This window comes from Zingiber officinale, chromosome 11B (assembly GCF_018446385.1).
Source record: "Zingiber officinale cultivar Zhangliang chromosome 11B, Zo_v1.1, whole genome shotgun sequence".
Taxonomy (NCBI): domain Eukaryota; kingdom Viridiplantae; phylum Streptophyta; class Magnoliopsida; order Zingiberales; family Zingiberaceae; genus Zingiber; species Zingiber officinale.
Window position 1 is genome coordinate 26969227 of NC_056007.1, and position 288358 is coordinate 27257584.

Here is a 288358-nt window from a genome sequence, read left to right on the forward strand (position 1 = left end):
ACTAAGTCCACCTACAGGGTTTACATGACAATCCTTATGAGCTCCTCTTGGGGACATCATCAACCTAGATTACAAGGACACAGTTTTCTTCTATAATCAACAACACACATTATAAATAATATTATTTCCTAACTTATCGGGCCTATTGATTTATCGAACTAAATCTCACCCATTGATAAGTCAAAGAAATAAATACTAGATATATATGTTTGTTATTATATTATGATTAAGAGCATACACTTCCATAATAACAAAGGTCTTATTCTTTTATTCAGTCAGTATAAAAAGAACTTACCTTAAATGGTCCTGCTCAATACACTCAAAGTGTATTAGTGTAATTTTATAGTTAAGATAAACTAATATCAAATTACACTACGACTACTCCAATGGTTTGCTCCTTTCCATCTTAGTCGTGAGCTACTGTTTATAATTTATAAGGAATTGATAACATGATCTTCTGTGTATGACACCACACATCATGTTATCTATAATATAAATTAATTGAACAACTACACTTAACATATAAATGTAGATATTTGACCAGTGAGATTCTTATATGTTTATACAAAAAGCTAGACTTTTAGTATACACTCTAACAAGGACAACTTCGCCCCTTGTTTAGTTTTCACATTTCCTGTTATAGATCAGGAGACTGTACTGCATGATTATTACTGATAGCTATAACTTATTATGTATGTTAGTTTGATACCCACTGAGTTCATTGAACTCACCCCATTGCTTTATTTTCCTATTTCAGGTTGAAGTTGTCTAGAGATTTCAGTCGCTAGTTCCCATTCTGTATTGTGACGATTTTCTATTTTCAGTCTTTGTTTTCTTGTTATGTATATACATATTGGTGATGCGTGTGCCTTTCACTCGTGAATTTTATATCATGATTTGTGTATGTTGCCCATGTTTTTCGCTATGAAGATTTTCCGTTGTATTATGTTTTTTCCTCATGGTAGTGAAGTAGATATTATTATAAACTGCGTGGTTGTGTAGTCAGCCAGAGGCTTATTTATTATAAACTGCGTGGAATGTTCATTTATCGTTTGGTATATGTTCCGGCTGTGTTGGCCGAGGATTGAGAGGCCCTAAGGGTTGTGTAAACAAGTTTTAGATTGTCACCCATACAGGGGAGATGTTGCCAAAATTTCACCGGAAGGGACTCCCCCGGGGCGTCACATATATACTCAGCCCACTCGGCTGGAACAAAATAATTACAACCACGCAGTTATATATATTAAACAACCCACACGACTGCACTAAAAACACAACAAAAAATGAAAGAAAATCCCACATAAACCAAATAGATACAATGCATGCCGACACGGCTTAAACACAAATACAACACCAAAAATGATAAAATAGTCACATGGCTAAATACCAATACAATGCCAATATAATAATGAATATATATATATATATATAAGATAAACAAGAGTGAGGCAAAATCGTCTTCTGATGTGATGTTGGATCGGCAGATAGGATACTCCAAGCGACTCCACAATCATCTATCTACTACCTGAAAACATAAAGATACAAACGGGGTGGTGAGTACGGGTCACTCAGTGAGTAATAGATAAGATAGTGCATGGTCTATATAAAATAAACATGGAGATCAAAGTATACAGTCTCAATAGGGAATAAAGAATATGATTATATTGACATAATCACTCCATCTAACATAATCGACATAATAACCATACATAATCATAAATGACATACCAACTGCACAAACCACAACTGACATAATGATAAATACATACCCAATCTGGAATCAACACATGGTACAATGATCAGTAAACTCACTGGTTCAGTAATAGACTTGCTCGTAACACCTGTGCAATATATACGATAGCATATACATGTATAATAAATGACATGTATGAAGCATGACAATCATATGCAACAATCATATCTTAAATAAGTGCAACATATCACAATCACATGCAACTAGTATCTAATAGGCATATTTGCAGATATAACTCCACAGATGCACCGCGCATCATATGCAAATATGCATGCATGCCACATGGTCACCCTGCTACCTCTCTAGACACCACGATCCCTATATGGCCGAGAGGCTTGGGTCCGTGATAAAATCGTACTAGCCTCTAGTACATGCACCGCTATAGAGCGGTCGAGGCGAACGGTTCGCTAAGTAGTTATCCAACTACATAACATCAAGGTCCCTGACTACTCACATCACTAGCCCCCTAACTACCGAACCCTCCAGACCAACTACTCCAGAGTGGTCGAGATGGACAGAACACTGAGCGGCCTAGTGAGTAGAATAGGACTAGCTCCACTCCTAGCTACCACTTTCCCACAGTGGCCAAATGGGCAGCTATAAATGATTGACGACTATCTCACACCACAAAAGAGACAATGGTCGTTAGCATGCAATGAATGATGAACATGATAAATAATCATGATACCAACACGATCATCATCGATGCAACATCCCCAATTCACATAAACACCTCTAGTATAAAAATCCATCTAACACCTATAAGTATAGGTAAATCCAATTGGTGTCTACTAAACAATAAAGTACATCAAGTAGCACACCAAGCCCGTACTAACCATACACGTATGCACTCTACAACGTAGGTATAATCAACATAATACCTCCAATATCACTGTAACAACCCTCCTTCTACTGACTAGGCTGTAAGGCCGGACCGTCACATTATGTTGTGCTAACTATTCCATGACCATCATTAAATCTAAGTGCGGAAGCTGTACTAATTAAAATTTTGCTAAACTATTATCATTTCTTGGTTCTACATATGCTAAGGGGTGTAATCTAAGCTATTCATGTCATTATTACCTCCCCTTATGGTCAAGGAACTCAACTAAGGGTTTCTAGCTAATATCAGGCCTCCCCAATCGATCCACAGATCGATTGGAATGGTCGAATCGATCCAGTGATCGACTCAGCCGGGTACTATATCTGGGACATAGGTTGGATCGATCCAGTGATCGATCCAGCACGCTACTGTGCTCGGGAAATATTCTGGATCGATCGGCTGATCGATCCAGAATAGTCAATCGATCCGGTGATCGATCCCAGAGCTCTCTGTTCACGACAGAAACTGCTGGATCGATCGGCTGATCGATCCAGAAGCCTACTGTTCACGGAACAAATTGCCCAATCGATCAGCTGATCGATTGGGAACCCCCAATCGATCCACCGATCGATTGGAGTTTCTGATTTTTTGCAGCTAAGCTCTGATTTCAGCACTTGTTCGTGTCACGCCCCAGAGGAGTCTCTGTCCGAAGAAATTTCGGCAGCATCTCCCCTATACGACGGACAATCTGAAACTTTTCTACAAGCACTATATACCTCAGCCACATGCGGCTGGAATAATAACAATAAAAGAAAACAATCACCACGCAGTAAATATCAAATTCAGCCTCTGGCTGACACAACCACGCAGTAAAAAAAATAAAGCAGCCCACTCGGCTGTACCAAAACCAAAACACAAAACTGCTAGCCGGCTAGGCTTACACAACCAACAACAAATACAAAATACCACATAACGACATCAACACTCCAAAAACAAAACCGGAGTACAGAGCTAAACAAACTGATACATAAACAAACAAAACATACGTGAAATCGATAAGTCTTCTGATGTGACGTGGGGACCAGCAGACAGGATGCTCCAAGCGACACCATAAATAACCTGGTACCTGAAAAATATAGAGTCCACGGGGGTGAGTTCAACAACTCAGCGAATACCAATAGACATGCCTAGTAAGATATATCTAACAGCAATAAACATGGAATACAGCTTCCTAATCATATATCTAGGAAATATGCAAAACTGAAAGGTAACTAAGGAAGCTGTACTCACCAGGAACTCCTATCCAAACAAAAGGGTCGTCAAACCGGAAGTGCCCTAAATCCTGTATGCATGTCAAACATATGCATCCAACCAAATGCAGCAAACACAATCACAAGAAATAAATGCATCAATGCATATGATGTCAATGATGCGTCCTGGTCACCCCTGACGCCAGTCAGTCATCTCACACACAAATGGCGAGACCGAGTGGGTAGGGCTGTGACAACCGTGCACTCTCACTACCCCCGATGAGTGACCGAGTGGACGGATCTGTCGGAGTACTCCTGTCCTGTGACCCCAAATCATAAATGGGGAGCTCAATGCTCTCAACTCTCGGTACACGATGACGGAATCCCTGCCGGCCAACACGTTGTGTCACACTACCCATGAGCGGACCAACGTAGCCAAACAAAGTCCCTGCTACAACACACACTGCCTGAATCGACCACTAACCCATGAGTGGTGGTGTGTGCAGATCCATGTAACAGCGATGTGCTCAACAACAATGGAGTCGACTATCGCACAGCATGCAATCATGATGCATGACACTAAGCATGGCAAAAACTGATCAACATAACCATATCCATACATACAAAATGGGTACTATAAAAGCGATGGTCACATACCAAGATCTAGAGTACACAGGTCAGATAGAATATCAAAAATCCTATGTCCTGAACATAATAAGTATGGAATATCCTGATCAGCATAGAAAAATCCATATATACATAATATGGGTACCACAGTATCAGTAAGTCAAATCCACGGATCTAGGGTATACAAGTCCTCTAAGGTATAACAACCTAGACCCAAATCATATCCCTCTTCCATAGCATATGTACCAACAATATACACAGATCAAAGAATCAGGGTCTAAACACCCGAATCATATATGATACACAAATAGAGGTACACAAATCTGATATGGCCCAAAAACCTAAGTATCAGATAATCTAGATACACAGGCCAGAAACAACAATCCAAATCCTAGTCCTAACCTCAGTAAGCATGGTATGTCACTCTAGAAACTAAGATACTCATAGTAACAAGATAATCATGGCAACAAATCACGAGATATAATTACGGATACATCACAGGTGACAAACCTAACATGCTATGGATATCAAACAGTGACATACCAAAGGCAAACATGTTCATTGCATGTAGTTATAAAATACTATACATATCCAATGACAATATCATAAAAGATAAGTCAAGAGGTACCCGCCTCAAATATAGATCGTGTGTCCTCTAACCAGAGCTCTAGTCTCAAATCAGAACCTGAAATAAATATACAATCAATCACTTAGGTTTATCGTAGATCAGATAATGCAAGCCAAAACCTCAATAAATCCAATCTAACAATCTCATCATTTTCTTCCAAAAATCCACCCAACACTTGATAATCATTTTCTGTTAATATAATCCACCTTAACAATTCCTCAAGTAAATGATTACCAATGAATCTAAATCTGTAACTAAACTACAATCATACAGCAACAGATTTGTTGAAACCCTAATCCTCAGTACAAAACTCACCTCAACAGATGAATTGTGGTTGATCCACAATTGAAGAGCTGCCACTGTATGCTGGACAAGAACACCTCAGCGCGAAAACCACCTTGCTGGATTCTCCCCTTCTGGTCAAAAATCAACCATAAGATCACGAATGGAGATCACAGATCATATCAAGGAATGAAAATCACTAGTCCAACCACAACCTAATTCCAACCAAATCTATTCATCTTACCTTTTCAATCGTCAGTGTTGATCACAGACCCAGCGAAGGAGAACCAATCTCACTTACTGCCTCCCAACCAAAACGCCCAGATCAACACTACACCGAAAAGATTGAGGAGGAGATCGAAGAATCAGTAACAGATCTACGACCGGTGAGGAAATGAAACATGAATCCAGTGGAGAGGGGAAATTGATGTACCTCCCTGATGGCAACCACCTCTACCCTCTTCAAATCCGTGAGTGAGAGGGAGAGTTTGCCCTAATTCCGTCCAGCGACTCCTCCCTACCAGCGATGACAACACCCAACAGCAGTTGCTTTCGCAACAATAGAGTGGAGGAAGGAGTGGTGTCTCACTCGCTAGCCGGCAATGTCAGCGACAGGGCTCGGACAGCCGGCGTCGGCTGCGATGACTGTGGCGTCGGGAGTGGGCCGTCGACGCTAGGGTAGAGGGAAGTCTCGGCTGCCTCTTGCTCAGGTGTCTGCGGCGTCGAGAAGGAGAGAAGGAGACGGGGCCGAGTAGAGAGGCTAGGGCACGGAAGCAGGGGAAGTGGATCGGCTCGGCGCCGGCACCTAGGGCAGAATCGGTGAGAAGAGGGAAGACTTCCCTTGGCCACGGCATGTACTCGAGGGAGAAGGAAACCGCCGGCGCTAGTAGATTAGGGCACGGGGTGAGTTCGGCGGAGTAGAAGAGAAGGACGCGCGGGGGAGAGGTTTCGGCGAAAACAGGGAAAGAAAAAGAAAAAGAAATAAATAAATAATTCCAACTTTTCCTCACTTAAATTGGGTAGCCTAAACAGGCTTTCCCTGACCCCATTTTTATCCCCGTAAACTTGTCCATACGGTCTCCGAAAAATTCCCAGAAAATTTCTAAAAATTTCGGAAAATTCCCTTATCATTATTCGCCATTTTTTCTGGTATTTTACATTCTCCCCCACTAATAAAAATTTGGTCCCCAAATTTCGTTATCTACCATCAGCAAATACTAACAACAGGTAAAGAGTATAAATACTGAACGGTAAATTAAATCACATACCTCATGTGAAAAGATGGGGTTTCGAGCTCGAATCGTATCCTCGAGCTCCCAAGTAGCCTCCTCATCCGAATGATGCTGTCATCTGACTTTAACCAGCCGGATAGTCTTGTTCCGCAACTGACGCTCTTTCCGGTCAAATATCCGTACCGGAACCTCCTCATAAGTGACGTCAGGCTGAACGGAAACTAATATATCTGTCAGCACAGTACATCGGTCGGGTACGTATCTTCTCAGCATAGATACGTGGAATACATAGTACACGCCTACCAAAGACGGTGGCAGTGCTAGCCAGTAAGCTACCGCTCCAATCCTCTCCAAGATCTGGAAAGATCCAATGTATCGCGGAGCTGGCTTACCTCTGAGGTCAATCTCTTCACCCCTTTCGTGGGTGAAACTCGCAGAAATACATGGTCGCAAATGGAGAACTCTAAAGGTCTCCGACTCCGATCAGCATAACTCTTCTGGCAGTCCTGTGCCTCTGACACTCTCCGTCTGATAGTACGGACCAACTCCGCCTCATGCTGAGCTCTATGAGGTCCCAACAACTGGGCCTCTCCAACCTCATCCAGAGAGTAGGTGTCCGACAAGGTCTACCATACAACGCTTCAACGGTGGCATTTGGATAGCCGAATGCAAACCGTTGTTGTAGACAAACTCTACCAATGGTAAATGGTCCTCCCAACTGCCCCAAAAATCTAGTACACAAGACTTCAGCAAGTCCTCTAGAGTCTGAATGATCCGCTATGACTATCCATCTGTCTGAGGATGGAAAACTGTACTGAAACAGAGCTGCGTGCCCAAGGTCTGCTGCAGACTCTGTCAAAAACGAGACGTGAATCGGGGTCTCCATCCGAAATAATAATCAACGGGACACCACGTGATCTGATGATCTCCCGGCAAAACAGATCTACCAATCGATCCAGAAAATCTGTCCTCCGATTAGCCAAAACGTGCGCGGATTTAGGTAATTGATAAAAGATTACCCAAATCGCGTCATGGTCTCGTCATGTCCTCGGCAACTCACCACAAAGTCCATAGTAATATGTTCTCATTTCCACTCGGGAATAGGAATCCGCTGAAATAAACCGACAGGTCTCTGGTGCTCGGCCTTCACTTGCTGACAGACAAGACATCTAGCTACAAAATCCGCGATGTCTCCCTTCATGTCGTTCCACCAATAGAAATACCTCAAATTCTGGGTACATACGGGTACCGCCAGGGTGGACAGCAAATCATGAATGATGAACCTCCGGAAGTAACTCCTATAAGACCGGATGAGACTGGAGTACGCATAATCTGCCTCGAAAGTGTATAACACCCTCCTCGTCTCGTGTGAACTCGGTCTGCTGCTCGGAAACTATCCGGCTGCAAATAAACTATAAATACTGATCAGCAGCCTAGGGCTCTCTGATCCTGTTCTGATCGACGACTGAGCAACCCTGGTAACAATAATACCCTGCTCTGTCTGTCCCTTCTCCTCAAGGTCTAACTCGGAGAAGCCCTGAATCAAGTCTGTGACCACAACTCCGTGGCAAGCTAAAGTCCCTTTAGACTTCCGTCTAAGTACAACGACAACCACATTAGCTTTTCCCCAAATGATGGCTAATGGTACAATCAAAATCCTTCAGGAACTTCATCCACCTCCTCTGTCTGAGATTAGGTTCCTTCTAAGTAAAACAGATATTTGAGACTCTTATGGTCAGTGAGAATCTCAAATGTAATGTCATATAAATAATGTCGCCAAATCTTCATGGCAAAAATAATAGCGACAAGCTGCAGATCATGTACAGGGTAGTTCTTCTCATGCTTCTTCAACCGACGAGAAGCATAGGAGACTACTCTATCGTGCTGCATCAAAACAGCGTCCAAACCCAGTAGAGATGCATCGGTATAGAGCACGAATTCGTCCTCTCTAGAAGGTACAACCAAAAATAGGAGCCAACACTAAACTCCGCTTCAGCTCCTATAAGCTGGTCTTGCAAACCTCAGTCCAAGTGAACTTCACGCCTTTCCTGATCAGGCGTGTAAGTAGCATAGCAATCCGTGAGAAACCCTCAACGTATCTCCGGAAATATCGAGTCAAACAAAGGAAGTTGCGAGCCTCTTATATCGACTCCGTCTACTCCCAACGGTAATAACCTCGATCTCCTGTGGAACCACGGTATACTCCTACTGGTGACCGTGTGTCTCAAACATCTCACAGAAGACAACCAAATCAGCACTACTGATAATCACATATACATGTTCTCGTCGAAACATCTTTAGAGCTATGCAAAGGTAATGTACGTGACTCACCTCAAATCCGTAATAAATCACAACATCGTCAACAAAGACAATGGAAACAGATCCAAACATTCTAGGGATACCCCAATCATCGAGTCCATGATAACATCTAGGGCACCTCAAGAACTAATGGTAAAACCAAGACACATAATGTCTGTATCACAGATATTCCTAACCATAAGATCCTCAACAACAAATCAGGAATCTGATCACCAACTATATATAATCACCAAAGAATAGAACCTCCAGTGTGAAAGCAATGCTCTATCACACGAAATACCACATATGTGGGAGCAACGCTCTACCACAAACAATCCGTAATATGTGGGAGCAACAAACCACTACAAAACAATCCCTAAATATGTGGGAATCCAGAATATGTGGAAGCTACGCTCTACCACAAACGATCCATAACATGTGGGCAATACATAAGTACCCAAGCACCTAACTATCTAGCTAGAGACTGCACAAGATCTCTCTACCACAGATCACTGTGGTTAGCCTAGGGTATAACAACCCAGTAAGCAAATCAAATCTATAGTCAACCCTATCAATATCATAGTGGGTCACCCGCTGATAAGAAAATGGGTTGACAAGGTAGTCCAACAAATGACATAATGCAGACATTCCACATCCTGCATCTAACATAACACCGATTTAATCAACATATTTTAAATCCAATCTACCACACAAACCCTACGCCACCTTCTAAGTTATCCTACAAGGTACTTACAGTCTAACTTTAAAGTAACCACGGAATAGGATAAATCAATCCTCTAAAGACTGACCAAACCAACAACGATATACGGCTAATTCAGTCTTTTCCCACGTCAGTAACAGTCATGTACTCCAATGTGCTCATAATATCCAACTAAGCACGAAAAATCAAAAGATTCAAACCTCTAAAAATATAGTATAATTATCCTCTACTGATCAAACCAACAAAACTAAATCAATCATCTTCTAACTAATCAAGAATACCTTAATCCTCCACAAGCAACTAAGGTATATCAATATACGACTACCCAGATCAATAAGTGTAAATCAGACTCCTACTGACTGATCTAACAAGAGTAAATCAATATTTACTGATGAAATTAACTAAAATAACATGATATACTACTGGCTAGGTCAACATAAATAGGTAAATACTATCCACTACATAGCTAATAAAGAGGCTGGTATGTGCCTCAATCTGCTAACCAAATAGTAGTAACAGAAGCTAAACCTACTAGGGGTATGATATGTAAAATCACCAAAGCCTATAATCCTTAATCTCTATTAAGGTCAATCAAGATCAGTGGATAACCCATCACATATAATATATGCTACAACAACCAGACAAGCACTAGTAAAGAGTGCTAATACATGCCATAGACTGTAATAATGAACAGGGCATAAACTAACCAAAAAGATAGGATAACATATACCAACATACCTCCTACAGCTTGGAGATTTCTTGTCGCTGCCAGGTCCCAAAATCCGAAAAGTCACATCGAGAAGACCAAAACACGAAATCCGAAACACCGGAAATAAGACTCGTAAGTCGATCTCTGATACCAAATAAATTGATATCAGATACATCTCGAAAATCCAGAACATATAGCAAGTATCGTATACCTGCTCTGATACCACTAAATTGTCACGCCCCAGAGGAGTCTCTGTCCGAAGAAATTTCGGCAGCATCTCCCCTGTACGACGGACAATCTGAAACTTTTCTACAAGCACTATATACCTCAGCCACATGCGGCTGGAATAATAACAATAAAAGAAAACAAACACCACGCAGTTAATATCAAATTCAGCCTCTGGCTGACACAACCACGCAGTAAAAAAAATAAAGCAGCCCACTCGGCTGTACCAAAACCAAAACACAAAACTGCTAGCCGGCTAGGCTTACACAACCAACAACAAATACAAAATACCACATAACAACATCAACACTCCAAAAACAAAACCGGAGTACAGAGCTAAACAAACTGATACATAAACAAACAAAACATACGTGAAATCGATAAGTCTTCTGATGTGACGTGGGGACCAGCAGACAGGATGCTCCAAGCGACACCATAAATAACCTGGTACCTGAAAAATATAGAGTCCACGGGGGTGAGTTCAACAACTCAATGAATACCAATAGACATGCCTAGTAAGATATATCTAATAGAATAAACATGGAATACAACTTCCTAATCATATATCTAGGAAATATGCAAAACCGAAAGGTAACTAAGGAAGCAGACTCACCAGAACTCCTATCCAAACAAAAGGGTCGTCAAACCGAAAGTGCCCTAAATCCTGTATGCATGTCAAACATATGCATCCAACCAAATGCAGCAAATAAATGCAGCAAACACAATCACAAGAAATAAATGCATCAATGCATATGATGTCAATGATGCGTCCTGGTCACCCCTGACGCCAGTCAGTCATCTCACACACAAATGGCGAGACCGAGTGGGTAGGGCTGTGACAACCGTGCACTCTGTCGTCACTGCTCCTGATGAGTGACCGAGTGGACGGGATGCTGTCGGAGTACTCCTGTCCTGTGACCCCAAATCATAAATGGGGGAGCTCAATGCTCTCAACTCCCGGTACACGATGACGGGGAGGAATCCCTGCCAGCTAACACGTTGTGTCACACTACCCATGAGCGGACCAACGTAGCCAAACAAAGTCCCTGCTGCAACACACACTGCCTGAATCGACCACTAACCCATGAGTGGTGGTGTGTGCAGATCCATGTAACTGGCGATGTGCTCAACAACAATGGAGTCGACTATCGCACAGCATGCAATCATGATGCATGACACTAAGCATGGCAAAAACTGATCAACATAACCATATCCATACATACAAAATGGGTACTGTAAAAGCGATGGTCACATACCAAGATCTAGAGTACACAGGTCAGATAGAATATCAAAAATCCTATGTCCTGAACATAATAAGTATGGAATATCCTGATCAGCATAGAAAAATCCATATATACATAATATGGGTACCACAAGATCAGTAAGTCAAATCCACGGATCTAGGGTATACAAGTCCTCTAAGGTATAACAACCTAGACCCAAATCATATCCCTCTTCCATAGCATATGTACCAACAATATACACAGATCAAAGAATCAGGGTCTAAACACCCGAATCATATATGATACACAAATAGAGGTACACAAATCTGATATGGCCCAAAAACCTAAGTATCAGATAATCTAGATACACAGGCCAGAAACAACAATCCAAATCCTAGTCCTAACCTCAGTAAGCATGGTATGTCACTCTAGAAACTAAGATACTCATAGTAACAAGATAATCATGGCAACAAATCACGAGATATAATTACGGATACATCACAGGTGACAAACCTAACATGCTATGGATATCAAACAGTGACATACCAAAGGCAAACATGTTCATTGCATGTAGTTATAAAATACTATACATATCCAATGACAATATCATAAAAGATAAGTCAAGAGGTACCCGCCTCAAATATAGATCGTGTGTCCTCTAACCAGAGCTCTAGTCTCAAATCAGAACCTGAAATAAATATACAATCAATCACTTAGGTTTATCGTAGATCAGATAATGCAAGCCAAAACCTCAATAAATCCAATCTAACAATCTCATCATTTTCTTCCAAAAATCCACCCAACACTTGATAATCATTTTCTGTTAATATAATCCACCTTAACAATTCCTCAAGTAAATGATTACCAATGAATCTAAATCTGTAACTAAACTACAATCATACAGCAACAGATTTGTTGAAACCCTAATCCTCAGTACAAAACTCACCTCAACAGATGAATTGTGGTTGATCCACAATTGAAGAGCTGCCACTGTATGCTGGACAAGAACACCTCAGCGCGAAAACCACCTTGCTGGATTCTCCCCTTCTGGTCAAAAATCAACCATAAGATCACGAATGGAGATCACGGATCATATCAAGGAATGAAAATCACTAGTCCAACCACAACCTAATTCCAACCAAATCTATTCATCTTACCTTTTCAATCGTCAGTGTTGATCACAGACCCAGCGAAGGAGAACCAATCTCACTTACTGCCTCCCAACCAAAACGCCCAGATCAACACTACACCGAAAAGATTGAGGAGGAGATCGAAGAATCAGTAACAGATCTACGACCGGTGAGGAAATGAAACATGAATCCAGTGGAGAGGGGAAATTGATGTACCTCCCTGATGGCAACCACCTCTACCCTCTTCAAATCCGTGAGTGAGAGGGAGAGTTTGCCCTAATTCCATCCAGCGACTCCTCCCTACCAGCGACGACAACACCCAACAGCAGTTGCTTTCGCAACAATAGAGTGGAGGAAGGAGTGGTGTCTCACTCGCTAGCCGGCAATGTCAGCGACAGGGCTCGGACAGCCGGCGTCGGCTGCGATGACTGTGGCGTCAGGAGTGGGCCGTCGACGCTAGGGTAGAGGGAAGTCTCGGCTGCCTCTTGCTCAGGTGTCTGCGGCGTCGAGAAGGAGAGAAGGAGACGGGGCCGAGTAGAGAGGCTAGGGCACGGAAGCAGGGGAAGTGGATCGGCTCGGCGCCGGCACCTAGGGCAGAATCGGTGAGAAGAGGGAAGACTTCCCTTGGCCACGGCATGTACTCGAGGGAGAAGGAAACCGCCGGCGCTAGTAGATTAGGGCACGGGGTGAGTTCGGCGGAGGAGAAGAGAAGGACGCGCGGGGGAGAGGTTTCGGCGAAAACAGGGAAAGAAAAAGAAAAAGAAATAAATAAATAATTCCAACTTTTCCTCACTTAAATTGGGTAGCCTAAACAGGCTTTCCCTGACCCCGTTTTTATCCCCGTAAACTTGTCCATACGGTCTCCGAAAAATTCCCAGAAAATTTCTAAAAATTTCGGAAAATTCCCTTATCATTATTCGCCATTTTTTCCGGTATTTTACAGTTCGTGCCAAAATTACTCATATCAATTCTAAACTAAATGCAAAACATTCTAACATCACACAAATAGTATTTTAAGCTTGATGAGGTGCATGACTAACTAATTCTTAGCAATTAACATACTAAGGTGCAAAATAATAAAATGCTAAAATGGTTCTAATGCTTAAAACAAGCTTGCTGAAATTCCCTAAGATCTTTATTCCAAGTTCCATCCACACACATATTCATCGCATTGCCCTCCAGCCTCTGCTAGTCCATCTTTCCTTTACCTTTATCTGCAGTATAAGGAAAAAGTATCTGTAAGCTTGAGAGCTTAGTAAGAAACCATCTACCTCACTAAAACATGCATTCGATGCAATATGCTTTTGAAAGAATGCTATTAAAATCATATGCTGAACTTGAGAAACATGGCATACTGAAATCATTACACATGAATACTAAAACATGGCATACAGGTTCATAAGATATGGAAATCAAAACTGATCATAAGACTATCACATGCCTCCATAAGAAAACTAAACAGAGCATGGACTGAACTAAGCTGATGCTAAACTATTGCTAGAATTATACTACTTTCACATAGCTATTTTGTGAGGTTCTGAAAACTATTTACATAGTAAGTGAAAATACATAATCATGTTGCTGTTTGGGCCCGGCAACTGTACTTTGCTGTGCGCGCATCCCTAACTAGACCCGGGTTTGCAAGTCTCGAATTTAGTAGGGTTACTAGGTTAGCTGAACCTAGGGACGACTATGGGAGTCCAACCCAATGGATATCTAATCCAGTACAGTGCCACTGAGAAAGTAAAATATTGAACATAGCTAATTATTACTTGTCTTGCTCTTTCTAGGTTATCTGAACCTAGAGCTAGGTTGTCTGAACCTAGAGGCGACTGTGGGAGGCCACCCATTGGACGTCTAGTCCCATAATAGCTGTAGCAAGACTAATAAGCTGTAAAATGCTTCTATCGTATTTATCTAAACCAGTAAAATTCTTAAGTTGCATTTTTAACTGTGCTAATAATTTAATCGAACACGTGGTGTGCGCTAATACGCATCCTTTGTGCCAAAAGTCTACGTACTACTAAACTGAAGCATGAAATTCATACAAAAGCTACTTATACTGCAGGTGAGGGGTTTCTTACCTCCTGCTTGAAGTTTCTTACGATTCTAATCGCTAGATTTTCGGTGGAGAAGATCCCTTCGACGATCTCCTTGCGTCTATGCGTTCCTCTCGCGGAGAGGAGCGTCCTCGTGCCTTTGACGTTTCCGGAAGGTGTCCTTGAAGCCCTAGGAAAGGAACCCTAGGTTTGTTCTTGTGGTTGGCGCCGAGAGAAGGAGAGGGAAAGGGAGCGGCGTGGCTAGGGTGAGGAGAAGGAAAAGTCACGTTCAAAATAACTCTTCATTCATTAATTCCCTATTTATATTAAGTGGGTAATTTCACCCAACTCTAATATAAATTTAATTGATTCCCTTTTCTTTCAGCACGGCCCTGCTGGGTTCACTTGGTTACTAAAGCTATCTATAAGTCGTAGGACCCATAGGTCTCGGGTTCAATTCCCGCGTAGGCTATTTTCGTTCTCTATTTATTTTTGCTACTTCCGCTAATCTAAAAATTCCATAAAAATATCCTAAAATTCCAGAAAAATACTAGGATATTTCTAATAATTATTTTGAGAATTTTCGGGCGTTACAATCCCCCATACCTTATAAAAAGTTCATCCTCAAACTTAGAATAACTCTGGGTACTTCTGTCTCATTCTGGCTTCTGTCTCCCAGGTTGCCTCTTCTGTTGTGTAACTTTGCCAAATTACTTTCACTAATGGTACTTCCTTGTTTCGTAATTTCTTAACTGCTCGGTCTATTATCTGAATAGGCCGACTGTCATAGCTGAGGTCTTCGCGGACTTGTACCGACTGGGGCTCAATCACCTGGGTGGCATCTGGGATATGCTTCTTCAGCATAGAGACATGAAATACATTATGGATGGCTGACATCTCCTGTGGTAGCTCTAGCTCATATGCTACCTTGCCAACTCTCCTGCTGATAAGGTATGGTCCCACATATCTGGGACTTAGTTTGCCCTTCTTCCCAAAACGCATTACTCCCTTCATGGGAGCTATTCTGAGGAACACTGAATCCCCAACTGAAAACTCTAAGGGTATGCGCCGTGTATCAGCATAGCTTTTCTGGCGGCTCTGAGCTGTCTCTATCCTCTGGCGGATCTGCTGTATAGCTGCTGTGGTATCTGCCACTAGATCTGTCTGAAGTTCTAGTTCCTTCTGTTCACCACTCTCATACTAGCAGATTGGAGATCTACACCTCCGCCCGTAGAGAGCCTCGTAAGGTGCCATACCGATAGTGGCCTGATAGCTGTTGTTGTATGCAAATTCTGCTAAACTCATATATTTGCACCAACTTCCTTTGAAATCTAGGGCACATGCTCGGAGCATATCTTCAAGTACCTGATTTACCCGCTCCGTCTGTCCATCTATCTGAGGATGGAAAGCTGTGCTGAACTTTAACTTCGTGCCCAAAGCTGACTGTACACACTCCCAGAAGTGTGATGTGAACCTATTGTCTCTGTCTGATATAATGGTTCATGGGACTCCATGTAGTCTAACGATCTCCTTGAGATACAACTGTGCTAGCTATTCCATGGAGTAGGATATCCTGATAGCTAAGAAGTGGGCTGATTTAGTCAACTTGTCGACTATTACCTAGATGGTATCAAAACCATTCGTGGTTCTGGGTAATCCCACTATGAAATCTATAGAAATGTCTTTCCACTTCCACTCTGGAATCTGGATAGGCTACAGAACTCCTCCTGGTCTCTGATGTTCTTCCTTGACTCTCTGGCAAGTCAAACAGGTGCTACCGTATGTAGCGATGTCTCTTTTCATCCCGGGCCACCAAAAACGTTTCTTCAAGTCCTGGTACATCTTGGTGGAGCCAGGATGCATCACATAAGGAGTCTTGTGAGCCTCATCTAGAATCTTCCTGCGTAGTTCCTCCTGATCTGGAACACATAATCTGTCACCAAAGTACAATACCCCACTATTGGATACTCTGAATTCTCCACTGTCTGATTCTGCTAATCCTTGCTTGATCTTCTGAATTTCAGGATCCTGTTCCTGAGCTGTCTGGATGTCACCAAGCAAGGTAGACTCTAATGTCATGGTAGAGAGCTGTTCGACTATGAGTTCGAGACCAAAATTTGTGATATCTTTCTGTAGGGGCGGCGACATGGCTGCTAAAGATAACAAGGTAGCACTGAATTTTCTGCTAAGTGCATCTGCTACCTTATTTGCTTTTCCTGGGTGGTAGAGGATGTCTATGTCGTAGTCTTTAACCAGTTCTAGCCATCTGCGCTGTCGCATGTTCAGATCCTTCTAAGTGAAGAAGTACTTCAAACTCTGATGATCTGTATACACTCTGCACTGAGCTCCATACAAGTAATGTCTCCAAATTTTGAGAGTGAACACTACTGCTGCAAGCTCAAGGTCATGAGTAGGGTAATTCTTCTCATATTCCTTGAGTTTTCTGGAGGCATAGGCGATCACCTTGCCGTCTTGCATCAGCACCGCTCCTAGTCCCAACTTAGAGGCATCACTATAAATATCAAAGCTGTCTGTGTTCTCGGGTAGAGCTAGAATAGGTGCACTGGTCAATCTTCTTTTTAACTCGCTGAAGCTGTTCTCACAGTCCTCTGTCCACTGAAATTTCCTATTCTTCCTGGTAAGAGCTGTCAGTGGGGAGGCTATTCTGGAGAAGTCCTCTAGAAACTTTCTGTAATAACCTGCTAGTCCCAAAAAGCTTCTGATCTCGCTAGCGTTCTTGGGTCTTTTCCAGTTACTCACCGCTTCTATCTTACTGGGGTCTACCATAATACCATCCTTTGAGATGATGTGACCCAGGAAGGACACCTGATCTAACCAAAATTCACATTTTGTGAACTTGGCGTACAACTGGTTCTGCTGAAAGGTCTGCAGTACTATTTTCAGGTGCTCTGCGTGTTCTTCGTGAGTTCCTGAATAGATAAGAATGTCATCGATGAATACGATAACGAACTTATCTAAGTATTCTCTGAGTACCCTGTTCATGAGGTCCATGAAAGTAGCTGGGGCATTTGTCACACCAAAGGGCATGACTACGAACTCATAATGTCCGTATCTGGCCCTGAATGCTGTCTTGGGTATATCCCCTTCTTTAACTTTCACCTGATGATAACCTGATCTGAGGTCTATCTTAGAGAACACTGCTGCTCCCTTTAGCTGGTCGAATAGGTCATCTATTCTAGGAAGAGGATATCTGTTCTTGATCGTGACTTGGTTTAGTGCCCGATAATCTATACACAGGCGTATGCTCCCGTCCTTCTTCTTCATGAACAATACAGGTGCTCCCCATGGTGAGTGACTAGGGCGTATGAAGCCCTTGTCAAGCAGCTCCTGCAGTTGCTCATGAAGTTCCTTCAGTTCTGCTGGAGCCATGCGGTAAGGCGCTTTGGAGATATGATTTGTACCGGGAATGAGTTCTATCTCGAATTCAATCTCCCTGTCTGGTGCTAAGCCTGGTAACTCTTCAGGGAAGACTGCTGGGTAGTCACATACGACTCGGACCTCTGCTAGCTGTTGGTCCCTATCCTGACTGGTACTGACTACATGTGCTAAAAATCCCGTACATCCTGAATCCATTAATATCTGTGCCTTCATAGCTGAGAGAAATTTCTTGGGCTTTCTCTTTGGTTCTCTGACGAACTTGAACTGTGCTTCTGCTTCAGGTTGGAATACAACTTTCTGCTTACGGCATTCTATTGAGGCACCTTATTTGATCAAGAAGTCCATCGCAAATATGACGTCGTAGTCAGTCATATTTAGCACTATTAGATCACAAAAGAGCTCTCTGTTTGCTATAATTACTGGCACTGATCTGAGCCAGTGCGTGGATGCCATAATTTCTCCTGAAGGTAAGGTCGTCAGAAACTTACTACTGAGTACCTCTGGAGGTCTTGCTAACTTCTCAGCAAATGCCCTGGATATATAAGAATGGGTTGCCCCAGTATCGAATAAGACAGTTGTACTTTGCTGTAAAATACTAATCTGACCTGTAACAACTGTCGAGACATTTTCTACGTCCTCTCTGGTGAGTGAATAGATCCTCGCATTGGTCATAGCTGGAGGGGCTTCTAATCTGCCCTGACTGATGTGTGGACCATCTAAAGTAGCTTGCATCTGATGCAACTGTGCTGGCTTGGCTTCGTATTGGATCGACTGTGGTGGAGGGAAGCTGGTCTTATTCGGGCACTGCTTGTCCATATACCCTTCCTGTCTGCATTCGAAGCATCCTCGTGTGCCCTTACGACAAACTCCAGGATGGAATTTCCCACAAGTAGCACACTTTGGGTAACTAGGCTGCTTGCTAGCTGGTCCTCCTTTTGGGTAGCTCCCTGGTTTGCGCTTGTTGCTGGAGTTCCCTTTCCAGTTAGAGTCGTGGGAGCTGTGGCTCTGGTGTTTCTGAGTGCCTGAGCCTCCTTGACCTTTAGATTTTGAGAGAACTTGCTTCTGCTGCTTGATGCTATTCTGGTAATGCTCAGTGGTCAGGGCGCTGCTAACTAGTTCTTCAGTGGTTTACGGCCTAAGAATGCCGCCAGCCACGTTCATTGATATTTCCAGCCTCAGCATCTTGAGCATCAACCGAACTCGTTCTTTTTCTGTACTGACTAGTTCAGGGCATAAACGAGCCAACCTGTTGAATTTCTTCACGGCTTCCTCAACTGATAGGTTCCCCTGACGAAACTCGGTGAACTCGTCGTAGTGGCGGTTTGTGACCCGCATGTGAAAGAATTCCTCAAAGAACTCCTTCTCGAAGTCTGCCCATGTCATCTGGTTTACTAGGCGCTTCGCTCTAATTCTCTCCCACCACATGCGTGCATCTCCTGTCAAGCAGAAGGAGGCACACTTCACTTTCTCATGCTCTGGCCAGTCCAGAAGCTCCATCGTACTCTCCAGTGTTTTGAACTAGGCTTGAGCATCCCATGGTTCACTGGTGCCTGAGAAGTTCTCGGGCTTGACTCTCTGCCACTGGATCAGATAGCCTTCTCTCTTTGCCTCTGCTGCTGGGGCTACTGGTGCTGTAGGCTGGACTGGTGGAACCTCTAAAACTACTGGTGTCGCTAAGTTTGGTTCCGGGGTAACTGTGGGAGTATTCTGTTGATTAGCCTTTAAGGTGGCTATTTCCTGTTGCTGTTCAGCTAGTTGCTGCTGTAACTGAGCAACTAATGCTGTAAGGTCTGGGGTAGACACTGAACTGCCTGCCTCATGCTGGGGCTCAGTAGCTGGTGCCCTTCTAGCTGGGCGTCCTCGTGTCATTCTTGAGACATAGAGGCATATATGACTAATACAATCTTAATAGAGTAACTACTGTTATCATATTAACTACTATCATAAACAAGCATGCTTTAGTTATATCTGAACATGGAAACAAGAAACATAAAGAAAGTGAGAGACGTTCTTACTTGGAAGCTGCAGGTTCAATGCTGATGTGTGTGTAGGAAGTATGGAAACTGCTCTAATACCACTCTGTAACGACCCGCCTTCTACTAACTAGGCTGTAAGGCCGGACCGTCACATTATGCTGTGCTAACTATTCCATGACCATCATTAAATCTAAGTGCGAAAGATGTACTAATTAAAATTTTGCTAAACTATTATCATTTCTTGGTTCTACATATGCTAAGGGGTGTAATCTAAGCTATTCATGTCATTATTACCTCCCCTTATGGTCAAGGAACTCAACTAAGGGTTTCTAGCTAATATCAGGCCTCCCCAATCGATCCACAGATCGATTGGAATGGTCGAATCGATACAGTGATCGACTCAGCCGGCTACTATATCCGGGACTTGGGTTGGATCGATCCAGTGATCGATCCAGCACGCTACTGTGCTCGGGCAATATTCTGGATCGATCGGCTGATCGATCCAGACTGGTCAATCGATCCGGTGATCGATCCCAGAGCTCTCTGTTCATGACAGAAACTGCTGGATCGATCGACTGATCGATCCAAAAGCCTACTGTTCGCGGAACAAATTGCCCAATCGATCAGCTGATCGATTGGGAACCCCCAATCGATCCACCGATCGATTGGAGTTTCTTATTTTTTGCAGCTAAGCTCTGATTTTTTGCAGCTAAGCTCTGATTTCAGCACTTGTTCGTGCCAAAATTACTCATATCAATTCTAAACTAACTGTAATACCCACTAAGCTTGTAAGATAAATATATGAATGTGGGATTTTGCCTTAGAAAAATAATAGGAAGTGAGTTGAGGCAAAAAGGAATAAAATGAAATAAAAAGAAGTGAAGGTCAAGGATTGAACCTTGAACCTCTTATATTATAATTCATAGAATTAATTAGTAGAAACCAATTGGGATAGAGAGAAGATATTGATAGCAAAGGAGGGAAACTCATGATAAAGGTAAGAGTAAAAGCTAGCCAAAAGAAAACAAGAAAAGAGCAAGAGAAAGGCAACTTGCCTTCCTCCCTTTCTCTCCCTCTTTCTCTCTTCTCTTGCCGAAAATAAAAGAGACTAATTAAGGGGATTAATTCCCCCTTATTCCACCATGAATGATGAGGATAACTAAATAAATAAAAATAAAAATAAAATAGAAAAAAAGGCTAAGGGAGAAGGAAAGCAAAAACCAAGTTTTCTACCTCTTCCCCCTTAACATAAAAGAGAATATATAAAGGGAAAATTCTATTTTCTCTCATTCATCCTCTTCCTCACCGAGAACACCACAGTCCCCTCTCCTCCATCTTCGGCCCCAAAGCCAAGTTTTCCCCTAAGAAAACCTAAGATACAAGGAGGACTTAGCAAAGGAATCAAGGGAAAGGAACTACAAGAAGAGACTACTTCTTCTTCACCATACCTTAGATCCACAAGAGAAAAGGATGTAAGCTTTCCCTCACCTGTGGTACAAGGCGTTTTAAGTGTTTTTCGGATTTTATGAAGATTTTAAAACCTAGAAACAAGTTTGAGAAAATTCGGCCAAGAAGGACTTTCAAAAATCTAATGATGTTTAAACTAGTCTTCACTACATGATAGAATTTTTCTATGCTATGTAGAGGGGTTCTTCTTCATGCTTTTATACCTATATGATGCTTGATCAGAGGAGTAATGAACCCTAGAAGTTTGGCCAAAAATATTCTTAAGAGGCTAGGGAAATTTATTGTTTTACCCAACTAGTACAAGGGTCTCCCTATGAAATATTAAGGATCATGTATTAGTTTTTCTTCCTTAGAAGATATTTGAAACTAAAAGAAAACCCACTCATATGATTTGGTCAAGAAAGGGTTTAGGGTTAGGAAGACCTTTAAACTTAAATAACCATGCTCATGTGATAGAATACAAAAATCTTAAAGGATTTGTATGCTTGAATATTGCTAGAATTTCATGAACTCCTTCTTAGGGTTTTTTCGGCCATGATGAGATGGATAGCTTAGAAAAGCTTAAACAAAATTTTAATATGCTCAAGACTTCTGTGCTGTTTAGATATGAAAGTTGTTTAATACCCTCATGCTTAATTAATGTGTAGAAAAAATTAGTTGCACGACATATAACATGTATGACCACAAGGGGTCCTAGCTTATTCATGAACCAATTTGTATATATGTTTCTTAGTAACTTTTGCCATGAAACTTACTTAGGTTTTTCATGCTTTAGGCCACTTAAGAACCTAGCTAAAGAATGGTAGGTTTCGGCCATGAGAAAAAAATAAAAGAAAAAGAGAAAAAGAAACCTAGAAAGCCTAAGACACAATTCATATGTATACTCATTATGCTTGTCTTTACATATACTATGAAACTCGTATGACTTCCTATGTTTTTATGTTATTTGAAGCAAGTTTAAACACTGATGAGTTTCGGCCAAGTAGGGTTTAAATGACCTAGAGGCCTTAGAATTTAAACCAAAGGTGTTAAAATGCTTCTTATGAAAATATGATAACCTATTGCTTGTGTCACATGCTTGTATAATTTTTCCATGACCTAAATGGACCATTGTAAGTCTCATCCATGAAGGTTTAGATTCCCTAGGGACCCTAGGACTTAAATTAAATATGCTCATGTCACTCTACATGAAACATGATAAGTAGAAAGCCAAGGTTCAATTGCTATATGTTGTTTTATGACCTAAAATGATGCTAGGGTATGTTTCGGCCATAACTATTGTATGATGCCTTGTATGAATTTATACATAAGGTTAGTCCAAGTTCACATGCTTGTATTCTTGTTTTTAGCCCTAATGAGAACTTGTTAAATTTTGTCCATGACATATGTTAAGGGCTTAAAGAACTTAGGAACTAATTCAAATGTGTCAAATGTGTTTACCTTGTTCCTTGGTAAAATGTTATAAATATGATTTAAAGTTGTCCATGCTTTTATGTCATATGGAATCTTGTTTCACACCTTAAGGTTTCGGCCACATGAAATTAGGGACTTGAAGAACTTAGAAACTAAGTTAATCATGTTTATAATGCTTCCTATGAAAATGTTATGATGATAATTTAGGTGCCATATGCTTGGATGTTGTGTTTAACCTAAATTAAGCTCTAAAGGGGTTTCGGCCACAAGGGTTTAGGAAGCTTAGAACCAAGATGAATATGATACCATGTTTCCTATGATAGGATAATCACAAGATACACCCTTATGCTTAATATGTATGCTTGTGATTTATGACTTATGATATGATATGCATGCTTTTATGATATGATATGCTTTGTGCTAAAATATGCATGCTTATGTTATGATATGTGGTTAAATTATGCATGCTTTAATGCTATGTTTAGTGCTTAAAATATGCATGCTTTCATGATATGCTATGTGGTTAAATCATGCATGCTTGATGATATGCTTTATGCTTAAGATATGCATGTTTTTATGATCTATGCCTAAGTGATGCATATTGTTATGACATGATGTATGCCTAAGTGATGCATGCCTTTATGATGTGATGTATGCCTAAGTGATGCATACCTTTATGACATGATGTATGCCTAAGTGATGCATAACTTATGATATGATGTATGCCTAAGTGATGCATACCTTTATGATATGATGTGTGCCTAAGTGATGCATGCTTTTATGATACATGATATGTATGACATGTACTTTACTTTATGTGTGAGTGGCTTGTACCAAGGGTGGGCTCCATAAGCGCCCCGGGGACTAAGGACCTCGTTAGGGATGGGCTCCTAAGTGCCCCTAGGACTAAGGACCTAGTATGTTTGCCTCGTAGGGTTCAAGACTTGCTACCTTGGACCTACAAGGTTGCGCGCAATATGTAAGTGGTACATAGCCGGGATCCCCCTTATGTTGAGATTACTTTCAAGTATATATATGTAAAATAAAATGGTTTTAAAGATCATGAGACATACACATGTTTTTCGGATACATGCTTTCCAAAATCATATTGCATACACCTTATGATTATGCTATGTTTCATGCTATGCTCTTGTTTATGATATGCCATGATAAGGTATGATTATGTTATGTTCATGCTATACCTTATAGACATGTTTCGGCCATGGATATGTTGATGCTTGATATATAGATTTCGGCCATGGATATGATGATGCCTTGATGTACATGTTCGGCCATAGTTATGATGCTTTGATATACATGTTCGGCCATAGTCATGATGCTTTGATATACCATGATACTTGGTTGTTATGCCATGTCTAGCTATGTTTTATGCAGTGCACTAGGTATATGTTTCGGCCATGATGATGTTTGATATGCCATGACTAGTGATGATTATATTATGATGCGTGATATGCTTGAATAGAATGCTAGGTTATGCCATGATTAGTTGAGATTATGACTTGTTGATACATTCTTGATTATGTGCTGATTTTTGGTTTTAGTGAGTAGGAAAGGAACTTACTGAGCCATGAGTGCTCATAGCTTACTTTCCTTGTACCACAGATAAAGGAAAAAGCTGGATGAGTTAAAGGAGCAGCAGGAGGGGCAATGAAGATGTGTGTGGCGGTGGCTAGGCAACTAATTAAGAACCTGCTTTAAAACCTTTAAGAACTATGCTTTGATTTTGTGAAATGTAATACACTATTGGTGACTTGATGTTAAGTTTTTATTGATTTTGCTATCATGTTATGAAACCATGTTAGTGTAGTTCGGTTTGAAATAAGTGAAGAAAAATAATTTTTAAGTCTTCCGCTGTAATACGTACGTAGAGTATCGTAGCCCCGTCCCTTAGGGTTAGCAGGGAGGGCGGGCGTTACAGGTTGGTATCAAAGCAAAAGTTTATTGCCAGCTCACTACACACACATCAAGCCTCCTACCTGCCGCTCCAAGTAAGAATGTTTATGCTAAATTTTCTTGTTATATGCTTATGCTTAATTTTCATGATTATATAACTTATGCTTTATTTTCTTTCTTGTTATATTGCCCATGCTTCATTTTCTTTACTACATTGCTTATGCTTTATTTCCTCATGTTACATTGTTTGTCATTATATTCCTTATCTTTCCTTATGTTGTTTATGCTTTAGTTTCATGTTCTACTTGCTTATGCTTTATTCTATACTTTTAATTATAAATTAGATTAGAATTACATATTGGTAGGTTAGGAATAATACCAGAACAAATAGATAGAAACAAAATAATAGGTTAGATTGGCTAAAATTGATAACCACTTACATTAGTCTATTTCTTTTAGATAAACATGGTTAGGACACGCAATGCCCGAACCGGAGGGACAGTGACTCCACCAGATCTGACGCAGGTAGTCGCAGACCTCCAGCATCAGATCGCAGAACAACAACAGCTGATCACTCCCTTAATGGGTCAGCAAGGCAACCTACAGCCGCACCAGTGCCCCCGGCAGCCCCTACTCCGATGGTCCGACAAGAGGCCTATCTAATTCAATGGCAAAGGCTTAAGCCGGAAGCATTCTCGGGAAACTGTGAACCATGGGATGCGCAAGCCTAGCTCAAAACCGTGGAGAACATAATGGAATTATTGGATTGGCTTTAACACGAGAAGGTCAAATGCGCGTCATTCTGTCTTACCGGAGATGCCCGGATGTGGTGGGACAGAGTAAAGTCGAAAAGACAAATCAACCAAATGCAGTGGACAGATTTTGTGACAGAGTTCTTAGAGGAATTTTTCCATATGCAAGTGACCAACAAGCACTATGACGAGTTCACTGAGTTCCGACAAGGTGATCTGTCAGTTAATGAAGCCGTCAAGAGGTTCAACCGCCTAGCCCGACTGTGCCCAGAACTGGTCCGAACTGAATAAGAAAGGGTCCGGTTAATGTTAAAAATGCTCCGACCCGAGATAGCTCTGAACGTAGCCGGCGGAGTTAATAGACCGCAGACTGCAGAGGAGCTAGTCAGCAGTGCCCTGATTACCGAGCACTATCAGGAAGCAATGAACAAGGGTAAGAACCAAGCACTGACCGGAGCACAAAAATCGCACAATACCAGAACTGACTGGAAAGGAAACTCAAGTGGAAAGAGGAAACAGTGGAATAAAACAAAAGGTGGTCCAGCCAATAAGCAGACCAAGTACCCTCAGTGTGCCACATGTGGGAAGATGCATTCTGGATTATGTCTTCTGAGCACCAAAAAGTGCTACAACTGCGGAAGGGAAGGTCATTTGGCAAGAAATTGCCCTACTCAGCCTCAGGCACCACCTTCGCAGAACTTCCAGAGCAGGAATACTCCCGCATAGCTTCACCAGATGCAAGCTGCCATAGAAGGGACTTCAATCAGCCAAGGAAGATTGGAGGCCCCTCCCACTATGACCAATGCCAGAGTCTACTCTCTTGCTCAAGATGACGTGGCAAACGCCTCTACTATCGTCACAGGTCAGCTATCTAATTTCAGTCAGTATGCTAGAATTTTTTTTTATTCAATACTGAAAGCGAACTGATGAGGGAATCCATCGAGAAACTGAAACTTGTTTCGTATCCATTAGTTGAAACCATGTCCGGATGACTCTCTACCCTCACCATAACAACAACGTTATTTGAGAACATGTTAGAGAAGCAAACCAGGGACCCGAGCCTTCAAAGAATTAAACAAGAGACCGCAGAAGGAAAGAATGACGGGTTCCGTATCGCAGACGATGGAATATTATTCCTCAGGGATCGATTATGTATTCCAGAGGATCCAGAGTTGCGAAAGAAGATACTGGAAGAAGCCCATACAACGCCTTATGCAATGCACCCGGGTTCCACTAAGATGTACCAGGACCTGAAAAAGAAGTTTTGGTGGTCCGGTATGAAAAGAGAAGTGGCTCAGTACGTCAGTACTTGTCTGACGTGCCAAAGGGTAAAAGATGAACACCAGAGACCCGGTGAATTATTACAACTTGTCCAAATTCCAGAATGGAAATGGGAAGAAATCTCCATGGATTTCATTTCAGGTCTACCCAAGACGACAAACGGGTATGATGCTATATGGGTGATCGTGGACAGACTGACGAAGTCTGCACACTTTTTGGCGATCAAGATGACTTATTCAACTGAACAACTAGCTCAGTTATATGTTAAGGAAATCGTCAGATTACATGGTATCCCTAAGACCATTATTTCTGATAGAGACGGACGTTTTGTCTCGCACTTTTGGGAGTGCGTTCAGAAGGCCCTCGGCACGAAGTTGTTGTTTAGCACAGCCTTCCACCCACAGACTGATGGGCAGACTGAAAGAGTAAATCAAATATTGGAGGATATGTTAAGAGCTTGTGCCCTGGACTTCAAGGGGAGCTGGTGCCGATATTTATACCCGGCAGAATTCGTCTACAATAATAGCTACCAAGATTCTATTGGAATGGCACCTTACGAAGCTCTATATGGGAGGAAGTGTAGATCTCCTATATGCTGGTATGAAAGTGGTGAAAATAAGGAAATGGGGTTCCGAACGGAACTTATTGATGACACCACCCGAGCTATACAAAAGATCCGTCAACGAATAGAAACTGCTCAGAGTCGGCAGAAGAATTATGCCGATAAACGGCGCAGACTGCTAGAATTCAACATCGGAGACTTGGTATTCCTTAAAGTATCCCCCATGAAAGGGATAATGAGGTTCGGAAAGAGGAGCAAGCTAAGCCCACGATACGTAGGACCATATCGGATTTTGGAAAGAGTGGGCCAAGTTGCATACAGACTAGAACTACCTTCAGACATGACCGCCATTCACAACGTGTTCCATGTATCTATGCTTAAGAAATGTACTCCCAGCACAGATCAAGTGATTGAGCCTCAGTCGGTACAGGTGCAGGAAGACCTGAGTTACGAAAGTAAACCCATCCAGATTCTGGACCGAGAAATAAAGAGGTTAAGGAACAAAGAAATACCCTTCGTAAAGGTCTTGTGGCAGAATTAATGATTCGAAGAAGCCACCTGGGAACGCGAGGACGATATGAAACAAAAGTACCCGGAGCTATTTTAAAGTTCGAGGATGAACTTTTTATGAGGTACGGGGTACTGTAATACCCACTAAGCTTGTAAGATAAATATATGAAGGTGGGATTTTGCCTTAGAAAAATAATAGGAAGTGAGTTGAGGCAAAAAGGAATAAAATGAAATTAAAAGAAGTGAAGGTCAAGGATTGAACCTTGAACCTCTTATATTATAATTCATAGAATTAATTAGTAGAAACCAATTGGGATAGAGAGAAGATATTGATAGCAAAGGAGGGAAACTCATGATAAAGGTAAGAGTAAAAGCTAGCCAAAAGAAAACAAGAAAAGAGCAAGAGAAAGGCAACTTGCCTTCCTCCCTTTCTCTCCCTCTTTCTCTCTTCTCTTGCCGAAAATAAAAGAGACTAATTAAGGGGATTCATTCCCCCTTATTCCACCATGAATGATGAGGATAAATAAATAAATAAAAATAAAAATAAAATAGAAAAAAAGGCTAAGGGAGAAGGAAAGCAAAAACCAAGTTTTCTACCTCTTCCCCCTTAACATAAAAGAGAATATATAAAGGGAAAATTCTATTTTCTCTCATTTTCTCTCATTCATCCTCTTCCTCACCGAGAACACCACAGTCCCCTCTCCTCCATCTTCGGCCCCAAAGCCAAGTTTTCCCCTAAGAAAACCTAAGATACAAGGAGGACTTAGCAAAGGAATCAAGGGAAAGGAACTAGAAGAAGAGACTACTTCTTCTTCACCATACCTTAGATCCACAAGAGAAAAGGATGTAAGCTTCCCCTCACCTGTGGTACAAGGCGTTTTAAGTGTTTTTTGAATTTTATGAAGATTTTAAAACCTAGAAACAAGTTTGAGAAAATTCGGCCAAGAAGGACTTTCAAAAATCTAATGATGTTTAAACTAGTCTTCACTACATGATAGAATTTTTCTATGCTATGTAGAGGGGTTCTTCTTCATGATTTTATACCTATATGATGCTTGATCAGAGGAGTAATGAACCCTAGAATTTTGGCCAAAAATATTCTTAAGAGGCTAGGGAAATTTATTGTTTTACCCAACTAGTACAAGGGTCTCCCTATGAAATATTAAGGATCATGTATTTGTTTTTCTTCCTTAGAAGATATTTGAAACTAAAAGAAAACCCACTCATATGATTCGGTCAAGAAAGGGTTTAGGGTTAGGAAGACCTTTAAACTTAAATAACCATGCTCATGTGATAGAATACAAAAATCTTAAAGGATTTGTATGCTTGAATATTGCTAGAATTTCATGAACTCCTTCTTAGGGTTTTTTCGGCCATGATGAGATGGATAGCTTAGAAAAGCTTAAACAAAATTTTAATATTCTCAAGACCTCTGTTCTGTTTAGATATGAAAGTTGTTTAATACCCTCATGCTTAATTAATGTGTAGAAAAAATTAGTTGCACGACATATACCATGTATGACCACAAGGGGTCCTAGCTTATTCATGAACCAATTTGTATATATGTTTCTTAGTAACTTTTGCCATGAAACTTAATTAGGTTTTTCATGCTTTAGGCCACTTAATAACCTAGCTAAAGAATGGTAGGTTTCGGCCATGAGAAAAAAATAAAAGAAAAAGAGAAAAAGAAACCTAGAAAGCCTAAGACACAATTCATATGTATACTCATTATGCTTGTCTTTACATATGCTATGAAACTCGTATGACTTCCTATGTTTTTATGTTATTTGAAGCAAGTTTAAACACTGATGAGTTTCGGCCAAGTAGGGTTTAAATGACCTAGAGGCCTTAGAATTTAAACCAAAGGTGTTAAAATGCTTCTTATGAAAATATGATAACCTATTGCTTGTGTCACATGCTTGTATAATTTTTCCATGACCTAAATGGACCATTGTAAGTCTCGTCCATGAAGGTTTAGATGCCCTAGGGACCCTAGGACTTAAATTAAATATGCTCATGTCACTCTACATGAAACATGATAAGTAGAAAGCCAAGGTTCAATTGCTATATGTTGTTTTATGACCTAAAATGATGCTAGGGTATGTTTCGGCCATAACTATTGTATGATGCCTTGTATGAATTTATACATAAGGTTAGTCCAAGTTCACATGCTTGTATGCTTGTTTGTAGCCCTAATGAGAACTTGTTAAATTTCGGCCATGACATATGTTAAGGGCTTAAAGAACTTAGGAACTAATTAAAATGTGTCAAATGTGTTTACCTTGTTCCTTGGTAAAATGTTATAAATATGATTTAAAGTTGTCCATGCTTTTATGTCATATGGAACCTTGTTTCACACCTTAAGGTTTCGGCCACATGAAATTAGGGACTTGAAGAACTTAGAAACTAAGTTAATCATGTTTATAATGCTTCATATGAAAATGTTATGATGATAATTTAGGTGACATATGCTTGGATGTTGTGTTTAACCTAAATTAAGCTCTAAAGGGGTTTCGGCCACAAGGGTTTAGGAAGCTTAGAACCAAGATGAATATGATACCATGTTTCCTATGATAGGATAATCACAAGATACACCCTTATGCTTAATATGTATGCTTGTGATTTATGACTTATGATATGATATGCATGCTTTTATGATATGATATGCTTTGTGCTAAAAATATGCATGCTTATGTTATGATATGTGGTTAAATTATGCATGCTTTAATGCTATGTTTAGTGCTTAAAATATGCATGCTTTCATGATATGCTATGTGGTTAAATCATGCATGCTTGATGATATGCTTTATGCTTAAGATATGCATGTTTTTATGATCTATGCCTAAGTGATGCATATTGTTATGACATGATGTATGCCTAAGTGATGCATGCCTTTATGATGTGATGTATGCCTAAGTGATGCATACCTTTATGACATGATGTATGCCTAAGTGATGCATACCTTATGATATGATGTATGCCTAAGTGATGCATACTTTTATGACATGATGTATGCCTAAGTGATGCATACCTTTATGATATGATGTGTGCCTAAGTGATGCATGCTTTTATGATACATGATATGTATGACATGTACTTTACTTTATGTGTGAGTGTCTTGTACCAAGGGTGGGCTCCATAAGTGCCCCGGGGACTAAGGACCTCGTTAGGGATGGGCTCCTAAGTGCCCCTAGGACTAAGGGCCTAGTATGTTTGCCTCGTAGGGTTCAAGACTTGCTACCTTGGACCTACAAGGTTGCGCGCAATATGTAAGTGGTACATAGCCGGGATCCCCCTTATGTTGAGATTACTTTCAAGTATATATATGTAAAAGAAAATGGTTTTAAAGATCATGAGACATACACATGTTTTTCGGATACATGCTTTCCAAAATCATATTGCATACACCTTATGATTATGCTATGTTTCATGCTATGCTCTTGTTTATGATATGCCATGATAAGGTATGATTATGTTATGTTCATGCTATACCTTATAGACATGTTTCGGCCATGGATATGTTGATGCTTGATATATAGATTTCGGCCATGGATATGATGATGCCTTGATGTACATGTTCGGCCATAGTTATGATGCTTTGATATACATGTTCGGCCATAGTCATGATGCTTTGATATACCATGATACTTGGTTGTTATGCCATGTCTAGCTATGTTTTATGCAGTGCACTAGGTATATGTTTCGGCCATGATGATGTTTGATATGCCATGACTAGTGATGATTATATTATGATGCGTGATATGCTTGAATAGAATGCTAGGTTATGCCATGATTAGTTGAGATTATGACTTGTTGATACATTCTTGATTATGTGCTGATTTTTGGTTTTAGTGAGTAGGAAAGGAACTTACTGAGCCATGAGTGCTCATAGCTTACTTTCCTTGTACCACAGATAAAGGAAAAAGCTGGATGAGTTAAAGGAGCAGCAGGAGGGGCAACGAAGATGTGTGTGGCGGTGGCTAGGCAACTAATTAAGAACCTGCTTTAAAACCTTTAAGAACTATGCTTTGGTTTTGTGAAATGTAATACATTATTGGTGACTTGATGTTATGTTTTTATTGATTTTGCTATCATGTTATGAAACCATGTTAGTGTAGTTCGGTTTGAAATAAGTTAAGAAAAATAATTTTTAAGTCTTCCGCTGTAATACGTACGTAGAGTATCGTAGCCCCGTCCCTTAGGGTTAGCAGGGAGGGCGGGCGTTACACTAAATGAAAAACATTCTAACATCACAAAAATAGTATTTTAAGCTTGATAGGGTGCATGACTAACTAATTCTTAGCAATTAACATACTAAGGTGCAAAATAATAAAATGCTAAAATGGTTCTAATGCTTAAAACAAGCTTGCTGAAATTCCCTAAGATCTTTATTCCAAGTTCCATCCACACACATCTTCATCGCATTGCCCTCCAGCCTCCGCTAGTCCATCTTTCCTTTACCTTTATCTGCAGTATAAGGAAAAAGTATCTGTAAGTTTGAGAGCTTAGTAAGAAACAATCTACCTCACTAAAACATGCATTCGATGCAATATGCTTTTGAAAGAATGCTATTAAAATCATATGCTGAACTTGAGAAACATGGCATACTGAAATCATTACACATGAATACTAAAACATGGCATACATGTTGGTTGCTACTCGGAAAACCTAATGGTTCCACTGTACAAAAATTTTGTACAAAGGTCTGAACCTTTTCCTAGCTACCATGTGTTCTTTTAAATTAAACTCGGATCGCCTGCGGAACTTAACACGTTTGATCCTAAGTTTAATTTATTTGTTCTTTTAGGTTTAGACTCGGATCTCCTGCGGAACTTAACACGTTCGATCCAAATCACCAAGGTTATTAATTTCATTAAATATTAGTTTCCAAAATTAGCTCCCAGTACTGACGTGGTGAGGCACATGGCCTTCTTGGATATGGGAACAACCACCACCGACTAGACAAAGCCTTTTAAGGAAAGTTAATATTTAATTTCCTTAAATAACTTTAGGTCAACCGAAAAGAACAATCAAATCATAAGGAAAAGAAAAAACAAAAGAACACAACATATAAAACAAATTCGAAATACTAGAATCGCATGCCTCTTGTATTTGGTATTTTTACAAAGAAATAAAACTAGCATGATGCGGAAAAACATTACTAGTTATACCTTTCTTTTGAAGACAAAGACTTCTTGATCTTCTACCGTATTCCTCTTCTAACCTAAGACATTGTGTAGGCAATGATCTTCCGAGACGAGAACCACCTAGCACCTTCTTCTTCTTCCTTCAAGTTTCGGCCAAGCAAAAACTTCCAAAGGATGAAGAACTTTTTCCACCAACCAAGCTCCAAGGGATGCAAGCTTTCTCTCTTTCTTCTTCAAGCTAGAATCCGGCCACCAATTAAAACTCCAAGAGCATGAAGAGGTTCGACCACAAGATGGAGAAGAAAGAAAGAGGAGGGGCCGGCCACACCCAAGGAGAAAAAGAGAGGAGAAAATAATAGAGTCGTTTTTATGAAGGCACCTCTACCCCTTCTTTTATAATCCTTGGTCTTGACAAATAAGGAAATTTAAATAAAAACTTCCTTAATTCTTTTTCCATGAAAAGGAAAAATTTTAATTAATTAAAATCAAAATTCTTTTCTCAATTTCAATGGCCGACCACATTAATATCTCCAAGCAAATAAAATTTTAAACACAAATTAAAACTTCCTTATTTGCTTCCGGAGATTTATAAAAATTTATCCAATAATTTTTATCCCTTCATGATTGGTTAATAAAAAGGAAATTTTATAAATTAAAAACTTTCTTTTAAACATGTGGATAATTTCTAAAAAGGAAAGTTATCTCTAAAAATTAAAATCTCCTTTCAATCTACAAATAAGGAAAGATATTAAATCTTTTCTTAATCTTTTATAGAAACTAATAAAAGAGAATTTTTAATTTTTAAACTTTCTTTTAAATCATGAACACGATTAAAAGGAAAGTTTTTACCAAAATTAAAATCAACCTTTTAATCTACAAATAAGGAAAGAGATTTAGCTCTTCTCTTAATCTTTTGTAGAATCTTATAAAAGGAAAGATTTAAATTTTTAAACTCTCTTTTAAATCATGTTATCCAAATAAGAAAAATTTTTAAAATTAAATTCCTTTTTATTTTAATAGGGCCGGCCACCTAAGCTTGAGTTCAAGCTAGGGCCGGCCACATGAATTCACCCATGAACCAAACCATGGCCGACCCTAGCTTGGTCGGCCCCTATAGGATGGGTAAGAAGGTGAGTATGTGGTGGGTATAAATCTTTATATACAAGAGGCTACGATAGGAACCGAGAGGAGGAATTGGTTTTGGTCTCCCGATGAAATTAAGCATCCCGTGTTCGCCCCGAACACACAATTTAACTTCATCAATAATAATTCATTCCACTAAAGAATTATTATTGAACTACCGCACCAATCCCAAATTACATTTTTGGGCTCCTTCTTATTATGAGTGTGTTAGTCTCCCTGTGTTTAAGATGTCGAATGTCCACTAATTAAGTGAGTTACTGACAACTCATTTAATTAATATCTTAGTCCAAGAGTAGTACCACTCAACCTCATCGTCATGTCGGACTAAGTCCACCTGCAGGGTTTAACATGACAAACCTTATGAGCTCCTCTTGGGGACATTCTCAACCTAGATTACTAGGACACCGTTTCCTTCTATAATCAACAACACACACTATAAGTGATATCATTTCCCAACTTATCGGGCTTATTGATTTATCGAACTAAATCTCACCCATTGATAAATTAAAAAATAAATATCAAATATATGTGCTTGTTATTATATTGGGATTAAGAGCACACACTTCCATAATAACTGAGGTCTTTGTTCCTTTATAAAGTCAGTATAAAAGAAACGACCTCTAATGGTTCTACTCAATACACTCTAAGTGTACTAGTGTAATTATATAGTTAAGATAAACTAATATCTAATTACACTACGACCTTCCAATGGTTTGTTCCTTTCCATCTTTGTCGTGAGCTACTGTTTATAATTTATAATGTACTGATAACATGATCCTCTGTGTGTGACACCACACACCATGTTATCTACAATATAAATTAATTGAACAACTACATTTATCATAAATGTAGACATTTGACCAATATGATTCTTATTTCTAGATAAATGTTTATACCAAAAGCTAGGCTTTTAGTATACATCCTAACAATACAGGTTCATAAGATATGGAAATCAAAATTGATCATAAGACTATCACATGCCTCCATAAGAAAACTAAATAGAGCATGGACTGAACTAAGCTGATGCTAAACTATTGCTAGAATTATACTACTTTCACATAGCTATTTTGTGAGGTTCTGAAAACTATTTACATAGTAAGTGAAAATACATAATCATGCTGTTGTTTGGGCCCAACAACTGTACTTTGCTGTGCGCGCATCCCTAACTAGACCCGGGTTTGCAAGTCCCGAATTTAGTAGGGTTACTAGGTTAGCTGAACCTAGGGACGACTATGGGAGCCCAACCCAATGGATATCTAATCCAGTACAGTGCCACTGAGAAAGTAAAATACTGAACATAGCTAATTATTACTTGTCTTGCTCTTTCTAGGTTATCTGAACCTAGAGCTAGGTTGTCTGAACCTAGAGGCGACTGTGGGAGGCCACCCATTGGACGTCTAGTCCCATAATAGCTGTAGCAAGACTAATAAGCTGTAAAATGCTTCTATCGCATTTATCTAAACCAGTAAAATGCTTAAGTTGCATTTTTAACTGTGCTAATAATTTAATCGAAAACGTGGTGTGCGCTAATTCGCATCCTTTGTGCCGAAAGTCTACGTACTACTAAACTGAAGCATGAAATTCATACGAAAGCTACTTATACTGCAGGTGAGGGGTTTCTTACCTCCTGCTCGAAGTTTCTTATGATTCTAATCACTAGATTTCCGGTGGAGAAGATCCCTTCGACGATCTCCTTGCGTCTATGCGTTCCTCTCGCGGAGAGGAGCGTCCTCGTGCCTTTGACGTTGCCGGAAGGTATCCTTGAAGCCCTAGGAAAAGAACCCTAGGTTTGTTCTTGTGGTTGGCGCCGAGACAAGGAGAGGGAAAGGGAGCGGCGTGGCAAGGGTGAGGAGAAGGAAAAGTCACGTTCAAAATAACTCTTCACTCATTAATTCCCTATTTATATTAAGTGGGTAATTTCACCCAACTCTAATATAAATTTAATTGATTCCCTTTTCTTTCAGCACGGCCCTGCTGGGTTCACTTGGTTACTAAAGCTATCTATAAGTCGTAGGACCCATAGGTCTCGAGTTCAATTCCCGCGTAGGCTATTTTCGTTCTCTATTTATTTTTGCTACTTCCGCTAATCTAAAAATTCCATAAAAATATCCTAAAATTCCAGAAAAATACTAGGATATTTCTAATAATTATTTTGAGAATTTTCGGGCGTTACAATCACAACCAGACACATACACATAACTACATAGATATAATCAACCAGAATCCTCCGATAGCCATACAAAACACATATGCTCATAACCACAAAGGTATAATCCACAAGAAAGCCACCATAACCACACTGGACAGGTGTACACACACTACATGCAAATGGACAATCAATCATGTGTACAATCAACAAAGATATGCATAATCAACATGTTAACCAAATCAACCAGACATCCCTATGATACATACTCTACATGTGTATATACAATAGAGTTCAGGTGTCAAGAAACGAGACTGTATAGAATATAACTAGATTACCTCAAAGATCAAGTATAAGTATCAAGCAGGAAAGCAGCAATCGTAAACAATCTAAGGTAAATAGCCTAATCATCCAGTAATAACCATGCTCTAAGTTCAAAAGAACTAATAGAAGCCAAGAAAGAAATACCTGCCTTTATAAATAGATCAAGTTAACCATCTTCAACAAGTCCAAGAGATCACATCCAACTTGAATCCTACAAATATAGGATATACGACCAAACTAAGGATTTATGATCAATATATCAACTATTAATCAATCTAAATAATCCATCACCACTTTATTAACCAATCACATCAATACTAATTAACCAAAACACAACAACTTATCAACTCAAGTACATCACAAATCCTTCTATCAAGCATCCATGTATAACCCACATAATCTTAATATCAACCATGCTACCAATTAAAGCAATCAATCACTAAATAACCATCATGAGTCAACCACAAACCCTATAGCCAAGCTTCTCCAACCAGCCCCCACCCTTCCGGTAGCCACCCAAAACCTAACAATCAATCAACCCAACCAACAAGTTAATCCAACTGTTATCCACTTATTGAAGTAATTAGGTTTTTCATAGATCCTAGAACTTGGAGACAAAGCTTACCCCAATTTCATGTTGACAACAGCTGCCTCCCTAAAAAAAAATCCAAATACAACTGTGAGGGACAGAAGCTGCTGACCTCTACCGGAATTTGGTGGCTCTATCCTGTTGTGAACTCGTTGAGTAATCCTCCAGACCACAGGGATCCCCACAGCCAAAGATCTATAACTCAACACACCCTAATTCAAATTTAACGCTTCATCAACAGAGCACAAGATCAAGAACTAAACCCTCACCTTTCGGTCACATTGCCGGATCAATACTGCTTGGTTGGAAACTTGCTTGACCGGACCAACGCAGGCCATGGTGGCTTTGGCTCGAGAAGAGGAGATGAGAGCGATGGCAACTAGGGCACTGATCAAGAACAGAGGAGGGACGACGATGGCTTGCCAGAGGCGAAAGAGCAATGTCATTGGTGCTCGTGGTGATCCGGTGGTGTCGTGTGGTTGGAGGGAAGGTCGACGGCTAGGGTTCGGATCTCCCCTCCCTCCACCGAGGGATTTCCCATGCAGATGTGATGACTCGGGAGGAAGAACAACCGCTAAGTGAGCTCGATCGATGAAGGAGATGGGGTGCTCAGCAGATGGAGGGTCGATCAGCGTCGACGACTACTCCGTTGGGTCGGCGATCTTCTGAGGGAGAATCGTAAGAAGAGGCTTGGGAGGAAGGAAGCTCGTGCGAAGGGGAAAAAATTAGGAAAGAAAGGAAAACAAATAGGGATTTAGGGCTAATTATATACTTAGGGTTAAATTTAATTAAACCTTAAGTTAATTCTTCAATCAACTCCCGCTTAATGGTTATTTCAAACAGGCATTCCCTAGGCCTAATTATTTCATCCCCTTAAACGTGCAATATGACATTCGTTTAAATCAAGAAAAATTTCTAAAAATTTTGGAAAAATCCAATAAGGCTATTTCTCAAATAACCTTATTATTTAATTTGCGATATCTTACATGTTTAGTACAAAATAATTTCAATATGAACCTAAAAGGTTATTTAATTAAGTAGAAAATATAAGTGAATGTTATTTTGATAATTTATTAGAAAGGTATTGTTTGTTTAGAGTTGAACAAATTCATATTGCTTTGTTTTAAACTTTTACATTCATATTACCGTGCATATATTAGGAAATCATGGGTTGACACAAATAATAAATGCATGGTAATTTATTTGAAAAAATAATACCACCAATAAATTCTTAGAACTCACTCCCCTATTCAAAAAATATAAAAATTTTAAATTCAAACAATTTCATTTGAAGATGATGGATAAGAGAACTTGTAAGATATCGTAAAATTAAATAATAAATATTATTGGATGAAAAATCTTATTTGATTTTTCTGAAATTTTTAGAAATTTTTCGGGATTTAAACGGAGTCCGTATAACCCATTTTGAGAGGATGGATTCGGGGTATAGTAGAAGCCTGTTTTGGAATACCCATTTAAGTGGGAGTTGATTTGGGGGTTGACTTAGATTTTAATTAATCTAACCTAGGTTTAAATCCTAATTTCCCTAAATTTTTCCCCTATTCCTATTCTTTCTCCCCGATCCATTCTTCCCGAAACCCCCCTTCTCCGGCGATTTTCCGCCTCACCGACGCTGAGCTCGCGATCGCCGGCTACTGGTCGACGCCGCCAGCTGAGTCTCTCTTCTCCTTGTCTGCTCGTGTGTCTCTTCTTCCTTCCCTCACGTCTCTGCTCGATGTCGCCCACACTGATCTCTCCCTCTATCTCGATTTCTCTCATGCGCACGGGCGACCCCAACGCCGACGGTTTCCTCAACAGCTCCTGCCTCACTGCGTCGCCTGAGAACTGTCGCCCGAATCTTGAAGGTGCTGACGCTGTCCAAGCCTTCCCTGGTGGAGTGATCGTCTCCTCTACCGATTCTTGCACGCAGTCGATAGCGATCGACGGGGTTCGGATCTAGGGCACAGTGAGGGGCCTTGACTCGCATCCCCAGTTGATCGATTGTTCCTCCTCATCAACTTGTTTACTGGAGAGTCACCTATTGCTCTACATCAGCCGGATTGAAGTGGGTGACATCACCTGGAAGCAACCGATTCAAGGTAAGCTTCATCTGGAATTGTGTGATTTCAAAAATCAGTTTCCCTTTGTGATGCTTGCTATATGATCTAGACTAGGAGGAGTTGGATCAGGATTGTGGATCTTCCCCTGTGCCGATCACTGTCCTCCATTTCTTATAGCAGATTGAGTCTCGGCTGAGAGATTGGGAATCAATTCAGGTGAGTAGGGCTATGCATGATAGGGAATTCAGTAAACTAATGGTTCTACAACTAGGTCCTGTGTTGATTGTGGATAGAAATGGTATAGGGAATCCATGGTAGCTGTCGGCAGGTGTTCCTGTGGGGTTGTGAGTTTGGATCTGCTGCTACCTCCCAAGGTAAGTGATGTTCCAATGAGATATTTCTATTGGATTTATTAGTATGTTGCTAAAATTAGTTTCTAGAGTATGCTAGGGTTTGTGCTTGCTTAGATTTATGAGTGGTTGATGTGGTGGTTAGGGATTGATTATATGGAAGAATTATGCATGTTGAATTCATGAGGAGATTTGATTAGTGTGATGATTGTGTTTGGATTTAGAAAGAGTTGGATGAAGGATGATCTTATCATCTACTTTGGTTTGGATATTTAGGTGGAGTTAAACAGGGTTACCTAATTGACGTAGGATTATGTTATGGGTTTAGCTAGTTGTTGATTATGTGATTAGCTAAATAATATATGTATATATCATGTGATCACAGGACTTTGATCTGGATGAGCAGCGTGACGTGGGGTGGTTCTGTTGGATACGAGACTTTTAAATGCCGGTATTTCTTCCTTGGCTCTATGTAGATTTTATTGAGCTTAGTGCATGGTATTATGTGATGGTTTAGGCTGCTTTTCCTCATATCGTATTTGTCGGTTGCCTTCCTTCTTGGTACTTATGCTTGATCCTTGAGATGTTCTAGTTATATCATATACAGTCTCTACTCTTGATTTCTTCTCTGTTGTGATTACGTGTGTAGAGTATGTATTGTAGGGATTGTCGAGTGGTTGGATTTATCATGCTGATTTATGCATATAATATGGATTGTATGTAGCTTGGTATGTGTTTTAGGAGTCATCATGTTGACCCTACATTTGCATGTTGTATGTACACACGTGTTTGGTTATGTACTTTTGGAGGAGTTGTGTTGATTGTATGTTTATGGTTTATACACGTGTCTGATGTGTTTATTATTGGAGGATATATGTTGATTGTACTTATGTTCTGTGTATATGTGTCTAGTGGAATTATTAGAGATTTTTGGTTGATCATACGTGGGTAGTTGTGTACATGTGTTTGGGGGGATGGGTGGATTTATCATGATGATTATATTCATGTTGTGGAGTGCTTATGTGGAGTTAGAGTTTGCATGGATGATGACGGTGTCTGTATCATGATTATATATATATATATATATATCATGTTCATCATTCATTGCATACTGACGACTATCGTCTCCTTTGTAGTTGAGAGGGTTGTCAGTTTTTATAGCTGTCCACTCTACCACTGATGGAGAGTGGTAGCTGGGAGTGGAGCTATGTCCTGTCGCGCTTACTCAGCTGCTCATTGTTTTTACTCAGTCAGCCTCGACCACTCTGGAGTAGTGGATCTTGAGGGTACAGTAGTCAGGGGGCTTGAGTTGTGAGTGGTCAGGGACCCTTAGCTATGTAGTTAAATAACTACATAGTATACTGTCGCCTCAGTCGCTTTATAGCGGTTACGTGCGTGAGGCTTGTACGGTTTGTCACGGACCCAAGCCTCTCGGCCATACAGGGGTCGTGGTTTCTGGAGAGGTGGCGGGGGTGACCATGGAGCATGCATACACATTAGCATATGATGTGCGGTGCATCTATGGATATATATATTTGCATACATGCCTAGTAGATACTAGTTGCATGTGATTGTGGTTGTTGCACTTGTTTGAGATATGATTGTTGCATATGGTTGTCATGCTGCATACATGTCATTTATTTTACATGTATATGCAGTCGTATTTATATTGCACAGGTGTCACAGGTATATCTGTTGCAGATCAAGTGAGTTTACTGATCATTGTACCATGTGTCGATTCCAGATTGGGTATGTATCTTTCATTATGTTAGTTGTGGTTTGTACAGTTTATATATCAGGTTATTATGTCAGATATGTTTAGGTGCATTGATTATGATAGTATGATCATGTTCTTTATTCCCTACTGAGACTGTATACTTGTGATATCCATGTTTGTTTATGGACCATGCACTATCTTGTCTATTACCCGCTGAGTTACCTATACTCACCACCGCATGTATACATTTATGTTTTCAGGTAGCTTGTAGATGGTTGGTGTCGCTCGGAGTATCCTGTCTGTCGGGTCCTACATCACATCCGAAGACCGTGCTTGTTTTCTTTTGTATATTCTTTTCTTATTTTGGCATTGTATTTGTGTATAGTCATGTGGCTATCCTATGGTTTTGGTGTTGTATTTGTGTTTAAGCCGTGCCGGCATGCATTATATTTATTTGTGTTGTGTGGGCTTTCCTTCGTTTTTCCGCTGTGTTTTAGTACAGCCGTGTGGTATGTTTTATATATAACTGCGTGGTTGTGATTGTTTCATTCCAGCCGAGTGGGCTGTTATTATAACTGCGTGGTTGTGTATATAAATATTCCAGCCGCATGTGGCTGATGTATATTTTGTTTGTAGTGATGCTTCATATTGTCACCGGTACAGGGGAGATGTTGCCGGATTTTTGTCTAGCAGGGACTCCTTTGGGGGCGTGACAGAACTTATAATCATTTCAAACTAAAATCAAAGTATTCATGTAAGCCTTAATGTAAACATACCCTGGGAATATGATATGTGTTTTCATAATCATCTTTCAGCTCTGCTAGAGACATGCGATACGGAGCTTTTGAAATTGGACCAGTACTAGGAACCAATTCAATCTCAAACTCCACTTCTCTGTTGGGAGGCAGTCCGGGTAGCTCTTTTGGAAATACTTCTGGATACTCGCATACTACCCGAACATCCACCTGCTTGAGTCCTTTCTGTTCTTCTACATTTACTATGTATGCAAGAAAACCAGCACACCCTTTAGCTAACATCTGGTGAGCTGCAAGAGAAGAGAGAAGTTTCTGGGTCTTCTTCCTTGGCACTCCCGTGAATTCAAAAGGTGGTTCACCCTCTGGACTGAAGATGACTTTCCTTCTGCGGCAGTCTACTGAAGCACTATAGTTGATGAGGAAATCCATACCCAAAATGATATCGAAATCTTGCATAGCGAGGACTACCAGGCTAACATATAGTTCTCGGTCTGCAATTTTGACCGGTACAGCTCGAAATCATTGATTGGACTCCATGACTTCCCCAGAAGGTAGGGTCATCAAGAACTTGGAGTTCATACACTCTGTAGGCACCTGTGATTTACTGGCAATGGGTATTGATATAAAAGAATGGGTCGCCCCAGTATCAAATAGTACAGTAGCTAAATGCTGAAAAAAAACTACTGACCAGTTACAACCGTGGAGACACTAGCAGCTTCCTCTTTGGTGAGGGGGAATACTCTGGCACTATCAAAGGCTGGAACTGGTGGAGCTTCCAACCTTCCCTGACTGATATAGGGTTCCTCTAGTACTGCTTCCATGTGATATAACTGTGCAGGCTTGCCTCCATATTGCACTGGCTGTGGCTGAGGTGGTTTGAGCTTGTTAGGACATTCTTTAGCCATGTGTCCTTCCTGACCACAGGAATAACATCCAGTCTTTCCCAAAAGACAGACTCCTGGATGTGTCCTCCCACATTTGGGACAGGGAGGGAACTTGGTCTGCTTGTTTGCTGGTCCTCCCTTCTGGTTACTTTTTGAGTTCCACTACTTCCTTTTACTACCCTTGCCTTTCCAGTTCTGTTTACTTGACTGGGATTTCTGGCTCCCCACTGTCTTGTCCTCTATGTTCACAGGCTTGTGCTGCGCTCGTTGTGCTTTGATGCCGTTCAGGTAGTGTTCAGCAATTAATGCCCTACTGATCAACTCTTCACCAGTTTGGGGCCGGTGAGCTCCACTGCTCACATTCAGTGCTATCTGTGGTCTGAGCATTCTGAGCATCAGTCTGACTCGCTCCTTCTCTGTACTTACTAGCTCTGGGCAAAGACGAGCTAGTCTGTTGATCTTCTTGACTGCTTCTTCCACTGTTAGGTCACCTTGTTTGAACTCTATAAATTCCTCATAGTGCTTGTTGGTGATCTGTAGGTGGAAGTACTCTTCATAAAACTCTGACTGGAAATCAGCCCAGCTCATCTGATTGGCTACCCTCTTGGTCTTTATCCTCTCCCACCACATACGAGCATCTCCTGATAGGCAGAAAGAGGCGCACTTGACCTTCTCGACTTCTGGCCAGTCAAGAAGCTCCATTGTGCTCTCCAATGTTTTGAACCAAGCCTGGGCATCCCAGGGCTCAATAGTGCCTCAGAAGCTCTCGGGTTTCAGTTTCAGTCACTGTATGAGGTAAGCTTCTTATCTCTAAGGTGCTTTGACGACTCCCAGAGTAGCTGCTGGAACCTCGGTTACCACTGGAGTCTCCACAGTTACTGTTGGAGGAGTGGGAGGAACTAGCTGCTGATTTGCAATCAGATTGGCAATCACTTGTTGCTGCTCTGCTACCTGTTTCTGAAGTTGAGCAACAACTTCAAAGAGATTGGGCTCAGTTGCTCTGGGCACTTCGTTCTCCTGAGCTGGTTCCTCAGTACGTGGGCGTCCTCTTCTTGCCATCTAATTATGCAAGGAAAAAGGATTGATGTCTTCTCTATCCTTTTTAAGCAAACATATGTATATGAATAAAAGAGAAACAAAACTTCTATCTTACTAAAGCGCATATATATAAGCTATTACTCTCTACTGCAAATAATAAAGAAAGCATAAAAGGAAGAACTTAAATACTTTCTTACTTGAAAACGGCAAGGCTGATGTTGATGTGTGTGTGATGCTGGAGAATGGGAACTGCTCTGATACCAACGACCACCCTTCTTACTACTACTCTCTAAGGATGACCGTTACTTAACTATTACTGTACTTACTAGTGTTACTTATGCTATTATTAGCAACACTTAAATTTATCACGGCCCCAGAGAAGTTTCTACCGAAAAATTTTGGCAGAGTCTCCCCTGTACCGGTGACCATAAACTGAGATACAAAAATATATACTTCAGCCACAGGCGGCTGGAACATGTATCAAACACTCATGCAGTTTAATAAGTGTCAAACACTAAAATAACTACTTATTACACAGAGACTCATCACAGCATGCAATCTAAGACACGAATAAACTCAATAAAACAAGGAATAAAAATATAATCTCAAATGACATAAATCATAAAGTACAACTCAACTATTTCTTATCCACTAAACATGAAAACTCAAAGCTTCCCATATCTCTCCATAGTCCTGACATCACACACATCCATCACGCATCCTCCTTGTCGCCTTCCTCGTTACACTTTAACTTTTCCTTTATATGTAGTAGGAGGAAAATAAATCTATAAGCGAAATGCTTAGTAAGTACTAAACTATCTCACAAAAACTCGAAAGTGCATAAGATGCAAAGGATGCTAAAACTGAAGTGCTAAAAAGAAAAGCTAAACATGCTCATCTAATAGCAAAGCACTAAAATAATCTGCATACTCATGATATACAAGAATAAATCTACATGCTGGAAATAAAGCTAATCATGCTCAATAAACTCATAAGGAAAGAAAATGAAAACTAATACTGTATGCTTAGAATTATAAGAGTCAAACTTTGCTAGTTCTAAACATAGGTGACACTTGTCTCATTTACTTATAGCCTTATACTTAAAATTAATATTTAACTTTCTTCTTCTCTTTCTTGGGCCTAGGCTTAGTACCAAATGCACGCTCTCTAATAAAGACTTTGGTAGCGAGCCTCCAGTCCTATGAGAGTAAAGACCTTGGTCTTACCAGGGCCAAGACCTTGGAATTGGTCACCTGGATTTGTTTAACGACAACCTTGGAAGTCGGGTACTAGCCTCTTACTTTAAATTACTTGTTATCTTTTCTAATTAGACCTTGATCTTTTCTCTACTCATAACTTCTCATAATCCTCTAAAAAGGTTTAATAGGGCACATAATCATTCCACTAAAATACATGGCTGTTCATCTCAAGAAATAGCACCAAAAACTAAACTGATATGCTAACATAAAGTTAGCAAGGGAAAACTAAACTGCTGTTCACGCTATGTATGTTATTCATCATAGTGACCACACATATAACATGGCTTAATTCTAGTATGGTGATTTGTATAGATGGCTGTGTGTAAGCATAATTATCCATTCCTTTCTACAGCCAAGTATGTGCAAGATACCTTAACTATACAGGTGTCAATTTATGGAAATTTTGCTTCTAGATTATGTAGGCATTGGAACTTTACAAGAACAAAGTATTCAAACTAGAATCATGACTCGTCCAAACATATTTCTTTAAGCTCTAAACCTGTTACAACAGAAATACATAGCAACTAGCTAAACTCTTTAATCATGCTATAACAGAATTACATAGAAGCTAACTAATCTCTTTAATCATGCTTCATCAGGAAATACTAAACGGTAATGAAAGGAACTCAAACTAAGTTATGCATTTGCTAAAAACATGCTTATTCATATCTAGCAAATAGCACAAACAAAACTAATACTTGCTGAAATTAAAACCTTTATAATGCTTGTTTCAATGATATAAATGAAATATCAATCAGCACATGTACAGGACTAAATTCAGGACATGCATGCTATAACAGAACACAAACAGCAAGCGAATAAATCCCTTTAAGCATGCTATAACAGAACATAAGCAGGCAAATTCTCTTTTCTACACAGCTTAATCCGAAACAAAAACAAGAAGGCTAAATCCCTAGCTACCCTATTCTGTAAAGCATGATCCGGAAACCATAGGAAGAAATCCGAACACAAAGAAACAACCTACAGTATGTACCAAAATCAAAAGAAGACAGATTCCCCTGTTCAGTGGCACGGCAAGAAGAACCAAAAGGGACAATATGCTCACATACTTAACCTTCTCATGTTCCTTCTTAAATCTTACTGCAGAAAACCTTACACAACAATCCCTACAGCAAAAATCCGAGAACAACAGGAGCAACCAAATCCCGAAACCAATCTAGGGTTCTCAACAAGCTCCTAAAGAAACAAGAAGCTAACAAGAAATCCGAACTACTCCTACCGCAGGTGAGTAGTACTTACAATGCTTTCTTGGACTTACAACCGACGGAAAAAGATCTAGGGTTCGGAGAAGGTGAAGATCTCGGCAGCTTCTTGGTGTTTCCGAGCTCCCCTCGTCGAGGTGGTCACGCACGGGTGAAGACCGGATGGAAAAAGCCTTTTTCCGGCGCCGGAGAAACCTTTGCTTGCTGCTGCGATTTCGTCCGAGATGAGAAGGCGCCGTCGGGGAGAGGAGAGGAGAGAAATTTTTCGAAAAAAGAAAAAAACCTAATTCTCTTCTTATAACTAGGGTTTTTATTAATTACTATACCTTAAATATTTGTTGCTCTTTCCTTATTCAGCAATAGCCGCATGAACACTTGGTTGGTTGCGTTCTGCTTTAAGCTCGACTCGTGGGTTCAAATCTCGGCAGCAACCCTTTTCTTCCTATTATTTCCTGTTATTAACTTCTACTACTTATATAGATTTTGTTCTCTATATGTTCATGAAAAGGTCGCGGAATTGTTGGCTGGCTGGATTCGGTTATGGCTTGGTTCAGGTCCGAGGTCGATGGTTCGAATCTCGGCTTGGACATATTTTGTCGAAACTTCTTTCATTTTGTAAAAATATCAAACGACCTCCTAAAATTGCATAAAAATACTCTAAAAATTTCTAAAAATCTCTAGAATATTTCTAAGACATTTTTAAATATTTTTAAGGACTTTTAGAACTCTAAATAGGGAAAATTGGGTCGTTACAATCCCCAATACCTTATAAAAAGTTTGTCCTCAAACTTAGAATAGTTCTAGATATTTCTGTCTCATACTGTCCTCACGTTCCCATGTGACTTTCTCGTGCTTCTGATTCTGTCATATGACCTTCACTAGTGGTATTTCTTTATTCCTTAGTCTTTTAACTTCTCTGTCCACTATCTGTTAGGTCTGCTCTCATAGCTAAGATCCTCCTGAATCTGCACTGACTGAGGCTCAATCACTTGGCTAGGGTCGTGGAGACACTTCTTTAGCATGGAGACATGAAATACATTATGTATTGCTGACATGTCTTGTGGTAAGTGTTGGATCGAGACGCGCTAGAGGGGGGGGGGGGGTGAATAGCGCTCGTGGCTAAAATCGTTCAATTATCGGAATCATAAAAACTATCGGAGAAGTAACGCAGCGGAAAGTAAACAACCACACAGAAAGACAAGAGAATTTACTTCGTTCGGAGCCTGTGACGACTCCTACTCGAAGGCCCGCGATCCTTGATCGCTTTCCGTGGGCAACAACTATAAGTTCGACAAGAGTACAAGTATTACAGTTAAGTATAATGAAAAAGTACAGTTATACCGACGACAATATCGTAATCTGAAGATTTCGGAGCTCCGGGTCGTCGGTGTCTCGTAGCAGCACTTCGGGATCATCTCGTGAGCAGCTTGTAGAAGAAAGATCGCTTGGAAGTTATTGTCCAGAGCTGCTGGTCGAAACCCCTTATAAAGGGTGTTCAAGGCGCCTTCTACTGTTCACCAAGGCACCTTGAACAGCCGAGTCAGCCGGGGAGATGAGGAGCGAACTGGTCGAATCTTATCACAGACTCAAGGCGCCTTCCACTGTTCACAGGGCGCCTTCATCTATTCAAGGCGCCTTCCACTGTTCATCAAGGCACCTTGAACAGCTTCTCGCAGCCAGCTCCAGCCTTGCATCCGAGGCGCCTCCAAGCTCCATGGAGGCGCCTTGGACACTGTTCATCCGAGGCTTTAAGTTGCTCCTTTGCACCTGCAAGATACGTTAGTCCCAAACACTACCCTGCAGCACAAAGTTAGCACATAATACAATAAATATCATAAATGAAGTATTAACAGTCTCCAGACTGTCCGAGTCTGAATTCAGGTTTCCAGCCGGAAACCCTAGGTCGACCCGACGCCTACTGTTCCCTCTACGGGGAACGCGTCCTCACCTACTCCACTCAGGAGATTTACCTGTTGCCAGTACGATCCTCCAGATCGACTGGACTCTGCTGGACATCCGCTTCCCGGCTAGTCCAGACTTTCACCTGGTTCGCGACACCAGGACTTTTCACCTAGGGTTACCACCCCCTAGGACTTTTGCCTGAAGCCATCGACCTGCCAAGACTTTCCGCATAGGGTTACCACCCCCTATGACCTAGGGTTACCACCCCCTAGGGTTTTTCCTCTGCCTAACCGCAGTTAGGACTTTTCCTGAGACACTCATTTAATATGTTAGATCACAACTCACCTTAACTTTGAATTCTTTGCCATTATCAAAACTTAGGTTCGATCGTTAGATGCTTCCCGCACCAACAATCTCCCCCTTTTTGATTATGGCAACCCAAATTCAAAGTTAAGTAAAAACAGATGCACAGGTAGCAAAAAAAATTGTAATTGAGCAAGCTTAAGTATATAATTTCAAATGAACGCCTAACTTAAGCTAACACTTAAACTTTTGTGATGCTCCCCCTTGATACAGGGTTCCCTTTTTAAATTTTTACTTTTGAATTACTTTTGAATTTCTTACTCTCCCCCTTTGCCATTTATCAAAAAAATAAGCCAGTTTTCAATTTTTCTCAAAAAACAAGATTAGTGCTAAGTTAAAAAAATAAATCTTCACCTAAAATTTTGAAGACACTGAGTTAAAGTTTTGCAAAACTATCTGAAAGGTAACTTAGCTTAAAAAAAATTGAAAAAGTTGGCTAAGTTTGAAAAAAAGCTGAAAGTTGCTATAAGAATCATTTAGCTAAGCCTTTTGTAAACATTGAACTTTGAAGAATGTAGCTTAAGTGAAAGAGACTTAGCTTAATTTTGAATACAAACCTTGTTAATTTTTAAGTTGAAGAGAGAGAGTAGCTAGAATCTTAATTTAGGTAATTTATTCAGTTGGTCCTTAAGTCCAAACATGAGTCAAGTAAATTGGTGTTGATTAGGTATCAGAGGCATAAGGAACAGAATATTCTTAAATAAAAGATTGAGTATCCTTTACCAACTGTCTAACTTTAAGTTACTTGCTAATTGTCTATAGGACAATAGCTTTCACTTGGTTAGTCAAGTTGAGTTATTTTGATCCAGGTAGACTTGACTAGAGCTGGAGAACTTAACTTGATTAATGTTTATTGCATATTTAACGCCCAGACTCATATTGATGCACAGATATAAGCATTCTTGAGTCCAGGCAATACCCTATGCATCTCACGCCGTTCTATGTGTGTCAATCACAATCAAGGTAAACCTAGGTGTTTGTGAGATGCTCTGGCTTAATTCTAGGGGAACATGATTTCTAGGGGAAAACTTAGGCTAAATCCAAATGTTGAAAATTCTAAGAGATTGGAATTTTGAAAACTGTTTTTCCTAAAATTTGAAAAACAAAAAAAAGTTATGGTAAGATGTCTACTCTACCCAGCACATTCCTATTTGCCTTCTAAGTCCACTGAACTCAAGTTCAGGTAAGGGTTTTGTGAAGATGTCAGCTAAGTTTGATTTGGACTCAACATGGTTGAGTGCAATTTCACCTTTAGCTACATGATCCTTTACAAAGTGGTGTTTTACCTCTATGTGTTTGGTCCTAGAGTGGTGTATAGGATTTTTTGTCAGATTAATTGAGCTGATGTTATCAATAAAGATTTTAGTATTTTTATAGTCTAGTTGATAGTCTTTTAGTGTATGCATCATCCATAACAATTGGGATACACATTCTCCTAGAGCTATATATTCAGCTTCTGTAGTGGATAGAGCAACACAATGTTGCTTTCTGCTTGACTAACTTACTAGGCACTGACCTAGAATCTGGTAGCTTCCACTTATACTTTTCCTATCTAACTTGCACCTAGCATAGTCTGAATCAGAATAGCCATAAAGGTCAAAGGTGCAAGTTCTTGGGTACCAAAGTCCTACATTTAGAGTTCCTTTAATATATCTAAGTATTCTTTTAACATATGTTAGGTGTGACTCTTTTGCACATGATTTGTATCTAGCACACATACCTACTGCAAACAGTATGTCAGGTCGACTTGCAGTTAGATACAATAGACTACCTATGGCACTCCTATAGTATTTTAGGTCTACAGGTTTCCCTTCGGGGTCAGAATCAATGTTTATGTTGGTTGCCATTGGTGTATTTATAATTTTAGAATTTTCCATGCTGAATTTTTTAATTAACTCCTCAGCATATTTAGTTTGATATATGTAGATTCCATCTTTGGTTTGTTTTATTTGTAAACCTAAGAAAAAATTGAGTTCTCCAACCATGCTCATTTCAAATTCACTTTCCATTAACTTAATAAATTCTTTTAGAAATTTTGAGTTAGTTGAGCCAAAAATTATGTCATCAACATAGATTTGGGCTATAAAAATGTCTTTACCTATAGTTTTTACGAACAAAGTAGGATCGATTTGTCCTTGGTTAAATTCTTTGGATATTAAGTGATTAGATAATCTTTCATACCATGCTCTAGGGGCTTGTTTTAGTCCATATAGTGCCTTTTTTAATTTAAAAACGTGATTAGGGTAGTCTATGTCTTCAAACCCTGGAGGTTGACTTACGTAGACTTCTTCCTTGATAAAGCCATTTAGAAAGGCTGACTTGACGTCCATTTGGTACAATTTGAATCCTTTATTGGCTGCATAGGCTAATAACATCCTAATGGACTCAAGCCTAGCTACTGGAGCATAGGTTTCATCATAGTCTAGGCCTTCGACTTGACTAAACCCTTTGGCTACTAACCTTGCCTTGTTTCTTACGATATCACCGTGATCATCTAACTTGTTCCTAAAGACCCATTTAGTATCTATTATAGATTTATCTATGGGTTTAGGTACAAGGTCCCAGACTTGGTTTCTCTCAAATTGGGCTAATTCTTCCTACATCGCAATGATCCAGTCTGGATCAGGAAGGGCTTCTTCTATAGTTTTAGGTTCAATTTTAGAAATTAGAGCGATCTGACTAAGGTTTCTATAGGATGATCTAGTTCTGACTCCTAGGTTTGGGTCACCCAAAATTTGGTCAGGTGGGTGAGAGGTGCTTATTCTAGTTGGTCTTATTTGTGAGTCAGAACCTGATTCTTCAGACTCATTAACATTAGGTTGGATTTCATCATCATCTACATCTCTTGGACTAATATTTTCATTTATATTAGGTAGGTTATTTTCTTCATCAAATATTACATTAGTTGTTTCTTCAACTTTTAATGTATTTTGATTATATACTCTAAAGGCTCTACTGGTAGAGGAGTATCCTAAGAATATTCCTTGGTTAGATTTTGGTGTAAATGTTCCTAAGTAATCTTTAGTATTTAAAATGTGAACTTTACAACCAAATACTTTTAAATAGTTTAGATTGGGAATTTTATGATAGTAGAGTTCATACGGTGTTTTGTTGTGATATTTGTTTATTAAGATTCTATTTTGAATATGATTTGCCGTATTTATCGCTTCAGCCCAAAATTGGTGACTTAACTTATATTCGTTTAACATTGTCCTAGCGGCTTCTTGTAGTGTTCTATTTTTACGTTCTACTTGTCCATTTTGTTGGGGAGTTCTAGGGCATGAATATTCATGTTGGTATCCGTTTATTTTACAAAATTGGGTGAACTTCTGATTATCAAATTCCCCACCGTGATCACTTCTTATTCTTTTAATTTTAGTATCTTTTTCATTTTCAATTAAGTTGCAAAAATTCCTAAATATTTCATAGGTTTCATCTTTCGTTTTTAGAAATTTTACCCAAGTAAACTTAGAGTAGTCATCAATTATTACTAAGCAATACTGGTTCTTGCTTAGTGACTTGGCTCCATGTGAATCAAATAGGTCAAGGTGAAGGAGCTCAAGTACCGAGTTGGTTCTTTCTACATTTGTTGATTTGTGTGTAGACTTAGTTTGTTTATCTTGTTGACAATCATTACAGATTGAGTTTTCAATGAATTTTAGTTTGGGCAAACCTCTAACTAGACCATTATGACTCATTCTTGAAATGAGTCTTGTGTGAGTGTGACCCAATCTTCTGTGCCACAAGTCAGTTTCCTCTTCCTGTGTTATTAAACACTTTATTGAGGATGTGGGTAGATTAATTGAGTACATATTATTTTTCCTAAGTCCCTTAAGTGTAATTTTAGGATTTTCAATATTTTTGACTAAACACCTAGCTTTGTCAAAAGTAACTAAGTATCCGCTATCACACAATTGACTTATACTTAGTAAGTTGAAATTGAAATTTTCAACTAACAGAGCCTTTTTGATAACAAAATTGGAGCTGAGTTCGATATTACCTCTTCCGATTACTTTAAGTAAACCATTGTTGCCGAATGCAACTGATTCTAAATTTTTTAGTTTGAGCTTTGAAAACTTCAATTTATCTCCAGTCATATGTCTGGAGCATCCACTATCCAACACCCATGGATCCAACTCCTACACATAAAGTGAATGAGTTGGTTCTTTGTTAATGGAAAAGAGATAGTTTGACTGAAGTAATTTTGAAATTTTGAAAAGGTTTTTAAAGTAATTTTGAAATTAATTTTGAAGAGGTTTTTAAATAATTAAAAGATTAAAGAATTTTGAGTTTTTTAAATAATTTTGAAAAGATTTTTGAAAAGATTTTTAAATAATTTTGAAAAGATTTTTAAATAATTTTGAAAAGATTTTTAAATAATTTTGAAAATAATTTTAAATAATTTTGAAATTGAGTTTTAAAATAATTTTGAAAAAAAATAATTTTGAAATTGAGTTTTAAAATAATTTTGAAATTGAGTTTTAAAATTAATTTTGAAATAGAGTTTTAAAATTAATTTTGAAATAGAGTTTTAAAATAATTTTGAAATTGAGTTTTAAAAATAATTTTGAAATTGAGTTTTAAAAATAATTTTGAAATTGAGTTTTAAAAATAATTTTGAAATTGAGTTTTTAAAAACACTTTTGAAATTGAGTTTTAAAAATAATTTTGAAAAGTTTTTTAAATAAACTTAGTCATCTCACCAGATCTAAATTTTCAATCAGGGAATCCTATAATTGATGTGAGATGATTTATTGTTGAATTCAGGAATCTGATTTAACTTTGTGTTAGATTCAGGTTTAGCTTTGGGTACAACAAGTAAGCATTCTTTGGATAAACTTCTGGGCTGTGGTGAGTCACAAGGAGCTCATTAAAGTAACCATGCCTTCGAAGTTTCCAAATAGTCCTACCCATTGAGCTTAATACTAAACCTTGGTCTAACTAGTTAGGATTCATTTAAGGGTAGCTTCGGTCAGTTCCACTTGGCCAAATGCACCAGGTCGAAGCCATATCTTCCTAGACATGCGATGCCCAAGCTTCCCTAACGTACTATCATCCAAAAACTTCACCAGTACTGTGGTTCAAGTTAAACTTATCCCGTTTTTTTTTTTAATCTAATCTTAATTACCCTGTCGGGTAATTTATTCTTGCTTTACCCATTCCGGGTAAATTAGGTTCAGTTAGCCTGTCGGGTAGTTCAGTTGGAGGTGCCAGCTAGTTTGGATCCTCCATCTACTTTTCATAATTTCGAATTTAATTTAATTTTGAATTTTTAAGAATTTGATTTTTAATTTTAGGTTTCGACTTTTAAATTAAGGATTTGATTTTTAATTTTAGGTTTCGAATTTTAAATTAAGAATTTGATTTTTAATTTTAGGTTTTTAATTTAATTTTGAATTTTAAATCAAGATCGTTTTTCTTTTAGCTCCCCCTGGATCACGGCCTCGATATGGTCTATCAAGGTAGTATATGTGATCCTTAGGGACCTAGTATTGACCAAGTCCAACTTGATTGATCAATTCGGACTTGGGGACCCATGCTTGGACTGATTTACTACTTTGTTTGTTTATTAAGGATAAGTAAGATTTAAATTTACTTTTATATCCTAGTCCAGTTCTATTGTAGATGGCCCTTTGTGTCCCAAGAATTAGATCCAAATTCTTGGAGCCCAGAGAGAACTTTTCTAAAGTGACTTTTAAATCATTTAGCTGATTTTTTATATTTGAATTTTCTTTCTCAAGTTGTTGTACTTGAGTTGAATCTTCAGTTAAAGATTTTGAGTTAGTTACTTCTTTAAGAATGGTTATTTCTTTTAAAAGTGACTTAATTTTCAAATTTGACTTGGCTAATTTGCGAAGTAAATAATTGACTAAATTATTAAGCCTAGGAATACTTACAGTGGAGTCTGGCCCTTCGGAAACGGATGCGGATCCGTGGCTTTGCTCGGAGTCGGCTTCTGACTCGCTCTCGGATTCGCTGATCTGGTCCCGGGCCATCAATGCGAGTAGACTCGTTTGGTCGAGTTCGTCGTCTTCGTCCTCCGAAGAGGATTCGTCCCAGGTTGCCTTTAGGACTTTCCTTCTTCTTTGCTTCTTTTTGATTTGGGCAGTTAGCTTTTATATGTCCCTTTTGGTTGCACCCGTAGCAAGTGACTTCGAACTTCGTCTTTGAGTTTTGTTGAGCCTCCTTGGATTGAACTGCCTTCTTCAGATCTTTCTTGTTGAAGCCCTTCTTCTTCCTGTATAGTTTCTTTACAAGATTCACAAATTCGCTGGCCAGTTCATCTTCCGAATCTTCTGAATCGGGTTCGTCTTCTGATTCCGATTCAACTTTTCGCCGTCCTCTTGATTCCCTTATTCGACTTGTACCTGCAACCAAAGCAATGCCCTTCTCGGATGGCTGTGCATTAGTCTGTTCATGGAGTTCAAATTCACTAAATAATTCGTCTAATTTTAAGGAAGACAAATCCTTAGAGACTTTGTAGGCATCTACCATTGATGCCCACAATGAACTCCTAGGAAATGAGTTAAGAGCATACCTTATTATGTCTCTGTTTTCTACTTTCTGCCCGATTCCATGAAGGGAATTCAAGATATCTTGAATTCGAGCGTGTAAAGAACTTGCTGTCTCGCCTTCCTGCATTTTCAAATTATATAATTTATTAAGTAACAAATCACGCTTACTTACCTTGGTTTCCGAGGTGCCCTCGTGTAGTTCGATTAGTTTCTCCCATAGTTCTTTTGCGGAGGAGAATGGACCGACTCTGTTGAGCTCTTCTTTGGTAAGACCACATTGGATGGTGCAGGTGGCTTTTGCGTCATCTTCCACCTTTTTGATAAATGCTGGCTCCCAATTTTCACAGGGTGTAGGCTTACCGTCGGTACCAGTTGGCAGTTCCAGTCCTGTTTTGATGATCATCCAGGTATCGAACTGGATCTTCAGATATATCTCCATTCGCTCTTCCAATACCCGAAGTCTTCTACGGAAAATAGTGGGGGACGAACGGTGCTATATCCTTCTTGTTGGGCCATTTTAGATCTAAAAGAAAAAAAATAACAAAATCTATTCCAAGACTGAGTCTTGGATTAGTAGTGCGAGAGAAGGGAAAAAACGAGCCCAAGTGGAATTGACCAACTTTGAGCAACACCGATTCGTGAAAAGCAATTAGAATATAGCTATGAAGCTAAATTCTGATCAACTCCGAACAAAATACCACGAAAAAAATGTTTTAAATGGTGGTTGCACCAAATTAAAACAACCCCGCTCTGATACCAATTGTTGGATCGAGACGCGCTAGAGGGGGAGGGGTGAATAGCGCTCGTGGCTAAAATCGTTCAATTATCAGAATCGTAAAAACTATCGGAGAAGTAACGCAGCAGAAAGTAAACAACCACACAGAAAGACAAGAGAATTTACTTCGTTCGGAGCCTGTGACGACTCCTACTCGAAGGCCCGCGATCCTTGATCGCTTTCCGTGGGTAACAACTATAAGTTCGACAAGAGTACAAGTATTACAGTTAAGTATAATGAAAAAGTACAGTTATACCGACGACAATATCGTAATCTGAAGATTTCGGAGCTCTGGGTCGTCGGTGTCTCGTAGCAGCACTTCGGGATCGTCTCGTGAGCAGCTTGTAGCAGAAAGATCGCTTGGATGTTGTTGTCCAGAGATGCTGGTCGAAACCCCTTATAAAGGGTGTTCAAGGCGCCTTCTACTGTTCACCAAGGCGTCTTGAACAGCCCAGTCAGCCGGGGAGATGAGGAGCGAACTGGTCGAATCTTATCACAGACTCAAGGCGCCTTCCACTGTTCACAGGGCGCCTTCATCTGTTCAAGGCGCCTTCCACTGTTCATCAAGGCGCCTTCATCTTATAACAGCTTCTCGCAGCCAGCTCCAGCCTTGCATCCGAGGCGCCTCCAAGCTCCATGGAGGCGCCTTGGACACTGTTCATCCGAGGCTTTAAGTTGCTCCTTTGCACCTGCAAGATACGTTAGTCCCAAACACTACCCTGCAGCACAAAGTTAGCACATAATACAACAAATATCATAAATGAAGTATTAACAGTCTCCAGACTGTCCGAGTCTGACTTCAGGTTTCCATCCAGAAACCCTAGGTCGACCCGACGCCTACTGTTCCCTCTACGGGGAACGCGTCCTCACCTACTCCACTCAGGAGATTTACCTGTTGCCAGTACGATCCTCCAGATCGACTGGACTTTTTCTCGGCACTCGACGCTTCCAGACTTTCTGCTGGACATCCGCTTCCCGGCTAGTCCAGACTTTCACCTGGTTCGCGACACCAGGACTTTTCACCTAGGGTTACCACCCCCTAGGACTTTTGCCTGAAGCCATCGACCTGCCAAGACTTTCCGCATAGGGTTACCACCCCCTATGACCTAGGGTTACCACCCCCTAGGGTTTTTCCTCTGCCTAACCGTAGTTAGGACTTTTCCTGAGACACTCATTTAATATGTTAGATCACAACTCACCTTAACTTTGAATCCTTTGCCATTATCAAAACTTAGGTTCGATCGTTAGATGCTTCCCGCACCAACAGTAAGTCCATCTTGTAAGCTACTTTCCCAATCCTCTCTATGATCAGGTAAGGTCCTACGTAGCGAGGACTTAATTTTTCCTTCTTGCCAAATCTCATCACTCCCTTCATAGGAGCGACCTTGAGAAAGACTGGATCTCCTACTTGGAATTCCAGTGGCCTACGGCGTGTGTCAGCATAACTCTTCTGTCTACTCTGGGCAGTCTCAATTCTCTGTCTGATTTTCTGGATAGCCTGAGTGGTCTCATCTATCATCTCTGTTTGGATGCCCAGCTCTACTTCCATTTCTTTTCTCTCACCTGCTTCTTGCCAGCAAATAGGTGATCTGCACTTCCTGCCATACAACGCCTCGTATGGTGCCATCTTGATGGTGCCCTGATAGCTGTTGTTGTAGGCACATTCAGCTAAGCACAGATACTTGCACCAACTTCCCTTGAAATCTAGTGCACAAGCTTTGAGCATATCTTCTAAAATCTGATTTACTCGCTTTGTCTGTCCATCAGTCTGAGGATGGAAAGCTGTGCTGAACTTGAGTTTGGTGCCTAGTGCATTCTTAACACACTCCCAAAAGTGAGAGGTGAAGCGCCCATCTCTATCAGAAACGATAGATTTAGGAACTCCGTGAAGTCTGATCACCTCTTTAACATATAACTGTGCTAACTGCTCTATAGAGTGGGACACCTTGATGGCTAGAAAATGGGCAGACTTGGTCAATCTGTCCACTATTACCCATATTGCATCATATCCATTTGTAGTTCTTGGGAGACCTGTTATGAAGTCCATGGATATGTCTTCCCACTTCCACTCTGGTATAGGAAGAGGCTGTAAAACTCCTCCTGCTCTCTGGTGTTCTGCTTTGACCCTCTGACATGTCAGGCAGGTACTGACATATTTAGCTACATCTCTTTTGAGTCCAGACCACCAGAACCTCTGTTTCACGTCTTGGTACATCTTGGTAGAACCAGGATGCATGGAGTAGGGTGTACTATGAGCTTCTTCTAAAATCTTCCTTCTTAATTCCTCATCATTGGGGACACAAAGGCGGTTCCCCTGATAAAGAACTCCACTGTTTGATACTTGAAACTCTGTATCTTCTTCTTGTATCCCTTGCTTGATCTTCTGGATATCTGGATCTTCCCTTTGCTTTCTCTGTATATCCTCAAGCAGGGTTGACTCTAAGGTCAATGCAGAGAGTTGCCCGTAAATAACTTCAAGTCCGAAATCTGACAACTCCTTCTGTAGTGGTAGGGCTAATGATGACAAAGACATCAGGGATGCACTGGATTTTCTGCTTAGTGCATCTGCCACTTTGTTAGCTTTGCCTGGGTGGTAGAGAATTTCACAGTCATAGTCCTTGACCAACTCTAGCCACCTACGCTGTCTCATGTTTAAGTCCTTCTGGGTAAAGAAATACTTTAAACTCTGATGGTCTGTGAAGATTCTGCACTGAACGCCATACAAATAATGTCACCAGAGTTTTAGTGCAAAGACCACAGCTGCCAGCTCAAGATCATGAGTGGGGTAGTTCTTTTCATAATCTTTGACTTGTCTGGAAGCATAAGCTATAACTTTTCCTTCTTGCATGAGAACAGCTCCTAGACCCATCTTGGAGGCATCACTGTAGATGTCAAAACTCTTGTCACTAGCTGGAACAGTCAGAATAGGAGCACTGATCAATCTCTTCTTCAATGCTTGAAAACTTTGCTCACATTTGTCTGACCATTCAAATTTCTTATTCTTCCTGGTTAAGGCCGTTAGTGGAGAAGCTATCCTGGAAAAGTCCTCCACGAATTTTCTGTAGTACCCAGCTAAACCAAGGAAGCTTCTGATCTCCCTGGCGTTCTTGGGTCTCTTCCAGTTGTTGACCGCTTCTATTTTTGCTGGATATACTTGAATACCTTCTTTAGAAATTATGTGACCAAGAAATGCCACCTGATCTAACCAGAACTCACACTTTGAGAATTTAGCATACAGCTGCTTTTGCTGAAGGGTCTGCAGGACTATTCTCAAGTACGTGTCATGCTCCTCAGGGGTTCTTGAATAGACTAGAATGTCGTCGATGAATACGATGACAAATTTGTCAAGGTATTCTATGAACACTCTGTTCATCAAGTCCATGAAGACCGCTGGTGCATTGGTCACACCAAAAGGCATGACTACAAACTCGTAGTGTCCGTATCTGGTCCTGAAAGCCATTCTGGGTATATCCCTTTATTTCACTTTCAGCTGATGGTACCCAGAGTGCAGGTCTATCTTTGAGAATACTGTTGCCCCTCTCAACTGATCAAATAAGTCGTCGATCCTGGGAAGGGGGTACTTGTTCTTGATTGTCACTTGATTCAGAGCTCTGTAATCTATTGACATCCGCATAGATCCGTCCTTCTTCTTGACAAACAACACAGGAGCTCCCCAAGGTGAGTGACTAGGGCGGATGAAGCATTTGTCAAGTAGCTCCTAAAGTTGCTCTTGCAACTATTTCAGCTCTGCTGGAGACACGCGATACGGAGCTTTTGAAATTGGACCGGTACCAGGAACCAATTCAATCTCAAACTCCACTTCTCTGTTGGGAGGCAGTCCGGGTAGCGCTTCTGGAAATACTTCTGGATACTCGCATACTACCCGAACATCCTCCTGCTTGAGTCCATTCTGTTCTTCTGCATTTACTATGTATGCAAGAAAACCAGCACACCCTTTAGCTAACATCTGGTGAGCTACTAGAGAAGAGAGAAGTTTCTGGGTCTTCTTCCTTGGCACTCCCGTGAATTCAAAAGGTGGTTCACCCTCTGGATTGAAGATTACTTTCCTTCTGCGACAGTCTACTGAAGCACTATACTTGCTGAGGAAATCCATACCCAAAATGATATCGAAATCTTGCAAAGTGAGGACTACCAGGCTAACATATAGTTCTCGGTCTGCAATTCTGACCGGTACAACTCGAAACCACTGATTGGACTCCATGACTTCCCTAGAAGGTAGGGTCGTCAAGAACTTGGAGTTCATACACTCTGTAGGCACCTGTGATTTACTGGCAAAGGGTACTGATACAAAAGAATGGGTCGCCCCAGTATCAAATAGTACAGTAGCTAAATGCTGAAAAATAACTACTTGACCTATTACAACCGTGGAGACACTAGCAGCTTCCTCTTTGGTGAGGGGGAATACTCTGGCACTATCAAAGGCTAGAACTGGTGGAGCTTCCAACCTTCCCTGACTGATATAGGGTTCCTCTAGTGCTGCTTCCAGGTGATATAACTGTGCAGGCTTGCCTCCATATTGCACAGGCTGTGGCTGAGGTGCTTTGAGCTTGTTAGGACATTCTTTAGCCATGTGTCCTTCATAACCACAGGAATAACATCCAGTCTTTCCCAAAAGATAGACTCCTGGATGTGTCCTCCCACATTTGGGACAGGGAGGGAACTTGCTCTGCTTGTTTGTTGGTCCTCCCCTCTGGTTAATTCCTGAGTTCCACTGCTTCCTTTTACTACCCTTGTCTTTCCAGTTCTGTTTACTTGACTGTGATTTCTGGCTCCCCACTGTCTTGTCCTCTATGTTCACTGGCTTGTGCTGCGCTCGTTGTGCTTTGATTCCATTCAGGTAGTGTTTAGCAATTAATGCCCTACAGATCAACTCTTCACCAGTCTGGGGCCAGTGAGCTCCACTACTCATATTCAGTGTTATCTGTGGTCTGAGCATTCTGAGCATCAGTCTGACTCGCTTCTTCTCTGTACTTACCAGCTCTGGGCAGAAACGAGCTACTCTATTGAACTTCTTGACTGCTTCTTCCACTGTTAGGTCACCTTGTTTGAACTCTATAAATTCCTCATAGTGCTTGTTGGTGATCTATCGGTGGAAGTACTCTTCATAAAACTCTGACTGGAAATCAGCCCAGCTCATCTGATTGGCTGCCCTCTTGGTCTTTATCCTCTCCCACCACATACGAGCATCTCCTGATAGGCAAAAAGAGGCGTACTTGACCTTCTCGACTTCTGGCCAGTCAAGAAGCTCCATTGTGCTCTCCAGTGTTTTGAACCAAGCCTGGGCATCCCAGGGCTCAATAGTGCCTAAGAAGCTCACGGGTTTCAGTTTCAGTCACTGTATGAGGTAAGCTTCTTGTCTCTAAGGTGCTGTGACGACTCCCAGAGTAGCTGCTGGAACCTCGGTTACCACTGGAGTCTCCACAGTTACTGTTGGAGGAGTGGGAGGAACTAGCTGCTGATTTGCCATCAGATTGGCAATCACTTGTTGCTGCTCTGCTACCTGTTTCTGGAGTTGAGCAACAACTTCAAAGAGATTGGGCTCAGTTGCTCTGGGCACTTCGTTCTCCTGAGCTGGTTCCTCATTACGTGGGCGTCCTCTTCTTGCCATCTAATTATGCAAGGAAAAAGGCTTGATATCTTCTCTATCCTTTTTAAGCAAACATATGTATATGAATAAAAGAGAAACAAAACTTCTATCTTACTAAAGCGCATATATATAAGCTATTACTCTCTACTGCAAATAATAAAGAAAGCATAAAAGGAAGAACTTAAATACTTTCTTACTTGAAAACGGCAAGGCTGATGTTGATGTGTGTGTGATGCTGGAGAATGGGAACTGCTCTGATACCAACTGTAACGACCACCCTTCTTACTATACTATACTACTCTCTAAGGATGACCGTTACTTAACTATTACTGTACTTACTAGTGTTACTTATGCTATTATTAGCAACACTTAAATTTATCACGGCCCCAGAGAAGTTTCTACCGAAAAATTTTGGTAGAGTCTCACCTGTACCGGTAACCATAAACTGAGATACAAAAATATATACTTCAGCCACAGGTGGCTGGAACATGTATCAAACACTCATGCAGTTTAATAAGTGTCAAACACTAAAATAACTACTTATTGCACAGAGACTCATCACAGCATGCAATCTAAGACACGAATAAACTCAATAAAACAAGGAATAAAAATACAATCTCAAATGACATAAATCATAAAGTACAACTCAACTATTTCTTATCCACTAAACATGAAAACTCAAAGCTTCCCAGATCTCTCCATAGTCCTGTCATCACACACATCCATCACGCATCCTCCTTGTCGCCTTCCTCTTTACACTTTAACTTTTCCTTTATCTGCAGTAGGAGGAAAATAAATCTATATGTAAAATGCTTAGTAAGTACTAAACTATCTCACAAAAACTCGAAAGTGCATAAGATGCAAAGGATGCTAAAACTGAAGTGCTAAAAAGAAAAGCTAAACATGCTCATCTAATAGCAAAGCACTAAAATAATCTGCATACTCATGATATACAAGAATAAATCTACATGCTGGAAATAAAGCTAATCATGCTCAATAAACTCATAAGGAAAGCAAATGAAAACTAATACTGTCTGCTTAGAATTATAAGAGTCAAACTTTGCTAGTTCTAAACATAGGTGATACTTGTCTCATTTACTTATAGCCTTATACTTAAAATTAATATTTAACTTTCTTCTTCTCTTTCTTGGGCCCATGCTCAGTACCAAATGTGCGCTCTCTAATAGAGATTGAGGTAGCGAGCCTCCAGTCCTATGAGGGTAAAGACCTGTAACGCCCGCCCTCCCTGCTACTAAAAGGGACGGGGCTACTTACTTACTTAACTATTCCAGGATACATGCATATTTAAAATTTCTTTCTAGTAACAAAATCAGCGGAAATGTCATGAAGTTATACTGGAATGTAACATAAATACAATTGGTTCATGTCAAACATAACAAAAATAACATAGTAGGTCTTTATTTGTCTTAGCCGAGCCACTGCAACACACACCTCCTTGCCTCTCCTGCAGCTCCCTTAGGTCATCCATCCCTTGCCTTTATCTGTGGTACAAGGAAGTAAGCTATGAGCACACAGGCTCAGTAAGATCCTTTCCTACTCACAAAAACCGTATCTCAAAGCATAATCATATAAGCATATAATCAATGAAGACATAATCATCTAACCTTATGTAATGTGAACGTAGTTCCTTATCATATCATATCACTATGAACCATGATTCTAACATATCATAAATAAAAGGATCATGTGATGTGAATCATAAGAAGCATAACATATCATCATGTCATATGAATCATAAACAAAACATCTCATAACCTCATGTCCTATAAGTCATAAGAGTATGGCATAACATCATGTCATATAATTCATAAAAAAAAACATATCATATTATGAATGGGTACATTATGCAAAATTTCCTTTTTAAAACATATGTCATGTCAAGTGCAAGATGTCTTTAAACATATCTTTTAATACTTAAACATAATATCATCATCATGAGGGCCCGGCTTTGTGCCACATACATACATAAATGCGTGCAATCCCTAGGACAGGGTAGCTAGCCCCGAACCTACTAGGGATCTAGACCCGTTAATAGTCCGTTGGCCTAGGAGCGTACTAAGGAGCCCATCCCTTTTTACTAGACCCGTTCATAGTCCGTCGGCCTAGGGGCGTACTAAGGAGCCCACCCTTGGTACAAGTCATACAAAGTAAAATACATGTCATGCATATCATATCATCATAACTGTCATATCATATCATCATAGATGTCATGCTCTTGTCTTAACATGAAGAGTGCTCTTAATCCCAACTTAAGGGAAGCAACTCTTTGCCATTTTCTTATCATATCATAAGGCATACATTCTTGGGCACATAGCCATCATATAAAATCATTATCATGCTTGGTTCATAAGCTTACGTAAATGAGCATGCTACATATATGAAATCATACATGCTTGGGTACATAGTCATCATAAGAATCATTTCATGCATAATTCATAAACATACATAAATAGACATATTACTTGTCTTGTCATAAAGCATGTATACTGAAGCATAAAATATATCATAAGAGTCATCATCATGCATAATTCATGAGCATCCTTAATTAAGTATATAAATCATCATAGGCAACCATAATCATACATGGAAAACACTTACTAGCATCTCCTAATCCATATCCTAGTATGTGAGACACCTAGCAAAGTCATAATTGGGTCTATAACCCTAGTTTCATATGGTGGCAGAAAGTCACCATGCTTAGTTTTAGGTTACAACAACATATAAGCATGTAAACCTTAAATCAAATTCATATCATAAACTATAAAGAATATCATGAGCATAGGTAGTAGGTTCTAAGCTTCCTAGGCCTTTTAACTTAGTTGTGGCCGAACCTTTAAGAGCATGAAACTAAGTTCTACATAAGCATAAAAATACCAAGCTACCTTCATATCATATCATAAGGGAAGTCCATGAGCTTGCTAAGTTTAAGTTTAAACTTTCTTGAACCCTAGATTATAGTCATGGCCGAAAGTTCATAAAAAAGAAATAACCTCTAAGCAACATACAACATGAATACCTAGTCAATTTCATAACATATCATAAAGAAGTCTATGAGCATACTAAATTAGGTTTTGAGCTTCATGAACCCTAAAAACCTCATCATGGCCGAAACTTCATCAAAAAAGAAATAAACTTCTAAGCAACATATAAACATGAATACCTAGCTAATTTCATAACATATCATAAAGAAGACTATGAGCATACTAAATTAGGTTTTGAGCTTCATGAACCCTAAAACCTCATCATGGCCGAAACTTCATCAAACAAGAAATAAACTTCTAAGCAACATATAAACATGAATACATAGCTAATTTCATAACATATCATAAAGAAGTCTATGAGCATACTAAATTAGGTTTTGAGCTTCATGAACCCTAAACCTCATCATGGACGAAACTTCATCAAACAAGAAATAAACTTCTAAGCAACATATAAACACGAATACCTAGCTAATTTCATAACATATCATAAAGAAGTCTTTGAGCATGCTAAATTAGGTTTTGAGCTTTATGAAACCCTAAAACTCCATCATGGCCGAAACTTCATAAGACAAAAAATAAATTTCTAAGCAACATATGAACATGAATACCTAGCTAATTTCATAACATATCATAAAGAAGTCTAGGAGCATGTTAAATTAGGTTTTAAGCTTTATGAAACCCTAAAACTCCATCATGGCCGAAACTTCATAAGACAAGAAATAAATTTCTAAGCAACATATGAACATGAATACCTAGCTAATTTCATAACATATCATAAAGAAGTCTAGGAGCATGTTAAATTAGGTTTTAAGCTTATTAAAGCCCTAGAATATTCATGGCCGAAACATATCAAGAAGGAGATCAAGCTTAAACAATATCCAACATAAATTTTTAACTAATTTCATATCATAACATAATAAGATCTATGAACATGGGTTCTTCTCCTTGTTATCTTTTTTTTAAGTGTTCTAATTTTTTTTCGATAATATCGTAAGCAACTTGTACCACAAGTGAGAGAATACTTACTTCCTTGTTTGATTTACTTAAGGAGAGAATCTTGCTTGTGGAGCCTTCCTAGAGAGGAGTCCTCCTTTGTTTTTGGATTTCGACAAAGAGAGGTGAGAAGGAGGCTTGGTCACGGTGAAGGGAAGGAGGGAGGAGGAAGAGGGGCAAATGAATTTTCTTCTTTAATTTCCCCTTTTATTCATCATGAGAGGAGGAAGGGAAAATGCACTTTTCCTTCTCCTTTCTTTTACTTCTCCTTAATGAAAAGAGGAAGCAAGAATCCTCTTTTCTTTTGAGAGGAAGAAGGCTACTCTAACTTCTCCTTCTAAATGAGAGAAGTTCTTTTCTTACTCTTAACTATATTGTAACTTCTCTCTCTAACAATAACTTCTCTTGGTCTATTGGTTAACCAATACATGCATCTAGTAAGAGATCCAAGGTTCAAACCTTGGTCATCTCTTTTTGGTTCTATTTATCTTTGCAAATTTACCCATACGGCCTATTTTTATCCATGATAAAAAAAAATATCTAAAATCTTGCTAAGTACTCTATGGGTGTTACAAGACCTTGGTCTTACCAGGGCCAAGACCTTGGAATTGGTCACCTGGATTTGTTAAACGACAACCTTGGAAGTCGGGTACTAGCCTCTTACTTTAAATTACTTGTTATCTTTTCTAATTAGACCTTGATCTTTTCTCTACTCGTAACTTCTCATAATCCTCTAAAAAGGTTTAATAGGGCACATAATCATTCCACTAAAATACATGGCTATTCATCTCAAGAAATAGCACCAAAAACTAGACTGATATGCTAACATAAAGTTAGCAAGGGAAAACTAAACTGCTGTTCATGTTATGTATGTTATTCATCGTAGTGACCACACATATAACATGGCTTAATTCTAGTATGGTGATATGTATAGATGGCTATGTGTAAGCATAGTTATCCATTCCTTTCTACAGCCAAGTATGTGCAAGATACCTTAACTATACAGGTGTCAATTTATGGAAATTTTGCTTCTAGATTATGTAGGCATTGGAACTTTACAAGAACAAAGTATCCAAACTAGAATCATGACTCGTCCAAACATATTTCTTTAAGCTCTAAACCTGTTACAACAGAAATACATAGCAACTAGCTAAACTCTTTAATCATGCTATAATAGAATTACATAGAAGCTAACTAATCTCTTTAATCATGCTTCATTAGGAAATACTAAACGGTAATGAAAGGAACTCAAACTAAGTTCTGCATTTGCTAAAAACATGCTTATTCATATCCAGCAAATAGCACAAACAAAACTAATACTTGCTGAAATTAAAACCTTTATAATGCTTGTTTCAATGATATAAATGAAATATCAATCTGCACATGTACAGGACTAAATTCAGGACATGCATGCTATAACAGAACACAAGCAGCAAGCGAATAAATCCCTTTAAGCATGCTATAACAGAACATAAGCAGGCAAATTCTCTTTTCTACACAGCTTAATCCGAAACAAAAACAAGAAGGCTAAATCCCTAGCTACCCTATTCTATAAAGCATGATCCGGAAACCATAGGAAGAAATCCGAACATAAAGAAACAACCTACAGTATGTACCGAAATCAAAAGAAGACAGATTCCTCTGTTCAGTGGCACGGCAAGAAGAACCAAAAGGGACAATATGCTCACATACTTAACCTTCTCATGTTCCTTCTTAAATCTTACGGCAGAAAACCTTACACAACAATCCCTACAGCAAAAATCCGAGAACAACAAGACCAACCAAATCCCAAAACCAATCTAGGGTTCTCAACAAGCTCCTAAAGAAACAAGAAGCTAACAAGAAATCCGAACTACTCCTACCGCAGGTGAGTAGTACTTACAATGCTTTCTTGGACTTACAACCAACGGAAAAAGATCTAGGGTTCGGAGAAGGTGAAGATCTCGGCGGCTTCTTGGTGTTTCCGAGCTCCCCTCGTCGAGGTGGTCACGCACGGGTGAAGACCGGCCATAAAAAGCCTTTCGCTGGCGCTGGAGAAACCTTTGCTTGCTGCTGTGATTTCGTCCAAGACGAGAAGGCACCGTCGAGGAGAGGAGAGGAGAGAAATTTTTTGAAAAAAGAAAAAAAACCTAATTCTCTTCTTATAACTAGGGTTTTTATTAATTATTATACCTTAAATATTTTTCGCTCTTTCCTTATTCAGCAACAACCGCGTGAACACTTGGTTGGCTTCGTTCTGCTTTAAGCTCGGCTCATGGGTTCAAATCTTGGCTGCAACCCTTTTCTTCCTATTATTTCCTGTTATTAACTTCTACTACTTATATGGATTTTGTTCTTTATATGTTCACGAAAAGGTCGCGGAACAGTTGGCTGGCTGGATTCGGTTAAGACTCGGTTCAGGTCCAAGGTTCATGGTTTGAATCTCGGCTTGGACATTTTATATTGAAACTTCTTTCGTTTTGTAAAAATATCAAACGACCTCCAAAAATTACATAAAAATACTCTAAAATTTCTAAAAATCTCTAGAATATTTCTAAGACATTTTTAAATATTTTTAAGGACTTTTAGAACTCGAAATAGGAAAAATTGGGTCATTACAAAAAAGTAGCTCCAAGTAGTAGTATTTTACAAAAACAACTTCAAATGGTGTTGTTTAGTACAAAATAATTTCAAAATGAACCTAAAAGGTTATTTAATTAAGTAGAAAATATAAGTGAATGTTATTTTGATAATTTATTAAAAAGGTTATTTTTAGAGTTGCACAAATTCATATTCTTTTGTTTTAAACTCTTACATTCATATTAGCATGTGTATATTGTAGAAATTAAGAGAAAGAAAAAATTAACCACATTATTTGATCTTAAAATTGATACAGAATATAAGGTCTTATATAGTTAAGTTAAAAAAATCCTAAACTCTATAAAAAAGGGAAAAAACTAAATTGCCCTAAAAGCTATAAACAAATAAATATATAATCTAACATCCCCCCTCAAACTCATGATGCTATAGCTAGAAGCATTGAGAGTTTATTAGCAATCTGTACCTTTGAAGGAACAAAAAGCAATGTGATGGTGCCAATCTGAAGATGGTGACGAGTAATGTGACAATCAATTTCAATATATTTCGTCCACTCATAAAAAACTAAATTACATGTAATTTGAATAGCACTCTGATTATCACAATATAAAGGAGTAGGTTGATGAAGAGAGACGCCCATATCTGCAAGCAACCAACGTAACCAAACTATCTCACAAGTAGTTGAGGCCATGACACGATACTCAGCTTTTGTGGAAGATTTAGAGATAACATCTTGCTTTTTACTCTTCCAAGAAATGAGGGAATCACCAAGAAAAATACAGAAGCCAGTGGTAGATTTACGATCCGTAGGATCACAAACCCAATCCGCATCAGAATATGCATGCAGCTCAAGAGATGAAGTAGAAGGAAATAAAAGGCTTTGAACTTGAGTGCCCCGAAGATACCTGAGAATATGAAGAATAGCAGCCCAATGAACTGTAGTTGGTGCAGCGACAAATTGACTAATCACATGAACAACATACGTAATATCTGGATGAGTAACTGAGATAAACCTAGCTTTCAATAATAGTTCTGTACAAACTAGGATCCAGAAAAGGTGATCCATCAGATGGAGAATATCGAGCATTAGTCTTAATAGGAGTATCAACAGCTCTATTATCAGTAAGATGAGCACGCTCAAACAGATTAGATATATACTTTGACTGAGATAAAAGATAACCTTTCGGGGAATAAGCAATCTCAATGCCCAGAAAGTAGCGTAGTATAACCAAGTCTTTCATAGAAAAACAATGAGCCAACTCAGACTTCAAGAAAGTAATTCCATCAGAATCATCACCAGTAATAATTATGTCATCAACATATAATGATAAAAGAATACGACCTGCACTCGTACATCTGACAAACAATGCTGAATCATGATTACTAGGATGAAAATCAAACGAAGTAATCACTCTATAGAACTTCTCAAACCAAGCACGAGGTACTTGTTTGAGACCATAAAATGCTTTACGAAGCCTACAAACTTCACCAGGTTTGTGTGAAATACCAGGAGGAGGTGTCATATAAACTTCTGTATGAAGATCACCATTTAGAAACGCATTCTTGACATCCATCTGAGATATTCTCCATTGACAAATAGAAGCAACAATAATCAGAGTATGAACAATTATCATTGTTACAATAGGAGCAAATATTTCTTCATAATCCATGCCATACTCCTGAGCATAACCTTTAGCAATAAGATGATCTTTGTATCGTTCGATAGAGCCATCAGATTTAGTTTTGATCTTATATACCTAACGAGAACCAATAGTATATTTTCCTAGTGGCAATGGAACCAAATCCAATGTATGACTTTGATGTAAAATAGTTAGTTCCTTATCCATAGCACTCTGGCAAAGTGGGTTACAAACAACTTCTCTATAGGATTCAAGCTCAGAAAGACAATGAATAGATGTAACAAATGAAGCAAAAGAACGAGAATAATAAGAGTAAGCAAAATCTGGTAGTTTAGTAGACTTACAAACATGAGTGGATTGACGATGGTGGAGAGAAGGATCATCTGCAACCTCAGGAGATGATTGGGTAGTGGTAGAAGGAGGAAAATGTGGAGCAAATATCTTGGAAACCAAAGTACCAGATTCAGTTGAACTACTAGTAGTATTTGTGGGTGAATCTTCCTCAGTATCGGTATTTAAAGGGTCAATGCAAAGAAGATCTAACTTTGTCATATTATGCGAACTAGCCGGAATAGAAAAGAATGGAATATGCTCAAGAAACACAACATGACAAGAGACATATAATTTTTGACTAATGGGATCAAAGCAATGATATCCTTTTTGACTAACAGCATAACCTAGAAAGACACAAAGAGCAGACCGAGAGGCTAACTTATTACACTCTGCATGTGGACGAAGGACACAGCAAGTACAACCAAAAACACGTAAAGAGGAATAGACAAGAGTATTGTAACGCCCGCCCTTCACACCCTTACCTATCAGGACAGACGTTACCCTTTCCATATCTAAATTTCGGCATTCTTACACATTATATATTGCTCAGTCCATAGATCTACTCTAAATTGTTTCGACTGATAGGACATGACCTGGAGCCAAGCAGAGCTGCAGGGTCGTGTGAATTCACACCACTGTGTCCCCTTGGCTGATAGAAAGAGGTGCACGGTCGTGTGAATTCACACGGCCATCTCCCCTTGGCCGAGAGGAAGAGGTGCACGGCCATGTGAATCCACACGGTCGTGTCCCCTTGGCTGAGAGGAAGAGGTGCACGGCCGTGTGAATCCACACGGTCGTGCCCCCTTGGCAGAGAGGAAGAGGTGCACGACCGTGTGAATCCACACGGCCATGTCACCTTGGCCGAGAACAGGAAGTAGGGGCAGTGTGAATCCACACGGCCGTGACACGGGCCGTGTGGAGGTCACACACTACTCTACAAAAGGGTTTGTTCTCCCCTTTGGGGAGACCCTAGAGCTCCCCTCTTCGCCACTCTTATACTGTCAAACTAACAACTTCATCCTAGGCAATTAGTGATAGTATTTCATGTAGAGAGAAAAGAAGAAATTACTTTAACACCAAGTTCCGACATGTTCCATACAATAACAAGTTCCCGATCTCCTTCCACTGTTCCGTCACACACACACACAAAACGTTGCTCCTGCAGCCTCCTCCTACTCGAGCTTTCCTTTTCCTTTATCTGGAGTATAAGGAAACACAAATCTATAAGCGAATGCTTAGTAAGTACCATCTACTCACAAAATAAGCATTAAAACAAGAATAGACTTTTCAAATCTGCTTGGGAAAAACACAAAACTCGCGTTGACAATAATTCACGCTAAAATCCATAATTCAGAAATATGTACATGCATGCATTTTTAAATGGATTTATCATGCAAAACATCAACTTAAGACTATGCTAAGAATGAGAACATGTAATGGAAACATAAGTCTTGTCATACTATAGAGTTCATCCATGCTAAACTTCATAACTCAAATTCTCAAACTTAAGAAGGCTTCTATTAAGACAAACAACGTAGTTTGAAAACTTTATATTACATAACTAGTGAAAATAATAATAAACTTGCTTGGGCCCGACATTGTACTACTTTGCGCGCATCCTTAATGAGATTCGAGGTAGCTAATCCCGAACCTATTAAGGTACTACTAGGCAATATAGGGGCCTAGTGGCGATCAAGGAGCCCACCCATGAACTTTGTGTCCAATACATGCCACTTTAAAGTAAAATACTTTTTTTACATATCACTTTCTTATACTTGCACCTACTTATCATTTAAACAAGCACCTTATGTGCGCTTAATCCCCCACACTTATACGGAAGCACTTTAGGCACTTTGAATATGCTTCTTAGCCCCAAAACTATATGGGAAGCTATTCAAGATACTCTAAACATGCTCTTAATCCCAAACTTTAGAGGGCATCCTACATATCATAACATGTATCTTCCTTACCATGCATTAAACATAACCCAACACGTATCTTCCTTACATGCATAAAAACATAACACCACATGCATTATCGAAACAACTTATACTGCAAGTGAGTAGTATTTACCTCCTTTCGCTATATCTTACTATTATTGGGCGAAGTAAAGACGATCCTCTCTTGTATTCCTTAATCTCCAAGTTACCCTTCCCACGCGTACTAATCCTTATGAAAACTCTCCGCTAGATTCTCCCCTTGAAGAAACTTAGCACCTTGGAACCCTAGGGTTCTTGGCCAAAAACCAAAAATAAAGGAGAAGAGGAATTTCGACTAGGGAGGAGAAGAGAGAATGAAAAGTTAGGTTTTCTTCTCTTCCCTTCCCTGTTATACTAAGTGGAAGTTGAAGCATCTCTTTACATAAAATCAACATATAATGAATAGTTTCCTATTTCCAATGTGATGTTTTACCACCACCTAATGGCTACTTAAACCAATCTTAAATCAAAGGTTTAGGGTTCAAATCCTAGCCCGGGTCATTTGTGTATATATAATTTTATTTCTTTTCTATTCTTCTATTTCTTTTTGCTCTTTTGGAGGAAAGAAAATTTACGGGTGTTACAATCCCCATACCTTATAAAAAGTTCATCCTCGAACTTAGAACAATTGTGGATATTTCTGTCTCATATCATCCTCACGTCCCCATATCGCCTCTTCATACTATTGACTTTGCCACAACACTTTCACTAACGGTATCTCTTTGTTCCTCAGCTTCTTAACTTCTCGATCTATTATCTATATAGGTCGACTTTCATAACTGAGATCCTCTTGAACTTGTACCGACTGTGACTCAATCACTTGGTTTACATCGGGAACATACTTCTTCAGTATTGAGACATGGAATACATTATGGATGGCCGACATCTCCTGAGGTAGTTCCAGCTCATAAGCTACCTTGCCAACACGTTTAGCAATCAGGTATGGCCCCACATAACGTGGACTCAACTTTCCTTTTTTCCAAACCTCATCACTTCTTTCATAGGAGCTACTTTGAGAAACACTGAGTCCCCAACATCAAATTCCAGAGGTCTATAACGCACATCCGCATAGCTCTTTTGCCGGCTCTGGGCCATTTTTATTCTCTGGCAAATATTCTGAATGGCTTTGGTAGTGTCCTCGATAAGATCTGTCTGGAGTCCCATTTCTTTCTTTTCACCACCTTCATACCAACAAATAGGAGATCTACATCTCCTCCCATATAGACCCTCATAGGGCGCCATTCCGATAGTAGCTTGATAGCTATTATTATATGGAAATTCTGCTAAGCATAGATATCGACACCAGCTCCCTTTGAAATCCAAGGCATAAGCTCGTAGCATATCCTCCCGAACTTGATTTACTCGTTTAGTTTGCCCGTCAGTTTGAGGATGAAATGCGGTGCTAAACCGCAGCTTAGTGCCAAGAGCTCTCTGAACACACTCCCAGAAGTGTGAAGTAAAGCGACCATCTCTATCAGAAATTATAGTTTTGGAAACTCCATGCAATCTGATAACGTCTTTAACATACATTTGTGCTAGCTGTTCGATAGAGTAGGATATTCTGATAGCTAGAAAATGAGCAGACTTGGTCAATCTATCCACTATTACCCAGATAGCATCGTATCCATTCATGATTCTGGGTAGTCCTACTATGAAGTCTATAGATATATCCTCCCACTTCCACTCTGGGATCTGGATAGGTTGCAGAACTCTGCCCGATCTCTGATATTCTACTTTAACCCGTTGACATGTCAAGCAGGTACTGACATATCTTGCAATGTCTCCTTTCATTCCAGACCACTAGAAGTGTTCCTTTACATCTTGGTGGAACCAGGATGCATAGCGTAGGGTGTTCTATGGGCTTTATCTAGGATTTTCTGTCGTAGTTCCTCTTGATTAGGGACACAAAGGCGATCACCATAATATAGTATCCCACTGTCTGATACTTGGAACTCTCCATTTTCTCCTTCATGTATTCCCTACTTGATTTTCTGGATATTAGGATCTTCCTCCTGCCTTTTCTATATATCTTCATGCAGGGTTGACTCTAATGTCAAAGTGGAGAGTTGCCCAGTAATGATTTCAAGCCTAAAATTTACTATTTCTTTCTGTAGGGGATGGGTCATAGCAGATAAGGACAATAAAGCTGCGCAAGATTTCCTACTTAGTGCATCTGCCACTTTGTTCGCCTTCCCTAGATGGTAGAGAATTTCACAGTCATAGTCTTTGACCAGTTCAAGCCATCTCCTATTGGTTGCTACTTGGAATACCATTCTACTTCCCCTGTACAAAAATTTGTACAAGTAAAGAACTATCCTAGCTACCCATGTGCTCTACTGAAGTTAAATTTGGATTGCAAACAATGCTTAACATTATTAATCCAAATTATCCTTCAGAAGTTAAACTTGGATTGGAAACGATACTTAACATTTTTACTCCAAGTTTGACCGATGTGTTCTTCATAAGTTAAACCATATTACAGAAGTTAATTAAATATATATTTCAAAGATCGGCTTCCAGGTTAAACATGGCGAGGTACTAAGCCTTCTTGGGTATGAGATCATCCACCACTTCCTAGACAAAGCCTTTCAATGAAATCAGATATTTAACTTCTTACAGTAAAATAGGTTTAACTACAGAGACCTCAATAGAAGCACAATATCGAAACATGAAATCAAAAAATAAAATCGATAACAAAATGATAACTTAAAACCGATAGCCTCTTGTGTTTGGTTTTTCAAGATCTATACAAAAGGATGAACTAGTTATGATGCAGAAATAAATAACTAGTTATACCTTTTTGTATCTTATAGACCTCTTGATCTTCAGTTATATTTCTCTCCTTCTCTTGGACGTCGTGTGGGCGACGATCTACCAAGATAAAATCCACCCAAGACTTCCTTTGCTTCCTTAACTTTTGACCACCAACAACCTCCAAGGGATGCTTCCTTTCTCTTCTTCTTCTTCTTCTCCAAGCAATCGACCACCAAGATGAAAACCCTACTTCAAGTGTCGCCAACCTCAAGGTAAGAAAACAAGAGGAGAAGAGAAAAGGATGAGGACTGGCCACCAATGGATTGGAAGAGAGAAATAGAAGATGTTATCTAATGAGGCACCCCCTCCCTCTCTTTTTAATCCTTGGTCTTGGCAAAAAAGGAAAGTTCTAAACACAATTAAAACTTCCTTATTTTTCCTTGCCAATGACTAAAAAGGAATGTTTTAAAACAAAAAATTAAAACTTCCTTTTAATGGTTGTCATTTTCAGCCCTACCCAAGTGCTCCAAATAAGGAAAGTTTTAAACATAAAATTAAAACTTACTTATTTGTTTCCAATAAGAAATAAAAAATTTCTCTTTTAAATCACATGTTGGTTATAAAAGAAAAAATTTATAAATTAAAATCTCTCTTTTAAAAAACATATGGATGGTTACAAAAAAGGAAAGTTTTATCAAAAATTAAAATCTTTCTTTTAAACATTATAGATAACTACAAATAAGGAAAGATTTCAAACCTCTCTCTTAATCCTTTATAGAAAGCTATAAAAGGAAAGATTTTAAAATTTAAAAACTCTCTTTTAAAACCATGGCTTCCACAAAAGAAAAGATTTAAAAATTTAAAATACCCTTTTAATTTTATGTGGCCGGCCACCTAGCTTGGGCTCCAAGCTTGCTCGGCCATAACTTAGCTCCACTCTTTGGCTTGGCCGACCTAGCTTGGGCTCCAAGCTTGGCTTGGCTGACCACATCAAGATGGGTAAGAAGCTAGGCTTTAGGTGGATATAAGGCTTTATAAATAAGAGACTACAACAGGGACTGAGAGGAGAAATTGATTTTGGTCTCTCGGTGAGCTTGAGTTTCTCGTGTTCGCCACGAACACCCAACTCAAGTTCATCAATAATAACTCATACCACAAAAAAATTATTATTGCACTACCGCACCAATCCCATATTACAATATGGGCTCCTTCTTATCAGAAGTACGTTAGTCTCCCTGTGTTTAAGATATCGAATGCCCACTAATTAAATGAGTTACTGACAACTCACTTAATTAATATTTAGCTCCAAGAGTAGTACCACTCAACCTTATTGTCATGTCAGACTAAGTCTACCGGCAGTGTTTACATGACAATCCTTATGAGCTCCTCATGGGGACATCACCAACCTAGATCATTAGGACACAATTTCATTCTATAATCAACAACACACCATATAAATAATATCATTTCCCAACTTATCGGGCCTATTGATTTAACGAACTAAATCTCAACCTTTGATAAATTAAAAAAATAAATATTAAGTATATGTGCTTGTTATTATATCATGATTAAGAGTATGCACTTCCATAATAACAGATTTCCTGTTCTTTTTTACAGCCAGTATAAAAAAAAATAACCTCAAATGGTCCTGCTTAATACACTCAAAGTGTACTTGTGTAATTTTATAGTCAAGATAAACTAATACCAAATTACACTACAATCATTCCAATGGTTTGTCCCATTCCATCTTGGTTGTGAGCAACTATTTATAATTTAAAAGGAACTGATAACATGATCTTCTGTGTGATACCACACACCATGCTATCTTCAATATAAATTAAATGAACAACTACATTTAGCATATAAATGTAGACTTTTGACCAATGTGATTCTTATTTCAAAATAAATGGTTATACAAAACCTAGACTTTTAGTATACATTCTAACATATCCGTTGTCTCATGTTCAGGTCTTTTTAAGTGAAGAAATACTTCAAACTTTGGTAATTTGTGTAAATCTTGCACTGAGCTCCGTACAAGTAATGCCTCCAGATTTTGAGAGCGAAGACTACTGCTGCTAGCTCAAGGTCATGAGTCGGGTAGTTCTTCTCATAGTCCTTGAGTTATCTCGAGGCATAGGCAATGACTTTGCCATTCTGCATCAGTATAGCTCCGAGCCCCACTTTAGAAGCATCACTGTAAATATCGAAGCTTTCGCTATTTTCTGGAAGAGTCAAGATTGGAGCACTGGTCAGTCTCCCTTTCAGCTCAGTGAAACTCCTCTCACAATCCTCTGTCCACTCCAATTTTCTGCTCTTTTTGGTAAGTACTGTTAATGGGGAGGCGACCCTTGAGAAGTTCTCTACAAATTTCCTGTAGTAGCCTACTAACCCAAGGAAACTCCTGATTTCACTGACATTATTGGGTCTTTTCCAGTTACTCACAACTTCTATTTTTGTCGAGTCCACCATAACCCCATCTTTGGAAATAATGTGACCTAAGAAGGACACTTGATCGAGCCAGAACTCGCACTTGGAGAACTTTGCGTATAACTAGCTCTGCTGAAGAATCTGTAGTACTGTCCTCAGATGTTCAGCATGTTCTTCCTGAGTTCTGGAGTATATAAGGATATCATCTATGAAGACGATTATGAACTTGTCCAAATATGCTTTGAATACTCTGTTCATCATATCCATAAATGTAGCAGGAGCGTTCGTCACTCCAAAAGGCATAACTACAAACTCGTAGTGCCCATACCTCGTTCAAAATGTCGTCTTCGGTACATCATCCGCTTTCACTTTCACTTGATGATATCCAAACCGCAAGTCTATCTTGGAAAAGACTGTGGCTCCCTTTAACTGATCAAATAGATGATCAATTCTCAGTAGGGGATACCTATTTTTGATTGCTACTTTGTTCAGCGCTCGGTAGTCCACACACATTCGCATGGACCCATCATTATTCTTTACAAACAACATCAGAGCTCCCCATAGTGAGTGACTAGGGCAAATAAAACCCTTGTCAAGAAGCTCCTGTAGTTGTCCCTGAAGTTCTTTCAATTCTATAGGAGCCATGCGGTAGGGTGCCTTTGAGATTGGATGGGTACCAGGGATGAGTTCAATCTCAAATTCAATTTCCCTATCTGGAGCTAAGCTTGACAACTCATCCAGAAACACTTCTGGGTAGTCACATACAACTCTAACTTCCTCGAGCTTTTGGTCTCTTTTTTGCTGGGTATTAACCACATGAGCTAGAAACCCAGCACATCCATCGGCTAACATTTTCTGAGCTTTTATGGCTGATAAGAATTTCTGGGTTCTCTTCTTTGATTCTCAGATGAACTCAAACTTAGATTCTACCTCGGGTTAGAATAGGACTCTTTGCTTACAACACTCGATGTAAACACCATACCTGCTCAGAAAGTTCTTCCCAATAATAACATCATAATCAGACATGTTCAGCATTATCAAATCAATGTACAGTTCTCTGTCTGAAATTTTGACTGGCACAGCACGTAGCCAATGCGTAGATGTCATTATCCCTCCCGAGGGTAGCGTTGTCAAGAATTATCCGCGTAGGACTTCCGGGGGTATACCTATTCTTTCAACAAATGCTATGGAAACAAATGAATGTGTTGTCCCTGTTAGTTAGAGCCCTAGAGCGAATCATTTGATGATTATTGTATGGACTCGTTGTATCATATTCTTGTATATGTATAAAGGCAATTGTTTTTTGGTTATTATAGTTACTTGTATCGGAGCCAAATAACTAAGTATAATAGCGTCCTTGAGTAGAAGGTTCTTACCTATATCAATTGATTGGTTGAATCGATAGTGAGATGATATAGTGAACACTACTCTTAATCATTCCTAGTCAAGTATTAACATTCAGGGACAATGTTAATGCGACGAGACTAGCATGTAGGTCAACTCGATGACTTGATCTCACAAGTCATGGATATAATGATATCAAGTTGACACATGGGTATGCATTGGAGAATGTATACTGAATGACTCGCCATAAGAAAGTATCATGGATCGTTATATGAGTGTCATATACTTTCTTATGTGGCTATTAGTATGACTATTAGTCCTTGGACCTAAAGTCACCATGGTTCCCTACATAAGGAGTTACATACTTTGGCTTTGTCAAACGTCACCCGTAACTGGGTGGACTATAAAGGCGATTACTGGGTATGAAACAAATTATGCGGAGGGATGTGAGTGATGTAGATGAGATCTATCCCTCCCATATGACGGGAGTGCCATCATTATTCTTGATAGAGTGAGACCACTAAGTACATGTCCATGCCCAAATGAGTCAATATGAGATGTTGAGCTCATTTGATTGAGTGAGTCTACTTGGGATTCAAGATTTAGATTGATTAGAGGATGACACGGTCTATGCCTCACATTGATCAATCTAGATGTCTAGGGTAGAAGGACACTTGTCATATATTGTGAAGAGTCACAATTAGTAGTCACAAGGTGATGTTGGATCTCAACATTCTTATAACTTGGGTAGTAATGATGTGTTGCTAGATACCGCTCATTACTTATGCTTCTAAATGGGTTTAGGAGCATTGCCAACGTTATAAGAACCTATAGGGTCACACACAAAGGGCAATTAGATGGAGATTAGGTTCATTTGATGAATCTAAAGGATTAGGTTCATGTGATGAAACAAATTGGATTAAGAGTAATCCAAATTAGGCTAATTGAGTTGGTCTCAATTTGGTTCATGTGTTAAGTGAGTCTAATTTGGACTTAGACTCATTTAATTAATTTAATTCAATGAATAGAGATTCATTAAATTAAAATTTACTTGAACCAATGGTTAGATTAGATCAACCAAGGGAGAGAAGTGGTCAAGTTTGACTTGACTTGAGAGGAAGATGAAGGGTCAAGTTTGACTTGACCATTTGCCACCTCTTTGGTGAGTTGGCAAAGAGTGGGCCAATGATGATGCTCCACATCATCATGGTTGCTTAAGTGGGATGCCACCTCATGGGAGTTACCAAGAGTTGTGAATCTTGGCATTCCATGGAGGTTATAATCACTCTTAATGTGGCCGACCAAATGAATTCAAGTGTAAGTTTCATTTTGTGTTGAAACCTCTTTCTTCTTCCTCAAGCTCTCAACCTATCTCCCTCTCCTCCTCTTTGGTCAAACCATTCAAAGGTGCTAGCACACCTTTTTGTTAGGTTTTTCCATCTCTTGCTTGTGTAGATACACATAGAGGAGCATCTACTTTGATACTCTCGAGATCCGGCGAACCTTGGACGAGCGGGATTAAGCGAAGGGCTTCGCATCAAGGGTAAATTCTTATCTTATAGATCTAAAGTAGATCTAGGCTTAGAAAACTCGTACGTGAAAGTTTTTACGAAATTTTAATCTTCGCACGGATCCGGTGGCATGGGAATTTCGGGGTTTCCGCAACGCAAAAGAAGTTTTTGCGGCCCGAAAAACCCAACAGTCCCAGTATCAAATAACACAGTTGCATATAGACTAAAAATATGTATCCAACTTGTGACAATAGTGGAGGCGTTTACTACCTTCTCTCTGGTAAGGGAGAAAACTCTAGCATTTATAGAACTTGGTGGAGACTCCAATCTGACTTGGCTAATATAAGGATCCTACAACGCGGCCTGCATCTGGTGTAACTGTGTCTGCTTGTCTCTATACTAAATAGGTTGTGCTGGAGGTAGGTTGATCTTGGTTAGCCAATACTTGGCTATATGCCCCTCTTGACCACACGTATAACAACCACTAGTGCCCTTGTGACAGATTCTAGGATGCATCTTTCCACACGTGGGACACGTAGCATACTTAGGCTGCTTGCTTACGGATCCTCCCTTTTTATTGCTCCATTGCTTTCTCTTAGAGCTCCCCTTCCAAGTTGAACCATGGCTCTGGGGTTTCTGAGTGCCAGAACTCCCTTCACTTTTATTCTCAATCAGTACTGGCTTTTGCTGCTTGATACTGTTCAGGTAATGTTTCGTGATCAGGACACTACTAATCAGCTCTTCTACAGTCCGTGGTCTATTAATTACGCCAGCTACATTCAAAGCTATCTCTGGCCTCATCATCTTGAGCATTAGTCTTACCCTTTCTCGTTCTGTGCTGATCAGCTCAGGGCATAGGTGAGCCAGCCTATTGAATTTCTTCACAGCTTCGTCAACTGATAAACTTCCTTGTCAGAATTTCATGAATTCATCGTAATGTTTGTTCGTGACCCGCATATAAAAGAACTCTTCGAAGAACTCAGTCTCAAAGTCAGACCAGGTCAATTGATTCACTATTCTTTTCACCTTGACCCATTCCCACCACATTCTTGTATCACTAGTGAGGCAGAAGGAAGCGCACTTTATCTTTTCTACTTTTGGCCAGTCCAACAACTCCATTATACTCTCTAGGGTTTTGAACCATGCTTGAGCATCCCACGGTTCGTTGGTGCAAGAGAAGTTCTCTGGTTTCAGTTTCTGCCACTAGATAAGGTATGCTTCCTGCCTCACTACCCTTGCAGGGGCTGCAGGTGTAACTAATGGAACCTCGGCCACAATTGGTGCCACCACATTAGCTTCTAGTGGGACTACGGGAGGAGCTCACTGGTTAGCAGTCAGGGTGGCTATAACCTGCTGTTGTTCTGCCAATTATCTCTGCAGCTGAGTTACTACTTCTAAAAGATTGGCCGGTGGTACAGACTCATTTGTCTCTGGTTGAGGTTCATTAACTCTTGGCTGTCTAGCCGGCCGTCCTCTGACCATCTACATATTCATAATCAACTAGTGAGACATACGTCAGTCCACCATCATTCTTACTTGCTACCCTCAATACTTTTAAATATAAGCATGATTAACCTTAACAAACAGTTCTTAGTAATCATAACAAGAATAAAATGCATATAAGTTGTGAGAAAGTACTTTCTTACTTGGAAGCTGCAGGATCAATGCTTGATGTGTGTGTGGCGAAAGGGTGGAACTGCTCTGATACCAAACTGTAACGCCCGCCCTTCACACCCTTACCTATCAAGACAGACGTTACCCTTTCCATATCTAAATTTTGACATTCTTACACATTATATACTGCTCAGCCCATAGATCTCGTCTAACTTGTTTCGACAGATAGGACATGACCTAGAGCCAAGCAGAGCTGCATGGCCATGTGAATTCACACGGCTGTGTCCCCTTGGCCGAGAGAAAGAGGTGCACGACCATGTGAGTTCACATGGTTGTGTCCCCTTGGCGGAAGAGGAAGAGGTGCACAGTCATGTGAATCCATACGACTGTGTTCGCTTGGCCGAGAGGAAGAGGTGCACGACCGTGTGAATCCACACGGCCGTGTCCCCATGGCCGAGAGCAAGAGGTGCACGACCGTGTGAATCCACATGACCGTGCCATCTTGGCTGAGAGCAGGAAGTAGGGGGTCGTGTGAATCCACACGGCCGTGACACGGGCCGTGAGGAGGTCACACCCTAGTCTACAAAAGGGTTTGTTCTCCCCTTTGGGGAGACCCTAGAGCTCCCCTCTTCGCCACTCTTATACTGTCAAACTAACAACTTCATCCTAGGCAATTAGTGATAGTATTTCATGTAGAGCGAAAAGAAGAAATTACTTTAACACCAAGTTCCGACATGTTCCATACAATAACAAGTTCCCAATCTCCTTCCACTGTTCCGTCACACACACACACAAAACACTGCTCCTACTGCCTCCTCCTACTCGAGCTTTCCTTTTCCTTTATCTGCAGTATAAGGAAATGTAAATCTATAAGCAAATGCTTAGCAAGTACCTTCTACTCACAAAACAAGCATTAAAACAAGAATAGACTTTTCAAATCTGCTTGGGGAAAACACAAAACTCGCATTGATAATAATTCATGCTAAAACGCATAATTCAGAAATATTTACATGACATGCATTTTTAAATAGATTTATCATGCAAAACATCAACTTAAGACTATGCTAAGAATGAGAACATGTAATGGAAACATAAGTCTTGTCATACTATAGAGTTCATCCATGCTAAACTTCATAACTCAAATTCTCAAACTTAAGAAGGCTTCTACTAAGACAAACAACGCAGTTTGAAAACTTTATATTACATAACTAGTGAAAATAATAATAAACTTGCTTGGGCCCGACATTGTACTACTTTGCACGCATCCTTAATGAGATTCGAGGTAGCTAATCCCTAACCTATTAAGGTACTACTAGGCGATCTAGGGGTCAAGGGGTGATCTAGGAGCCCACCCATGGACCTTGTGTCTAGTACATGCCACTTTAAAGTAAAATACTTTCTTTTACATATCGCTTTCTTATACTTGCACCTACTTGTCATTTAAACAAGCACTTTATGTGCGCTTAATCCCCCACACTTATAGGGAAGCACTTTAGGTACTTTGAATATACTTCTTAGCCCCAAAACTATATGGGAAGCAATTCAAGATACTCTAAACATGCTCTTAATTTCAAAACTTCAGAGGGCATCATACATATCATAACATGTATTTTCCTTACCATGCGTTAAACATAACCCAACATGTATCTTCCTTACATGCATAAAAACACAACACCACATGCATTATCAAAACAACTTATACTGCAGGTGAGTAGTACTTACCTCCTTTCGCTATATCTTACTATTATTGGGTGAAGAAAAGACAATCCTCTCTTGTATGCCTTAATCTCCAAGTTACCCTTCCCACGCGTACTAATCATTGTGAAAACTCTCCTCTAGATTCTCCCCTTGAAGGAACTTATGTCACGCCCCCAAAGGAGTCCCTACCGAAAATTTTTGGCAGCATCACTCCTGTACGGGTGACAATCTGAAACATACATACATACAAAATACATCAGCCACATGCGGCTGGAATATATACACAACCACGCAGTTTATATTCAGCCCACTCAGCTGGAACATAATAAAACACAACCACGCAGTTATATATATACAATGAACAACCCACTCGGCTGCATTAAAAACCAACACAGCGAAAAAACGATAACGGAAAGCCCAATACAACACAAATCAACACACTGCTAGCCGGCTAGGCTTTATACAACAACCACATCAACAAATACAACAACACACCAAATACAGCAAATATCAAATACAAATAAAACATATACAAAACCCAAAACCGTCTTCAGATGTGACGTAGGACCCGGTAGATAGGATACTCTGAGCGACACTCCAACCATCTACCTGAAAATATAAAGATATATATGCGGTGGTGAGTATAGGTAACTCAACGAGTAATAGACAGGATAGTGCATGGTCTATAAATAGACATGGAGATCAAAGTATACAGTCTCAGTAGAGAATAAAGAACATGATCATACTAACATATCCAATAAACACAACTACCAGTACCAGTCTATCTCACATGGTATAACAATCATAACTGACATATAAAAACTGCACATACTACAACTAACAAAATGATAAACGCATACCCAATCTGAAAATGACACATGGTACAATGATCAGTAAACTCACCGGATCTGCAACAGACCTACTCGTGACACCTGTGTAATATAAATACGACTGCATATGCATGTAAAATAAATGGCATGTATGCAACATGGAAACCATATGCAACAAGCAAATCTCAAACAAGTGTAACAACCACAATCACATGCAACTAGTATCTACTAGGCATGTATGCAAATATAACTCTACAGATGCACCGCGCATCGTATGCAAATGCGTATGCATGCTCCATGGTCACCCTGCCACCTCTCTAGACACCACAACCCCTGTATGGCCGAGAGGCTTGGGTCTGTGACGACTGTACTACCCTCCATCCCACTATAGAGTGGTCGAGGCGGACAGTCCGCTAGTAGCTATCTAACTATATAGCATCAGGGTCCCTGACTGCTCACAACATTGGATCTCACAAACAACTTCTCCAGCTACCACTACCCATGAGTGGCCGAGTGTGCGGCGCTAAACCAGAACGACTGACGACTCTCTCACACAAGAGAGATAATGGTCGACAGCATGCAATGAATGATGAACATGATATATATATATATATATATATATATATAATCATGATACAGACCCCGTCATCATCAATGCAACCTCCAAATCCACATAAGTACCCCACAACATGAATATAATCGTCATGATACCTCCATATATCTCACCAAATATATGTACACAACTACACATGTATAATCAACCAAAAAACTTCAATAATCCCACCGAACACATGTACACAGAACCTAAGTACAATCAACATGTATCCTCCAGTATAAACATACCAGACACGTGTATATACAATAAATACACAATCAACACAACTCATCCAAAAGTACATAACAAATACGTGTATACATACAACATGCAAATGTACGGTCAACATGACGACTCCTATAACACATACCAACCTACGTACAATCCATATCCTATGCACAATCAGCATGGTAATTCAAACAATCGGGCAATCCCTACAATACATACTCTACACGTGTATACACAGCATAGTAGATAACAAGCGTTGAGACTGTATATGATATAACTAGAACACCTCAAAGAATCAAGCATAAGTATCAAGCAGGAAAGCAACAAACAAACATGATATAAGGTAAAGCAGCCTAATCTATCAAATAATCACCATGCACTAAACTCAAAGGAAGACTACATAGAGGCCAAGGAAGAAATACCCGCCTTAAATGTAGATTGTGCCAAATACAACCCCCACGTTGAGACGCTCTCCTCGAATCAAAGTCCTACGATCATATAATATATTTAGCTAATGATATAAGAAGTAAGTAACTAAATAAAATCCCCAACCTAATTAGGGAAGACCCTAATCGAACAATCACCACACTAATCAAATCCATTCATGAAATAATCCAATCCAATTAGTTAACTCTTTTTGGTAGCATACTTCAATTTAATCCAAGAAAGCATGAACCAACAATCCTATTAATCCATTAACTCTTGTCACCATAATTGATTATCCTATCAATTCGAATTAATCCACTTACTTCTACTAGTTAGCAACTAGCTAAGCATCCAACTAACCAGATAAAGAAGCCAAACAAATCTATTAATTTCTCAATTCTAATCAACCAATTGCATACCTCCACATTCCCCTTACTTCTTCTTCTTCCGTAGCTAATAATGACATAAATCAGATAGAGCTAGCCACTAGCTATCGGTGATGTGGTAGCTAAAAGCAAACGAAGCCTCTTCCATTCAAACAAATCCCTAAATCAGAACCAAGATAGATCAACATATAGACTCCATGGGTTAACCACTACCCTACATCCCCTGATCGCCCAAGAAAAAAGAATAAGAAATCAACAATACCATCTGTTAACCACTAAGTTCCAATACAAATTGCTCTCCTTACCTCTTCCACCTCAATCACCTGTGATGACCAAAAATCTGACGAAGAAAGGTTGTCCCCTGTCGACGATGGTGATGACCTTAACCAAACACATCCACTGCCTCCACAGAGCCAGCGTAGACCCAGACCTAGCTCCGATGATCGCGACTTCAACTCGACGAAGGAGATCGGTGAGATGTCGGAAAGGAGATGATCAGCTCGGCGATGAAACTTGCGGGAATCCGAAAAGAGGAGGATCACTCACTCTTGAAGTTCCTAGATTAGATCCACACCAGTGATGCCGAAGGGAGAAGACAAGAACCGGTGATGAACGGGGCGATCACGGTGAAGGGGAAGAAAAGAAAACACGGAGAAGGAAGGGAATCACGCACCATCGACTTAGAGGATCGGCTGCAGTCCGCTGGAGAAGAAGACTGCTGCCGGCGGTGAGCTCGCCAATGATCGACGAGATCGCAGAATCTCCCATGCGCGAGGAAATGATCGGAACTAGGATCGGGGAAGAGATGAAGCAAATAACGGAAATTAGGGATATGTTTAGAAGTTAGGTAAAACTATATAACCATAGGTTAAATCAATTAAACCTAAAATTAATTCCTTAATCAACTCCCAACTTAAATGGTGTTCCAAATTGGCCTCCACTGTACCCCGAATGCATCCCCTCAAAATAGGTCCTATGGACCCCGTTTAAATCCCGAAAAATTTCTAAAAATTCTTAAAAAATCTAATAAAATTTTTCATCCAATAATATTTATTATTATTATTTTACGATATCTTACAACTTAGCACCTTGGAACCCTAGGGTTCTTGGCCGAAAACCAAAAAGAAAGGAGAAGAGAAATTTCGGCTAGGGAGGAGAAGAGAGAATGAAAAGTTAGGTTTTCTTCTCTTCCCTTCCCTTTTATACTAAGTGGAAGTTGAAGCATCTCTTCACACAAAATCAACATATAATGAATAGTTTCCTATTTCCAATGTGATGCTTTACCACCACCTAATGACTACTTAAACCAATCTTAAATCAAAGGTCTAGTGTTTAAATCCGAGCCTAGGTCATTTATGTATATATATTTTTATTTCTTTTCTATTCTTCTATTTCTTTTTACTCTTTTGGAGGAAAGGAAATTTACGGGTGTTACAAGTATACCCATATAATTTTTCAAAATGTGACAAACCTGAATTGTGTAAGGTTGGAATTTTATTAATGACATGAGCAGCAGTAAGGATTGCTTCCCCCCGAAAGACACTAAGAACACTGATAGACAATAAAAATGAATGGGCTATTTCAATAAGATGTCTATGTTTCCGTTCGGCCATGCCATTTTGTTCAAGAGTATCTATACATGAGGTTTGATGAATAGTACCATTAGAAGCAAGTAAATGTGAAAATTAATTTGAAGTGTATTCACCCCCCAAATCACAATGAAAATACTTTATAACACTAGAATGTTGAGTTTTCACAAGAGCACTAAAGTTATGGAAAATTGTAAGATAATCAAACCTGTGTTTCATAAGATAGACCCAAGAGTAACGAGTGCAATCATCAATAAATGAAACATAATACATTGACCCCCCCCCCTTTGTAGGAATAGGAGAGGGTTCCCACACAACAGAATGGATAAGATCAAATAGAGTACAAGAAAAAGAAAGACTTTTAGAAAATAATAAGGGAGAAAATTTAGCCAGTTTACAACCACTACAATCAGAAATATCAGAATTTTTTAAAGGTCCTAACACTCCTATAGAGGCTAAAAACTATAAATGAGGTGCTGAAACATAACCTAAGTGAGAGTGCCACAAATAAAAAAAATCAAAAGATGAACGACTCAGATGAAAAGACGATAAATCCATACTCGAAGCTACAACTTCTAGTAATTTGAGTTGATCTAAAACACAGAGTCCTCCTTGCTTATGGCCTATCCCAATCAACCTCTGAGGTTGCGGACCCTGAACATAAGAATTCGATGAAGAAAAAGAGACTAGGTATCCAGACTCACATAATTGACTAACATAAACAAGATTTAAAGTAAGACTGAAATATAATAAACATTAGTAAGAGATAAAGAACATGTAACAATTGAACCAACACCTACTAATGACATAGGCGTACCATCATTAGTCACAATAGATATAGATGAACTGGGAGAAAAAGAAACAAAAGATGATAAATTGGATGACATATGATGGGAGCCACCAGAGTCCAAAATCTACAAGGATGAAGATATACCTGAAATACCAGATGACGATAAACCTATATGAGAGGAAACTGACATGACAAAGGGCTGTGAAACAAGGAATTGTTGAAACTACTCAAACATATATGAATCATATTTCCATGAAGAATCTGCACAACTAGGCATGATGACAAAACAAATAATTCTCAGAATAACAAAATTGTAAGGATACACATTTGTATGATCCGTAAAAACTAATGTCAAGATGACCCATGGTCATACAAAGAATCTGAGACAGAAAAGGATGTCAAATGTAGAAATCAGCAGCACAGGGCGTCAGTGTCGAAATCGGCAGAAAATAGCGTCGGTGATGAAATTGACAGAAAATAATATCGGCACCAAAATCGGTAAGATAGGACGTCAACGCCGAAATCGATAAAAAGTAGATGTCGGTGCCAAAATCAACAACAGCAGGACAGAAAATAGATGTCGACGTCGAAATCAATAGCAGCAGTAGGAGACGACAACAACAATAGGAAGCAATAACAGGGGGTGGTAGAAAAAATTAGGTCAGAAAAGGAAAACCTCTCTAATACCATATAGAAATTAAGAGAAGGAAAAAACTATCATATTATTAGATCTTAAAATTGATACAGAGTATAAGGTCTTATATAGTTAAGTTAATAAATCCTAAACTCTATAAAAAAGGAAAAAGTCCAAATTATCCTAAAATCTATAAACAAATAAATATATAATCTAACATATATTAGGAAATCTCAGGCTTGACACAAATAATAAATGCATGGTAATTTATATGTAGTGGATACAATTTGAGTCCCAGAGAATGCATCACCTATGTTCATCCCATCATGCATTTTGTTAGATTATATATATTTATTTGTTTATAGTTTTTAGGATAATTTATTTTTTTCCCTTTTTTATTTAGGGTTTAATGTTTCTGAACTTAACTATATAAAGATTTATATTCTGTATTTCTAATGATAATTTTGGATTCAATAATATGGCTAGCTTTTTCCTATTTTAAATTTCTACATGGTAACAGAACAGTTTTCCTTCTCTGACCTAATTTTTATACCGCCCCTATTACTATTTCATGTTGCCGCTGCCGTCTCCTACTACTGTTGTTGATTTCGATGTTGACGTCCTTTTCTACCGATTTCAGCGCTGATGTCCTTTTCTTCCAATTTTGACATTGATGCTCTTTTCTACCAATTCTGACACAGATGCCCTATGTTTCCAATTTCTATGTCGATATCCTTTTCTGCCTTGGATTCTTCATGCTACCATGAAAGGGAACAAGAAATGATCTTCTATTGATGAAAGAAAAGGAAAAAAATAGGCAATAATAAAAAAAGGTCTCCTGGTCGTGAAGGCAATCATTCTAATTTCATCTCACACCCAACATTCTACTAAGCGCATTTGACATAACCAAGGAGTATTAATGCGCCCCTTTGCTAGAACCGTCTTTACATCCTCCACCTTCACTATGAGCATATGGCCATTGGTGTAACACCCACTAAGTTTTTAAGATAAATATGAGAATGATGAATTTGCCTTAGAAAAATATTAGTAGAATGTTGAACCAAAAAGAAATAAAAAGAAATGAAAATAGGGAGTGGTCAAGGATTGAACCTTGAACCTCTCATGATATAAATGATAGGATTAATGGGTAATAACCAGTTGGGATAGGAATGATATATTGATAGCAAAGGAGGGAAACTCATGATAAGGATGAGAGTAAAAGCTAGCCAAAAGAAACCAAGAAAAGAGCAAGAGAAAGGCAACTTGCCTTCCTTCTTTTCTCTCCCTCTTCCTCTCCCTTTGCCGTGACTTAAAGAAGAAAATTAAGGGGATTCATTCCCCCTTGTTTCATCATGAATAATGAGAAAAAATAAATAAATAAAATAAAATAAAAAAAGGGGCTAAGGGAGAAGGAAAGCAAAAACCAATTTTGCTACATCTTCCCCCTTAACATAAAAGGGAGCATGTAAAGAGAAGATTTTATTTTTCTCTCATTTCTCTCATTCTCTCCTCTCCACCACCGAGAGCCTCCGCCCCCTCTCCTCCATTTTCGGCCCCCAAAACAAGGTTCCTCCTAGGATACAAGGAAGGCTACCAAGAGGAAATCAAAGGAGGAGAACAAGAAGAAGAGACCCTTTCTTCCATCACCACACTTTAGAACCACAAGCGAAAAGGATGTAAGTATCCCCTCACCAATGATACAAGTGGTTTTAATGTGTTTTTGGATTTTATGAGGATTTTAAAACCTAGAAACAAAGTTGTGAAAATTCGGCCAAAGAAAGGACTTGTTGATCCTAGGAATGTTTAATATAAGCCATGATTCATGATAATTTTTCTATGCTTTGTAAGAAGGTTTTCTCTCATATTTTTATATATATGTGATACTGGATTAGAGATGTACCTAACCCTAGAGTTTCGGCCAAAAAGGTTTTATAAGGGTTAGGGAATTTATTTGTTTACCTAACTTGCACAAAACCCTCTAAATAAATGGTTAAGGATCCATTATTGTTTTCATACTTGAAGGTTACTTGGAACCAAAAGTACCCCACTCACAAGTTTCGGCCAAGGAAGGGTTTAGGGTTAGGAAGACTTTGAATTTAAACTCACCATGTTTATATGATAGAATATAGAGTTTCTTAAAGAATTGCATGCTTGTATGTTGATAGAAACTCATGAACATCACCTTTAATGTTTCAGCCATGGTAAGGTGGATGGTTTAGAATAGCTTAAACAGATTTTTACATGCTCAAAACCTCCATGACAATAAGATATGAAAGTTGTTTGATGCTCCCATGCTTAATTAGAGTATAGGAAAATTGGTTGCATGATATATGGTAATTATGACCACAAGGGTCCTAGATTGTTTGTGAACCAAACTTATATGTATAGTTTCTTTGATATTTTTGTCATAAAACTTGTTTAGGTTTTCCATACTTTAGGCCACCTAAAACCTAGTTTAAAGACTTGGAAGGTTTTGGCCAAACATATGCTTTGAGATAAAGAAAGGAAAAACCTAGGAAACCTAAGACACAATTTAAATGTATGCTTATAGTGCTTGACTTTTATACATGTTATGAAATGTGTTATGACTTTCTATGCTTTTATGCCATTTGAACAAATTCCATGCTTGATGAGGTTCGGCCATGTAGGGTTTAAAGACCTAGAAACCTTAAAATTTAGACCTCATGTGTTAAAGATGCTTCTTATGAAATTGAGATAACATGTTGATTGTGTTCACATGCTTATATATTTAACTATGATTCAAATGGACACCTTAAAGTCTCGGCCATGAAGGGATACATGCCTTAGAAACCCTAGAACTTACATTGAACATGCTCATGTCACTCTCCATGGAATATGAAATGTAGAAAGCTAAAAATTCACATGCTATGTGTTGTTAGTGACCTAAATTGATGCTAAGGGAAGTTTCGGCCATGACCACTTGTATGATGCCATTTATAAATTTATACATGATGTTAGAGTAAGTTCACATGTTTGTATTCTTGTTTGAAAACCTAAATGAGTACTTGCAAGTTTCGGCCATGACATAATTTTAAGGGCTTAAAGGATTTAGGAACTAACTCAATTGTGCTTACCATATTCCTTGAAGCTAATGCTATAAATATGGTTAAGGTTTCCATGCTTTATGTCATTTAGAACCTTGTTTCATACTTTTTAAGGTTCGGCCAAATGAGGTTTAAGGACTTGGAGAACTTAGAGTCCAAGTAAATCTTGTTTATAATACTTCCTATGAAAATGATATGTGGATGAATTAGGTTCTATATGCTTGGATGTTGTTTAAAACCTAAATTGGCACCTAAGAGGGTTTCGGCCAAGATAAGAACCCAAAGGATTAGGAAGCTTAGTACCCAAATTAATCATGTTACATTGTTCCTTATGATTGGATGAGCACATGATACACTTTTATGATTAGACATGTATGCTTGTGAGCTATACAAGATGAGAATTTCTACGATATGTTATGAGTTCAGAATATGCAAGCTTTATGTTATGATATGTGGGTAAATTTTACATGCTTTGATGATATGATATGAGCTGAAAATATGCATGCTTATGTTATGATATGTGGTTAAATTATGCATGCTTTGATGCTATGTTTACTGCTTAAAAATATGCATGCTTATGTTATGATATGTGGTTAAATTATGCATGCTTTGATGCTATGTTTAGTGCTTAAAATATGCATGCTTTCATGATATGCTATGTGGTTAAATAATGCATGCTTGATGATATGCTTTATGCTTAAGATATGCATGCTTTTATGATCTATACCTAAGTGATGCATATTGTTATGATATGATGTATGCCTAAGTGATGCATACTTTTATGGTATGATGTATGCTTAAGTGATGCATACCTTTATGACATGATGTATCCCTAAGTGATGCATACTTTTATGGTATGATGTATGCCTAAGTGATGCATACTTTTATGACATGATGTATGCCTAAGTGATACATACTTTTATGATATGATGTGTGCCTATGTGATGCATGCTTTTATGATGTATGATATGTATAACTATGACATGTACTTTACTTTATATGGCTTGTACCAAGGGTGGGCTCCATAAGTGCCCCGGGGTCGATGGAATAAGACTCGGGCCTCGTTAGGGATGGGCTCCTAAGTGCCCCTAGGTCGATGGAGTAAGACTCGGGCCTAGTATGTTGCCTTGTAGGGTTCAAGACTTGCTACCTTGGACCTACATAGGTTGCGCGCAATATGTAAGTGGTACATAGCCGGGATCCCCTTTAAGTTGATATTATGTTCAAGTATATATATGTAAGAAGAAATGGTTTTAAAGATCATGAGACATACACATGTTTTTCGGATACATGTTTTTCAAAACCATATTGCTTATACCTTATGATGATTTATGATATGCCATGGTTAGATATGATTATGTTATGTTCCATGATATGTCCATGTGTAAGATATGCCATGACTCCTTATGACGATATGCCATGATTAGATACGATTATGTTATGCTTCATGCTATGCTTTACGCTATGATATGCCATGACTGGTTATGATTTCTTCATGTTGCATGATATGCTTAAAAGAGTATGTTACATTATGTCATGACTAGTTGAAATGATGCCATGTTGAGACATTCTTTGATTATACTATGATTTTCGGTTTTAGTGAGTAGGAAAGGAACTTACTGAGCCATGAGTGCTCACAGCTTACTGTCCTTGTACCACAGATAAAGGAAAAAGCTGGATGAGCTAGAGGAGCAGCAGGAGAGGCAAGGAGATGTGTGTGGCAGTGGCTAGGCAACCAAATAAGAACCTGCTCTAAAAACTTTTAAAGAACTATGCTTTGGTATCATGAATTGTAGTACCGTATGTGTGACTTGATGTTATGTTTCTACTAATTTTGATATCATGTTATTGAGGCCATGATAGTGTAGTTCGGATTTGAAGAAAGGGAAAACAAAAGAAAAGTTTTTATTAAACTAAGAGAATTATTTTAAGTCTTCCGCTGTTTTAAAAAGAAAAATTGTACATAGAGTATCGTAGCCCCGTCCCTTAGGGTTAGCAGGGAGGGCGGGCGTTACAAGTTGGTATCAGAGCCAGGTTATTGCCAGCTCACTACACACACATCAAGCCTCCGACCTGCGGCTCCAAGTAAGAATGTTTATGCTTAATTTTCATGTTATATGACTTATGCTTTATTTTTCTTTCTTTGTTATATTGCCTATGCTTTATTTTCTTTGCTATATTGCTTATGCTTTATTTCCTTATGTTATATTGTTTGTCACTCTATTCTTTGTTTTTCCTTATGTTGCTTATGCTTTAGTTTCATGTTCTGCTTGCTTATGTTTGATGCTTTATTCTATGCTTTTAGTTATAATTTAGATTAGGATTACATATTAGTAGGTTAGGAATAATACCAGAACAAATAGATAGAAACAAAACAGTACGTTAGATTGGCTGAAAACGATAACCACTTACACTAGTCTATTTGTCATTATTTAGATAAACATGGTTAGGACACGCAATGGCCGAACCGAGGGGACAGTGACTCCACCAAACATGACACAGGTAGTCACAGACCTCCAACGTCAGATCACAAAATAACAGCAGCTGATCACTACCTTAATGGGTCAGCAAGGCAACCCAGTTACCCCACCGGCAAATCAGAATACACTACCGGTTATACCTACAGCCGCGCCAGTGCCCCCGGCAGCCATTACTCCGATGGTCCGACAAGAGGCCTATCTGATTCAGAGGCAAAGGCTTAAGCTGGAAGCCTTCTCGGGAAACTGTGAACCATGGGATGTGCAAGCCTGGCTCAAGACCGTGGAGAGCATAATGGAACTACTGGACTGGCCTGAACACGAGAAAGTCAAATGCGTATCATTCTGCCTTACCGGAGATGCCCGGATGTGGTGGGACCGAGTAAAGGCGAAAAGACAAATAAACTAGATGCAGTGGACGGATTTTGAGACAGAGTTCTTAGAAGAATTCTTCCATATGCAAGTAACCAACAAGCACTATGACGAGTTCACTGAGTTCCGGCAAGGTGATCTGTCAGTTAACGAAGCCGTCAAGAAGTTCAACCGCCTAGCACGTCTGTGCCCAGAACTGATCAGTACTGAAAAAGAAAGGGTCCGGTTAATGTTAAAGATGCTCCGACCCGAGATAGCTCTGAACGTAGCCGGCGGAGTTAATAGACCGCAGACTGTAGAGGAGCTAGTCAGCAGTGCCCTGATTACCGAGCACTACCAGAAAGCAATGAATGAGGGCAAGAACCAAGCACTGACCGGAGGACAAAAATCGCACAATACCAGAATCGGATGGAAAGGAAACTCAGGTGGAAAGAGGAAACAGTGGAACAACATAAAAGGTGGTCCAGCCAATAAGCAAACCAAGTACCCTCAGTGTGCCACATGTGGAAAGATGCATTCTGGAGTATGTCTCCTAAGCACCAGGAAGTGCTACAACTGCGGAAAGGAAGGACATTTGGCGAGAAATTGCCCTACTCAGTCTCAGGCACTACCTCCGCAGAACAACCAGAATAGGAGTACCCCTGCACAGCTTCACCAGATTTATACTGCCATAGAAGGGACTTCAATCAGCCAAGGAAGATTGGAGGCTCCTCCCATTATGACGAACGCCAGAGTCTAATCTCTTACCAAGGAAGACGTGGCGAATGCCTCTACTGTTGTCACAGGTCAGCTACCTATTTACAATCAGTATGCTGTAGTATTATTTGATACTGGGGCAACACACTCGTTCGTCTCAATATCTTTTATGAAGAAGCTAGATATACCACCCTGAACTCTAGAGGACACATTCTTAACAACCTTACCATCCGGGGAGATTATGCCATCGGACCATATGCTGCAAGCAGTACTCATTCGGATCGCAAACAGAGAACTCTACTGCGATCTGATAGTACTTGATATGCAGGATTATGACATAATACTGGGTATGGATTTCCTGAGCAAGTACGGCGCTTCAATCGAGTGTCGCAAAAGGAAAGTGATTTTTCGACCCGAAACTGAACCAGAGTTTGAGTTTTACGGGGAACCGAAGGGAACGGAGAAGTTATTGTCATCTATTAAAGCACAAAGGATGTTAGATAAAGGATGTATGGGGTTTCTAGCACACGTGATTGATACCAATCAAGTCAAAGACCCGAAGCTAGAAGATGTCAGGGTAGTATGCAACTATCCAAAAGTATTTCCTGATGAACTACCAGGGTTGGCCCCTGACAGAGAGATAGAATTTGAGATCGAATTGATTCCTGGTACTCAGCCGATCTCAAAAGCACCTTATCGTATGGCTCCGGTTGAATTAAAGGAGCTTCAGGAACAGTTATCCGAATTACTTGACAAGGGACTTATTCGTCCTAGTCACTCTCCATGGGGAGCTCCAGTGCTGTTCGTAAAGAAGAAGGATGGGTCTATGCGAATGTGTATAGACTACCAAGCGCTGAATAATGTGACAATCAAGAACCGGTACCCACTCCCATGGATCGTTGACCTGTTCGACCAACTGAAAGGTGCGACCGTTTTCTCAAAGATAGACCTACGATCCGGTTATCATCAAGTGAAGGTGAAACCAGATGATATACCAAAAACAGCATTTCGAACCCGATATGTACACTATGAGTTCATAGTTATGCCTTTCGGAGTAACCAACGCTCCTGCAGTATTTATGGACCTGATGAATCGGATATTTACGGCATATCTTGATAAATTTGTAATCGTCTTTATTGACGATATACTTATCTACTCGAGAACCCTAGAAGAACATACTGAACACCTGAATACTGTACTACAGATCCTTCAAGAGAAACAACTATATGCAAAATTCTCCAAATGCAAGTTTTGGCTTGACCGGGTAATATTCCTAGGTCATGTCATCTCCAAAGATGGAGTTATGGTGGATCCAAGCAAAATCGAAGCTGTAAATAACTGGAACAGACCAAGGAATGCCAGCAAAGTCAGGAGTTTTCTCGGGCTAGCAGGCTATTACAGGAAATTCGTAGAGAATTTCTCCAAAATTGCAGCTCCTATGACAACCCTCACCAAGAAAAATACAAAGTATGAATGGACAGAAGCTTGCGAGAAGAGTTTCGCGGACTTAAAAAGGAGACTGACCAGTGCTCCGATTCTTACTCTCCTGGAAACCAACAGAGGTTTCGATATGTACAGCGATGCTTCCATCTCAGGACTTGGAGCTGTACTCATGCAAGACGGCAAAGTCATTGCCTACGCTTCTAGACAACTTAAAGAGCATGAGAAGAATTATCCCATTCACGACTTAGAACTAGCAGCCGTGGTCTTCGCTCTCAAAATATGGAGACATTATTTATATGGAGCTCAGTGTAAGATTTATACCGACCATCAGAGTCTGAAATATTTCTTCACACAAAAAGACCTGAATATGAGGCAACGCCGATGGCTCGAGCTAATTAAAGATTACGACTGCGAGATTCTTTATCACCCAGGAAAGGCGAACAAGGTGGCCGATGCACTCAGCCGAAAGTCCAGTGCCACCTAATGTAGCTATTTTAAAGTTCGAGGATGAACTTTTTATGAGGTACGGGGTACTGTAACACCCATTAAGTTTTTAAGATAAATATGAAAATGATGAATTTGCCTTAGAAAAATATTAGTAGAATGTTAAACCAAAAAGAAATAAAAAGAAATAAAAATAGGGAGTGGTCAAGGATTGAACCTTGAACCTCTCATGATATAAATGATAGGATTAATGGGTAATAACCAGTTGGGATAGGAATGATATATTGATAGCAAAAGAGGGAAACTCATGATAAGGATGAGAGTAAAAGCTAGCCAAAAGAAAGCAAGAAAAGAGCAAGAGAAAGGCAACTTGCCTTCCTTCTTTTCTCTCCCTCTTCCTCTCCCTTTGCCGTGACTTAAAGAAGAAAATTAAGGGGATTCATTCCCCTTTGTTTCATCATGAATAATGAGAACAAATAAATAAATAAAATAAAATATAAAAAGGGGCTAAGGGAGAAGGAAAGCAAAAACCAATTTTGCTACCTCTTCCCCCTTAACATAAAAGGGAGCATGTAAAGAGAAGATTTTATTTTTCTCTCATTTCTCTCATTCTCTCCTCTCCACCACCGAGAGCCTCAGCCCCATCTCCTCCATTTTTGGCCCCCCAAAACAAGGTTCCTCCTAGGATACAAGGAAGTCTACCAAGAGGAAATCAAAAGAGGAGAACAAGAAGAAGAGACCCTTTCTTCCATCACCACACTTTAGAACCACAAGCGAAAAGGATGTAAGTATCCCCTCACATGTGGTACAAGTGGTTTTAATGTGTTTTTGGATTTTATGAGGATTTTAAAACCTAGAAACAAAGTTGTGAAAATTTGGCCAAAGAAAGGACTTGTTGATCCTAGGAATGTTTAATATAAGCCTTGATTCATGATAATTTTTCTATGCTTTGTAAGAAGGTTTTCTCTCATATTTTTATATATATGTGATGCTGGATTAGAGATGTACATAACCCTAGAGTTTCGGCCCAAAAGGTTTTATAAGGGCTAGGGAATTTATTTGTTTACCTAACTTGCACAAAACCCTCTAAATAAATGGTTAAGGATCCATTATTGTTTTCATACTTGAAGGTTACTTGGAACCAAAAGTACCCCACTCACAAGTTTCGGCCAAGGAAGGGTTTAGGGTTAGGAAGACTTTGAATTTAAACTCACCATGTTTATATGATAGAATATAGAGTTTCTTAAAGAATTGCATGCTTGTATGTTGATAGAAACTCATGAACATCACCTTTAATGTTTCGGCCATGGTAAGGTGGATGGTTTAGAATAGCTTAAACAGATTTTTACATGCTCAAAACCTCCATGACAATAAGATATGAAAGTTGTTTGATGCTCCCATGCTTAATTAGAGTATAGGAAAATTGGTTGCATGATATATGATAATTATGACCAAAAGGGTCCTAGATTGTTTGTTAACCAAACTTATATGTATAGTTTCTTTGATATTTTTGTCATAAAACTTGTTTAGGTTTTCCATACTTTAGGCCACCTAAAACCTAGTTTAAAGACTTGGAAGGTTTCGGCCAAACATATGCTTTGAGATAAAGAAAGGAAAAACCTAGGAAACCTAAGACACAATTTAAATGTATGCTTATAGTGCTTGACTTTTATACATGTTATGAAATGTGTTATGACTTTCTATGCTTTTATGCCATTTGAACAAATTCCATGCTTGATGAGGTTCGGCCATGTAGGGTTTAAAGACCTAGAAACCTTAAAATTTAGACCTCATGTGTTATAGATTCTTCTTATCAAATTGAGATAACATGTTGATTGTGTTCACATGCTTATATATTTAACTATGATTCAAATGGACACCTTAAAGTCTCGGCCATGAAGGGATACATGCCTTAGAAACCCTAGAACTTACATTGAACATCCTCATGTCACTTTCCATGGAATATGAAATGTAGAAAGCTAAAAATTCACATGCTATGTGTTGTTAGTGACCTAAATTGATGCTAAGGGAAGTTTCGGCCATGACCACTTGTATGATGCCATTTATAAATTTATACATGATGTTAGAGTAAGTTCAAATGTTTGTATGCTTGCTTGAAAACCTAAATGAGTACTTGCAAGTTTCGGCCATGACATAATTTTAAGGGCTTAAAGGATTTAGGAACTAACTCAATTGTGCTTACCATATTCCTTGAAACAAATGCTATAAATATGGTTAAGTTTTCCATGCTTTATGTCATTTAGAACCTTGTTTCATACTTGTTAAGGTTCGGCCAAATGAGGTTTAAGGACTTGGAGAACTTAGAGTCCAAGTAAATCTTGTTTATAATACTTCCTATGAAAATGATATGTGGATGAATTAGGTTCTACATGCTTGGATGTTGTTTAAAACCTAAATTGGCACCTAAGAGGGTTTCGGCCAAGATAAGAATCCAAAGGATTAGGAAGCTTAGTACCCAAATTAATCATGTTACATTGTTCCTTATGATTGGATGAGCACATGATACACTTTTATGATTAGACATGTATGCTTGTGAGCTATACAAGATGAGAATTTCTACGATATGGTATGAGTTCAGAATATGCATGCTTTATGTTATGATATGTGGGTAAATTTTACATGCTTTGATGATATGATATGAGCTGAAAATATGCATGCTTATGTTATGATATGTGGTTAAATTATGCATGCTTTGATGCTATGTTTAGTGCTTAAAATATGCATGCTTTCATGATATGCTATGTGGTTAAATTATGCATGCTTGATGATATGCTTTATGCTTAAGATATGCATGTTTTTATGATCTATGCCTAAGTGATGCATATTGTTATGATATGATGTATGCCTAAGTGATGCATACTTTTATGGTATGATGTATGCCTAAGTGATGCATACCTTTATGACATGATGTATGCCTAAGTGATGCATACTTTTATGGTATGATGTATGCCTAAGTGATGCATACTTTTATGACATGATGTATGCCTAAGTGATGCATACTTTTATAATATGATGTGTGCCTAAGTGATGCATGCTTTTATGATGTATAATATGTATAACTATGACATGTACTTTACTTTATATGGCTTGTACCAAGGGTGGGCTCCATAAGCGCCCCGGAGTCGATGGAATAAGACTCGGGCCTCGTTAGGGATGGGCTCCTAAGTGCCCCTAGGTCGATGGAGTAAGACTCGGGCCTAGTATGTTGCCTTGTAGGGTTCAAGACTTGCTACCTTGGACCTACATAGGTTGCGCACAATATGCAAGTGGTACATAGCCGGGATCCCCTTTAAGTTGAGATTATGTTCAAGTATATATATGTAAGAAGAAATGGTTTTAAAGATCATGAGACATACACATGTTTTTCGGATACATGTTTTTCAAAACCATATTGCATATACCTTATGATGATTTATGATATGCCATGGTTAGATATGATTATGTTATGTTCCATGATATGTCCATGTGTAAGATATGCCATGACTCCTTATGACGATATGCCATGATTAGATACGATTATGTTATGCTTCATGCTATGCTTTACACTATGATATGCCATGACTGGTTATGATTTCTTCATGTTGCATGATATGCTTAAAAGAGTATGTTACATTATGTCATGACTAGTTGAAATGATGCCATGTTGAGACATTCTTTGATTATACTATGATTTTCGATTTTAGTGAGTAGGAAAAGAACTTACTGAGCCATGAGTGCTCACAGCTTACTGTCCTTGTACCACAGATAAAGGAAAAAGCTGGATGAGCTAGAGGAGCAGCAGGAGAGGCAAGGAGATGTGTGTGGCAGTGGCTAGGCAACCAAATAAGAACCTGCTCTAAAAACTTTTAAAGAACTATGCTTTGGTATCATGAATTGTAGTACCGTATGTGTGACTTGATGTTATGTTTCTACTAATTTTTATATCATGTTATTGAGGCCATGATAGTGTAGTTTGGATTTGATGAAAGGGAAAACAAAAGAAAAGTTTTTATTAAACTAAGAGAATTATTTTAAGTATTCCGCTGTTTTAAAAAAAAAAATTTGTACATAGAGTATCGTAGCCCCGTCCCTTAGGGTTAGCAGGGAGGGCGGGCGTTACAATTGGTACCTGGAATGAGTTGATTAACCTTAATGAACTCTGGTTTCCTCATAGTAGGTTTCATCCCAGCCATTTCCAAGTTAGAGGAGGGAGGGAAACGAATCACGAACTACAAAGACATAATTGGAGTGTATAATACCAGTATTTTGTGGATCGTATAGATGTATATTCGTACAATTTGGTTATTCTGAACATTATTCATTCTGTCACCTTGTCTGGTAGTATAAATATTTTATGGAAATTTGATCCGTATATGTTGGAGCAGTTTCAACAGTTCCTTGTTTCACAACCCTCTGCCATGTCAACTTTCTCTCATATCGGTTTGTCATCATCTGGTATTTTCGGTATATCTTCATCCTTGTGGATTTTCAACTCTGGTGCCTCCCATCATATATCATCTAATTTATCATCTTTTATTTCTTTTTCTCCTAATTTATCTATATATATTGTGACTACTGATGGTACTCCTATGTCATTAGTAGATATTGGTCCAATTGTTATATTTTGTTTATCTTTTATTGATGTTTATTATATTTTGAGTTTTATTTTAAATCTTGTTTTTGTTAATCAATTATGTGAGTCTAGATACCGAATCTCTTTTTCTTCATCTAATTGTTATGTTTAGGACCCATAATTTTTGAGGTTAATTGGGGCAGGCCATAAGCAAGGAGGACTCTATGTTTTAGATCAACTTAAAGTACCAGAAATTGTAGCTTCGAGTGTGGATTTATCATCTTTTCGTTTGAGTCATTCATCTTCTGATTTTTATTTATGACACTCTTGTTTAGGTTATGTTTTAGTATCTCGTTTGCAGTTTTTAACTTCTACAGGAGCATTAGGACCTTTAAAATTTTTTGATATTTTTAATTGTAGTGGCTATAAGCTAGCCAAATTTTTTGCTTTATTATTTTCTAAAAGTCTTTCATTTTCTTCTACTCCATTTGATCTTATCCATTCTAATGTGTGGGACCCTCTCCTATTCCTACAAAGAGGGGGGATCAAAGTATTATTTTTCATTTATTGATGATTGCACTCGTTACTCTTGGATTTATCTTATGAAACATGGATATGATTATCTTACCATTTTCAACAACTTTAGAGCTCTTGAGAAAACTCAACATTCTAGTATCATAAAGTGTTTTTGTTGTAATTTGGGGGGGGGGGGGGGGGGGGGGGTGAATACACTTTAAATCATTTTTCACATTTACTTACTTATGATGGTACTATTTATCAAATCTCGTGTACAAATACTCCTAAACATAATTATGTAGCTGAACAAAAACATAGGTATCTTGTTGAAATAACCCATTAATTTTTATTGTCTGCTAGTGTTCCTAGTACCTTTTGGGGGGAAGCAATCCTTACTGCGACTCACATTGTAACGACCACCCTTCTTACTACTACTACTCTCTAAGGATGACCGTTACTTAACTACTAACTCTACTTAACCGGTATGATTAAAAATCACATGGAAACCCTACCGAAAAATTTCGACAGAGTCTCCCCTGTACCGGTGACCTTATTCAACAATACATGCAATATATACTCAGCCACAAGCGGCTGGAACACATATCAATCAACCACGCAGTATAATAAATCCAAAATAAAGAAAACAACACAAGAAATCATCACACAAGATTACAATTCTTCTACTACGTCCTAATCATATCAAAATAACAAATACTATCTCAAATACTCCTAACATAGCAAAAGACAATAAAAACTAAACTAAAACTTCTTTCCTAGTCCCAAGGCTTCCATAGTCCTGGCATCACACATCCTTCGAACACCTCCTTGTCGCCTTCCTTTCTATATCTTTTCCTTTCCTGTATCTGCAGTAAGAGGAAGTGTAGTCTATAAGCAAAATTTACTTAGTAAGCGCTATCTAACTCACAAAATCTCGATATGCATGATGATATACTTAAATCTAAAACTGAATGCTCAAAAGGAAATCTACTCATGCTCATCTACTAGTGAAAGAAACATACTGAAAGGCTAAACATGTAAAGTAAATCTATACAATCATGCTAGCATAAAGAACTAAGCTTACTGAATTCTAAACACCTTCCGAATCTTATTTCACTTGTTTAAAGACTTATTCTTTAAATACTTTATACTTATGTAAAACTTTCAAAAACTTATACTTATAATACTTCAAAATAGTAATCAACTTCTCTTGGACCCGACAACTGTTCTTTTACTTTTGTAACGACTCGACCCATTCGGCGGCCCATTTGGCGGCCCATTTGGTGACCCTCGGGTCGTCGACCGTCGACCGTCGGCCGTGCCGTTACTGCTAGGTTATCTAAACCTAGGGACGACTATGGGAGCCCAACCCAAGGACAACTGAGAGTCCAGCACAGTGCCACTGATAAAAGTAAAATACTTGTTATCTTTTAATACTTCTATATAATGCCTCGGCATTTTCTTTAGCACATTGTGTGCCAAAATCCCTAAAGTCTTGACTTTGGGATCTACTTAAGGCCTTGACCTTCTTCTTTCTTTTCTTAATCTTTGTTATACTTTTTTTATAAAAGAATGCTTCTTACAAAACTGAAATGTTTAAACAAATTCTAACACGGCAATGCTTAAACAAAATCTGCATACAAGTTTAAACAGAAATATGCATATTAAGCTTAACTAAAATCTGCATATTAAGCTTATATAAAATCTGCATACTAAGCTTATCTAAAATCTTCTTACTATGCTAATAAAATTCTGCATATTAATCTTATTAAAAATCTGTTCTAAGATTGAAGTTCTGCATGCAATACTTATCAAAATTTGCATATCATACAAGCTTAAACTACATCTAAAACTTGTTGGAATTAAAACCTTAAATCTTGCTACGTCAGAGATAAAAGAAAGAGAGCAAAGAATGCATGCTACTAATAAATTTCTACATACTATTAATAAAATTCTGCATACTACTAATAAATTTCTGCACACATGTTTGATAAAAATTGTCCTCTACTAAAATCATTCTGCTGCTATCTAACGTTGATACGTGAATATGATGATTTACTAGAACCTACAAGGAACCAAAGCATGATTGTTCTTCTTGTTATGTGCCACGACAACAAACTAAATAGAAACTACTGCTGTACAGGAAATCCAAAGCAAGGAAAACAAGGAACAATTACTACTCTTAAATTCAAGCCATCCTAAAGATGTACAGAGGGAAATCCGAACCAAGGAAACAATGAAGCACTTGCTTCCCTTTAAACTTCAAGCTATCCTAATGCTGTAAGAAAACAATGATACACTTGCTGCTCTTAAATCTGAAGCATGGAAACAAAGCCATTAAAATCCGGAAGCCGAATACAAACTGATCAGAAGCAAAGGAAACGTCTAAATCTGAAATGCAATCATAAGACAGAAGGATCTAAATTGCATGCCTAACCTATACAAATTCTCCTTCTTTCTTTAGGTTTCATGGCAGCTAGCACCAAAAACAAAAACTCCTTTAAACATGCTTCGAAATCCAAACAAGAAGCTAGCTTGAATCCGAAAATAGAAAAGGCAAGGAAACTCATGCAAAGCTTCGGGAACAAGGAGAGGATCAAGGATTAAACCTCGGAGCTATCCTACTGCAGGTGAGTAGCAACTTACCTCTTGTTCTTTGACTCACAACCGGAATAACTTCTAGGGTTTCGGCGAGCTCGAGATCCCAGCTCTTCCTTGCACCCACGAGCTCTCCTTGACGAGAGGGACTCGGGTCCGAGAAGAGCTCGCGGAAATCCTCTTTGGCCGGCCGTCGGAGAAGCCCCAACTCCCTGCTGCATCTTCGCCCGAGAAGAGGAGTGTCGACGCGCCGCGCGTGAGAGAAAGGGGAGGAAGTTAGGTCACGGGTAATCAATCAAGCCCTAAGTTCTCCTCTTTTATAACTTCAATATTCGGTTAACTTCTTTAAATAAATTTGCTATCAATTATATACAGAACCGACGGCCTGAAAACTTGGTCAGCAGCGGTTTAGCGCGAGTTAAAGGTCGCGTGTTCGAACTCTGCTCGGCTCCCTTTTATTTTGGGTATTTCTGTTCCCAAAAACTGCTTATATACATTTTATTCCATACTTCATTAACAAAACTCTCGCAGACCAGCTGGTTGGCTGAGTCCGGTTAACATCTGGTTCGGGTCCGAGGTGTTGGGTTCAAACCCCAGCTTTAACACTTTTATTATTTTTTTTAAACTTCTTCCTCTTGGTAAAAATACCAAACGAACTCCAAAATTTACGTAAAAATACTCTAAAAATTCCTAAAAATCTCTAGAATTTTTCTATAGCATTTTTAAATATTTTTAAGAATGTTTAAAACTCCTAATGGGGAAAATTGGGTCGTTACACACATAATTAATAGAATTCCAACCTCATACAATTCAGGCTTGTCATCTTTTGAAAAATTGTATGGGCATGCTCCTGTCTATTCCTCTTTTCGTGTTTTTAGTTGTACTTGCTTCATCCTTTGTCCATATGTCGAGCATAATAAGTTAGTCCCTTGGTCTGCTCTTTGCGTCTTTTTGGGTTATGGTGTTAGTAAAAAAGGATATCATTACTTTGATCTCATTAGTCAAAAATTGTATGTCTCTCATCATATTGTGTTTCTTGAGCATATTCTATTCTTTTCTATTCTGACTAGTTAACATAATATGACAAAGTCAGATCTACTTTGTATTGATCTTTTCAATATCGACACTAAGGAAGTTTCACCCACAACTCTTACTGGTAGCTCAATTAAATTTGGTACTTTGGTTCTCGAGATATCCGCTCCACATATTCCTCCTTTTGCCACTACCCAATCATCTCCTGAGGTTGCAGATGATCCTTCTCTCCACCGTCATCAATATAATCCACTCATATTCGTAAGTCTACTAAACTATCAAATTTTGCTTACTCTTGTTATTCTCTTTCTTTTACTTTATTTGTTGCATTTGTTTATTGTCTTCTGAGCCTGTATCCTATAGTGAATATGTTTGTAACCCACTTTGGCAGAGTGTTATAGCTGAGAAATTAACTACTTTGCATTAGACTCACACATGAGATTTGGTATCGTTGCCACCAGAAAAATACACTATTGGTTCTCATTAAGTATATAAGATCAAAACTAAATCTGATGGATTTATCGAACGATACAAAGTTTGTCTTATTGCTAAAGGTTATTCTTAGGAGTATGACATGGATTTTGAGGAAACATTTGCTCCCGTTGCAAAAATGATGACTATTCGTACTCTGATTGATGTTGCTTCTGTTTGTCGATGGAGAATATCTCAAATGGATGCTAAGAATGTATTTTTAAATGGTGATCTTCATGAAGAAGTTTATATGACACCTCCTCCTAATATTTCACACCAACCTGGTGAAATTTGTAGGCTTTGTAAAGTGCTTTATGGTCTTAAACAAGCACCTCGTGCTTGGTTTAAGAATTTTTCTATAGTGATTACTTTGCTTGATTTTCATCCTACTAATCATGATTTAGCATTATTTGTCGGATGTATGAGTGCAGGTCATATTCTTTTATCATTATATATTAATGACATAATTATTACTGGTGATGATTATGATGGAATTGCTTTCTTGAAGTCTGAGTTGGCTCGTTGTTTTTGCTGTGAAAAACATGAGTATACTACGCTACTTTCTGAGCATTGAGATCGCTTATTCCTTAAAAGATTATCTTTTATCCCAATCAAAGTATATATCTGATCTATTTGAGTGTGCTTATCTTACTAATAATAGAGTTGTTGATACTCCTATTGAGATTAATGCTCAATATTCTCCATTTGATGACTCACCTTTGTCAGATCCTAGTTTGTATAGAACTATTATTCGAAGCTTGGTTTATTTCAAATATTGCATATGTGTGGTTAGTCAATTTGTCGTTGCACCAATTGTAGTTCATTGGGCTGATATTTTTCTTATTCTCAGGTATCTTCGGGACATTCAATTTCAAAGCCTTTTATTTCTTTCTATTTCATATCTGGAGTTGCGTGCATACTCTAATGCTGATTGGTTGATGATCTTATTGATCGCAAATCTATCACTGACTTCTGTATTTTCTTAGTGATTCCTCAGTTTTTTGGAAGAGTAAGAAATAATATGTCATTTCTAGATCTTCTACAGAAACTGAGTATCTAGTCATGACCTAAATTACTTATAAGATAGTTTAATTATGTTGGTTGCTTATAAATATAGATATCTCTCTTCATCAACCTACTCCGTTATATTGTGATAATCAGAGTGCTATTCAAATTGCGCGCAATTTAGTTATTTATGAGCGGACGAAACATATTGAAATTGATTGTCACATTACTCATCATCATCTTTAGATTGACACCATCACATTGCTTTTGTTTCTTCAAATCTACATATTGCTAATATATTTACCAAGGCACATTCCGCTTTACACTTTCGTTTCTTATCTGACAAACTCTCAATGCTTATAGCTATAACATCGTGAGTTTAAGGGGATGTTAAATTATATATATATTTGTTTGTTTATAGCTTTTACATCAATTTGATCTTTTCCCTTTTCTATTTATTGTTTAGGGTTTCTTAACTTAACTATATAAGGATTTATGTTCAGTATTTCTAATGACAATTTTGAATTCAATAATATGGTTAGTTTTTTCCTCTTCTTAACTTCTACACATTTAACACATGTGTTTCTGATAAACCTCCTTCTATCGATGTGGGGATGTTGCGTGGGGGCCGTTCATATGGCAGTTTCACATTTGTGTATATTAGGAAAAAAAGATATGGTATTAATCTAGTAGATTTATTTGAGATATAGATTTTTTTTACATAGTTACATCTACATCATAAGAAGTTGCATTCTAAGTTACAATAATGTAACATAAATTTTAAAATTGAACAAAGCATTAGATAAGCATAAACTCTTAAACCCCTCGAGACAACGTAAAACTCTAAATTCTTAAATGATAAAATGTGCGCATCAAGCTTGCAACAAATATTTGAAGGACCATTCATGATTTTCCTTCAACTTAGTCTCATGCGAAAGCATAAAAGAATCTTGTTGTTTAACACAACAATGAAATCGGCTTTACGCATCAACAAAATATAACGAGCGATAAAAACGCAATAGTGTAAGGGGAAGTTTTCAAGAAAAAGCAATGGCTGGGTCAAGTGACCTAGTCAAGCATAAATAGGGTTTAATGGTTGGATGGGAAATGATACCCTTCGACCTCGCACAAAGTTGACCTCAAGAAAGATATTGAGCACTCGGTCGTGAATATATAAAATCCTACCATATTAGCCTCTGTATCGGGATCGTTTTTTATAATTTAAAGGAAAAGAAAGAGGATAATATTAACATTGAGCAACAACCTAGACCTAACCCACGCGCGGTTATTTGTTACTCCTAATGGATTTAATTTTTGTCCTCTATATATATATATATGTTTTCCTCCATGCTCCACTGTTTCCCACCTACATCATAATAATTCGTATCATAATGCCAGGTATTAATTTAGAGATGACACAGTTATAATTTTCTGAAAAGAAATAATAAATTAAGGTCGCAAAGTTCCCTACCGTAATTAATTATAGTTGTATACTAAAGCAGACAAAGTAGCTAGAGTAACATGCATGGCATAGAACTAAGCTAAGCATGCAATTAATTACTGTAGATAGATCTAGCCAAAGTCGATCAAAGCTTCATTGTCGCACCTCCATGAGTTTCTGAATAATTAATGTAGCAAAAAACGCTGCAGGTTGCTTTCAGTCTCATGACGTCATATGATTAACTTTAAATATGGTTGGAGAAAGTGAATCCATTTTAACTGTATCCAACACACATCTCCCCACTCGACAGCTCAACCAACTCCCTGTACGGCTTCAATCAGCCCAATCAGCTTGACCCACTTGACAGACTGCCCCTAGGCACTCAGCCTACTCGGCGCTCCATCTACACTCGTCCTACTCGCCAAAAACAGTGCAAGTTGCTTTCGGTCCCATGATGTTGCCCCTGAGCAAGCTGCGCCAACGCTGGAGCACTCGGTTTGTTTGACAATTCTGTTCAGTCTTGTAGTGCAGCCATAGTGTCCAAAATCATCATCGACGAGCAAATCTGGAGAAGTTTGACCAGTCAACAATGATGAAAAATGGATTTTGAACTAATAAGTATCACATGATATGAACAGATGACGTGGCATAAGAGTGTCTTTTGGACTTGAGTCTACGAATTTACGGACGATCAATGGAAAATGAAAAACAGAGACTCCTTTCCTATGAATTTTGTTTCACATTATAAAATTTAAAGGTATTATATTTGGTTTATATTATTATATATATATTGGTAATGTGAATAAATATATGGGAAGAGACTTTCTCTAAGAGGGTATAAATTAAAGACCCGGATGGTATTGAACTAAATTTATCTGCGCGTGTCAAATATTGGACTGATCGAGGCTAAATTTATCCATGATTTTACCATTTGAATATTTTTACTTATTGCTCAAATGTAACAAATGCATTAATCGATGATTAATGAACAGTAAATGTCTTTAATTCGGCCACTAAATACTATAAGGGTCTAAACTTCTATATAAAGAGGTTGTGTGATGATGAGCAAGTGGTACAGAGCTAATAATAAAGATTTTCCTCCACTTTTATTCTCCCAAATCTTCTCTCCTTTATGCATTTCCGCTCATTGTTTTACCCCTAATAGCAATCGAATACTTTCTTAGTTCGTCGCAATCAAATACTTTCTTAGTTCGTCACAATTGATCAGTGTTTAATTGTGTACGTAGTTTTGTCATTTTATCATGGGAAACGAACGTCCATCATAACCTCAAAGCATAGCCGGAGGAGAAAGAATCTATTTTAAGAAGACTGCTTGAAAGCAGGCCTCGTCATCTTCTCTTCTGCATCTTGGACTCTCTAGTCGAGAGTCTGTACTCAGGAGTTTGCAATTTGGACTTTGTAGTTTCTATAACTCGGACTCTCCAGTCGGGAGTCTACACTTGAGAGTCAGGAATCTACGACTAGGACTTTGCAGTCTTCTACAACTTAGACTCTCCAGTCAAGAGTCTGCACTCGGGAGTTGGGAGTTTGCAACTTACACTCTGCAGTCTTCTGCAACTAGGACTCTCCAGTTGGGAGTCTGCACTGAGGAGTCGAGAGTTTGCACTCGGGAGTCGAGAGTCTGCAACTCAAACTCTACAGTCTTCTGCAACTCAGACTCTTTAGTTGGGAGTCTGCACTCAGGAATCGAGAGTCTGCACTCAAGAATGGGGAGTCTGCACTTGGACTCTATATTCGGGAGTCTGCACTTTGACATACAAGGTAGCCTAGTTTTCCAGCCAACTCAGTCATCCCAAGCAACTATTCATTCTCTACTTGGCAGCATGAGATTATTAGCTCAAGTCAACTCAACAGATAAGTCTAATTTGATTCATAATTTCAATTTAAACTACTCCTCTATCTTAGCCAAGATTGTTCAACAATCTTAAAATATATATTGTTTTGTTGAGATAACTAAAGAAAGTATTAAGATGCAACATACTCATCACATGAAGGCTCCTTCTGCCTCGATTAGAAATATTCGATCAATCATAGGGAAAGAACAGAGAAGTTCAACTCAGTAAACTTCAAGAGATGACAATAGAAGATTCTGTTCAACTTGACCACGCTAAATATGATTCGATTCTTGATAGAAGACCCTTCCAAGCATGCTGAGGATGCTGATATTCAGACCATCGGTGCAGTATTGACATGGACTCATTCTGAGTTCCTTTACTGAAACTACATCCTCAACTCTCTTACGGACTCGATGTACGCTGTGCATAGTACGAAAAAATGAGTAAGGAGCTATGGGAGTCTTTAGACAAGAAGTACAAGATAGAGAATGCGGGGGCCAAGATATTCATTGTGGGCCAATTCCTAGACTACAAGATGGTTGACTTCAAAACTATGATAAGTCAAGTTTAGAAGTTTCAGGTGATCTTGTATGAAATCCACTTGGAAGGTATGGTTCTGAGTGAAATCTTCCAGGTGACTGCTATCATTGAGAAGTTACCTCCCTACTGGAAGGACTTCAAGAATTATCTGAAGCACAAGCAGAAGGAGATGAACATGGAGGAACTCATTGTTAGACTTCGAATTGAGGAAGACAACAAGAGTTCCAAGAGAAAGTTGTTCTCTTAGGCTACTGTGAAAGTCAACATAGTTAAGCACGGTCAAAGTTTAAAATAGAAAAACCCTAAAGCTTTCAAGATGGGACCCAGAGGAGGCATAAGCAAGAAATTTTCTGGGTAGTGCTTCAACTATGGACGAGTTGGTTATAAATCTTTGAAGTACAAAAATCAGAAGAAGAAGCAGGAAGCCAACCTGAACGAGGGACTAGAAATGGATGACCTTTGCACTCTGGTCTTTGAACTGAATCTGGTGGGTTCAAACTCATGATAATGGTGGATCGATACTGGAATAACCAGACATATCTTCTGTAATAAGAAGCTACTCCACAACTTTGAAGAAATCAAAGATAGAGAGAAACTATTTATGTGGTTCTCAGCAGCTTTGAAAATCATGTCCTAAGAAAAAGTGGTGGTGAATCTAACCTCGGGCAAGGAGTTGACTCTCAACAATGTGCTATATGTTTTGGATTTTCGAAAGAATCTAGTGTCTGGATCACTTCTGAGAAAGCATGACTTTCGCATTATTTTTGAGTCGGACAGAGTTGTTCTGTCCAAAAATGGAATGTTTTAAAAAAAGAATTATGTAACCGACGAGTTGTTAAGCTTAGTATAATGGTGATTACACCTAAAGTTAATAAAATTCTAAACTCTTCCACTTATATGTTTGAGTCTTTATGTTTGTGGCGTGGTAGATTAGGACATGTTAACTACGATATGTTGCATAGATTAATTAACATGCAAAATATATCCATATTCCTCCTTGACCCGAAACACAAGTATGAAATTTGTGTTGAAGTGAAAATGACAAGATCTTCCTTTCAACTTGTTGAAAAAACAACGAACCACTCGATCTAATTCACACCGACGTGTGCGACTTAAAAGGTACACCGACACATGGTAGAAATAAATACTTCATCACTTTTGTAGATGATAACACAAAATTTTGTTATGTATATCTTCTCAAAAGTAAGGATGAATATATAGATAAATTCGATCTCTATAAGAATGAGATTGAAAACTAACATAATAAGAATATTAAGATGACTCAAAGTGATCGGGGTAGTGAATATGTTTCACTGATCACTGAGTTGTGTTCTAAATATAAAATCAGATACGAAACAATAGCTCCTTATACTCCTCAACAAAATGGAGTGGCTAAGTCAAAGAATAGAACTCTAAAGGAGATGATGAATGCTCTTCTATTAGGCTCTAGACTGCCATAGTTTATGTAGGGAGAAGCTGTGTTAGTAGACAATTACCTTTTAAATAACGTGCCCATAAAGAAAATAGAGAAGAGCCTTTTTGAGTTGTGGAATGGAAGATAACCATTCTATAAATATTTATGAATATGGGGATGTCTTGCCAAAGTTTTGGTGCTTGATCTAAAAAGAATTAAGATAGGACCAAAAACTATTGATTGCATATTTATTGGATATGCACCAAAATAACAGTGCTTATCAATTTTTTGTGTATGGATTACAAATATTGGATATACACAAGAACTCAATAATAGAATTAAGAAATACTTCATTATTTTAGCATGTATTTCCGTATAAGACCCGAGAGGGAGCTATCACCTCAAAATGGGCATATGAAACACAAGAAAAAGAAGATGATGATAAACTAGTTGAAGTTGAGTTCAGATGAAGTAAAAGAGCTCGGGTGGAAAAATTCTATAGAATAGATTTTATCACTTTCATGTTAGAAAATGAGCCCCACAATTACATAGAAGCAGTAAACGCTTTTGATGGACCTCACTGGAAAGAGGCAACTGCATTATTTGAGATGAACTCTATCTTGTAAAATCACATCTAGAAACTTATGGATCTTCCTCGAGGAAGCAAACCATTAGGTTGCAAGTGGATCTTCAAAAAAAAATGAAATCAGATGGTACGATTGATAAGTATAATTCCAAATTGGTAGTCAAAGGATATCGACAATAAGAAGACATTGATTATTTTGATACATATTCTTCGGTATCGAGAATAACTTCCATTAGAGCATTGTTGGCTACCGCCGCTATATGGAATCTAGAAATACATTAGATGGATGTAAAAACAACTTTTCTAAATGAGAATTTAGAAGATAAAATCTACATGGAGCAACCTAAAGGGTTTTCTATGTCAAGGTCGAAAAATAAAGTTTATAGATTGGTGAAGTTGTTGTATGACTTGAAATAAGTACCAAAGTAGTGGCATAAAAAATTTGACAATGTCATGAAAGAATATGGAATCCAAATCAATGAATGTGATAAATGTCTGTACATAAAAGACACAGAGAATGACTATGTCAGTTTGTGCTTATATATATATGATATACTTATCATTGGGAGTAATAATAAGATAATCAAATCCACTAAAGACATATTGAACTCAAGATTTGACATAAAAGACATGAGCCTAGCTGATGTAATTCTAGGAACAGAAATTCTTAGAATAGTAGATGGACTTTTTCTTAGTTAGTCTTATTACATAGACAAGATTTTTGAGAAATTCACCAAGGTTGATACTACATTAGCATGAACACCGATAGATACTTATAAATATCTATCAAAGAATCGAAGAGAAAGCATTTCTCAGAAAAAAGTACTCTCGAGTGATTGGAAGTCTGATATACGTAATGAGTTATACACGACTAGATATAGCTTACGCAGTAAGTAAATTGAGTAGATACATGAGTAATCCCAATGTTGAGCACTGAAAAGGGATAATAAGAGTATTGAGGTACTTGAGGTATAGTTGTGAATATGGACTGCATTATACAAGATATCTTACTGTAATAAAAGGATACATTGATGTGAATTGGATATTTGACATGAAAGACTCGAAGTCTACTAGTGGATATGATTTCACTTTGGGAAGTGTAGCCCTTTCATGGAAACCTTCTAAGCAAATAGTAATAATCAAATCCACGATGGAATTTGAGTTTGCAGATCTTGATAAATGTGGTGAAGAGGTTGAATGATTATGATAATTTTGATAAGATACTCTGAGATGGCCTAGACCGATGCTGGTAATTTACATACATTATGATAGTCAATTAGCAATTGGCTGAACACAGAGCCATCTATATAATAGTAAGTCTAGACATATACGTCATAGACATAATTCCATTAGACAACTACTTTTAACGGGAGTTATCATTATTGACTATGTGAAGTTAAATAATAACTTATAGATTCATTAACCAAATAGTTAAATAGAGAGTTAGTTGCAAGCTCATCATGAGGGATGAGCTTGATGCTAATGAGAAATGTTAGTGCAAAGGAAATCCAACTTATGCAGATTGGAAATCCCAAGAATTAGGTTCAAAGGAACAACCTAATTGTACCAATAAAGTTGTTCATTATTGGGGAATAACCCAATAGATCAGTGAAGGATAAATGTTAAACACATGACTTTTAATAATCCAATAGAGTAATGTAGAATACTCTTAAGAGATCATCAATGTGAGAAAGAAGTGGAGTTATTTCGAATAGAATTGAATGCACAATTCTCAGAGCTTCTTATAGAACCAAGTGAGTTCATGGCAAAGAACGAACACACTCATAAGAACTGAGTTGTATCAGAGCGAGTCCTGGATGAGATATGTAAATACTTACATAGATGGTAGAATAGTTCAAGAACATCATGTTTATTGTCAGTGAGTAAACAAACAGATCTTCACAAGGGAAAGTTCCAAGTCATGTGCGAGCATGACCTGCACATGTCAATTACCAGACCGGTCTGTGCAAAATTTGCCCAAGTGAATAGACCAATGTTTTATCACCTAAATAATTTTGCTTGTTACTCAAATGTAACAAATGCATTAATTGATGATTAATGAAGAATCTATAACCTCCAACTATCTAAGTTGGATGAATTAATGGGCAGTAAATGGATTTAATTCATCCATTAAATACTGCAAGGGTCTAAGTTCTTATATAAGGAGATTGTGACGAAGAGCAAGTGGTATAGAGCTAATAGTAAAGATTTTCCTCCACTTTCGTTCCCTAAAATCTTTTCCATCATACATTTTCGCTCAGTGATTTGCCTATGATAACAATCATGAACTTGATTAGTTCAGCATGAACAACTAGTGCTTGGTTGTGTATATGGTTTTACCGTTGTATCCCAAGAAACAGACATCCATTATAACCTCAAAGCACAGCTAGAGGAGGACAAGCATCTTTTAAGGAAACCACTTGAAAATAGGCACTCGGGAGTCTACAACTTGGACTCTGTAGTCTTCTATAAATCAGATTCTCTAATTAGGAGTATGCATTTAGGAGTCGGGAGTCTGCACTAGGTAGTCAGAAGCTTGCAACTCAGTCTTTATAGTTTTCTACAACTCAGATTCTCTAGTCGGGAGTCTGTACTTGGGAGTCAGAAGTTTGGACTCGAGAAGTCAGGAGTCTGCACTTGGACTCTGCACCGGGAGTCTATACTCTGGCATATAAGGTAGCCCAATTTTTCAGCCAACTCAGCCATCCAAAGAAGCTCTTTTTTCCCTTCTTGGCAGCTTGAGAGTATCAGCTAAGGTCAACTAAAAAAATAAATATGATTTAATTTGTAATTTTATTTTAGACTACTCCTCTATCTTCGACAAGATTCTCCAACATTTCTTCAGTCTGACATCTTCTATTTTGTTCTTCCTTTCAAGAGATTTTCATAATTCCTTTGTAGTTATCAATAGACTATATATGTTGTATAACATGTTGTCCAAGCCATTGAGGAAATAGTTTCGATGTAAAAAGTCACTATCTCCCCAAGTATCATATGCCACCCTCTTCTCTTTATTAGTCTCACCTCGAGATATGGAGGGGGTATCTTCATGTAGGAACCTCACAAAGTTCAATGTGTTTAGGTAAAACAACATCTTTTGTTGTTGAGTGAATTTAAAAAACATGATGATTGATTCTAAAATCGTGATGACTCAAATCCAAGAGTTGCAGTTGATCCTACATAATCTGTATGCCGAGGGTAAGATGATGAATAAGTCCTTTTAAGTTATTGTGATAATTGAGAAAGGAGATAAAACTTGAGGATCTAATTGTAAGACTAACAATTTAAAAAGATAATTACAAGTAATCAAAATCAATAAAAATGTATATTTATGTTAAGATAAATCTTATAAAACCAAATACTAGCAAGAAGAGAAAGTATCCCGACAAAGGATAGAGCCAAATAAGGCAAAGAAGTTCCAAGGAACAAGCTACTGTTGGTGCCACCTTAGGTCAAGGTTGACCTGGTTGACCCGACTCGAGTTGACCTGACTCGAGTTGTATTTTGATGTTTGACGAGAATAAAAAAGTTATATTTTGATGTTTGACGAGAATAGAAAAGTTGTATCTTGATGTTTGACAAGAATACAAACTTGGGAGGTCAAGGTTGACCTGACTTGAGTTGACTTGATTCGGTAAAGTCCAAGTATGGAGACTTGGCACGGGAAAAGTCCAAGTATGGAGACTTGGCACGGAAAAGTCCAAGTATGGAGACTTGGCACGGAAAAGTCCAAGCAGGGAGCTTGGCACGGGAAAAGTCCAAGTATGGAGACTTGGCATGGAAAAGTCCAAGCAGGGAGCTTGGCACGGGAAAAGACCAAGCAAGGAGCTTGGAACGGGGAAAAGTCCAAGTATGGAAGCTTGGCATGGAAAGTCAGAGAGGGCTCGGTAGCTCGTTCTCTGAACTGGATGGAGTTGGAGAGGGCTCGGTAGCTCGTTCTCCGGACTAGGTCAGAGAGGGCTCGGGAGCTCGTTCTCTAGACCGGAGGTGGAAGTTGGAGAAGGCTCGGTAGCTCATTCTCCGGACTAGGTCAGAGAGGGCTCGGGAGCTCGTTCTCTGGACCGGACGTGGAAGTCGGAGAGGGCTCGGTAGCTCGTTCTCTGGACTAGGTCAGAGTGGGCTCGGGAGCTCGTTCTCTAGACCGGACGAAGTCGGAGAGGGCTCGGTAGCTCGTTCTTCGGACTAGGTCAGAGAGGGCTCGGGAGCTCGTTCTTTGGACCGGATGAGGAAGTCGGAAAGGGCTCGGTAGCTCGTTCTCCGGACTAGATCAGAGAGGGCTCGGTAGCTCGTTCTCTAGACCGGGAAGGCTTTAGGTTTGAGGTCGGGAAATTGGATCGATCTGTAGACCGATCCATTGATACTATGGGTTATCTGATCGGTCTGGTGACCGATCAGTAACCAAACAGTGGCTCACTGTAAGGTATCTGATCGCCCAACAGACCGATCAGGAAATGATCAGGAGGCAGAAAAAGGTAGGGGGATCGGTCTGTGGACTGATCCACCTATAGCCTGATCGGTCCACAGACCGATCAGGCTTCGAAGCCAACTCTCACAGAGACTTGGTTGATCGGTCTGGGGACCGATCAGTCTAGGGCCTGATCGGTCCACAGACCGATCAGGGTCCTCCTGGACCGATCAGGATGGAGCCTGATCGGTCCAGGCTTAGCCGTTGTGATTCAACGACTAGATTTCTGGACTCTTCTTTGTCTTCTTCGCAGGTGCAGGATATAAGGCCGCTACAGTAGAAGAAGGGAATAAGAACGCTTGCTGACTACGGTTCTTGCTCCTGCGATCTGAGCTTTGTTGAGCTCTCCACTGCTGAAGCTTCGTGTGAGCTTCCATCGGCTGGTTTTCTAGCTGCTGTTGTTGGATCCGTGAAGTTGCTGCTTCATCGAACTCCAGTCGACGAGAAGGCAAGCAAAGTGTTTTTACATTTATATTGTTCTTGTTTTCTTTCTCTATTGGTTGTACTCCATTCTTGCTGTTGCAAGAGATATTGTGGCGAGGTTTCTCCACCCAGAAGGAGTTCATATTATCGGGTTATCCAGGGTCTCATCCACAGACGGATTGATAGGCTTCGTCCACCTTACGGACACGCCGAGGAGTAGGAGTATCATCTCCGAACCTGGTTACATCATCGTGTTTGAGGTTTGATCTTCTCCACTTTCGTTTCTACATTGTATTTCCGCTGCGCTAACCTAAATTGTAGGAAGAAACGATAATTTGAGGTCGGCTATTCACACCCCCCCCTCTCTAGCCGCTATCCGAAGGTCCTAACAAGTGGTATCAGAGCGAGGTCGCTCTTCGTCGGATTAACACCCGGGGGAGCACGAGCTAGAGAATGGATCAACTTGGAGAAGACATCACGATTCCACCCTTCTACGATCGCGACGACTTCGCGTATTGGAAGGTAAGAATGAAGTATTTTCTTATGACTAACCTAGTAAATTGGAATTGTGTACAAGTAGGTTTTATTCCTCCAATGGATAAAGGAGGAGAACCTCTCGAGAAGAAGAAGTGGACGAAGGAACAAATTCACCAATCCACAATCAACGACGAGGTAACGAAAATCCTTGAATTTTCATTACCTAATGATATCTTGTGTAAGATAGGTGGATACAACGATGCCAAGGAGTTGTGGAACAACTTGGCTAAGTTCCATGAGGAGAGCTCCAATTCAAGTCATGAAGAGGAGTCAAGTGAGCCAAGTAGCTCACATCATGGAGGTATGGAATTAGAAGTTGAGGGCTACTCAACATCTAAGGAAGAAGAGGAGAAGAGTTCTTCTTCAAGATTGGAGCAGGAAGAAGAAGCCTCTACCTCCGGAAGGGATGAAGAAGAGAGCTTATGTTCATCCTCAACCCTAGGTAACTCAAGTAACTTAATTTCAAGTAAATTACATATAATGTGCTTTGAGTGTAGGGAATATGGGCATTACAAGAGTAAATGTCCAAAGAGGATTAGGAAGACTCCACCGGCACCAAAAGTCAAGGAAGCCGGAGTCCCGATACGCAAGGGCAAGGAGCACATGGTGTGCTTCCAATGCAAGCAAAGGGGACATTATAGGAGCCAATGTCCGAGGGGGAGGCAACCTCACATGGACAAGAGACCAAGCACATCTATGGGGGGAGCTAAGGCAAACCCTAAGGTATCTTTTAAGGTACATTATTGCAATTCTAATAAGAAACATGCTAGTAGCTTTATTGCAATTGCCAATGATGATAAGCATGATAACCATAGAAACCGATACATGTGCTTAGGTGCCAAACATGTTAGTCTAGGTAAGGATGATACTAGAAATGCCAACCCTAGAATTAACTCATCTAAGGTTAAGGAAAACCTAGGTAGGAATCCCCAAACAACTAGACATATGCCTAGGAATACCTCTAAGAAAAATGGAAAATTAAAGCTTGAGGTATTAGAGAAGGAAAATCAAGTCTTAAGGTCAAGACTTGACACTTTAGAAAAGGCTCTTAAGAATTTGGAAAAGCCAACTCTAGGGTCTAAGGGTCAAAAATCAAAGCCCAAGGACATGAGAGGTTTGAGTCACAAACCTAAGTCTCAAGTGGTCAAGCCCACTTATCATAATGTTCCATTCGATTATGGAACAAGATCTAGGGCTAGGAAGACCATCACCAAGGTCACAAGGTGAGTCACCCCTAGAGGTGATCTTGATGAGTCTCAAATGACCAAGGCTTTAAAGCCTAGGAGGGTCATTAGGAGGGTTGCTAGGGAAGTCATCCCTAGTGAATATTTAGTGAACCCAATGAGCTCAAATAGGTTTTGGGTTCCTAGGAGCGTGATTCCTTCACGCTAGATGGTTTAGGGTGTGCCAACCTTAATTGGATAGGTAGTTAACCTAATCATGACAAAAGGTGGCATTGTAGGAATATTCAAGGTGTAATCAAGCCTTGAAAATAAAATTTTACTCATTCCTAAGGTGATTAGGATGTGCCAACCACACTTGAGGATTTTCTAGGGTCAATCTAATTGGCACATAGTGATCTAAAAATCTTTAGTATATGATTTTAGATCTATTACACTTAGGAATATAGAATTTATGATAAAATGATCAAAATTATCAAAAATGGCAACTAAGGCTAAGAATTAGGTATTTTCTATACCTTTATATGTTATTTGTCATACATTGTTTGTCATATGTTATGTCATGACATCATACTTAACTTATTATCATTTGAAATGTCATGATAATGCTTAGGTTAGTTATATGGCATGCCTTATTTAAGTTTCATACTTTATGCCATGACATCATGACATTGGCACATGTTTCCACTTATGATATTATTTTATGCCATGTCATCATCTCTTGCATGAATGATCAATTAAATTGATTTAAGGATAAAAACACAATTTGATATGGAGATCAAATTGTTGTTTAGAAAATGTATGAGAACTTAGCTTAAGATGACCTAAACCCATATCTCACATCAAAATTGACTTGGATGTGTTTGATACACCTTAGATGTGTGTGAGATATTAGGATTATGAGTTAGGATCAAGGTGCATAGTTCTTGTACCTAGATGAGCCTAATTCGAAATTGAGGATCATAGGGAAAGCTTGCGTACAAGTCATGTACACTTAGCCCTAAGATTGTGGACCTAAATTAAATGGTTTAAAATCATTTCAAAATTGATTTGAAAAACCTTGATGAAGCTTTTCTAGTGATAGCATTCATCATTGAGCAAGTTGATACAAAGATGGATTAACCTTGAGCTATTTCAAAGTTTTTCGAACTTTGTATCAAGATTTGAAAATGGAAGTTATTTTCATAGAAAACTATTTTTCCATGATAATATATGTTATGAGGAATGTATCCTCAAAATTTTACAATTTTTAAAATTTTCTGTAATTTTTTTAGGGGTTTCTGAATTTCGGGAGGAAAAAATTCAGAACTCTTATCAGAGAGTTGTGGACCGATCAGAGAAGAGCATGATCGGTCCAGAGTAGTGTGGATCGGTCACTGGACCGATCCAGGGAAGACTGATCGGTCTGGTGACCGATCCAGAGGAGTTCTGATCGGTCTGGTCACCGATCAGAGCGTGCCAAAATGCTGATTTTCGACTGATGGTCTGAAATTTCAGCTGTGGAAGTTGTGTTTAGATTTCTAAAGGGTTGAAACTCTCCAAGACATTGTTGGTACAATGGTCAAGGAGGAGTTGACCTTTAGGGGGAGTTTTACCTAATGGTCAATGGGGAGTTGACTTTTAGGGGGAGTTTTTACTCGATTTTTGAGGATGAGTGATATGGGATTATCACTAAGTTGATTATTGTCTTTAGTATCAAGGGGGAAATTAAGGGTTTCAATGAAAGGTATGGGACTTTCATTAGGAAGAAACTCTTAACCTTGATTCACTCTTTTTGATGTGTGTCAAAAAGGGGGAGAAATGTCTAGAGAATGTTCAAGGAAGAATATTGGAGTTTGGGGAGAATGTTCAAGGAAGAACATTGATTGGAGAACTATTTTAAAATACCGAAAAATAGGCGAATATTGATAAGGGAATTTTCCGAAATTTTTGGAAATTTTTCGGGAATTTTTTGGAGCTCGTACGGATGAGTTGACGGGGATAAAAACGGGGTCCGGAAAAGCCTGTTTAGGCTACCCCAATTAAGTGAGGAAATGTTTATATTTATATAATCTTTTTCTTTTTCCTTATTTTTATTTCCCGTTTCTTTTTCCTCTCTTGCGAGCCCGAGCCTTTCCCCGACGCTGATTTCCTCTCAGCCTTTCTCCTTGCCCTAACCGCCGGCGACAGTTTCTTCCTCGCCGCCACCCATTTCCTTTTTATTCTCTTCTCTCCCGATTTTTTCTTCCGCACGGAACTAGGTCTGCAGCGCGCCGCCGACCCGAGTAGCATCGCCACTGCCCGTCGCCCTAGCCGTGAGATCCCGATCACTGGCCGCCGGCTCTCGGTCCCCGATCGCACCCCGCCGGTCTCCCTTGTGTCCTAGCCACCTTGCGTCGCCGTCATAGCCAACGCTGCCGGAGAAGTGCCGTCGGTCGCCTCCTTTGTGCCGGTAACCGAGTCTAGTGCCGATTTTTCCTCTCTTCCCTTCGCTGTGGAGTTCTGGTGCCACCACCGCCGACGACCGAGCCTATTGCCGACGCTCTTCCTTCTGTTCTTTGTGCTGTTAGGGCCGAGCCTCACTGAAGGACCTCACTGTGCCGTCTCTCTTCTGTTCCTGATCAATCTTCTTGGTGGAATTAGGTCACGGTTGAGGTAAAATTTGATCTTGGTTTTGGATTTATGTTTTTGATCAGGATAGTGTGGCTGGTTTTCGGTAGTAATTAAGTAATTGTTGGCAGCAACAACTCTAAGTGGGGCAGCAACTCTTTGGTCTCCAGCAGTAGTTGTTCATTTCGGCAGGACTGCCCCTAGTTGTGGATCAACATCCGTTGCGAGTAGAGGTAAGGTGTATTAATTTGTTTTGGTTTTAGGTTTGTATTTGGAAGAGTTCAAGTTGATTTAGGTTTAGATCTAAATCAAATTGTATAGTGGATCGAATTAGGGTTTATGAAGCTAATCCTATTTGGTCGAGGTTTATGGATTACGGGTTTGATACAGGATTTTGACACGAGACGAGTATCTCGGAGTCGGATTGGACCTTTCTATTTTCGGAGGCGGGTACTTTTGACTTTTTGTCTTTGATATGCTTAGTAATGAAATTAACATATTGCATCAATTGTGTTTCTTATCTGTTTCGGTTAATCACTACCCAAATCTTGGTACGTGCTTGATTGATTGATTGATTTGCATCTCATGTATATTTTACCTGTTTATACATGCTTATAGGGGGTAGTGATATACCATGCTTCACCATGTTCAGGACCTAGGTTTTTATACCTTCTGTGTACCTTTGATTCGATATGATTCGTTGACCTAGGGTGCACTTTTCTATATATATATGGATTAGGTCAGGATGTTTATATGGTTATTGTCATGCATCATTTGCATGATTGCATGCTGTGCGATAGTCCGCTCCATTATTGTTGAGCACATCGCCAGTTACATGGATCTGCACACACCACCACTCATGGGTTAGTGGTCGATTCAGGCAGAGTGTGTTACAGCAGGGACTCTATTAGGCACCGTTGGTCCACTCATGGGTAGTGTGACACAACGTGTTATCCGGCAGGGATTCCTCCCCGTCATCGTGTACCGGGAGTTGAGAGCATTGCGCTCCCCCATCTATGATTTGGGGTAGGAGGATAGGTGTACTCCGACAGCATCCCGTCCACTCGGTCACTCATCAGGAGTAGTGACGACAGAGTGCACGGTTGTCACAGCCCTACCCACTCGACCTCACTATTGTGTGTGAGATGATCGACTGGCGTCAGGGGTGACCAGGACGCATCATTGGCATCATATGCATGATGCAATTATTGCTTGTGTTTGTGTTTGCTGCATTTATATGCTGCATATTGTTTGGATACCTATGTTTGACATGCATACAGGATTTCCTTATCCCTCGGACTGTTTGACCTTATACTCAGGACCTGGTTAGTACAGTATTCTCCTGTTTACTTCAGATGTATTTTTGTATTTCTTATCAGGAGACTGTACGCATGATTAGTGCTAGGTGTTGTTTCTTTACTTTGCATATCAATTGTACCTGCTGAGTGTTGGACTCACCCCGCCTCCATTGTTGTTATTTTCAGGTTGATGCTGTCAGGAGGGAGTTCCAGTCGCTAGTTCTCACTGCACGTAGTGCTAGATCCCTGCCGACCTCGATGTTTTATCTATCATTTAGTTTTGTTTTTATTTTGATTATGTGTGGTCTTGGTTATTTGGATACTTGGACATTGTATGTTTTCTTTTGCGATATTGATGGATGTTCTATTCGATATGTTTTTACTACATGCCTGCCTGGACGGCAGAAGAGGTGAGTTTGTCGGATTTGGGTTTTACGAGTGTAGTGGAGTAGGGTGGATTTCGAGTCAGAGTATTATCTTTCTGTTTAAATATCTTAACTGCGTGGTTGTGATGTTACTATTATAACTGCGTGGATGTTTGTGTGGTTGTGTTATATTTATTGTTATTTATTCCAGCCGCATGTGGCTGAGGTATGGAGATATGTAGAAAGTTTCAGATTGTCCGCCGTACAGGGGAGATGCTGCCGAAATTTCTTCGGACGGGGACTCCTCTGGGGGCGTGACAACTATTGGAAAACCTAAGTTAGGTTATCGGGTTAACCTAAATTGATTATGGTTTTTGTCAAATATCAAAAAGGGGGAGATTGTTGGTGCAACCTTAGGTCAAGGTTGACCTAGTTGACCCGACTCGAGTTGTATTTTGATGTTTGACGAGAATAGAAAAGTTGTATTTTGATGTTTGACGAAAATAGAAAAGTTGTATCTTGATGTTTGACAAGAATACAAACTTGGGAGATTGTGGGTGCAACCTTCGGTCAAGGTTGACTTGGTTGACTCGACTTGAGTTGACTTGATTCGGTAAAGTCCAAGTATGGAGACTTGGCACGGGAAAAGTCCAAGTATGGAGACTTGGCACGGAAAAGTCCAAGTATGGAGACTTGGCACGGAAAAGTCCAAGCAAGGAGCTTGGCACGGGAAAAGTCCAAGTATGGAGACTTGGCACGGAAAAGTCCAAGCAGGGAGCTTGGCACGGGAAAAGACCAAGCAAGGAGCTTGGCACGGGGAAAAGTCCAAGTATGGAAGCTTGGCATGGAAAGTCAGAGAGGGCTCGATAGCTCGTTCTCTGGACTTGGTCAGAGAGGGCTCGGGAGCTCGTTCTCTGGACCGGACGAAGTCGGAGAGGGCTCGGTAGTTCGTTCTCCGGACTAGGTCAGAGAGGGCTCGGGAGCTCGTTCTTTGGACCGGATGAGGAAGTCGGAAAGGGCTCGGTAGCTCGTTCTCCGGACTAGATCAGAGAGGGCTCGGTAGCTCGTTCTCTAGACCGGGAAGGCTTTAGGTTTGAGGTCGGGAAATTGGATCGATCTGCAGACCGATCCAATGATACTATGGGTTATCTGATCGGTCTGGTGACCGATCAGTAACCAAACAGTGGCTCACTGTAAGGTATCTGATCGGCCAACAGACCGATCAGGAAATGATCAGGAGGCAGAAAAAGGTAGGGGGATCGGTCTGTGGACCGATCCACCTATAGCCTGATCCGTCCACAGACCGATCAGGCTTCGAAGCCAACTCTCACAGAGACTTGGTTGATCGGTCTGGGGACCGATCAGTCTAGGGCCTGATCGGTCCACAGACCGATCAGGGTCCTCCTGGACCGATCAGGATGGAGCCTGATCGGTCCAGGCTTAGCCGTTGTGATTCAACGGCTAGATTTCTGGACTCTTCTTTGTCTTCTTCGCAGGTGCAGGATATAAGGCCGCTACAGTAGAAGAAGGGAATAAGAACGCTTGCTGACTACGGTTCTTGCTCCTGCGATCTGAGCTTTGTTGAGCTCTCCACTGCTGAAGCTTCGTGTGAGCTTCCATCGGCTGGTTTTCTAGCTGCTGTTGTTGGATCCGTGAAGTTGCTGCTTCATCGAACTCTAGTCGACGAGAAGGCAAGCAAAGTGTTTTTACATTTATATTGTTCTTGTTTTCTTTCTCTATTGGTTGTACTCCATTCTTGCTGTTGCAAGAGATATTGTGGCGAGGTTTCTCCACCCAGAAGGAGTTCATATTATCCGGTTATCCAGGGTCTCATCCACAGACGGATTGATAGGCTTCGTCCACCTTACGGACACGCCGAGCAGTAGGAGTATCATCTCCGAACCTGGTTACATCATCGTGTTTGAGGTTTGATCTTCTCCACTTTCGTTTCTACATTGTATTTCCGCTGCGCTAACCTAAATTGTAGGAAGAAACGATAATTTGAGGTCGGCTATTCCCCCCCCCCCCCCCTCTCTAGCCGCTATCCGAAGGTCCTAACAGCTACAACTATGAAAAATTGAATCACAAGGTCAAAGACTATCAATGCCCAAAGTAACTCAAGTGCACATGACTAAAGATAAGTCAGTGCCAATAGACATGTTAAAATTAGACCAAACTGTCATTGTATTTAAAGCCAACTTGGTGGACAATCTAAGGTAGTGGTGGATTAATATTGGTGTTACACAACACATTTACTCTAGTCCATTTTTCAACTTATACCCCTATTAGTGGGAGAAAGCTAATCATAAGCAATTCAATAACTTCCAACATTGTTAGTCATGGCAAAGTAGTACTGAAGATGATGTTAACCAAAAAGTTGACACTAATTGATGTACTTCATGTTCTTGATATCCGAAAGAATTTAGTGTTAGGGTCAGTGTTGTCAATTGTTGTTAGCATTTCGAGCCGCAAAAACCGCTTTTTGCGTTACGGAAACCCTGAAGCTAGCCACGGATCCGTGCGAATATAATATATAAAATAATCTTGTACATGTTTGTCTACACTAGATCTACCTTAGATCTACATGAAAAGAGCGATACCCTTGTAGAGATGCCCTTCGCTTATCCTGCTCGTCCAAAGGTTGCCGGATCTCGTAAAGTGTCAAGTGAGCACACCTCTACACGTATCCACACGGACAAAAAGGTGGAGAGAACAACTTAGAGTGTGCTAGCACCCTTGAGAAGCCTCGGCAATGGAGGATGAGAGGGAGAGAAAAACTAGATAGGAAGAAGAAGAAGTGAATGAGCACACAATTGCACTTACTCCATCATCAAAGTAGCCGACCACTTTATTGTGTGCTTTATACCTCCATGTAATACCAAGAGTCATGGCTCTTGGTCTTCCTCATGAGGTGGCACACAATGATGTGGCCTTGATGATGTGGAACACCATCATTGGCCGGCCCCATGCCAAGTCATAATGAGGTGGCATTTGGTCAAGTCAAATTTGACCCTTCATCTTCCCTCTCAAGTCAAGTCAAACTTGACCTTTTTATCTCCCATGGTTGATCAACCCTAACCTTTGATTCAAGTCAATTTAATTTAATGAATCTCTATTCATTGAATTAAATTGACTCAATGAATCATAGTCAAAATTAGACTTATTCAACACATGAATCAAATTGAGTCCAACTCAATTAGTCTAATTTGGATTACTCTTAATCCAATTTGGTTCATCATATGAACCTAATCCTCTTGGTCCATCATATGTGTTAGGGCCGATGATCGCGGCTAGAGAGGGGGGGGTGTGAATAGACGCCCCAAATTCTTCGCGTTTCTTCCTACGATTAGGGTTAGCGCAGCGGAAATAACTAAATAGAAACGCAAAAAGGAAAGATCAAACCTCAAACTCAAACTCGACGATGTAACGAGGTTCGGAGATGAAACTCCTACTCCTCGGCGTGTCCGTAAGGTGGACGAGCCCTATCAATCCGTCGGTGGATGAGTCCCCGGAGAACCGGCTAATATAAACTCCTTGTGGGTGGAGAAACCTCTCCACAATAGCTTGCAACAGCAATATGGAAATATAAAGAAAAGCAAGAACAAAATACACAATGAATGTACAAATACTCGCTTGCCTTCTCGTCGACTGAAGTCCCGGATGAAGCACCAACTTCACGGACAAATGCCAACAAGCAACTCAGTTAAAGAAGCTCCCCCGAAGCTTCGGAGCTCAGCAAAGCTCAAGCACAGCTTTCAGAAGAACAGCAGCTTGAGGAGGAAGAAGAAGAGTGAGAGAGTTACCGCACTGTAGAAGCCCTCAGCCCTCTTATACCTGCATCCACCTGCGAAGAAGAAGCCAGAAGACAGAAGACCGTTGGCCCACAACGGATAGTTCTGGACCGATCAGGGTGAAGCCTGATCGGTCCAGGGTACCTCTGATCGGTCCTAGGGACCGATCAGCATGCATTCCCTTCCTTTTCTCCCGAACTTTTTGCCTTCTGATCGTTGTTTCCTGATCGGTCTGCAGACCGATCAGATAACACTCAGTAGGCTACTGTTTGGTTACTGATCGGTCACCAGACCGATCCAGATACCCAGTTTATTACTGAATCGATCCACTGATCGATCCAGAGCTTGGTTTTTGCCCAAACCAAGTCCCAAACCTTCCAAACCAACATCCGGTCAACCTTGACCTGTTGGTATATCATGCTTAGCATCTGGTCACTCCCTTGACCTGCTAAGACTCCCCACCAAGTGTCTGGTCAATCCCTTTGACCCACTTGGACTTTTCTCTTCGTGTCAAGTATCCGGTCAATCCCTTGACCTACTTGACCTTCTCAACACCAGATGTCCGATCACCCTTGATCCATCTGGATTTTCCCTTGCCCGGCTTCACTCACCAGGACTTTCACCTAGCTTCACTCACTAGGGTTTTCACCTGGCTTCACTCACCAGGATTTCTAATCTGCCCGGCTTCACTCACCAGGACTTTCCAACTGCCTGACTTCACTCACCAAGACTTTCCAACTGTCTGGCTTCACTCACCAGGACTTTCCCACTGTCTGGCTTCACTCACCAGGACTTTCACCTAGCTTCACTCACTAGGGTTTATCCGTCTGCCTGGCTTCACTCACCAGGACTTTCCACATCTGGTTCAGAGAACGAGCTACCGAGCCCTCTCTGACCATAGTTCGGAGAACGAGCTACCGAGCCCTCTCCGACTTCCATCCGGTCCAGAGAACGAGCTCCCGAGCCCTCTCTGACCACAGTCCGGAGAACGAGCTACCGAGCCTTCTCCGACTTCCCATGTGCCAAGCTTCCATACTTGGACTTCTCTGTGCCAAGTCTCCATACTTGGACTTTTCCCGTGCCAAGCTCCCTGCTTGGACTTTTCACCATGCCAAACTCCCTGCTTGGACTTTTCCCATGCCAAGCTCCCTGCTTGGTCTTTTCCCGTGCCAAGCTCCCTGCTTGGACTTTTCTGAGTCAGGTCAACTCACCTCGGGTCAACCAGGTCAACCTTGACCACGGGTTGCACCCACAATCTCCCAAGCTTGTATCCTTGTAAAACATCATGGTATAACTTTTCTGTTCACGTCAAACATAACTCGTCAAACATCAAAACACAACTCGAGTCAAGTCAACTCGAGTCTGGTCAACCAGGTCAACCTCGACCTAAGGTTGCACCAACAATATGAACCTAATCTCCATCTAATTGCCCTTTGTGTGTGACCCTATAGGTTCTTGTAATATTGGCAATGCTTATAGGTTCTTGTAATATTGGCAATGCTTCTAAACCCATTTAGAAACATAAGTAATGAGCAATATCTATCAACACATCATTACTATCTAAGTTACAAGAATGTTGAGATCCAACATCACCTTTGTGACTACTAATCGTGACTCTCACAATATGTGACAATGTCCTTCTATACATGACATCTAGATTGATCAATTGAGGCATAGACTGTGTCATCCCTTGATCAATCTATATCTTGAACTCCAAGTAGACTCATTCTAATCAAATGAGCTCAATATCTCATATTGACTTATTTGAGCATAGCCATGCGCTTAGTGGTCTCACTATATCAAGAATCATGATGTCACTCCCGTAATATAGGAGGGATGCATCTCATCTATATCACTCACATCCCTGCGTATAATTTGTTACATACCTAGTAATCGCCTTTATAGTCCACCCATTTACGGGTGACGTTTGACGAAGCCAAAGTATGCAACTCCTTATGTAGGGAACCATGGTGACTTCAGGTCCAAGGACTAATAGTCACATGAGAAAGTATATGACACTCATATAATGATCCATAATACTTTCTCATGGCGGGTCTTTCAGTATACATTCTCCAATGCATACGCATGTGTCAACTTGATATATAATATCCATGACTTATGAGATCAAGTCATCGAGTTGACTTATAAGCTAGTCTCATCGCATTAACATTGTCCCTGAATGTTAATACTTGACTAGGAATGATTAAGAGTAGTGTTCTCTATATCATTTCATTATCAATTCAACCAATCGATTGATATAGATATAAACCTTCTACTCAAGGACGCTATTATAGTTAGTTATTTGGCACCAATACAAGTAATTATAATAACCATAAAGAAATATCTTTATATATATATATATATATATATATATATATATATATATATATATATATATATATATATATATATAGGAATATGATACATCGAGTCCATATAACAATCATCATATGATTGGCTCTAGGGCTCTCACTAACAATCTCTCACTAGCACTAGTGCCAATCAGTGTAGGCTCTAACACCCATGACCTAGTGTGACCATCATGCTTTTTCTGTACCAAAGCCTTGGTCAAGGGATCAGCGACGTTAGCCTCTGTAAACTCTTCCAGCTCACAGCACCACCATTCATGCAAAACACGAACCCAGACTGCGATCTATAATCATCCTGGTTATTTTGGAAGCAGGCATCACTGTAACCCTTTACAGCTAGCTCACTATCGCCTCCAAATATCAAGAAATATTCTTTAGTCCTTCTCAAGTACTTAAGAATATTCTTGACCGCTATCCAGTGACGTTCACCTGGATCTGACTGGTATCTGTTCGTCATGCTCAAAGCATACGGAACATTAGGACGAGTACATAGCATGACGTACATGATAGATCCTATGGCTAAAGCATAAGAGATCTTATCCATGCGGTCTCTCTTCTCTCTAGAAGAGGGACTTTGAGTCTTCAAAAGACTCACACCATGCGATATTGGCAGAAATCCTTTCTTGAATTCTGCATGGCAAATCGTAGTAATACCGTGTCAATATATGTACTTTGACTTAGGCCAAGCAATCTCTTAGATCTATCTCTATAGATCTTTATGCCTAGAATACATGCTGCTTCACCTAATTCCTTCATTAAGAAATAATTCCCCAACCAAGTCTTTACAGACTACAACAAAGGGATGTCATTTCCAATGAGTAGTATGTCATCCACATACAATACAAGGAAGACAACTATGTTCCCAACAACCTTCTTGTAGACACAGGGTTCATCTTCATTCTTGATGAAAGCAAACTGTTTGATCGCATCATCGAATCAAAGATTCCAGCTCCGAGAAGCTTGCTTTAGTCCATAAATGGACTTAAGCCGCTTGCATACTCTACCAGTATGCAGTGGATCTACAAAACCCTCAGGATGTGTCATGTACACATCCTCGAGTAAGTTTCCATTCAGAAATGTGATTTTGACATCCATCTGCTAGATCTCATAATCATGGTATGCTAGAATAGCAAGCATGATCCGAATGGACTTAAACATCGCTACTGGAGAAAAGGTTTCATCATAGTCAATACCATGAATTTGCTTGAAACATTTAGCTACCAAACGACCCTTATAGGTATGCAAATGTCCATCCATGTCAGTCTTTCTCTTAAAGACCCACTTACACCCAATGGGTTTGACGCCTTCAGGTGGATCAACCAAAGTCCATACTTGGTTGGTGTACATGGATTCCATCTCGGATCTCATGGTCTCTAGCCATTTCTTATAATCTGGTCTCATCACAGCTTCCTGATAAGAGATAGGCTCATTCTCAATGAGCATAACGTCATCATGGTCAGGCAAGAGAAATGAGTATCTCTCAGGCTGACGACGTACCCTGTCAGACCTACGAAGAGGTAGGTCTACTTGAACTGGTTGTTGTTCCTCAACTCCTTGAGCAACAATCTCATCATCCACAACATTTTGTGGTTCCAGTTCAACTTCCATCAAGGCTTCAGTGCTATGGTCCATATCTTGAACTACTTCAAGATCGAATGTACTCCCACTAGTTTTTCTAGAAATAAAGTCCTTTTCTAGAAATACACTAGTCTTAGCCACAAACACTTTATAGTGATTGGGAATGTAGAAGTAATATCCCTTCGTTTCCTTGGGATATCCTATAAAATAACACTTATCGGATTTGGGTCCTAGTTTGTCCGAGACTTGACGTCGAACGTAAACCTCACAACCCCAAATCCTTATAAAAGATATCTGGGCATCTCTCCCAGTCCATATGCTATATGGTGTCTTTATCACAGCTTTGGATGGAACACGATTAACTGTGAAGGCTGCTGTGTCTAGAGCATATCCCCAAAAGGATATAGGAAGATCTGTGTGACTCATCATAGATCACACCATATCTAATAGGGTATGATTCCTCCTTTCAGATACACCATTCCACTGTGGTGTTCCAGGAGGAGTGAGTTGGGATAGAATCCCACACTCAGCTAGATAGTCACGAAACTCATGGCTAAGGTATTCACCACCTCGATCTGATCGAAGTATTTTAATACTCTTGCCTAGCTGGTTTTGTACTTCATTCTTGAATTCTTTGAACTTTTCAAAGGATTGTGACTTATGTGTCATCAGATACACATAACCATATCTACTGAAGTCATCAGTAAATGTAATGAAGTACATATAACCACCTCTAGCAGTGACATTGAAAGGGCCACATGCATCACTATGTATAAGTCCTAACAAGTCAGTTGCTCTTTCGCTGTGTCCACTAAAGGGAGTCTTGGTCATCTTGCCCAGTAGGCATGACTAGAATGTCTCATATGATTCAAAATCAAATGAGTCCAGCAAACCATCTTTATGGAGCTGGGATAAGCGATTCTCATTTATATGACCTAAGCGATAATGTCAGAGATAGGTTCGGTTCATTTCATTTGACTTGAACCTTTTGGTACTTATGTTATAGATAGGGTTCTCTAAGTCTAGAATGTAGAGTCTATTCATCAGAGGTGCACTACAATAGAACATATCTTTCAAATAAATGGAACAACATTTGTTCTTTATTATAAAAGAAAAGCCTTTCTTGTCTAAACAAGAAACTGAAATGATGTTCTTTGTGAGAGCAGACATATAACAACATTCATTTAATTTTAGTACAAGTCCAGAGGGCAGAGATAGAAAGTAAGTTCCTATAGCAACAACAGTAACCCGTGCTCCATTGCCTACTCGTAGGTCCACCTCGCCCTTCATCAATGTCTTGCTATTTCTCAGCGCCTACACATTAGTACAAATGTGAGAAATACATCCGGTATCTAATACCCATTATGAAGAAATAGATAGATTGACTTCTATAACATATATACCTGAAGTTGAAATCTCATTTCTCTTCTTCTTAAAATCTTCCAGGTATACTTTGTAGTTTCTCTTCCAGTGCCCGATCTGACCACAGTGGAAGTAGGTAGCATCCTTGGCAACCCCTCCTTTAGGTTTCATTACCTTACCTTTGCCCTTGGCTTGGGACTTTCCCTTTCTTTTAGGCTTGCCCTTGCCTTTATGCTTTTACACCATCAGAATGGAGTTGGGCGTTACCTTCTTAAGGTTGAACTCAGCAGTTCGCAACATGCTTAGCAGCTCATGCAGTGACTTATCAATTTAGTTCATGTTGTAATTCATGACAAATTGATCGAATCTTTATGGCAAGGATTGCAAGATCAAGTCAGTGGTCAGTTCTTGGCCAAGTGGGAATCCCAACCTCTGTAGGTTCTTTATGTACCCAATCATCTTGAGTAGATATGGACCTATGGGAGTCCCATCTTGCATCTTGCACTGAAACTGTGCCTTATGGATCTCGAATCTCTCGTGCCTTGCTTGTCCTTGATATAGTTGACGAAGATGTTCAACCATATCATAAGCATTCATCAACTCATGTTGCTTTTGAAGCTCAGAGTTCATGGTCATGAGCATGAGGCATGACACATCTAATGCATCATCTTGATGCTTCTTATAAGCATCTCGGTCGGCTCGCGTGCCAGTGGTAGGAGGTGCCTCCGGAATGGGCTGCTCCAGGACGTACAATTTTCTTTCTTGTGTGAGAACGATTCTTAGATTCCTGTACCAGTCTAGGAAATTAGCTTCATTGAGCTTGTCCTTGTCAAGGACAGAACGCAGGGAGAAAGTGTTCGTGTTTGTCAACATGGCAATTTACAACATAAATAAAGTAGAGAGTAAATATCATATTCCACTGATCATTTAATTAGGCCTTTAACTAAATGATGCTCTCACTGAATTATAGGACTTTTGTAGAATCAAGTCATGGATGTGGTCAAACCACACTATTAGATTCATACCAATTAGCTATAATTCTCGTGGGACAAGATCCACATCATACTACGCCTTGAGTTAGCTTTGGCTAAATCGCCCAAGACTTAGTATGATCAGTAGATAACTAATTATCAATTACATCTCTATGCAACTCTTGTTTATCCAACCATTGGAAAATTCCTATAGTTTACTCGATCCAATAGAGTTAACTAGTTATACTCAATCTAATTGAGTTTGCATTCACCCAAGCTTTGATAGGCGGGACCAAGATTGTCCCTCCGCACCCTACCAAGATAATATGTGTTGCTCTGCTTTGGTAGATTCAACAACAACAAATGATCGAGGTAGTGATGGGTATCAAAACTTGGTAGGCATTTCGATTTGACTTGATTAATATCGAATCTGATCATGAATGTGTATCATATATGCATTAAGGCACTAATTAACCTACATTAGCATGTATCACATACACACAAGAAAAATAATTTGTGATGAGGTCATGACCCTACTACGATCTTTTCAAGCCAATGAAAAGATCGGACGGTCAACCTAGGGTTAATGGCTTCTTTAAGCATCTCCTTTTGACCGCCATGTGTTGAAATCACCCTCCTCGTAGCTCCTTCTTGAGTGGACCTTCCACTACTTCATTTTGTATATTACAAATATGAAACTCGAGTTACATTCGAGTCTAAAATATATTTACAACCGGAACATAAAAGGGGAGGCACGACACACAGGTTATATATCATATACAACACGCACAATACAAAACATGGCGCGCAGACCATATTATGAATTACAACACAATTTTAAACCAATCAAATTGGGGTTTTGGGACATGACCATCACAATATCATACATAATTCAAAATTATGTATTTTACATAAATTTCTATAATTTACTACTATTTTTATCAATTTTATGAGTCATAACTCCCCGGCGGTCCCGTTTAGAGATTTTCGGGCGCGATCATGAGACAATGCCCCTTGAGGGGTTAGGGGCAGCACCCCTTCTCGCGAAATGAATATCACGAGTGTCCCATCTTGATCTAACAGAGCCTTAAGTCGCTATCCCAAACAAAAATAATTTTTTTTGGGCGAGACCTTGCCGTTTCGGAAGGTTTTTCTTGGTAGATGAAACCTACAAGTATCCAAGCACTTGTTGCTTCGCCTCTACAAGAAAAATACTCAGAAAATCCATAAAAATAGAAAAATTACAGAAACTTACAGATATGAAACCTTTTTCATAATAACAAAAAAAAAACATGTACAAGCTTCGCACGTGGCTCTGATACCACTGTTAGCATTTCAAGCCGCAAAAACCGCTTTTTGCGGTGCGGAAACCCCGAAGCTAGCCACGGATCAGTGCAAATCTGATATATAAAATAATCTTGTACATTTTTGTCTACACTAGATCTACCTTAGATCTACATGAAAAGAGCATTACCCTTGTAGCGATGCACTTCGCTTATCCCGCTCATCCAAAGGTTGTTGGATCTCGTAGAGTGTCAAGTGAACACTCCTCTACACGTATCCACACGAACAAAAAGGTGGAGAGAACAACTTAGAGTGTGCTAGCACCCTTGAGAAGCCTCGGCAATGGAGGATGAGAGGGAGAGAAAAACTAGAGAGGAAGAAGAAGAAGTGAATGAGCACACAATTGCACGTACTCCATCATCATAGTGGTCGGCCACTTTATTGTGTGCTTTATACCTCCATGTAATACCAAGAGTCATGGATCTTGGTCTTCCTCATGAGGTGGCACACAATGATGTGGCCTTGATGATGTGGAACACCATCATTGGCCGGCCTCATGCCAAGTCACAATGAGATGGCATTTGGTCAAGTCAAACTTGACCCTTCATCTTCCCTCTCAAGTCAAGTCAAACTTGACCTTTTTATCTCCCATGGTTGATTAAACCTAACCTTTGATTCAAGTTAATTTAATTTAATGAATCTCAATCAATTGAAATAAATTGACTCAATGAATCATAGTCAAAATTAGACTTATTCAACACATGAATCAAATTGAGTCCAACTCAATTAGTCTAATTTGGATTACTGTTAATCAAATTTGGTTCATCATATGAACCTAATCCTCTTGGTCCATCATATGAACCTAATCTCCATCTAATTGCCCTTTGTGTGTGACCCTATAGGTTCTTGTAATGTTGGCAATGTTCCTAAACCCATTTAGAAACATAAGTAATGAATGGTATCTAGCAACACATTATTACTATCCAAGTTACAAGAATGTTGAGATCCAACATCACCTTTGTAACTACTAATTGTTACTCTCACAATATGTGACAGTGTCCTTCTATACATGACATCTAGATTGATCAATTGAGACATATACCGTGTCATCCTCTGATCAATCTATATCTTGAACTCCAAGTAGACTCATTCTAATCAAATGAGTTCAATATCTCATATTGACTTATTTGGGCATGGCCATGCACTTAGTGGTCTCACTCTATCAAGAATCATGATGTCACTCTCGTCATATAGGAGGGATTGATCTCATCTACATCACTCACATCCCTCCACATAATTTGTTACATACCTAGTAATCGCCTTTATAGTCCACCCATTTACGGGTGACGTTTGACGAAGCCAAAGTATGCAACTCCTTATGTAGGGAACCATGATGACTTCAGGTCCAAGGACTGATAGTCATACTAATAGTCACATGAGAAGGTATATGACACTCATATAATAATCCATGATACTTTCTCATGGCGGGTCATTCATTATACATTCTCCAATGCATATCCATGTGTCAACTTGATATCTAATATCCATGACTTATGAGATCAAGTCATCGAGTTGACATACATACTAGTCTCATCGCATTAACATTGTCCCTGAATGTTAATACTTGACTAGGAATGATTAAGAGTAGTGTTCTCTATATCATCTCATTATCAATTCAACCAATCGATTGATATAGATATGAACCTTCTACTCAAAGACGCTATTATACTTAGTTATTTGGAACCAATACAAGTAAGTATAATAACCATTAAGAAATGCCTTTATATATATATATATATATATATATATATATCGAGTCTATACAATAATCATCATATGATTGGCTCTAGGGCTCTCACTAACAATTGGAAGTGCACGAAAAATCGTCAAGTAATAAAATATCGATCCCATAGGGACTGTAGATTAAACACTAGTAACTTTGCAAAGTGAATTATCTAGATGATCAAATTGTTGTTTAAAATCTTAAGAACTAATGATTAAAAGAGAGATAGAGTTTAAAGATAGAATCAGAGAGAGAGAGAGAGAGAGGTCCGGAGGATTGGAGATTGGGAAATTGGGTGGGAAAGCAATTCTAGGATTTCAGTTTCATTGTATTGCTAGTTGACGTGCTATGAATTGTTCATTCACTATCCTCTATGTTTATGGTCTTGTAGGGATCCTAACTAAATATCGTCACATTCCCACAATAGTTACATTGGAGTGTTCACACCATTGAGTTTTAATGCCACTAAATAGAAGATGTAACATAGAAAGTCCGGTTAAAGGGATACCTCCTATCACATGAGAGTCCCAACGGTCATATAGTCTAGATTACATAGATTACTTCCTAACATTGAATTGATGCTAACCCATTAAGCTCTAATTAGATAATCCCTTATAGAAAATTGATCCCCATTTTAAGATAATGTTCTCGAATGTTCGGTTAAAGGGATACCCTCTGTCACCAAGGGTCCATCAGTCATACGATTTAGTGTATCCCCTCTACATAGAGAACAGTGTTTACATCTATTCAATTAAATGATACATATAAGAAATCAATCACTATACACATATTCAGTCAAATAAGAACAAGACATAAACACATCATTGAACTACGAGATTGGAAAATCGATATAGTTGATATCAATATCACATTACAATTACTCTCTATATCTTTGAATTTAGAGATCTACTCCATAAACAAAGAAATAGGATCCAAAAATATGAATGATAGTAAGCTATAACTTAAATTCATAAAAATGGAGAAGAAAGCTTAATCGAGTGAAGTTTGTAGTCTTCAGGAACCAATCCTTGCTCTAGAGAATAGACGGATGATGGAAACAACCTTAGATTGTCAAGAAAACACTGGATGCACTCTTAATCTGATCTCTTGGGTCCCCCCAAAAGGAAAACCCTCCCCCCCTTTCAAAAGGGGAGAAAGTACCTTTTTTTTAGGCAGGGGACATGACCCCTGCCTGCCCGTCACCTGGTTGTGCCTCAAGGCATGGCTTGGCTATTGTAGACACGACCAAAGGAGGTACGGTTGTGCTTGAATGAAACGACCATGCCATGGGATTCAGTGGAAATAGAGGCATTTAACCATGCCTCTAGGCATGGTCGGGCCGTGGGATGATCTGGAGAGTGATGCATGGTCATGCCTATGGGGAATGACCTACCCTTTGAATGCTTGGATTTGAAGCACGGTCGTGCCTTCTATCATTGCCTTGAAATTTTTCTAGATGGAGAGAGGCATGACCATACCTATGTGGCACGACCTACTCATGGGAGTTGCTGGAACTAGGCTCTGGGAACTCCTGGGATACATGACCGTGCCTTAAGAGGCACAACCATGTTAATGTGAAACATTGCTATGTCGAGGGCTACGACTATGTTTTACTGATTTTCTTCCAAAGCTGCTCCATGTATATTTTTTTTGCTCTGTTTTCCCTTAATTTGCATCTTGTCAATGAAAATATACAAAAAGAAGATCTCCAAATAAAAAGAGTAATCATGATGATAAAATGATAAAATAGGGTACGATAACATAAATCATAATTAAATAAATACAAGTGAATGTGCGCCAATCAATGCCTAAAAACAAATATAATTTACACACATCAGTTCGCTTTTGTCAAAGCTAGTTTCAATCTGGTGGTTAAGTCCAATAAATATGTATTGACAAAAATTGATTAATTCATTGATAGAGGGTACATGGAAAATTATCTATTGAAAATGAATATAATGGTGGCATACTTTGCCTTCAATGATAATAAAATTATAAATTCTACTTATTTGATTGAGTGCTCTAATTTATGGAATGTTAGACTTAGACATATAAATTATAATACTTTATAAAACTTGTGAATTTAAATTTACTAGCAAGATTTAATGTTGATTCAATACTTAAATGTGAAATATGTGTTGAAGCTAAAATGATAAAGTTACCTCTCCATTCAATGCAAAGAAGCATACCCCCTCTAGAGTTAATTCACAGTGACATATATAATTTAAAATTATGCAAACTAGATCGAGAAGATAAAAAGTACTTTGTTACTTTTATAGATGACTACATTGGATACTATTATGTGTATCTATTGAAAGGGAAAGATGAAATCTTAGAAATATTAAAAAATTATAAGAATGAAATTGAGAATCAAATTGGCCAATGAATTAAAATAATTTGAAGTGATTTAGGAGGAGAATATGATGATCGATTTGATGAATTTTACGAAGAATCTAGCATTATTCATCAAATGACAACACTTTACTCTCCACAATCAAATGTTATTGCCAATCATAAGATTCGAACTCTTAAATAAATGATGAATGTTATATTGAAAAGTTCGGGCTTACCCTAGAATTTGTAGGGGAAAGCTATTTTATTGGCACATTAGATTTTTAATAAAATCTCACACAAAAAGAAAGCTAAAACTTTTTATGAGTTATGGAAATGTAATAAGTCTTCCTATAAATATCTAAAAGTGTGGGGATGTTTGCCTAAGGTGAAAGTGCTTAAGTAAAGAAAATAAGGTATGATCAAAGACATTTGATTGTATTTTTATTAGATATGCTAATAATAATAGTGGATATCAATTTTTAGTGTACAAATCAACAATCCTTAATGTACATGTTAGAACAAAAATAGAATCAAGGAATACTGTATTTTTTGAAGACATATTTCCTTACAAAGAGAGGAAAGAAGAAAGTTCAAAAAAAAGTACTCATGAAACTGTGAATATGGATAATCTTGGAAATCATGAAAAACCAAAACATAATAAGAGGGCAAAATTAGTCAAATCATTTGATCTTGATTTCATGACTTATATGTTAGAAAATGAACCAACGATAATAAACAAAGCATTATCAAGTCTTGAGGTTCCTTTTTTGAAAAAAGTCATCAATAGTGAAATAGATTCCATCATACAAAACCATACTTGAGAATTAATGGATATTCCTGTTAGGATCTTAGATGGCTAGAGGGGGGGGGGGGGGGGGGAATAGCCTCTTAAAAACTTAAACACAAATTTCTACAAAGAAACTTGTTAGCACAGCGGAATTAGGAAACTAAAACAAAGAAGAAACAAGGACACTAACACACGAATTTACGAGGTTCGGGGATAACTTGCCCCTACTCCTTGGCGTGTCCGTAAGGTGGACGACCCCTTGATCTTCGGTAGATCGCACCCCGGATAAATTCCGGCTAAAGATCCTCCTTCTCGGTGGAGTAACCTCTCCACAAAGTCTCAAGAAATATATATGTTAGAGCACAAGACTTACAGAGCTCAGTGGCAAAGAAGAATGAACTAAAGCTTACAACTACGCGAGGATCAGTGGAAACAGAGAACTTCACAGACAGCAGTTTCTCACCCGAGAGCTCAAGAACTTAGCACACCACAACGATCAACAGAACGTTTTTCTTTTTTTTTTCTTGCTTTCTTGTTGTTCTTTCCTCTCGCTTTTTACTGCTTCTTAAGCCCCTATTCTCCGCTGTCACGAATCGTGGTCAAGCTGCACAGAATCATCGCTGCAGCCAATCACTCTTCCTCCTTACTGGTTCTCTGAACTCACACCAATGAAATCACAGTCTTCACTGGTGTCTTCTGAGCTCGAACCAATCACCAGGAGTCAAGCGGATCGCAGCCAGATCACACCAGTAGTCGTTGATGCCTCAAATGCACCATGCGCCGCGAATCACAGCAGAAAGGCCATTTGTCGTATTCCTCTTATGGACTTAATTTGAAATTAGGCTTGGAATGATACCTGTGATCCTGCAAACTCAAAAGCTAATAGTACAGAGGGTTATATGAATCAGGCAGATCAAATGCAGTGGAGGAATCGCAGAAACAAAACTGATTGTGTGTGTGGATCGGTCACCAGACCGATCCATGGACTGATCAGGATTGGTCCACCGCTTGTCTGATCGGTCGTGGAGACCGATCAGGCTGCAGGTGGATCGGTCTCCACGACCGATCCCTGCCTTCTTCTCTTCGCAATACCATCTCCTAATCGGTCTGAAGACCGATCAGATTGCACTCAGTGTGCTACTGAGTGATCCATGGAAACTTAGTTTCACTGGATCGGTCTGCCGACCGATCCACTGTCTTATGTGTCACTGGATCGGTCTGCCGACCGATCCAATGTACCATGGAATCATTCTGACCTAATCAGGAGAACAAACTACCGAGCCCTCTCCGACTTCGTCAGGTCCAGAGAACGAGCTACCGAGCCCTCTCTGACCTAGTCTGGAGAACGAGCTACCGAGCCCTCTCTGACTTCGTCCAGTCCAGAGAACGAGCTACCGAGCCCTCTCTGACCTAGTCCAGAGAACGAGCTACCGAGCCCTCTCCGACTTCGTCAGGTCCAGAGAATGAGCTACCGAGCCCTCTCTGACCTAGTCCGGAGAACGAGCTACCGAGCCCTCTCCGACTTCGTCAGGTCCAGAGAACGAGCTACCGAGCCCTCTCTGACCTAGTCCGCGTGCCAAGTTTCCAACTTGGACTTTTCCCTTCCACTTGATCAACCTTGATCAGTAATCAAACCGAGTTTAATTAACATCTGATACAAACTTAAATCCGTGTCAACATCAAAACAACAGCCAGGTCAGACTATATCAACAATCTCCCCCTTTTTTTTGTTTGACAACACGATTTAAGTTTAGATCAGAAATGTTCTTATTTTCATAATTTTAGGGGAATTAGGATCCTCCCCCTAAGATGGATACACCACTAAGTCAATAACGGGAATCAAGATCCTTCCCGTTATCTTCTCCCCTAAAATCAAGCCTTCATACATCTCTAAACTTAAGTATCCTCTCCCCCTTTGTCAAACACCGAAAAGGTGCAAATGAGGTGACAAAACTCAAAAGGCTCCCCCTTAACCCATACTGTCTTTTTCTTAATGCACCTAGAGTTCCCTCTAAGTGTATTATATGACAGTAAGAAAGAGATAAGATACAATTAAGTCATGGTATAGGAACAGCATATTAATATAAACTGAAGCATAAGAAAAAGCAAGAAATATACAAATGAATAGCAAAAATATAAGTAGCATAAGTATCCAGGTCAAACAAAGATATCCAACAAATAACATCCAAAACACAGACAGGCAAAGTGACACACAGAATGTATCAATCAATATCCTCAACAGGAGGAACCTCATCATCATCTACGGGAGGCACGTAACCCTGAGGCGGCATGCTGGAGCTCGAAGGTGGATGACCCGAGAAATGCTGCAGAGGTGGGTAGTTGGCCATCCAGCCCAGAAGCAGCTGCTGTGTCACCAACTGCTGACTGCGTAAGTCATCGTAGCGCTGGTCGATCCGAACACGCAGTCCATGGAGCTTAGCAGCCAGCAGCTCATCGTGCTGATCGAAGCGGCTCTCTAGCTCAGCGATCTGCCAGCGCAGATCAGGATCGGCCTCATCAGTAGCAGCAGGAGGAGCAGCAACCTGTCGAGGAAGTGCCCGTGGTAACTCTCCCAGACCTCTCCCATCCTTCCATCGAACAGTCTCATTCTGTCCCAAGATACCGGACTTGGAAAATGCCCGTTTCCCAAGTCGGCAATCTTGTCTGACCATCTTCACTATCCTACCCTTAGAGACATCAATCTGAAGGGTCTCGAGCCAATCTGTGATTATATGCCCATAAGGCATATAAACAGTGGAGCTGCTAGGCTGAGAATATGAGATGATCGAAGAATAGATGCTCGACATGATATCAAAATCGAGACGCCGACGCAAACCATAAAGCATCAGGTAATGGTATGGTCGGATCTCTGCTAGAGGTTTGGATGTGATTGGAAGAAGACAGTTTGTGACGATCTTAAAAAGGATATAGTCAGGAGGAGTTAGTCTCAGAGCCGCAAAAGTAGGAAACTCGACATCCAACTCATCCAGTCCATCCGGTCTAGGGTGTCCAAAGAAATACTCATAGATAGAGTTAGGTGATACATCAAGTGGAGGAGGTAATGACTCTGGTAAATCAGGATAAATAGGAAAAGGATCTCCTGAACACATTCGGCAACCTAAATACCCAAAGAATTCTCTAATGGAGAAATCGATAGTTCTCTTAGCGACTCGGGTTTTATAAGTACCATCACTGTTCTGATGAAGATTGTTGTAGAATTCAGATACGAGGTCATAGTTGATGTCCCTTTCTAGGTAGACTGCCGAGTCAAGTTTATAATAGGCCAGGGTTTCGTATATAGAGGGACAAAACTCATCCATGTACTTTCGATCCACAGATCGACATGGGAGTAGCTTGAATGTCCTCTGTTGAAACGCTTGTTCAAACTGTCGGTTTGGAAATCTCGAAGAAGAGGAAGGTTGAGGTCGGGAGGGTGCCTGGGACTTAGATTTCTCAGCAGATGACTTAGAAGTACCCTCACCGGCTGATTTCTTCCTAAATAGGTCAAAAATGGGACATGATCGGGGCAAATGGGAGTCCACGGGAGCCACAGAGTCGAGAACCGAGACAACACACAGAGATACACTGTGAAAAGAAGCTAAAATGCCAAAAATGAACAGATTTCGGGGAGAAAGGAAGTTACCTGGGCGACATTTGTAGCTTTCGGTGAAGGTGGAGAGAAGAATCGGGACTGAGGAGAGTGCTGAGGAGAATGTCGGCTAGGGTTCTTTGGCATGAAATGAGAGGAGAAAGGGTTGGGGGAAGTTAAAGAGGGAGATCAGATCATAAGATCGGACGATTGTCCGATCAGGAGAAATCCTGACCGATCAGGGAACGTCCTGATCGATCAGGGATTGTTCTGATCGGTCGTGGGGACCGATCAGATGTGGATCAGTAAGGTGCCAGTGTCTCCTGATCGATCCCTGGATCGATCAGTGAACCTTCTGTCAGGGAATGTCCTGATCGGTCGTGGAGACCGATCAGGTATCGAACAGAGGTCAAATGAGTCGGGAACTCTCCTGATCCGTCGTGGAGACCGATCAGGCATCATCCTGATCGGTCCCTGGACCGATCAGTGTCTGATAATCAGTGATTCTAATTTCAGCAATTTCAGTAACTGAAATTTTGAGCCGTTGTCTATCGAGAATTCTGAAAAGTTCAGAACTCAAGAATTCAGAACCTCCCAAATTCATAACCTAGAACCTAAGAATCAACACCCACAAATATATTCAGAAAATGAGCTCTTATGGTCTGAGCTTGTTTAGAGCCCGAAAGTTTCAGACTCTAAAACCAAAAACTCAGACATTTTGAATCTTAGGATTCCAATCTCAGAAAACCTTATAAAACTATTACCTATAGTGAACCAAGGTATTAATTAAGACTTAGGATTGCTATGATCAGTTTCAAATTTGTTAAAATATATCCAAGTTGCTATTATTTCCTTTAACAACCTATCTTATTATCAATCAAAGTCATGAAATGAATCAAACAACAATATCAATCAACACATCAACCATTAACCATAATTAGATAATTTCTAGGCAAAAGTCCAACCAAGATTCCTTGGTTGGAATATATGAGTAAGATCTAGGAACCAAATACACATGAATTATGTAATGGTCTTCCCCATACTCAATTTATGTCTCTTCAACCTAATTATTCAAGGGATGCATGATACATTTTGAATAATTTGGTTGATCCTAGCATCTCACCCCATTTCTAGCAAACAAAAATATTTTGTTAAACCTTATAGTTTGTGTGAGATGTTCCCAAGTTGCCCAAATTAATTTCCCAATTTCTCTTGTAGTTTTAATGGTCCTTATTGATCATGATGTGGTTAAAATGACTTATTGAGCCAAACACATTCCCAATTCCCTCCTTAAATGACTAAATTCATTTTCCGGAAGGGGTTTGGTGAAAATGTCGGCTAGGTTTGACTTTGACTCAACATATGTGAGTGCAATGTCTCCCCTAGCTACGTGATCTCTAATGAAGTGATGACGCACTTCAATGTGTTTGGTCCTTGAATGATGGACTGAATTTTTCGTTAGGTTTATTGTGCTAATGTTGTCACACAACACTTGCACTCCTTTATATGAAAGTCCATAATCTTCTAGAGTGTGAATCATCTACAACAATTGTGATACACTCTCTCCCATGGCAATGTATTCAGCCTCGGTCGTGGAGAGAGCAACACAATGTTGCTTTCGACTTGACCAACTAACCAATGATGATCCTAAGAATTGGCAACCCCCACTAGTGCTTTTCTGATCCAATTTGCATCCAGCATAATCGGAATCGGTATAGCCTATCAAATCAAAAGACTCCGTATGAGGGTACCAAAGACCTACTCTAATTATGCCTTTAAGGTATCTCAGAATTCTCTTAACTGCAGTTAAATGAGATTCCTTGGCACAAACTTGATATCTAGCGCACATGCCCACAGCAAAGAGTATGTCCGGTCGACTAGCTGTGAGATATAGAAGACTACCGATCATGCTTCTATATTGCGTTAGATCAACTGATTTTCCACTCTCATCATTGTCCAGACGAGTGTTTGTTGCCATTGGAGTGGACACTTCCTTAGAGTCACTCATGTTAAATTTCTTGAGCATCTCTTGAGTGTATTTCGTCTGATGGACATAAATTCCATCTCGAGTTTGTTTGATTTCAAGTCCAAGGAAGAATGTCAATTCTCCTACTAGACTCATCTCAAACTCACTTTCCATGTGAGTGATAAATTAATTCAAATAGCCCTTGTTATGTGAGCCACAAATTATGTCATCGACATACACTTGGGCTACAAAAATGTTTTCACCATCTCTACGCAGAAACAGTGTTGGGTCTATTTGGCCTCTTACAAAACCCTTTTCTAGTAAATATGTTGACAACCTTTCGTACCAAGCTCGTGGCGCTTGTTTAAGCCCATAAAGTGCTTTCTTGAGCTTGTACACGTGGTTTGGAGCTTCGGTATTCACAAACCCTGGTGGTTGTTCAACATAGACCTCTTCTTTGATGAATCCGTTTAAGAAGGCCGATTTAACGTCCATTTGATAGAGCTTGAAACCTCTATGTGCAGCAAAAGCTAGCATCAAACGAATGGACTCTAATCGGGCCACGGGAGCATAAGTCTCATCATAATCGAGACCTTCGACTTGACTATAGCCCTTGGCTACAAGTCTTGCCTTGTTTCTTACAACTTCTCCCTTTTGATTTAACTTATTTTTGAAGACCCATTTAGTTCCAATAATGGTGGTCTTCTTAGGTCTAGGAACTAAGTCCCACACTTGGCTCCTTTCAAATTGACCTAACTCATCTTGCATAGCTATGATCCAATCTGGATCGCGCAATGGCTCATCAACTAATTTTGGTTCAATCTCTGAAATCAATGCGACTTCATTAGACTCATTTCTAAAGAATGATCTAGTCCTAACCCCTTGTTGGATGTCTCCCACAATTTGGTCTTGGGGATGACTAGTGGCTATCCTACATTGTCTTGGTGTTGGTGGTGCCTCATGAATGGTCTCACTAGACACAGGCAAGGACTCAATATCAGGCAAAGGATCAAATTGAGTTCTTTGTTGCCTTTGCTCATCGTCATCAGAGTCAACCTCGACTCTTCCTTCATTTTGATCATTCAAACTTAGATTTCTAAGTTCAAGTTGAATTTCTCCTACATCCCTTGATTGATCATTTAAGTTAGGGATTTCTTCAAAAGCTACATCAGAGGACTCTTCAATCAATTTAGTCCTATTGTTGTAGACTCGATAGGCTTTGCTGGTGAATGAATACCCGACCAGTATCCCTTCATCAGCCTTGGCCGAAAATTTTCCAAGATGGTCCTTGGTGTTCAAAATAAACACCTTACAACCAAACACCCTAAGATGTTTAATTGTAGGGGGTTTCCCAAACCAAAGTTCATGAGGAGTTTTTCCTAAAAACCTATGTATCAGGACTCGGTTTTGCACATAGCAAGCTGTATTTACAGCTTCAGCCCATAAGTAACTCGGTAGTGAGTACTCATTGAGCATACTTCGTGCAGCCTCTTGTAAGACTCGGTTCTTTCTCTCCACAACCCCATTTTGCTGTGGGGTCCTTGGAGTAGAGAACTCATGCCTATATCCCTTTTCTTGACAGAATTCTAAAAACCTATGATTTTGAAATTCACCACCATGATCACTCCTAATGGTTTTATTTGTTGTTGATTTTTCATTTTCAGTTCATCTACAAAAGGAAATAAAAATATCTATGGTTTGATCCTTAGTTTTCAAAAAGAAGGTCCATGTAAACCTAGTAAAGTCATCAATAATCACTAAACAGTATCTACTTCCATTTAATGAAATAACACTACTGCAATCAAACAAATCCATATGTAATAAGTCTAAGGCAGTAGTTGTACTTACAGCGCTTTTACCTTTATGAGGCGCTTTAGTTTGCTTACCCTTCTGACATGCATCACACAATTTGGTCTTTTGGTACTTGATGCTTGGTAAGCCTCGCACTAACCCTTTGTTGACCAGCTTCCGGATATTCTTCATGTTCACATGAGCCAACTGTTGGTTGCTACTCGGAAAACCTATAGGTTCCACTGTACAAAATTTTTGTACAAAGGTCTGAACCTTTTCCTAGCTACCATGTGTTCTTTTAAATTAAATTTTGGATCGCCTGCGGAACTTTACACGTTTGATCCAAAACTTAATCTATTTGTTCTTTTAGGTTTTGACTTGGATCTCCTGCGGAACTTAACACGTTTGACCCAAGTCTCCTTAAGTTATTAATTCCATTAAATATTAATTTCCATAAAAGGTTCCCAGTACTGACGTGGCGAGGCACATGGCCTTCTTGGATATGGGAGCAACCACCACCGACTAGACAAAACCTTTAATAGAAAGCTAATATTTAATTTCCTAAAATAACTTTAGGTTAACCAAAGAGAACAATCAAATCACAAGGAAAAGAAAGAAACAAAAGAACACAACTTCGAAAAACCATATTCGAAACACTAGAACGTAAGCCTCTTGTATTTAGTATTATTTCCAAAATAACTAGTATGATGCGGAAAGAAAAATTACTAGTTATACCTTTTAGAAAAACCTCTTGATCTTCTACCGTATTCCTCTTCTTATCCCGGACGTCGTGTGGGCGACGATCTTCCGAGACGAGAACCACCACGCACCTTCTTCTTCTCCAAGCAAGGTTCGGCCACAAGAAGAACCACCTCCAAGGAAGAAAAACTTGATCACCACCAATACTCCAAGGGATCTTCAAGATGAGGCTTCCTCCTCTTCTTCTTCTCCTTCCTAGGTCCGGCCACCAACAAGAGCTCCAAGAGATGTATGGTTCGGCCACCAAAAGAGAAGAAAGGAGAAAGGCTAGGGCCGGCCACAAGAAGAAGAAAAGAGGGAGAGAAAAATAGAATAGATTCGTTAGCAATGAAGCCTCCTCTACCCCTCTTTTATAATCCTTGATCTTGGCAAATAAGGAAATTTTAATAAAAACTTCCTTAATTCTTTTGCCATTGAAAAGGAAAATTTATTTAATTAAAAATAATTTCCTTTCTCAATTTTATAATGGTCGGCCAAAAAAAAAAACTCCAAGCAAATAAAATTTTAAACACCAATTAAAACTTCCTTATTTGCTTCCGGAATTTTATAAAAATTTCTCAATAATTTTTATCCCTTCATGATTGGTTTATAAAAAGGAAATTTAATAAATTAAAATCTTTCTTTTAAACATGTGAATAAAAAGAAAGTTATCTCTAAAAATTAAAATCTCTTTTAATCTACAAATAAGGAAAGATATCAAATCTTTTCTTAATCTCTTGTAGAAACTTATAAAAGAGAATATTTAATTTTTAAACTTTCTTTTAAATCATGAATATGTTTAAAAAGGAAAGTTTTCTTAAAATTTAAAATCCTCCTTTAATCAACAAATAAGGAAAGATTTCAAATTTTAAACTCTCTTTTAAACATATAGATGATTTACAAATAAGGAAAGTTTTTACCAAAAATTAAAACCATCCTTTTAAACTACAAATAAGGAAAGAGATTAATCTCTTCTCTTAATCTTTTGTAGAAAGCTATAAAAGGAAATTTTTAATTTTTAAACTCTCTTTTAAAAACATGATATCCACATGAGAAATAATTTTAATAAAAATCCTTTTTAATATTCTAGTGGCCGGCCACCTAAGCTTGGGACCCAAGCTTTGGCCGGCCACCAACTTTGCTCATCCACTTGGTCTGGGCCGGCCCTAGCTTCGGTTCCAATTTAGCTTGGCCGGCCCCATTGGATGGGTAAGAAGGTGGTATGCGGTGGGTATAAATCTCTATATACTAGAGGCTACGATAGGGACCGAGAGGAGGAATTGGTTTTGGTCTCCCGATAAAATTAAGCATCCCGTGTTCGCCCCGAACACACAACTTAATTTTATCAATAATAATTCATTCCACTAGAGAACTATTATTGAACTACCGCACCAATCCCAAATTACATTTTGGGCTCCTTCTTATTATGAGTGTGTTAGTCTCCCTGTGTTTAAGATATCAAATGTCCACTAATTAAGTAAGTTACTGACAACTCACTTAATTAATATCTAGCTCCAAGAGTAGTACCACTCAACTTCATCGTCATGTCGGACTAAGTCCACCTGCAGGGTTTAACATGACAATCCTTATGAGCTCCTCTTGGGGACATTCTCAACCTAAATCACTAGGACACAGTTTCCTTCTATAATCAACAACACACACTATAAGTGATATCATTTCCCAACTTATCGGGCTTATTGATTCATCGAACTAAATCTCACCCATTGATAAATTAAAGAAATAAATATCAAATATATGTGCTTGTTATTATATTAGGATTAAGAGCACACACTTCCATAATAACTGAGATCTTTGTTCCTTTATAAAGTCAGTATAAAAGGAACGACCTCAAATGGTCCTACTCAATACACTCTAAGTGTACTAGTGTAATTATATAGTTAAGATATACTAATACCTAATTACACTACGACCTTCCAATGGTTTGTTCCTTTCCATCTTGGTCGTGAGCTACTGTTTATAATTTATAAGGAACCAATAACATGATCTTCTGTGTGTGACACCACACACCATGTTATCTACAATATAAATTAATTGAGCAACTATATTTATCATAAATGTAGACTTTTGACCAATGTGATTCTTATTTCTAGATAAATATTTATACCAAAAGCTAGGCTTTTAGTATACACTCTAACAATCTCCCACTTATACTAAAAGACTAAGCTGCCATATCTGCTGCCATACATCTGATTCCCATGCCTCTCAAAAGCTCTTGCCTTAAGGACCTTAGGTTATCATCTGATGCAATCTAGGCGGCAACAACTTCTCCTCGCTATACGATTTCTCGTATTGGGTGGTACTTGCGCTCTATTGTGTTTACTTGCCTCATAGACTTATGGTTTCTTCGAGTTTGTTACTGCACCAACATTATTACAACAAATTGTAATAATCTTTGGACAAACCAGAAATCATATCTAAATCTATCTTGAGGTTATTGAGTCATTCAGCTTTTATGGCTACCTTAGAGGCTTGCCATATACTAAGCTTCTATGGTGGAGTCCAGATAAACACCTATGCCTATCACTCTTCCATAGTTATGACTTTACCTCCTAAAGTAAACACAAAACCCCGAGGTTGACTTAATATTGTCCCTGTCCGATTGGAAGTCAAAATCCATGCAACCCATAGGGACCAAAATAACTGCCTTGTAAACTAGCATATAATCTCTAGTGCCTCTAAGGTACTTATATGCTTTATTGCAGTCCAATGTCCTTGTCTAGGGTTACTTTGATATCTACTAACTATGCCCTTGGCAAAATAGATTTCTGATCTCGTGCATAGCATACATTAGGTTGTCTAACTGCCGAAGCATAAAGAACTGCCTACATGTCCTCAATCTCCTTTGATGTCATTGAAGACATCCCTTTAGATAAAGACACTCCATGCTTAAAAGGTAAGAAACCTTTCTAGGAGTCTTGCATGCTAAAAACGAGCAAGGATTTTTTCGATGTATTAAACTTGGGATATATCTATATATATATTTTTCTTGCGATCCCTTATTACTTTGATCACAAAAATATATATATTCTCCCAAGTCCTTTATATTGAATTATTTGGACAACCATACCCTTACTTCTGACAACATTTTGATATTGTTTCCAACTACCAAAATTGTTATCTACGTATAGTACAAGAATCACCACCACGTTTCCATCACACCATTTGTATACACAAGACTTATCCGTTTACTCAATAAATCCAAAGGTCTGGATTACTTTGATAAACTGGATGTTCCAAGACCTTGAAGCTTTGCCTCAGTCCATAGACTGATTGAGCTTTCACACAAGATGCTCTTAGCCCTTTGTAATGAACCCTTCTGGTTTGCTTTATGTGGATGCTATCTTCAAGACTTCCATTAAGGAATGCTGTCTTGACATTCACTTGCCAAATAGATAAAAGAATCTGGATAGACTTAAACATGGCTACCAGTGAAAAGTTTCCTTTTTCATCAAGCCTTGCTTTTGAAAGTTTCTACCTTCCTGTCTATCCCTCTTTTCCTATTATAGACCTTTTTACACCCAAAGGCTTTTACACCATTTGGTGTTTCTACAAGCTTCCAGATTTTATTAGAATACATATATTCTAATTCTGTTATTCATTACTCTTTGCCAAGATATTGCATTTTTATCTTGGAGTGCTTCGTCATATGTCCGGAGATCAGGTTCATGTCCTCCAGGGATCAAGTCAAAAAACTCTCCCAAAACATGAATCCTTTTAGGTTGCTTATCAACCCTCCCACTACGACAAGGCACTTTCTGCAATTGTGTATCATTTGTGATACGTGTTGCAGTTTCCTTGTGGTATCTCATCTTGTACAGTTGGTACTAGATTAGACATGTCTTCTATTATTTCCTTAAGAACAAATTTTCTTATGGGCACATAGTCATTTTCTAAAAATCGGTCATTGATAATGACCTTCTGATTTTTAAGACTATAAACCTACTTTTGTTTCTCTAGGATAACTCACAAACAAGTGAACTCCTGCCCAACTTATCAGTGTCTCTCATATGCTAGACCACCCAAATCCGAATATACTAGGCTTATGCCCATTCTGCAATTCTATGGGAGTAGAGAGTTCTGACTTTAGAAGGTATTATGTTCACTTCTGTTTCTAGTGTATATCCTTAAAACAAATTTGGTAATAACTCATCATCGATCTAATTATTCCATAAGAGCCTTATACCTTCCTTTTTCTACACCATTCTGTAGGGGTGTACCAGGTGTAGTTAGTTGGGATTGAATCCCTACTTTTGATAAGTGACTCCTAAATTCTCCCAAGTGGTACTTGCCACTACGATCTCACCGTAGTGTCTTAATACTTTTACTTTGACGTTTCTCTGCATCAGCCTTGTACACTTTGAACTAATCAAAGTACTTAGTCTTGCGTCACATTAAGTAAATGTATTTGTATCTTGAATAGTTATCTATAAAATAGATGAAATATTCGATACTACCTCTTGCCTGGATAGTCATAGGATCACATAAATCAGAATGAACCAATTCCAACATATCTTTGGCTCCATACCCCTTAGACTTAAAAGCTTCTTGGTTATTTTTCCTTCCAAGTAAGACTCGCAGGTTGGAAAGATTTCCACTACTAATGAACCCAAAAGTTCATCAGCTACCAATGAATCCTACTCAAGTATAACCTAGCTTTAGATGCCAAAGATATAATTGGTTCATTTCCGAAGGTTGCTTTCTCTTAAAATTAGAAGATGTGTTACTAATTTCCATTTGTTGCATTGTGGGAGTTTATTGGATTATAAATTGTCAACCATCATACCAGAATAGATAACTTTCCTATTTTTCTTGATAACAACTTTGTTATCAAAATAGACATAATATCTATAATAGTTTAGAAACTGAAATCAGGTTCTTTCTAAACTTGGTACGTAAAGACAATTACTTAAAATCCATATTTTATTCTTATCAAAACATCTCCCACTGCAACAGTTACCACTATTACAGTAGTGCCCATGTGGACGGTGATTTACCTTTCATTTAGTTGTCGGGTTTCCTGGAACCCTGCAATGAATTGCAGACATGATTAATGGCATCTTGTATCTACACTCCAGGTTCTGGTAGATAACACCACTAGACATGTTTCAACTAATGAATTAAATACACCTAAATTGTTCTTAGTTCTAAGAAGACAGTCTACCTTAATGTCCAAGTCCTATTTCCAATCATTACAATTGGGACTACTAAGTCTCTTTCTATAGTATGACTACTAGGGATTGACAAACATCCTAAGAATCACAAAAATATTTGGTCAAGATCAACTCCTTAAAATCTCCATGAATTTTGTGTATACAAAATCGAAGAGGAGATTTTATTCATTAATTTTATTATCTCGTCAACTTTACTTTATGACGAATAAAATTAATAGTTGATCTGTCTTTGATCAAATATTTGGTCAAAACTCTTTGAATTTAAAATAACATTGATTCCTCAAACAATATTATTTAAATTTACCAACACCTCAAACACCGTGAATTTTGCATGCCACGTTAGTGTGGACGATACAAATTCAACATTTGTAAAAGGAGGGTTTTACCCATTAACTATCTTGTCAACGTATCTTTATGACAAATAAAACTATCTCAAACACCGTTAATTTTGTATGCCACGTTAGTGTGGACGTATACAAAATCAATCATTTGTAAGAGGGTTTTAACCCTTTAATTTTATTATCTTGTCAACCTAGTTTTATGACAAATTAATAGTTGGTTTCATTTGGTCACACAAATAATAGCAGTGACTCCGATGGGAGGATACTATTAGATGTATCTAAGTGTATACCATTACTTGACACTAAGTCCATTAATAAGATTATGCCCCTTCCGTTGGGGAAGATCACATGCTCTTAATTAACTTCCTATAGTCATCCAAAATGGAAGTCTGCTCTAGTGATCCACAAACAAGCTCATCCGTTATGGAGGAAGGCACTCAGAGCCAACGCAAGCTTGTTTGCATCACTTACAAACCAGTAATGGAGACCATGGGATTTACTTAAAAATCCTCTCCCACTTAGTTATTTATAAATGAGGAATTTTAACTATGCTAGCCTACTAAATATGTAAACCAACATGCACACAACACAATATAAAAGCAATAAATAGAAAATCTAATTTTCAACTATTATGGCTTTTATCTCTAGTTGTCCTCCGTGTGTTGTCATCCCAAGTTGCTGCCATATTTGGCCACCGCTACGGAATAGCTGTCGCATCCATCTTGCTCCTAGTGCCTCTGGTCCTTCGAAGGTTCCACGCTTTGCAAGACTAGATCCATGACATAAATAGAATTTTACATTTTGATCCTATATTCCATAAAAGGAATGTACATGTATCTAGATCAAAAATAAAATCCTAATAAAACTAAATACGACTTGCCGTATTTTATAATACAATCATGCACACACAATAAAATGCCCTTGACATGTCCAAGGGTCCAATCACACACATAATAACTATAAGCCATAATAGTTGGATCCTGCATCCACAAAGTTAGCACATCCTACTATTAACCTGCCTAAATTATGTATGACATGTGCATAATTAAACTAATACCAAATACACAGAGGCAAAACCCTAGCTCTGATACCAATTGTTGGTTGCTACTCGGAAAACCTAGAGGTTCCACTGTACAAAATTTTGTACAAAGGTCTGAACCTTTTCCTAGCTACCATGTGTTCTTTTAAATTAAATTTTGGATCGCCTGCGGAACTTAACACGTTTGATCCAAAACTTAATCTATTTGTTCTTTTAGGTTTTGACTTGGATCTCCTGCGGAACTTAACACGTTTGACCCAAGTCTCCTTAAGTTATTAATTCCATTAAATATTAATTTCCATAAAAGGTTCCCAGTACTGACGTGGCGAGGCACATGGCCTTCTTGGATATGGGAGCAACCACCACCGACTAGACAAAACCTTTAATAGAAAGCTAATATTTAATTTCCTAAAATAACTTTAGGTTAACCAAAGAGAACAATCAAATCACAAGGAAAAGAAAGAAACAAAAGAACACAACTTCGAAAAACCATATTCGAAACACTAGAACGTAAGCCTCTTGTATTTAGTATTATTTCCAAAAATAACTAGTATGATGCGGAAAGAAAAATTACTAGTTATACCTTTTAGAAAAACCTCTTGATCTTCTACCGTATTCCTCTTCTTATCCCGGACGTCGTGTGGGCGACGATCTTCCGAGACGAGAACCACCACGCACCTTCTTCTTCTCCAAGCAAGGTTCGGCCACAAGAAGAACCACCTCCAAGGAAGAAGAACTTGATCACCACCAATACTCCAAGGGATCTTCAAGATGAGGCTTCCTCCTCTTCTTCTTCTCCTTCCTAGGTCCGGCCACCAACAAGAGCTCCAAGAGATGTATGGTTCGGCCACCAAAAGAGAAGAAAGGAGAAAGGCTAGGGCCGGCCACAAGAAGAAGAAAAGAGGGAGAGAAAAATAGAATAGATTCGTTAGCAATGAAGCCTCCTCTACCCCCTCTTTTATAATCCTTGATCTTGGCAAATAAGGAAATTTTAATAAAAACTTCCTTAATTCTTTTGCCATTGAAAAGGAAAATTTATTTAATTAAAATAATTTCCTTTCTCAATTTTATAATGGTCGGCCACAAAAAAAACTCCAAGCAAATAAAATTTTAAACACCAATTAAAACTTCCTTATTTGCTTCCGGAATTTTATAAAAATTTCTCAATAATTTTTATCCCTTCATGATTGGTTTATAAAAAGGAAATTTAATAAATTAAAATCTTTCTTTTAAACATGTGGATAAAAAGAAAGTTATCTCTAAAAATTAAAATCTCTTTTAATCTACAAATAAGGAAAGATATCAAACCTTTTCTTAATCTCTTGTAGAAACTTATAAAAGAGAATATTTAATTTTAAACTTTCTTTAAATCATGAATATGTTTAAAAGGAAAGTTTTCTTAAAATTTAAAATCCACCTTTTAATCAACAAATAAGGAAAGATTTCAAATTTTAAACTCTCTTTTAAACATGTAGATGATTTACAAATAAGGAAAGTTTTTACCAAAAATTAAAACCATCCTTTTAATCTACAAATAAGGAAAGAGATTAATCTCTTCTCTTAATCTTTTGTAGAAAGCTATAAAAGGAAAATTTTAATTTTTAAACTCTCTTTTTAAAACCTTGATATCCACATAAGAAATAATTTTAATAAAAACCCCTTTTAATATTCTAGTGGCCGGCCACCTAAGCTTGGGACCCAAGCTTTGGCCGGCCACCAACTTGGCTCATCCACTTGGTCTTGGCCGGCCCTAGCTTGGGTTCCAAGCTAGCTTGGCAGGTCCCATTGGATGGGTAAGAAGGTGGGTATGTGGTGGGTATAAATCTCTATATACAAGAGGCTACGATAGGGACCGAGAGGAGGAATTGGTTTTGGTCTCCCGATAAAATTAAGCATCCCGTGTTCGCCCCGAACACACAACTTAATTTTATCAATAATAATTCATTCCACTAGAGAACTATTATTGAACTACCGCACCAATCCCAAATTATATTTTGGGCTCCTTCTTATTATGAGTGTGTTAGTCTCCCTGTGTTTAAGATAATAAATGTCCACTAATTAAGTAAGTTACTGACAACTCACTTAATTAATATCTAGCTCCAAGAGTAGTACCACTCAACTTCATCGTCATGTCAGACTAAGTCCACCTGCAGGGTTTAACATGACAATCCTTATGAGCTCCTCTTGGGGACATTCTCAACCTAGATTACTAGGACACAGTTTCCTTCTATAATCAACAACACACACTATAAGTGATATCATTTCCCAACTTATCGGGCTTATTGATTCATCGAACTAAATCTCACCCATTGATAAATTAAAGAAATAAATATCAAATATATGTGCTTGTTATTATATTAGGATTAAGAGCACACACTTCCATAATAACTGAGATCTTTGTTCCTTTATAAAGTCAGTATAAAAGGAACGACCTCAAATGGTCCTACTCAATACACTCTAAGTGTACTAGTGTAATTATATAGTTAAGATATACTAATACCTAATTACACTACGACCTTCCAATGGTTTGTTCCTTTCCATCTTGGTCGTGAGCTACTGTTTATAATTTATAAGGAACCAATAACATGATCTTCTGTGTGTGACACCACACACCATGTTATCTACAATATAAATTAATTGAGCAACTATATTTATCATAAATGTAGACTTTTGACCAATGTGATTCTTATTTCTAGATAAATATTTATACCAAAAGCTAGGCTTTTAGTATACACTCTAACACCAACCTCCTATGTCAAAGCCACGATTCTTCTTCTTTTGACATGAAACACTTAGCAAGAGCATTAGTAGCACTTTTAAAAGAAACTTGATAAATGTTATCTACCCTTGTGCCTACTAGTACCGTGTCAAGTATGTCAATGTTTTTGACTAGACATTGACTCGAATGAAATTCAATTGTGTAACCCGTATCACACAATTGACAGACACTTAGGAGATTAAAAGTCATCCCCTTGACTAGAAGGACATTCTTGATTTGGAGATATTCGGATATATGAATGTCTCCAACTCCTATAACCTTAAGACTACCATTATTACCAAATGACACATTACCTCTATTTTTGTTTTGAATGATAGAAAATAGTGACTTGTCCCCGGTCATGTGCTTGGAGCATCCAATATCAACAAACCAAGTTGATAGACGCTCCCCCTTTACCAATGCCTACAAGACACGAAAGATAGATGTTTTAGGTACCCAAATCTTGGGACCTAATGCATCTACAATGAAAGACTTAGGCACCCATGCCTTTGTTACCTTCTTCCTAGTCTCATGAACCCTAGAAACATGCGATCTATGAAATTGGGTTCTTGACACTAAAGAAATAAAGCTAGACTCCTTAGGTTGGTATCCTAATCCAGCCTTGTTGTAGACCGCCCTTTGGGCATTTAGAATCATGTCTAGGGTCTTAGAGCTAGTTGAGAATTTCTCAAGCATTTTCTTGAGTTTCTCAACCTCACCCTTCAAGGCCTTGTTCTCATCCTCAAGGAGCTCTAGATGTAGGTCATCAACCTCATCTTCCCTAAGAGCTCTCAAGTTTTCTACTTCTTCTTTTAATGATTTATTTTCTGTTTTTGATTTTTTAAGCAAGGTAGACAAATGTGTAATAGTCTTATAGCATTTTTCTAAGTGAGAAGAGGTTACCTCTTCATCATCCGAAGATGATGAAGCCGCGGCTGAAGTGCTTGAGTCATCACTCTCGGACTCGGACTCCTCCCTTGCCATGAGTGCCAATTGCCGAGTACTCTTCTCCTTCTTCTCTTCCTCCTCCGATGAGCTTGAGGAAGATTCATCCCATGTGGCTTTGAGGGCTTTCTTTTTCTTGGCCCTTTCCTCCTTCTTCTTTAGCTTTGGACACTCGCTCCGATAGTGTCCTTTCTTGCTACACTCATAGCAAGTAACGTTAGATTTATCAATATTTTGATCTACAGTTTTACCTTTGTATCTCCTGCTTCTTCTCATGATCCTCCTCACAAAATTTGCCATCTCGCTTGATGATGATCCACCTTCATCATCGGACTCGGAGGAGGATGAAGATAAAAGAATCTCTTTCTCCTTCTTCTTTTCTTTCTTTCTTCTCCCATCCTTGCTCTTTTCTCCTGCAACCAAAGCTATACCTTTCTCCTTTTGACCTTTGTTAGCAAGTTCATGAAGTTCCATTTCACAAAAGAATTCATCTAACTTTACAATTGAAAGATCCTTAGAGACCTTGTAGGCATCTACCATAGATGACCACAAGGCACTCCTCGGAAAGGCTTTTAGAGCGTACCTTACAAGATCGCGATTCTCCATGCGTTCATCCACGGAATGGAGACCATTGATGATCTCTTTGAACCTCCCATGTAGTTCACTTACCGTTTCATTTTTCTTCATGGTGAGATTTTGTAGTTGATTCAAGAATAGGTCCCTCTTGGCTATCCGAGAATCTCGAGTTCCTTCTTGGAGCTCGATAAGCTTGTTCCATAAATCTTTTGCACTCGAGAATGGACCTACCTTGACGAGTTGGTCCTTGGCAATCCCACATTGTAAGGTGACTACCGCCTTGGCATCGGCTTGCCCTTTACGAGTTTGTTCGGTAGACCACCTTGATGAATCGAGTTCCTTACCTTCTTCGTCCTTCGGTGGTGTGAATCCTTCCTTGACCGAGAACCACATGGAGATATCAGTCTTGAGGTAATACTCCATGCGGCTCTTCCAATACTGGAAATCTGCTCCATCGAAGAAGGGTGGTCTGTTGGTGCTGAATCCTTCCTTCATGGCCATCTTCTTGCTCCTTAGGATGTTAGTCCAGATGAAGAGCACCAGGCTCTGATACCACTTGTTAGGATCTTAGATGGCTAGAGGGGGGGTGAATAGCCTCTTAAAAACTTAAACACAAATTTCTACAAAGAAACTTGTTAGCACAGCGGAATTAGGAAATTAAAACAAAGAAGAAACAAGGACACTAACACACGAATTTACGAGGTTCGGGGATAACTTGCCCCTACTCCTCGGCGTGTCCGTAAGGTGGACGACCCCTTGATCTTCGGAAGATCGCACCCCGGATAAATTCCGGCTAAAGATCCTCCTTCTCGGTGGAGTAACCTCTCCACAAAGTCTCAAGAAATATATATGTTAGAGCACAAGACTTACAGAGCTCGGTGGCAAAGAAGAATGAACTAAAGCTTACAACCACGCGAGGATCAGTGGAAACAGAGAACTTCACAGACAGCAGTTTCTCACCCGAGAGCTCAAGAACTTAGCACACCACAACGATCAACAGAATGTTTTTCTTTTTTTTTTCTTGCTTTCTTGTTGTTCTTTCCTCTCGCTTTTTACTGTTTCTTAAGCCCCTGTTCTCCGCTATCACGAATCGTGGTCAAGCTGCACAGAATCATCGCTGCAGCCAATCACTCTTCCTCCTTACTGGTTCTCTGAACTCACACCAATGAAATCACAGTCTTCACTGGTGTCTTCTGAGCTCGAACCAATCACCAGGAGTCAAGCGGATCGCAGCCAGATCACACCAGTAGCCGTTGATGCCTCAAATGCACCATGCGCCGCGAATCACAGCAGAAAGGCCATTTGTCGTATTCCTCTTATGGACTTAATTTGAAATTAGGCTTGGAATGATACCTGTGATCCTGCAAACTCAAAAGCTAATAGCACAGAGGGTTATATGAATCAGGCAGATCAAATGCAGTGGAGGAATCGCAGAAACAAACCTGATTGTGTGTGTGGATCGGTCACCAGACCGATCCATGGACCGATCAGGACATATCCTGATCGGTCCACCGCTTGTCTGATCGGTCGTGGAGACCGATCAGGCTGCAGGTGGATCGGTCTCCACGACCGATCCCTGCCTTCTTCTCTTCGCAATACCATCTCCTAATCGGTCTGAAGACCGATCAGATTGCACTCAGTGTGCTACTGAGTGTTTCCTGATCGGTCTACAGACCGATCAGATTGCACTCAGTGTGCTACTGAGTGATCCATGGAAACTTAGTTTCACTAGATCGATCTGCCGACCGATCCACTGTCTTATGTGTCACTGGATCGGTCTGCCGACCGATCCAATGTACCATGGAATCATTCTGACCTAATCCGGAGAACAAACTACCGAGCCCTCTCCGACTTCGTCCGGTCCAGAGAACGAGCTACCGAGCCCTCTCTGACCTAGTCCGGAGAACGAGCTACCGAGCCCTCTCCGACTTCGTCAGGTCCAGAGAACGAGCTACCGAGCCCTCTCTGACCTAGTCCGGAGAATGAGCTACCGAGCCCTCTCCGACTTCGTCAGGTCCAGAGAACGAGCTACCGAGCCCTCTCTGACCTAGTCCGGAGAACGAGCTACCGAGCCCTCTCCGACTTCGTCAGGTCCAGAGAACGAGCTACCGAGCCCTCTCTGACCTAGTCCGCGTGCCAAGTTTCCAACTTGGACTTTTCCCTTCCACTTGATCAACCTTGATCAGGAATCAAACCGAGTTTAATTAACATCTGATACAAACTTAAATCCGTGTCAACATCAAAACAACAGTCAGGTCAGACTGTATCAACAATTCCACCTAGAATCAAGGCTTTATGATATAAATAGATCCTAAAGAAGAAATATAAGGTTGATGAAGTTATTTATGTTAGGATCTTTCGTACGGCTAGAGAGGGGGGTGTGAATAGCCGCCCCAAATCGCTCTCGTTTCTTCCTACAATTAGGTTAGTCGCAGCGGAAAATACAAAGAAACGAAAGAGAAGAAAACCAAACCTTAACACGAGGATGTAACGAGGTTCGGAGATTAGGGCTCCTACTCCTCGGCGTGTCCGTAAGGTGGACGAGTCCGGTCAATCCGTCGGTGGATGAGTCCCCGGAGAACCGGCTAATACAATATACTCCTTGTGGGTGGAGAAACCTCGCCACAAACGTTTGCAATAGCAAACAAAGAGTACAAGAGCAGTAAGAAAAGCAATACAATATGAATACAATCGCACTCTACCAATTGCTTGCTTTCTTGTCGACTGGAGGTGAAGCAGCAACTTCACGCGACGCCTACAACAGCAGGAACCCAGCCGGAAGCTCACGCAAAGCTTTGGAGGAGCTCAACAAAGCTCAAGCACAGCAGCACTTAGAACAGCAAGAAGGAAGAAGGAGATCTATTCGCACAGAAGATGCCTCGATCCTTTATACCTGCGAAGAAGAAAAGAAACTAACCGTTGTGTCGCAACGGCTAGAACCCCGATCGGTCTGCACCGATCAGCCCTAGGCGCATGAGGCTTGCTTGTCACCGATCGGTCCCGGACACGATCGGTGTCGCGATCAAGCCCGATCGGTCGTGGACCGATCGAGGAACCTCTGATCGGTCCATGACCGATCGCCTCCTCACGCCATCGATCTATTCCGATCGGTCCGCAGGCCGATCAAATGGATCGGTCCGGACCGATCCACGGTTTCTTCTCGCGAGGTTCCCGATCGGTCTCCGCACCGATCGATTGCAATCGATGAGCCATCGATTACGATCGGTCACCGACCGATCGAAAACGCAGATACCTTTGGATCGGTCACTGACCGATCCAACTCCTCGGTTTAGCGTGCCCTCTCTAACCTAGTTCGGAGAACGAGCTACCGAGCCCTCTCCGACTCCATATGCCAAGCTTCACTCACTTGGACTTCTCAACACGGATGTCCGATCACCCTTGATCCATCTGGATTTTCCTCGCCGGCTTCACTCACCAGACTTTCCACCGCTTCACTCACGATTTCACACCGCCTAACATCCAGCTTAGGACTTTCTCATTCACCTAGCTTCACTCACTAGGATTTTCACCGGCTTCACTCAGGATTTCCAATCTGGCTTCACTCACGGGACTTTTCCGCTTCACTAACCAGACTTTCCTTGCGCTTCACTCACCAGACTTCCCAACCGCCTAACATCCAGTTAGGACTTTCCACCGCTTCACTCACGGGACTTTCCAACCGCCTAACATCCCAGTTAGGACTTTCCACACTCACCAGGACTTTCCAACCGCCTAACATCCAGTTAGGACTTTCCACCGCGGCTTCACTCACTGGACTTCTCCGCCAAGTCTTCATACTTGGACTTTTCCTGCCAAGTCTCCATACTTGGACTTTTCCGTGCCAAGCTCCTCGCTTGGACTTCCGGGCCAAGTCTCCATACTTGGACTTTTCCGCGCCAAGCTCCTGCTTGGACTTTTCCATGCCAAGTCTCCATACTTGGACTTTTCCACAAGCTCCCCGCTTGGACTTTTCCACAAGTCTCCATACTTGGACTTTTTCCGAATCAGGTCAACCAGGTCAACCTTGACCTACTTGCACCAATAATCTCCCAAACATCTATTCTTGTCCCATATCAAGAATAGAACTCTCTCACGAGTGTCAAACATCAACATGCAACACAACTAGGTCAACCTTGACCTAAGGTTGCACCGACAATCTTCCCAAGTCAAACATCAAAATACAACTCGAGTCCAGTCAACTCGAATCGGGTCCACCAGGTCAACCTTGACCTAAGGTTGCACCAACAATCTCCCCTTTTGATGTTTGACAAAACCATAATCAAGTTAGGTTAACCCGATAACCTAACTTAGGTTTTCCAACCATCTTCCAATGTCCAATGTTCTTTCCTTGAACATTCTCTAGACATTCTCCCTTAGGTTAACCCGATAACCTAACTTGGGTTCTCTAATAATTCTCCCCTTTTTGACACACATCAAAAGTATTCCAATGTTCTTCCTTGACAATCTTTCCCTAGCTTAGGTTAAACCGATAACCTAACTTGGGTTCTCCAATAATTCTCCAATGAACACTCTCCCTTTTGACACACATCAAAAGAATAAGGAGGGTATCAAGGTCAAGAGTTTCTTCTAATGAAAGTCCCATACCTTTCATTGAAACTCTTATTTTCCCTTGATACTAAGCTCAACAATCCACTTAGTGATAATCCCATATCACTAATCCTCAAGGAGTAAAAACTCCCCCTAAAAGTCAACTCCCTTGACTAATAGTTAAAACTCCCCTAAAGGCCAACTCCCCTTGACCATTGCACCAACAATGTCTTGGAGAGTTTCAAACCTTTAGAAATCTAAAACCAACTTTCAGCCGAAATTTCAGACATGCAGTCGAATTTCAGCACATTGGCACGCTATCAGACCTCACTGGATCGGTCACCAGACCGATCCACAGCACTCTGGATCGGTCCAGTGACCGATCCAGCCCTCCCTGGATCGGTCCAGCGACCGATCCAGACACTGATCACAGGGATTTCTGATTTTTCCTCTCCCGAAATTCAGAAACCCCTAATAAATTCCAGAAAATTCGAAAAATTGTGAAATTTTGAGGATACATTCCTCATATCATACACTACCATGGAAAAATAATTTTCTATGAAAATAGTTTCCATTTTCAAATCTTGATACAAAGTTCAAAAACTTTGAAATAGTTCAAGTTTTAACTCAACTTTGTATCACAATGTTCAATGATGAATGCTATCACTAGGAAAGCTTCATCAAGGTTTTCAAATCAATTTTAAAATGCTTTTAAAACCATTTGAATTTAGGACCATAATCTTAGGGCTAAATGTACATGACTTGTACATAAGCTTTCCTATGATCCTCCATTTCTTGAATTAGGGTCATCTAGGTACAAGAATTATGCACCTTGATCCTAACTCATGATCCTAATATCTCACACACATCTAAAGTGTATCAAACCACATTCAAGTCAATTTGATGTGAGATATGGGTTAAGGTCAACTTAGGCTAAGTTCTCATGCATTTTCTAAACATCAATTTGATCTCAATATCAAAATGTGTTTTTCCTTAAATCAATTACATTGATTATAATGCAAGAGATGATGACATGGCATATAATGATATCATAAGTAAAAACATGTGCCAATGTCATGATGTCATGGCATAAATTTTGAAAACTTAAATAAAGCATGACATATAAACTAGCCTAGCACTATCATGACATTTCAAATGATGATAAAACTAAACATGATGTCATGACATGTCATATGGCAAACAACCATGGTAAGTTAACACAAATAAAATACCTAGATTACCTATCTAAGTATCCTTAATCTCTTAGTTAACTTAAATTCTAATCCTAGATTGCCCATATATCCCTAAGAGAAACCAAAATCCCAATTATGGTTTTTCTCTAGGTTTTCTTAAATTGTGCCAAATAAGATTAAAATATTCTCACTTTGGCACACTTTACTCTTCCAAGGAGTGAATGATAAAGATTATCCCCTTTCATTTTCAAAGGTTCCCAAAACCTTGAAAATGCTCCTTGAGTGTCAATTTCCTCAAAGTTGGGTTAACTACCCTTCTTATTGGAGTTGACACTCTCTAACCCATCTATGGGGTAGAGAAAATGCTCCTAGGAACCCAATACCTACTTGAGCTCATTGGGTTCACTAAAAATTCACTAGGGATGACTTCCCTAGCAACCCTCCTAATGACCCTCTTAGGCTTTAAAGCCTTGGTCATTTGGGTCTCATCAAGATCAACTCTAGGGGTGACTCCCCTTGTGACCTTGGTGGTGGTCTTCCTAGCCCTAGGTTTTGTTCCATAATCGAATGGAACATTATGATAGGTGGGCTTGACCATTTGGGACTTAGGTTTGTGACCCAAACCTTTCTTGTCCTTGGGCTTTGGTTTTTGACCCTTAAACCCTAGAGATGACTTCTCCATGTTTTTAAGAGCCTTTTCTAAATTATCAAGTCTTGACCTCAAGACTTGATTTTCCCTCTCTAATACCTCAAGTTTTAATTTGTCATTTTCTCTTGAGATATTCCTAGGCATGTGTCTAGTCTTTTTGGGATTTCTACCTAGGTTTTCCTTAACTTTAGAAGCGTTAATCCTAGGGTTGGTATTTCTAGTGTTATCCTTACCTAGGCTAACATGTTTAGCTCCTAAGCACATGTATTGGTTCCTAAAGTTAACATGCTTATCATTATTAACAATTGCAACAAAACTACTAGCATGAGTTTTATTAGAATTGCAATAATGAACCTTAGAAGTTACCTTAGGGTTTGCCTTAGCTCCCCCTATCGTTGTGCCCGGTCTCTTGCCCTTGTGAGGTTGCCTCCCCCTCGGACAATGGCTCCTATAGTGTCCCCTTTGCTTGCATTGGAAGCACACGATGTGCTCCTTGCCCTTGCGGTTCGGGACTCCGGCTTCCTTGACCTTTGGCGCCGGTGGAGTCTTTCTTACCCTCTTTGGACACTTACTCTTGTAGTGCCCAAATTCCCTACACTCAAAACACATTATATGCAATTTACTTGAACTTAAAGTGTTTGAGTTACCTAGGATTGAGGATGAATGGATGTTCTCTTCTTCATCCCTCCCGGAGGTAGAAGCTTCTTCTTCGTGCTCCGATCTTGAAGAAGAACTCACTTCCTCTTCTTCCTTGGATGTTGAGTAGCCCTCAACTCCCAACTCGCTCCCTCCATGATGTGAGCTACTTGGCTCACTAGGCTCCTCTTCATGGCTTGAAGTGGAACTCTCCTCATGGTACTTGGCCAAGTTATCCCACAACTCCTTGGCATTGTTGTATTCACCTATCTTACGCAAAATATTAGTAGGTAATGAAAATTCAATTGTTTTAGTTACCTCATTGTTGATCGTTGATTGATGGACTTGTTCCTTTGTCCACTTGTTCTTCTCTAGAGGCTCTCCTTCTTTATCCATTGGAGGAGTAAACCCTTCTTGTACACAAAACCAATTCCACATATTAGTCCTAAGAAAATACATCATCCTTACCTTCCAATATGCGAAGTTGTCGTTGTAGAAGGGTGGAATGGTGATGTCTTCTCCGAATTGATCCATCTCTAGCGCTTGTGCTCCCACGGGTGTGAATCCGATGAAGAGCGACCTCGCTCTGATACCACTTGTTAGGATCTTTCGTACGGCTAGAGAGGGGGGTGTGAATAGCCGCCCCAAATCGCTCTCGTTTCTTCCTACAATTAGGTTAGTCGCAGCGGAAAATACAAAGAAACGAAAGAGAAGAAAACCAAACCTTAACACGAGGATGTAACGAGGTTCGGAGATTAGGGCTCCTACTCCTCGGCGTGTCCGTAAGGTGGACGAGTCCGGTCAATCCGTCGGTGGATGAGTCCCCGGAGAACCGGCTAATACAATATACTCCTTGTGGGTGGAGAAACCTCGCCACAAACGTTTGCAACAACAAACAAAGAGTACAAGAGCAGTAAGAAAAGCAATACAATATGAATACAATCGCACTCTACCAATTGCTTGCTTTCTTGTCGACTGGAGGTGAAGCAGCAACTTCACGCGCCTACAACAGCAGAGAACCAGCCGGAAGCTCACGCGAAGCTTTGGAGGAGCTCAACAAAGCTCAAGCACAGCAGCACTTAGAACAGCAAGAAGGAAGAAGGAGATCTATTCGCACAGAAGATGCCTCGATCCTTTATACCTGCGAAGAAGAAACAGCGAAGAAACTAACCGTTGTGTCGCAACGGCTAGAACCCGATCGGTCTACGCACCGATCGGCCTAAGCGCATGAGGCTTCGCTTGTCACCGATCGGTCCCGACCGATCGGTGTCGCGATCAAGCCCCGATCGGCGTGGACCGATCAGGAACCTCTGATCGGTCCATGACCGATCGGGCACGCCCTGATCGGTCTTCATGACCGATCAGGACCGATCAGGCCATGGGTGGATCGGTCGGCAGACCGATCCACGGTTTTCTTCGCGAGGTTCCCGATCGGTCTCCCGATCAGATTGCAATCGATGAGCCATCGATCGATTCGATCGGTCACCGACCGATCGTGAAAACGCAGATCACCGGATCGGTCACCGACCGATCCAACTCCTCGGTTTAGAGTGCCCTCTCTAACCTAGTTCGGAGAACGAGCTACCGAGCCCTCTCCGACTCCATATGCCAAGCTTCACTCACTTGGACTTCTCAACACCAGATGTCCGATCACCCTTGATCCATCTGGATTTTCCCTTGCCCGGCTTCACTCACCAGGACTTTCCACCTGGCTTCACTCACCAGGATTTCACACTGCCTAACATCCCAGTTAGGACTTTCTCATTCACCTAGCTTCACTCACTAGGATTTTCACCTGGCTTCACTCACCAGGACTTTCCCGAATGCCTGGCTTCACTCACCGTGACTTTAACCTTCACCCACCAGGACTTTCCCTCGCCTGGCTTCACTCCCCAGGACTTCCCACCTGCCTACCATCCCAGTTAGGACTTTCCCCTGCCTGGCTTCACTCACCAGGACTTTCCAACTGCCTAACATCCCAGTTAGGACTTTCCACTGCCTGGCTTCACTCACCAGGACTTCTCCGTGCCAAGTCTTCATACTTGGACTTTTCCCGTGCCAAGTCTCCATACTTGGACTTTTCCCGTGCCAAGCTCCCTGCTTGGACTTTTCCAGTGCCAAGTCTCCATACTTGGACTTTTCGCGTGCCAAGCTCCCTGCTTGGACTTTTCCAGTGCCAAGTCTCCATACTTGGACTTTTCCAGTGCCAAGCTCCCTGCTTGGACTTTTCCGTTGCCAAGTCTCCATACTTGGACTTTTTCCCGAATCAGGTCAACCAGGTCAACCTTGACCTACGGTTGCACCAATAATCTCCCAAACATCTATTCTTGTCCCATATCAAGAATAGAACTCTCTCACGAGTGTCAAACATCAACATGCAACACAACTAGGTCAACCTTGACCTAAGGTTGCACCGACAATCTTCCCAAGTCAAACATCAAAATACAACTCGAGTCAAGTCAACTCGAGTCGGGTCAACCAGGTCAACCTTGACCTAAGGTTGCACCAACAATTTATAATTACAAGGCAAAACTAGTGGCAAAGAGATTCAAAAAAAAAGAAGAACTTGACTTCTTCGATGCGCATTCACCAATAACAAAGATCATATCCATTCAAGTACTCATTATTATTATTATTATTGCTATACATAATCTTGAGATATATCAAATGGATGTGAAAATAACTTTTCTAAATGGTGGATTAGAGGAAGAAATATATAGAGCAACCTAAAGGGTTTTGGCTCTAGGATAAGAAAATAAGGTGTGTAGACTAGTGAAGTCACTATATGGGCTAAAACAAGCACTAAAATAGTGACAAAAGAAATTTGACAAAACTATGATGTCAAATGAATTTAAAATCAACGAGTATGATAAATGCTTATATATTAATGACACGCCTAACTCGTTTGTCATCGTCTACTTATATGTAGATAATATGCTCATTATGAGGAGTAATCATGATATAATCATCACTACTAAGAAGATATTAACTAAAAACTTTGATATGAAAGATATGGGTATAGCGAACATTATACTCAGGATTAAGATCACTAAGACATTTAAAGGAATTGTCCTTTCAAAGTCTCATTATATTGAGATAGTATTAAGGAAATTTAATGCGTATAATTTTTTCCTTGTAAAAACACCGATGAACTTAAACTTGCATTTGGCTAAAAACCATGGAGAACTCATATCCCAAATGGAATATTTGAGGATAATTGATAGTTTGATGTATGCCACTAAATACACACATTCAGTTATTGCCTATGCAGTCAACAAATTAAGTAGATTACAAGTAATCGAAATGATGACCATTGGAAGACATTAATAAGGGTACTTAAATATTTAAGATACCCCTTAGAAAATTGGTTAACCAAGTCAGGTGTCACACCCCGAGGGTAATGTTTGTCTAACGAAAATCAGACAATACCTCCCCTGTAGCACTGACAATTGAATCCTGGATACAAGCCCACAAGGTCGCACAAGTAATAAACAATAGCCCACATGGTTGGAACATACACAACCACGCAGTTATATACAGAACCCACTCGACTAGAATAAAATAATCACAACCACACAGTTGTATAATAAACAGTTCACACGGTTGTACTAAAAACACAATGGGAAACATAAGGAAAACCCATAAACCAAAATGATACAATGCGTGCTGGCACGACTTAAACACAACCGAATACTGAAATGATAAAGTAGTCACATGGCTAAACACCAATACAATATCAATACCATAAGGAAAATATGTACGAAACCAAGAGCGAAATAAAGACCATCTTCTGATGTGACGTGGGACCTGCAGACAGGATTTTTGAGCCACACGATATATCTATGTGCTAACCTAAAAATAAAAAGAAAAGCAAGGGTAGTGAGTATAACATACTCGGAAGGTACAAGAAGATAATGCATGCTATCATATATAAGGAGATCAAAAGAATACGCCTCAGATAAATTACATACTAACCAATGTAAGTGCACCAATATAGTCATCTATTGATTAAAACATAGCAACTATATACCAGTATGACCAATCACTCGAAAGTACATACTATACATTCAAACTTGTACGAACTAATGAATAACCAACATATAACAAATATATACCAGAAACAAGTCCTCATATATGGGAGCAAACACTCTACAACAAGAAAGACAAATGATAAAGACATCTAGCTAGGAACTGCAGGAGAAATGCTCTACCATGAATGGTCTCGTGGACAGTCAAGGTATGTAAATAATCACTGTCCATGAGAAAACGCTCTACTACAGATGGTCTCATGGGCAGACATGATGAGGTAGCTATCTAGAACCTCAGCTACTGACTGCGGGAGAACACTCTACCACGAATGATCTTGTGGGCAGTCAAGGTATGTAAATAATCACTGTCTGCAGGAGAATGCTCTACCATGGATGGTCCCGTGAGCGGACAGGATGAGGTAGCTCTCTAGCACCTCAGCTACTGACTGCGGGAGAACACTCTACTATGGATGGTCTCGTGGGCAGTCAAGGTATGTAAACAATCACTATCCATAAGAGAACGCTCTACCATGGATGGTCACTTGGGCGGACAGGATGAGGTAGCTATCTAGCACCTCAGCTATTGACCGCTGGAGAACACTCTACCACGGATGGTCCCATGGGCAGTCAGGGTATGTAAATAGTCACTGTCTATGGGAGAACGCTCTACCACGGATGATCCCATGGGCAGACAGGATTATAAGTGGTCGCTGTGTGCGAGAGAACACTCTACCATTGATGGTCCCGTGGGCAGACAGGGTATTTATGTGTCTATCTAACTGTGGACAACGACGAACATGCAACCACAAATAGTCACATGGATAGTCATATGCATCATGATTGCTGAAAATTCTCTCAACCACGAATGGGAGACAACGATTGTGAGGACATAACAATGCAACGGTAAGGATAAAGTGAATACTCACACCCAGTATACTTCTCTATAGCTACAATTTGGTCTAACCTCTCCAGCATATAGGCATGAGCCTAAATAACAAATCAAAGTCTAGTAGGATACACTATATCCTAAACTACAGTATGATCTTACTAATATATAGGCATGAGTTAACATAACAAATCATATCCATAAAATGTTGGTCAACCAATCTCATCAAGAGAATATTAGTCATCCTAGTCATAATATCTCAACTAATTCCATAGTATTATCATATACATAATAACACAATAGAATCCCAGTCACGTAGTCCTAGATGCCCCTTTGAAGGCAAATAACCTAGTGGAATACTCCTATTACTCTACTAGAGTAAGATATTTATCGTATATAAGCAGGTATAGTCCGGCTAACATATATGCCTTCCTATAAGTATACAACTATACTATAATATCACTAAGACATGATTACAAACATAAGGTTATCACTATATGGTGTAAATGTCCGAGCATACAACTATAACTATACTACGGTAATGCTCAACCAATACATGTATAGCAATAGGGAGACTGTATAGATATCATGATAGATCCAAACATATAGGTTCAAGCATAAGAGGTTATGATCAAGAACAATAAATAATGGATTTAAAGTAAATAAGTAACTGTGACCTGATCAAAATATAATAATAAACAATCATGCACTAAGATCAAGGATCTAAATAAACAAGGTAAGAAGTATCCACCTTTATTATAGATCGTGTCAGAATATCTTCACACCCTAGAGTTTGCTTCAAATCAGAATCAAAATCCTACAATATAAGATACATATCATAACTAGGTTCTACCATACATCAAGTAGAAAAACTTAATTCTAATTTGATTAGGTAACACCAATTAATCCCACCCATAAGATAGATCAAGTACTGCATTTATCTTTAACCAATTGAACAATTAGCTAGATTACCACAACCTAAACATGAAATTGATTACAACTAATTAACTTTCAATCAATCTTATACCTTGATTAATCCACCCCTCTTCGTCTTTTTCTTCTTCATTGGCTGCGCTATGGGATGCAACTGGTGGCTGTGGGTTGGCGGCATCCAACGAAGCGATAGCCGACAAGGCAAGGACAGTGGCATAATGGGCAGCCACGAGAATCATAGGGTCTACCATAGTAGTCGCAAGGTTGGCCAGCTATCAGTTGGCAGTGCTGGTCGCGTCCAGGTGTGATGACCATGAGCTAGCCGTGTCTGGCTATGGTGGCTAGACTAGAGAAGAGGCGACGACAGTGCGGTGGTGCATATGGATAGGGGCCAACCGTGGAGATGCTAGGGTACTAGAGATGGGGTAGTTATGATTCAAAATTGAGGGGAGACCGACGGTTCAACCCTTCAACCCTTACGACGACAATTGCTACGACATCGTCGATCTTGCCTCACGTGGAGGAGGTGACGGCGTCGGGCAGCGGCGTAGATCGGGAGCCAGGGTATGGCTCAATGGGGCTTGCAGCGATGGTGTCGGCAGAGATGCGTGAAGGAGTGGGGGGGGGGGGATCAGGATAGCAACACAATGGGAAAGCCGGCAGTGTTGTCCCCTAACAACGGTGACGATTGCAGTGTCGTCGGTTAGGCCTTTGCGAAATGGGGGAGGCGACAGTGACGAGTCGAGAAGGGGAGTAGGGCACGGGTACGGGATGAATAGAAATGGGAAGTTTATAACTTAGGTCTTTTTAATTAAGGGCCTAGGTTATTTTCTCAAACAACCCCCACTTTAGGGATATTCCAAACAGACTTTATCCTATCCCAATAGATCCATCCCTAAAAACGTATCATACGACCTCCCTTTAAATTCTAGAAAATTCTTAAAAATTTCTAAAAAAATCCCATAAAGTTATTTATCCAATAAAACATTTTATTTAATTTGTCATTTCGTACATTCTCCCCCACTAATAAAAATTTATTTCCCAAATTTACTACTCAACTCAGGGATCCTCTTCCAAGGGTAACAACCAAGCAACATACTCATATACCACTACATCCAAGTATTATGAACAAATCTTCAACCATAAGGGATGACTCTGTGGGTTATGAGCTCACCTTGCTTCCGTTACTCCCACACTACTACCTAGCCAACTGTGGGTAAAATGTACTATCCCAAAATCTATAACACACACTATCAGCAGATCTCCTAACATCTGAATAATGCACTCAGACTATTCATCAGCCTGAGGGTGAAAATCTACACTAAACAGAGCTCTATACTCATGGTCTACTATAAAATATGCTAGATCCATAATTTGAATCATGAATCTCCATTTGATACAATACTTAGAGATATACCATGAGGTTTGGTAATCTCTCTATAGTATACCCTGCTATACTATGCAAAGAATCCATCCCACAGATCGATCGAAAAGGAGCAAATTAGTCAATCAATCAACGATTATCCAAATCGCATAATATTCTCTCAGTATATTGGGTAATCTCATAACAAAGTCAATTGTAACAAGCTCTCATTTTCCATTCCAGTATCCGAATCTACTGGAACAATCATGCTAGTCTCTGAAGTTCAACCTCCACTTACTGACGTACTAGACATCGAGCTACAAAATTTGCAATGCCTTCCTCATGTCGTTCCACTACTAGGAACCCTCCAAGTATCTATAAATTTAGGTACCACCCAAATGTATCCCAAATCTGGACCAATGTGCTTCTTGGAGTAACTCCTCTCGGACTGAATGAGACTCAGGAAGCGCATAACCTCCCACAGAAATAATGAATCCTGTATAAATGATGTCTCCACATTTTCAACGTGAAAGCGATCACTACTAACTTCAAAATCATGAGTCGAATAATTCTTCTCATGATCTCCCAGCTGCTGAGAAGAATATGGGACTACTCGTGCTATTTGAGAATTGCACCTAACCCCTAGTATGATACTTCTGTGTAGAGTATAAATCCATCTACATGATAAGGTAAAACTAAGATGAGTGCAGTTATCAGCTTCTCATTTCAGCTCCTGAAACTAGTCTCACAAGCCTCTATCCAGGAAAATTTCATTCATTTCCTAGATAGTCCAGTCAACGACATAACAATGCTGGAGAAACCCTCAACAAGTCCTCGGTAATATCCATTTAATCCAGAGAACTATGAACTCTCTATACTATCTTAAGTTATTCCTGGCTTGTAACAACCTCTATTTTTCTGTGAGTCCACTGATATACCTCTACTAGAGACAATATGTCCCAGAAATCCTGCAGAACATAAGCAAAATGCTCACTACTTAACTTTGCATAGAGATGTTCTCGTCGAAACATCTCTAGAACTATGCGAAGATAGTGTTCGTGACTCACCTTGGATCAGTAATATATCCCAATATTGTCAGTGAAGACAATTACAAGTAATTCAAATTCTCTAGGAATACCAGATTCATCGAGTCCATGAAAACATCTAGGCACTGTAAGCTTAAATGGTAATATCAAGGACTCATAATGTTTACATAATTGGCACACACCACCATAAGATCACTAGCAGCGGGTTTAAGATTTGATCACCAACTACAAATCATCAAATCCATAAATATCACACATGACACTCCCTATGTCACCATTAATGGCAACCACTAAATAATAAACCATCAGAACAAATATCTACTAATGGACCATCAGAAACCACATATCTCAACATTTAATCTCACAATATCCATCAATCTTAAACCATCCTCAACATCAATCAAACCTGGTAACTTCCTAGTGACCAATTCTCATTATGGTGTACTATCAAAATGTAGAAATATATCACCATCCTGCCTATTATGTATGACTACTGAAGTCTAAAAGATATCCCTTGACTTCCTGATTGATAATCTACAACTCTCTAAATGGTAGAGATACGGTCCATCTAAAAGATATGAGTATAAAAACTCTACTAATACCATCCAAAAATATCTAAAGAGTATGTCAAATCTCATCCTCCAGATACTCAAATATCCACAATAAAGGAATGACAACCCAAAGTCCAAAGGTCACTCAACCTCCTGATTGAGTCTATCCAATAAGGGGTATCTCCAAAACTCTCATAATCATGCATGTAAAATGTCCTCCAATAACTATCAATAAAAGATCAAACACTCTGATTTGAATTATAGACTTCAAAACCTTGGGTAAATGATCATGTTGTCAAGGTCTTGAGCTACTTGTGGAGACAATGATAGTTGAGTCGTCTAAACCCATCATAATACGATTGCTCCACTTAAGATTCAGTAACCTTTAGTGTCGAGCAATGCACACATGGGTAGAGGAGCATTATCACTAGATAGCTGGTCGAAATAATTGTCGATCGATGCTCTACTCCTCAAGAATCATCATTTGGTATTTCCACTCAGTGATGGTGGAACTTCATAGGTATTAATCAACTAACACCATGTTCTCAACATAATTACGGGTCGTATATCTTTAGGTATCATCGAATATATCCAACCATATCCGATCAATCCATGAGTCAGGATCTCCCATAGAATACTATTAGGCGAGTCAACCGACCATCACCTTATATACAATGATGCTACCGCAGGAGATGATTGATGTGCGTAGATATTATGATCGTTTATGCATATTTAACGCACATTCACTTGCTTAATTTGCATATATTGTTTACACAATCATCTCTCCTATTGTTTATTCTACATTAATTACTCTTTTGTCGGAGATCTGCTCTTTGTTTGGTTTTATGTTGACAGGGATAACTTTTGGAGTGAAAATAGCGATTGTCGACGTATCGGAGCAAAGCAAGGAGCCACTTGACACTGGCCGTTCAACTCTGCACAGCCGTGTCCCCATTCCTGAGAGAGAGCAGCACACGGCCATGCAACCTCGCACGACCATGCCTCACAACCAGTAACTAAGAAGTACACGACCGTGTGAACATCACTCGGCGTGCAATGCAGACCCGAGCTGAAGGAAGACATGGCCGTACGGATTTGGCATGACCGTGAAACTCAACTCGAAGGGAAGAGGAAGTTGGCCGTACGGATCTCGCACGGGTCGTGTGGCACCCGTTCCCTAGCCTATAAAAAGGGCCTTTAACCCTTCTCCGAGGGAGGGGGGCAAGCCGTCAGAGAGAGATATACCTTGGTGTCGTTCCACGCCGTCCCGGACCTCCATTCAACGATCCGAGATCACCTCCATCACCGCATCAACTCCAGAAGCAAATGATTGGATTCTAAGATCACTCAACGACATTGAATAAGCATCTCTTTTCCCTCTCTCTTCTTGTTTGGCATTATATGTCTAATTATACTATGTCTTCGGGTTTTTCTCTCGCGTCTATGGAGTAGATTCTTTGTTCTAGGATTAGGGAGTAGTTGTGGATAGGTATTGATGTAAGACTCATATTTATGCCTTTTTCTCGTTGAATGATTTCACTTGTCTTGCTTCTATTTGATATATGTGAAACTTGCTTCAGATTACCATGTCGTATTAATTGATTGTGTAGGAATTGCTAATTTCGTAAAGATAGGATCTTAGATCATATACTCGAGGGACCCTAATGACAGGGGTAATTTGTTCATGGACATCTAGGATACTCCCTTGAAAGGAGAGGCAATTCCACATAAGGAAGTAGGAAACCAAACCAAACCCCTATCTCTATCCTTAATGATATCGATCAAATTCGTATTCTTGTGATCTACCGAGGTGCCCTAGTGACAGGGGTTAACCGTAACAGGATTTCACAAGAATCTTCTTTGTTTAGTGCTTAAGGGTAGTAACTTAAACTTTCGATGAGTACATGTTGATTAACAATGAGGAAAGGATAGAACATGATACATCAACTATCACCACAACGAAACTGAACTCCTAGAGCTCTTCCCAAGCTGAGTAAAACTCTCTCTCTCTCTCTCTCTCTCACACGCACACACTAGTTCTCACATCTGCTTCCCAAGTTCTTTTCTTTTTAAGAAATAGTTCACCTACAACCATCGGTAGTTTAGCTAATTCTAAGTGAACAATCGCTAGTGCTTATAACCAGTCCTCATGGGATCGATAATCTTTTATTACTGACGATGTATCCGTGCACTTGCGGAAGCGTAACAAGTTTTTGACGCCATTATCGGTACTGCGTCTATAACATTAATGATAATCATATTGGATTAGACTAGACTTTGTTTTTCCTTATTTTCACCTTACTTTCTGTAATTTTATTTTCTGCACTTTACTATCTCTTCGTTTTATTATTGTTTTTGGACTGTTCAATACCATGCCCTGGTATATGAAGAGTTAACCTTGCAAGAGACTCAGGTTCCTCCCAAGCCTTGTCTATTTCGCACTCCTAGCTTGTTCAAATAGGACATGATGCTAAGACCATTGAAGGATTATTGGATTTTTGAAGTCTGCTAAAGAGTTAGGACCCATTGTGTTTCTAGTAATCCCAACAAAGAATTTTATGCTTAGACCAACTTTTATCTCTAAGATTCAAGAAAATTAGTTTTGGGGATTAGATTCAGAGAACCCTTACTTATATCTCCTGGATTTCCATAGTTATTGCAATACTCTGAGATTTGAGAGAGTTCCAGCTGACTTAATACAACTTATAGTTTTTCCATTCAGCCTCAGAAATAATGCAAAGGTTTGGTTCAGCACCCTGCAACCGAGAAGTATCAAAATCTGGGATGAATTAGAAAGAAAATTTTTAAATAAATATTTTCCTCCAAAAAGGACCGCCCAATTGAGAGATCAGATTCTGCACTTCAAGAAACTTGACGGAGAAGCATTACATCAAGCTTGGGATGGGTATTTGTCAATTCAGTACCAGTGCCCACATCACGGTATTAAGAGTTGGTTGATCCTTCACATATTCTACATAGGACATTCCTTCCAGAACAAGAGTCTTTTGGACGCAGCGTCTGGAGGAGCGTTCATGAAAAAAAGTTTGGATGAAGCACACGAAATAATCTATATGGTGGTATCAAATCTGAACGATTGGTTAGGACAAGATGTGATAAACTTATCTCTACACTCGATCAGAGCCGGAGAAGATATGGGAGTGTCAATGGAAGAAAATTAGTTAGGATATGAAGGAACCAAGGTTCAGAAAGAATTACAGGAATCCATCAATGTACAGTGCAAGTATGTACAAAATCTATTTCCTTGGTGTGGGGAAGTCTTATTAAAATCACCAGGAGGTTTGATATTTACCTCAATATCATTTATGGAAGAAAACTTGGATGATGATGATGATAATATGGAAGAAATGGCTCAGGGAATTGAGGAAACACCAGGAAAAGTTGTCATAAACGAGGAAATACGGTTATTAGAACAGGAACCAACCTTGCTTGAGGTCACACCACCTCAGGTGGAGTTAAAACCTCTGCCGCCTAATCTTAAGTATGCATTCCTGAGCCTAGATTCTACTTTCCCGGTAATAATTAATGCAAGTCTGATTGAGATGGAAACACAGAAATTGATCAAGGTGCTGAAAGCACACAGAAAAGCAATTGGATACACCATCGACGACATAAAAGGGATCAACCCTTTCATCTGCATGCATAGAATTCTGCTCGAAGAAGGATATAAAAATTCGATTGAACATGAAAGAAGGTTAAATCCTAATTTAAAAGAAGTGGTGAAAAAGGAAGTGTTGAAGCTACTAGATGCCGGAATTATTTATCCTATATCGGATAGTGAGTGGGTAAGTTCGGTACATGTAGTCTCCAAGAGAGGAGGAATGACAGTGATTAGAAACAAAAGCAATGAATTGATTCCAACAAGAACAGTTACAGGATGAGGGATATGGATTGATTATAGAAAGTTAAACAAGGAGACTATGAAGGATCATTTCCCCTTACCGTTCATCGATGAGATGCTAGAGAGATTGGCAAAACATTCTTATTTTTCTATCTTGATGGATACTCCAGTTTCTTTCAAATTCCAATGCATCCCCTAGATCAAGCAAAGACCACCTTCACATGCCCTTTTGGTACCTATGCTTATCGATGAATGTCATTTGGACTCTGCAATGCATCAATTACATTTCAGCGATGTATGATGGTGATATTTTTAGATTTTATAGAAAAAATTATGGAAGTATTCATGGATGATTTCTCAATCTATGGGGACGGCTTCGATTCCTGTCTTTCGAACCTTTCTAAGGTTCTCTAGAGATGTGAAGATGTGAACTTAGTTTTGAACTGGGAAAAATGTCACTTCATGGTTAAAGAGGGGATTGTCTTGGGACATAAGATTTCAGAATGAGGGATTGAAGTGGATAAAGCCAAAATAGAGATAATTAAGAAACTACCCCCACCTCTTAATGTAAAAGGAGTTAGAAGTTTTCTAGGGTATGTTGGGTTCTATAGGCGTTTCATTAAGGATTTTTTGAAAATTTCCAAGCCACTAACTAATCTGTTGATTAAAGATATCGAATTCTATTTTGATGATGATTGCAATGAGGCGTTCAAAAAAAATCAAAAATGCTCTGATCCTAGCCCCCGTAATTCAAGCTCCAGATTGGGAACTCCCCTTCGAAATCATGTGTGACGCTAGCGACTTTGCAGTGGGCGCAGTTCTAGGACAAAGAAAGGATAAAGTACTGCATGCAATCCATTATGCAAGCAAGACACTGGATGCAACCCAAATGAATTATTCTACTATTGAAAAGGAACTACTGGCCATAGTGTTCACAATCGACAAGTTCAGACCCTATCTAGTGGGGTCAAAAGTGATAGTATATTCTGATCATGCTGCCATACGATATTTGCTTAGTAAAAAAGATGTCAAACCTCGCTTGATTAGATGAATTTTTCTTCTTCAGGAATTTAATCTGGAAATAAGAGACAAGAAAGGGGCAGAAAATGTTGTGACAGATCATTTATCCTGAGCATGGCCAAATGGGCAAAAAGATGTGGATTTTGATCCACCCATAAATGATGTTTTCTTATACGAGCATCTGTTGGTAATAAATTCTGAGAAAGTTCCTTGGTATGAAGATTTGGTTAACTATCTTGCAAGTGGAGTACTTCCCCCAAACTTCACTTGGCAGCAAAAGAAGAAGTTTTTTTCAGATGTCAAACACTACATATGAGATGAACCACTGCTTTATAGGAAATGCGGAGATACAATTTACCGAAGGTGTGTGCCAGAGAATGAGGTCAAAGACATCTTGTTTCATTGTCACTCATCGTCGTATGGTGGGCATTTAGGAGTTTCAAAAACAGCTGCACAGATTTTACAAGCAGGATTTTTTTGGCGAAATCTATTTAAAGACACAAAAACTTTTGTGCAATCTTGCGACCAATGTCAAAAGATCAGGAACATCACCAAGAGAAAAGAGATGCCACTGAATTACATCCTCAAAGTGGAATTATTCGATGTATGGGGAGTTGACTTTATGGGTCCTTTTCCTTCATCATGTGGAAACAATTATATTTTAGTAGCAGTGGATTATGTATCGAAATGGATAGAAGCCATAGCTTCTCCTACAAGTGATGCCAAAACAGTGATCAAACTATTTAAGAAGGTGATTTTTCCACAGGTCGGTGTACCCAGGGCAGTTATTTGCAACGGACGTTCACACTTCATTGAAAGATAGTTTGAAATTTTACTAAAGAAGTAGGAGTGAGTCATAAAGTAGTGACACCCTACCATCCCCAAACTAGTGGACAAGCCGAGATTTCCAACCGGGAGATCAAAGCAATATTAGAAAAGACAATGTCCAATTCACAAAAAGACTGGTCATTAAAATTGGATTGTGCTCTATGGGCATACCGTACTACTTTCAAGACTCCAAGTGGTATGACCCCATTCCAACTCGTGTATGGGAAGCCATGTCATCTTCCAATAGAGTTGGAATACAAGACCTATTGGGCGATTAAACAGCTTAACATAGACCTGAAGCTAGCAGGAAATAAAAGGAAACTCCAATTGAATGAACTTGATGAGTTGAGGATGGATGCCTACGAACATGCCAAATCTTACAAAGAGAGAACAAAGAGATGGCATGACCAACATATCCTGCGGAGAGAGTTTAAAGAAGGATACTTAGTACTATTTTTTAATTCAAGATTGAGGCTTTTTCCTAGGAAATTAAAATTAAGATGGACAGGACCATTCCAAGTCAAAAAGGTTTACCCGTTCGGAGCAGTCGACATTTGGAACGAAGAGTGTGGAGAATTTAAGGTAAATGGGCAACGTCTAAAAAAATACATCCACGACGTGACGATTGATGAAAACACGTTAATATACTTCTCGAATCCGCGCCCACCTGAATGAGTCGAAAAAGGGGCCGAGCTAAAGACCTAAAACAAGTGTTTCTTGGGAGGCAATCCAAGGGTTTTATCTTAATTTGTTATCCAATTGTCCTTCTATATTTTTTTTAGTTAGTTCAATCGAGTATTTTTTTTTATTGTTGGGTCTTTGTTTTCAGGGTGTGCATTAGCCTCCACGAGTTGGCCATGATCATTTCATGGGCATGGGGGCGTCGGAGGGCTCAAAATGGAGAAAGGCGAGACACTACACGCATAAGGGAATCGACCGTGTGATTCCACACGGCCATGTGAAGCTAGCAGAGGAGGAAATGCCATGGGTCGTGTGATCCCACACGACCGTGTGACCTATGCAGAGAAGGAATAACACACAGTTGTGCCAACTAGCACGACCATGCGAAGGCACGCGAGGAGAAGAATGCATGGGCCATGTCATTTGACACGACCGTGCGATCTTAGCCGAGAGGAGAAAAGAAGGGGGCATGCCAACCGGCACGGCCGTGCGGCGACCCAGTCACCAGACCGTGTCTTTTGCACACGGTCGTGCCTTACTCGTGTGCACTGCCAACCACCTTAAAAAACCCTAATTCCCATCTCTTTCTCTCCCAAAAACCTTTCTTTCCCCACTATGCCTCATCAACCTTCATTAACTACATCTAAGACTCATCTTTACCAAGATCTAGATCTAGATCTAAGTTTTCTTCGAATCCCAAATCCAAAAAGAGGAACAATTCTTCTGTTCTTCTTCTTTCTCCTCCTCCATCTTCAAGATCCACACCCTCTATCCCCAAGATCCACCTCCACCCAATTCACCTTGCATATCATGTCTCAAATCCTAAAGAGACTCCGACGAGGAAGTGGCGGATCTAGCGAAGGAGATGCACTGGGAGGAGATAAAGGTAAAGGAATGGCTTCTTCTTCCAAGGGCAAAGGTAAAAGGGTGGCACGCGATGAATGTAACGACAAAGAATTTAATATTATTTTTAGAAATCAAGAACATAAAGCTAGATATGATATTCTTGTTGTTAGAAAAATCGTGTGCACTAGATATATGGATCCAACTACCATGAATAGGCTAGGAATTAGAGATGACATAGATTGGATGATTAGCTCCTTAGATTGGAATGACATTATGTATACACGTTTATCGACTTACCCTCGCCTAGTCCTTGAGTTTTTAAGTTCAATTGTTGTTAAATTTTCTTCCGAGGATGACTACATAGGGGTCATACCTTTTAGGTTGATGAACAAGGAAATTTGGTGGACATTTAGTGATTTTAATACCTGTTTTGGTTTACCTACTGTTGGTGCCCATGGATTTGATAGCAATATTAACTGGAATGAATTTTGGACTTCAATCACTGGATTAAAGAACCCTTATGAACCCTCAAGAGCAAAGGCATCCCGCATGTAAATCCCCACTTTTAGATACCTTCACCGTGTGATGAGCAAAACAATCTTTGGTTGAGGTGAGAGTGATGGGGTTGTTAGGAAAGTGGAGCTTTATTCTCTTTGGGCAATGCTAAATAAATTTGACTTTGATTTTGGGTTTCACTTCTTACAAAATTTGTTGAGAGCAGGTAAAGCATCTTTGGGGATGCTAGTGTTTGGCGGTTTAATAACCCATTTTGCAATAAATCTGGGTTGTGAGTTTGATAGGCTGGAGGTCATTCATAGTAATGTTAAGATCGACATCGATTCTTGCCTTGTAATGAAGATGATCTGTCGGGATGAGAATGAGTTTGCTTTTCCTAGGAACGATGGTTTCCCATTACCCCTTCCTTGTCCTGAGCACACTTCTGTTCGCAACCCTGCGAACTGGGTGATCGTTGATTCAGTACCCGAGTTTGTTCCCTCCCTTGTAGGAAATATTTAGCACCACCAAGAGCCCTCATCATCAAGACTTCCGCAACCCTCCGAATATCTGGAACCCGCTAGACACTCTTTTGGCTACGGTACGGGACCTTCCAGATTTGATTTTTCTGATTTCCGTCCCTCCTTAGACTCACTTCAAGAGAAGCACACTACCCAACAATAATTGTTGGAGGGTCGCTTCAAGTTGTCTGACGATCAGTTTAGAGAAGTATAGGGCCATTTTCAGTTTACTAGGGACTTTCATAGCCAGGTGACAGGATTTGTTCAGGATTATGAGGTTGACCAGGAAAGAATAAAGAATTTCATGGATGATATGAATATTACTAGACAACAAGTAGATGCTCTTTACCAATATCATGAGCACATTGGCTACCTCCCTGGTATGCTTAGATTTCCCTCTGACACACGACGGGGACCCCCTTATCCCCCTCCCCCACCACCATTTTGATTTTCATCGGGACGATGAAAAGTCTAAGTCTGGGGGGGGGGGGGGTGTTGTGTTTGCACAACCTGAGTTAAGTCGAGTCCTTTTCTTTTTCTTTCTGCATATTTATCTAGTTTGCTTTATTTACTTTCATTTCATTTTATCTTTCAGTCTCATATTGCACTTTCTTTTCCTACTTGTAGTTTTTCATCGTGTTTATTTTGAAAAAAAATGGAAAAATAGCTTTGAGGTATATTTGAGAGCATCAAACCTTCTACTTCTTCTCTTGACTTATCCGATAGCAAAATGACTAGCACGTGTATTTTTTAGTGTTAGGATGTATACTAAAAGCCTAGTTTTTGTATAAACATTTATTTAGAAATAAGAATCACATTGGTCAAATGACTACATTTATGCTAAGTGTAGTTGTCCATTTAATTTATATTGTAGATAACATGGTGTGAGGTGACACACAGAAGATCATGTTATCAGTTCCTTATAAATTATAAATAGTAGCTCACAACCAAGATGAAATGAGATAAACCGTTGGAGTGGTTGTAGTGTAATCTGGTATTAGTTTATCTTGACTATAAAATTACACTAGTACACTATGAGTGTATTGAGCAGGACCATTTGAGATAGTTTCTTTTTATATTGACTACATAAAAGAACAAAACCTCTATTATTATGGAAGTACGTACTCTTAATCATGATATAATAACAAGCACGTATACTTAATATTTATTTCTTTAATTTATCAAAGGGTGTGATTTAGTTCGTTAAATCAATAGGTCCGATAAGTTGGGAAATTATATTATTTATATGGTGTATTGTTGATTATAGAATGAAACTGTGTCCTAGTAATCTAGGTTGATGATGTCCCCTTGAAGAGCACATAAAGATTGTCATGTAAACCCTGCAGGTGGACTTAGTCCGACATGATAATAAGGTTGAGTGGTACTACTCTTGGAGCTAGATATTAATTAAGTGAGTTTTTAGTAACTCATTTAATTAGTGGACATTCGATATCTTAAACACAGGGAGACTAACACACTCATGATAAGAAGGAGCCCATATTGTAATATGGGATTGGTGCAGTAGTGCAATAATAACTCTTTAGTGGTATGAGTTATTATTGATGAACTTGAGTTGGGTGTTCGGGGCGAACACGGGAAGCTCAAGCTCATCAGGAGACCAAAACCAATTCCTTCTCTCGATCCCTGTTGTAGCCTCTTATTTATAAAGCCTTATATCCACTTAAAGCCAAGCTTCTTACCCATCTTGTTGTGGTTGGCCAAGCCAAGCTTGGAGCCCAAGCTAGGGCCGGCCAAACCCTTCATGGAGCCCAAGTAGGGGCTGACCAAGCCATGCTTGGTGACCAAGCATGGGGCCGGCTAAAGTAAAATAAAAGGAAGTTTTGTAAACAAAATTTTGTTAAATCTTTCCTTATTTGTAGTAATCTATAATGGTTAAAAGAGAGATTTTATTTTGTTAAAATCTTTCCTTTTTTATAGTTATCTACAATGGTTAAAAGAAAGATTTTAATTTTGTTAAAAACTTTCATTTTATAACCATCCTCATGGTTTTAAAGAGAGTTTTAAAATTTTAAAATTTTTCCATTTATAGCGCTATCTACAAAGGATTAAAGAGAGATTTTAATTTTGTTAATATCTTTCCTTATTTGTAGTTATCTAAAATGTTTAAAAGAGATATTTTAATTTTTGATAAAACTTTCATTTTTTGTAACCATAATTTAAAAAAAGAAATTTTAATTAATTTTTCCTTTTTTGTAGTTGTCTACATGTTTTAAAAGAGAGAGATTAATTTTAAAACTTTCCTTTATTACCATGTATAATAAGACATTTAGAAAAGAGAGATTTTAATTGTTGTTAAAATTTCCTTTTTTAAAGGGAGACCACAAATAAGGAAGTTTTAATTATGTTTAAAACTTTTCTTTTTTACCTTGACCAAAGATTATAAAATAGAAGGAGAGGGTGCCTCATGAGATAACACAACCCTATTCTCTCCTCTCTTTTCCTTGGTGTGGCCGACCCCTTCCTCCCTCTCTCTTCCTTAGGCCAGCGGCACACCTTCCTTCTTCTCTACTTTTCTTCTTTCTAAGGTTGACATCCATATTCCTTGGTGGCCGAAACTTGAAGGAAAAAGGAGAAGACTTTACATAGGTGGCCGGTTACTAGAAGGAGAAGAAGAAGGAGAAGAAAGGAAGAAAGTTTCCTATTTTGGCATCCCTTGGTGGCTCAAGAGTCTTGGAGGAAAAGGAGCATGGGTGGATTTCATCTTGGTAGATCGTCGCCCACACGATGTCCTAGAGAAGGAGAGGAATACAACAGAAGATCAAGAGGTCTATAAGCTACAAATAAAGTTATAACTAGTTATTTGCTTCCACATCATAAATAGTTCATGTTCTTTGTATAGATCTTGAAAAACCAAACACAAGAGGCTATCGATTTTAAGTTATCATTTTTGTTATCGATTTTATTTTTTGATTTCATGTTTCGATAATGTGCTTCTATTGAGGTCTCTATAGTTAAACTCAGTTTACTGTAAGAAGTTAAATATCCGATTTCTTTGTGAGACTTTGTCTAGGAAGTGGTGGATGATCCCATACCCAAGAAAGCCTAGTGCATTGCCATGTTTAACCTGGAAGACGGTCTTTAAAATAGATATTTGATTAACTTCTGTAATATAGTTTAACTTAGGAAGATCACATCGGTTAAACTTGAAGTAAAAATGTTAAGTATAGTTTCCAATCCAAGTTTAACTTTTGAAGGACAATTTGGATTAATAATGTTAAGCATCATTTGCAATCCAAATTTAACTTCACTAGAGTACATGGGTAGCTAGGATAGTTCTATGCTTATACAAATTTTTTGTGCAGGGGAACTAGAACGGTATTCCGAGTAGCAACCAACATTTAGTTCATGCGATGTAGAGATAGTGTTAGTATGTTTAGTGCATCTCCTTTCTCTATCTTTAGTAGCATGAAATAAGCTAAGTATTGTACAGAGTTTAGTATAAGTCTTGGCCTAACCTTAAGGATCTTACTTTCACTTCACTTAAGCTTGAATAGTGGAAATATTTTTAAATAGTTATGATTCATCCAATTTGTTTAGTACTTATGTTCCCATGGGGATTCCTTAGTTACATTTTGGTTACTATATGACCTCGGATCATGGAAGCTCATTCAGAAAAATCTAATCCCAACATTTGCATCGTGCATTTGTGATTAGTGATACACTTCTATGGCGCTTAAAAAAAAGTTGAATAAGGGATAAAAAATAGTTGTCGTGAGTGGAAACTAACAATTTACCCCTTTGAGACCGAGTTAGGTTACTGGGGAAATAAATGTTATGTTACTCTTGATTCCGAGTAGTGTCCTTTGAGACCTTGTGTAATTTAAGGAAAATCAACCAAGTGTGTGGCAGGTAGGTGCCTATCACTGGGAACATTAGGAACTCAATTGTATGATGACTTGACTAGGACATAAAATTGAAACTTGAAGAGTTTGAGTCACTTATTGCACCGAGCACAAAGAACTTATGCATAGGCCATACTTGGGTTACTCCACAATCATGCTTATCAATGAAACTAATTGATAAAGTTAGGCGATTGCACTAGAGATTATGATACACTATAGGAACTCATGGACATAGATTGTAACATTTTGCTTGAGAACAAGCAAAGGTTCAAGTCTGGGGTTGTGATGTGTGTAGATATTATGATCGTTTATGCATGTTTTAACGCACATTCACTTGCTTAATTTGCATATATTGTTTACATTATCATCTCTCCTATTGTTTATTCTGCATTAATTATTCTTTTGTCGGAGATCTGCTCTTTGTTTGGTTTTGTCTTGACAGGTATAACTTATGGAGTGAAAATAGTGATTGTCGATGCATCGGAGCAAAGCAGGGAGCCACTTGACATTGACCGTGCAATCCTGCACAACCGTGTGGCCATTCTCGAGAGAGAGCAGCACATGACCATGCAACCTCACATGGCAGTGTCTCACGATGTTGGTGTTAGCAATTCGAGCCGCAAAACCCACTTTTTGCATTGCGGAAACCCCAAATGCTAGCCACGGATCCGTGCAAAAAATTAATAAAATTCTTATACTTATTTCCTACTCTAGATCGATCTACTTTAGATCTACATGGTGAGTGTTATACCTTTGAAGCGAAACCCTTCGCAAATCCTGCTCGTCCAAGGTCCTTCTGATCTCGAGGGTGTTCAAGCGTACACACCTCTAGTAGTATCCACATGAACAAGAAGTGTTCTCTAACACTCAAGGATGGAGAAGAGAGCACCACAAGTGTGCTAGCACTCCCTAGGGCTCTCGGGTGGGATTGGAAGAAAGGTAGGAGAAAAGAGAAAGATATAATCTCAAACGCTCCTCTTATTTTTCTATATGATTATCACTCTACCTTTCTTCTTGGATAAACTCACTAACTTTCTTGTCTTGCTTGGAGCTCTCGGCAAAGAGAGGAGAAGGAGCAAGGAAGAAGTAAGTAAGATGATAGAAAATGAATTAATTAATTCAATGCCTATGAATCTTCCATTCATATGGCCGGCCACACAAGGAATGCAATTAATTGCATTCAATGAATCTTAATGCATTTATTTGGGCTGCCAATGAAACTTCCATTCATGTGGCTAGCCACACTAGAAATGCAATTAATTGCATTCAATGAATCTTAATGCATTCATTTGGGCGGCCAATGAATCTTCCATTCATATGGCCGGCCACACTAGGAATCTTGCTCTCCCTTGATGATTTGGCAAGGATGTGTTGGCTAGCCATGCCATGTAGGATAAGTTATCCTTCATGAGGTGGCATCAAGTAAAACTTGATATTTCCACTTCTATATGGTCAAGTCAAACTTGATCACTCATCTTCCTTGGTGAGTTAAATCCAACCTAATTGAGTCTAACTCAAAAAGCCTAAATTAGATTACTCTTAATCTAATTTTTGATTCATCACATGAACCTAATCAAATTGGTTCATCATATGAACCTAATTTCCATTCACTTGTTCTTTGTGTGTGACCCAATAGGTTCTTGCAACGTTGGCAATGTTTCTAAATCTTATTTAGAAACATAAGCAATGTGTAACGCCCGCCCTCCCTGCTACTAAAAGGGATGGGGCTACTTACTTATTTAACTATTCCAGGATACACATGCATATTTAAAATTTATTTTTAGTAACATAAAGCAGCGGAAATGTCATGAAGTTATAATGGAATGTAGCATAATACACTGGGTTCATGTCAGACATAACAAAAATAACATAGCAGGTCTTTATTTGTCTTAGCCGAGCCACTGCCACGCACATCTCCTTGCCTCTCCTGCAGCTCTCTTACATCATCCCTTCCTTGCCTTTATCTGTGGTACAAGGAAAGTAAGCTATGAGCACATAGGCTCAGTAAGATCCTTTCCTACTCACAAAAAACCATATCTCATAGCATAGCTAGTCATATAAGCATACAATCAATGGAGACATAATCATCTAACATTATATCATGTGAACATAGCCTCCTATCATATCATATCATTAAGAAACATTATACTCAAACATGTCATAAATCAAGGAATCATGTAGTGTGAATCATAGAAGCATAACATATCATCAGGTCGTATGAATCCTAAACAAAACATCTCATAACATCATGTCCTATAAGTCATAAGAGTATGGCATAACATCATGTCATTTAATTCATAAAAACGAAACATATCATATCATGAATGAGTGTATCATGCAGAATGTCTTTTTAAAACATATGTCATGTCAAGTGCAAGATGTCTTTAAACATATCTTTTTAATACTTAAACATAATATCATCATCATGAGGGCCCGGCTTGTACCACATACATACATAAATACGCTCAATCCCTAGGACAGGGTAGCTAGCCCCGAACCTACTAGGGATCTGGACCCGTTCATAGTCCGTCGGCCTAGGGGCGTACTAAGGAGCCAATCCCTTTTTACTAGACCCGTTACCCGTTCATAGTCCGTCGGCCTAGGGGCGCTTATGGAGCCCACCCTTGTTACAAGTCATACAAAGTAAAATACATGTCATGCATATCATATCATCATAACTGTCATACCATATCAACATAAATGTCATGCTCTTGTCTTAACATGAAGAGTGCTCTTAATCCCAACTTAAGGGAAGCAACTCTTAGCCATTTTCTTATCATATCATAAGGCATGCATACTTGGGCACATAGCCATCATAAAAAAAATCATTTTCATGCCTGGTTCATAAGCTTACATAATTGAGAATGCAACATATTTGAAATCATACATACTTGATACCAACATAGCCATCATAGGAATCATTTCATGCATGGTTCATAAGCATACATAAATAGGCATGTTACTTGTCTTATCATAAAGCATGCATACCTAAGCATAAAACACATCATAAAAGTCATCATGATGCATGGTTCATAAGCATACTTAAAGGAGCATATAATGCATCATAGAAACATAATCATACATGGGGAAACATTTACTAGCATATCCTAATTCATATACTAGTAGGTGAGATACTTAGAAGAAAAATCATAATTGGGTCTCTAACCCTAATTCCATATAGTGGCTGAAAGTCACCATGCTTGGTTCTAGATTACAACATCATATAAGCTTATGAACCTTAGATGAATCTCAGATCATAAACTACAAAATGAACATAAGAGGTTTAGGTTCTAAGCTCCCTAGGCCTTTTAACTTAGTTGTGGCCGAACCTTTTAAGAACATGAACTAAGTTTTATACCAGCATAAGAATACCAAACTAACTCCATATCATATCATAAGGGGATCCATGAGCTTTCTAAGTTTAAATTTAAACTTCCTTGAACCCTAGAATATAGTCATGGCCGAAAGTTTCATGAAAGGAAAAAAAAGTAAGCTCTAACAACATACAAGCATGAATATTGAGTTGCATTCATATCATATCATAAGAAGATTCATGTGCATGCTAGGCTTTAAATTTAAACTTCTTGGAACCCTAAAATCTATCATGGCCGAAACTTCAAGGAAAGGAAATTAAATTCCAAGCAACATACAAGCATGAATACCTAGCCAAGTTCATATCATATCATAAAGAAGTCTATGAGCATGTTACATTAGGTTTTAAGCTTCTTGAAACCCTATACCCTATCATGGCCGAAACTTCAAGGAATGGAAATAAAACTTCCAAGCAACATACAAACATGAATACTTAGTCAAGTTCATATCTTATCATAAAGGAATCTATAAGCATGTTAGATTAGGTTTTGAGATTCTTGAAACCCTAAATCCATCATGGCCGAACCTTTACATAAAGGAAAATAAAATTTCCAAGCAACATACAAGCATGAATACTTAGTCAAGTTCATATCCTATCATAAAGGAATCTATAAGAAAGTTAAATTAGGTTTTGAGCTTCTTGAAACCCTAGATCCATCATGGCCGAAACTTCACAATAAAGGAAATAAAATTCCAAGCAACATACAAACATGAATACTTAGTCAAGTTCATATCTTATCATAAAGGAATCTATAAGCATGTTAGATTAGGTTTTGAGATTCTTGAAACCCTAAATCCATCATGGCCGAAACTTCACAATAAAGGAAATAAAACTTCCAAGCAACATACAAACATGAATACTTAGTCAAGTGTTGGGTTTTTCGGGCCGCGAAAACCACTTTTCCGCGTCGCGGAAACCCCAAAACCCCCTAGCTATTGGATCCGTGCGAAGAAAACTTTCGAAAATATGAGTACGAGTTTCAAATGATGATCTACAGTAGATCTACAAAGGAAAAACATTTTATACCTTTGATGCGTGCCCTTCGCAATCCCGCAAGTCCAAGGTACGCCGGATCTCGAAGTTGTCAACGTAGACAACTCTCTAGTGATATCCACACGAACAAGATGTGTTCTCTAACACTCAAGGATGGAGAAGAGAGCACCCCAAGTGTGATAGCACTTTCTAGGGCTCTCGGATGGGATTGGAAAGAAAAATAGAGAAGATGAAATACAAGAACACTCTTCTTCTTCTTCTATGTGACAATCACTCTATTTTCTTTCATGAAACTCAAAACCACTCACCTTGTTTCTTCCTTGAAAACCATGGCCAAGAAATAGGAGAGGGAGAAGAGAATAGCTAGAGGAAGGAGATAAAGTGAATGAGAGTTGATTCACCAAATGAAAAATAAAACTCTCCACCATTAGTGTGGCCGGCCACATGAGGTTTGTAACCCCCTCCACATTAAATGTGGAGGCTATTAAGAGGTGATTTGTAACCTCCATGATGTGGAACACATATGTAACTATGATGATGTGGAGCATCATCATTGGTCCACATCTTGCCAACTCACTAATGATGTGGCAAATAGTCAAGTCAAACTTGACTCTCCATCTTCCTCTCAAGTCAAGTCAAACTTGACCAAATCTCTCCCATGGTTGATCCAATCCAACCATTTGATTCAAGCCAACTTAATATAATGAATCTAATTCATTAAATTAAGTTGATTAAATGAGTCATAATCTAAATTAGACTCATTGAATACATGAATCAACTTGAGTCTAACTCAATTAGCCCAATTTGGATTACTCTTAATCCAATTTGATTCATCAAATGAATCTAATCATCTTGGTTCATCATATGAACCTAATCTCCATCCACTTGTTCTTTGTGTGTGACCCAATAGGTTCTTGTAACGTTGGCAATGCCCCTAAACTCATTTAGAAGCATAAGTAATGAGCGGTATCTAGCAATACATCATTACTACCCAAGTTACAAGAATGTTGAGATCCAACACCTTGTGACTACTAATTGTGACTCCTCACAATATATGACAAGTGTCCTTCTATCCTAGACATCTAGATTGATCAATGTGAGGCATAGACTATGTCATCCTCTGATCAATCTAAATCCTGAACTCCAAGTAGACTCACTGAATCAAATGACCTCATTATCTCATATTGACTCATTTGGGCATGGCCATGCACTTCGTGGTCTCACTCTATCAAGAATACCGATGTCTCTCCCGTCATATAGGAGGGATAGATCCATCTACATCACTCACATCCCTCCGCATAATTTGTTACATACCCAGTAATCGCCTTTATAATCCACCCAGTTACGGGTGACGTTTGACGAAACCAAAGTACATAACTCCTTATGTAGGGAACCATGGTGACTTCAGGTCTAAGGACTAATAGTCATACTAATAGCCACATGTGAAAGTATATGACACTTATATAACGATCCATGATACTTTTTCATGGCGGGTCATTCAGTATACATTCTCTAATGTATACCCATGTGTCAACTTGATATCCCTATATCCATGACTTGTGAGATCAAGTCATCGAGTTGACCTACATGCTAGTCTTATTGCATTAACATTGTCCCTGAATGTTAATACTCGACTAGGAATGATTTAGAGTAGTGTTCCCTATATCATCTCACTATCGATTCAACCAATCGATTGATATAGGTAAGAACCTTCTACTCAAGGACGTTATTATACTTAGTTTATTTGGCACCAATACAAGTAAGTATAATAACCAAAAATGAAATACCTTTATTTATATAGATAGAATATGATACAACAAGTCCAAAATACATTCATCAAATGATTGGCTCTAGGGCTCTAGCTAACATCAAGTTCATATCCTATCATAGAGGAATCTATAAGCAAGTTAAATTAGGTTTTGAGCTTCTTGAAACCCTAGATCCATCATGGCCGAAACTTCAAGGAAAAGAAATTAAATTTCCAAGCAACATACAAACATGAAAACTTAGTCAAGTTCATATCTTATCATAAAGGAATCTATAAGCATGTTAGATTAGGTTTTGAGCTTCTTGAAGCCCTAAAATATTCATGGCCGAAACATATAAAGAAGAAGATCATGCTTTAAACAACATCCAACATAAATCTTTAACTAGGTTCATATCATAACATAATGAGATCCATGAGCATAGGTTTCTTTCTTTTATTTTTATTTTTAAGCATTCTAACCTCACGGAAATTTCGTAAGCGACTTGTACCACAGGTGAGGGGATACTTACATCCTTATGTTTGATTTCCTTAGGGAAGTAATCTTGATTGTGGAGCCTTCCTAAAGAGGAGTCCTCCTTTGTTTTTGGGTTTCGGCAATGGAGGTGGGGAGAAGGTTTGGTCACGGTGAAGAGAAGGAGGGAGAAGGAAGAGGAGAAAAATGAAATCTCTTCTTTAATTTCCCCTGTTATTCTTCATGAGAGGAGGAAGGGAAAATGCACTTTTCCTTCTCCTTTCTTTTACTCCTCCTTTAATGAAAAGAGGAAGCAAGAATCCTCTTTTCTTTTGAGAGGAAGAAGGCTACTCCAACTTCTCCTTCTAAATGAAAGAAGCTCTTTTCTTACTCTTAACTATATTGTCACTTTTCTCTCTAACAATAACTTCTCTTGGTCTATTGGTTAACACATACATGTATCTAGTAAAAGATCCAAGGTTCAAACCTTGGTCATCTCTTTTTGGTTCTATTTTTTTATTATTTTTGTAAGTTTACACATAAGGCCTATTTCTATTCATGATAAAAAATATCTAAAATCTTGCTAAGCACCCTATGGGTGTTACACAATGAGCGGCATCTAGCAATACATCATTGCTACCCAAGTTGCAAGAATGTTGAGATCCAACATTACCTTCGTGACTACTAATTGTGACTCTCACAATATGTGACAATGTCCTTCTATCCACGATATCTAGATTGATCAAATGAGGCATAGATTGTGTCATCCTCGAATCAATCTATGTCTTGAACTTCAAGTGGACTCACTCTAATCAAATGAGCTCAATATCTCATATCGACTCATTTGGGCATGGCCATGCACTTAGTAGTCTCACTCTATCAAGAACCAAGATATCACTCCCTTCATATAGGAGGGATAGATCCTATCTACATCACTCACATCCCTCTGCATAATTTGTTACATACCCAGTAATCGTCTTTATAGTCCACCCAGTTACGGGTGACGTTTGACGAAGCCAAAGTATGTAACTCCTTATGTAGGGAACCATGGTGACTTCAGGTCCAAGGACTAATAGTCATACTGATAGCCACATGAGAATGTATATGACACTCATATAACGATCCATGATACTTTCTCATGGCAGGTCATTCAGTATACATTCTCCAATGTATACCCATGTGTCAACTTGATATCTCCATATCCATGACTTGTGAGATCAAGTCATCGAGTTGACCTACATGCTAGTATCATCGCATTAACATTGTCCCTGAATGTTAATACTTGACTAGGAATGATTAAGAGTAGTGTTCTCTATACTATCTCACTATCGATTCAATCAATCGATTGATATAGATAAGAACCTTCTAATCAAGGACGCTATTATACTTAGTTATTTGGAACCAATACAAGTAAGTATAATAACCAAAAATAAATGCCTTTATATACATAAGAATATGATATAATGAGTCCATACAACAATCATCATATAATTGGCTGTAGGGCTCTAACTAACAATCTTCCACTAGCACTAGTACCAATCAGTGTAGGCTCTAAGGCCCAATGACCTAGTGTGACCATCATGCTTACTCTGTGCCAAAGCCTTGGTCAAGAGATCTACGACGTTAGCTTCTGTGGGTACTCTGCAAATCTTCACATCTCCTCTATCGATGATCTCTCGAATGAAATGGAAGCGCCGTAGTATGTGTTTGGTCCGCTGGTGTGAGTGAGGTTCCTTAGCCTCCGCAATTACTCCTTTTTGTCACAATAGAACTCAATAGGATCTGATATGCTAGGAACCACCCCAAGCTTAGTAATGAACTTGTGGATCCAAACTGCCTCCTTTGCTGCTTCTGACGCAGTAATATACTCGGCCTCTATTTTAGAATCAGCGACTGTATCCTGCTTCGAACTCTTCCAGCTCACAACACCACCATTTATGTAAAACACGAACCCAGACTGCGATCGATAATCATCCTGGTCAGTTTGGAAGCTAGCATCACTGTAACCCTTTATAGCTTGCTCATCATCGCCTCCATATATCAAGAAATATTCTTTAGTCCTTCTCAAGTACTTAAGAATATTCTTGACCGCTATCCAGTGACTTTCACCTGGATCTGACTGGTATCTGCTCGTCATGCTCAAAGCATACGAGACATCAGGACGAGTACATAGCATGGCGTACATGATAGATCCTATGACTGAAGCATAAGGGATCTGATCCATGCGGTCTCTCTCCTCTCTAGAAGAGGAACTTTGAGTCTTCGTAAGACTCACACGATGTGACATCGGCAGCAATCTCTTCTTGGAGTTCTGCATGGCAAACCGTAGTAGTACCTTGTTAATATATGTACTCTAACTTAGGCCAAGCACTCTCTTAGATCTATCTCTATAGATCTGTATGCCTAGATTACGGCCTGCTTCACCTAAGTCCTTCATTGAGAAACAATTCCCTAGCTAAGTCTTTACAGACTGCAGCAAAGGGATGTCGTTCCCAATGAGTAGTATGTCATCCACATACAATACAAGGAAGACAACTGTGCTCCCAATAACCTTCTTGTAGACACAAGGTTCATCTTCATTCTTGATGAAACCAAACTGTTTGATTGCATCATCGAATCGAAGATTCCAGCTCCGAGAAGCTTGCTTTAGTCCATAAATGGACTTATGCAGCTTGCATACTCTGCCAATATGCTGTGGATCTACAAAATCCTCAGGTTGTATCATGTACACATCCTCGAGCAGGTTTCCATTAAGAAACACAATTTTGATATCCATCTGCAAGATCTCAAAATCGTGGTATGCTGCAATAGCAAGCAAGATTTGAATGGACTTAAACATCGCTACTGGAGAAAAGGTTTCATCTGTTGGTTAAACCTAGGAAAACGTACCGGTTCCACTGTATAAAATTTTTTGTACAAGGGTCGAACCTTTCCTTAAATAACCTATTGTGTTCTTTAGAAGTTAAATAAGGAATCGCAGATGGAACTTAACATCATTGATTCCAAATTTAACTTATCTGTTCCTAATGGTTTAGATTTGAATCGCAAGAGGAACTTAACACTATTGATTCAAATCTACCTAGGTTATTAATTCCATAAATATTAATTTCCAAAATTGGCTTCCAGACTGCATGGCGAGGTACATGGCCTTCTTGGATATGGGAGCAACCACTACCGCCTAGGCAAAGCCTTTTAAGGAAAGCTAATATTTATTTCCTTAAATAACTCTAGGATAACCAAAAGGAACAATCCAATCACAAGTTCAAAAAAGAAGAAAACACAAACTCGAAAAACTATTTCGAAGAAAAACTAGATCTAATTGCTTCTTGTATTTCGAATTCTTACAAAGAGTGAAACTAGCATGATGCGGAAAATAATTGCTAATTATACCTTCTCTTAGTATGCTAATGACCTCGAGATCTTCTACCGTATTCCTCGCCTCACCTTGGACGTCGTGTGGGCGACGATCCTCCAAGATGAACACCACCCAAAAGCTTCCTCCTTCTTCTAAAATCCGACCACCACCACCACCAAGGAGAAGAGAGCAAAGGGAGAGGAAGAAGGGAGAGGGCCGGCCACACCAAGAGATCACCCAAGCAAAAGAATAAGAGTTGTGTCTCATGAAGCCCCCTCACCCCTTCTTTTATATTACTTGCCCAAGGCAAATAAGGAAAAACCTTTTACAAAAAATAAAATCATCCAAGAGTTTTTCCTTTTCCCTTTTTATTTTTCCTTTTCTTTTCTCTTGATTGAATCAATCATCAATCAATGGTTGAGATCAATCCTATTTGGTTTAGGATTAAACTTGACCGGCCCTTGCTTGGGCACCAAGCAAGGTGGCCGGCCACCATGTGAAAGGAATAATAATTTTTTTAAAAAAAAATTACAAGAGAATAACTCTTATAAAATTTTACAAGCTCACTTTCCTAAAGTAGGAGTTAAAAAAGGAAAGTTTCTAAAAAATTAAAACCATGTTTTAAATTTAAAAACTCTCTTATAAAATTTCCTTTTTTAACATGGTGATAGAAAATTTAAATTTTAAAACTTCTTTTCCTTTTTTTTCTTAAACCATGAGGATGGTTAAAAAGGGAAAGTTTTAAAATCTTTTAAACTCTCTATTTAAACATGTGGCCTAATTCAAATAAGGAAAGTTTTTAAAAATTAAAATCTCTCTTTTAAAACATATGGTTTTCTACAAAGAGAAGATTTTAAAAATTCAAAACAACCCTCCCTTTTTGAATTATTATGGCCGGCCCCAACAAGCTTGGTCACCAAGCTATAGGGTCGACCCCTACAAGAGGATGTGGCCGGCTATTGCTTGGTCACCAAGCAATGGTCCGGCCCCCTTCTTGGACACCAAGAAGAGCCTTACATTTGGATGGACTTGAGGCTATAATAAGGCTACGACAGGGACCTAGAGGAGAATCTGGTTTTGGCCTTCCGATGAGCTTGAGTATCCCGTGTTCACCCCGAACACACAACTCAAGTTCATCGATAATAACTCATTCCACTAGAGAGTTATTACCGCACTACCGCACCAATCCCAAATTACATTATGGGCTCCTTCTTATCATGAGTGTGTTAGTCTCCCTGTGTTTAAGATTACGAATGTCCACTAATTAAGTAAGTTACTGACAACTCTCTTAATTAATATCTAGCTCCAAGAGTAGTACCACTCAACTTTATTATCATGTCGGACTAGGTCCACCTGCAGGGTTTAACATGACAATCCTTATGAGCTTCTCTCGGGGACATTCTCAACCTAGATAACTAGGACACAGATTCCTTCTATAATCAACAATACACACTATAAGTAATATCATTTCCCAACTTATCGGGCATATTGATTTATCGAGCTAAACCTCACCCTTTGATAAGTCAAAGAAATAAATATTAAATATATGTGCTTGTTATTATATTAGGATTAAGAGCACACACTTCCATAATAACTAAGGTCTAGTTCTTTTACTAAGCCAGTACAAAAAGAACATACCTAAATAATCCTACTCAATACACTTAAAGTGTATTAGTGTAATTTATTAGTCAAGATAAACTAATACTTAATTATACTACGACTATTCTGATGGTTTGTTCCTTTCCATCTTAGTTGCGAGCAACTGTTTATAATTTATAAAGAACCGACAACATGATCTTCTGAGTGTGACACTACACTCCATGTTGTCTACTATATAAATTAATTGAACAATTACATTTAATAAATAAATGCAGATATTGACCAATGTGATTCTTTTATTTCAACAAATAAATGTTTATAAAAGCTAGGCTTTTAGTATACAATCTAACAATCTCCCACTTATACTAAAAGTCTAAGCTGCCATATCTGTTGCCTTACATCTGATTCCTATCCCCTCCACATGCCGATCAAAAGCTTTCACCGGAAGGGCCTTTGTGAAAGGATCTGCCAGGTTATCTTCTGATGCAATCTTGGCGACGACAACTTCTCCTCGCTTGACGATGTCTCTATCAGGTGGTACTTGCGCTCTATATGTTTACTTGCTTTTTGGGCTCGTGGTTCCTTCGAGTTTGCAACTGCACCGCTATTATCACAATAGATTGTGATGATCTTGGGCAAACCAGGAATCACATCTAAGTCTATTAGAAAATTCCTGAGCCATACGGCTTCTTTTGCTGCCTCAGAGGCTGCAACATATTCAGCTTCCATGGTTGAGTCCGAGACGTATTTCTGCTTAACACTCCTCCATGCAATGGCTATACCTCCTAGAGTAAACACATAGCCTGATGTTGACTTACTATTGTCCCTATCTGATTGGAAGTCTGAATCCGTGTAACCCACAGGGAGCAAATCGTCTGCTTGGTAAACTATCATATAATCTCTAGTCCTTCTCAGGTACTTTAATATATGCTTTACCGCAGTCCAATGCCCTTATCCAGGGTTACTCTGATATCTGCTAACCATGCCCACGGAAAAACAGATATTAGGTCTCGTACATAGCATTGCATACATAAGGCTTCTTACAGCCGAAGCATAAGGAACTGCCTTCATGTCCTCAATCTCTTTTAATGTCTTCGGGGACATCTCTTTAGATAAGGCTACTCCATGTCTAAAAGGTAAGAAACCTTTCTTGGAGTTTTGCATGCTAAAACGAGCAAGGATCGTATCTATATATAAATCTTGGGATAGGCACAACATTCTTTTCTTGCGATCCCTTATAACTTTAATCCCAAGAATGTGTGCACATTCTCCTAAGTCCTTCATATCAAATTGTTTGGACAATCATACCCTTACGTCTGATAATACCTTGATATTGTTGTCAATTAATAAAATATCATCTACGTATAGTACAAGAAATACCACCACGTTTCCGTTACACTTCTTGTATATACAAGACTCATCCGGACACTAAATAAATCCATATGACTGGATTACTTCGTTAAATCGGATGTTCCAAGATCTTGAAACTTGTTTTAGTCCATAAATGGACCGATTGAGCTTACACACTAGATGCTCTTTGCCCTTTTCGATGAATCCCTTCTGCACATGTACTGGACTACCCCATATCCAGATATGATTCAGACTAGGCTTACGCCCATTCCATAATTCCATGGGAGTAGAAGGAACTGTTTTAGAAGGTACCATATTCAGAATGTACACTGCTGTTTCTAAAGCCTATCCCCAAAATGAATTTGGTAATTCTGAATAACTCATCATCGATCTAACCATTTCCATAAGAGTCCTATTCCTTCGTTCTGCCACACCATTCTGCTGGGGTGTACCAGGTGCAGTCAATTGGGATTGAATCCCGACTTCTGATAAGTAATTCCCAAACTCTCCAAAGAGGTATTCGCCACCACGGTCAGACCGTAGTATCTTGATACTTTTACCAAGACGTTTCTCCACATCAACCCTATATTCTTTGAACTTGTCAAAGCATTCAGACTTGCGGCGCATCAGGTAAATGTATCCGTATCTTGAATAATCGTCTATAAAGGAGACAAAATATTCATAACCACCTCTTGCCTGGATAGACATTGGACCACACAAATCAGAATGAAGCAGTTCTAACGCATCTTTGGCTCTATACCCCTTGGCCTTAAAAGGTCTCTTGGTCATTTTTCCTTCCAAGCAGGATTCGCATGTTGGAAAATTTTCCAACTCTAATGAACCCAAGAGTCCATCGGCTATAAGCCTTTGAATCATACTTAGGTTAATCTGTCCAAGCCTTAGATGCCAAAGATATGTTTGGTTCATTTCCGAAGGTTCTTTTCTCTTATTAGAGTTAGAAGATGTGTTATTAATTTTCATATTTTGCTTTGTGGGAGAAATTGGATTTAAAGTGTATAAATTGCCAACTAATGCACCAGAACAGATAATCACCTTATTTCTCTTTATAACGACATTGTTACTAAAAGAGATTGAATATCCATCCAAATACAGTTTAGAAACTGAAATTAAATTATTTCTAAAACTTGGTACATAAAGATAATTTCTTAAAATCAAATTTATATTCATATCAAAAGATAAGTAGACGTCTCCCACTGCAACAGCCGCCACCTTAGTAGCATTGCCCATGTAGACAGTTATCTCTCCATCAAATAGTCGCCGAGTTTCTTGGAACCCCTGCAAAGAATTGCAGACATGATCAGTGGCTCCCGTATCTACACACCAGGTGCTGGTAGATAACACTGCTAAACATGTTTCAACTACTAGAGTATGAGATATACCATTATTGTTCTGGTTCCTACGAGGATAGTCCGCTTTCCAATGTCCAGACTGCTTACAAATGAAGCACTTGCCCTTCGGCTTCTTCATTCCAGCTTTCTGTCCTGTACTCTGAGGTTTATTCACCTTCTTTGCTGAAAAAAACCTGTTTCTTCTTCTTCTTGCCTTTCGACTTAGAAGTAGAACCATTTTCAGCATAATGAATCTGAGAACTATGACGAAATATTCCTTCTTCTGCCTGTAGTTCTGTCAGAAGTTCCGCCAACGTATACTCTCTTTGTTCATGTTATAGTTCAGGCGGAACTGCTCAAAACTCCTGGGTAGCGTTTGGAGAATTATATCGACCTGGGTTTCCCCATCGATTTCTCCTCCAAGGACTTGTATTTATTCAGATAATCCATCATTTTAAGGATATGATCCCTTACGGGTGTCCCCTCAGACATGGTGGCTGTCATTAGCTTCCTCATTGCCTCTTGCCTAGCAGTCTGACTCTGGTGCCCAAAGTGTTCTTTGAGATTGTTCATTATATCATAAGCTGTTGGTAAATCTTGATGCTGATATTGCAATACCTTTGACATAGATGCCAAAATGTAACACAGCGCCATCTCATCAGCTTTTACCCATTTCATATGATACTCAATCTCCTCTGGGGTAGAGTCACCGTCAGGTGCATCAGGGCAAGCCTCAGTCAGTACAAACTTATAGCTTTCAGTAGTAAGAACAATGTCCAGGTTTCTTTTCTAATCAATATAGTTGGGACCAGTAAGTTTGTTCTCTTTCAGTATAATGGCTAGTGGGTTGAAAGTCATCCTAAGAATCACAAAAAGTAAACTTTGGTCAAGACTCTAAATTTAGAATAATATTGATTCCTCAAACAATACTATTATAAATTAACCAACACCTCAAATCACCGTGAATATTGCATGCCACGTTAGTGTGGACGTATACAAGTTCAACATTTGTAAGAGGAGGGTGTGACCCATTAATTTTATTATCTTGTCATCCTAACTTCATGATAAATAAAATTAATAGTTGGTTTCACTTTGGTCACACAATACAATAGCAATGACTCCGTTGGGGAGGATACTATTGAATGTGTCTAAGTGTATACCATTACTTGATACTAAATCCATTAAATAGGATTGTGCCCCTTCAGTTGGAGAAGATCACACGCTCCTAAATAATTTCCTTTAACCATCCTTGAAAGGAAGTTTGATCTAGTGATCCGCAACAAACCCATCCGTTGTGGAGGGAGGCACTCAGAGTCAACACGCAAGCTTGTTGCATCACTTACAAACCAGTAATGGAGACCATGGGATTTATTAAAATCCCTCTCCCACTTAGTTATTTAAAAATGAAAATTTCAACCTATGCTAGCATTCATCACATGCATATAAACATCACAGTAAATAAAAGCAATAAATTTGGAAATTAATTTTCCAACTATTATGACCTTTTCCATCACTGTCTTCAGTATGCTCCAACCCTAGCTGCTGCCATCTTTAGCCACCGCTATCTAGTCGAGTTGTCGCATCCTTCTTGCTTCTTATTCCGCTGCGCCTCTGGTGCTCCAAAAGTACCTCGCCTCGTAAGAATCCGATCCGCAAGAAAAATAGAATTTTACATATATCGATCCTATATTCCACGAGGGAATGTACATGTATTCTAGATCGAAAATAAAATTCTAAAAAAAATACAGCTCCTATTGTATTTTATACATACAATCATGCACACAAATAATTTCCTTGACATGTCCAAGGGTCCAATCACACACAATATCAATAAGCCATAATAGTTGGAGTCTGCAACCAAAGAGTTAGCACATCCTACTATTTTCCTGTCTAAATTATGTATGACATGTGCATAACCTATTTGAATTCTAAAAATACACAGAGACAAACCTAGCTTTGATACCAATTGTTGGTTAAACCTAGGAAAATGTACCGATTCCACTGTACAAAATTTTTTGTACAAGTGTCGAACCTTTCCTTAAATTACCTATTGGCTTCTTTAGAAGTTAAATAAGGAATCGCAGAGGGAACTTAACATCATTGATTCCAAATTTAACTTATCTGTTCTTAATGGTTTAGATTTGAATCGCAAGCGGAACTGAACACTATTGATTCAAATCTACCTAGGTTATTAATTCCATAAATATTAATTTCCAAAATTGGCTTCCAGGACTGCATGGCGAGGCACATGGCCTTCTTGGATATGGGAGCAACCACCACCGCCTAGGCAAAGCCTTTTAAGGAAAGCTAATATTTATTTCCTTAAATAACTCTAGGTTAACCAAAAGGAACAATCCAATCACAAGTTCGAAAAAAAAGAAAACACAAACTCGAAAAACTATTTCGAAAAACTAGATCTAATTGCCTCTTGTATTTAGAATTCTTACAAAGAGTAAAACTAGCATGATGCGGAAAACAATTGCTAATTATACGTTCTCTTTGTATGCTATGACCTCGAGATCTTCTGCCGTATTCCTCGCCTCGCCTTGGACGTCGTGTGGGCGACGATCCTCCAAGATGAACACCACCCAAAAGCTTCCTCCTTCTTCTTCTAAAATCCGGCCACCACCACCACCAAGGAGAACAGAGCAAAGGGAGAGGAAGAAGGGAGAGGGCCGGCCACACCAAGAGATCACCCAAGCAAAAGAATAAGAGTTGTGTCTCATGAAGCCCCCTCACCCCTTCTTTTATATTACTTGCCCAAGGCAAATAAGGAAAAACCTTTTACAAAAAATAAAATTATCCAAGAGTTTTTCCTTTTTCCTTTTTATTTTTCCTTTTCTTTTCTCTTGATTGAATCAATCATCAATAAATGGTTGAGATCAATCTTATTTGGTTTAGGATTAAACTTGGCCGGCCCCTTGCTTGGGCACCAAGCAAGGTGGCCGGCCACTATGTGAAAGGAATAATAATTTTTTTAAAAAAAATATTACAAGAGAATAACTCTTATAAAATTTTACAAGCTCTCTATCCTAAAGTAGGAGTTAAAAAAGGAAAGTTTCTAAAAAATTAAAACCATATTTTAAATTTAAAAACTCTCTTATAAAATTTCCTTTTTTAACATGGTGATAGAAAATTTAAATTTTAAAACTTCTTTTCCTTTTTTTTCTTAAACCATGAGGATGGTTAAAAAAGGAAAGTTTTAAAATCTTTTAAACTCTCTATTTAAACATGTGGCCTAATTCAAATAAGGAAAGTTTTTAAAAATTAAAATCTCTCTTTTAAAACTTATAGTTTTCTACAAAGAGAAGATTTTAAAAATTCAAAACAACCCTCCCTTTTTGAATTATTATGGCTGGCCCCTACAAGCTTGGTCACCAAGCTATAGGGCCGACCCCTACAAGAGGATGTGGCCGGCCATTGCTTGGTCACCAAGCAATGGTCCGGCCCCCTTCTTGGACACCAAGAAGAGCCTTACATTTGGATGGACTTGAGGCTATAATGAGGCTACGACAGGGACCTAGAGGAGAATCTGGTTTTGGCCTTCCGATGAGCTTGAGTATCCCATGTTCGCCCCGAACACACAACTCAAGTTCATCGACAATAACTCATTCCACTAGAGAGTTATTACCGTACTACTGCACCAATCCCAAATTACATTATGGGCTCCTTCTTATCATGAGTGTGTTAGTCTCCCAGTGTTTAAAATTACGAATGCCCACTAATTAAGTAAGTTACTGACAACTCACTTAATTAATATCTAGCTTCTAGAGTAGTACCACTCAACTTTATTGTCATGTCGGACTAGGTCCACTTGCAGGGTTTAACATGGCAATCCTTATGAGCTCCTCTTGGGGACATTCTCAACCTAGATAACTAGGACACAGATTCCTTCTATAATCAACAATACACACTATAAGTAATATCATTTCCCAACTTATCGGGCATATTGATTTATCGAGCTAAACCTCACCCTTTGATAAGTCAAAGAAATAAATATTAAATATATGTGCTTGTTATTATATTAGGATTAAGAGCACACACTTCCATAATAACTAAGGTCTAGTTCTTTTACTAAGTCAGTACAAAAAGAACATACCTTAATGATCCTACTCAATACACTTAAAGTGTATTAGTGTAATTTATTAGTCAAGATAAACTAATACTTAATTACACTATGAGTATTCTGATGGTTTGTTTCTTTCCATCTTAGTCACGAGCAACTGTTTATAATTTATAGAGAACCGACAACATGATCTTCTGAGTGTGACACCACACTCCATGTTGTCTACTATATAAATTAATTGAACAATTACATTTAACAAATAAATGCAGATATTGACCAATGTGATTCTTTTATTTCAACAAATAAATGTTTACAAAAGCTAGGCTTTTAGTATACACTCTAACATCATCATAGTCAATACCATGAATTTGCTTGAAACCTTTAGCTAACTCTTATGGATATGTCCATCCATGTCAGTCTTTCTCTTAAAGACCCACTTACACCCTATGGGTTTGACGCCCTTTGGTGGATCAACCAAAGTCCATACTTGGTTAGTGTACATGGATTCTATCTCGGATCTCATGGCCTCTAGTCATTTCTCAGAATCTGGTCTCATCATAGCTTCCTGATAGGTGGTAAGCTCATTCTCAATGAGCATAGCGTCATCAGGGTCAGACAAGAGAAATGAGTATCTCTCAGGCTTACGACGTACCCTATCAGATCTACGAAGAGGTATGTCTACTTGAACTGGTTGTTGCTCAACTCCTTGTGCAACAATCTCATCATCCACAACTCTTTGTGGTTCCAGTTCAACTTCCATCAAGGCCTCAGTGCTATGTTCCATATCTTGAACTTCTTCAAGATTTAACGTACTCCCACTAGTTTTTCTAGAAACAAAATTCCTTTCTAGAAAAACCCCAGTCTTAGCCACAAACACTTTGTGCTGACTGGAAATATAGAAGTAATATCCCTTTGTTTCCTTGGGATATCCTACAAAATAGCACTTATCGGATTTGGGTCCCAGTTTGTCCGAGACTTGACGTCTAACGTAAGCCTCACATCCCTAAATCCTCATAAAAGACATCTTAGGATTTCTCCCAGTCCATATCGTATATGGTGTCTTTATCACAGCTTTAGATGGAACACGGTTAAGTGTAAGGGCTACTGTGTCTAGAGCATATCCCCAAAAGGATATAGGAAGATCTGTGTGACACATCATAGATCGAACCATATCTAATAGGGCATGATTCCTCCTTTCGGATACACCATTCCACTGTGGTGTTCCAGGAGGAGTGAGTTGGGATAGAATCCCACACTCAGCTAGATAGTCACGAAACTCATGGCTAAGGTATTCACCACCTCGATCTGATCGAAGTATCTTGATACTCTTGCCAAGCTATTTTTGTACTTCATTCTTGAATTCCTTAAACTTTTTAAAGGATTCTGATTTATGTGTCATCAGATACACATAACCATATCTACTGAAGTCATCAGTAAATGTAATGAAGTACCTATAACCACCTCTGGCAGCGACATTGAAAGGGCCACATACATCACTATGTTTAAGTCCTAACAAGTCTGTCGCTCTTTCGCTATGTCCACTAAAGGGAGTTTTAGTCATCTTGCCCAGTAGGCATGACTCGCATGTCTCATATGATTCAAAATCAAATGAGTCCAGCAAAGCAACTCTTATTTATGTGACCTAAGCGACAGTGTCAGAGATAGGTTTGGTTCATGTCATTTAACTTGAACCTTTTGGTACTTATGTTATAGATAGGGTTTTCCAAGTCTAGAATATAGAGTTCGTTTATTAGAGGTACACTACAATATAACATATCATTTAAATAAACTGAACAACATTTGTTCTTTAACATAAATGAAAAACCTTTCTTGTCTAAACAAGAAACTGAAATGATGTTCTTAGTTAAAGCAGGCACATAACAACATTCATTTAATTCTAGTACAAGCCTAGAGGGCAGGGATAGAAAATAAGTCCCTACAACAACAACAGCAACCCGTGCTCCATTGCCTACTCGTAGGTCCAACTCGCCCTTTGTCAATGCCCTGCTATTTCTCAGCGCCTGCACATTAGTACAAATGTAAGTAGCACATCCAATATCCAATACCCATGATGTAGAAATAGATAGATTGACTTCTATAACATACATACCTGAAGTAGAAGTCTCACTTCTCTTCTTCTTAAGATCTTCCAGGTATACTTTGCAGTTCCTTTGTCCAGTGCTCAGTCTGACCGCAGTGGAAGCAGGTAGCATCCTTAGCAACCCCTCCTTTAGGTTTTAGTGCCTTTCCTTTGCCCTTGGCTTGGGACTTTCCCTTACCCTTAGACTTGCCCTTGCCTTTATGCTTGTTCACCATCAAAATGGAGTTAGGCTTAACCTTCTTAAGGTTGAGCTCAGCAGTTCTCAACATGCTAAGTAGCTCAAGCAGTGGCTTGTCAATTTCGTTCATGTTGTAATTCATGACGAATTAACTATAACCCTCTAGAAAGGATTGCAAGATCAAGTCAGTGGTCAGCTCTTGGCCAAGTGGGAATCCCAACCTTTGTAGGTTTTCTATGTACCCAATCATCTTGAGTATATATGGACCTACGGGAGTCCCAACTTGCATCTTGCACTGAAATAGTGCCTTAGAGATCTCGAATCTCTCGTGCCGTGCTTGTCCTTGATATAGTTGACGAAGATGTACAACCATATCATAAGCAATCATCAACTCATGTTGCTTTTGAAGCTCATAGTTCATGGTTGCGAGCATGAGACATGACACATCTAATGCGCCATCTTGATGCTTCTTGTAAGCATCTCGGTCAGATCGCGTGGCATTGGCAGGAGGTGCCTCCGGAATGGGCTGCTCTAGAACATACAGTTTATGTTCTTGTGTAAGGACGATTCTCATATTCCTGTACCAGTCCAGGAAATTTGCTCCGTTGAGCTTGTCCTTCTCAAGGATAGAACGCAGGGAGAAAGAGTTCGTATTTGACGTCATGGCAATCTACAACAAAAATTAAAGTAGAAAGTAAATATCATATTCCTTTTTATCATTTAATTAGGACTTTAACTAAATGATGCTCCCACTGAATTATAGGGTCTTTGTAGAATCAAGTCATGGATGCGGTCAAACCACACTACTAGATTCCACCAAGTAGCTATAATACTCGTGGGACAAGATCCACATCATATTATGCCTTGAGTTAGCGTTGGCTAAATCACCCAAGACCTAGTATGATCGGTAGATAACTAATTATTAATTACATCTCTATGCAACTCTTGTTTATAGAATAAAGACCCTCATTTATAATAAAACTTGAGTTAGCTTTGGCTAAATCGCCCAAGTTTTAGTATAAATGCGAACTTTATCCTATCTTTCCAATGGTTGGAATATGCCAATAGTTTACTTGATCCAATTGAGTTAACTAGTTTGACTTAATCTAATTGAGTTTGTTCTCACCCAAGCTTTGATAGGCGGGACCAAGGTTGTCCCTCCGCACCCTACCAAGATAAAATGTGTTGCTCTACTTTGGCAGATTCAACAACAACATATGATCGAGGTAGTGATGAGTATCAAAACTTGTAAGGAATTTTTCAAGTTAATTCGATTATGATCTAATCTAATCGAGGATGTGTATCAAATATGCATAAAGGCACTAATTTCAATAAATTATCATGCATCACATACACGAGCAATGATATATATATATATACATGTTAGAGTGTATACTAAAAGCCTAGCTTTTGGTATAAACATTTATCTAGAAATAAGAATCACATTGGTCAAATGTCTACATATATGATAAATGTAGTTGTTCAATTAATTTATATTGTAGATAACATGGTGTGTGGTGTCATACACAGAGGATCATGTTATCAGTACCTTATAAATTATAAACAGTAGCTCACGACCATAATGGAAAGGAACAAACCATTGGAAGGTCGTAGTGTAATTAGGTATTAGTTTATCTTAACTATATAATTACACTAGTACACTTAGAGTGTATTGAGTAGGACCATTAGAGGTCGTTTCTTTTATACTGATTTTATAAAGAAACAAAGACCTCGGTTATTATGGAAGTGTGTGCTCTTAATCCTGATATAATAACAAGCACATATATTTGATATTTATTTCTTTAATTTATCAATGGGTGAGATTTAGTTTGATGAATCAATAAGCCCGATAAGTTGGGAAATGGTATCACTTATAGTGTGTGTTGTTGATTATAGAAGGAAACTGTGTCCTACAGATACTAGGTTGATAATGTCCCCAAGAGGAGCTCATAAGGATTGTCATGTTAAACCCTGCAGGTGGACTTAGTCCGACATGACGATAAGGTTGAGTGGTACTACTCTTGGAGCTAGATATTAATTAAGTGAGTTGTTAGTAACTTACTTAATTAGTGGACATTTGTTATCTTAAACACAGGGAGACTAACACACTCATAATAAGAAGGAGCCCAAAATGTAATTTGGGATTGGTGCGGTAGTTCAATAATAGTTCTTTAGTGGAATGAATTATTATTGATGAAATTAAGTTGTGTGTTCGAACAGGGATGCTTAATTTCATCGGGAGACCAAAACCAATTCCTCCTCTCGGTCCCTATCGTAGCCTCTAGTATATAGAGATTTATACCCACCGCATACCCACCTTCTTACCCATCCAATGGGGCCGGCCAAGCTAGCTTGGAACCCAAGCTAGGGCCGCCAAGACCAATGGATGAGTGGTCGGCCAAAGCTTGGGTCCCAAGCTTAGGTGGCCGGCTACTAGAATATTAAAAGGATTTTATTAAAATTATTTCTTATGTGGATATCATGATTTTAAAAGAGAGTTTAAAAATTAAAAATTTCCTTTTATAACTTTCTACAAAAGATTAAGAGAAGAGATTAATCTCTTTCCTTATTTGTAGATTAAAAGGATGGTTTTAATTTTTGGTAAAAACTTTACTTATTTGTAAATCATCTACATGTTTAAAAGAGAGTTTAAAATTTGAAATCTTTCCTTATTTGTTGATTAAAGGAGGATTTTAAATTTTAAGAAAACTTTCCTTTTTAAACATGTTCATGATTTAAAAGAAAGTTTAAAAATTAATAATTCTCTTTTATTAGTTTCTACAAAAGATTGAGAAAAGATTTGATATCTTTCACTACAAGAAAAAAGCTAAACAACAACGCTTTTTTGGCGTTGTCGTATGTACTTAAAAAGTGATGTTGTAGATGGTGTTGTAGAAAGTCATATCAAAGACAACGCTTTAAAAGCGTTGTGGTTGGTCACAAAGACAACGCTTTTTAAGCGTTGTCTTTTCGTTCTTAAAAAGCGTTGTTATAGATGCTGTTGTAAAAATGCACATATCAAAGACAACGCTTTAAAAGCGTTGTGGTTGGTCACAAAGACAACGCTTTTTAAGCGTTGTCTATTCGTTCTTAAAAAGCGTTGTTAAAGATGCTGTTGTAAAAATGCACATATCAAAGACAACGCTTTAAAAGCGTTGTGGTTGGTCTCAAAGACATTGTTTTTTAAGCGTTGTCTTTTATTACTTAAAAACGTTGTCTTTTTAAATTTATAAAAAATAGTGTTTTTCTTAATTAAATAGCAAAAATTATAAAAAATACTCAAAATTTACATATAATTGAATATCCACAACCACAATCATTTTTATAATAAGACTATTTAACAAATAAATAAAACTTTATATTATACAAACAAAATGTATACATATTGATCCACAAATTAAATTTGTATCATACAAGTTATCCTTAACTTCATGACAATAATTTTTCAAACACACAAGTTTTACAAAACCTCATCATTGACTAACCGCTGTTGTTGGTGTCCATCGCATGGAATTGCTTCTTTAAGTCCAGCAATCTCTTCTTCTGAAAGGCTTTCAGCTATCACTCTTAGAGCCATCTTCTTCAACTTGTCATCAGCACACCTGGGGTTGTAGGCAATCAAGAAATTTTGTATGAAAACTTTCATACATGTAAATCTCGTACTAAATAATATGTCAATGTTATATATACATGTAATTCATACCGTAAGTGTGTTTATATCGTAACTGACAAGTTTTCTTTAGGGCCAACTTCTACTCAAGCTCTTTAAACACTGCATCAAAATAAAAAAATTGGCATTAGTTCTGTGCTAAATGAAAATCATATTTAGAGGAAAAAGCGGGAGTGCTGTAGATGGATATATTAACCAAGCATATTAATGTTTGACCTGTCTTTACAAGTTCTAAGCATATATATTAACCAAGCATATAACCTAAGAGGAATAAGTTACAAAATGCTACTTGATGTTTGACCTGTCTTTATTGGATTTTGCGGCCCCGGTCTTCTTGTAGCCAGGCACAATGTAATACTTGATGTTGACTCTACCTTTGTAGTTGTTTCGGCTTGAGGAGTGGCAAAGAATGGTGGAGTAGAGGATGGATTTCAGGTATTCATCCGTGCCATCGAGGAAATGACTCCAGTAGGTGACTAGCATGTTGACCAGGGCATGCTTGGAGAAGATGACTTGTTTCAGAAGCTTTTTAGATCAAAGATACGAAGTGCATTGTTATAAAACTAGATGCACGAACACTTGCTTATACGGTTCTTGAAATAAAATACATTCGTAACCGTCACTAGCCCAAGCTCAATAAGGAAAATTCACGGTAAATGTGCATAGTATACCTCAGATACTGCAGATGATAGGGAAGGCCAGAAGACAGTTTGACGCAAATATTGAGATTGCCCAAGCCAATCCATGGTACTAATCCTGACAGCTCCTCCAAATCGCACTGACTTGATTGTGTCCACCCATCCTTGTTCATCAGCTTGGAACCTTTGAAATGAAAGCTGCATTGGGTACATGGAAAAAACAACAAAAAGGGAGGATAAATGATAGCCACCAACCTAATTGTTCACAAATATCTGTATAAGTTATTAAGGGTGTTCATAGAAGTTGATCCTTTAGCCGTGTCTGTTAGATGGTCAAATCTAGGCGCCAACTCAAAAATGTTGGCGTCCAAGTGTTAGTGTTCAACTACTTCTGATTTTCTTCATCTTTGAATTGTTAAATACATAGGGTATTTATAGGTAATACTCAAGATGTATCTAAATAAATACATGAACCAATATTAAATGACATACATTCATCATCCGAAGAGTCATTCATGAATCCTCCAATATTCATGCTCCAGATGACCATACATTAGATTATAAGTCCAATTAATTTGATTGCAAGGTTGTAAACAGTCCTTGAGGGCTATTGATAGTGATTCCAGTACGTACTGGAAAATAATGGAACAAACCTATGAAACAGCTATCAAGGGATTCACTTCAACTTTCCTAAACCAAAGAAGAAACAGATGGATTACAAAAGAAAACAATTTGCACCATCAAACTGAAACTTATAATAAGCCTTAATAAATTAATGAAAAAAGAATTGTTTAGAAGTTCACTGAGAAACATATGAAAATACAACAAATGCAACTGCAAAAAAAAATAAAAAACTAGTATCCAATTAACTTTTTTTTATACTTTCAGATCAAAAGGTCAAATTTATATACTTTGGTTCATGTTCAAGCAAGAGGATAACAATCTCATCGACAGTTAGTATTTCCTTTTAATATAGAACACTAAAAAGAAGGAATATCAATGATGAAACAAACCTGAAAATGCGAGCTACTGAGGCAGCGAGCAATCTGCTTGAACAAGGTAATCATGCAGCGTTGGAACTCTGTCGTGAGCATCAAAGACCAAATATTACCAAATATTAAGATCACTGACAAACCAAATAATACCTTATTTTTAACAGCTATCTAGAGGATCTGGCTTTTTGACTTGAAGCTGGTTCAAAGAAGACAAATCAAATATACAAATACTAAGATGAAAGCATAATGAAGTAGTTAACTTTTTCTACTTTACCTGATTATAAGATCTACAGCTTCTTGCTCAATATTTTGCTTGCACGAGTAATTATTAGAAAAACAAACCCAATAGTGGAACAAAAGCTAGATAAAGAAACTAGATAATTTACACTGACAGAACTTTACAGAATAACATATAATACAGTGCTTTGTACTTGCATATTAATCCAGAAAACATCCTTTCACCTAAGTGACAATTTTTCCAAAACATCATCATTCACAAAACATCATCATTCACTAAAAATTTTCACAAGTTTTTAAACTTCAGTGACAACTTTTCTTTGGGGTCAACTGCTCAAGGTCGATCTGGTAACTATGCACTGCATCAAAAAAATTGGCATTAACTATGATTCCACCAAAAAAAACCACCATTCCATGAACTTAAATCTAAATAGAATTATGGCAACTATCATTCCATACCTATTCATAAATATGATCTTGTATGCACTCCGCCAACTCGGACCGAACCTCATCAATTTGTTCACGAGAGTACCCTATTTTTGTGAACTGTGAGCATACACAATTTATGTTAATGGAAAAAATAATCAACACTGATCACTTTGCAATTTTAAATAGTTTATGTCAAATAATTTGAGATAAGCTAAATAATGTTACTATTGATTGCAGCGAATCTCTCTCAATAGTCTCAACTTCTTCAATAATTTCTCTCATAAATCGCATCACAAAAAAACCACATTGTTTCGCATCCGGTTGTTGAGGAGCCTATATATAGTAATTAGAGTCAAATTGTTAATGAAAATTATACACATTACAATATATGTTAAACAAAAGTACACATACCTTAACTACTTCCCACTTAACATTTTTCCTACCTTTCCTTCCCTTGGTTGAATTAAACAATTTTAAGGCCCTTCATACGTTAAGAATATTTGTTAAATAAGATTTTTATTATAATAAATATTTACTAAAAGAAATCTGAACTCACATTTCCATTACGTATTTTGAATCATCATCGCGAATGCGGCAACTTAGGGAATCCAGCAAGTAAATAGCATCCTTGTAAGGTTCAATAACACTAAGATTCCAATGGAAACTAGGCAAATACATAGGATTAGATCATAAAATTGAATAAATTATCGAAAGGAAGCAATTGAAAGTGATGTTTTACTTCTTGCTTACCCGACATTACATGGCACTAACACTAGTTGATCTGTTGATGCACTTGTCAGCTTATCTGCTAAAAGAGTTGCCCTTTGATTCAGGGTTTCAAGCTTAACTGATTTGTCTTGTGCCGTTTTTGCCAGATATGGAAGTTTGTGAGGATTCATAAATCTAAATTTCATTGTCTTGGTATCTTTCACCATCTTTTTATACAGAAACCTATCATTGAAAAGAAAAAAAATATTTAAATACTAAATAATAAAATTTAGATACAAAACACTCATAATAAGTTGGAAAAAATAATGATCACTCATAACACTAAGTTATGGCTGATGATAGTAACATCCATACATGAGAACTTACTATGAATAGTCTTGCATATTAAACATACCAGAAATGTATACATGCAAATTCTTTTATTTCTTGAGGACAAGCACATTTAAGATACTTAAAAATATACAAGAAAAAAGATATGAGCAAAGTACTTCCTGTCTAGAAGAACAAATGGCAGAAGGCAAACATTAAGGGCCGGTTGAAAATGAATGAGCTATATTTATGTAAAGTGTACCACATCAATTGATATTAGTAAACCTCTCAATAGAAATGATGAACTATTAACTTAATGAGAATAACATGGTATGAGAAAATTACTAGAAGTTGAATTTTTCAAGAGTAAACTTGTTCACACAACAATATTAGTAAACTTCTTGCAGTTCAAATCAGGGATTTTCTGTCTTGCTAGATATTAGAATTTCCCAACAAACATAAAGCAATGCAGTAATTTCCCAGCATAAGTAAAGCAATGCAGTTGCAACTGAGAAAATAATATTTAGATACTAAATAATAAAATTTAGATACAAAACAATCATGTGGATTAAAAAATAATGATCACTCATAATAAGTTGGTGAAATTGTAACAATAAACCATAATAAGTTGCTAAAATTGGGAAGCAAACATGTGATGAAAAAGTTGCTGAAATTGCTTAAATAAACTTACTTACCATATGTAGGCAACGATCAAATTTCCTGAAATTGACTCCAAATGATACAAAGAATTGATGTCCTCAAGGTCAAGAAAAAGTTCACAATCTTCATCAAACACTTCATTATCTAAGCACATTGATATACATTTTCCTCCATCTAGAGCATGCTTACTGTAACAATATAACATATGTAATGCTCTTGGGACACTTGTTGACAAAGTAGGTTTTGATTTTTTTCGTTCAAACTTCTTCCTTCTAGGCTTCTAATAATTTCAAATATAAACAAGTTAGATAGCTAGGTTGAATAATAATAAAGTGGCAATATAATTAGAAATATAATAATAAAGTGACAATATAATTAGAAATATAATATCTCATATACCTCATCTTGCTTCACAATCTGCTGTTCAGGCCAAGCCACAACAGTTCCTATGGCATCACCAATTACTTCACATTCACTTGGAATTGGATATGGCAAAGGAGCGGATTTGTCCACTGCTTGATCAATGGAGACTCGAATGCAATTCTTGGGAAATGGAATACCATGAAGCATTTTTTCCATGCCATTGAAACAAACAATTGTACCATATGCAGCAATATTTGAGCAAGATTCCAATGTCAATGCAACTGATTGACCCTAAAATATTAAAAAAAAACATGTTGATTATATTTAGTTTATAATGCTATAATAATAATGAATATCACTATAACTTGTATTTTACCTGTAAAACTTCGTCTTTACCCACAATCTGTACGTCATCTTCTTCAATATTCTTCTGATGAAACTTCACCGAGCAACTGCCTTTGTCATCAATTGAATTGTCCCATGCACCCCTTTTATGCATTAATGCTTCAAGTTTTTGGATGCGTACATCTTGTTCTAAAATTTGCATCTTCGCCTCCTTCAGCTCCCTTTTATGCTCAGCGATTATATCTAGGGTAACATCATATTTCTTCCTTGTTCTACCAACATTGAAATAGATTGTTGGGTTGATATGACCTCCGATACCCCGGACACGCCCAGAATATTCCTGAGTTTCAAGTGCCTTGGTAAGAATATCCTCTTTTGCTCCTTCGCATTGCAGCTTACCCTCCCTCTTTTGCTGTATATATTCATCCTGTAATGCAACATTAAAAAGAATTATCAGTACTTTACCAAGGATAATTACCAAGGATATGCAATATTGGTTTAAAAAATACTGATGTCCAGGCCGGTTCTTCCCGTGATAGCTCAAGTCAAGTGCTTAGTAAGTCATATTGAACAAATATGAAGTTGACTTTGAAATATTTTTTCCTTTTTTGGCATTCAATCATATATTTACTTCTGCACAGTTCTAAAAAAGGCACATATTTGATTGAGCAATTGACTACAAGTTTAATAAAATGACAAAATTTTAATAAATTTTCACTACACAAACCCATAAAGAGAGGACCACCACATAATTGAAGCTAATTGTCTGGAGTTGCAGGAAAGAATAATCAAAAGTAAAGTTGTTCCCAACCTCTCAAGTTCGATTCATGAATCTTATGCTTTAATTCAAACTAAAACAGCACAAAGAGAATGCTCAAGGAGACAAGGAGCTTTATTTGTCACCAATCAAGTGGGAAAACATAATAGAAGCTTCAGAGCAGTGGTCTGGGGAACAACTTTACTGGCCCTTGGGTTACTGAAGCTTACAAATTGCTTACTGCCAAGAACGTTTCAAACCTGGTTGATTTATCTGCATCTGTTCTATAGAAACTCTAGCTATCACCTCTAAGTTCTCAATGCATTCACCATTAATTGATTGCAGCAAAAGGAAACCACTGCATGTAATAGACTTTTCGACTTGATCTCTTCTCCAAGTAAGAACATTTCAAACCTAGATACCTAGTAAATCCACATCTGTTCTATATAAACCCGTCACCTCTAAGCTCTCAATGCATTCATTCACCATTTACTTCCTCAATACATGCTCTAGTACTGAGAATTCAAGCTATGCAAGGAATGGTTGTTAAACTCCTCATTGCACTGCTTGCCTTGGCTTCCTCACGCAAAGGGTATGCATGCATGCAACTTTACTCTCGAAAACTAGAAGATATATTGAAGTCATTATCAGAAGAACATGAAAATTTACTTACAATCTTGTGTACTGTGTCCACCAAATCTTCACCTTCAAACTCTCCTCCTTTGTTGGCGCGTCCTTTCTTCCACATAATAGCTCTATTGATGTCATTATCATCACATAATTCAGTCCCCTACAACAAAGAAAAATCAAATAACAAATGTGAAATAATTTAATGTGAATCAATTAGAGGGTTCTTAGAGGAAATATATTTTAAAAATACTTACAATTTCTTCAGCAAAGCGTGCATACCCTTTGCGTGAGAGTCGATGAGGATATCTATTTTTTTTCCTTCGCTCTTTTTGTTGATCACTGAGTTTCTAGTTATTTCAAACAGGCGACATATCAAATTTGAATAATACATAATGAATTATGATCGAATAGTTTCAAAAGAAAAAATTTAGAATCTTACAATGAAATCTTCAGAAATGCGACTAATGACAAACGCACGCCAATCTTCTCTTGTAATTTCAAAGCCAACAGGTGGCTCATTCAACTCCTCAGGTTTGTCACGCCTGCTTAAAATAAATTTTTGGGTGAGATGGGTCTTGTATTGCCTCCACTTACTGTTTGCAGACCTCAAACATCCCTTTTTCCACTTTGAGTCAACATTATAAATCAACTGTACATCAAATAAGTGGAAAACATTAATAAGATTAATTAAGACAAACATAAAATATATCTATCATTAGTAGTGAAATATTATAATTGTTAAAACATGCTAACTTGCTTACATTGACTGATTCCCATATTAATTCTTTGACAGCAATTGGGACTTGCTTCCATGTCTTGTATTTAATATTAACCTTTTGCCGAGCCAAGACACCAATGTAACTTTGCATGGCTACAGCAGCTGGTCCTATCGGTTGTCCAAAATTATTGAATGACACCTCATTTCTAATACCTTGCATTCTTTGCTTTGTAATCTTATCCAACTGTGTGCGACCTCTAGAAGTTCTTGAGGAGATAGTGTCTTTGGAATCCAACACTTTATCACCCTCGCAACTCTCTTCACGGGCAGCTGTAATGACTTCTTTACCCTTGTCCAACTTTGCAAGTTGCCCTATTCTCTTACTCTTTCTAGTAGAATCCATTGATCTGTAACAACTTAGACTGATCAACATAAGTTTAGTTAGAAACATGCATAAACTCACAGCAAGATGATATATTTACACCAACAAATTCACAACAGTATGAAAAAAAATAAAAGATAAAAGCAGAAACTTGCAGCAACATCACAACATATCTGATTCGAATTAAAGTGAGGAATATAACATATTAATATTGTCCACAAATTCATCCTCATAGGTAAATTGTTTACACACTTATATTCAAAAGCAAAAATTCAGCAATTAAATATTGTCAATCCAACTTCCATCACAGTCTTCACGAATACATGGTGGTTCATTATCATCTTCTCCGTCAATATCCATTGATGGTAACCCCCTACTAAAACATTGATAGTGGATAGCAGTGTCCTCTAACTCTTCGCCCTTTAGGTATTCAAAGTAGTCTCTGTTTGGTGTTGCAAGTACAACACTCCATAAAGGATCTTCAGGATCTTCAATGTAAAATACTTGCTTTGCTTGGCTTGCCAGGATAAAAGCGTCAGATTTGAATCCAAGTCTATTGAGGTTTACCAATGTGAAACCAAGATCATCTACTTTAATGCCGTTATTATGCTCCACCCAATTACATTTAAACATTGGAAGTTGAAATTTATGGTAATCAACTACCCATATTTCTTCTATAACTCCATAAAAAACCATATCTGACACAATAGGATTTTTATCCTTTGCACTTGCAACTTGCATTGTCTTTGCAACTAAGCTGACTCCGGAGTTTTGAACAACTCGTATAGCATCACGCTCTTTTGTAGCATAAGTAACCCCATCAATCAAATAGCTAGAGTATTTTAGTACTTGCTTGTTAGGCCCGCGAGCTATCCACATCAATCTTTCTGAAACTTGATGAGTGGAATGGTCAACTACATCAGCAACCTAAATTTTTAATTATGCATAAATATGAAAATGAATGTATGCCAATATGTAATACTAAAGAAACTTACACGATCACGCAACCAAGTAATAAACGTTCGATTATGCTCATCTTGTAACCACTTCCTGGACTTAGCCTTACGAGGAAATCTTGCATTCAAATACGTCATGTGTTCCCTAATCAAATTATTTGGTATAAATAAACCAACAGAATGTAAGCAAACCACATTAAAATATTAATAAGTTAGATACATTACTCGATATAGAGATCAATCTCAGCATCATTTGCCAATACATAACGATGTGCTTGCGTCAACTCATCGTGAGTAGTGGAGTAGACTACTGCACCTGATAAAGGCTTAGTAAGTTCTATTTGTCGATGACTTGATGGGATCCCAATTGTGTGCACACTAGACAGATAGTCTGAGCAAAATTCAACAGCCTCTTCAGCAATATAAGATTCAGCCATACACCCTTCAGGTCGATTGCGATTTCGCACATAACCTTTCAAAATCTTCATGTATCTTTCAAATGGATACATATACCTATACCAAACCGGTCCACACAGTTTCACCTCCCGCACAAGATGAACACTTAAATGAATCATTATATCAAAAAATGAAGGGGGAAATACTTTTCAAGTAAACACAATATTGTCACAATCTCTCTTTGCATATCATCCATCCTTGAAACATCTATCACTTTATTACATAACACATTGAAGAAGAAACACAAGCGAGTGATAGTGTCTCTAACATGTTTGGGCAAAACACCACGTATCGCCACAGGAAGCAATTGTTGCATTAAAGCGTGGTAGTCGTGTGACTTAAGGCCAATAAGTTTTAAGTCCTTCAACGACACGAGGTTTTTAACATTAGATGAGTAACATGATGGAAGTTGTATTCCAAACAAAGAATTCAAAATTTTCCTTTTCTCATCCTTACTAAGTGTATAACAGGCTGCTGGCAAAAATGTTTTCTTCTCCCCCATCCTTGGTGCCAAATCTGTCCTGACATTCATTTCCAAAAGGTCTAATCTCGCTGCTACTCCATCCTTTGTTTTTCCTGGAATATCAAGTAACGTTCCGATAAGACTTTCACAAATATTCTTTTCAATGTGCATCACATCAAGAACATGTCGAATGTATAGATGTTTCCAATACTGAAGTTCAAAGAAAATTGATTTTTTTTTCCAGCATGATTTTACATCATCATTCGACTGAGACTTTCTACTCATTTTTCCCCAATGACAATTAATTCTTTCAACTCTTTCAAAAACTTCATCGCCACTTAATGGTTTTGGAGCAGGGTTAAATTCTTGGTTCCCATTAAATGCCTTCCGTTGCCTTCGATAAGGATGAGTTGCAGGTAGAAACCTTCTATGACCTGTATAAGACATTTTCCTACTATGCTTCAACCTTGTTGAATAGGTATCTTCACCACAAATAGGACATGCATGATATCCTTTCACAATGCATCCTGACATGTTCCCATATGCAGGAAAATCATTGATCGTCCATAATAAGATAGCCCTAAGCATAAAAGTTTCTTGGCGATATGCATCATATGCTTCGACACCTATATCCCATAAGCATTTTAAGTCATCAATTAGAGGTGCTAAGTAAACATCAATATCATTTCCCGGCTGTTTGGGACCAGAAATTAACAATGTGAGCATCATAAATTTTCTCTTCATACACAACCATGGAGGAAGATTATAAGTAATCATTAAAACTGGCCAACAACTATATGCAGAACTCATTAAACCATGAGGATTCATCCCATCAGCTGATATAGCCAATCTGAGATTTCTTGCCTCAATACCAAAATCTGGCCATTTGCGATCAACTATTTTCCAAGAAGGTGTATCAGCTGGATGGCGTAAATATCCATCACAAAGTCTTTTTTCGGCATGCCAAGTCAACTCCTTAGATATCTCTTTATTCCGAAACATTCTTTGAAATCTTGGAATAGGGGGGAAGTACCACAAAACCTTGGCAGGAATTCCTTCATTTATCATATTTTTTTTTCCCAACTTCCACCTTGACATCCCGCAAGTAGGGAAATTAGTTAAATCCTCATACTCCTTCCGGTATAAGATACAATCATTAGGACAAGCGTGAATTTTTACATAATCCATCCCTAATGCAGATAAGCTTTTCTTTGCATCATACAGAGATAAAGGCAATTTATTGTCATCTGGAAGTATTTCTCCTAACAAACTGAGTAGGTCAGTGAAACTTTTATCACTCCAACTATATTTAGCCTTCAAGTTGAATAATTTCACAATTGCAGATAACCTTGTAAATTTAGTGCATCCCGGATATAAAGGTGTCTCGGCATCTTCAAGAAGCTTATTGAATTGGGTTGGATTCTCAGCATAACTATCATATGCATCATGAACCATATTTATTGGTTCCTCACGAACATATTCATTTGGCCCTACTTGGTCACTTTCATTTTGTGAAATCCCTATCGTAGATCTTTCGCCGTGCCATATCCATGTATGATATGTCATATCTATACCGTTACAATACAGATGTGCCCTGATAGTTTGTATATTTTTCTTCTTTAGATTGCCACATTTTGCACATGGGCAAGATATTCCCATATTCGGATCATTAGTGTTTTCCATTGCAAATTGCAAGAAAGACTCAACTCCATTCTCATATTCACGTGATAGTCTATCCTTTGACATCCAATCTTTGTCCATTCTTTATAACTAATCAATCAACAATGAGCTAATACCTAAAAATATTAACACAAACAATAGTGTGAAACTATAACAAAATATTTAAACAATTAATCAAAATTGTATTTCTACCTGAAAATTTTTGACCATACAGGTTTCTCATCAAAATGCAATCCCAATAGCAAATTTCTCACTTGGGGAGATAACCTAGTTATCTATATTATCCATATGTACATGTTTGTTAGAGTCTACGTATAGGTAGTTAGGTACTTTTGCCTTGGTATAAATTGTAGAGTCATATAATATTGGAGCATTCACCAAAACATATTCTCTATTGAAACATGTTAACCTTTAGTTGAAAAATGAAACCATTCCAGGAAAATGCTTGAATTATAACTTATAATAAGCAACTTTGTTTCTTTAGCACTTGAGAATCTGCAACTTCCTCAAAGGGACATCAACATAAGCAACTCAATGCAATAGTGCATGATGTATTAAATCATACTTAAGCCATTAAGCTCTTAGAAGGCAAGTGACATAAATATAACAATAGTAGTTGATATAAATTCAACAAACTGAGTAGGCACAAGTCACTGCCCAGAATTAAGATGAGATAATGCAGAACACAAGTTTTAGATACAATAAAAATGAGAGATATTCTCTGCGCATTAAGGGTACACAATAAAAATAATAGTAGAATAACACTAGAGATTGATTAATTTCAAGCTGCACATTATACCTGACGACAAAGAAAGGCTGGAATGTGAATAATATCTGCAACTTGGCCAACAACTTCACACTGAATTTGAGAAAAAAGGATAGCATGTTATATGCTTCATGCTATTTTTAAGGATTAATACCTACTGCCAAAGTCTATAGCTAAACGTTTAAAAATTCCAGATTAAATCATGAGAAAATACAATCAGGGGAGGGGGAAAATTGATGCAGTATGAATCCGGCAAAATGGCTAGTTCGGAAAATAATCAAAAATAAACAAAATCTTATTCTAGAGGGATGGAAGAAATTTTACCTTTCTTTCTTCCGTTCCTCCTACTCTCGAATCTGCTCTGCGAGGAAGGAACTAAGATCGAAGGGTTCAGAGGAGTTGAGGAGCCGTGAGAAGATTAGGAAGGGTAAGCTGACTTTGATTGAGGAGATGGGGAAATGCGAGATTAGGGATCTCGACTTGGAGGAGTTGGGCCGGCGTGAGGAGTTTTGCGTGAGGAGTTTGGGTCGAGATTAGGGTTCAGAGGAGATCACGCGGCAAGGAGAGGAGAAGGCGCTCGTGGAGAGGAGAAGGCGCTCGTGGAGAGGAGTGGAGAGGAGAAGGCGCTCGTGGAGAGGAGAAGGAGAGGAGAAGGCACTCGTGGAGAGGAGAAGGAGAGGAGAAGGCACTCGTGGAGAGGAGTGGAGAGGAGAACTCGTGGAGAGGAGTGGTGAGGAGAAGGCGCGCGCGCGTTGAGGGTTTAGAGTTTAGCAAAGCGAGGGCTGCGAATTTATTTTAAGTGAGTTTAGGGGAAACATACACAACACTTTAAAAAACGTTTTTTAAAAAAATGTTGTCTTTGACCATAAACAACAACACTAAAGACAACACTTCATTAAAAACCGTTGTCTTTAGTAAAAAGTAAATACCATAGACAACGCTTTTCACTAAAAGCGTTGTAAAACAAAGAACGACAACGTATTTATTAAAAAGCGTTGTCTATTGGGTGTTGTTGAATGCAAAAATTCTTGTAGTGTTTCCTTATTTGTAGATTAAAAGAGATTTTAATTTTTAGAGATAACTTTCTTTTTATCCACATGTTTAAAAGAAAGATTTTAATTTATTAAATTTCCTTTTTATAAACCAATCATGAAGGGATTAAATTATTGGAGAAATTTTATAAATTTCTGGAGACAAATTAGGAAGTTTTAATTAATTAAAACTCTCCTTGATTATAGCTTGATGGTGGCCGACCATGTAAATTGAGAAAAGGAAAATTGTTTTTAATTAAATAAATTTTTCCTTTTCATGGCAAAAGAATTAAGGAAGTTTTTAATTAAATTTCCTTATTTTCCAAGACCAAGGATTATAAAAGAGGGGGTAGAGAAGGCTTCGGTGTGAACAACCTCTATTATTTCTCTCCCTCTTTTCCTTGGTGTTGTGGCCGGCCAACCTCTCTTCCTCTCTTCCTCTTGGTGGTGGCCGAACCTTCTCTATTGGCTTGGAGCTCTTGTGGTGGCCGGATACTACTTGGAGAAGAAGAAGAAGAAGGAGAGAAAGCTTGTATCCCTTGGAGCTTAGTTGGTGTTTTGTTCTTCGTCCTTGGTGAAGCTTCTTTGTGTTGGCCGAACCTAGCTAGGAGGAGAAGAAGGTGCTTGGTGGTTTCTCATCTCGGAAGATCGTTGCCCACACAACGTCCGAGGTTAGAAGAGGAATACGGTAGAAGATCAAGAGGTCTTTCTAAAAGGTATAACTAGTAATTTTTCTTTCCGCATCATGCTAGTTATTTATGGAAATAATACCAAATACAAGAGGCTTACGATTCTAGTATTTCGAATATGTTTTTCGAAGTTATGTTCTTTTGTTTTATTTTTCCTTGTGATTTGATTGTTCTTTTCGGTTAACCTAAAGTTATTTTAGGAAATTAAATATTAGATTTCTATAAAAGGTTTTGTCTAGTCGGTGGTGGTTGCTCCCATATCCAAGAAGGCCATGTGCCTCGCCACGTCAGTACTGGGAACCAATTATGGAAATTAATATTTAATGAAATTAATAACTTAAGGTGATTTGGGTCGAACGTGTTAAGTTCCGCAGGAGATCCAAGTCAAAACCTAAAAGAACTAATAGATTAAGTTTTGGATCAAATGTGTTAAGTTCCGCAGGCGATCCAAAATTTAATTTAAAAGAACACATGGTAGCTAGGAAAAGGTTCAGACCTTTGTACAAAATTTTTGTACAGTGGAACCTCTAGGCTTTCCGAGTAGCAACCAACAATACACACATATATTAATTAACTATTTAATTAAATTGTGATGAGATCATGGCCCTACTACGATTTTCTCAAGCCAATGAGAAAATCGGATGGTCAACCTAAGGTTAGCCACTTCATCAAGCGCCTTCTTTGACCACCATGTGTTGACTTCAGCCTCCTCGTAACTCCTCCTTGAGTGGACCTTCTATGGCTTTAATTTTGTACATTACAAATGTGAAATTCGAGTTACATTCGAGTCTAAAACTATTTTACAACCAAAATATAAAAGAGAGAGCACGACACGCAGGTCGCGTAACAAATACAACACGCACAACACAAATATGGCGTGCAGGCCATATTATGAATTACAACACATTATTAACCAATCGTATTGGGTCTTTTGGGCCATGATCATCACAACATCACACATAATTCTAAATTATGTATTTTATATAAATTTCTATAATTTTACTACTATTTTATCTATTTTAGGAGTTACAACTTCCCGGCGGTTCCGATTAGCGATTTTCGGACGCAATCACGGAACAAAGCCCCTTGCGGGGTTAGGGGAAGCACCCCTACTCGCGATATAACCATCGTGAGTGTTCCTAAATGATCCTACAGTGCCTTAAGTCGCTGTCCAAAATAAAATAAATTTTTTTGGGCGAGACCTTGCCGTTTCGGAAGGTTTTTCTCGGTCGTCGAAGCCTACAAGTGACCAAACACTTGTTGCTTTGCTTCTACAAGAAAAATACTCATAAAAAACCATAAAATTAGTAAAATCACAGAGACTTACAGAAATGAAACTTTTTCATAAAACAAAAACAGAAACAAATACAAGTTCGCACGTGGCTCTGATACCACTGTTAGCAATTCGAGCCGCAAAAACCGCTTTTTGCATTGCGGAAACACCGAATGCTAGCCACGGATCCGTGCAAAAAATTAATAAAATTCTTGTACTTATTTCCTACTCTAGATCAATCAACGTTAGATCTACATGGTGAGTGTTATACCTTTGAAGCGAAGCCCTTCGCAAATCCTGCTCATCCAAGGTCCTTCGGATCTCGAGTGTGTTCAAGCGTACACACCTCTAGTAGTATCCACACGAACAAGAAATGTTCTCTAACACTCAAGGATGGAGAAGAGAGCACCACAAGTGTGCTAGCACTCCCTAGGGCTCTCGGGTGGGATTGGAAGAAAGGTAGGAGAAAAGAGAAATATATAATCTCAAACACTCCTCTTATTTTTCTATGTGACTAACACTCTACCTTTCTTCTTGGATAAACTCACTAACTTTCTTGTCATGCTTGGAGCTCTCAGCAAAGAGAGGAGAAGGAGCAAGGAAGAAGAACACAGGAGATCCAAGTCAAAACCTAAAAGAACTAATAGATTAAGTTTTGGATCAAATGTGTTAAGTTCCGCAGGCGATCCAAAATTTAATTTAAAAGAACACATGGTAGCTAGGAAAAGGTTCAGACCTTTGTACAAAATTTTTGTACAGTGGAACCTCTAGGCTTTCCGAGTAGCAACCAACAATTGGTATCAGATCTAGGGTTTTGCCTCTGTGTATTTGGTATTAGTTTAATTATGCACATGTCATACATAATTTAGGCTGGATAATAGTAGGATGTGCTAACTTTGTGGATGCAGGATCCAACTATTATGGCTTATAGTTATTATGTGTGTGATTGGACCCTTGGACATGTCAAGGGCATTTTATTGTGTGTGCATGATTGTATTATAAAATACAGCAGGAGCTGTATTTAGTTTTATTAGGATTTTATTTTTGATCTAGATACATGTACATTCCTTTTATGGAATATAGGATCAAAAATGTAAAATTCTATTTATGTCGCGGATCGAATCTTGCAAAGCGTGGAACCTTCTGAGGACCAGAGGCGCAGCGGAACTAGAAGCAAGATGGATGCGACAGCTAGACCCGGTGGTGGTGGCCAAATATGGCAGCAGCTTGGGATGACAACACACGGAGGACAACTAGAGATAAAAGTCATAATAGTTGAAAATTAGATTTTCTATTTATTGCTTTTATATTGTGCTGTGTGTGCATGTTGGTTTACATATTTAGTAGGCTAGCATAGTTAAAATTCCTCATTTATAAATAACTAAGTGGGAGAGGGATTTTTAAGTAAATCCCATGGTCTCCATTACTGGTTTGTAAGTGATGCAAACAAGCTTGCGCGTTGGCTCTGAGTGCCTTCCTCCATAACGGATGAGCTTGTTTGTGGGTCACTAGAACAGACTTTCATTTTTGGATGACTATAGGAAGTTAATTAAGAGCGTGTGATCTTCCCCAACGAAAGGGGCATAATCTTATTAATGGACTTAGTGTCAAGTAATGGTATACACTTAGACACATTTAATAGTATCCTCCCCAACGGAGTCACTACTATCACTTGTGTGACCAAAGGGAAACCAACTATTGATTTGTCATAAAACTAGATTGGCAATATAATAAAATTAATAAACCCCTCTTACAAATGTTTGAATTTGTATACGTCCACACTAACGTGGCATACAAGATTCATGGTGTTTGAGGTAATTTTATTTGTCAAAAAGTTATATTGACAAGATAGTCAATGGGTAAAACCCTTCTCTTACAAATGATGAATTTGTATACGTCCACACTAACGTGGCATGCAAAATTCACGGTGTTTGAGGTGTTGGTGAATTTAAATAATATTGTTTGAGGAATCAATGTTATTTTAAATTCAAAGAGTTTTGACCAAATATTTGATCAAAGACAGATCAACTATTAATTTTATTCGTCATAAAGTAAAGTTGACGAGATAATAAAATTAATGAATAAAATCTCCTCTTCGATTTTGTATACACAAAATTCATGGAGATTTTAAGGAGTTAATCTTGACCAAATATTTTTGTGATTCTTAGGATATTTGTCAATCCCTAGTAGTCATATTATAGAAAAAGACTTAGTAGTCCCAATTGTAATGATTGGAAATAGGACTTGGACATTAAGGTAGACTGTCTTCTTAGAACTAAGAACAATTAAGGTGTATTTAATTCATTAGTTGAAACATGTCTAGTGGTGTTATCTACCAGAACCTGGAGTGTAGATACAAGATGCCATTAATCATGTCTGCAATTCATTGCAGGGTTCCAGGAAACCCGACAACTAAATGAAAGGTAAATCACCGTCCACATGGGCACTACTGTAAAAGTGGTAGCTGTTGCAGTGGGAGATGTTTATCCTTTGATAAGAATAAAATATGGATTTTAAGTAATTATCTTTACGTACCAAGTTTAGAAAGAACCTGATTTCAGTTTCTAAACTATTATAGATATTGTGTCTATTTTGATAACAAAGTTGTTATCAAGAAAAATAGGGAAGTTATCTATTCTGGTATGATGGTTGACAATTTATAATCCAATAACTCCCACGATGCAACAAATGGAAATTAGTAACACATCTTCTAATTTTAAGAGAAAGCAACCTTCGGAAATGAACCAATTATATCTTTGGCATCTAAAGCTAGGTTATACTTGAGTAGGATTCATTGGTAGCTGATGAACTTTTGGGTTCATTGGTAGTGGAAATCTTTCCAACCTACGAGTCTTACTTGGAAGGAAAATAACCAAGAAGCTTTTAAGTCCAAGGGGTATGGAGTCAAAGATATGTTGAAAACGGTTCATTCTGATTTGTGTGATCCTATGACTATCCAGGCAAGAGGTAGTATTGAATATTTTATCTATTTTATAAACAGCTATTCAAAATACAAATAAATTTACTTAATATACCGCAAGACTAAGTACTTTGATTAGTTCAAAGAGTACAAGGTTGATGCGGAGAAATGTTAAAGTAAAAAGTCACTATGGAAGATCGTAGTGGCAAGTACCTCTTGAGAGATTTTAGGAGTCGCTTATCAGAAGTTGGATTTCAATCCCAACTAACTGCATCTGGTACACCCCAACAGAATGGTGTAGTAGAAAGAAGTTAAAAGACTCTTATGGAATAATTAGATAGATGATGAGTTATTCAGAAAATTACCAAATTTGTTTTAAGGATAAACTCTGAAAACGAAAGTGAGCATAGTACCTTCCAAGTTAGAACTCTCTACTCATATAGAATTGCTGAATAGGTGAAAACCTATTTTGAAGCATATTCGGATTCGGGTAATCCAGCACATATGTTAAAGAGAGACAATGATAAGTTGGATAGGAGTTCACTTGTTTGTAAGTTATCCTAGATAAACAAAAGTAGGTTTATAGTCTTAAAATCGAAGGTCATTGTTAGCATCAATGACTGATTTTTAGAAAAGGACTATATAATGAACCACGTGCTCATAAGAAAATTTGTTCTTAAGGAAATAATAAAGGACATGTCTAACCTAGTACCAACTGTACAAGATGAGATACCACAAGAAAACTGCAACACGTATCACAAATGATACACAATTGCAGAAAGTGCCTTGTCGTAGTGGGAGGGTTGTTAGGCAACCTAAATAGGTTCATGTTTTGGGAGAGTTTTTGGACTCGATCCCTGAAGGACATAAACCTGATCTCCGGACATATGACGAAGCACTCCAAGATAAATATGCAGCATCTTGGCAAAGAGTAATGAATAATAGAATTAGAATATATGTATTCTAATAAAATCTGGAAGCTTGTAGAACCACCAAGTGGTGTAAAAGCCTTTGGGTGTAAAAGGTCTATAATAGGAAAAGAGGGATAGACAGGAAGGTAGAAACCTTCAAAGCAAGGCTTGATGAAAAAGGAAACTTTTTTCACTGGTAGCCATGCTTAAGTCTATCCGGATTCTTTTATCTATTTGGCAAGTGGATATCAAGACAGCATTCCTTAATGGAAGTCTTGAAGAAAGCATCCATATAAAGCAACCAGAAGGGTTCATTGCAAAGGGCTAAGAGCATCTTGTGTAAAGCTCAATCAGTCTATGGACTGAGGCAAAGCTTCAAGGTCTTGGAACATCCGATTTATCAAAGTAATTCAGACCTATGGATTTATTTAGTAACCGGATAAGTCTTGTGTATACAAAAGGTGTGATGGAAGCGTGGTGGTATTTCTTGTACTATACGTAGATAACATTTTTGGTAGTTGGAAACAATATCAAAATGTTGTCAGAAGTAAGGGTATGGTTGTCCAAACAATTCGATATAAAGGACTTGGGAAAATGTATATATTCTTGAGATCAAAGTAATAAGGGATCGCAAGAAAAGAATATTTTACTTATCCTAAGCTTCATACATCGGAAAAATCCTTGCTCGTTTTAAAGCATGCAAAACTCCAAGAAAGGTTTCTTACCTTTTTAGGATGGAGTAACTTTATCTAAAGATATGTCTCTGTAGACATTAAAGGAGATAAAGGAAATAAAGGCAGTTCTTTATGATTCGGCTGTCGGAAGCCTAATGAATGCTATGCACGAGATAAGAAATCTGTTTTGCCAAGAGCATAGTTGGCAGATATCAAAGTAACTCTGGACAAGGATAGTGGACTGCAGTAAAGCATATATTGAAGTACCTTAGATGCACTAGAGATTATATGCTAGCTTACAAGGCAGTTAATTTGGTTCTTGTGGGTTGCATGGATTTTGACTTCCAATTGGATAGGGACAATAATAAGTCAACCTCGGGGTTTTGTGTTTACTTTAGGAGGTAAAGTCATAACTATGGAAGAGTGATAAGCATAGGTGTTTTTCTGGACTCCACCATAGAATCTTAGTATATGGCAAGCCTCTGAGGTAGCTATAAAAGCTGAATGACTCAATAACCTCAAGATAGACTTAGATATGATTTCTGGTTTGTCCAAAGATTATTACAATTTATTGTAATAATGATGGTGCAGTAGCAAACTTGAAGAAACCATAAGTCTATAAGGCAAATAAACACAATAGAGCGCAAGTACCACCCAATACGAGAAATCGTATAAACGAGGAAAAGTTGTTGCTGCCTAGAATGCATCAGATGATGACCTATAGATCTTTTCACTAAGGTCCTTAAGGCGAGAGCTTTTGATGGACATGTTGAAGGGTTGGGAATCAGATGTATGGCAGCAGATATGGCAGCTTAGTCTTTTAGTATAAGTGGGAGATTGTTAGAGTGTATACTAAAAGCCTAGCTTTTGGTATTAACATTTATCTAGAAATAAGAATTACATTGGTCAAATGTCTACATATATGATAAATGTAGTTGTTCAATTAATTTATATTGTAGATAACATGGTGTGTGGTGTCATACACAGAGGATCATGTTATCAGTACCTTATAAATTATAAACAGTAGCTCACGACCATAATGGAAAGGAACAAACCATTGGAAGGTCGTAGTGTAATTAGGTATTAGTTTATCTTAACTATATAATTACACTAGTACACTTAGAGTGTATTGAGTAGGACCATTAGAGGTCGTTTCTTTTATACTGATTTTATAAAGAAACAAAGACCTCGGTTATTAAGGAAGTGTGTGCTCTTAATCCTGATATAATAACAAGCACATATATTTGATATTTATTTCTTTAATTTATCAATGGGTGAGATTTAGTTTGATGAATCAATAAGCCCGATAAGTTGGGAAATGATATCACTTATAGTGTGTGTTGTTGATTATAGAAGGAAACTGTGTCCTAGAGATACTAGGTTGATAATGTCCCCAAGAGGAGCTCATAAGGATTGTCATGTTAAACCCTGCAGGTGGACTTAGTCCGACATGACGATAAGGTTGAGTGGTACTACTCTTGGAGCTAGATATTAATTAAGTGAGTTGTCAGTAACTTACTTAATTAGTGGACATTTGTTATCTTAAACACAGGGAGACTAACACACTCATAATAAGAAGGAGCCCAAAATATAATTTGGGATTGGTGCGGTAGTTCAATAATAGTTCTTTAGTGGAATGAATTATTATTGATGAAATTAAGTTGTGTGTTCGGGGCGAACACGGGATGCTTAATTTCATCGGGAGACCAAAACCAATTCCTCCTCTCGGTCCCTATCGTAGCCTCTAGTATATAGAGATTTATACCCACCGCATACCCACCTTCTTACCCATCCAATGGGGCCGGCCAAGCTAGCTTGGAACCCAAGCTAGGGCCGGCCAAGACCAAGTGGATGAGTCATGTAGGGGGCCGGCCAAAGCTTGGGTCCCAAGCTTAGGTGGCCGGCTACTAGAATATTAAAAGGATTTTTATTAAAATTATTTCTTATGTGGATATCATGATTTTAAAAGAGAGTTTAAAAATTAAAAATTTCCTTTTATAACTTTCTACAAAAGATTAAGAGAAGAGATTAATCTCTTTCCTTATTTGTAGATTAAAAGGATGGTTTTAATTTTTGGTAAAAACTTTCCTTATTTGTAAATCATCTACATGTTTAAAAGAGAGTTTAAAATTTGAAATCTTTCCTTATTTGTTGATTAAAGGAGGATTTTAAATTTTAAGAAAACTTTCCTTTTTAAACATGTTCATGATTTAAAAGAAAGTTTAAAAATTAATAATTCTCTTTTATTAGTTTCTACAAAAGATTGAGAAAAGATTTGATGTCTTTCCTTATTTGTAGATTAAAAGAGATTTTAATTTTTAGAGATAACTTTCTTTTTATCCACATGTTTAAAAGAAATATTTTAATTTATTAAATTTCCTTTTTATAAACCAATCATGAAGGGATTAAATTATTGGAGAAATTTTATAAATTTCTGGAGACAAATTAGGAAGTTTTAATTAATTAAAACTCTCCTTGATTATAGCTTGATGGTGGCCGACCATGTAAATTGAGAAAAGGAAAATTGTTTTTAATTAAATAAATTTTTCCTTTTCATGGCAAAAGAATTAAGGAAGTTTTTAATTAAATTTCCTTATTTTCTAAGACCAAGGATTATAAAAGAGGGGGTAGAGAAGGCTTCGGTGTGAACAACCTCTATTATTTCTCTCCCTCTTTTCCTTGGTGTTGTGGCCGGCCAACCTCTCTTCCTCTCTTCCTCTTGGTGGTGGCCGAACCTTCTCTATTGGCTTGGAGCTCTTGTGGTGGCCGGATACTACTTGGAGAAGAAGAAGAAGAAGGAGAGAAAGCTTGTATCCCTTGGAGCTTAGTTGGTGTTTTGTTCTTCGTCCTTGGTGAAGCTTCTTTGTGTTGGCCGAACCTAGCTAGGAGGAGAAGAAGGTGCTTGGTGGTTTCTCATCTCGGAAGATCGTTGCCCACACAACGTCCGAGGTTAGAAGAGGAATACGGTAGAAGATCAAGAGGTCTTTCTAAAAGGTATAACTAGTAATTTTTCTTTCCGCATCATGCTAGTTATTTATGGAAATAATACCAAATACAAGAGGCTTACGATTCTAGTATTTCGAATATGTTTTTCGAAGTTATGTTCTTTTGTTTTATTTTTCCTTGTGATTTGATTGTTCTTTTCGGTTAACCTAAAGTTATTTTAGGAAATTAAATATTAGATTTCTATAAAAGATTTTGTCTAGTCGGTGGTGGTTGCTCCCATATCCAAGAAGGCCATGTGCCTCGCCACGTCAGTACTGGGAACCAATTATGGAAATTAATATTTAATGAAATTAATAACTTAAGGTGATTTGGGTCGAACGTGTTAAGTTCCGCAGGAGATCCAAGTCAAAACCTAAAAGAACTAATAGATTAAGTTTTGGATCAAATGTGTTAAGTTCCGCAGGCGATCCAAAATTTAATTTAAAAGAACACATGGTAGCTAGGAAAAGGTTCAGACCTTTGTACAAAATTTTTGTACAGTGGAACCTCTAGGCTTTCCGAGTAGCAACCAACAATACACACATATATTAATTAACTATTTAATTAAATTGTGATGAGATCATGGCCCTACTACGATTTTCTCAAGCCAATGAGAAAACGGATGGTCAACCTAAGGTTAGCCACTTCATCAAGCGCCTTCTTTGACCACCATGTGTTGACTTCAGCCTCCTCGTAACTCCTCCTTGAGTGGACCTTCTATGGCTTTAATTTTGTACATTACAAATGTGAAATTCGAGTTACATTCGAGTCTAAAACTATTTTACAACCAAAATATAAAAGAGAGAGCACGACACGCAGGTCGCGTAACAAATACAACACGCACAACACAAATATGGCGTGCAGGCCATATTATGAATTACAACACATTATTAACCAATCGTATTGGGTCTTTTGGGCCATGATCATCACAACATCACACATAATTCTAAATTATGTATTTTATATAAATTTCTATAATTTTACTACTATTTTATCTATTTTAAGAGTTACAACTTTCCGGCAGTTCCGATTAGCGATTTTCGGACGCAATCACGGAACAAAGCCCCTTGCGGGGTTAGGGGAAGCACCCCTACTCGCGATATAACCATCGTGAGTATTCCTAAGTTATCCTACAGTGCCTTAAGTCGCTGTCCCAAATAAAATAAATTTTTTTGGGCGAGACCTTGCCGTTTCGGAAGGTTTTTCTCGGTCGTCGAAGCCTACAAGTGACCAAACACTTGTTGCTTTGCTTCTACAAGAAAAATACTCATAAAAAACCATAAAATTAGTAAAATCACAGAGACTTACAGAAATGAAACTTTTTCATAAAACAAAAATAGAAACAAATACAAGTTCGCACGTGGCTCTGATACCACTGTTAGCAATTCAAGCCGCAAAAACCGCTTTTTGCATTGCGGAAACACCGAATGCTAGTCACGGATCCGTGCAAAAAATTAATAAAATTCTTGTACTTATTTCCTACTCTAGATCAATCAACGTTAGATCTACATGGTGAGTGTTATACCTTTGAAGCGAAGCCCTTCGCAAATCCTGCTCATCCAAGGTCCTTCGGATCTCGAGTGTGTTCAAGCGTACACACCTCTAGTAGTATCCACACGAACAAGAAGTGTTCTCTAACACTCAAGGATGGAGAAGAGAGCACCACAAGTGTGCTAGCACTCCCTAGGGCTCTCGGGTGGGATTGGAAGAAAGGTAGGAGAAAAGAGAAATAGATAATCTCAAACACTCCTCTTATTTTTCTATGTGACTAACACTCTACCTTTCTTCTTGGATAAACTCACTAACTTTCTTGTCATGCTTGGAGCTCTCAGCAAAGAGAGGAGAAGGAGCAAGGAAGAAGTATGTAAGATGATACAAAATGAATTAATTAATTCAATGCCTATAAATCTTCCATTCATATGGCCGGCCACACAAGGAATGCAATTAATTGCATTCAATGAATCTTAATGCATTCATTTGGGCGGCCAATGAAAATTCCATTCATGTGGCTAGCCACACTAGGATTGCAATTAATTGCATTCAATGAATCTTAATGCATTCATTTGGGCGGCCAATGAATCTTCCATTCATATGGCCGGCCACACTAGGAATCTTCCTCTCCCTTGATGATTTGGCAAGGATGTGTTGGCTAGCCATGCCATGTAGGATAAGTTATCCTTCATGAGGTGGCATCAAGTTAAACTTGATATTTCCACTTCCATATGGTCAAGTGAAACTTAATCACTCATCTTCCTTGGTGAGTTAAATCCAACCTAATTGAGTCTAACTCAAAAAGCCTAAATTAGATTACTCTTAATCTAATTTTTGATTCATCACATGAACCTAATCAAATTGGTTCATCATATGAACCTAATCTCTATTCATTTTTCTTTGTGTGTGACCCAATAGGTTCTTGCAACGTTGGCAATGTTTCTAAATCTTATTTAGAAACATAAGCAGTGAGCAGCATCTTGCAATAAATCATTGCTACCCAAGTTGAAAGAATGTTGAGATCCAACATTACCTTCGTGACTACTAATTGTGACTCTCACAATATGTGACAATGTCCTTCTATCCATGATATCTAGATTGATCAAATGAGGCAAAGACCGTGTCATCCTCGAATCAATCTATGACTTGAACTCCAAGTTGACTCACTCTAATCAAATGAGCTCAATATCTCATATCGACTCATTTGGGCATGGCCATGCACTTACTGGTCTCACACTATCAAGAACCAAGATATCACTCCCATCATATAGGAGGGATAGATCCCATCTACATCACTCACATCTCTCCGCATAATTTGTTACATACCCAGTAATCGCCTTTATAGTCCACCCAGTTACGGGTGACGTTTGATGAAGCCAAAGTATGTAACTCCTTATGTAGGGAACCATGGTGACTTCAGGTCCAAGGACTAATAGTCATACTAATAGCCACATGAGAATGTATATGACACTCATATAAAGATCCATGATACTTTCTCATGGCGGGTCATTCAGTATATATTCTCCAATGCATACCCATGTGTCAACTTGATATCTCCATATCCATGACTTGTGAGATCAATTCATCAAGTTGACCTACATGCTAGTCTCGTCACATTAACATTGTCCTTGAATGTTAATACTTGACTAGGAATGATTAAGAGTAGTGTTCTCTATACCATCTCACTATCGATTCAACCAATCGATTGATATAGATAAGAACCTTCTACTCAAGGACGCTATTATACTTAGTTATTTGACACCAATATAAGTAAGTATAATAAACAAAAACAATTGTCTTTATATACATAAGAATATGATATAATGAGTCCATACAACAATCATCATATGATTGGATCTAGGGCTCTAACTAACAGTTGGGTGCTACTCGGAATATCGTTCTGTTTGCCCTGTACAAAAATTTATACAAGCACAGAACATTTCCTAGCAACCCATGTGCTCTTCAGAAGTTAAACTTGGATTAGAAATGAAACTTACATTTTTACTCCAAGTTCGTTCTTCAAATTTAAACTTGGATTGGAAACGAAACTTAACATTTTTACTCTAAGTTCCTTCTTCAAAGTTAAACTTGGATTGGAAATGAAACTTAATATTTTTACTCCAAGTTCAATCCTTGTGTTCTTTAGAAGTTAAACCATATTACAGAAGTCGATTAAATATTTATTTCAAGGATTGACTTCCAGGTCATTGGCGAGGCACTAGGCCTTCTTGGTATGGGATCATCCACCGCTTTCTAGACAAAGCCTTTCAAAGAAATTGAATATTTAAACTTCTCACAGTAACCTTAGGTTTTACTACAGAGACCTCAATCAAAGCACAAGATCGAAACACAAAATCGAAGCACAAAAATGAAAACACGAAATCGCTAGCCTCTTGTGTTGGTATTTCAGGATCCATTCAAAGAAAACAAAACTAGTTGTGCTGCGGAAAAAATAACTAGTTGTACCTTTCTTCGTAGACAAAGACCTCTTGATCTTTTGCCGTATTCCTCTCCTCTTCTAGGATATCGTGTGGGCGACGATCTACCAAGACAAAACACCCTAACCCACTTTTGTTTCCAAGCCGCCTACCACCAAAAGATGCAAAGAAGAGGAGCGCCTCCTCCTTCTTCTTCTCCTCCAAACTGCCAGCCACCAAGGTGCTTTGTCTCTTCATTTTCTTTTCCTCCAAGCTCCGGCCACCAAGAGAAGATGGGGCGACGGATCTAGAGGGAAGAAAAGGGAAGAAGAAAAAGAAATGGGGTGCCGACCCTAGAGGAAAGAAAAGGAAAGAGAGAAAAGAAGAGATGAGGTGTCGGCCACAAGCAAGGGGAAACAACTCAAGAGAGATTGGATGATTATGGTGGCATGGCCTCCTCCCCTTTTATAACCTTCTACACCAAATAAAATAGGAGAAACAGTAATAAAATTTTGTTTAGAAAAAATCTCTAGATAATAATTAACATAATTCTTTTTAAAAAAATTTCTGAAGAAAGAATTAGTATAATTCTTTCTTAAGCGTTAAGCGTGCTTGGGTGAGAGCAGTATAACCCACAGGTCCCAGGATCGAAACCTAGCCCTGATACCACTTGCTGGGTGCTACATGGAATACCGTTCTGTTTCCCCTGTAACAAAAAAATTGTACAACCACAGAACTTTTCCTAGCAACCCATGTGCTCTTCAGGAGTTAAACTTGGATTGGAAACGAAACTTAATATTTTTACTCCAAGTTCATTCTTCAAAGTTAAACCTGGATTGGAAACGAAACTTAACATTTTTATTCTAAGTTCAACCCTTGTGTTCTTCTAAAGTTAAACCATATTACAGAAGTCGATTAAATATTTATTTCAAGGATTGACTTCCAGGTCGTTGGCGAGGCACTAGGCCTTCTTGGTTATGGGATCATCCGCCGCTTCCTAGACAAAGCCTTTCAAAGAAATTGAATATTTAAACTTCTCATAGTAACCTTAGGTTTAACTACAAAGACCTCAATCAAAGCACAAGATCGAAACACATAATCGAAGCACAAAAATGAAAACACAAAATCACTAGTCTCTTGTGTTGGTATTTCAGGATCCATACAAAGAAAACAAAACTAGTTGTGCTGCGGAATAAATAACTAGTTGTGCCTTTTTTCGTAGACAAAGATCTCTTGATTTTCTACCATATTCCTCTCCTCTTCTTAGACGTTGTGTGGGCGACGATCTACCAAGACAAAAACACCCGAACCCTCTTTTGTTTCCAAGCCGCCAACCACCAAAAGATGCAAAGAAGGGGAGCGCCTCCTTCTTCTTCTTCTCCTCCAAACCGCCGGCCACCAAGGTGCTTCGTCTCTTCATTTTCTTTTCCTCCAGGCTCCGACCACCAAGAGAAGATGGGGTGCCGACTCTAGAGGGAAGAAAAGGGAAGAAGAAAAAGAAGTGGGGCACCGACCCTAGAGGAAAGAAAAGAAAAGAGAGAAAAGAAGAGATGAGGTGCTGGCCACAAGCAAGGGGAAACAACTCAAGAGAGATTGGATGATTATGGTGGCATGGCATCCTCCCCTTTTATAACCTTCTACACCAGATAAAAAAGGAGAAACAGTAATAGATTTTTGTTTAGAAAAATCTCTAGAAAATAATTAACATAATTTTTTTACAAAAATTTCTTAAGAAAGAATTAGTATAATTCTTTTTAGAAAATTTATAAGAAAGAATTAACATAATTATTTTTAGAAAAATCTCTAGGAAAGAATTAACATAATTCTTTTTAGAAAAAATTCTTAGGAAAGAATTAATATAATTCCTTTTAGAAAATTTCTAAGAAAGAATCAACGTAATTCGTTTTTAGAAAAATCTCTAATTCTGTTGAGAAAAAATCTCCCTTTTTTTTCTTTCTTTTCTTTTCTCTTCCTTTTCCTTATTTTTTTCTTTTGGTTTGGCCGACCCCTTTCTTGGCCACCAAGCAAGGCTTTGCCGGCCCCTTTCTTGGGTAGGAAGCAAAGCTTGGTCGACCCCTTGCTTGGGAACCACACAAGGATATGGCCGACCCCTTTCTTGGGTAGGAAGCAAAACCAAAATGGGTGAATGCGAGGCTTTATAAAGGCTACAATAGGGACTGAGAGGAGGAATTGGTTTTGGCCTCCTGATGGACTTAAGCTTCCTATGTTTGACCCGAACACCCAACTCAAGTTCATCAATAATAACTCATACCACTAAAGAGTTATTATTGAACTACCGCATCAATCCCATATTACATTATGGGCTCTTTCTTATCATGAGTGTGTTAGTCTCCCTGTGTTTAAGATATCACATGTCTGTTAATTAAATGAGTTATTGACAACTCACTTAATTAACATCTAGCTCCAAGAGTAGTACCACTCAACCTTATTATCATGTTGGACTAATTCCACCTGCAGGGTTTACATGATAATCCTTATGAGCTCCTCAAGGGAGCATTGTCAACCTAGATTACTAGGACACAGTTTCCTTTTATAATCAACAACACACCATATAAATAATATTATTTTCTAACTTATTGGGCCTATTGATTTAACTGAATAAATCTCACGCTATGATAAATTAAATAAATAAATATTAAGTATATGTTTGTTATAATATCAGGATTAAGAGTGTGCACATCCATAATAACAGAGGTTTTATTCTTTTATGCAGTCAGTATAAAAAGAAACAACCTTAAATGGTCCTACTCAATACACACATAGTGTACTAGTGTAATTTTATAGTCAAGATAAACTAATACCAAATTACACTAAAATCATTCCAATGGTTTGTCTCAATCCATCTTGGTTGTGAGCCACTATTTTTATAATTTATTAGGAACTGATAACATTATCTTCTGTGTGACAGCACACACCATATTATCTACAATATAAATTAAATGGACAACTGTATTTAACTAAATGCAAGCATTTGACCAATGTGATTATCATTTCAAAATAAATGTTCATACAAAAATCTAGTCTTTTAGTATACATCCTAACAATCTCCCACTTATACTAAAAGACTATGCTGCAATATATGCTGCCATACATATGATTCTCATCCCCTCAACATGCCCATCAAAAACTCTCGCTGGAAGGGCCTTAGTGAAAGGATCCAGGTTATCTGCTACTACAATCTTGGTGACAACAACTTCCTCTCATTATACAATGTCTCGTATTAGGTGGTACTTGCACTCAATGTGTTTACTTGCCTTATGGGCTCATGATTCCTTCTAGTTTGCTACTGCACCACTATTATCACAATAAATTGTGATAATTTTGGGCAAACCAGGAATCACATCTAAGTCCATCAAGAAGTTTATGAGCCATACTGCTTCTTTGGATGCCTCAAAGGCTGCCACATATTCAACTTCCATGGTGGAGTCCGAAACGCATTTCTACTTAACACTCCTCCATGTTATGGCTCCACCTCCCAAAGTAAACACATACCCCGAGGTTGACTTACTAGTGTCCCTATCTGATTGAAAATCTGAATCCGTGTAACCTACAGGGAGAAAATCATCTGACTGGTAAACCAGCATATAATCTCTAGTCTTTCTCAGGTACTTTAATATATGCTTTACGACAGTCCAATGTCCATGTCCTGGATTACTTTGATATCTGCTAACCATGCCCACGACAAAACAGATATTCGGTCGCATACATAGCTTCACATACATTAGACTTCCTACAGTTGAAGCATAAGGAACTACTTTCATGACCTCTATCTCCTTTAATGTCTTAAGAGACAACTCTTTAGATAAAGGTACTCCATGCCGAAAAGGTAGAAAACCTTTCTTGGAGTTTTGCATGCTAAAATGAGCTAGGATAGTATCGATCTATGATGCATGGGATAAGCACAACATTCTTTTCTTGTGATCCCTTATTACTTTGATCCCAAGAATATGTCCACATTCTCCCAAGTCCTTCATATCAAATTGCTTGGACAACCATACCCTTACGTCTGACAACACTTTGATATTGTTGCCAATGAGCAAAATGTCATCTACGTATAATACAAGAAATACCACCACGTTTCCGTCACTTTTCTTGTATACACATGACTCATCCAGACACTGAATGAATCTATAAGATTGGATCACTTTATCAAACTGGATTTCCAAGATCTTGAAACTTGCTTCAGTTTATAAATGGATCGATTGAGCTTGCAGACAAGATGCTCTTTGGTCTTCACAATGAATCCCTCTGGTTGCTTCATATGGATGTTTTCTACAAGACTTCTGTTATGGAAAGATGTCTTGACATCCATTTGCCAAACCTCATAATCCATATGAGCAGCAATAGATAAAGGAATCCAGATAGACTTAAGCATGACTACCGGTGAAAAGGTTTCCTCATAATCGATACCCTCTTTCTGAGTATACCCTTTTGCAACAATCCTTGCTTTGAAGGTTTCCACCTTCCCGTCTATCCCTCTTTTTCTTTTGTAGATCCATTTACATCCAAAGGCTTTTACACCATTTGATGGTTCTACAAGCTCCCAGACTTGATTAGAATACATAGATTCTATTTCGAAGTTCATTGCACTTTGCCAAGATGTTGCATCTTTATCTTGGAGTGCATCATCATATGTCCAAGGATCAGCTTCATGTTCACCAGGGATCAAGTCCGAAGACTCTCCTAAAAACATGAATCTATCAGGTTGCCGAACAGCCCTCCCACTATGACGAGGCACTACCTGTAATTGTGCATCATTTGTGACACGCGTTGCAGTTTCTTGTGGTATCTCATCTTGTAACGTTGGTACTAAATTAGATGTGTCCTCTCTTATTTCCTCAAGAACAATTTTATTCATGGGCTTGTGGTTCATCACGTAGTCCTCTTCTAAAAATCAGGCATTTGTGCTAGCAATGACTTTCTGATCTTTAGGACTATAAAATAAACCACCTTTCGTTCCTTTAGGATATCCTACAAACAAGAGAACTTTTGTACGTGATTCCAACTTATCAGCATCTCCCTTCAGCACATGTGATGGACTACCCCAAATCTGAATGTGTTTCAAACTAGGCTTACGCCCATTCCATAATTCTGTGGGTGTAGAGGGTACTGACTCAGAAGGTACAAAGTTCAAAATGTACGTCGCCATTTCTATAGCATATCCCCAAAACAAAATTGGTAATTCTGAATAACTCATCATTGATCTAACCATTTCTATAAGAGTTCTAACCATTTCTATAGAGGGTACTACCCCTTCGTTCTGCCACACCATTTTTTTAGGGTGTACCAGGTGCAGACAGTTGGAATTAAATCCCAGCCTCTGATAAGTAATTCCTAAACTCTCCTGAGAGGTACTCGCCACCATGATCAAACCGTAGCATCTTGATACTTTTACCATGACGTTTCTTCACATCAGCCTTACACTCTTTGAACTTATCAAAGCACTCAGACTTACAGAAGATTAAGTAAATGTACCCGTATCTCGAATAGTCGTCTATAAAAGAGACAAAATATTTGAAACCACCTCTTGCCTGGATAGTCATAGGTCCACACAAATCAGAATGAACCAATTCCAACACATCTTTGACACTATACCCCTCGACCTTAAAAGGTCTCTTGGTCATTTTTCCTTCCAAGCAAAATTCGCAGGTTGGAAAGTTTTCCACCACCAATGAACCCAAAGGTCCATCGGCCATTAACCTTTGAATCCTACTCAAGTTAATATGACCAAGCCTTAGATGCCAAAGATATATTTGGTTTATTTCTGAAGGTTGCTTTCTCTTATTAGAATTAGAAGATGTGTTATTAATTTCATTTGTTGCATCGTGGGAGTTATTGGATTTAGAGTGTACAAATTGTCAACTAACGTACCAGAACAGATAACCACCCTATTTTTCTTGATAACTACTTTGTCAACAAAATAAATAGAATATTCATCCTTAAATAATTTAGAAACTAAAATCAAGTTCTTTCTAAAAGATAGTACGTAAAGACAAATTCTCCAAATCAAAGTTTTATTTCTATCAAAAGATAATAAAACATCTCCCATTGCTACAGCCGACACTCTAGTAGCATTTCCCATGTAGACGATGATTTCCCCTTCATATAGTTGTCGGGTTTCCTGGAACCCCTGTAATGAATTATAGACATGATCAGTGGCTCCCATATCTACACAATAAGTACCGGTAGATAACATCGCTAAACTGTTGGTTGCTACTCGGAATAACGTCCTAGTTCCCCTTTACAAAAATTTGTAGAAGCATATAACTATCCTAGCTACCCATGTGCTCTACTAAAATTAAATTTGGATTACAAACGATGCTTAACATTATAAATCCAAATTTCCCTTTAGAAGTTAAACTTGGATTGGGAATGAAACTTAGCATTCTTACTCCAAGTTCAACTGATGTGATCTTTCTGAGTTAAATCATATCACGGAAGTTATCAAATATCTATTTCAAAGATCGGCTTCCAGGTTAAACATGGCGAGATACTAGGCCTTCTTGGGTATGGGATCATCCACCACTTCCTAGACAAAGCCTCACAAAGAAATCGAATATTTAACTTTTTACAATAAACTAGGTTTAACTATAGAGACCTCAATAGAAACACATTATTGAAACATTAAATCAAAAAATAAAATTGATAACAAAATTGATAACTAAAACTGATAACCTCTTGTGTTTAGTTTTTCAAGATCTATACAAAAGAAGAACTAGTTATGATGCGGAAACTAATAACTAATTATACCTTTTGTAGCTTATAGACCTCTTGATCTTCTATTGTATTCCTCTCCATCTCTTGGATGTCATGTGGGCAACGGTCTTCCAAGAGGAAATCCACCCAAGCTTCTTCCTTTGCTTCCAAGATCCGCCCACCAACTAACCTCCAAGGGATGTTAGACAAGAGTGCTTCCTTCTCTTCTTCTTCTCCTTCAAGCAACCGGCCACCAAGAGATCTCCCACAATTGATGTCGCCGGCTTCCAAGAGAGAAACACAAAAGGAGAGAAGAGAAAGAATAGGGCCGGCCACCAAGGAATTGGAAGAGAAGAATAGAAGATGTGTTATGGGGTGAGGCACCTCGTCCTTCTCTTTTATAATCCTTGGTCTTGGCAAAAAAGGAAAGTTTTAAACATAATTAAAACTTCTTTATATTCCTTGCCAATGACTAAAAAGGAAAGTTTTAAAACAAAAAATTAAAACTTCCTTTTAAGCTTGTCATGGTCGGCCATATTCAAGTGCTCCAAAAAAGAAAAGTTTTAAAGAAAAAATTAAAACTTCCTTATTTGTTTCCCGTAAGAAATTTTAATAAAAAATTTCTCTTTTGAGTCCCTTGTTAGTTATAAAAGAAAAATTTTATAAATTAAAATCTCTCTTTTAAAACATGTGGATGGTTACAAAAAAAAAGGAAAGTTTTATCAAAAATTAAAATCTTCCTTTTAACTACAAATAAGGAAAGATATCAAACATTTCTCTTAATGCTTTGTAGAAAACTATAAAAGGAAATATTTTAAATTTTAAAACTCTCTTTCAAAACCATGGCTTCCAAATAAGGAAAGATTTTAAAATTTATAATCACCCTTTTATTTAATGTGTGGTCGGCCACCTTGCTTGGGCTCCAAGCTTGGCCGGCCATTGATCTTGGCTCCATCCTTTGGCTTGGCCGACCCTAGCTTGGGCTCCAAGCTTGGCTTGGCTGGCCACAAAGAGATGGGTAAGAAGCTTGGCTTTAAGTGGATACAAGGCTTTATAAATAAGAGGCTACAATAGGGACCGAGATGAGGAACTGGTTTTGGTCTCCCGATGAGCTTGAGCTTCCTGTGTTCGCCCCTAACACCCAACTCAAGTTCATCAATAATAACTCATACCACTAAAGAGTTATTATTACACTACCGCACTAATCACATATTACAATATGGGCTCCTTCTTATCATGAGTGCATTAGTCTCCCTATGTTTAAGATATTGAATGACAACTCACTTAATTAATATCTAGCTCCAAGAGTAGTACCACTCAACCTTATTGTCATGTTGGACTAAGTCCACCTGCAGGGTTTACATGACAATCCTTATGAGCTCCTCAAGGGGGCATCATCAACCTAAATTACTAGGACACAGTTTCATTCTATAATCAACAACACACCATATAAATAATATTATTTCCCAACTTATCGGGCCTATAGATTTAACGAGATAAATCACACCCTTTGATAAATTAAAAAAATAAATATTAAGTATACATGTTTGTTATTATATTATGATTAAGAGTACGCACTTCCATAATAACAGAAGTTTTATTTTTTTATATAGTCAGTATAAAAAGAAACTATCTCAAATGGTCCTGCTCAATACACTCATAGTGTACTAGTGTAATTTTATAGTCAAGATAAACTAATACCAAATTACACTACAACCACTCCAATGGTTTATCCGATTCCATCTTGATTGTGAGCTACTATTTATAATTTATAAGGATCTGATAACATGATTTACTGTGTTTCTCCTCACACCATGTTATCTACAATATAAATTAAATGGAAAACTACACTTAGCATAAATGTAGACATTTGACCAATGTGATTCTTATTTCAAAATAAATGTTTATACAAAAAGCTAGACTTTTTGTCATGCCCCAGGTAGTCCCTACCAGAAGAAATTTCGGCAGCATCTCCCCTGTACGGGTGACAATCTGAAACCTTTCTACATCCACAATCATACACGGCCAACACGGTCGGAACATATGTATATAACAACAAATAATTAAGCACACAATCACACCATCCACGCAGTTAAATAGTTAACAACTAAAACAGTAATAAGAAGACTCGAAAACAATTCCCTACTCAACAACACCCATAAAGCTCAAAACCGATATCCTACACCACTACACTCATAAAGCACAAATCCGACGATAAAATCAACTCACCTCTTCTGCCATCTAGGCAGGCACGTAGTAAAACAAATCCACATAAAGTTCATCGACAATATCCATAAGGTAAACTAATACAAGTCCAAATAGTGCAATAAGAGACATAACACAAGACCAAATAACTCTGGATCTTCAGGGGACTAGCGACTGGAACACTCTGGACAGCATCAACCTTAAAATAGCAACGGAGGAGGGTGTGAGTCCACACTCAGCGGGTATCAACTGATATGCACAATAAAGAAAATAACAACCAGCACTAATCATGCGTACAGTCTCCTGATACAAGAAGGATAAATGTAACTGAAACAAGTAGGAGAAAACTGTACTAACCAGGACCAGGGTATAAGTATAACAGGTCATCAGACCGATAGTGTCATAAATCGTGTATGCATGTCAATCATATGCATCCATATAAATGTAGCAAGTAAATGCAGCAAACACAAGCAATAAATGCATCATGCAAATGATGCAAATGTCATGGTCACCCCTGACGCCAGTCAGCCATCTCACACACAATGGTGAGACCGAGTGGGTAGGGCTGTGACAACCGTGCACTCTGCCATCACTACCCCTGATGAGTGACCGAGTGGACGAGATGCTGTCGGAGTACACCTATCCTCCTACCCCAAATCATAAATGGGGGAGCGCAATGCTCTCATCTCCCGGTACACCATGACGGGGAGGGATCCCTGACGTGCTACCACGCTGCGTCACACTACCCATGAGGGAACCAACGGAGCACCGACAGAGCCAAACTGGCGTGCTACTACGCTGCGTCACGCTACCCATGAGCAGACCAACGGAGCACCGACAGTGATGAAACTGGCGATGTGCTCAACAATAATGGAGCAGACTATCACGCAGCATGCAATCATGCGAATGGTGCATGATACTAAGCATGGAAAAATACTGAGCAGCATAGCAATATCCATATATATGAAAAATGTGTACTATCAGAAAATGAATCAAATCAAAGTACACAGACCAGATAAGGTATCAAAAACCCTAGGTCCTGAACATGATAAATATCATGGTTGTGTCACTACCTCTATAAGCAGGTAAAGTCAGATAAGTACTAACATGATGTACATAACCAACAAACAACCAATCATGTAACATATCGGGTAGTGATCAACCGAAACAGATGAGAAAACACAATCGTTGCTATTTGTTAAAGACATTATTATGCATATCAAATGACATAAAGTCAAAGTACCCGCCTCCAATAAGAAAGGATAGTATCCGGAATAGATCCCTCGTCGAGACACCATCTCGAATCAAAGTCCTGTACCAATCAATATATTTTTATTTAGCTAAAATTCATAAGAATTTAAATAGCTAAATAAAATCAAGGAGACTAAATTAGGGAAAACCCTAATCAACATAACCATTTGCCTACCTAAATTAAATCTAACAATTGACTAGGGTTAATTGTCTTAACACTAATCGTTCCATTAGATTAATTTTAAACCAACCCAATCTACAACAAGGATCCATTACCCTACACCATACCTCAATCTCAAATCTCTGCTCTTGATCCGCAGCCAAAGAGGTTCTACTGGAAGGCATATTGCTGGAACCAAGACAACCCCACAGAACCTAATCTCCCTGTTGAAATCCTTTATATTGATCAGATCAAGTTGAGTTCAATAAATGGGATCACAAATCAAGCAACAACCCATCTTACAACCCAATCTTACCTCACTGTTAACAATCGGATCAAGCAGGAGGTCACTGATGTGATCGAGCGGCGCCCAACAGAAGCAAGGCAAATCACAACAGTTGCCACGGTTGCTCAGATCCGATCGGAGGAGAAGAATAGGACACTCAATGGCAAGGTCAAGTCTAGGTTGGATCTGCAGCCGGAAAAGGGCAAAAAGGCCTCGCGACTGCTGGGATGACGGCGGCGGTGGCTTTAGCGACAAGCGACGGGCTGAGGTGAAGACCTCGACACAAGAGAGAGAAGAAGGCGTCGGGTTGCTGGCTGGTGCGAGGCCGAGAGGGGTTGTCCTCCTCTCCCGACGCGGTGATTCTAGGGCTAGGGCATAGGTTGAAGTAAGGGCGGCTCGTGAGGGAGAGGTTGGGGCAAAGATCCGGGAGAGAAGAGGGCTCGGGCAGAAGTCGGCGGCGTTAGGTCGGCAGTGCTTCGTGCGGTGCCAGCTGTGATAGTCTCCATAGTGAGGACAACTGTCGGAAGAGGAGAGTGGAACGGAATCGGCAGAGAAGAGGAGAAAATGAAGAGGAAGAGTAGAAGAGGTGCGGCGCGATCAAAGTAAAGGAGGGGAGGAGAAGAAACCGCCGGGGCGGTTAGGGCTTCGGCGTCGGGCACGCGGGGAGGAAGAAACGAAGAAAAGAATATGAGAAAAGAAAATAAATAAATAAAATCAACTTTTTCTCGTTAAAACGGGGTAGCCCAAACAGGCTTTCCCGAGCCCCATTTTTATCCCCGCAAACTCGTCCATACGAGCTCCGAAAAATTTCTAAAAATTCCAGAAAATTTCCTTATCATTATTCGCCATTTTTCTGGTATTTTACATTCTAATTGTTATATTTGTTGTAATATCTGTGGTATAACTCTTTTAGTATACATTCTATCAATCTTCCACTTATACTAAAAGACTATGTTGCCATAAACACTGCCATATATCTGATTCCCATCCCCTCAACTTGTCGATTAAAAGCTTTCACCAGAAGGGACTTAGTGAAAGGATCTGCTAGGTTATCTGCCGATGCAATCTTGGCGGCAACAAGTTCTCCTCGCTTTACGATATCTCGTATCAGGTGGTACTTGCACTCAATGTGTTTACTCGCCTTATGGGCTCGTGGTTCCTTCGGGTTTGCTACTGCACCAATATTTTCATAACAAATTGTGATGATTTTGGGCAAACCAGGAATCACATCTAAGTCCATTAAAAAGTTCCTGAGCCATACAGCTTCTTTGGCTTCCTCAGAGGCTGCTACATACTCAGCTTCAATGGTTGAGTCAAAAATGCAGTTTTGCTTAACACTCCTCCATGCTATGGCTCCACCTCCTAAAGTAAACACATAGCCTGATGTAGACTTACTATTGTCCCTATCTGATTGGAAGTCTGAATCCGTGTAACCCACAGGGAGTAAATCATTTGCTTGGTAAACCAGCATATAATCTCTAGTCTTTCTTAGGTACTTCAATATATGTTTTACGGTAGTCCAATGTCCATATCCTGGATTACTTTGATATCTGCTAACCATGCCCACGACGAAACAGATATCCTGTATCGTGCATAACATAACATACATTAGGCTTGCTACAGCTGAAGCATAAGGAATTGCCTTCATTTCTTCTATCTCTTTTGATGTCTTCGGAGACATCTCTTTAGGTAAAGATACTCCATGCCAAAAAGGTAAAATACCTTTCTTGGAGTCTTGCATGCTAAATCGAGCTAGGATTGTATCGATATATGAAGTTTGGGATTAACGCAATATTCTTTTCTTGCGATCCCTTATTACATTGATCCCGAGAATATATGCGCATTCTCTCAAGTCCTTCATATCAAATTTCTTGGACAACCATACCCTTACTTCTGACAACACTTTGATATTGTTTCCAACTAATAAAATGTCATCTACGTATAGTACAAGAAATACCATCATGTTTACATCACACTTCTTGTATACACAAGACTCATCCAGACACTGAATAAATCCATAAGATAGGATTACTTCATTAAACCGGATGTTCCAAGACCTAGAAGCTTGCTTCAGTCCATAAATAGATAGATTGAGCTTACATACAAGATGCTCTTTACCCTTTGCAATAAACCCCTCTGGTTACTTCATATGGATGTTTTCTTCAAGACTTTCGTTAAGGAAAGTTGTCTTGACATCCATTTGCCAAACCTCATAATCCATATGAGTAGCAATAGATAAGAGTATCCGAATAAACTTAAGCATAGCTACTGGTGAAAAAATTTCCTCATAATCGATTCCCTCTTTCTGAGTATACCCTTTTGCAACAAGTCTTGCTTTGAAGGGGCTCACCTTCTTGTCTTTCCCTCTTTTTTCTTTTGTAGATCTATTTACATCCAATAGCATTTACAATATTTGATGGTTCTACTAGCTCTCAGACTTTGTTAGAATACATACATTCTATTTCTGAGTTCATTACTCTTTGCCAAGATGCTACATCTTTATCTTGGAGCGCTTTGCCATATGTTGGGGGATCAAGTTCATGTTTACCTGGGATCAAGTCCGAAGACTCTCCCACAAACATGAATCTTTCAGGTTGCCTCACAACCCTCCCACTACAACGAGGCACTGTCTGTAGTTGTGTTTCATTTGTGATACGTGTTGCAGTTTCTTGTGATATTTCATCTTGTACTATTGGTAATAAAGTAGGTGTGCCCTCTCTCATTTCTTCTAGAACAATTTCACTCATGGGCTTATGGTTCATTACATAGTCCTCTTCTAAAAATCGGGCATTAGTGCTAATAATGACCTTGTGATCTTTAGGACTATAAAACAAACCACCTTTCGTTCCTTTAGGATAACCTATAAATAACCGAACTTCTGTACGAGATTCCAACTTATAAATATCTCCCTTCAGCACATGTGCTGGACTATCCCAAATCTGAATATCACTCAGACTAGGCTTACGCCCATTCAACAATTCTGTGAAAGTAGAGGGTACTGATTTAGAAGGTACCAAGTTCAGAATGTATACTACTATTTCTAAAGCATACCCCCAGAATGAATTTGGTAATTCTGAATAACTCATCATCGATCTAACCATTTTCATAAGAGTCTTATTCCTTTGTTCTGGCACACCATTCTATTGGGGTGTACCAGGTGTAGACAATTGGGATTGAATCCCAACTTCTGATAAGTAACTCCTAAACTCTTCTGAGAGGTACTCGCCATCATGATCAGACCGTAGTGTCTTGATACTTTTACTATGACGTTTCTCCACATTAGCCTTGTACTCTTTGAACTTATCAAAGCACTCAGACTTGCGGCGCATCAAGTAAATATACCCATATCTTGAATAATCATCTATAAAAGAGACAAAATATTCAAAACCACCTCTCGCTTGGATAGTCATAGGTCCACACAAATCAGAATGAACCAATTCCAACACATCATTTGTTCTATACCCCTTGGCCTTAAAAGGTCTCTTGGTTATTTTTCCTTCTAAGCAAGATTCACAGGTAGGAAAGTTTTCCAACACTAATGAACCCTAGAGTCCATCGTCTATTAGCCTTTGAATCCTACTCAAGTTAATATGACCAAGTCTAAGATGCTAAAGATATGTTTGGTTCATTTTCGAAGGTTCCTTTCTCTTATTTGAATTAGAGGATGTGTTATTAATTTCCATTTGTTGTTTTGCGGGAGTTATTAGATTTAGAGTATACAAATTGTCAACTAATGTACCAGAATAGATAATAACCCTATTTTTCTTGATAACCACTTTGTCTTCAAAAGAAACATCATATCCATCCAAAAACAGTTTAGAAACTGAAATTAAATTTTTTCTAAAACTAGGTACATAGAGACAATTTCTCAAAATCAAAGTTCCATCAAATGATAAGTAGGCATCTCTCACTGCAACAGTCGTAACTTTCGTAGCATTGGTCATGTAGACGGTTACCTCTCCCTCATATAGTTGTCGGGTTTCGTGGAACCCCTGTAATAAATTGCAGACATGATCAGTGGCTCCTGTATCTACACACCAGGTACTGGTAGATAACATCGCTAAACATGTTTCAACTACTAGAGAATAAGATATACCTTTATTATTCTTTTTCCTATGAGGACAGTCCGCCTTCTATTGTCTAGACTGCTTTCAAATAAAGCACTTGCCCTTCGGCTTATTTATTCCTACTTTTAGTCCAGTACCTAGAGATTGATTCACTTTCTTTGCTGAGCTAATTTGTTTCTTCTTCTTCTTCTTGCCTTTCGACTTAGAAGTAGAAACACTTTCAGCAAAGTGAATTTGAGAATTATGACTAAATAACCCTTCTGCTGCCTGAAATTCTGTCAGTAGTTCCGCCAATTAATAAATCCTTTTATTCATATTGTAGTTCAGGCGAAACTGCTCAAAACTTTTGGGTAGCATTTGGAGAATGATATCGACCTGGGTTTCCCCATCGATTTCAGCTCCAAGGATTTGTATCTCGTTAAAGTAATCCATCATTTTGAGGATATGATCCCTTACGGGTGTCCCCTCTGCCATGGTGGCTACCATTAAATTTCTCACAGCCTCTTGCCTAGTAGCCCAATTCTAGTGTCCGAAGAGTTCCTTGAGATTGTACATCATGTTATAGGCAGTAGGCAAGGACTGATGCTAATGTTGCAACACATTTGACATAGAAGCCAAAATGTAACACCGCGTCATCTCATCTGCCTTGACCCATTTCTTATGATACTCAATCTCCTGTTCACTAGAATCACTATTAGGCTCATTAGGGAAAACCTCTAACAGTACAAACTTATAGCCTTCAGTAGTTAGGACAATGTCTAGGTTTCTTTTCCAATCTATATAATTTGGACCAGTAAGTTTGTTCTCTTTCAGAATAATAGCCAGTGGGTTAAAAGTCATCCTAAGAATCACAAAATAAGTTTTGGTCAAAACTTTAGAATTTAGAATACTATTGAGTCCTCAAATAATATTATTTAAATTCACCAACATCTCAAAACATTGTGAATTTTGTATGTCACGATAATGTGGACATATACAAATTCAAACATTTGTAAGAGGAGGTTTTACCCATTAATTTTATTCTTGCCAACCTAACTTTATGACAAAAAAAAATTAATAGTTGGTATTCCTTTGATCACACAAATAATAGCAGTGACTCCGATGGGGAGGATAAAATTAAATGCGCCTAAGTGTATACCATTACTTGATACTTAGTCCATTAAATAGGATTATGCCACTTCAGTTGGAGAAGATCACACACTCCCAAATAATTTCCTATAACCATCCATAAAGGAAGTTTGATCTAGTGATCCGCAAACAAACTCATCCAATGTGGAGGAAGGCACTCAGAGCCAACACACAAGTTTGTTTGCATCACTTATAAACTAGTAATGGAGATCGTGGAATTTATTTATAAATCCCTCTCCCACTTAGTTATTTAAGATGAGGATTTTAACATGGACACACACACATCACAACAAATAAAAGCAATAAATATGGAAAAATAATTTTCCAACTATTATGGCCTCTTCCATCACTGTCCTCTGTGTGCTGCCAGCCCCAGCAGTCGTCAAAACTAGCCGCCAGCCCTAGGGCTCATGTCGTCGCGTCCATCAAGCTTCCTTTTTTGTTGCACCTCTGGTCCTCAAATAGCACCACGTCTCACAAGGATATGATCCGTGACAAAAATAAAATTTTACATATATCGATCCTATATTCCACAAAGGAATGTACATAAAGTCTAGATCGAACAAAATGTAAAATCCTAAATCAAACACAACTCCTGCTGTATTTAATAAGTATAATCATGCACACACATAAAATACCCTTGACATGTCCAAGGGTCGAATCACACACAATCACAATAGACCATAATAATTGGAGCCTACAACCACAGAGTCAATCTATTTACATATCCTACTATTATCCTGCCTAAAATATGTATGACATGTGTATAATTAAGCTAAAAACCAAACACACAGAGGTATAACCTAGCTCTGATATCAATTGTTGGTTGGTACTCGGAATACTGTCCTAGTTCCCCTGTACAAAAATTTGTACAAGCATAGAACTATCCTAGCTACCCATGTGCTCTACTAAAGTTAAATTTGGATTGAAAACGTTACTTAACATTATTAATCCAAATTTCCCTTTAGAAGTTAAACTTGGATTGGGAATGAAACTTAACATTCTTACTCCAAGTTCAACCGATGTAATCTTCCTAAGTTAAATCATATTACAGAAGTTATCAAATATCTATTTCAAAGATTGACTTTCAGGTTAAACATGGCGAGGCACTAGGCCTTCTTGGGTATGGGATCATCCACCACTTCCTAGACAAAGCCTTACAAAGAAATCGGATATTTAACTTCTTACAATAAACTAGGTTTAACTATAGAGACCTCAAAGGAAATACATTATTGAAACATGAAATTGAAAAATAAAATCGATAACAAAAATGATAACTAAAACCGATAACATCTTGTGTTTGGTTTTTCAAGATATATACAAAAGATGAACTAGTTATGATGCGAAAACTAATAACTAGTTATACCTTTTGTAGCTTATTGACCTCTTGATCTTCTATTGTATTCCTCTCCTTCTCTTGGAAATCGTGTGGGCGACGATCTTCCAAGAGGAAATCCACCCAAGCTTCTTCCATTGCTTCCAAGATCCAGCCACCAACTAACCTCCAAGGGATGCTAGACAAGAGAGCTTCATTCTCTTCTTCTTCTCCTTCAAGCAACCAGCCACCAAGATATCTCCCACAATTGATGTCGCCGACCTCCAAGAGAGAAAACAAAAGGAGAGAAGAGAAAGAATAGGGCCGACCACCAAGGAATTGGAAGAGAAGAATAGAATATGTGTTATAGGGTGAGACACCCCCTCCTTCTCTTTTATAATCCTTGGTCTTGGCAAAAAAGGAAATTTTTAAATATAATTAAAACTTCCTTATATTTCTTGCCAATGACTAAAAAGGAAAGTTTTAAACAAAAAATTTAAACTTCCTTTTAAGATTGTCATGGCCGGCCATATTCAAGTGCTCCAAACAAGGAAAGTTTTAAACCCAAAATTAAAACTTCCTTATTTGTTTCTGGTAAGAAATTTTAATAAAAAATTTCTCTTTTAAATGCCTTGTTAGTTATAAAAGAAAAATTTTATAAATTAAAATCTCTCTTTTAAAATATGTGGATGATTACAAAAAAGAAAAGTTTTATCAAAAATTAAAATCTTCCTATTAACTGCAAATAAGGAAAGATATCAAACCTTTCTCTTAATCCTTTGTAGAAAACTATAAAAGGAAAGATTTTAAAATTTAAAACTCTATTTTAAAACCATGGCTTCCACATAACAAAATATTTTAAAATTTATAATCACCGTTTTATTTAATGTGTGGTCGACCACCTTGCTTGCGCTCCAATCTTGGTCGGCCATTGATCTTGCCTCCATCCTTTTGTTAGCTAGAGCCCTAGAGCCAATCATTTGATGATTGTATTTTGGACTTATTGTATCATATTCTATATAAATAAAGGCATTTGGATTTTGGTTATTATACTTACTTGTATTGGTGCCAAATAAACTAAGTATAATAATGTCCTTGAGTAGATGGTTCTCACCTATATCAATCGGTTAGTTGAACCGATAGTGAGATGATATAGGGAACACTACTCTAAATCATTCCTAGTCGAGTATTAACATTCAGGGACAATGTAAATGCAATAAGACTAGCATGTAGGTCAACTCGATGACTTGATCTCACAAGTCATGGATATGGAGATATCAAGTTGACACATGGGTATGCATTGGAGAATATATACTGAATGACCCGCCATGAGAAAGTATCATGGATCGTTATATGAGTGTCATATACTTTCTCATGTGGTTATTAGTATGACTATTAGTCCTTAGACCTGAAGTCACCATGGATCCCTACATAAGGAGTTATGTACTTTGGTTTCGTCAAACGTCACCCGTAACTGGGTGGACTATAAAGGCGATTACTGGGTATATAACGAATTATGTAGAGGGATGTGAGTGATGTAGATGGGATCTATCCCTCCCATATGACGGGAGCGACATCGGTATTCTTGATAGAGTGAGACCACTAAGTGCATGGCCATGCCCAAATGAGTCAACATTAGATGTTGAGCTCATTTGATCGAGTGAGTCTACTTGGGGTTCAATATTTAGATTGATTAGAGGATGACACGGTCTATGCCTCATATTGATCAATCTAGATGTCTAGGATAGAAGGACAATGTCACATATTGTGAGGAGTCACAATTAGTAGTCACAAGGTGATGTTGGATCTCAACATTCTTGTAACTTGGGTAGCAATGATGTATTGCCAGATGTCGCTCATTGCTTATGTTTCTAAAGGAGTTTAGAAACATTGCCAACGTTACAAGAACCTATTGGGTCACACACAAAGAACAAGTGGATGGAGATTAGGTTCATATGATGAACCAATTGGATTAGGTTCATATGATGCACCAAAGATTGGATTCAAATTAGACTTATTGAGTTAGACTTAATTAGATTCAATTGTTGAATGAGTCTAATTTAAATTTGATTCATTGAGTCAATTTATATTAATGAATTGAGATTCATTAAATTGAAATTGACTTGAATCAAAGGTTGGATTTAACTCAACAAGGAAGAAATTGGTCAATTTTGACTTGACCAAATGGAAGTTGAAACATCAAGTTTGACTTGATGCATTGCCACATCATGTAGGTTGACTCATCCTACATGGCATGACACATCCTTGCCACATCATCACCACCTCATAATGGTGTGCCACCTCATGGAGGTTACACACCCATTCCTATTAATGTGGCCGGCCACATTAAATGAGGGGGTTACATTTGTGTGGCCGGCCACACACTTGATGATGGGTGAATGCAATTGATTTGCATTGATTCTAGCTTCTTCTTCCTTGGATGCTTGCTTCTCCTTGCTGTTGCCGTGGGGTCTTGGAAGGTGAGAAGGTGTTGAGTTTCATCCAAGAAAAGATAAGAGAGTGTGAAGGACACAAGAAGAGGATACTACTAGTTGAGTATGTGAGAGTCTTCTTGTTTTTCTCTCCTTTTCTTTTTCAAATTCTATCCAAGAGCTCTAGAAAGTGCTAGCACACTTGGGGCTCTCTTCTCCATCCTTGAGTGCTAGAGAGCACTCCTTGTTCGTGTGGATATCACTAGAGAAGTATCTACCTTGATACTTTGGAGATCCGACACGTACCTTGGACGAGCGGGAATTTTGCGAGGGCACGCTTCAAAGGTAAAAGCTCTCAACACATAGATCTAGGAGTAGATCTAAAGTTTTTGAAACTCGTACTTGTATTTCATTCGGTTTTTCCTTGCACGGATCTACGGCTTTGGGTGATTCGGGGTTTCCGCGACGCGAAAAGCGGTCCAACAGTGGTATCAGAGCCACGTGCAAGGCTTGTACGAGTTTAATTTTTTGGTTTTATGAAAACTAAACCTTCTGTGATTTTCTGTAAAATTTATTTTTTTATGTTTTTATGGGTAATTTTTCCGTAGAAGCGAAGCACAAGTATCTCGGCACTTGTAGGCTTCGGCTACCGGGAAGTTTTTCCTTAAACGGCTTCGTTTTGCCCCAAATCCGTTTGGGACAGCGGGCTTGGGTGCCATTAGATCGCAAAGGAGCAACTCACGATGGTTAGATCGTGGGTAGGAGTACTGCCCCTAACCCCGCAATGGGATTTGCTCCGCGATTGCACCCGAAATCGCTAAAAACGAACCTGCCGGGAAGATTTTTCCGAAACGGCAATGTCTCGACCCAAATCGTTTTGGGACAGCGAGTTTAGTCGCTGTTGGATCGCAAAGGAACCCTCACGATGGTTAGATCGCGGGTAGGGGCGCTGCCCCTGGCCCCGCAAGGGGATCCGTTCCGCGATTGCGCCCGAAACTGCTAAACGGGACCGCCGAGAAATTTTACTCGTAAAAATTGTAAAAAAAATTAATTTTAAAATTTATAGAAAATTATGAAAATATATAATTTTGAATTATATATTAATTTTGTGATAGTCATGGCCCAAAAATCCAATATGATTGGATTATGTTGTAATTCATAATACGGCCTGTGTGCCGTTATGTGTTTGCGCGTGTTGTATGTTTTTATTTTTCCGCGACCTGCGCGTCGTGCCTTTCTCATATATTCTAGTTGTAAATTAGATTTAGACTCGAATGTAACTCGAGTTTCAAATTGTAATGTATAAATTGGAGCGGTGGAGGGTCCACACGAGACGGAGTTCCGAGGCGGGCACGAGCAACACAAGGTGGTCAAAGGGAGGAGCTTGGAGAAGCTGTTGACCCTAGGTTGACCATTCGATCTTCTCATTGGCTTGAGAAGATTATAGTGGGGCAATGACTAAATCACAAATAGATTAATTAGTTAATTGCTTATGTATATGATGCATGTTTAATAAGTAATTAATTAATTAGTGCCTTACGATTAGATTAGGTCTAAGTCGTGCACATGATGCACCCTTGCGATTATATTAGATCTAAGTCGTGCACAAGATGCATCCTTTTCGATTAGATTAGATCTTGATCGAACCAACTCTAAATGCCTAACCGTGCCGTGATACCTATCACTACCTCGATCACATGTATTGTTGAATCTGCCAAAGCAGAGCAATACATATTATCTTGGTAGGGTACGGAGGGACAATCTTGGTCCCGCCTATCAATGCATGGGTAAATACAAACTCAATTAGATTGAGTATTCCTAGTTGCTCGGTTAGATCGAGTCAACTATAGGCATTCTTCCAACGGTTGGAAAAGATAGGTCAAAATCACATCTATATTAACTCTCGGGCGTATTAGCCAAAGCTAACTCGAGTTTTAATATAAATGCGGATTTTGATCCTATAAACAAGAGTTGCATAGAGATGTAATTGGTAATCGTTACCTACCGATCATACTAAGCCTTGGGCGTATTAGCCAAAGCTAACTCAAGGGTTAGTATGATATGGATCTTGTCCCACAAGAATTATAGAATTCAGTGTGAGCATCATTTAATTAAAGGCCTAATTAAATGATTTTAAAAGAATATGATATTTATTTCTGCAAATTTTCTGTTGTAGATAACCATGACGTCGAATACGAACTCTTTCTCCCTGCGTTCTGTCCTTAAGAAGGACAAGCTCAACGGAGCAAATTTCCTGGACTGGTATAGGAACCTGAGAATAGTTCTCACTCAGGAACGTAAACTGTACGTTCTGGAGCAGCCCATTCTGGAGGCTCCTCATGCCACTGCCACGCGAGCTGACCGGGATGCTTACAAGAAGCATCAAGATGACGCATTAGATGTGTCCTGTCTAATGCTCACAACCATGAACTCTGAGCTTCAGAAGCAACATGAGTTGATGTGTGCTTACGATATGGTTGAACATCTTCGTCAACTATATCAAGGACAAGCAGGGCACTGGAAGAGGAAATTCACAGGATACCTGGAAGATCTTAACAAGAAGAGAAATAAGATTTCTACTTCAGGTATAGATGTTAGAGAAGTCAACCTCTCTATTTCTTCGTCGTGGGTATTAGATACCGGATGTGCTTCGCACATTTGTACTAATGTACAAGCACTGAGAAATAGCAGAGCATTGACAAAGGGCGAGATAGACCTACGAGTAGGCAATGGAGCACGGGTTGCTGCTGTTGCTGTAGGGACTCATTTTCTATCTCTGCCCTCTGGGCTTATACTAGAGTTAGACGATTGTTGTTATGTGCCTACATTGACTAAGAACATTATATCAGTTTCTTGTTTGGATAAGAAAGGATTCTCATTTATAATAAAGAACAAATGTTGTTCTGTCTATTTAAACGATATGTTCTATTGTAGTGCACCTCTGATGAATGGACTCTATATTCTAGACCTTGAGAGCTCTATCTATAACGTTAGTACCAAGAGGTTCAAATCGAACGATATGAACCACACCTATCTCTGGCACTGTCGCTTAGGTCATATAAATGACAAGCGCTTATCCCAGCTCCATAAGGATGGTTTGCTGGACTCATTTGATTTTGAATCATATGAGATATGCGAGTCATGCCTACGAGGCAAGATGACCAAGACTCCCTTTAGTGGGCACAGTGAGAGAGCGACTGATTTGTTAGGACTCATACATAGTGATGTATGTGGCCCTTTCAATGTCGCTGCTAGAGGCGGCTATAGATACTTCATCACATTTACTGATGACTTCAGTAGATATGGTTATGTGTACTTGATGACACATAAGTCCGAATCCTTTGAAAAGTTCAAAGAATTCAAGAATGAAGTACAGAACCAGCTTGGCAAGAGTATTAAAATACTTCGATCAGATCGAGGTGATGAATACTTAAGCCATAAGTTTCGTGACTATTTAGCTGAGTGTGGGATTCTATCCCAACTCACTCCTCCTGGAACACCTCAGTGGAATGGTGTATCCGAAAGGAGAAATCGTACCCTATTAGATATGGTACGATCTATGATGAGTCACACAGATCTTCCGACATACCTTTGGGGCTATGCTCTAGACACGGCAGCTTTCATTCTCAACCGAGTTCCATCCAAGGCCGTGATAAAGACACCATATAGGATATGGACTGGGAGAGATGCCCAGGTGTCTTTCAAGAGGATTTGGGGCTGTGAGGCTTATGTACGACGTCAAGTCTCAGACAAATTAGGACCCAAATCAGACAAGTGCTATTTCATCGGATATCCCAAGGAAACTAAGGAATATTACTTCTACATTCCCAGTCAGCACAAGGTAGTTGTGGCAAAGACTGGGGTCTTTCTAGAAAGGGACTTTGTTTCTAGAAAGACTAGTGGGAGCACGTTCGATCTTGAAGAAGTTCAAGATGCGGACCATAGCACTGAAGCCTCGATGGAAGTTGAACTGGAACCACAAAGTGTTGTGGATGATGTTCCACAAGGAGTTGAGGAACAACAACCAGTTCAAGTAGACATACCTCTTCGCAGGTCTGATAGGGTACGTCGTCAGCCTGAGAGATACTCATTTCTCTTGTCTGACCATGATGACGTTGTGCTCATAGAGGATGAGCCTACCACCTATCAGGAAGCTGTGATGAGACCAGATTTCGAGAAATGGCTAGAGGCCATGAGATCCGAGATGGAATCCATGTACACCAACCAAGTATGGACTTTGGTTGATCCACCTGAAGGGGTAAAACCCATTGGGTGTAAGTGGGTCTTTAAGAGAAAGACTGACATGGATGGACTTATCTATAAGGGTCGCTTGGTAGCTAAAGGTTTCAAGCAGATTCATGGTATTGACTATGATGAAACCTTTTCTCCAGTAGCGATGTTTAAGTCCATTCGGATCATGCTTGCTATTGCAGCCTACCATGACTATGAGATATGACAGATGGATGTCAAAACTGCGTTTCTGAATGGAAACCTGCTCGAGGATGTGTACATGACACAACCTGAGGGTTTTGTAGATCCACAGCATACTAGTAGAGTATGCAAGCTGCATAGGTCCATTTATGGACTAAAGCAAGCTTCTCGGAGCTGGAATCTTCGGTTCGATGATGCAATCAAACAGTTTAGTTTCATCAAGAACGAAGATGAACCTTGTGTCTACAAGAAGGTTGTAGGGGATATAGTTGTCTTCCTCATATTGTATGTGGATGACATACTACTCATTGGGAAGGACATCCCTATGCTTCAGTCTGTCAAGACCTGGCTAGGGAGTTACTTCTCAATGAAGGACCTAGGTGAGGCATCCCGCATTCTAGGGATACAGATCTATAGAGATAGATCTAAGAGATTGCTTGGCCTAAGTCAGAGTACATACATTGACAAGGTACTCCTACGGTTTGCCATGCAGAACTCCAAGAAGGGATTTCTGCCGATGTCACATGGCGTGAGTCTTTCGAAGACTCAAGGTCCCTCTTCTAGAGAGGAGAGAGACCGCATGGATCAGATCCCTTATGCCTCAGCCATAGGATCGATCATGTACGCCATGCTATGTACTCGACCTGATGTCTCGTATGCTTTGAGCATGACGAGCAGATACCAGTCAGATCCAGGTGAAAGTCACTGGATAGCGGTCAAGAATATTCTTAAGTAGTTAAGAAGGACTAAAGAATATTTCTTGATATATGGAGGCAGTGATGAGCTAGCTGTAAAGGGTTACAGTGATGCTAGCTTCCAGACCGATCAGGATGACTATAGATCGCAGTCGGGGTTCGTATTTTGCATTAATGGTGGTGCTGTCAGCTGGAAGAGTTCGAAGCAGGATACAGTAGCTGATACATTGCTGCATCAGAGGCAGCAAAGGAGGTAGTTTGGATCCGCAAGTTCATCACTGAACTTGGGGTGGTTCCTAGCATTGCTGACCCCATTGAGCTCTATTGTGACAACAATGGAGCTATAGCACAGGCGAAGGAACCTCGCTCACACCAGCGGACCAAACGCATACTGCGGCGCTTCCATCTCATTCGAGAGATCATCGAGTGAGGAGATGTGAAGATTTGCAGAGTACCTACAGAGGCTAACATCGCAGATCCCTTGACCAACGCTTTGGCACAGAAGAAGCATGATGGTCACACTAGGTCATTTGGGCTTAGAGCCTACACTGATTGGCACTAGTGCTAGTGGGAGATTGTTAGCTAGAGCCCTAGAGCCAATCATTTGATGATTGTATTTTGGACTTATTGTATCATATTCTATATAAATAAAGGCATTTAGATTTTGGTTATTATACTTAATTGTATTGGTGCCAAATAAACTAAGTATAATAATGTCCTTGAGTAGATGGTTCTCACCTATATCAATCGGTTAGTTGAACCAATAGTGAGATGATATAGGGAACACTACTCTAAATCATTTCTAGTCGAGTATTAACATTCAGGGACAATGTAAATGCAATAAGACTAGCATGTAGGTAAACTCGATGACTTGATCTCACAAGTCATGGATATGGAGATATCAAGTTGACACATGGGTATGCATTGGAGAATATATAATGAATGACCCGTCATGAGAAAGTATCATGGATCGTTATATGAGTGTCATATACTTTCTCATGTGGCTATTAGTATGACTATTAGTCCTTAGACCTGAAGTCACCATGGATCCCTACATAAGGAGTTATGTACTTTGGTTTCGTCAAACGTCACCCGTAACTGGGTGGACTATAAAGGCGATTACTGGGTATATAACGAATTATGTAGAGGGATGTGAGTGATGTAAATGGGATCTATCCCTCCCATATGACGGGAGCGACATCGGTATTCTTGATAGAGTAAGACCACTAAGTGCATGGTCATGCCCAAATGAGTCAACATTAGATGTTGAGCTCATTTGATCGAGTGAGTCTACTTGGGGTTCAAGATTTAGATTGATTAGAGGATGACACGGTCTATGCCTCATATTGATCAATCTAGATGTCTAGGATAGAAGGACAATGTCACATATTGTGAGGAGTCACAATTAGTAGTCACAAGGTGATGTTGGATCTCAACATTCTTGTAACTTGGGTAGCAATGATGTATTGCTAGATGCCGCTCATTGCTTATGTTTTTAAAGGAGTTTAGAAACATTGCCAACGTTACAAGAACCTATTGGGTCACACACAAAGAACAAGTGGATGGAGATTAGGTTCATATGATGAACCAATTGGATTAGGTTCATATGATGCACCAAAGATTGGATTCAAATTAGACTTATTGAGTTAGACTTAATTAGATTCAATTGTTGAATGAGTCTAATTTAAATTTGATTCATTGAGTCAATTTATAATAATGAATTGAGATTCATTAAATTGAAATTGACTTGAATCAAAGGTTGGATTTAACTCAACAAGGAAAAAATTGGTCAATTTTGACTTGACCAAATGGAAGTTGAAACATCAAGTTTGACTTGATGCATTGCCACATCATGTAGGTTGACTCATCCTACATGGCATGACACATCCTTGCCACATCATCACCACCTCATAATGGTGTGCCACCTCATGGAGGTTACACACCCATTCCTATTAATGTGGCCGGCCACATTAAATGAGGGGGTTACATTTGTGTGGCTGGCCACACACTTGATGATGGGTGAATGCAATTGATTTACATTGATTCTAGCTTCTTCTTCCTTGGATGCTTGCTTCTCCTTGCTGTTGCCGTGGGGTCTTGGAAGGTGAGAAGGTGTTGAGTTTCATCCAAGAAAAGATAAGAGAGTGTGAAGGACACAAGAAGAGGATACTACTAGTTGAGTATGTGAGAGTCTTCTTGTTTTTCTCTCCTTTTCTTTTTCAAATTCTATCCGATAGCTCTAGAAAGTGCTAGCACACTTGGGGCTCTCTTCTCCATCCTTGAGTGCTAGAGAGCACTCCTTGTTCGTGTGGATATCACTAGAGAAGTATCTACCTTGATACTTTGGAGATCCGACACGTACCTTGGACGAGCGGGAATTTTGCGAGGGCACGCTTCAAAGGTAAAAGCTCTCAACACATAGATCTAGGAGTAGATCTAAAGTTTTTGAAACTCGTACTTGTATTTCATTCAGTTTTTCCTTGCACGGATCTACGGCTTTGGGTGATTCGGGGTTTCCGCGACGCGAAAAGCGGTTTTCGTGGCCCGAAAAACCCAACACCTTTGGCTTGGCCGGCCCTTTCTTGGGCTCCAAGCTTGGCTTGGCCGGCCACAAAGAGATGGGTAAAAAGCTTGGCTCTAAGTGGATATAAGGCTTTATAAATAAGAGGCTACAATAGGGACCGAGAGGAGGAATTGGTTTTGGTCTCCCGATGAGCTTGAGCTTCCTGTGTTCTACCCGAACACCCAACTCAAGTTTATCAATAATAACTCATACCACTAAAGAGTTATTATTGCACTACCGTACCAATCCAATATTACAATATGGGCTCCTTCTAATCATGAGTGCATTAGTCTCCTTATGTTTAAGATATTGAATGCCCACTAATTAAATGAGTTACTCATAACTCACTTAATTAATATCTAGCTCCAAGAGTAGTACCACTCAACCTTATTGTCATGTCGGACTAAGTCCACCTGCAGGGTTTACATGACAATCCTTATGAGCTCCTCAAAGGGACATCATCAACCTAAATTACTAGGACACAATTTCATTATATAATCAACAACACACCATATAAATAATATCATTTCCCAACTTATCGGGTCTATTGATTTAACGTGCTAAATCACACACTTTGATAAATTAAAGAAATAAATATTAAGTATACATGCTTGTTATTATATTATGATTAAGAGTATGCACTTCCATAATAACAGAGGTTCTGTTCTTTTATATAGTTAGTATAAAATGAAACTATCTCAAATGGTCCTGCTTAATACACTCATAGTGTACTAGTGTAATTTTATATTCAAGATAAACTAATACCAAATTACACTACAACCACTCTAATGGTTTGTCCCATTTCATCTTGGTTGTGAGCTACTATTTATAATTTATAAGGATCTGATAACATGATCTACTATGTGTCTCCTCACACCATGTTATCTACAATATAAATTAAATGGACAACTACACTTAGCATAAATGTAGACATTTGACCAATGTGATTCTTATTTCAAAATAAATGTTTATACAAAAGCTAGAGTTTTAGTATACACTCTAACATAAATATGTTTCAACAACTAATGAATAAAATACACTTTCATTGTTCTCATTTCTGTGAGGATAGTCCGTTAAATGAGCCATCATCTTGAGTATATGATCCCTTACGGGTGTCCCCTCAGTCATGGTGGTCATCATTAAGTTTCTCATGGGCTCCTGCCTGGCAGCCTGATTCTGATATTCGAAGAGTTCCTTGAGATTGAGCATCATGTCATAGGCAGTGGGTAAGGCCTGATGCTAATGTTGCAACACATTTGACATAGAAGCTAAAATGTAACATCGGGCCATCTCATCTGCCTTAACCCTCTTCCTATGCCTGCCAATCTCCTCTTCACTAGAATCGTTATTAGGCATGATAGGCCAGATCTCAAGAAGTACGAACTTGTAACCTTCAGCAGTTAAGAAAATGTCCAAGTTTTGTTTCCAATCCTTATAATTGGGTCCAGTAAGTTTATCCTCTTTCAATATAACAGCAAGAGGATTGAAAGTCATTTTAAATCCTAAGAATCACAAAATATTTGGTCAAAACTTTAAAATTTCAAATAATATTGATTTATCAAACAATATCATTTAAATTCACCAACACCTTAAAACACCGTGAATTTTGTATGCCACGATAGTGTGGACATATACAAATTCAAACATTTGTAAGAGGGGGTTTTACCCATTAATTTTATTATCTTGTCAACCTAACTTTATGACAAATAAAATTAATAGTTGGTTTATCTTCAGTCACACAAAATAATAGCAGTGACTTCGATGGGGAGGATACTATTAGATGCACCTAAGTGTATACCATTACTTGATTATTTAGTCCATTAATTAGGATTATTCCCCTTCAGATGGAGAAGATCACACGAAACTAAATAAATTCCTATAATCATCGATAGAGGAAGTTTGATAAAGTAAGCTGCAAACAAACTCATCCGATGTGGAGGAAGGCACTTAAAGCCAACGTACAAGTTTGAATGCATCACTTACAAACCAGTAATGGAGACCGTGGAATTTATTTAAATAAGCCCTCCCCCACTTAGTTATTGAAACGAGGAATTTTAACATGCACACATAACACACATCCACACAAAAGCATACATAACACAACACATAAAGGCAATAAATATGAAAAAATAATTTTTCAACTGTTATGGCCTCATCCATAGCTGTCCTCCATATGCCCCTGACCCTAGCGGCCATCAACAGGTCATGTCATTGTTGGGTTCTTCGGGCCGTGAAAACCGCTTTTTCGCGTCGCGGAAACCCCGAGTCACCCAAAGCCATGGATCTCGTGCAAAGATTCGTAAACAAAATTATCGAAAAACCTTTTTCTTGTACGAGTTTGTAAAAACTTTAGATCTATACTAAAGTTAAGATCATTACCCTTGTAGCGAAGCCCTTCGCGTTCCCGCTTGTCCAAAATGTCACCGGATCTCTAGTTGTCAAAGTAGACAACCTCTATATGTATCCACACGGACACAAGTAGAAGGAGATGACCAAAACACAAGGTGTGCTAGCACCAATGGAGTGTTCAGCCAAGGAATGGGAGAAGGAGAAGAGAGAGCACCCAAGGGAGAAGAAGAGTGAATGAAATCAATGAGAGGAAATTCAAACAACCCCTTAGCCATCAAGTGGTCGACCACTCTAGGAGGTGTTACCCCCACATTAATTCCAATTAATGTGGAGACCATTAAGAGTTGTAACCCCCATGAGTTGGCACTCTAGGATGATGTGGATCAACACTATTGGTCCACATCTTGCCACCTCACTAAATGACTTGGCAACAAGTGTAACCTCCTCATTTAATGTGGGCCGACCACATTATATGCTATGGAGGCTTGTAACCTCCATGAGGTGGCACACATTGATGATGTGGAGCAATCCTATTGGTCCACATCTTGCCAACTCACTAGTGATGTGGCAAAAAGTCAAGTCAAACATGACTTTTTCTCTTCCTCTCAAATCAAGTCAAACTTGATCAAATCTCTCTCATGGTTGATCTAATCCAACCATATGATCAAGCCAACTTAATATAATGAATCTAATTCATTAAATTAAGTTGATTTAATGAGTCATAATCTAAATTAGACTCATTGAATACATGAATCAACTTGAGTCCAACTCAATTAGCCCAATTTGGATTACTCTTAATCCAATATGATTCATCAAATGAATCTAATCCTCTTGGTTCATCATATGAACCAAATCTCCATCTAATTTTCCTTAGTGTGTGACCCTATAGGTTCTTGTAACGTTGGCAATGCCCTAAACCCATTTAGGAGCATAAGTAATGAGCGGTATCTAGCAACACATCATTACAACCCAAGTTACAAGAATGTCGAGATCCGACATCACCTTGTGACTACCAATTGTGACTCCTCACAAAATATGTGACATTGTCCTTCTATCCTAGACATCTAGATTGATCAATGTGAGGCATAGACCGTGTCATCCTCTAATCAATCTAAATCTTGAACTCCAAGTAGACTCACTCGATCAAATGAGCTCAACATCTCATGTTGACTCATTTGGGCATGGCCATGCACTTCGTGGTCTAACTCTATCAAGAATATTGATATCGCTCCCATCATATGGGAGGGATAGATCCCATCTACATCACTCACATCCCTCTGCATAATTTATTACATACCCAGTAATCGCCTTTATGGTCCACCCTGTTACGGGTGACGTTTGACGAAACCAAAGTACATAACTCCTTATGTAGGGATCCATGGTGACTTCAGGTCAAAGGACTAATAGTCATACTAATAGCCACATGAGAAAGTATATGACACTCATATAACGATCCATGATACTTTCTCATGGCGGGTCATTCAGTATACATTCTCTAATGCATACCCATGTGTCAGCTTGATATCTCTATATCCATGACTTGTGAGATCAAGTCATCGAGCTGACCTACATGCTAGTCTTATTGTATTAACATTGTCCCTGAATGTTAATACTCGACTAGGAATGATTTAGAGTAGTGTTCCCTATATCATCTCACTATCGATTCAACCAATCGATTGATATAGGTAAGAACCTTTCTACTCTAGGACGTTACTATACTTATTTTATCTGGCACTAATACAAATAAGCATAATAACCAAAAAAAACAAATGCCTTAATATATATACATGAATATGATATACATGAGTCCATACAATCATTAAATGATTGGCTCTAGGGCTCTAACTAACAGTCATCGCGTCTATCTTGCTTCCTTTTCCACTGCACCTTTGGTCCTCAAATACCACAATGCCTTGCAAGGATACGATCCATGAAAAAAATAAAATTGTACATTTATCAATCCTATATTCCACAAGGGAATGTACATGTAATCTAGATCAAACAGAATGTAAAATCATAAAACTAATACAGCTCCTACTGTATTTAATAATTACAATCATACACACACAACAACATCGACATGCCCGAGGGTTCAAATCACACACAAGCACACAAAAGCCATAATAGTTGGATCTAGGATGCCTGCAACCACAGAGTTAATCTATCTACCACATCCTACTATTATCCAACCTAAACTTATGTATGAGCAGTGCATAATTTAACTGAAAACCAAACACACAGAGGCAGAAAACTAGCTCTGATACCACTTGTTGGGTGCTACTCGGAATACCATTTTGTTTCCTCTGTATAAAAATTTATATAAGCACATAACATTTCCTAGCAACCCATGTGCTCTTCAGAAGTTAAACTTGGAATGGAAACGAAACTTAACATTTTTACTCCAAGTTCGTTCTTCAAAATTAAACTTGGATAGGAAACGAAACTTAACATTTTTACACCAAGTTCGTTCTTCAAAGTTAAACTTGGATTGGAAATGAAACTTAACATTTTTACTCTAAGTTCAACCCTTGTGCTCTTAAGAAGTTAAACCATATTACAGAAGTTGATTAAATATTTATTTTAAGGATTGGCTTCTAGGTCGTTGGTGAGGCACTAGGCCTTCTTGGTTATGGGATCATCCACTATTTCCTAGACAAAGTCTTTCAAAGAAAATTAAATATTTAAACTTCTCACAGTAATCTTAGGTTTAACTACAGAGACCTCAATCAAAACACAAGATCAAAACACAAAATCGAAGAACAAAAATGAAAATATGAAATCGTTAGCCTCTTGTGTTCGTATTTCAGGATCCATTCAAAGAAAACAAAACTAGTTGTATTGCGGAATAAATAACTAGTTGTACCTTTCTTCGTAGACAAAGACCTCTTGATCTGTTGTCATATTCCTCTCCTCTTCTTGGGTGTCGTGTGAGTGACGATCTACCAAGAAAAAACACCCAAACCCTCTTTTGTTTCCAAGCTGCCTACCACCAAAAGATGCAAAGAAGAGGAGCGCCTCCACCTCCTTCTTCTCCTCCAAACTACCGGCCACCAAGGTGCTTCGTCTCTTTATTTTCATTTCCTCCAAGCTCTGGCCACCAAGAGAAGATGGGGCACCAGCTCTAGAGGGAAGAAAAAGAAGTGGGGTGCCAACCCTAGAGGAAAGAAAAGAAAAGAGAGAAAAGAAGAGATGAGGTGTTGGCCACAAGCAAGGGGAAACAACTCAAGAGAGATTGGATGATTATGGTGGCATGACCTCCTCCCCTTTTATAACCTTCTACACCAGATAAAAAAGGAGAAATTGTAATAGATTTTTGTTTTAAAAAAATCTCTAGAAAAGAATTAACATTATTCTTTTTAGAAAAATTTCTTAAGAAAGAATTATTATAATTCTTTTTAGAAAATTTCTAAGAAAGAATCAACATAATTCTTTTTAGAAAAAATCTCTAGGAAAGAATTAACATAATTCTTTTTAGAACATTTTTAGGAAAGAATCAATATAATTCTTTTTAGAAAATTTCTAAGAAAGAATCAATATAATTCTTTTTAGAAAAATCCCTAATTCGGTTGAGAAAAAATCTCCTCTTTTTTTTCTTTCTTTCTTTTCTTTTCTCTTCCTTTTTTTTTCTTTTGGTTTGGTTGACCCCTTGCTTGGGCACCAAGCAAGAAGGTGGCCGACCCTTTCTTGGGTAGGAAGCAAAACGAAAACGGGTGAATGTGAGGCTTTATAGAGGCTACAACAGGGACCGAGAAGAGGAATTGGTTTTGGCCTCCTGATTGACTTAAGCTTCTTGTGTTTGTTAGGATGTATACTAAAAGCCTAGCTTTTGGTATAAACATTTATCTAGAAATAAGAATCACATTGGTCAAATGTCTAATGTAGTTGTTCAATTAATTTATATTGTAGATAACATGGTGTGTGGTGTCACACACAGAGGATCATGTTATCAGTACCTTATAAATTATAAACAGTAGCTCACGGCCAAGATGGAAAGGAACAAACCATATGAAGGTCGTAGTGTAATTAGGTATTAGTTTATCTTAACTATATAATTACACTAGTACACTTAGAGTGTATTGAGTAGGACCATTTGAGGTCGTTTCTTTTATACTGACTTTATAAAGGAACAAAGACCTCAGTTATTATGGAAGTGTGTGCTCTTAATCCTAATATAATAACAAGCACATATATTTGATATTTATTTCTTTAATTTATCAATGGGTGAGATTTAGTTCGATAAATCAATAAGCCCGATAAGTTGGGAAATGATATCACTTATAGTGTGTGTTGTTGATTATAGAAGGAAATTGTGTCCTAGTAATCTAGGTTGAGAATGTCCTCAAGAGGAGCTCATAAGGATTGTCATGTTAAACCCTACAGGTGGACTTAGTCCGACATGATGATGAAGTTGAGTGGTACTACTCTTGGAGCTAGATATTAATTAAGTGAGTTGTCAATAACTTACTTAATTAGTGGACATTTGTTATCTTAAACACAGGGAGACTAACACACTCATAATAAGAAGGAGCCCAAAATGTAATTTGGGATTAGTGCGGTAGTTCAATAATAGTTCTTTAGTGGAATGAATTATTATTGATGAAATTAAGTTGTGTGTTCGGGGCGAACACGGGATGCTTAATTTCATCGGGAGACCAAAACCAATTCCTCCTCTCGGTCCCTATCATAGCCTCTTAATTATAGAGTACTATACCCACCTATACCCACCTTCTTACCCATCCCATAGGGGCCGGCCAAGCTAGCTTGGAGACCAAGCTAGGGCCGGCCAAAATTTGGTTCATGGATGCTTCAAGGTGGCCGGCCCTAGCTTGGGTTCAAGCTTGGTGTGGCCGGCCCAAATTAAAATAAAAGGATTTTTATTTTTCTTATGTGGATAACATGATTTAAAAGAGAGTTTAAAAATTTAAATCTTTCCTTTTATAAGATTCTACAAAAGATTAAGAGCTAAATCTCTTTCCTTATTTGTAGATTAAAAGGTTGATTTTAATTTTGGTAAAAACTTTCCTTTTTAATCATGTTCATGATTTAAAAGAAAGTTTAAAAATTAAAAATTCTCTTTTATTAGTTTCTACAAAAGATTAAGAAAAGATTTGATATCTTTCCTTATTTGTAGATTGAAAAGAGATTTTAATTTTTAGAGATAACTTTCTTTTTTGGAAAATTATTCACATGTTTAAAAGAAAGATTTTAATTTATAAAATTTCCTTTTTATTAACCAATCATGAAGGGAAAAATTATTTGAGAAATTTTTATAAATTTCCGGAAGCAAATTAGGAAGTTTTAATTCTTGTGTGAATTAAAATTTCCTTGATTAAGGGATTAAAGGTGGCCGGCCATTATCATGATGAAAAGAAAATTATTTTTAATTAAATAAATTTTCCTTTTCAATGGCAAAAGAATTAAGGAAGTTTTTATTAAATTTTTCTTATTTGCCAAGACCAAGGATTATAAAAGAGGGGATAGAGGAGGCTTCATGGTGAATAACTCTATTATTTTTCTCCCTCTTTTCTTCCTTAGTGTGGCCGGCCCTTCCCTTTCTCTTCTCTCCATCTTTGTGGCCGAAACCTTCTTTTCTCTTGGAGATCAAGTGGTGGCCGGATCTTAGCTTGGAGAAGAAGGAGAGAAAGCTTGCATCCCTTGGAGCTTGGTTGGTGGAAAAGGATCTTCTTTCTTTGAAAGTCTTGCTTGGCCGAAACTTGAAGAAAGGAGAAGAAGGTGCTTTGGTGGTTTCTCATCTTGGAAGATCATTGCCCACACAACGTCCGAGGTTAGAAGAGGAATATGATAGAAGATCAAGAGGTCTTTCTAAAAGATATAACTAGTATTTTTCCTTTCCGCATCATACTAGTTATTTTAGGAAATAATACTAAATACAAGAGGCATACGATTCTAGTATTTCGAATTTGTTTTTGATGTTGTATTCTTTCGTTTTTTCTTTTCCTTGTGATTTGATTGTTCTTTTCGGTTAACCTAAAGTTATTTTAGGAAATTAAATATTAGTTTTCCTTAAAAGGTTTTGTCTAGTCGGTGGTGGTTGCTCCCATATCCAAGAAGGCCATGTGCCTCGCCACGTCAGTACTGGGAACCAATTATGAAAATTAATATTTAATGGAATTAATAACTTAGGTGATTTGGATCGAACGTGTTAAGTTCCGTAGGAGATCCAAGTCAAAACCTAAAAGAACAAATAGATTAAACTTTGGATCAAACGTGTTAAGTTCCGCAGGCGATCCAAGTTTAATTTAAAAGAACACATGGTAGCTAGGAAAAGGTTCAGACCTTTGTACAAAATTTTTGTACAGTGGAACCATTAGGTTTTCCGAGTAGCAACCAACAGTGTTCGACCTGAACACCCAACTCAAGTTCATCAATAATACTCATACCACTAAAGAGTTATTATTGAACTACTGCACCAATTTCATATTACATTATGGGCTCCTTCTTATCATGAGTGCATTAGTCTCCCTGCGTTTAAGATATCGTATGCCCATTAATTAAATGAGTTACAGACAATTCACCTAATTAACATCTAGCTCCAAGAGTAGTATCACTCAACCTTATTATCATGACGGACTAAGTCCATCTGCAGGGTTTACATGATAATCCTTATGAGCTTCTCTAGGGGACATCATCAACCTAGATTACTAGGACACAGTTTTCTTTTACAATCAACAACACACCATATAAATAATATTATTTCCCAACTTATCGGGCCTATTGATTTAACCGAATAAATCTCACCCTTTAATAAATTAAAGAAATAAATACTAAGTATATGTGTTTGTTATTATGTCAGGATTAAGAGTACGCACATCCATAATAACAGAGGTTTTATTCTTTTATGCAGTCAGTATAAAAAGAAAAACCTCAAATGGTCCTACTCAATACACACATAGTGTACTAGTGTAATTTTATAGTCAAGATAAACTAATACCAAATCACACTACTGTTGGAACCCCAAGGTGTTTTGATGTGATCAAACAAGTTAAGTTAGGTCCTGCGTTGTCTAACCCTTGTGTCTAAGTGTGCAGGAGCTTAGGAACACAAGAACTCGATCGGAAGACGCGGCTAACGAGAAGGACGACACGGGGAGAGAGCCGACGGGCTCGGTGCGTCCGAGGGACGAGGTGTCCGCGGAAGAGTACACCGGTGGACGAGAAGAACGTGTGCGGCGTTCGAGGGACGAGAAATCGGGAAGGAAGACTGCTCGAGGAGAAGGCCAGAACTTGGGTTCGGGTGAGCCCTATTCCGGATGGCCGAGATCACCCAAGCTAGTGGAGTCGGAGCGAACAAGACCCGGACCGAAACGAGCTGAACCGGAGATGAAAAAGTCAACATCTGTTGACTTTGGGCTTCGGGGCGCCCGGAGCAGTCTGGGGCGCCCGGAGCCCTCCTGGGCGCCCGGAACCCTTCCGGGCGCCCGGACCTGGATTTTGACCAGGATCGCATCAAACACGATCTGATCGTTGGGGGATAAAATTTTATCCCCCCAGGGCGCCCGGAACCCCTTCGGGGCGCCCCGACCAGTGCTATAAATATAGCACTGATCTTCACAGTTAAATCAACGAACTTGTAATTTATTTCTTTCTGTGCTTTCTATTCTTCTGTACTGTCAACGCTGTAAGAGGCTACTCCTCCCAGAGGAGAATCAGATAGTGCGACATCTTTGCCTTGGATTAGCAATCCTCTAATTGCAAACCAAGTAAACCCTCCTGTGTCTGATCTTTTAATTTAGTCTCTTCTTTTTATTATTACAAGTGTCTGTTAATTAGTTGAATATCCGAGAAAGGTTTTTGGTTTAATTCTTGTAGGGCAATTCACCCCTCCCCTCTTGCCGGCCTGCAAAGGGACCTACAAGTGGTATCAGAGCAAGGCGCTTCAGGAGGACTTACCGTCGATCGAAGCAATAAGATGGCCGGACCAAGCATCGTCCCACCAAAATTCGAGGGGAACTTCGCAGACTGGAAGCATCGTATAGAGGTATTCCTAAGAACTGATTTCGAAATTCAGTTTATAATTAAGTATGGTTTTTTAGCTCCGGCGAATCAAGATGGAGAAGAAAAAGAAGAGTGCAATTGGACAAAGAAGGAGCAGAATGAATCTGTAGCAAACAGTCGTGCGGAATATCACCTGCTGAGCGTGTTATCGCCTCAGGAGGTCAACCGCATCGGAAGCTATTCATCTGCTAAAGAACTCTGGGAGAAGTTCCTGGAACTCCATGAAGGCACGTCTGAAGAGAAGCTCGCTAGAAGAGACATCCTCCGAAACAAGTTGATGAACATTCATCTGGAAAAAGGTGAGAAGGTAGCCAATCTACACACGAAGGTAAAAGAACTGATTACTGATCTCAAGAACCTCGGAGAAACAGTAACAAATCGGGACAGCATACGCTACGCACTCAACGCGTTTCCTAGAACTCTAGAATGGACATCAATCGTCGACGCATACTATATCTCAAAAGACCTGGAGGTAAGTACTTTAGAAGAATTGTTCTATACTCTTGAATTGCATGAAACCAGGTGTGCAGGAACAAAGGAATCAAGCTAGATGATCGCACTAAACGCAACCAAAAAGGATGAACCCGAGTCAGACTCAGAAGAGGATCAGGAAGCGTACATGGTAAGAAACTTTAAAAAAAAATTTAGATCTAATAAATTCAAAGAAATGTAGAATAAAAAGAATCCAAGAAATAGAAGAAGGGTTCATTGCTACGAGTGTCAAAAGGAAGGACAACTAAGAGAGGATTGCCCAGAACTCAAGAAGGGCAAAGGCAAGATTCCCAAGAAGCACAAGAACCTAAAAGATACTTGGGACGACACTTCTTCATCTGAGTCCGAGATTCAAGAATATGCCGGGATAGCACTGATGGCAAGTTACGAAGGACAAAGTTCATCAGAACCCATCATCGATGAAGGGGGAGCAACCTCAAATGAAAGTAGCGAAGCAAGGGGAGAATTAGGCTTCAAGTCTAATATAATAAATGAAGTATGCCTCTTACCCCCTGATCAACTTTACTTTGGTATTAAGGTAATGGCTAAATCCATGTATAAATTAGAAAATAAAAATACCAAATTAGAAAATGAAATCTTAGAAACAAAATAAATTTTGGCAAAATCATGTCTTATAGAGGATTTTGAAAAATTGAAAATTGAAAATAAAAAACTAAAAGAAGAAATAGAAAGATTGAAAAAATCTAATGGTTCAAATATTTCTACTTGTAGAAATTATAGAGGTTTAAATTGGTATTATAGATTTCATCAAAGTCAAATTAGAAATATATCAAAAGTCTATGTACCTAGGAAATACTTGGTTAATCCTGTAGGTAGGAACCTCTATTGGGTTCCGAAAACATGTTTAACTTGAATTTTAAATTAAACTTAGCATCTTTTCAGCAAGAAAGTTAAATAGATAGTTTCTTTATGAGACTTTGTCTAAGAAAGTGGTTGTTGCTCCAATAACCAAGAAGATCTACTGCCTCGCCACGACCTGGAAGCCAAAATACTGAAATCAAATGTTTAATTAACTTTCTGAAAAAGTATTAAAGTAAGAATTAAATAATGCTTAAAAGTTGTTAAACATTTGTTTTGAAAATTTTGTTTAAACTTAGAAAATGTTCGTTTTAGAAATTAAAATTTTTTTTTCATGTTTTTAACTTAGAATTTTATTTAAATATTGCCTTAGAAAATTTCTTTTAAAAAAAAAATTGCCTTAGAATTTTCTTTTACTTATGGAAATTTTTTTTAAAAGGAAATGTTGAACTAAGTTTCAAACTTAAATTTTAAGAAATTTTTGTTAACACATATGACTGTTTTTTTTCTGAAAAATGTTTTACTTAAATTATTCTCGAAAGAAAAATTGTGAAGAGTGTCTTTACTTAGACATGTTGCTTAAAAAAAATTTTTACACTTCAGATTGTTTTTAGAATTTACCTTAGACTTGTTTATAACCCCAATTTTTATGTGATCAAAGGGGGAGAAGTATGTTAAGTCTAGGGGGAGGTAATATAATTTTTCAATTGAAAAAAATTTGGACTTATTTGAATATTAACTATTTTTATTGCATCTATTTTACCCTAACTTAACTTGGGTTGCTCACATCAAAAAGGGGGAGATTGTTGGAACCCCAACGTGTTTTGATGTGATCAAACAAGTTAAGTTAGGTACTGCATTGTCTAACCCTTGTGTCTAAGTGTGCAGGAGCTTAGGAACACAGGAAGTCAAGTGGAAGACGTGGCTAACGAGAAGGACGACATGGGGAGAGAGCCGACGGGCTCGGTGCGTCCGAGGAACGAGGTGTCCGCGGAAGAGTACACTGGTGGACGAGAAGAACGTGCACGACGTTCGAGGGACAAGAAACCGGGAAGGAAGGCTGCTCGAGGAGAAGGCCGGAACTTGGGTTCGGGTGAGCCCTATTCCGGATGGCCGAGATCACCCAAGCTAGCGGAGCCGGGGCGAACAAGACCCGGACCGAAATGAGCTGAACCGGAGATGAAAAAGTCAACATCTGTTGACTTTGGGCTCCGGGGAGCCCGGAGCAGTCCGGGGCGCTCAGAGCAGTCCGGGGCGCCCGGAGCCCTTCGAGGCGCCCGGAACCCTTCCGAGCGCCCGGACTTGGATTTTGACCAGGATCGCGTCAAAACATATTGTTGGGGGATAAAATTTTATCCCCCCTAGGGCGCCCGAAATCCCTTCGGGGCGCCCCGACTAGTGTTATAAATATAACACTGATCTGCACAGTTAAATTAACGAACTTGTAATTCATTTCTTTCTATGCTTTCTATTCTTCTGTACTGTCAACGCTGTAAAAGGCTACTCTGCCCAGAGGAGAATCAGATAGTGCGCCATCTTTGCCTTGGATTAGCAATCCTCTGATTGCAAACCAAGTTAACCCTCCTGTGTCTGATCTTTTAATTGAGTATCTTCTTTTTATTATTACAAGTGTCTGTTAATTAGTTGAATATCCGAGAAAGGTTTCTGGTTTAATTCTTGTAGGGCAATTCACCCCTCCCCTCTTGCTAGCCTCCAAAGGGACCTACAACTACAACCATTACAATGGTTTGTCCCAATCAATCTTAGTTGCGAGCTACTATTTTTATAATTTATAAGGAACTTATAACATTATCTTCCGTGTGACACCACACACCATGTTATCAACAATATAAATTAAATGGACAACTGCATTTAACTAAATGCAGACATTTGACCAATGTGATTCTCATTTCAAAATAAATGTTCATACAAAAGCTAGGTTTTTAGGATACATCCTAACACACGACCAGTAGCCAAGAAGCACACGGCCGTCTGAACCTCACACGGCCGTGCAATGCCGAGCCAAGCTGAAGGAAGACACGACCATGCGGATCTCGTACGACCGTGCCACTCAACCCGAAGGGAAGAGGAATTTCGCTATGCGGATCTCGCATGGCCGTGCCACTCCACCCGAAGAGAGGGAGGAGCTGGACGTGCGGATCTCACATGGCCGTGACATGGGCCATGTGGTGCCCGTGCCCTAGCCTATAAAAAGGGCCTTTAACCCTTCTCCGAGGGAGGGGGGCGAGCCGTTAGAGAGAGATATACCTTAGTGTCATTTCACGCCGTCTCGGACCTCTGTTCAATGATCTAAGATCACCTCCTTCACTGCATCAACTCTAGAAGCAAACGATTGGATTCGAAGATCACTGAATGACATTGAATAAGCATCTCTTTTCCCTCTCTCTTCTTGTTTGGGATTATATGTCTAATTATACTATGTCTTCGGGTTTTTCTCCCGCGTCTATGGAATAGATTCTTTGTTCTAGGATCAGGGAGTAGTTGTGGATAGGTATTGATGTAAAACTGATGTTTATGCCTTTTTCTCATTGAATGATTTCACTTGTCTTGTTTCTATTTGATATGCATGAAACTTGCTTCAGATTAACATGCCGTATTAATTGATTGTGTAGGCATTGCTAATTTCGTAAAGATAGGATCTTAGATCGTATACCCGAGGGGCCCTAGTGACAGGGGTAACCTATTCACGGTCATCTAGGATACTCCCTTGAAAGGAGAGGCAATTCCACACAAGGAAGTAGGAAACCAAACCAAACCCCTATCTCTATCCTTAATGATACCGATCAGATTTGCATTCTTGTGATCTATCGAAGCGCCCTAGTGACAGGGGTTAACCATAATAGGATTTCACAAGAATCTTCTCTGTTTAGTGCTTAAGGGTAGTAACTTGAACTTCCGATGAGTACGTGTTGATTGACAATGAGGAAAGGATAGAACATGATACATCAACTACCACCACAACGAAACCGAACTCCTAGAGCTCTTCCCAAGCTGAGTAAAACTCTCTCTCTCTCTCTCTCACTAGTTCTCACATCTACTTCCCAAGTTCTTTTCTTCTTAAGAAATAGTTCACCTACAACCATCGGTAGTTTAGCTAATTCTACGTGAACAATCGCTAGTGCTTATAACCAGTTCTTGTGTGATCGATAATCTTTTATTGCTGAAGGCTTGTGATCTTTTATTGCTGAAGGCAAATCCGTGCACTTGCGGAAGCATAACAATGATAAGTACTATCTCTCAAAACACCTCAAAATAATCACCAAATGAGTCCTTGTTTCCCGAAGATCGTCTTCGGTGTTTTTCGCCAATTAATTGCTCGTAAGTGTTAAGCAACTAGCTCAATACTTTTCCATATTAGTGGGGGGCATCTATCTAAATGTACCTTTTAGGTTATCCAACCAGGTACATATAGTCCATGGTCAAAGTTCCTATGGAATAGGATACATCGATCCTCTTTAGACTGGTGGAGCCCATAATGGTGTATACTAACTCAGTCCTTTTTATGTATGTACAAGCCATGTAGTCAATGGTGTCTCCTAGATTATCTAACCAAGTATAAGTATCTCAAGGGTTGAAATCTCTATGAAATAGAGTAAGTCGGTCCTCTACTGACCGAACAAACAAGAGTATATAACTATATCCTTCACTCAGCTAGTAGTATCCTAGGTTGGTATGGTTGGGCGTATCACCTAAGACTATAATCTTTGATCTCCAGAAGAATGTTAACAGACTCCTACCTTCCAACTCGGTATCAGTTGGTGCCATAGAAGAATCTACCTTCTCTGTAATAGATTTGGGTCTTAAAGTGTCAAATGGTCACTTCCATGGTTGACCTCAACCATGATTGCAAAATGAGCAAACTCAATAAATGCCATCATACTAAGCCCAAATCAAAAGTGACTAAAAAACAAGTATATTAACATCTACACAATGCAAAAGACATACCATCACTCCTATAGCTTGGAGATGTCTTGCTGCTGTCTGGTCCAAAAACTCAAAAAATCACATCGAGAAAACAAATCATGAAATCTAAAACACACAAATAGGCTTCACAACTTGGCTCTAATACCAATAAATTATCACGCCCCAAAGCATAGAACTATCCTACCTACCCATGTGTTCTACTAAAGTTAAATTTGGATTGCAAATGATGCTTAACATTATTAATCCAAATTTTCCCTTTAGAAGTTAAACTTGAATTGGGAACGAAACTTAACATTCTTACTTCAAGTTCAATCGATGCGATCTTCCTAAGTTAACCCATATTACAGAAGTTGATCAAATATCTATTTCAAGGATCGGCTTCCAGGTCAAACGTGGCAAGGCACTAGGCCTTCTTGGGTATGGGATCATCCACCGCTGCCTAGACAAAGCCTTTCAAAGAAATCAGATATTTAAACTTCTCACAGTAAACAAGGTTTAACAATAGAGACCTCAATAGAAATACATTATCGAAACATGAAATCGAAACGAAAATCGATAACAAAAATGATAATTAAAATCGATAACCTCTTGTGTTTGTTTTTACAAGATCTATACAAAAGGATGCACTAGTTATGATGCGGAAACTTATAACTATTTATACCTCTTGTAACTTATAGACCTCTTGATCTTCTATTGTATCCTCTTCTTATCTCGAACGTCGTGTGGGCGACAATCTACCAAGATGAGAATCCACCCAACCCTTCTTCTTCCTTCCAAGTTTTGGCCACCAACTTTCTCCAAGAGATGATGAAGTTCAACCACCAACTTTCCTCCAAGGGATGCTAGACAAGAGAGCCTCCTTCTCTTCTTCTTCTCCTTCAAGCAACCGACTATCAATGGATCTCCACACCAATATGTCGCCGGCCACCAAGAGGGAAAACAAAGGAGAAGAGAGAAAGAGTAAGGGCCGGCCACCACCAAGGAAGAGAGGAGAGGAATAGAAGATGTATTATTGTAAGGTGAGGCACCTCTACCTTCTCTTTTATATTCCTTGGTCTTGGCAAATAAGGAAAGTTTTAAATATAATTAAAATTTCCTTATATTCCTTGCCAATGACTAAAAAGGAAAGTTTTAAAACAAAAAATTAAAACTTCCTTTTCTTCTTGTCATGGCCGACCACATACTTGTTCCCAAGCAAGGAAAGATTTTTTTAAAAAATTTAAATCTCTCTTTTAAAAATCCCTTTTGTGGATAGTTCTAAAAGGAATATTTTATAAATTAAAATCTCTCTTTTAAATCCTTTATGAATATCTATAAAAGATAAGATTTAAAATAAAACATGGTTTCAAGAAAGGAAAGTTTTATCAAAAAATTAAAATCTTTCTTTCACATTATAGATAACTACAAATAAGGAAAGATTTCAAATCTCTTTTATTCGTTTGTAGAAAGCTATAAAAGGAAAGATTTTAAAATTTAAAACTCTCTTTTAAAATCAACATAAAAGAAAGTTTTCAACAAAATAAAAATTTCCTTTTATTTCCTTTTATGAGCAATCCAAAAAAGGAAAGTTTTATATTAAAATCATCCTTTTAAATCCTTTTAACGGATCTCTATAAAAGGAAAAATTTTACAAAATAAAACTTCCTTTTGAATTCAATGTGGTAGGCCACCCTTGCTTGGGCTCGAAGATAGGGTCGACTACAACTTGAACCCATCTAACCTTGATTTGGCCGGCCCTAGCTTGGCCTCCAAGCTTGGCTTGGCCGGCCACCTTAAGGTGGATAAGAAGTTGGGTTTGGGTGGATATAAGACTTTATAAATAAGAGGCTAAAATAGTGACCGAGAGGAGGAATTGATTTTGGTCTCCCGATGAGCTTGAGCTTCCCGTGTTCTCCTCGAACACCCAACTCAAGTTCATCAATAATATCTCATTCCACTAAAGAGTTATTATTGCACAACCGCACCAATCCCATATTACTATATGGGCTCCTTATCATGAGTGTGTTAGTCTCCCTGTGTTTAAGCTATTGAATGTCCACTAATTAAATGAGTTACTGACAACTCACTTAATTAATATCTAACTTCAAGAGTAGTACCACTCAACCTTATCGTCATGTCGGACTAAGTCCACCTGTAGGATTTACATGGCAATCCTTATGATCTCCTCAAGGGGAAATCATCAACCTAGATTACTAGGACACAATTTCATTCTATAATCAACAACACACCATATAAATAATATTATTTCCCAACTTATCGGGCCTATTGATTTAACGAGTTAAATCACACCCTTTGATAAATCAAAGAAATAAATACTAAGTATATGTGCTTATTATTATATCATGATTAAGAGTACACACTTCCATAATAACAGAGGTTTTGTTCTTTTATATAGTCAGTATAAAAAGATACTACCTCAATTGGTCTTGCTCAATTTACTCATAGTGTACTAGTGTAATTTATTAGTCAAGATAAACTAATACCTAATTACACTACAACCACTCCAATGGTTTGTCCCATTCCATCTTGGTTGCGAGCAACTGTTTATAATTTATAAGGATCAGATGACATGATCTTTTGTGTGTCTCCTCACACTATGTTATCTATAATATAAATTAAATAGACAACTACACTTAGCAAAAATGTAGGTATTTGACCAATCTGATTCTTATATGTTTATACAAAAGCTAGACTTTTAGTATACACTCTAACAGGAAGATACACAACCATATAGTTATATACACAACCCACTCGATTGGAACAAAATAATCACAACCACACAGTTATATAATAAACAACCCACATGGTTGTACTAAAAACACAATGGAAAACAAAAGGAAAACCCATAAACAAAAAAGATACAATGTGTGCCAGCACGACTTAAACACAACCGAATACCAAAACAATAAAGTAGCCACACGGCTAAACACCAATACAATGTCAATACCATAAGGAAAATATGTACAAAACTAAGAGAAAAATAAAGACCATTTTCTGATGTGATGTGGGATCGGCAAATAGGATCTATGAGCGACATGACATATCTATGTGCTAACCTGAAAATAAAAAGAAAAGTAAGGGGTAGTGAGTATAACATACTCAGCAGGTACAAGAAGATAATGCATGATATCATATATAAGGAGATCAAAAGAATACAACCTCAGATAAATTATTTACTAACCAATGTAAGTGTATCAGTATAGTCATCTATTGATAAAAGCATAGCAACTACATAATCCTCCACTAACCTACTCAGCCAAGTATAACCAATCACTCGAAAGTACATACTATACATCTAAACCTACATGAACTAATTCATAACCAACATATAACAAACAAATACCAGAAATAAGTCCTCATATATGGGAGCAAACACTCTACAACAAGAAAGACAAATGACCAAGACATCTAGCTAGGAACTGTGGGAAAAACGCTCCACCATGAATAGTCTCATGGATAGTCAAGGTATGTAAATAATCACTGTTTGTAGGAGAACTCTCTACCATGGATAGCCCCGTGGGTGGACAGGATGAGGTAGCTATCTAGAACCTCAGCTACTGACTGCGAGAGAACACTCTACCATGGATGGTCTCATGGGCAGTCAGGGTATGTTAATAATCACTGTCCGTGGGAGACCGCTTTATCACGGATGGTCCCGTGGGTAGATAGGATGAGGTAGCAATCTAGCACCTCAGCTACTAACTGCGGGAGAATACTCTGTTAGAGTGTATACTAAAAGCCTAGCTTTTGTAAACATTTATTTGTTGAAATAAAAGAATCACATTGGTCAATATTTGTATTTATTTGTTAAATGTATTTGCTCAATTAATTTATATAGTAGATAACATGGAGTGTGGTGTCACACTCAGAAGATCATGTTGTCAGTTTTCTATAAATTATAAACAGTTGCTCGCGACTAAGATGGAAAGAAACAAACCATCAGAATAGTCGTAGTGTAATTAAGTATTAGTTCATCTTGACTAATAAATTACACTGATACACTTTAAGTGTATTGACAATAAAGTTGAGTGGTACTACTCTTGGAGCTAGATATTAATTAAGTGAGTTGTCAGTAACTTACTTAATTAGTGGACATTCGTAATCTTAAACACAGGGAGACTAACACACTCAAGATAAGAAGGAGCCCATAATGTAATTTGGGATTGGTGCGGTAGTGCGGTAATAACTCTCTAGTGGAATGAGTTATTATCGATGAACTTGAGTTGTGTGTTCGGGGCGAGCACGGGATACTCAAGCTCATCGGAAGGCCAAAACTAATTTCTCCTCTAGGTCCCTGTCGTAGCCTCATTATAGCCTCAAGTCCATCCAAATGTAAGGCTCTTCTTGGTGTCCAAGAAGGGGGTCGGACCATTGCTTGGTGACCAAGCAATGGTCGGCCACATCCTCTTATAGGGGCCGGCCCTATAGCTTGGTGACCAAGCTTGTAGGGGCCGACCAAGATTAATTCAAATAGGAGGGGTGTTTTGAATTTTAAAATCTTCTCTTTGTAGAAAACTATAAGTTTTAAAAGAGATATTTTAATTTTTTAAAACTTTCCTTATTTTGAATTAGGCCACATGTTTTAATAGAGAGTTTTAAAAGTTTTAAAACTTTCTTTTTTTTAACCATCCTCATGGTTTAAGGAAAAAAAGGAGATAAGTTTTAAAATTAAAATTTTCTATCATCATGTTAAAAAAGGAAATTTTATAAGAGAGTTTTTAAATTTTAAAACATGGTTTTAATTTTTAGAAACTTTCTTTTTTTAACTCTAGGAAAAAGAGCTTGTAAAATTTTGTAAGAGTTTTTTCTCTTGTAAAATTTTATAAAAAATTATTATTCCTTTCCTAAAACATGGTGGCCGGCCACCTTGCTTGGTGCCCAAGCAAGGGGCCGGCCAAGCTTAATCCAAAACCAAATAAGATTGATCTCAACCATTGATTGATGATTGATTCAATCAAGAGGAAAGAAAAGGAAAAATAAAAAGGGGAAAGGAAAAACTCTTAGATGATTTTATTTTTGTAAAAGGTTTTTCCTTATTTGCCTTGAGCAAGTAATATAAAAGAAGGGGTGAGGGGACTTCATGAGACACAACTCTTATTCTTTTGCTTGAGTGATCTCTTGGTGGCCGGCCCTCTCCTTTCTCCCTTTCCCTTTGCTCTCTTCTCCTTGGTGGTGGTGGTGGCCGAATCTTAGAGGAAGAGGAAGGATTCTTTTGGTTGGTGTTCATCTTGGAGGATTGTCGCCCACACGATGTCCAAGGCGAGGTGAGGAATATGGCAGAAGATCTTGAGGTCGTTAGCTTACAAAGAGAAGGTATAACTAGTATTTTTCTTCCGCATCATACTAGTTATTTTTCTTTGTATGAATTCTAAATACAAGAGGCAATTAGATCTAGTTTATCGAATTTATTTTTCGATTTTGTGTTTTCTTCTTTTTCGAATTTGTGATTCGATTGTTCTTTTTGGTTAACCTAGAGTTATTTAAGGAAATAAATATTAACTTTACTTAAAAGGATTTGCCTAGGCGGTGGTGGTTGCTCCCATATCCAAGAAGGTCATGTGCCTCGCCATGCAGTCCTGGAAGCCAATTTTGGAAATTAATATTTATGGAATTAATAATCTAGGTAGATTTGAATCAATAGTGTTAAGTTCCGCTTGCGATTCAAATCTAAACCATTAAAACAGATAAGTTAAATTTGGAATCAATGATGTTAAGTTCCGTCTGCGATTTTTAATTTAATTTCTAAAGAACACAATAGGTTATTTAAGGAAAGGTTCGACACTTGTACAAAAAAATTTTGTACAGCGGAACCTGTATGTTTTCCTAGGACTAACCAACACACTCTACCATGGATGGTCTCTTGGGCAATCAAGGTATGTAAACAGTCACTATCCATGGGAGAACACTCTACCATGGATGGTCCCGTGGACGAATATGACGAGGTAGCTATCTAGCACCTCAACTATTGACTGCGGGAGAACACTCTACCACGGATGGTCCCATGGACAGCCAGGATATGTAAATAGTCACTTTCTGGGAGAACACTCTACCACGGATGGTCCCGTGGGCAGACAGGATTATAAGTGGTCATTGTGTGCGGGAGAACACTCTACTACTGATGGTCCCGTGGGCAAACAAGGTATATACATGGCTATCTAACTGTGGACTATGACAAACATTCAACCATAGATAGTGACATGGATAGTCATATGTATCATGATTGTTGACAACTCTCTCAACCATGAATGGGAGACAACGGTTGTCAGGACATAACAACGCAAGGGTAAGTATAAAGTGAATACTCACACCTAGTATACTTCTCTATAGTTGTAATTCAGTCTAACCTCTGCAGCATATAGACATGAACCTAAATAACAAATCAAAGTCTAGTAGGATACACTATATCCTAAGCTACAGTATGATCTTACTAATCTATATGCATGAGTTAACATAACAAATCATATCAACAAAATGTTGGTCAACCAATCTTATCAAAAGAATATTAGTCATCCTAATCATAATATCTCAACTAATTCCATAGTATTATCATATACATAATAACACAACAAAATCCCAGTCACGTAGTCATAGATGTCCATTTGAAGGCAAATAACCTAGTGGAATACTCCTATTACTCTACTAGAGTAAGATATTTATCGCATATAAGCAGGTATAGTCTGACTTACATATATGCCCTCCTATAAGTATACAACTATACTATAATATCACTAACGCATGATTACAAACTTAAGGGTATCACTATATGGCGTAAATGTCCGAGCATAAAACTATAACTATACTATGGTAATGCTCAACCAATACATGCATAGAAATAGGGAGACCATATAAATATCAAGACATATCCAAACATATAAGCTCAAGCCATAAGAGATTAAGATCAAGAACAATAAATAATGTATTTAAAGTAAATAAGTGGTTGCGACCTGATCAAAATATGATAATAAACAATCATGCACTAAGATCAAGGATCTAAATAAATAAGGCAAGAAGTAGCCACCTTTATTGTAGATCGTGTCGGAATATCTTCACACCTAGAGTTCGTTTCAAATCAAAATCAAAACCCTACAATATAGAATATATAACATGACTAGGTTGTACCATACATCAAGTAGAAAAACCTAATTCTAATCTGATTAGGTAACACTAATTAATCCCACCCATAAAATTGATCAAATACTACATTTATCTTTAACCAATTGAATAATTAGATACATTACCACAACCTAAACATGAAATTGATTACAACTAATTAACTTGCAATCAATCTTATACCTTGATTAATCCACCTCTCTTCATCTTTTTCTTCTTCATTGGTTGTGCTATGGGATGCAACTGGTGGTTGTGGGTTGGCGGCATCCAACGAAGTGATATCTAGCAAGGCATGACAGTGGTGTAATGGGTAGCCATGAGAATCATAGGGTTGA